At 36.6% G+C, this 288358-nt stretch overlaps 4 protein-coding genes and 2 pseudogenes across 12 annotated transcripts in view; 1 reads left to right on the forward strand and 5 right to left on the reverse strand.

The window, feature by feature from the left end:
• Positions 1 to 12570: 12570 nt before the first annotated feature.
• On the reverse strand, positions 12571 to 17250 carry LOC143407565 (ras GTPase-activating protein-binding protein 1-like; annotated as a pseudogene).
• Positions 17251 to 35124: 17874 nt separating this feature from the next.
• On the reverse strand, positions 35125 to 124356 carry Rab3gap1 (RAB3 GTPase activating protein catalytic subunit 1). Its single transcript, XM_076865910.1, has 24 exons — positions 124314 to 124356; positions 124158 to 124213; positions 121768 to 121843; positions 105358 to 105490; positions 103201 to 103279; positions 87630 to 87749; positions 85339 to 85504; positions 79369 to 79468; positions 68774 to 68855; positions 67495 to 67563; positions 65783 to 65856; positions 63460 to 63552; positions 62868 to 63037; positions 60634 to 60723; positions 59640 to 59812; positions 58168 to 58222; positions 57559 to 57924; positions 52496 to 52633; positions 49460 to 49687; positions 41661 to 41757; positions 41464 to 41567; positions 41217 to 41332; positions 39803 to 39905; positions 35125 to 36835 (listed from the first exon to the last, which is right to left on the reverse strand). The coding sequence occupies exons 1-24, from the start codon at positions 124329 to 124331 to the stop codon at positions 36599 to 36601; spliced, it is 2943 nt and encodes a 980-aa protein (XP_076722025.1). The 5' UTR covers positions 124332 to 124356; the 3' UTR covers positions 35125 to 36598.
• Positions 124357 to 142395: 18039 nt separating this feature from the next.
• On the forward strand, positions 142396 to 190927 carry Map3k19 (mitogen-activated protein kinase kinase kinase 19). Of its 5 annotated transcripts, XM_076866326.2 has the most exons (13): positions 142396 to 142569; positions 148913 to 149101; positions 151273 to 151427; positions 153634 to 153749; positions 155318 to 155433; positions 165510 to 165606; positions 171884 to 171962; positions 173284 to 173543; positions 179584 to 179627; positions 181516 to 183963; positions 185821 to 185970; positions 187162 to 187859; positions 190861 to 190927. In XM_076866326.2, exons 1-13 carry the CDS (start codon positions 142396 to 142398, stop codon positions 190925 to 190927), a joined length of 4593 nt encoding a protein of 1530 aa, XP_076722441.2. The 5 variants fall into 5 exon arrangements, with proteins under 5 accessions (XP_076722441.2, XP_076722443.2, XP_076722444.2 ...); XM_076866328.2 differs by lacking the exons at positions 142396 to 142569; positions 148913 to 149101; positions 151273 to 151427; positions 181516 to 183963 and having other exon boundaries at positions 153728 to 153749; XM_076866329.2 differs by lacking the exons at positions 142396 to 142569; positions 148913 to 149101; positions 151273 to 151427; positions 181516 to 183963 and having other exon boundaries at positions 153728 to 153749; positions 185821 to 185938; positions 187274 to 187859.
• On the reverse strand, positions 146269 to 146678 carry LOC143407369 (protein mago nashi homolog 2 pseudogene; annotated as a pseudogene).
• Positions 190928 to 195972: 5045 nt separating the features above from the next.
• Ccnt2 (cyclin T2) lies at positions 195973 to 232634 on the reverse strand. 5 transcript variants are annotated; one of them, XM_076865503.2, is made up of 10 exons: positions 232449 to 232634; positions 231553 to 231634; positions 215315 to 215443; positions 213631 to 213691; positions 210810 to 210872; positions 207706 to 207751; positions 206003 to 206166; positions 200645 to 200715; positions 199014 to 200178; positions 195973 to 198912 (listed from the first exon to the last, which is right to left on the reverse strand). In XM_076865503.2, the coding sequence occupies exons 1-10, from the start codon at positions 232604 to 232606 to the stop codon at positions 198845 to 198847; spliced, it is 2007 nt and encodes a 668-aa protein (XP_076721618.1). In that variant the 5' UTR covers positions 232607 to 232634; the 3' UTR covers positions 195973 to 198844. The 5 variants fall into 5 exon arrangements, 4 of the variants coding, with proteins under 4 accessions (XP_076721618.1, XP_076721617.1, XP_076721620.1 ...); XM_076865502.2 differs by having other exon boundaries at positions 195973 to 200178; XR_013092294.2 differs by lacking the exons at positions 195973 to 198912; positions 199014 to 200178; positions 200645 to 200715 and having other exon boundaries at positions 206077 to 206166; positions 207387 to 207751.
• A 9242-nt stretch (positions 232635 to 241876) lies between these two features.
• Positions 241877 to 288358, reverse strand: part of Acmsd (aminocarboxymuconate semialdehyde decarboxylase) — a 49279-nt gene continuing 2797 nt past the window's right edge. Inside the window, exons 2-10 of the mRNA XM_076866558.1 lie at positions 281663 to 281707; positions 270564 to 270660; positions 267800 to 267849; positions 266261 to 266497; positions 260375 to 260468; positions 257604 to 257699; positions 255933 to 256105; positions 245835 to 245933; positions 241877 to 241939 (exon numbers count right to left, since the gene is read on the reverse strand). Of these exons, the coding sequence (XP_076722673.1) occupies positions 241877 to 241939; positions 245835 to 245933; positions 255933 to 256105; positions 257604 to 257699; positions 260375 to 260468; positions 266261 to 266497; positions 267800 to 267849; positions 270564 to 270660; positions 281663 to 281707 (954 nt within the window). The remainder of the gene's footprint in view (positions 241940 to 245834; positions 245934 to 255932; positions 256106 to 257603; positions 257700 to 260374; positions 260469 to 266260; positions 266498 to 267799; positions 267850 to 270563; positions 270661 to 281662; positions 281708 to 288358) is intronic.

Below are 288358 nucleotides of genomic sequence, written 5' to 3' on the forward strand. Positions count from 1 at the left end.
AACCCCAGCCCTTCCTCTCTAATTTTAAACCTTTTATTTCACTTTAAGCCTTACTACATTTGTTAGGACTTCTGGTATAATGTTGAATAGGAATGCTGAGAGTAGACATCCTAGGGCTGGGGTTGTGGCTCAGGGGTAGAGGGCTCGACTAGCATGCATGAGGCACTGGGTTCAATTCTCAGAACCACATACATGTAAAATAAAAATATTGTGTCCACCTAAAACTAAGAAAGAAGGAATCTCTCTGTCCTTTGGGTGCCACAGTTGCTCTGAATGGACAGTCATTTTCCTCTTCCTCAGAGTTGTGGCTCCTCCAATCCTATTGGGAGCCTGCTTAGACCTGCTGCATTAGAGACTGGAGAAAAGAAAGAGCAATTTGGGATTTCTCCACTTTTTTTTAAACATTTTGAATTCTCTTCTTGGCCCCTTGAGCATTAAATGTAGGGCTTTTCTTGCATCTCTGTCCATGGTCCACCATTGCTGGCTCTTACACATAGGTCTCTGGGTTATTGAGACCAGTAATTCTATCCACCCTGAGAGGCAAACACTTCCTTTCTGGCCTCTGGGTATTTTTTTTTCTTCTTAATTTCCTGAAAGATCAACTACAAATTTCAAAAAAAATATTTTTGATATGCTATATGTGGTATTTAAAGACGTCTATAGTAAGTACTAGAAGAATGTTATCTCCCAAATTGGAAGAAGTTTAACAACCTTTAAATTTTAATCTCTCACTTTTCCTCCCAAATAACTGATCTAGTAAATGTTACTAATTAATGAATTAACTATGAAATTTGACATTCGTAAAATGTTAAAAACAGTAATCTAATTTGGAAACTTTAAAAAAATCTCTTCTGAATGCTGGGGCAAGAAGAACTCACTTTGATTTGTTAGATAGATTTAGGAACTAAGAAATAATTTGCTGCTAAGGCATGTAGACAAAGAGAAAAGCTGGGAGGAGTGTATTCAGGACTCATTGTGAATGTACTTGTTTACGTTAATTTATATGTTTAAGTAAAAAAGTCAACTGTTGTCCCTTTTCCTACTTCACTTTTTTTGCCTTATAGGAGCGAATGGATGGATTTTAAAAAAGAGTATTTGGCATTACAAAAAGCCAGCATGGCTTCTTTAAAAAAAAAAAAAAAAAACTATATCCCAAATAAAATCAGAATCAGGAATGGAGACAGAGGAGTTCCTAATAACTCTGAAATGAGAAATGAAAAAGCTCACAGTCAAGAGAGTCACCCTCAGGAGAAGGTTAATGCTCCAGGACCACAGTTTGTGAGTGGAGTGATTGTGAAGATCATTAGCACAGAACCTCTACCTGGCAGGAAACAAGTTCGGGATACTTTGGCGGCAATCTCAGAAGTTGTTTGTGTTGATTTGTTAGAAGGAGATACAGAATGCCATGTCAGATTTAAAACTCCTGAGGATGCTCAAGCAGTAATGAATGCATATACTGAAATTTAAAAAAAAAGCAATCCTTTGTGGTGATCACGAATAGAGGTATTGGCAGAAGATTTTGGTAGATAGACAGGCCAAACTTAACCAGCCTTGGGAAAAGAAAAGAGGCACTGAGAAGTTAATCACCAAAGCTGAAAAGATCAAACTGGCAAAGACTCAACAAGCAAGTAAACACATTAGATTTTCTGAATATGATTGAAAAAATTAAAGTTCACCTCTTAATTTCACTGGATACTTAAGTGATTCTGGGAAAATCCATTTTTATTATGGTAGAAATACATAATGAATGTATTTCTAAAATCTGCATTTAATTAAAAAACTTTGTTCCTTAAAAATAAAATAAAATAAAGACGTCTATAGTAGGAAGGTTGTTATTTTCTATATTGCTAGACTTGGAAGTCAGGATTCTAAGACTTATCAAGAAATATGAGGCGCTGGGGTTGTGGCTCAGCGGTAGAGCACTCGCCTAGCATGTGCAAGGCCCTGGGTTCAATCCTCTGCACGACATAAAAATAAATAAGTAAAATAAAGGTTTTTAAAAAAGTGTGAAAGGGTCATGATCTGCACAGTGGCAGCCTGGTGGTGTGGGAAAAGTGCAGTGCAGAGCTTCTGAAATCTGGGCACCCAGCATTGCTTGACCATTTGCCAAGTCATTTGATCTGAGGCCACTCACTGAAGCAAAGCTCTCTAATTTTATCATCCATAAAATTTTCTTCTATTTTTAAATTTAGTATGTCCTCTTTTCTCTGTTATAGTATGTGCAATGTTTTTGAACTTATTCTCCATGTTTCTTAACTTTTATATTTCCCATCTCTGTACATTTTGGGAGAGTTCCTGGGCTGACTCTCCTCTTACAAATGTACCTTTTTGGCTGTGGCTATCCTGCTATTCAATCCATCAAATGAATTTTTACTTATTCATTTATTTTTGTTATGAAACAGGTGCTCTCTATTTTCCTCTTCTGGTTGATGGTATGATCCCAATGGCTACTTCATTAAATTATGGGGTCCTGCCTTTTCTTTGTTATATTTACTTTTATATCAAAGTTTGAATTTCTGAGCACTTTAAAAATGAACTCAATATCTTTTTAAATAAACCTTTCTGGAGATTCAATTATATTATCTATAAAGTTTTGTTCAGGTTGAATTATTAACTGTGTCCATAAATGCTAGTTTTTTTGTTTTGTTTTGTTTTTGTTTCTGGAATGTGGCTTCTTTATTTTTAGCGGTAGCTTTCCTAGATATATGTTGATTCTTGGTGGTGCTTTCTGGCATTTTTTATACTAGAGATTTCTCTGAAAACGATATTTATTACTGCAACCAGACCTCAGTAATTGTGGGAGAACATACAGTAATATGTGAACAGTCCAATGTGTCAATATTCCATCTTTTGAACAGGGGGCCCTCAGCTCTTCCTGGATATGTCAGACACCAAGGTGTCTGGTCTATAAACTTCCTGTTCTGTTGAGGTGACATGCACTACTTGGTAAAGGAGACTATTAGGAAAGCATGGTGGAAAGAGAAGCTCAATCCTGTGAGTTAAAAAAAAAAAAAAAAAAAAAAAAAAAAAAACCATCCTGTTGGCTGCTGAGGGTCCCCTCTGCTCCCTATATTCACAGCCCCAAGCTCAGAGCTTCCAAGATCCATTGCCATCTCCTGGAGTAGTCCTTTTTGCCCCATACTGTGGGCTGTGGTTTCCACTTTGATTCCCATTCTACTGGCTATTTGTCTTTCAAAGATATGCTAGTCCTCAAGGGCAGCCCCATCTAATATTTCAAATACATTATGAATTTAGAAGTAGATCTCTACTATTTCGTCTAATTGTTTCAGGCAAGAAAAGATAACTGAAGTCTTGCTCAATCATCCATCTTGAGTTCCTCTGCGTGTAATTCTTTTTGTTTTTTAAGTTAAAGTACTAACATGGAATCATCTTTCTGTTTAGTTATTAAGCTATAATGTCTACATTCAACTTTTTGAACTGTCTGCTCTTGTGTTCAGTTCTACCACATCATTATTACTTAACTCTGTGGTCAACACTTACTGGATGTTCAAAAAATATTTGTTCAGCTAATATGCAATATCCTCCAAAAAGCACACAAAGGTTAGCTGTTTGTGATCATTGTTAATTAATACAAGCTAATGGATGTCTAAACAATTTTATTCCCAGGATAAGTAGGAAAACTGTATTTTGAAAAATGTGGACTTCTTCATCTATACCTTTAGAAAGAGAAAAAGTTAGAAGCTGTTGATCTTCCATAGTAGTGTTATGGGGAGCCACTTCAGAAAACACTCTAAATCCGAATTCAAATCAATGAGAGCTTTATTTACCTGGCCAGGGACTGTCACCCACCCACAGACACTGAAGCTCTGTTGGAGAACAGCAATTTCCCGACCTGTATCCCGGGGACTTAAAGATGAAAAACACAACTCAGGGGCTTTCCTTAGCGTCATGCAAGCAAGCCAGTCATAGAAGCTAAGGCAACAATTGCACAGCAACTCACAGTTGCATCTTGGATTTGAGCAGGTGTTAGACAACTGTATCTTGAGTTTGAGCAGGTGGTTAGTGGGGGCAAGAATCTACTTCAAAGTCTTGGGTCACCAAGACCACCATATCCTGGTTGAGTACATTTTGTGGGGCACAAAGTACAGAAAACAATATATTATAAGAAAACAGCTCATGTAACAGTTTTTTTTTAATAGTAGGCAGCAAAATGGAGTCTTAGGCCTGTCTATGACAGTTCTTGCTTTATAATTGTTTTATCTCACTTATCAAAATCTTACATCTATAATCTATATTTTTACTAATCTATAACCTATAACTTACATTCTTGATTTTATTTGTTCACACCACAATAGTAGAACTGAAAGGATGACCTTGGTCTCCCTAGCACTGTGTCTTATCAACTGGCCTCCTAACTCTGGGAGTCTAAAGAGAATTATTCCGACATACAGCTCATGTTGTCTTTACAGGATATAAACACAATGCAATCAGCTTGCTTTGGACATAAAGAATAAGGTGTGGGAGGAAGTAGGCCAGGCAGGGCCAGGAAACCACTGCCATCTCATCTCCATTTTGTGCCTCACAGCAGGAGAGGAACCAGGTGAGGATCTCAGCCACCCCTGCCCTGGGCCACATGCTATGTCGAGTTTTCAAATTCAAGGCTAGAGCCTCCATCTGAAAAGAGATTTCCACTTTTCTAGTCCCACTGCTGCTTAGCATTCAGGATAATATCAGGGTGGTGAAGGTCCTGGTCATCTCTGTCCTGCCACCTCCAGGCCTAATTCATCCCTTTTCTGCCAGAATGCAGCCCCCTTTCCTTTGGCTCCCTCTTCATGAGTCCACCCTTGTCTGTCCATTCTGCAGCCACCGCTTTGGCATTACCCTCTGGGCTGGCCCAGGCACTTGGAGCCCTCTTCGTGGTTTTCCAACCTGGAGAATCACAGGATTGGAGGTTGGGATTCCCTTCTCTCCATTCCATAGGCCCATGGAGGGGCCCTGACTGTCATGATTGGCTGGTCATCAGTCACACAGGTGTTCCCACATACCACACTCAGTGACCACATCCAGGAAGTAGAAGAGACTTCCTGGTGAATGAGTCCCTGAGGAAGCTTGGTCACGACATTCACATTGGGGACTCAACAACAGGCTGGGTGGGCAAAGAAGAGAGGACTGGCAGAAGACAGCTTCCTTCAGCCCCTTGGTTCTCATTGTTAATCATTAGCATATTCTGAAAAGCCATGGCTGGAATGCCAGTTTCTGGTTCTCCATTGTTGATTCTCCCAACTTTGCAGTCTTTGCCTCAAAGGCTGGGAGCTCCTGCCAGGTTACTGGATGGTGACAGGACTGAGGTCTTCGGGTTAGAGTGGGAGGAAGAGATGTGGGCAGGAGGTGTCAGAACTTTAGGTCAGTTGTCATGATGTTAAGGGCTTGTGGCTCTTGTAAAATCAAACACAGGCCAGAGATCAGGAATCCCTGTTGAAAAGTAAGCGATTGAGGGCTTCACAAATTGGTTAGGAGCTACCACAAGTAATCCTAAAATTGAGACTCCCTTATCTACAAACAGCCCTTTACAAAAAGCACTCTGACATCCCTTACGCCATTGAAGCCTTCAATTTTGTGAGGGAGAATGGGGAGGTTTCATTTATTTTCTTTCTGTTTTGTTTCTGGATGCTGGGAATGGAGCCCAGGGCTTTGCTTGTGCTAATCACGGGCTTACCACTGAGCTGCACCCCCCAGATTGTGGTTTGTATTTCAGCCCTACAGATAAGAACAATGAAGCCAGCAAGTGTTTCGGCCAATGTCTCAACCTGGGTCTCCCTTATCTTGTTGTTGTACACGAGGTCTCCATTGAGTCTGTGATGTTGCTGGGATGGGAAGTGTAGGGGCATCTGAATCTGCATGTTCAAGCCCTTGAAGCTGCTGCTGCTGCTGTGGACGGTGTGAGCAGGCATGGCTGTGAGGTCTCTAGAGGAGTCCCAGGGCCGCCCTCTCATGGTCAGCATCGCCCATCTTTGACTCTGCAGGTATGCATAGGCAGATATCTGCTGGTGGGAGAGTTACTGTCCCAGAGCTTTGGCTTCCCAAGGTGCCCCAGCCCTGCCCCAGAGCAGTCAGTCAATTTCATAAGTAAGGCAGTTGCCCTGCAGATTCCCCTCCCCTCTTCAGCAGGGGAGCCCTCTTGACCTGCTCAAGGGCAAAGTCACAGCCAAGGTTCGACGGAGCTGGTTGCCTCCTTTCCTGGCCTTCATCTGATTAAAGAAGTTGGTTGCTTGAGGAAGGCTCAAAGGAGGCAGAGGAGGCTCTGTTCCTGTACCCCAGCTCTGGTGGGACCCCCTGGCTGTCTGGGCTCTGCTTTGTGGGGAGAAGGACTATAGACATTTGAAAGGAGAACTATGGATTTTCCAAATTACTTTTGTTTCAGACCCCAATAGTGATATTCATTAATATTAGAAAACCTAAATAATTCAGATCAGCAAAAAAGAAGAAAACAAATAATGCCATTATGGTGGAAAACAAATTCCACCATTTGGATTTAACTACTACTAAGATTCTAGAGTTGTTTTTCTCCCCTTTTGTGGGACTGGGAATTGAATCCAGGGGCCCTATACCACTGAGCCTTTTAAATTTTTTATTTTGAGACAGGGTCTTGCTAAATTGCTCTGGTTGGCCTCAAACTTGTGATCCCACCTCCTCCCAAACAACTTGGATTAGAGATTCATGCTTTAAATTACAGGCATCCATTTGGAGTTTTTCTCTTAAGAATATACTATATACCCAAACAGGCACGTATGCACACGCGTGCACACACACACACGCACACGCACACACGATTACATAAGCACTTTCTAAAATTGTAGTTTTGTATAGTTTTTCCCTTTTGTGATATAAATACATATGATTATATATTCTTCATTATTATTATTATTATTATTTTGGTACTGGGGATTCAACCCAGGGTGCTTTCCCACTAAGCTACATCTTTTTTGAGATAGGGTCTTGCTAAGTTGCTTAGGGCCTCTCTAAGTTACAGAGGCTGGATTTGAACTTGTGATCCTCCTGCCTCAGCTTCCCAGACTGTTGGGATTACCCATGTGCCACTGCACCCAGCTTAATATTATTTTTAGTGACTGTGTAATATTAATTCCATTGTATAGGTGGATTTGTGAAATCATTTATTTATTTATTCATGTATTCATTCATTCATACCAGGGATTGAACCAGGGACACTTAACCACTGAGCCTCCTCCTCAACCCTTTTTATTTTTTATTTTGAGACAGAATCTCAGCAAATTGGATCTCATTAAGTTGCTTAAGACCTCATTCAGTTGCTGAGGCTGGCTTTGAAATTGTGCTCTTCCTGCCTTACCTCCTGAGCTGCTAGGATTACAGGCATATGCCACTATTCCTGGCAAAATAATTTATTTTAATCACTCCATACTTTTCAATATTGTGGCTCTGTCATTTTATTGATTATTTTCAGTTATATATATAACATTAGGATATATTTTAACATAACCACAAAAGCATGGAATAAAATTTGCTCTAATTCAGTTCCAGCACTTCCCCCCCCCCTTCTCTCCCCCATTCCCGTTCCTTGACTCTACTATGCTTTCTGCAATTTATTTATAGTTTTTAAAATTAGTATTTTGTGGATATGCTTGACATTGGGATTCACTGTGTATATTCATGTATGTATATATGAAAGTTTGGTCAGATTCATTCCACTGTTCTTCCCTTTTCCTATTTCACCCTCACCCCCAATCCCCTTCCTCTACTCTGTGGATCTTATTTTGATGAAATTTCCTCTCTTTTTTTTTTTCCTTTCTGTCTCTCTCCACACCCATTTTGGATTAGCTTCTGCATATCAGAGAAAACATCCAACCTTTGACTTTTGGAGACTGGTTTATTACACTTAGCATGAAAATCTCCAGTTTCATCCATTTACCGGAAAATTCCACAATGTTATTCTTCTTTATGGCTGACTAATACTCAATTGTGTATATATATCATATTTTCTTTATCCATTCCATATGTTGAAGGGCACTTAGGTTGGTTCCATAACTTAGCTATTGTGAATTGTGTTGCTTATAAATGTCGATGTGGCTGTGTCATGGTAGTATGCTGATTTTGGATCTTTTGAATAAATACCAAGGAGTGGTATAGCTGGATCATATGGTGGTTCTATTCCTAGTTTTTTGAGGAATCTCCATGCTGCTTTCCAAAGTGGTTGCACTAATTTTCAGTCCCACTAACAATATATGAGTGTACCTTTCCCCCTACATCCTCACCAACACTTATTATTATTTGCATTCTTGATAACTGCCATTCTGACTGAAGTGAGATGAAATCTCAATGTAGTTTTGATTTGCATTTCCCTAATTGCTAGAAATATTGAACATTTTCTCATTTTTTTGTTGATCAGTTGTATTTCTTCTTTTGAGAAGTGTCTGTTTAGTTCTTTTGCCCATTTATTGATTGGGTTGTTTGTTTTTTGTTTGTTTGTTTGTTTGGTGTTACGTTTTTTGAGTTCTTTGTATATCCTGGAAATTAATGTCCTGTCTAAGGAGCAGGTAAGGACAATTTTCTTCCATTCTGGAGGTTCTCTCTCATGTTCTTGATTGTTTCCTTTACCGTGAAGGAGCTTTATAGTTTGATGCCATCCTACTTATTGATTTTTAATTTCATTTCTTGCACTTTTGGAGTCTTGTTAAGGGAGTCAGTTCCTGTGCCAATATGCTAGAGTATTGGGCCTAAATTTTTTCTAGCAGTTGCAGAGTTTCTGGCCTAATTCCTAGGTCTTTGATCCACTTTGAGTTGACTTTTGTGCAAGCTTGAAGTGGTTAAACCATCATGATTATGTCATTAAGATAAATTTCAAGTAGAATCAGTAGACCCAAAATGCATGCAAATTTTTAAGGATTTTAATGTTTATTGCTCTCTAAAAAGGTTGAATCGTTTTCTGCTCCCACCAGGACTGTATGTGAGTATCATTTCTATAGGCATTTGCCAACCTTGGGTAACATTTTAAAAATCATTACCAATGTGATATGTGAAAAATTCTCTCTTATAATTTTGATTAATAATATTTTAAAATCACCAGCCTGGTTAATTTTTTTTTCTATGTTGATTGGGAATGAATATTTCATTTTTGCAAACTTAATTGTCATGTTTCCCTTGTCCATCTTTCTATTGGTATGGGAACCCCATGAAGTTTAATACACTGGGTTCATGCTCGGCTTGTCACCTGCTGACAATGTTTTTTGGGTCACAGACGCTCTGAGGGTTGTTCTTTTATTAAGACACTGACATCTAGGTTGCAAGGCATCTCTTAGATATATTCCTTGCTAACTTTGCCTTACAAATGTTCTTGTTCACTACTGAGCCCCTGGGAAAAGGGATGGCCCCAGAGCCCAAGAATTCTGGAAGGATTTTAAACTGTCTGATTTTTTTAGGATTAACAACTAAGAACATAAACATGAATCACATACCTGAGGATGATGTGCAGCTGGTACAGGATAGTGAATCTAGGCTTTGTATATGCACTCTGGGTTTTACAAGGGGTTGCAGCAAGAGCAAATGGAGGATGGGGGCATTTCTTAAGGACATGTTTCATTATTTTAAAGTTGTTTTTTTTTTTTTTTTTTTTTTTTTACCAAATAAGTTTAACATAAGAAAAACAGAAAACAGAAATGCAGGAAGAAACAAATTATTTGTTGTCCTACTAGTAAGATAAAAACACCACTAACATTTTGAGGACATATCTTTGCAGTCACTGAACATTTACTGGGTGCTACAGGTGCTTGTGCTGAAGCAGTGTTCAAAGCAGACACAGTCCTGCCCCTACACAACTCTCAGCGTTGTGTTCTTTTTCATTGCATTGAAATAATAATAATAATTCAATAATAATTCATACTTATAAAAGAAATACATGAATATAGTGTCTTTGCAAAAATAGGGAAAGGGTTCATTTTGGCTCGTAGTTTCAGTCTATGGCTGTATGGCCCTGTTGCTTTGGGCCTGTGCTGGCCCACTCTTGCATTATGGCAGGAGTGAATGGCGGAGAAGGCCTGTTTACCTCACGGTAGTCAGGAAGCAAAGAGAGAGATGGCAAAGGGCTAGGGTCCCAGTGTTCCCTTTAAGAGCTTGCCCCCAATAACCAACTTCTTCCTCTAGGCTCCTGTCCTAAAGTTCCACCACCTCCCAGTAGCACCACGGGCTGGAGACCAACCCTTTAACACATAGGCCTCTGGGGACCGTGGAGACTTAAATTATAGCATCTAACGTATAGGCCTCTGTTCTAGTTCTCTTTTTTAAACTCAGAAACTACATGCTATGATTGTCATTGTTGTTGGTATGAACTCTTTAGATTTACACACATTCCTTACCAATCCTTTTTCTCTGCTCATCCTTTGAGCACCATTTTTCTTTATCCCAGAGCACAACTTCTAGAAGTTTTGAAGTTTCTTTGATACTAATGTCTAGTTTTTTTTTTTTTTTGGTACTGAAAATTGAATTCAGATGAGCTGTACCTCTGAGTTACATCCCCAGTCTCTCTGTCTCTGTCTCTGTCTCTGTCTCTCTCTCTCTCTCTCACACACACACACACACATATATATACAAGATATAGTCCTTGCTAACTTTGCCTTACAAATGTTCTTGTTCACTACTGAGCCCGGGAAAAGGGATGGCCCCAAGGCTCAAGAATTCTGGAAGGATTTTAAACTGTCTGATTTTTAGGATTAACAACTAAGAACATAAACATGAATCACATACCTGAGGATGACGTGCAGCTGGTACAGGATAGTGAATCTAGGCTTTGTATATCCACTCTGGGTTTTACAACATATATATATATATTTGAGGAGGTTGCTGCCTTGCCTGGAAGTACAGAAAAACCAGGGCTTCACACCTTCATCTGATTTTTCCAGTGTTAGGTGTTCAGATCTATCCGTCTACAGTATTTAGACTTGGGGTATGGGGGAGCTGGGCTTAAGCTGTAACAGAAAAGATGGCAAAAATTTCTTTTTTTCTTCTGGAAGAAAAAAAAAAAAAATATATATATATATATATATATATATATATATATATATATATATATATTTAGACAGGGTCTCACTAAATTGCTGAGGCTGGCCTTGAACTTGGGATCCTCTTGCCTCAGCCTCTGGAGTTGCTGTGATTACAGGTGTGCGCCACAGATAGTGTGCTTTGTTTGTGCTTAACTATTGTTAAGTATTGTGCTTTGTTTGTTTTCAAGTATTGATTGCTATTCTTGAAAGATAGCTTTACTGGTGACACAGTTCTATACCCACAATGGCTTTCTCTCAGTGCATTGGAGATATCATTACTAGTTTTTCCTTGCTTTGTTGCAATTTGATAGTTTATTCCCATGGCATCTGTCCCCTTTGACTTGAACCCTTGGTATGTAGTGACACAAGGAGTAGAGAACAGCAGTGGGGCCAGAATCATGCTGGGTCTTCCAGCCATGGTAAAGATTTCAGATTTTACTCTGAATGTGGGAGTTCAACAGAGTACAGTTCTTTGCCCCGTAAGAGGTAGGAGTGGGCATTGGGGTGTTTGGGACAGTTGGTGGAACAGTTCCAGCCATTCTAGTACCAAATGGAAATGAATTTTTAGTGATTTGCTCTTTACTATGTTCCGTGTCGCAGACTCCTTCCTTTGATTCAGAGACAAAATTAAAAGAATGTTTGCATTTATGAGTAATGCTTCTAAATCCTTTTGTGTTTAAGAATGTGTGTGTCTATTTGAGTACCCTGATGTGGATGTCACAGGCTTGCTGTCCTTGCTGTTCTAAGTGTTTCGAGTACTGATCCCCAGGGTGTTGGCTTTCTAGTCTGAATGGGGTTAGAGCGCCCTGGGGCCTGCTGGGAGATGACATTTTGGATGTGCTGTTTTAGGATATAAGAGCTCAGAAGAAACGCCTGGCAGACAACCAGGGATGGCCAAGTTCTTGTTTCTTTTATGGTTTGCTCTCAGAGAGCAGCCGTGCTATGTCAAGGACTCTAATAACTAAAAAGCAGTATCTGTCCCCTTTGGCTCTAACCCTGGCTGCAGTTCTGACCCCAACAGGTCACACAACTGGTGTTTCTTTTTGTTGTTTTTTCAAATGAGGTCTCCACTGTGTAGTAACCTCCTTTTCCCAACCCGTCAGTAGTCTCAGGGAAAGTATATTCAGGATTGAAATCCTCTTTCCCTCAGTTTCTCCTTGCCTTTCTTATTGCACCAAGCTTCTAGCTTGGAAGTGAATTTTCAGTGATTTGCTCTTTACTATGACTATTTACAATGACTGTCCATGTCACCTAGGCAGCTGGACACTGTTTCCAAGGACGTGGTCCTAGCTAGGCTTACATCCATATCTAGTGCCCAGAACTTCTTATGATCAAGAAATTTTGGGGGTCTGGGATTGTGGCTCAGTGGTAGAGCACTCACCTAGCATGGGCGGAACCCGGGTTCGACCCACAGCACCACATAAAAATAAAGGCATTGTGTTGTGTCCATCTACACCTAAAAAAAAAAAATTTTTTTAAAAAAGAAATTTTTGCCATCTTTTCTGTTACAGCTTAAGCCCAGCTCCCCCACACCCCAAGTCTAAATACTGTAGACTGATAGATCTGAACTCCTAACATTGGAAAAATCGGATGAAGGTGTGAAGCCCTGGCTTTTCTGTACTTCCAGGCTGAGCAGCAACCTCCTCAAAGCTTCTGGCATCACAGCCCGGAGAGGAAGAAATGCATTTTTAAGACTGTCAAACAGCAAGGCAATAATGGTGACAATCATAAAAAGAAAATCTGGACTTGGTTCCAAGGTTTTCCAAATTTCTTATGCAGATGGCACAATAAATGTGTGGGAAACACTGATTATAATCTCCAACTTATACAAAAGGTCAGAGGAGACACAAACACCAAATCTAAAAGTCCAACTAGAGAAATTGAGTCTGTCTAAATACAGCCTTAGGAGTCCCTGGGAATATTTTTTTTTTTTTAAGAGAGAGTGGAGAGAGAGAGAGAGTGAGAGAGAATCTTTTTTTTTTTTTTAATATTTATTTTTTAGTTTTTCGGCAGGCACAACATCTTTTGTTTGTATGTGGTGCTGAGGATCGAACCCGGGCTGCACGCATGCCAGGCGAGCGCGCTACCGCTTGAGCTACATCCCCAGCCCTCCCTGGGAATATTTAAAGATGAAACCAAAGCTCTTTCCAGATGTTTGTCCAGCAGTTCTGAGCTTTTCTCCATAGGTGTCCCTCCCACCTTTCCTACAACAGGATGGGTACTTTGGATTAACTTTACGGAGGCAGTTTTGATTTTGGAAGACACATTATGCTTCTTGTCCTTTATCTCCCTAGAGGAACGTTGGATATCAGCATTTGTCAATAAAATGTATACTCTCATTCTAAAACAAGCTGGTTTCCATCATAGTTCTCGGAGATTGGAGTAAGCCTGAGTGATCTGGGTAGCTCTAGAAGCATGTCCTTCAATGTTCAAGAAAGGTTCCCACAACAGAATGAAGGAACAGGGTGACAGAACAGCATGGAACATGGGGGACGTTGGTTTTTTTTTTTTTTTTTTTTATCTTTTTTGTAACTTCACACATGCTGGATGAAATTCCCATGCTGACGCCATTCCACAGGCATGTGCAGATTACAGGTTGGAGCATAAAAAGGACAGCTGTGGACATGTACAGTGGAATGCCAATAACCCAGCCCCCTGTCACTCGATTGCCACTAAGTGACATTATTGTTGAGAAAACTTGAGTCCATTCTAATGTATTTTATTTTATTTTCTATTGACACTTCTTATTCAGTTTTTAACCACATCAAGGAGAATCAAATGTCAAATTTTCTAAATAGCAGAAGGTTGTCATAACTCTCAAAGAATAAGCAAGTTGGATTTTTTTCTGCCTCCAAAATGTTTATCAAATACTGTATTTCTCACAGGCTTTGAAACACTTAGAAAATACTTAAGAAATATTCCAACGAACAAAACATACCAAACGTCAGTAATAAGCAAGACATATTCCTTTGGGGAAATGGCTGTTTAAAAAAAACAAACAAAAAAAAAAAACCAAAAAAACGCAGTGTTCATTTTTTTCTTCTTTAAAAATTTGTTACTCCTAAAATAGCACAAAACTGGAAGTGAAGGACTAGAAGGCCAGGAGAGGAAAGGAGAAGGGAGGGAGCACACACCATTAACACAAAAAGAAGTAAAATTGTACAAACATAAGCAGTTTATCAGACTAGGGTCATCTTACTCCAAGATAACAAGACTGGTTGAGAAATCTACCATTCTGCAGAAGGCAGGGATTTTATGAAGATCAGTGAAGATTAATTCACTGCCTTGGAGCAAACCCCTTCCCTCTCCAAATCCTGGTTTCTTCATCAAGTCTCCATGGGCAGGGCTTCTCATTCCACCACCCCGCCCACCTCCAGGGCCTCGCAGGAGGTTATCCTGACAGTCCCCTTCTCTGGCAGCTCGAGTCTTTTCCACATTCAGCAGGATTTCACCTCTGAACATGGCGGGCCTATCACTAAGGACCTCTGAACAAGCTCAGGATCATCAAACACAAGAAAACCAAAATTGGGTGATTTTCCACCACAATTTATGTGTAGCTCTATGACATTCCCATAATTTAGAAAGAAATCCTAAAGTTCTGATTTGTTCACCTCATGAGGCAGGTTGCCATTTGAAGAGATGGTGACTGTCAGGGTGTCTCATAGTTCTTCGGTGCTCAGTATCACCTTGCTCACCAGCCTCACAGATTGGTTTGGGTTCCCTCTGAGGAGGAGCATCTATTCATTGTTCTTATCCTCTTTGATCTCTCTGAGGCCTCTGTGGTAGAATCTGAGGTTCAGGCTCAGGCTCTGGATGGGCTGTGAAGCTGGTCCTTTAATAACAGAAGGTGGTATCCCAGGAACAGGAATAGATCCATTTGGAAGAAGGTTCTTACTGGTCACAGATGACCAAGAACATGTCCTCAAGTCTTCCTGTACTGTCTGAGTTGGTCTGTAGGCCCTGGAGAAGGACTCCTCTGAGCTCCTCAGGAGCGGCTTCTTCTAATACCGTCTGACTTTTCCTCTTGGATTTCAGATTTCAGATATGACTCTGGTTCAGGTTCAGGATGACGCTCTGGTTCAGAAACAGTCTCCTCTAAATGTTCTTCCAAGTCATTGCTGACAGTCTGATGGTAGAACGTTCCAGAACCATCAGATACCACCTCAGGTGTCTGCTGCCTTTCTGCAGGTTCCTTTACTTCTTCTTGATTCCTCCTGAGATTGGTGACAATACCACCAAGGAACTCATGATGGTCTCTAAGGTATTATGAGCACAGAATTTATTTGCAACAGAGCACTCAGGAGCAAGGACAAACGTCTGCATGAATCTCCACAAAGCCTCCTTGTTGTTTGATAGCCTCCCCATCACCTGGACTACCACACCATCATTTAGAGTAGCATGGGTATCAACATGGCAAATGTTGGTGTGGCTGTTGGTAAAGTTTTGTGTCTTCACTTTCCTGTGACTTTCTTTCTGTCCAGAGACTGCATCTTCTGGATTTCCATTTGAATCCAATCCCCCATGGACATGGGAAGAGTTCTTTCCATAAAACCTATGTAGCATGTCTAGGGCCTGGATTCAGCTTACGTGTAATACTGTCTCACAGATTCCCATCTGACCAACAAGAGACTCTGCTTCCTATAACCATTGCTTTGGTCAATTCAACTTGTGCAGCTGAGCAGAAGAGGAACAAGCTTTGCCCCACAGCATGGAAGGTGGCAGAAACCCCCTATGCAAGTGTGTTTGCACATTCTGATATATTTTTTAAAATCATTCTGAGGGGCTGGGGTTGTAGCTCAGTGATAGAGCACTTGCCTAGCACATGTGAGGCACTGGGTTCAATCCTGAGCACCACATGAAAGAAGTAAAATAAAGGTATTATGTCCATCTACAACTAAAAATATTAAAATAAAATAAAATAATTCTGGAACTTTGGGGCAAATCCTGTTCACTCTATCAGTTAATGGTTTAGGGTCCCTGGTTTCTCCCACTTTGTCTTGATCAAGGAACACAGGGTACCTCAACTGCTCTGTGACCTGTTCAGCTGCTGAGTTTTGCAGCAGACTTGAGCCAGTGCTTGAGAGGAGAAACCCAACCCCTATTTTAGACTGTGACTCAAAATGAAAAACAAGAAGGGCTGGGGATGTGGCTCAGTGGTAGGGCACCACTGGGTTCAATCTCCAGGGCCAAAAATAAAAAATAAAATAAAATAAAAAAAGAAGAAGATATCCATCAATGGATTAATGTATAATCAAAATGTAGCATATACATACAACTGAAGATTTATTTAGTATTAAAAAGGAAGTACTGACACATGCTACAATGTGAATGAACCTTGAGGATGGGTGCCTTATATATATTAGCCAGATTCTCCGTTAATCTCATAAAAAAAAAAAAAAAACACCTTCACAGAAACATCTGGAATAATGTTTGGCCAAGTATCTGTGATGCAGGCATATGGACACAGAACTAACAATTACGTTATGTTGAGTAAAATAAGCCAATCACAAAGAGATGCTGTATGAGTCCACTTATGTGAGGTCCATACAGTAGTCAAATTCATGGGAACAGAAAATGGAAGGGTGGTTGCCAGGTGGGCAAGGGGAAGTAGAGAGATAGGTAATGGGTACAGAATTTCAGTTTTGCATGAGGAAAAGTGTTCTAAAAATAGCACAGAACATGAAAGTACTTACTGAACAGTATGCAAAAGAGGGGTTAAGACGGCAGGTTTTGTTAAGGTATGTTTTACTACAATTAAAAAGAGAGAGAAAACAGGGAATGTTCACCTTTAAGAAATGCCCATATTTGGAGGTGGGTAAAGGAAGATGAGCAAATTTAATCAAAGAAGTAGAAAGTAAATTACTCCTGGGATCAAGCCCCAGAACCCAAAATAAATAAATAAAAATAATAAGTAAAAGGACTTACTTATTGTTTTGGGTTCTGGGGATTGAATTCAGGGGTGCTTGACCACTGAGCAACATCTCCAGCCCTTCCATTTTTTTTATTTTGAATCAGAATCTCACTAGATTGCTTAGGGCCTTGCTATGTTGCTGTAGCTGGCTTCGAACTTGTGATCCTCCTGCCTCAGTCTCCTGAGTCTCTGGGATTACAGATTTATTTTTAGATAGGGCCTCACTATATTGCCCATGCGGCCCTGAACTTGCCATCTTCATGCCTTAGTCTCTGAAGTAGCTGGGCTTGGAAACAACTCCATGATCATGAAATCGACACTTGTGCCAATTGATTCATTTATCATAATAAATCAATTGGTACAAGTATCGATTTCATGACCATGTTCTGAGGGCTGCGAGGACCCTGGGTGGCAGCATTCAGTCCCTTTGACCCTTCTGGGTCCCCTGCTTCTCATCCTGACCCCGAACTCAGATCTGTGTTCATGGACCTAACTTACTATTCTATTCTGTCAAATATGAGCCTTCTGTGAAATAATGCCTGCGTGGCATTGCCCTGAGAAACCTGCTGCCCAGCCACCAGGCCTGGTTCGTGTCACAGACACAGAGATCTGCCAACAGCCCAGATGGCAGGGTCTCTGACCAACCTCCTGACATTGAAAAAGGCTGCTAGGAAAGGTCTTTTGCTGGGAGGGCTCATTAAATCCTTCTCAGGGTGGTCCGCCCCAATCCTTGCATAAATACCTCCCTTGAATGTTGTACCTGAGGGAGAGACACAGCTCCAAAGCAGAGCAAACCTTCCTTAGCTCCAGAAACCTTGAAACCCTCTTACCTGCTCTGTGCAGTTGTAACCTAGGCACAAGCAATTCAATAGCCAAATGAGAAACAAGCTATGAATGCCAGAGTTTTCCCCCAGCACTTATCTACCAGTGACTCTCAGGAACAGTAGCAGCCCCAGGTAATGTGCTCTCAGGGGCCACAAATCCGCCTTGCCTTCCTCTAACCTGCCTTCCACACAGCCACCTGAGCGGTCATTATAAAACATCAGGTGAGCATGGCCCTGTTCTTCCATTATTAATATCATTAGGATACTCAAGACCAGTTGCCACATTGGGGAAATGCCAGTTCTCCACAACTTAAAATATAAGTTTATTTCTCATTCATGGAAAACCCTTCTCCATCTACTTCCTATATCACGTGGAAGGAATGTGTTCCTCCAGGTCTGTCACGGAGGGAAACAATGGCCTTTGACCACTTTGTCACTTTCACTTGCAGTCCATTGGTCTATAACGCCATGTAGCCAGGGGGCAGTGGAAATGTTTTGCAAAATTTTCTACCCAAGTTTAGCACCTCTCATGGCAGAGAAATATATAGGCAGTTTACCCCCAGAATGTCTGCAGGACTATCCCAAAGAGGGTTCATCAAGGCCACACTTTCTTAAAAAGTATTCAACAGCTCAGACTTTGCACCCTGCTCCTGGTTACATCCATATTTGTTTTAGTATGAAAGTCTTTGTAACTTTTGGGAAATACCACCTGATCCATTGGCTCTGGGGAAGCACCCTCAGGTGCTCTCAGTTTCAGTGCATGGGGCTGGAAACACAGATTCAAGCAGTGTTCCTTCTCTGCTTGAAGCCGTGATGTGTGGAAGATCCAAACTTAACCAATACATGGTTTCAGAAAGCAGGTTTTCTCCATGCTTGATGATCTATTTCAAATCAACTCCTGAGAGAAACCCCATGTTCACTATGAGGGGAGATGTTCCTATGAGGGGAGATGTTTACTTCTGGGAGATGTTCCTTTAAGTGGGTCTGATTAACGAGAGGCTAAATCTCCTCTGTCCTATGACTGAATGACCTATTCATCTTCTCTTATCATTTTAGGGAAATGTTTAAAGTTTTTTTTTTAACATATATAGAGAGATGACTTTCCTAAATGTCTCACATTAATGAGCTAAGTCTTTAGAAACTACTGTTCACAATAATAAACATCCTTTCTTTGTTGGGATACATATGGGTATGTGTATATAAGACGTATTCAGTAAGACTTCACGATAATGCATTGCACTGTGACAGGAGTTCTAATAACTTTAGGCTCCACCCACACCTGGTGGAAGCTCTTATCCTGGGTGGGAGAAGAGAAAACAGGGAGGGCAAGTGGCAAAATGGTAGACAGAGTGGTCTCTCGGGGTGAGAGGCAGAAGGTAGGCCTCTGCTTTCCACAGTCTGTCATAAGATCCAGAATTGTCCCAATCCATTTCTCACTTGGATCTCATGGCCAGAGCCCTGGGCTGGGCTGGGCCTGCTGAGCAGCTTTGCTGCAGTTAAGGCCATGACTCGATGATGCTGTCCCAGTTCAGCCAGCATAGAAACTTCTGCTGGGCTTAGTTGTGTGAAAATGTACTTAAAAAAAAATCAACGGGGCTGGGGATGTGGCTCAAGCGGTAGCGCGCTCGCCTGGCATGCGTGTGGCCCCGGGTTCGATCCTCAGCACCACATACAAAGATGTTGTGTCCGCCAAAAACTAAAAAAATAAATATTAAATTCTCTCTCTCTCTCTCTCTCTCTCTAAAAAAAAATCAAAATCAACAGAAATATATCTACTACCTAGTTTAAGAACATAGAATACCCTCTATCTTTAAGTCCTGTACATTCTAATTACATCTTCTTTCCTTCTGCATGAACACAGCCACTCTCCTGAATTATATGCAAAGTTTCCCCTTTCTTCTCCCCAGAGCAGTACTGCATTTGTACGTATTCCTATAAATTATGTTTTGTAGGAGGCCATGAACTTGGACTGAGCACCTGTACTGGGCACAACAGACAAAATCAATATACCTTAATCATAGTAACTCATTTTAGTTGGTCATAGAAGGTCCTGTAGCTAATTAACTCATTAAGTTGTAAAGCACTGACTAGTTAAACCATAACCATCTTACTGGTTGATTGACAAGCCTGCAGCCAATTAAGTTGTTATCAAAGTCTCTCCTCTCTTTCTCTATAAATGCTATCTGATCACCGTGTGGGTTGGAGTTGTCAGGACTGCTCGGGGAGTGATTTGGTTCATGGGCCATTTTTTGTTTTGCTTGAATAAATTGTAAATGTAACTGGTTTAAGGAATCGTCCCTCAACAGGTATGTCATCAGCAGGATCCAAAACAGAGTGGCAGTGACTCCCAGTAGCACCAAGGAACCAGGAGTTGATCCTTCTGGGCCTAAAGCTCTGTCTTCTTGCTGCATCTGGGAATGTGGGTAAGTTTTCTCCTAGATTCATTTTCTGAGCTGTCTGGATTTGTTTGAGCAAACTTTTTGGTCCGGACGGGGTTGGAAATTTGTGACAGAGACAGGGCTGGGTCCTATAGAGAAGTCTCAGGTGTCTGTGTCAGAGAGCAAAGGAACTGTGTTCATTAGGAACATCACTGGTTCTTATGAAGAGGCTTTGTGTGTCTGACTGGGCTGAGTAGGAAGGAAAGTTTGCTAGAAAACAGGAGTCGTGGCTCATCCGGATCCAGGGAGTTTAGAACTCCGAATTCTGGAGCTCCACCCAGGGTTAGCTTATGGTGTGAGAGTGCCTCTCCTTGGGTAGCACCAAGGATTGGTTTGTGGAGGAGGGGGCATGTGACCTTCTGAGGGTTCATGATGTTGCAGAGTCAGGAATTGCACTCATTTAGGTCTGCGAATGTTTCCATTTGGAACTCTACCCAGTTACATGCATAAGAATTCCCAGAGCCAGGCACAATGGCACACACCTGTAATCCCAATAGCTCTGGAGTCTGAGGCTGGAGGATCACAATTTCAAAACCAGCCTTAGCAATTTAGCAAGGCCCTGTCTCAAAATAAAAACATAAAAAGGACTGGAATGTGACTCGGTGATTAAGCACCCCTGGGTTCAATCCCCAGTACCAAAAAAAAAAAAAAAAAAAAAATTGCCAGAAGCTGTGCCATTTTAGAAAAATGGGTAAACCTTACCAGAAATAATTTGGAGCATTTTCTTTTTTTCTTTTTGTTGGTGCTGGGGGTCAAACTCAGGGTCTTGGGCATGCTATCTAGAAATATTTCGGAATTACAGTGGCCACAATGAGTGCATTTTTTTTTTTAAGGGTACATTAGAAAAGGAAGGACCAAAAATTCTACAGAAGCTGGGCATTGTGGCTTCTGCCTATAGTCCCAGGTACTGGAGAGGCTGAGGCAAGAGGATCACTTGAGCCTATGAGTTTTATGCTATTCACAGAAACAATGGGATGCATTTTTTTTTTCTTGTGGTACCGGTGAAATCCAGAGGGGCTCTGCCACTAAACTATACCCCTAGTCCTTTTTATTTCTTTTGAGACAAGGTCTCACTATGTTGCCCAGGCTAGCCTTGAACTTGCCAACCTCCTGCCCCAGCCTGCCAAGTAGCTGCGATTACAGGTGTGTGCATGGGGCACAGCTGGGATGCATTTTCAAATGATCACACACAGGCTTTTAGAAGCCAGAATGGGCAGCATTGTGGAGGAGGAATCACTTTTAGAAGGTGAGCTCTGAGGCCATTGGGTTTGCTTCTTTAACCACCTTTATGCCCTGGTTAAGATCTTTTATTAAAATTTATTTAATAAAATTTTTATTATTTTAAAATTTGTTCTAATTGGGTATACAGGACAGTAGATGCCCCTTGACACACTGTGCACAAATGAAACACAACTTCTCATTCCTCTGGTTCTACTCTTCAGATCTTGAGCTTGGAATGAAAAGGAGAGGCATCTTTGTCTGGCATTGGAAGTGCTCTGAGTGCCCTGTCATTGGCAGCCCTACCTTGAACTTGTTAAGTTAGGTAGTATTAGCTGGACTGGGAGCTGCCTGTTTTAGTTATTGTGAGATGCGTCTTTAGTGAAGTAAACTTTACCTGTGGAGAAAGTCTCCTGTTGTAATGTCGTCTCCCTCTGCACCTGGAGGAGAGTGAAGAGGCGGGGGCTCAGGTGTGCGAGGGGTCCCTCCTTTGACCCTTCTGTCCCGGCCAGGCTTCCTACCTGGGCTTTTCTTATCTTGGCAAGTAATGGTGTTCAGGTCTGAAATCTCATTCAGAGTAACAATTAGGCAGGTAAGAAAAGGCACGGACTTTTGATTCAAACCCCTTTCTTGAAATGAGTAAATGGTCAATGATAAAGAAAATATTCTCAGAGCAAATGGTTTTTGAGAAAGATAAACAGGCCCTAAGGAAAAACAGATAGTTTGTAACAAGATCCGTCTGGTGGTGGACACTCCATTATTCCTGTGAGAGGAGTTTATCTTCTGAGGATTGATAGTACCTGAGACCCTCTGCAAGAGAATGCAGGGGAACTCGAAGCCTTGTATTTTGGTGTTTTTTTCAAGTGCCTTTAATCTCAAGTAATCATACACTAACCCAATATATTTTGAAGTGGTATTTCCCTTCGTCCTTCAGTGTGCATGTATGCACACATATGTTGATAATCAAACCCAGGGCCTTGCTTGTGCCAAGCGCGTCTTCTACCCCTCAGCTACACCCCCAGCTCTGTGGTTAACTTTTAAAATGTGTAATTAGAATACAATGAAGAACAAGTAAGTCAGGTGAATGTAAATGATGAATATTTGTAGATCAGACATCTTTTTCAGTAACTCGAGGTTTTAAAGTTATGTTGAATTAAGTGGTAGATATTTATAAAATGTCTGAATCACTTTTAAGAGAATTAAAATACTAAAACTTGTAGAATCTACGTGATTCTGACTAATAGTGGATTTCCTGATTACCTTTGTCAATTGGGGTAATCAGGAAATTATGGAAACCTAGAAACTTCTGAAGAAAACTATCCATTATTTTTATTTAGGAAAATATGGAATGTATCCTGATTAGTTACAAAACCTTGAGTAATGACACAAGGTTGACTGAAGCTGATGATAGTGCCGGGCACTTAGCAGATATTTGGCCATCTTTGTATAGAATGTTCTAAAAGAGCCAAGATATGATGATCAAATGCAGATGCAGTTCCCTCCCTCATGGAGTGTCATAGGACAAACAGAAAATTAGCAACAATATAAGAAAGTAGAAGGAATTAACTCTGAGCACTACCAAGAGGCTCACCCACAACTTGGGTCCCGTCTCCACATAGATGGATGGTTGGCTTGAACTCGACAGCTATTTTTTTTTCTGTTTATTTAGTACCAAACATAGTGCTGGTCTCCGTTTGATGTTCAATAGTGAATAAATTCTGCAAGTAGAGAAGTCTGTGTTCGTGCAGTATAGAAAGCTAGTTCTATCGGGGTCTCCTAAAAATGAAGGAGTTGTATTAAGAAGAAACATGTTTCTAACGGTTACAAGATGTTTGTCTACAATGTCCTGTCAGAAAGCAAGCAATTTTGAACTGTTTTCCCTAAAAATAAAGTTACTAATAATTAAAATAATTATATAGTAATTAGAAATAGTTCCTTATGCAAGGAAAGGAAGCTTTGTCAGTTTAGCTTCTTTTCTAAAAGCACTTGGAGTGAGATACAGTTCAAGAGATTTTTTTTTGTTATCCTGGAGACGGTTAATGGGAAGGACTCTGACAAGTATGAGTTTTTATTTATATATATAACTTGGAGATCATATTATTGGAGTAGGTAAGAATTCCTAGAACTCTAAAGGAGAGATTGATTGTTCATAAGACTGCTAATCTAACATCAGGCAGAACAGGAATTGATTGAATACCAGGAAAATGCATTCTCAGAGTTTTGTGCTGGGTTAGCCAAGGCTAAAATAGGGGAGATGTGCCAATGAGATTCCTTAAGCTTGATTCAAATCAGAGTGCCCATGGTGGCCTGTTTAATGGACAGTACTCAGAATGGGCTCTTCTACCCCTATTGGAAGGGCCTGGAACAAGTTCTCCCTATTCCCACTGCACAAGCTTTGTGATCTTGAATGTTGGGTCAGTATCTTAGAATATAAAGGAACTTCTCTGGATTCCTGGAACTGTACACTTGTTGGAGAATTTTAGGTAAAGTTCACCCAGGAAGAACTTCCTCAGAAGCAGATAATATCTTACGATGTGGACAGCTTTCCTCAGACATTGAAAGTAGGCTTCTCGTAATGAGACTTGTAGACCTGTTTTTATTTACTTTTTTCCTTGACAGGACTAGACTAGCAACAAGATGCGTTCTCATCCCAGGCTTTAATTTAACCCAGTTACAGGATGCTAGATTACTTACTTGCTAAATAGGTAGGGCTCTGTGCAGTTGTCAGTAATTTTTGTTACACATGGGTAAATACATTAAGTACTATGGAGAGTTGGTTTTAAAAACTGGTTATTTAGTTAAAGCAGACTCCTCATCTAGCTCATTCTATGACAACTGGGTTTTGGTTGGCTTGGTGCATGAGGACCCTGGCTAAGGCACATGCTCCAGACCCTTACTGTTAGGTAATAGTCCTAACAGCAATCTTCCAAGTGTGCTGTATTCTCTGAGGCTTCAAAGCCAGGGCACAGACATCTGCTAAATGCTAAGTGGTGTCTCTTCAGCTAGAATGAAGAACTCAAATGAGTCATGAGGACACAGTAACCCGTGGATGATGCGTCACCCCGGATGGTGGTGCTGATGCCCCGGGTTTTGGTCAAACTCCCACTAGATGAGAACATGACTGAAGGGGGTGGGGTGGGGATTGTTAGATAGTATTTTTAGAAGGCCATGGATTTGGACCAGGTACCTACCTACACTGGGCCCAACACACCAAACCAGTGTAGAGTTTAGTCTCAGTTACTGAACTTTGCTTGGTTGCAGAAGGCCCTGCAGCTAGTTAAGCTGTGGACAGCCTGGGTGACTAGGCTATAGCCGGTGACATTATTCTCTCACTTGTTTTCTATTAATTCTTTCTCATCATGTTGGGATTTCCAGAATCTGCTCTGGTTCTGGAAGTTGTCAGATTCGCTATTTGGTTTTGTTTTGCTCAAATCACCTAACTGGTTGAAGGCATTTTCACTTTTAATCTCTGTAAACAATCTATTGTTGAGAGTGGCCTGTCCCCAGTGATGTGAATGAACTGACACAGCATATGCATCCCTATGACAAGTTCTTCCGCTCATTTTTGTTTCACCTATTTTCATTGTGCCCTGGATTTGCCAAATGATCTCTTCTACTGTTGAATGGCATCAAGGTTTCCAGTCTGTGGGTTTTTGTACAGTTGTGTGATCAGGGATGTTTGAGTCTCCTGTGGCCACAGGTATGAATGCTTCTCTGAGGCAGTGGTTCTCAAACTTGAATGTGCATCACCTGAAAGGCTTGCTGAACAGATTGTTGGACCCTGCCCCGGATTCTGGCTCAGTGGCTCAGTGGGTCTGGATGGCTGGAGAATTTGTTTCTAACAAGTATCCAGGTGACTAATGCTGCTGGTCTAGGGACTGCCCTTTGAATGCCACTATCCTAAGCACTCACTGGGAACATTTACTGGGATGTAGTGTATGTGCTTGTTCAAACTCTATCAGGTAATGCACAATTATTTTCCAAAGTTGTACCAATTTATACTCCTGCCAGCAGTAAAGTGTTCCTTTTGCTTGAAATCCTTGCTAATACCCGGATATTATTTAACATTGGCACCCACCTAGTATGTGAGAAATGGTATCTTGTTGTGACTTTGATTTGCATTTATCAAATTATGAATGAGGTTGAACATCTAAATGTTCATTTCGATATCCTCTTCTGTGATAGACCTATTCACGGCCCTTTTGCTATTAGGTGTCTAGTCTTACTGAGTCGAGGGAGGAATCTTTGAAATCTGTCCTGAGCACTGGTCTGTGTTGGCTAGGCATGTGCTTTCCGGTCTGTAGCTTGTTGTTTTTTTTCATTCTGTAGGATGCTTGTGAACAGAAGTCCTCAACACTGACGCAACCAGGCTTATCAGCATTTCCTTTATGATTCATGCTTTGTATCTTATTTAAGACTTTCCCACTCTGAAATTTTAAAGTGACTTTCCCACACAGTATTCTAAATGTTAACGTACTTGCCTTTTAAGAAATTGGTTTTTGAGAAGGAGTGATATCAAGATCCAATTTCACTTATTTTCCATCTTATGATACAAGGATAAACTCTTATCAAGCACTATTGAATTTTCTACTTGCTGTCTCTATCAAAACTTTTCTTACTGGTATGAGTTTGGTTCTACTTAAAGTGGTCTAATAGAACATTCTACCAATTAGCATAGCATTGTGCCGCCTTAATAGCTTACAGAGTAACACCTCTGCCTTACTCCTCTTTAGGAAGAGCTTGACTGTTCATGAACTTTCACTTCTCCATACGCATTTCAGATTCAACTACTCTAGACCCATGAAAAACTAACACATCACAGCCTTTGGATTTGTTTGGATTATGCAGATTATTGTGGGAAAAATGGGCATTCTCATGATCCTATGACTACGTACGGACAATGGTAAATTGGCACATATTTCAGTTTGTCTTAATTTTCAATAAAGTTTTGTGATTTTTTTCTCCTTTAAAGACTCTTGCATATCTTTAGCCAAATTTACTTGTTTTGCTGTTACAAATTATTTTTAATTAAAATATATGCCATATATATTTTAAAAAATTTTATTTAGTTGTAGTTGGACACACTACCTTTATTTTATTTTTATGTGATGCTGAGGATTGAACCTAGGGCCTCACACATGCTAGGCGAGCGCTCTACTGCTGAGCCACAACCCCAGCCCCTGTAGTATACATTTATAAATCTTTTAAATATTTTATACACAAGTTACTATGGGTTTTATTTTATTTTGTTATCTAGGAGGCCATTTTCTTTACTGCAAAACTTTGCATGACAAACATAGAGACAATGAAGTATCAGTAAGTCTCTACTATGTCAATTCAAATTTGAAAATAAATTTTTTAAATCGGTTTTATGATCATTTTGACAATTTTTTCCCCTGAGAATTGGCCCAATATAGCTTCCCCTTCCTTGTCAAAACAAAAGGGAGGAAGCAAAAGTAGAGTCATTCAGTTTTTATTTGATGTAGATTTACTAAAAATCTAGGCCTAGAAAACCAAATATCAATACTGGTTGAATCTGGGAAAGGAATGGACAGAGCTTTACAGGACTTCCTTGTAATTCCTTCACTCTAAATCTGAAATAACTTCCAAATAAAAAGCTAAATCTTCAGGAATGACTCAAGTCATGGACACCCCATGCAGATGGCTGCCTCACCTTCTAAAGGATTCCTTCCTGCTCAGGAACGTGTCACATCCATGACTATTTCCCAGCCACAGTTGGTGGGGTGACCTGAGAAAGTGAACATGTTGGCCGCCAGCAGCCCACCACTCACAACCAACAGGGCTGGACAAACGGCAGAGGCTGGTATTGGGAGGTGTGATCTGGGAGGCAGGAAGAGCGGCCACGTGGGCCCTGAGCACAGTGCAGGTGCAGAGGCATAAACCAAGAGGAAGCCAACTGGCACAGAAACTAGGAGCCTAGAGCCAAGCCACATTTGCATTTGTATGCTGGGTGAGACCCGTGGATTCCTGGAGCTTGGGTTCTCTTGAGCTGATCAAGTCCCAAATCACCTCCAGCCTCTAGAAGTCTTGAGGTCAGGCTCCATAACAGTTTTCTTTCATGGCCCTCAATGCTCCCCATGAATCCTCACCACGATAGTGGGTCTTCATTCCGCACCATCAAAAGTGACCAACTAAGCCAGGCCTGGTTGTTCTTGCCTACAGTTCCGGCTTCTTGGGAGAATAAGGCAGGAGGATTGGAAGTTTAAGACAATGTAAGAGGCAAGACTCTCTCAAAATAAAATGGAAAGGAATGGGGATGTAGCTCAGTGGCAGAGTGTTTGCCTAGCATGCACAAAGCCCTAGGTTCAGTCCCGTGTGTGTGTGTGTGTGTGTGTGTGTGTGTGTGTGTGTGTGTGTTTAAAAAACAAAAAACTAGATTTCTTCCTAAAACCAATAATTTCCTTATAAAACTGGAAGCTATATGTGATCTTTAATGATTTTGTAAATATATACCTAAAGTCATTCATACAGTTCTGCCACTATACTAGGAATATTTGCTGTATGTACCTATGTTGCTAACCAACCAAAGATTGGAAAAACCGTTCTTTCATTTTAAACCATCCCTTTATTAAATCTCTTCTCTCCCCTCTCTAGCTTTCTTTACAAGACCAAGTTTTCATGAAGAACCTAGAGCGCCCACCACAGGCAGATGTTGGGTGGTCAGCTAGATTCACTCCCACCTCCAGGCATGATCTAAACTCAAGTCAGCCAGATGGCAAATGACTCCATGTCACAGCTACCATGTGCTACATCCTGGGCCAGCACTTGAACAGAAGTGTGATGGTCCCTGCATCTGCCCTGCTCTTCTGGGTTAGAGCTTCCTACAGGGGATTTGGCCTCTCAGTTGAGAGCATCTGAGAGGTCATTACTTGTGGTCACCACCCCCAACCCCCAAAGAAACTGTAGGAATAAAGAAAGGCGGTGAAGCCTGGTTCAGGGGCTCATACCTGTAGCCTCAGCTTCTTGGGAGGCTGAGGCAGGAGCTGGGGCAATATAGCTGGACTCCATCTCCTTGTTTGTTTTTCATGTATCTTTCAAGACTGTCTCTTGAAAGGCAGAAATATCCCTAGGCTCTGGAATCAGCCACTGGTAATGTGAAAGTCCTAGCAGAGAGGAGCCTATTCCTGTGGACAGGGCCTGCAGGGACGGGCCAGGCCTCAGCACAGCCAGAGGGCTGGGCCTCCCCCACCACCAGGCTGCTCTGTGAAGTTAGGGCTTCAGTCCCAGAATAGTTGGAAACGTTTGGGAAATTCATGCTCTAAAAATATTTCCTTTCTTCACATAGGCAAGATAACACGGGAGTGACAGTGGTTTGCTAAGAACGTGTTCCGCCTTATGTAACAGGGGGAGAAAGCCTTCTCATCCCAAAATAGGGCCGAGAAAGGAATGTGAATAAATAGCTCCAACAAGTCATTATTTACTCAAAGTGCCAAAGGCCTGAAGAACTTCTTTGTTCAGTGTCCTATCACTTATTCCTCAGGTCTGACTGGCCACTGACAGGCCCATGTCCCTCTCCTGACAAAGGTTGATCTTGAGCAGAGGTGTAGGGGCCACGGCCCAAGGGCAGGCAGGCGCAGAGGGCTCCTCCCGTTGTCCGGCTATGGCACCCTGGCTACACTGGATGGGTGTCACCATCTTGTGCTTCATACACTGAACAGGGTATGAGTCCTTCGGAATGCAGATGGAGCCGCTGGGCACCCAGGGCATCATTTCTCATCGCCCACCTCCAGTCCTTCAGAGAGTCCTGCCCCTGTCACTTGCTCACTCTCTCTCCCTAGAATTGTTAAGGGGGGAGGCCACTGCCTCTCACTGGGATGGCTGATGGCTAACGGTCAGTGCAGTCCCGACCTTTCCCCTGCTGAAAACCTTCCAAAGTGCCTCTGCTTTCTGGGAACAAAGTCTGGACTCTCACCAGGCGGGCAAGGCTCCCACAGAGCTGGGCCGCCCAGCACCCTGGTGCCCACCTCCTCCCCTCCAGCTTCACTGCCCCAGCCCTGCAGGTAACTCCAGTCTGGAGTGCAGATGCTCTTCCTGGAAGCCCCACCCTCCCTCCACCTCTCCAAAGCCCCTTGCCTTGGGTGTCACTTCTTTCCTGAAGCCTCTGTGACCCAAGAAGAAGGGGGGGTGCGGGATAGAAGGCAGCCCATTTGAGGTGGCAGGAGGTTTGGGACCAGAGTCTCTGAATACTGGATTCATCCATGTGTCCTCACGTTAAACGGAACATACATCTGACAACTAATCATTCATCTATAACTGCTACTTTGTACAATTTAAACAATTTATGTTTATTAAGCAATTAAGTACCCTGTTGAATACTTTTTAAACATATCATCTAATCATAATTTTTTTTTTGAGATGGGCTCTTGCTGACCCAGGCTGACCCTGAGCTCCTAGGGTCTAAGTGACCCATCCTCCTGCCTCGGTCTCCTGGGGAACAGGGGCTATAGGCATATGCCATTGTGTTTGACTTTAATTTTTATAACAGCTTGTTGGGTATATATTGTTGTCCCCATTTGGCAGAGGAGAAAACAGAGGCTTAGAGAAGTACATAAAAGCCTGGCACCTGTGGCTGGCTGGTAAGGAGGGCTGGGATCTGAACCTGAACTTTACAGAACCAGGGCCCATGCTTTTATACAGCAGACTCATGGCTTTACACCATTCAAAGATGGGCATCTGTCTGGCCAGTGGTTGCCCTACATCCATTTAAACAAACAAAAAAATCCTAACCCTTAGTACTTTGGGATGTGACCTTGTTTGGAAATAGGGTCACTGCAGACATCAGTGGTTAAGGTGAGGTCCTAGTGGGGCAGGTTGGGTCCTGAGGTCAACATGACTGGAGTCACAGGAGAGGAGATCCTTAATGACAGAGCAGAGCCTGCAGCACCTGCAGCTCCATGTGGGTGACCAGCGGAAGCTAAGAGGAGGCAGAGGGCTCTCCCTCCAGCTAGCCGGGAGCCCAGTGGATGCCTTCATCCCATACTGAAAGCCTCAGAACCATAAGTTGAGTGGGCCAGTTTGTAACACTTCATCAGGGCAGCCCTAGGAACCTAATACCACATCTAAAATTTGTTCTCTTAGGAAATACCTCTTCTCACAGTCTAAGCACCACAAACAAGAACCAGCTCACCTGCTCCAGCCCAGCTGGCAGCTCCTCTGGTGTGATCTAGCCCAGTCCCATCTCTGTACACCTCACCCACTCCCATCCCCACTTTGTTCTGGGTCAAGATGAGTAAACTGAAACAAAACCCAAAGATTCCATCTGGTTTTGTATAAGATAAAACCCATCTGGACCCAACCTGACAGGAAGAAATGTTTTTTGTTTGTTTTAAAATAAGCCTCCCTTATAGGCTCATTCAGCTGGCAGCAGCAGGGAGCCCCTGAGTTAAAGTGAGGTCTTGGCCAAGTGGGGCCTGAGGGCCCTGTGCTGCTGGGCTCTTGACCCTGAGGAACAGAGCCCAAGTATGGGTCTGCCTATTGGCTGCCTGCCTTGGCTGATGAGCGAGCCTGGGAACACTCTCTGCAGCACCTGTCAGACCTCCCAAGCTGCTAGGGGAAGAGTGCTGCAAAGAGGTTTGTGCTCACATGACCCAGATTTAGTGTATGTTCCAAGTGGCCAAGTCCCACTCTCCAAAGCTGGAGAAGGGTCACAGCAGCTCTTTGTATTTAAGGAGCTGATATTCTGAAGTGTTCTAGTTCCTTGGTGCCCAGTGGCCCCAAATTAAACAGGCTAGGAGATTCAAACACAGCAGTGGGCTTCTTTTTCCACAGAGGCATCCATTACAGTGTGCCCAGAAAAAAAGGAGCTGGCAGCCAGAATAGGGGCAGTAGGTAGGATTATGTATGAGTTTGAAATAGAGTGGACAGTGCACAGCAAACAAAAGCAAGGTGTTGCCGCAGTCTCTGGCTGGGCACAAATCACGAGTCTCCACACAGCTTGTAGATTCAAACAGCAATTCTTTATTCCCGAACTCACACCGGCCGTCTACAAACACGTTCTGGGGGAATCCACATTCTCTGCCCAAATCCACACTCTGCCCAAATTCACTACTCCTGGGCTTCTGTCTCCCAAATATACTGTCTGACCCTAAGAACTCAAGAGGAACTCAGCAGCAGGATACGCCCTATTCTAAAGGGGGAACACCCTAATCTCCTATTATGCTAAACTGCCCTATTCTAAAGGGGGAACACCCTAAACACGGATCCGCCCTGGTCCTTGAGCGAGGTCACCTTACATGCAATGTCCTGCAAAATGTCCTATTTCCATGAGTCCTTCCACTAAAGAAACATGGGGGTACGCTGGCAAGGAAATTGTCATACCTACTTGGCTGATGGCTCCCAGCAAGGTGTAAGCTTCAAGTGCACCTGCCAGAGCCAGGAGAGGGCCTAGGGCATGCTAACTTGCCCCTTGGCGGCCACTTCTCTATCCTTTCCCAGTAAGAACTTCAGTTTACCACTCTGGATTTCTTACTGTGTTACAAATATGCAACTGTCAAGTCTTCGTCTTGATGTCCCCAGTGCGTTTGACACAGTTGATCGGCTCCCACCTTCTTGAAGTATTTTTCTCTTGGCTTCCAGAACAGCACACTTATGGTTTCCTACCCCAGTAGCCACTCCCTCTGCTGGTCCTCTTGTCTCTGACTCAAACCCTTGCACTCTTCCCCATGAAATCACTTTTTAGGTGGTCTTAGACTATCTCTTGCATAATTTATAACCAGTCATAACCTTTTCCTTAAACTCCAAACTTACATTACATAACTAACTGCTTGGGTAATAGTTATTTAGTGCTATGCAACAAATTACTCCCAAATCTAGCAGCTTGGAATTAATATCCCACAATTTCTGAGAGTTGGCAATCTGGGAACAGTCTAGTCACATGGCTCTGGTCAGCAGGCGGCAATCATCCAGAGAAGATCCACTTCCAAGCTTATGCACAGGGCTCTCGCAGGACTCCTTGATTTCCCACATTATGGGCCCCTCCCTAGGGCTGCTTGTGACAAGGAAGCTGACTCCTGCCAGGTGAGGGAGAGACCAAAACAGAAGTGGCAGTGTCTTTTATAATCTGATCTTGAAGTGATATGCCCACATTTATTACATACTCTGTTGGTCACAGAACAATCCTGGGACAATGGAGGGTGCAGGGGTATTGCAGAGGCAGGAGGCAGGGACCACTGAGTCACTGCAGAGAATGGGTACCACAGGGGTCTAGTTGATATCTCATAATTAACATGTCCTAATTCACAATCTCAGATCAGCCCCAAACTTGCTCTTCCCCATCTTTATCTCAGTAAATGACAGTAACTCTGTGGTTTAGGACCCAAACCTCCAAGTCATTTTTGACTCTTGCCCTTGTTGAACTCATAAATTCTGTGCATTTTGCCGTCAAGACACATCCCACATTGAGCACTCCGACCCCTCCCACTGCTACCACTCCAGCCCAAGCCGTCACCTCTCCTAATTTGCTTACTGCTTCCATCCCACCTAAGCAGCATATTCTCCACAGTTAGCCAAAGTGCAGGTTTTAAAAATTCACAGCATGACCCCACATGCCCCATTCAGACCTTTGTGTTGGCTGCCCCTTTCAGCTAAGAAAACAGACCCAAACTCCTAAGGTATGATGTAATCTGGACCTTGTGCATCTGTCCAGCCTTCTTTCCTCCATTGGTTCCCTTCACAGAGTTTGTGCCTGCTGCATTGGCCTTTCTGCTGTGCCTGCGCGACACCACCTATCCTCCTTGCTCAAGGTTTTACACTGCCTTTTTCTCTGAAAGCAGCTCCCTGATATCCTTTCATAAGGCCTGCTGCCTCACTTTATTCAGGTCTCTGCTCAAACATTTCCACCTCACAAGCCAACCCCTCAATCTGATGAGTGCCCTCTCCTCTCTCTTTCACAGGGTTTATTCTTGGCATCTCTCATAGTCACCCCCATGAGGGCAAGGCCTTTCATGTGTTCTACTCATGCCAGTCTCCCCAGTACTTACAGCAGTATCTGGCACATAGGAGGCACTCAGTATTTGCTGGACTAATGAACGAAATATAAAGGCTTAGGGTTTAGTAATTCCAACCTGAATTATTTTGGTGGTATAGGGATCCTTAGGTGGAGGAGAGCCCCAAAATGAGGCCAATCCATGTTGGTCCCACAAGCATTTGTGCATCTCTTTGAGGCACAGTACAAAACACATAGGAAGTTAATAAAACAATATATGATTGCTGACCTCTTTCCAAGTTTACAATTTAGCAAAAGATCTGGAGTATGTATATATTTAACCTTTACACTCCATTTGCTTGCTACAGTGTTAAAATCTACCACTACTCCCCTGCTTGAAACCCTTCAGGGACTCAACACTGCTCTGAAGATAAAGCCTGAATTTCTTGCTAGGGGTTACCTGAAATTTCTTGATGTTGCCTCAGTTTACCATTTTCATTTCTCGCCCCTTCCTGCTCTGGACAGTACTCTCCACTGAAATGCTGGCTGCTTCCTAAACATGCACTTTCTCTTGTTTTAGGGTTTCTGCCCAGGCTGCTTCCTCTGTCTCTGCCACCCCCAGCCCTCCTGTCAGTTCACTGTGCTGCTTAACACACCTCCTGGCTCTCATTCTTCGGGGGGGGGGGCGCTCTTTCAGCTGGTGGTCTCAGGTTCTCAATGGGAAGGCAAGCCACATGTACAAGTACTACTTAAATATCCGCATGATCACACTTGCTGATGTCCCACTGACCAAAGAGAGACATGGCTAAGTTGAGATGAAAGGGGTGGAGATATAATCTTTACTTCTGATGGGAGCAGCAGCATAATCACAGCGAAGTGGGGCAAGCACACCAGATGGGAGAATTTCTGTGGTTCTTAGCAAAGCTTTCTGTGCTTCCCACTCCTTTGCAACTCCTACTTCTGATTTTAATCCAGAAATCACATTCTCTGGGAGGATTTTCCTGATTCTCAGAGCCTGAGTGAAAATTATTTCTCAGAATACCTTATATTAATCATGGCATGTCTCTATCTTGTCTCTAATGAACATACAAATAGATTTGATACACATCGGAACTCACACCCTATGTTCTCCATTCTATGGCAATGTGTTCCCTATATGACAGAAAGGTCATAGAAAAGAGGGTAATGTAGTTTTTGCCTTAATGCCGAGTATGGTGCCTGATCCTTTAAAATGCCTGAAATAAAGAGGCACATAATGAAAATAAGGCAATCACCTTTTAAAAAGGCATAATGTTCTGAGACCATTGCTGGGTAACACTCAACAGGCTGCGTTTTATTTTGGGGGTGGGGATACTGGGGATTGAACCCATGTGCTTTCCTGCTGAGCCACATCCCCAGCCCTTTTTATTTTAACACAGGATCTCACTAAGTTGCTAACGCTGGCCTCAAACTTGCGATCCTCCTGAGCTGCTGAGATTACAGGTATGTCCCACTGCAGATAGCAAGAGGATGCAAATCTTTTTTTCCCTTTTTTTTTTTCAGTTGTAGATGGACACAATACCTTTATTTTGTTTGTTTATTTTTACGTAGTGCTGAGGATCAAACCCAGTGCCTCATACGTACAGGGCAAGTGCTCTACCACTGAGTCACAACCCCAGGATGCAAATCTTATTAATGAAAGGCTTCACATGGCACAATGCTAAATAAAATAAGACTGAAATGTTCCTCAGAAGGGAGAAACGAAAATTAGCCACAGAAACAACATTCTCCTTTTATTAGCTTCACGATACTGTTTTAAAATCCATCTCTCCATAAGAGTCTTTAACATTCTTTGAAAGTAGACAAATTGTCTTTAAGAGAAATATCTTGTACTTGGTCCAGTCCTCAGTCCTGCGTCTATTATTTGGCGGTAGCAACAAAATCTAGCATCTCAGAAAAGCACTGTAAAGGTTGGGAGGTCACCAACCAGGCCATCCTTCTGTCCTGTTCACATACAGACACATGTGTGCAACATATACTATATATTTTTGTGTGTATAGACTTTTTTTTAAACAAAAATAACAGTTTGCACAACTCTAGCAATCCTTTAAAGGTACACAGGAACAATTAGGCTTCAGTATAATTATTTTTTACTTTGGATTAAAGTGGAAATTTTAGGCCTAAAAATAAGATTGCTAAACAAGAGGCCATATAGCATCATAGACTTAATACATCCTAGTCCTCACAAAATTAGAAATACAGTGGTGTTATCCTTAACCTGGGTGCTATACATCCCCAGAGATTATTTTCATTTTAACTAAAATGCAAAAGCAAAATAGTGCATTAAAGTAATCCTCTACTCATTACATTAGCACATATACCAAATTATACTAACTGCACGATCGTCTCTATGTAACAAGGCTCTATTTTTAGCATGTGCTCATCTCTACATCATTAAATACAGTACCCAGCAGCAACCACCAAAGAAGACAGCATGCTGCATGGCAAGAGAAGGGAGAACTTTACAGGCTGGTAACTTGGGCAACCCAAAGGAGAACCAATGACAAAACAAATCTTACACAATATATGCAGAACTAATGTACAGTGACATTTAATGTACTGTTTTACCAGAAGGAGTACATTTAGGTTACAGTTACATGGAAAAACGAAGTGAAGTTCTAGGCTTTCTCCTAGAATATTCTAAATGTTCATCAAAAGTTAATTAGTATAATACAGATGACCACCAGATGATTGAATAAACAGAATATGGTCATGTATGTAGTGAATTAAAAACAGATTCTGGGACTAGAAGCTACCACCAAAATATCCAGAAACTTGAGTTAACAGATGTTCTATTTTGCATTCTTGATCCTAATAAATACAACCATTAACTGTTTACAGACTATGAGTGCAAGGTAGTGGCCCAGAGGACAGTCACAGAGGAGAATGAGATAAAAAGTATCCCAGATGAGTGAGGACAAAGAGCTTCTCCTGATTTTTGGTTTTCCCCCATACTCAAAGTCCATTTCTTTGAGTCAGAAATCTTTTCAACAACTCGAGCCCATTCCCACTGCCCCCATCAAGGTACAAGAGAGCCTAAGCTTGGTGCTGCAAAGTCCTTCGGATGCTGGTGTGACTCTTGATCGTAAATGCAGGGCCATCTATGTGGGGCCTCTCAGGTTTTCCTGGCACTTGTTCCTATGGAAGCAGGCGGCAGTGCCTCTGAAGCCCCACTGAGGTAATGCTTAGGAGACTCAGAAGAAGGAGGTATCCGACGAGAAGGCACCTGCAAGTCTAAAGTCCTCTTTGGTGAGAACGCTGTACATCCGCTGAGGCAGAGCTTTGGAGTAGGGTGCAGGGCGCGGCACGGTGGTGCGTAAGATGAGTTCCCGGCCAGCAGGAGCAGGGAAGTCAGATACTGGGTTGTGCCTTCTTTCCTCTGGGCAGCCCACTTTCTTCAGTTCCTCCTCTGGTGGAGCCATGGCTGCAGCCTTGAATAGAATCAAAGGCTAAACTCAAGAACAAGTCGAATGCTAGACTCAGGTACTTTTGAGGACAGATGAATGTGATATATACATAAAAATGTCCTACATTACTCAGTAATGCAGTTAGCTATGTTATGATTGCTCAAAATAAATAACACAGAAAATGCCAGAAGCTTGAAACACTGCATGAGCCAGTAGATTGGTAATAGGCAGAAAGGAAACGACCGCCAGGCAATCTGCTTTGAAAAGTGAGGGCTATGCTCAGACATCTTATGAAAAGGAATTATGGAGCTGTGCCGGTTTCTGTTTCTTCAAGCAATGACCCAAGTCCAAGTCAGAGTTCCAAGTTGGTAAGGAGCTATCTTCTCTCCAGAGTCTGGAAAGATTTTTATCTCTACCCCTTCAATCAATTCTTTGTAAGGTTAACTTACCAAATGAAAACTGGGGACATTGGTCTTGTTTGCTGGGCAGTTAAGCACTACAGAAGTGACAGAGGTCCATATAGCAATGGCCACAAAAGAATAGCTGATCTCAAAGGCATCAATTTTTTCATTATCATTGCACAAAATATATTAGAGCCTTTTTAAAAACTATGGTCACTATACTTTCATGGTACCATTGCTTTGGAAAAAAGAGTAATTGGTTTGTCAATGGAAACATGAATCATGTTAAGCTAAACACCAGCAAGGAAGTTATGCCAAATCCAGACTGTTAGGTGGTTAGTTTAAATGACCTTATGAAGTTAGAGGGATGGGAAGGAACAAGGAACTATGAGGGACAAAAGCTATTTTGTTACCTCATCAGAAGATTCAGTCAGCTTGAGAAAGAGTGAGAAAAGAAACAGTGATGAAAGGGAACAAGCAAGATGGTTTAAAAAGAGCTGGACAAGAGCTTTCAAGATTATTTCCAAGACAGCATGCACTACATTAAGAAACATGATCCTATCAAAAGAATATTTTAAGATGAATAAAGTCACACCACATACAACACACCTAGCTGTCAAATAAGAACAGACACATCCCACTACTCATGCATCTGATGGTTCAACAGGTGACAGATAGGGTGTCATTTAATGAGCAAATGATCTTAAAAGCCTAGCTCTTTCTAAATTTATTGCCTAAAGTGTGTACTGCTTGAAAAATAGATGTTCCAGTGAATAAATGTCTAGGACTTGGCAAAACTGAAGCAAAAAACCATCATTTTGTGCTGAATTCCATTTAAAGATGTAAATACCTATAATTAAGTTTATAAAAATTGTAATTTTAAAGAAAAGTTTTAAATACATGTTATAGGCTGTAGAATTCTCAGTGAGATGTCATCACAACTTTTAAAAAATGTTAAAATCTTGATTTATTTGTAAAATTGATATGAAGTGTCAATTATGAAGAATTCACATGAATAAACTTCAACAGTTTAGCCAGATATTTAAGAGCCAAGTTTAAAAATGTACCAACCAGATGCTTGTTATATGAATTATACAAGTCTACAAATTCTTTAAACATTCACTGTAGGTTCTGAAAAATTGAAATCTTTTTAAAAAAAATTACATAATGTGGGCTGAATTTATAATTTCAGTGTCCATTAAAGGTCATTACCTATACAATCAGACACTGAAAACACATTGCTTTGTTTATTAATTTTGAAAGTCTTGTTTTCAACTTGATATGGCTATGTTAAATGTTAAGTTTTCCTACCCAATGATGTTTGTCATTTTTTTCTTTGTAATTTTCTGCATTGTCAAAAATTTAATAAAAATGCAGCCTATGCATAATTGGAGGAGGGAGGAAAGGAGATTATTTTCATGTTGAAAATAATTTTGCTTTAGTATACAAAATAAGTAATACTCCAACACTAAAAGTATAAACACATTAAATTTTAGAGTCTCAACACAAAATTAAAAAAAAAATCGAAGAGTTTTGCTGAGGAAAATTCATAGTAATGATTAATAAGGACACAGGCCTGTAAAATTCTGCATAGGAAGCTGGTGAAGGATGTGAAAACCAATTCCATTCATTTTCATGCCAGAAAACAAAACAAAGCAAGCATCTATTGTTTGAGACTTTTAAAAGGAAACAAAATATTTGGTTCTTAACTTGAAATTATTAAATTTAGGGAGCTACTCCATAAATAATCTGTTAGCACTTGCAAACAATTTGGATCAAAATATTTGACCATAATTTTGAATATTCTAATTAGAAGTACTCCAGACCAACTCAGCAGGGATTGTTCCATGTATAGTCCAATGAAAATCTTTGCTTACAAGAATTACACTCTCAACACTGAACCGGTTTGGTTTCCAGTGTCCTCACATTCCCAGGTCAAGGGAGCCTGTATTTAGTGCATATCATAATACTTTAATAGTAATGTGCCCTGAAATAATTATTATTTGTGGGAAGCCAGTACCCGGTTAACAGTAACCAAGGTACTACGTAAGAATAAAAACTTACTTTCTTGTAATGATGATGCCAATTTTTCAATTGGGCTTTCTTTCCGTGCTGAAGCCTAAATTTCCATAGTACTAAAAAAACTTGAAATCATTGTCTTCGAGAAAGGGAATCTTCTAGGAAATTTCTAAATTTAGATCTCTTCACTATTATTAGACTAGAGTTACAATTCAGACTGAATTATGAATTTGTTTTGAAGTATGTAGGGTTTAAAGATGGAACTCTAATTAAAGTTCCATTAGTCTAAAACTGAACTGTAATTTGAAAGTAGGAAGCTTTGTTTTCCATAGCATAGTTATGTCCAGTTTCTATAACAATGGATTTCATACTTCTATTTTCTGAAATTTAGTTCCTAAGATGTACTTATCTTACTTAAATATGTAGGAAACTTCTGAGTTCAGACTCAGAAGTCAGAGTCATTGTCTCTTCAACATCTAAACCCAATGCCCGTCTCTTAGCAGCTCAAAATGACATCTTCCCAAACAGAGGTCTGGTGAGATCACCATAGTCAGTAAGCAGTCTCACATACCCTCTGAGCATTCACGAACAACTTGTGAATGATCCTTCCAGCGTGTCCTCTTCCTGCCCCGGTGACTAACACTTCGGGCTGCTCCAACAGGCAACTCACAAACCTAGGAGAGAAGTGGTGAATGGATGGGGAGTAGCTGCTCAGGACACTGTTTGCATTGTCTCAGATAATTTGAGGATTTATCAATAAAATTTAATATTGGTTAAACTTACTAATGCTGGAGTGGAAATTTCATAGGCTAGACAGGACATTTAGAATTAAAATTAACTGACAATCTTACTGCTTTTCTGTTTTCATACAAGTTCTAAAAAGCCTATCTCTGTCAATTTAAGAAATATTCAGTCTATTTGTTTCATACTAGAAATTTGGGAAATGCTATATTGAAAATCAGAATAAGGATTTTTAGACCATAGAAACCAAATTTTATTTATCTAGCAAAGCAATGATCCGTATTTCTTTTTTTTTAAAGGGTGTGTGTGTGTGCTTAAAAATCTGTTTTTACTGGGCATAGCTGCAGTTGTAAGCTGTGCCATGATGTGCTAGAAACACTGAATTACAAAGCGTGTCACAGTGTACAGTGGAACTAACAGTCGAAGGCACACAGCCACCAAGCAACACCACCTGCTCACTAATTCATACTGCTATTTCAGGAATGATTCCCTTGATTAGAGCTTGTTCTGCTCATTTAAAAGGAAGACATTTTCAAGAGTAAAGTAGGCTGAGAGAAATTTTCACTCAACAAAAGACACAAATTCAAACAAGAACTTGATAATATATGACAAGGCATTTGCAATAGCTTTTATTTAACATCAATGATTTCTTATGGGAAACCTTGTGTCACATCAAAACACTGTACTTTCAAGTAACACGGGCAAAAATGGACAAAAGCTCACAGTGACAGACTCACTGGTAAAAATGTTGTCTCATAAAGAGGGAGAGGCTGCCCCAATCATTTGCCTTATTTGGGACAAGCCATATGGTCACTCTTCCAAAACATTTGTAAGATACATGCCTTTGCTATGACAAATATTGTTTAAATAACTAGGAATAGTGAGTAGATGTATAGGTCCAGAACACTGTGCTATGGTCAAGGAACAGGGACTGCCGAGAGCCACATATGGGACACTACAAATAATGGAGTTAACAAACAGTTCTGCTACAGGAAACCTCAGGCAACACATCTCCAGGAGCAAAGGACCCTAGAAAAAGAGGCTCTGCTAGACAGTTTCTGAAAATGGAAGAAAAGGAAACACCAAGTAAAAGTTAAGAGCAGAGGTCAAATTCTAGGATAATTCTCTAGTGAATGCTTGTTTCAAATAATGTATGAATACTACAAAATAATTTGAGTATTCTAAATTTTCTAAAGAGAATGGTGGTTAAAAGGACAAAACTGAGATAATTAAACTGTGATTACCTTTCAAGATCTTCCTTTTCCTCCTCTTGTTCACATTTCTCAGTTCCAAACTTGGCTTTCAGGGACCGGGCTCTAGCAATTGTAGCTTCAACATTAGTAATTTGATGGATGATCTCCTAAAACAGGAAAAGGGAGAAGTACACTGAAAAACAGCAAAAAGCAAAGCCATTTAAAAACATTTCTTTAAAATAATTATTGCCAAGTGGGATGAACATTTGGCAAGATTCTGAAACTATACCAAACTTACTTCCAATTTCTTGTCTTCTGGATTGGGGAAGTGCAAAACTTTACTGGAATGAGATATGATCTGCTTTATAATCTTCTTAACAGAAGAAATATTTTCCAGACTTTCTGGTTTTTAAAAAGATCAAATCCATTGTTAAATAAATTAAGCCTAATACACTTCGATTTTAGAAATGAATTAATGATTAATAAGACATTTACCTTCTTCCTTTACCTTGAGTACAGCTGCATGAATCACACAAGGTAACAGGTGCCGAGCAAGGTCTGCAGGTTTCTGGAATGCTAGATAGTGTAGCACCTGCAGGGGAACCAACATTACATGATGATCACTACAGGTGCCAAAGCATGAAGCAGCCACCTATCAAAGTACAGAATCTTCTACCTCAACCACATCCTGGCAGGAGAGAATGGATCTCTTCTCTTGCTACCTATCTCTACTCACCCAGGTAAGTAGCTACCACTCCCAAAGGTAAGCATGTTATCACTGAAAACAGTAAGGAACTTCAACTTTAATAAAACCAAAATATTTTCATTTTTTCCTGTTTCCATGTCATACATGTAAATTAGGAAAATACAAAGAAAATGGCACAGCATTTTCATTCTAGGTTTTTTAAAGACATAGAATATATAAAGGACACTAGCATTAAATATGTACAATACTGTTTTGTAAACTGCTTTTCTCAATATCTCTAAATATTAGTAGTGACCTTCTACAAAGTGTTTTAGTTGTTCTGGTACTGAGTTTTTTCCCAAGATGCAAACTGCTGTATTAAAAAAAAATAGTAGTAGATGGACATAATACCTTTATTTTTTTTCATTAATTTTTATGTGGTGCTGAGAATCGAACCTAGTGCCTCAGACATGCTAGGCAAGGGCTCTACTACAGAGCCACATCCCCAGTCCGCTTTAATTCTTTTTATTATAAAAATACAGAGAAGTGTGTTCAACACATGTACTCTACCTTATTCAACAATAAAAGCAAACATTTCAAAAATAAACAAATATAGGGAAGTATAATGCAGACATTCTCCTTCCCAAAGACCAACACATCTTTTGTGTTTTTCTTCAGGTATGTTTCTATGCCAATTTAAACACAGAAATATAGATGCACATGGGATTTAGCATACTTATAGGTTTATATGCTACATGTATAGCATGTATGCAGGTTTTTAGCATATTTATAAGATTGATTAATTATCACTATTATCTAAATCCAGATAGTTCCATTAGATAATTTCATTATCTAAGTTCATTCTGGAAGTAGTAGTCATTCCCTTCTGACCATCCTATGCTCAATCCCTATCGCCATTCCCTGGAAACTACTTAAATCTAACTTTCTGCCTCTCTGATAGCATACAAATGGAATCATGTGGTATCTAACTTTTTTCTTGGCTTCCTTCACTTAGCATAATGTTTGTGGTTCTTCCATTGTTGCAACATATATCAATACTTCATGTTTGAGGTTGAAGATTCCATTGTTTAGAGAGACTACATTTTCCTTCTCCATTCATCAGATGATAGACACTTGCATTTGTTTCATCTTTTAGCCATTATAAATAATATTGCCAACATTCATATATTCAACTTTATCTGTCCTTTTCCTATTCTAGGGTAGCATGTTACATTTAATAGTCATTTTCCTGGGCTCCTCTTGGCTATGACAGTTTCTTAGACTTTCCTTATTTTATTGACCCTGACAGTTTTGAGGAGTTCAAGTTGGCTACTTTGTAAAAAGTCCTTCAGTTGGGTTTTATCTGCTTCTTTCATGATGAGTTATGTATTTTGGGGAGGAAGACCACAAAGTACCATTCTCTTCACATCACATCAAGAATGCAAGTCAATGTGATTTATCCTTGTTGTTAATAACCTTCATTACCTGGCTAAGATAATGTTCTGACAGGTTTCTGCACTGAAACTTTCTTCTTTATACCTGAATTCCTTAGAAGTTACTTTGTAAAGCTCATACTTGAAGTAGTTAACTCTGCACAGATTTGTCTCTTCTGACCCATTTATTTATGTATTTATTTATTTATTTTTGACAGGGGAAGTACTGGGAATTGAACTCATGGACACTCAAACCACTGAGCCACATCCCCAGACCTATTTTGTGTTTTATTTAGAGACAGGGTCTCACTGAGTTGCTTAGTGTCTCACTCTTGCTGAGGCTGGCTTTGAATCCAATTCTCCTGCCTCAGCCTCTGGGATTACAGGAGTACACCACTGTGCCAGGCTTATTCAATTATTTATATCAGTATGAACTCAAGAATATTTATTTTTTTACTTCGAGTTATAATGTAATTACCACTGTATGTGTTGCTCACATTGCTTGTGTGATGGCCACTGGAAGCTCTGTCAGATGGTGCCTGTGTCCCTTTAACATACCCTCAAAATTATATGGAGTCTTTTTTTTTAAAAAAAGCTCTTTTAAAAATAGAATGTTTCTCATTTTGGGTTTATCTAATGTTTCCTCATAACTAGATTTATGATACACATTCATGGATCAAACAGTACCCTAAGTAGTGTTGTGTCTTTCAGAGTATCACACCTCTCATGTAAGTAATCTCCATCTGGTCTTTACTATTGATCTTAAGTGTGATCCATCCTTTGAAAATATCATTCCATTTTGCCATGATATAGTCACTATTGCCTTGCAATGAAGAAGCAATCTTTAGGAAAACACTTTAAAACCATGTAAGTATGGTGCTCTTCACCCAAACTTTCACTTAGACTTAAAAGCTAATGATGACTCTTGCCTAAACCAATCTTCATTATGCATATAGTTGTAAAATGAAGAGTTTCCAACTCCAACATATCCTCAACCTTTACCAGTTATCTTTGTTCTATAAGAAATGCCCTCCCTTCTTCCCCATTTTTTTAATATATCCAATTCATTTTTGTCTTAATTATTTGGCAAACTTCCCCAGATAAGCCAATGAGAGTCCCTTCAATCTAGGTCCTCATGAAATACCTTCCTCTCTCATTTTTAAAGTACTTCCTTACTTTCTAGAAATATTATGTTCCAGGCTCATCTTATACCTTCCTTGCTCCAGTCATAAAACCAGCAGTCTTTCTCCACAAAACCCCCTGACCCCTTCATTAGTGGGGATTGAACCCATGGCCTCTTGCATGCTAGGCTCCACCATTGAGCAATATCCCTGGTTTTTATATTTATCTTGAGACAGGGTCTTGCTAAATTGCCCAGGTTCGTCTCAGACTTGTAATCTTCCTGATTCAGCCTGAGTAGCTGGAATTACAGGTTTATGCCACTGTGCCTGGCTTGGCCAATTATTTGAGGAAAAGCATGGCTACTTTATAAAGAGTGTTTTAGACAACATGTGTCCATTATTAATGTGGTGCCAATGCTTCTAGAAGAGAGCTAGAAAACATGCTTCTACTTCTACATATACCTACTTACATATTTGCATACCCTCATATCTATCCATATTTTAGAAACCTACAAGTCTGCATTAAAACCTCCTAGTTTTAATTTATTTTGGCTCTTTGTGATATGCAAATTTCTCCCAGTTCACAAATGTCTGTTTATCATTTGCTATTTGACTTGTTTTTCTTTGTCATCAAGAGTTTATTTTTACCCAAATTTTAAACTGCAGTATGGATTTTAAGTTCTAATTAGAAAACCTTTCCCTGGACTCAGATTAGATTTCATCCATGTTTTCTTCTAGTACCCACATGGTTTCATCTTCAGTCCATTCTTGTGTGTGGTATAAGAGATTGAATTTTACCTTTATCAACATCATTTATTAAGAAGGTGACTTTTGCCCCAGTGAGTTGAGATGCCATCTTTATCATATACTAGATTTCCATATGTATTTTTAGACCTTCTAGTCTGTTTCAGTGGGCTATTTATATACCACTATCACATAATTTAAACAAAGTATGCTTTAATATCTGGTAGGACTAGTATCTCCCCCACCCCCACTATTCTCCGATATTCTTGCATGTTTTCTAAAAATAATTGACTCATCTAAAGCATATAATTAAATGGTTTAAGGTATATTTAGAGTTGTACAACCACGACCATAATTAACTTTAGGATATTTTCATTACTCCAAAAAGAAACTCATTAGCAGTCACTATTCTTATCTATTTTTCCAAATGAACATTATTATAAACTTGCCTGGCTCCATAATAAAGTCTCTTGGCATTTTTTTAATTAGGAGTGCACTAAATTTATAACTTAGGGAGAAATGACCTTAATGATGTCCAGGCTTCCTAAAATCAACAGGTATCTATTTGTTCAGATATATTTGAGTACTGTTTTATTTTCCTTCAGATTTCAAACCCTTTATCCCCTCTTATAATGAAATTTTCCGAATGATTATTTATGCCTGTCAATCTAGTGAGTGTTATTAATTTTAAATCTTGCTATCTGGACAAATTCTTTTGTTTGAATTATTGATGTTATATATTTTTTTAGGTACACACACTGTCAACATCATCTACAGCATTCTTCTTTGTAATTCTATCTTTGCCTTCTCCTATCTAATTACATTGGCCATTACCTTTAGAATAATGTTTAATGGCAGTGGAGATAATAGGCATCTTTGTTTCATTCCTTAGTGATCTCTGGGGCCTCCCCTATATCAGATGCTGGATTAAGGACTAAAATTCATATGTATTTTATCAAAGGCTTTTTTGGCACATATGAAGATAATGATATAAAGACCTATTAGTGAAATAAATTATGTAAATAGACTTCCAAATGATCATCCTTACATTCAGCCAACATGTATTATCTTCTAAAAGTTCTATTGAGAATCTGTCCACTTGAGATTTTTGAATCAAATTTCTTAAGTATTACTAGTCTATTCTTTTAATATGCTATCCTGAATCAGGTTGGTTAGCTACCAGTGTTAGAAGTTGATTTACAAAAAAAAAAAATTATTCTTCCACTTCCTATATTTAAACAATTTATGGAGCGTTGGGACTACATGTGGATTTTCAATATTTAGTTCAATTTCTCTTAGCACTAGCCCCATATTGCTTCTATTTTATGTGGTAGTTGATAACTGTTCTCTATTTCTTCTACGGAAATTGGTCTCTTTACATGTCGTCTTTGCTGGGGTTAGTTCCGGTATACTATATTTTCCTAGGAAATCACCCAGTTTGACTTGGTTTTCAAATTTATATACACAGATATTACAAAGTAGCTTTAAAAAAATGTTCTTTATCAGTTATTTGTCCTTTTTGTCATTCATTTTGTGCATGTGCTTTTCTTGTTTCAAAAGCTAATGGTTCTTTTTTTTTTTCTTAAAGAACTAGGTTTGTTAAATCTGCTTTTCTGTTTTGTTTTCTTTAGGTTTTACTTTGTTCTTTTCCTAGACTTTTGAGTTAGGAATTCATTTATTTTCATTCTTTTTAGTTATTTGCTACATGGTGCAGGAGGAATAAAACTTGGCCTTGCACATGTTAGGCAAGTGTGCACCTCTGAGCTATATACCAGCCCTCTTTATTTTTATTGGTAAAGATTTATTTCTCTTTGCTTTCTGAAAAAAAATTTGGATATTTAGAATAAAAATGTAAACCTTTCTAAAGAATATCCTTGCCTTAACACCTTTTGTGGTGCTATTAATTCCTCTGTATCTTTAACCCCTTTGTAATATAGTCTAACAATTTTATTTTTTAGTTGTACACAATCTTTATTTTGTTTGTTTTTATGTGGTGCTGAGGATTGAAGGCCTTGCATGTGCTAGGCGAGCACTCTACCGCTGAGCCACGACCCCAGCCCGTGTCTAACAATTTTAAATGGTATCCTGTAATCTACTTTCTGTGTAAGACTCAATGATTTTTCTATTTACCCCCTCCTTTAGTACCAATTTTTAATTTTTTTTGTAGATGGACAGCATGCCTTTATTTTATTTGTGTATTTTTTTATGTGGTGCTGAAGATTGAACCCTGTGCCTCCCATATGGAAGGCAAGCACTCTCCCACTGAGCTACAGCCCTTAGTACCAATTTTTTAAGTTATATTCTAAATCCTCACCTTAAGTCTTAGCTCTAAATTAATGACATGTTCACCATCAGTCCTTCACCAAAGTTTTCCCAGCTATCTTTTAAAAATTTATTCTAATGTTATATATGACAGCAGAATGTAATTCAATTCATATTACACAAATAGAGCACAATTTTTCATGTCTCTGGTTGAATACAAACAGGAATGGTCATACCATTCCTGTTTTTTATACACGTACTTAAGATAATAAAGTCCATCTTATTCCCCCATGTTCTGCCCCACCCCCCATCTCCATATCAGAGAAGACATTTGGCCTTTGGTTTTTTGAGACTGGCTTACTTCACTTAGCATTACCTAACTCCATCCATTTACCTGCAATGCCATGATTTTATTCTCTTTTAATTCCCAGACATCTCTTAATTGAACAAGGTTCATCCTTCTATACTATGTTACTTAATAAGGTTGTCAGTGAACACGTACAGCCATTTAAAAGTTCCTGTATTTTGCTAGACAGATTTTGAGTATTCATGGAAGCCATATGGCTAGTGGCTACCATTTTGGACAGCATAGATATAGAACATTTCTAATATGGAAATTCTATATGACAACTCTAGGGGATTCCTTAGGAAGGGCACATGTATGTAGTACAGAAAATGTTTTTTATAATTTTGGTAATAGCTAGATATTTTGGCTGGATATAAAATCCTTATTTCACATTTTTCCTTATATTTCTTGGAAATGTTGCTACATATTACCTTTCCTTGTATGCTCTTTTTGAGAAATCTAATGCCCTTTTTTAATGTTTTTGCCTGGAGGTCCTGAAGATTTTTTTAAAATACCATTACAAAACTACTAGATTTTATCTTCTGGTTTATTTCTCCCTGTTCCTAGTGAACCCTTTTAATGTGTAAATTCAGATTTTCTGGGAAAGCAGTTATAAATATTAGTTTCCTTGAAGAAAAAAATCACAACCCTAAGAACTAATAAAAATTGTTATTTTCTTGCCTTTCATTTCTTTCACTCCAACTCCTTGTCTTTATCTCACTTTGATTCACCTGGGCTATTTTCTAGCTTTTTCCTCAATGCCTTTGATTAAATATGAATCTATTCTCTAGAATCTCCTGTAATTTAGTCATTTTTGATATGGTTGTCTTTTTTCTTCTACCCTGACTTAAATTAGTTTGTTTCACTGGGTCCATTTCTACTCTTGGATTTAGTATTTCTTATTAAATATCCTCAATATTTGTTTGGAGTATGTTACAATTTTCTTTTGCTGCGTGGCTTCTTTAATGGAAACGGGTTAGGTAGGAGAGGCTAGTCCTCCTTTTCTTTAATTTCTGCACTATCCTTAATTTTCCCTTCTTATTTTCAATGGACATCATTCCTTCTCTGTATACAGTCATGTGTCCCTTAATGACAGGGATGTTAGGAGAAATGCATCATTAGTCTCATTGTGTACAAACATTACAGACTTATACAAACCTCAATGGTATGTCAACCACTTGACAAGGCCTCTTAATGCAATCAAGAGACACAGTAAACATGATATATATGAGGTTGTGTAATATGGCTGCTTGCAGTAACTTTTTTTTAAAAAATAGTATAGTTGTAAAGTACATACATCTCCAGCACAGTGATCTATTTATAAAGTATTGCTTGTAATTTAGGTGCTATACATTGTATACATGGGCAGCACAAGTGGTTTGGTATTAACACAATTTATTGAAACTCCTATTTTTAGAAACTTTAGTTGTTTCATTAAAAGATCTATGTCTATAAATGCTGTTTGACAAAGTTTATTTCTCATTAATAAATGACATGCCCATTTTTAATATCTAATATATAAACTATGAATGTCTTCACTGTCCTACTTGCAACTAGTTTTAAACTTAAATGTGAATACTAGGTATATAAAAAGGCTCATTAAATTTCAATGCTTTGCTTGTCACATGTGCCCAAAGCTCTTCTATGATAGTTTCTAAGATTTGAGAATAATAATGAACATGCTAGACCCAATACTAAATTACCTTTTCTGCTTCACGTGTATCATCAAAGAGCCTTCTTTGCCTTCTAGCAGGAATTGGTTTAGCTGTTTCCCAGGCTTCTACCCACATATTGCTTGGAATTTTCATTCGGGCACTCAGCTCTCCTTTTAGAATCACATCACCTTTTTCGTCAATCACCTCCTCTTCAATATAGTCCCGGGGTGAATACCATCTCACAAAATCTTCCAAAATACATCCTGGATTGGCTGCCTAAAATGAGGCAACAAATTTAGCACAATCAAGTTAAAATCAACATTTACTGATAAGCTAGTGTGCAAAATTACACTTTCATGTACATATACACTGCTAAGCTTTAAACTGTCTCTTTTAAGAGATTAGATATTAAAGTGCCAAAGGCATTTTTTACTATCTTGATTTTATTGAAAAATCTTCATGTGAAGTGAAAATAATTTTATTAATCATATTCTGTTATCTAAGTAAATTATGTAATATGCAATGTGATCAAAATAAAAATATAAAAGTTCTGCTCTTTTCCACAATAAATATCACCTAACCTCAAACACATTCTATTCAGCCATTAAACTCCTGTGACTTATATAACAAATTACTGTCATGTACTAGTAGAACACTAAGGATGTGCATGAAAACCAACATGATGAGAATGGTCTGGGCTCAATGGCTACCAGTCTGACAATTCCTACTACCTCAGGGGATGCCCCTGAAAATCAGAGGAAGGTCACCTAACTCAACAAAAACTCCTAAGGGCTATATCACGGTCCACGGCAGCAAAGAATTGCTGGGAGATGTAGTGGGTCAAGATTATTTTATAATAGTGACGCAGGATTCCTGTACAAAGACTTGTACAGGAATCTGTACAAGGCAACACTGTACCCATTTGATTGAATGGAGAGAACAAGATTAATGCAGGAATTGAATATAATTTTCTTGATATTTTACCCCAGAATGCTTCTTTCTGCTTGTCCTTACTATATCAAGCTGACTACATAGCTACTAAAAGAGGGTGAAGGCTCACTTTAGCTATGACTTATAGATATGTTCTAAAAGGACCAGGCTCCAAAATAGGCCCTGGCCTTCTGGAACTATGAGGTGCCTTAGGCTAACACTCTGAAGACTCTCCCAAGGGCCCTAATACTAAGTCATTCCTATACGAAAATTTTTCCTTAAATATATTATGTGCTTTCCACATGGGGCACATTGATAGGTTGGCTGTCTTTATCAGAAAATAGATTATATTTCCATGTTATAACAGATTTGCTGGTGCCCAGCTAGTCCAAAAGGGTTTAATGAACCATAGTTTTGGTCATAAATGGTGCTAAAGGATCTGTACAGAATCTTACCATGAAGAACTAGTGTGTTTCGAGGGTGGGGGGGAAACTCTTATGGTTCTAATGTAGAATCCCTTCCTATACTTGCCTCTGCAAAGACAGATGGAAAACAACTGCTTGTAGGTTAGTATTTCCTGCTCTGTGCACAAACCCTCAGCCAGTTCCACCCACCCCCTTTTGAAATCCTGTACCGAGGATTGAACCCAGGGCCTCCAACATGCTAGACAAGCCAAGCATTCTACCACTGAGCTAACCCCAGACCTTTTTGACATAGGATCATGCTAAGTTGCCCAGGCTGGCCTTGAGATCCTCCTGCTTCAGTCTCCCAAGTAGCTGGGATTGCAGGTGTGTGCCACCATGCCTGGTCAATTACCTTTCTGGTTTTCTATCTGCCCTGATAGCCAGCTGGCTTCTCTTTATTCGTGTATCAACCTTTTTTTTCCCCTCTTGGCAGAATAAAAGATTTTCTGAATCATTTTAGTCTCCAAGGAAAACATACATACAGCTTTTAAGAGGTTTACTGAAGTATTTTTTTTTCCTTTTAGTAAAGATGCAGAAGTAAAAGGCTCCCTTTTATTTTTACTTAAATCTGCTCCAGGGAAGAATAAAAGTGGCAGAGCTATTCATGGTGTGTTTTAAAAGTATTTCAGACAAAAATCAAATTTGAGCTGGTCTGCACAGATACAGGACTGAACAGGGTGAGACACAGGCCATTACATGTTAAGAAGCAAAGTCCGGACCTGGGGTACAGTTTAGAATACAAGTAATAGGCAAAAAGCCCTTAGCCCACTGGGCTACCCATTTGTGGCCTTTTTATACAATACAGATTCAGTATCTCTTATATGAAATACCAGAAGTGTTCTGAATTTTTTTTTTTTAAGATGGACAATACCTTTATTTCTTTATGTGGTGCTGAGGATTGAACCCAGTGACCCATGCATGGAAAGCAAGTACTTTACCACACAATTCCAGCCTCTATGTATTTTAAATAACTGCATTGCACTGTGTAAAAATTTTCACTTGTGGTGGACTTGCTTTCAAATAATAACTCAAAAAGTCCTTTCTTTATTCCTGGATTTTTATATTAGTAAGCTAAATGTCACTATGACCTGAATCCTATGTGTTCTATATACAGGCCTCAGCCTAAAATATTCTTTTCCAGGTAGCAAATTCATACTCACCTAAAATGTGGACTTCTCTGAGAAACCTTTCCTTACCCACTCAGCAGTCACCTTTTTGCCCTTGCCTCCTTTGAAAACTCATCATATAATCATTTACAGTCTTCTCCCACAACCTCAGACTATAACTGAGAATAAACACTATTTTCTTATCTAATCATAGTTTGAGGCACACAGTAAGCACTCAAAGATGTGTTGAGTGCAGTGACCTACATTGAATCCTAAGGGCTTCTTAAAAGCCTTGAATTAAATTGGCTGAATATACACAGAGGAAGAAAGCATCTCAATACACACAGAAATGATTCAGTTCTCAACTTTCAACTATTAATAACAGGTTGGTTCTTTTTTTTAAACTTAAGAGACAAGTTTGACTATGTCCTTGGGGGAATGGAGGTAGGGTGGTATAACTATTAATGAAATCCAAACATTAAAAAAAAGACATTAGGCCTTCACACCACTTTGTAGAGTGACTTTCACAGTTTCAGCCCAGAATAGCTCAAAATAGACCCTAGAGCTTTGAAAGTTTGCCTCACCTTAAAAGACTCCATATCCGAGAGCAGACAGGCACTCTGCATGCGTGCTCTGAGGTGAGCCCCTTCTGCCGATGTACCTAATTTAGCTAAGACCTCAGATTGCTCTTCTAGCAGATCTTCTGTCATAGGTGCTGGTTCCTGTGAAGTATAAAAGGACAAAGCTCATGAACAGCCCTATTTAGACAAAGAAGAACTATAAAAATAGAATAAAGACAATTACTTCTGCCCTAGTAGTCACAAGACATGTATTTAAAAGAATTCAGAGAAACGCACAACATTTTTCAGAACCTACATAAAAAAGGTAAAAAGGATAAATATGACTTTCATGCCCCCACCCAAGATCACCAGGTTTCCCATGACAAGTATTGAGAGCTAAAAGAGAAATGTGGGTCTATTGCATATTTTCATGACTATGATACAGAATTGAAGTTCTACTGATATTATTTATGTCATCAACTAGTTGCAACAATGTTTTTAAGTAATAGAAAAATGGGAATAAATTGCTCTACAGTGATTCATCTCTGGTTATGGAATGTGAATTCTTATTTTCTTTGCTGTATAATGAATATATCAAGTACCAAGCAGGAATATCACACTGATACTCAGGGTAATGGATAATCAGTAAGGACATGTGGCACAGTGTTAGAAGCCTGGGCTTCCGAGATAACATGCCCATCCCCAAATTCTAGCTCTGTGACCTTGGGTAATCCTCAACTTTTTGGAGATTGGGCTGTGAATAATAAAATCCTGGCACATGCTCAAACACTACCAATTAAAATACTCATAAACTTCATCCCCTTTCACAAAGGAAAAGTATGCTTATTAAAATACCTAGTTAAGTTCACAAATTACATGGATTTCTGATTAAGCCCTACACTTAAGAACAGAGATAGTCATTCCTTCTATTAAGAAGGGGCTATTTTTAATAGCCCTAAATAAGAGAATGGGAAGGAAGCAGATGGTGAAAGGGTACTGACTATCTCTTCATATCTGGAAATCTCAGCCAAGTAAAACCAGAGGGGATAAAGAGAATTAGCAGCACACAGCATAGGGACTACACATTTTCATATACCACTTGTGAATATGTTCAAAGTTTTCTCATATACATGATTGAATGTGATCAATGAGGGGATCAGACTGAGTGTAGTGAAAAAGGCCTTGCTCAAGTAGCAAATTGAAGAGAGAATCATACATGTGACAATGACTTTAAGAACTACTAAAGACTACTCTTTTAGCTCTGTCTCTAGAATATTAGGTAAAATCTTCACTTTCCCAGCCATACATTTTAGGTTGATCTAAGTCTACATAAATGGAACACAGTAAAATATTTGATTTTTTTTAATAAAGCAAGGACCTATATGAAGTCTAGTATTATTTTGGGCAGTGGGCAACTAATAGTCATGTTTGTCTAGAAAACAGAAAAAGAGGAAATACAAAATGACAAGGACATTCTAAGAAAGAAAATTTAAAGGCTAGTATCTCTCATATATCGGTGTAAAAATCCTTTTAAAAAAATAGAGCTTGGCATGGTGGGACACACCTGTAATCCCAGTGAGTCAGAAAGATCTCAGGGTCAGCCTCAGCAATTCAGAGAGGCCCCAAGCAACTTAGTGAGACCCTGTCTCAAAAACAGATGTGGCTCAGTGGTTAAGTGCCCCTAGGTTCAATCCATAATACAAAAAAAAAAAAAAAAAGTCCAGCTATATAAAAATGGGCAATGCCCAAGTGGGACTTCTTCCAGGGATGTAAGGATGTTTTAATCATCAAAAACCAATTGCTGCAATTTGCATTAACAGCATAAAGGAGAACAGAATATGAGTATCTCAATATACAGGAAAAGTATTAGATAAAATGAAATACTTATTCATGAACTCTAGGCAAACTAGGAATATAACTTCTATAATATGAATTATCATACACTTTCCTTCTAAGGTTGGAAGCAAGAAAAAGATATCTAGTATTCAACCCTAATACTGGAAGTGCTAGCCAGTGTAAAAAGTACAAAGACTAGCAAAACAGAATTGAACTGTCTTCAAACACGATTTTATATGCAGAAAATCCCATATGCTGCTGAAACTACTAGAAAAACTTGGTAGATATATATCTGTCTCTCTCTCTGCCTACGTTTGTCTCTGTGTGTCTATCGCTCTCTCTCACTGTCTCTGTATGTCACTCTCTGTGTCCATGTATATCTATATGTATATCAACGGAAAAAATTAGAAAATGAAAATTTTTTACTACTTATAACATTTAAGAAATTAAATGCTTGCAGTACATCTAATGAAAAGAATGTAAGACCTTTACAGTGGAAATAAAACATACTTTAGTAAGATCAAAGAGTATTTCAAGGCCTTAATATTGCTAAGATGTCAATTCTCTATAAATGGATCCATAAACTCAATGCAATAAGAAAATTTATGCTAGGATTTTAAAATGTACCTGACATAAAAATACAAAATCTTTAATAGCCAATATAGTCTTGAAGAACAAAAGAGACTGATACTATCAGATAGAAAGGTCTATTATCAAGCTGCAGTAATAATGATAGTATATTATCAGCACAAGCACAGAAAATCTAACGAAATATAATAGTCAAGAAACAGATGAATACATATAGTCACTTGACTTAAACAAAAACACTAGTAGCCACTCATTGGGAAAAGACGGATCTTTTCAATAATGGTGATGGAATAATTTAAAACAATCTTAACCTCTTCCTCATACCAATAGAGAGAACTAACTTGAAGTGAATCAAACATAAATGAAATAGGGAAAACTATAAAGTTTCCAGAAGAAAACATGAGAGAATATTTTTAGGGCCTTAGGGTAGGTAAAGACTTAAATGGAACCCCAAAAGTACTCTACACACATGAAAAACACTGGCAGACAAGACTTGATTAAAATTAAGAACATCTATTCCAACAAAAAGCATCAAAAAAGTGAAAAGTAACAGACTACGAGGAAATATTTGTAATATAAATATCTAAGGACCCAGAACATATGAAGAATTCCTACAAAGGAATAAGGGGGAAAAAAATCAATAAACGACTACACAAAAGCCTTGAGTGGGTACTATATCAAAAAAACATCTAAATAGGAAATAAGAACATGAAAAAATGTGTTCCACAGTAATATTCATCAGCGAAATGTGAAAACATGAAATACTATCTCATTCCCACCAGAAATACAAAATTAAAAAGATTTTAAATATCAAGTGTGCAGAAAAGAGTTAACAGCAAGCCTGAGACCGCTATCCTCAGAAAGGGCTTTTTGTAAAGTTGGCTCTTCACTACCATCTGGGAACTTGGATTTTGGGAGGGTCCCCACCATTCCCAGAACTCATAAAAGTGGCTTACTAAACCTACATGATTTGTGCAAACAAGATGGTTCATGTTGAACACTGCTTTCTTCCAAGAGTCTTGAATTTTGGTATGTACTAAGCAAAGGTTCCCTAAGTGACCAGCTCCTGTCCACTGTATCTCTAAAAGCTTCTCTGGTAGACAACATTTCACATACATAGTCAGAGTCATTGCTGGAGGAAATAAGCACATCTATGTGACTACATGGCCAAAAGATTCTTGGAAGCTTGTGCTTGGATTTCCTCCAATTTTCATCTCATGTGCCTTTTCCCTTTGATAATTGTGCTTTGTATCCTTTTGTTGTAGTCAATGATAGCCATGACTACATGCTGAGCCCTATGAGTCCCCCCAGCAAATTGCACCATGGGTACGCCTTTTTAAAGAATTTGGTAACATATGTATCTATTTAACTAGCAACTTGGGATTGTTCTTACACCCTGACACATCCAGCAGGAAGGATATAGAATAACCACACTACTATACATTGTTGGTGGGGATATAAATTAATTCAGTCGCTTTAAGAGGCCGTTTAGAAACATTTACTAAAGCTAAAACCTAATAGGTAATTCAGAAGAAAGGATGGCCAAAAAATACAGTGAAAGATACTTAGTTTTATTAAAAATCAGAGAAATAAAATTTAAAACCTTAGTACACTACTTTTGATCATCAATATTGGCCAAAACTTATTTTGCTACTAAATTCTCAAGGTCTAGAATAGTGGTTGGTATACATATTTATGAAGGGAAAAAAGTGAGGAAGGAAAGTTGGGAAGGGAATAGGTGCTACATTACTCAAGTACACAATGGGTATATCTTTTTAAAGAACTTGGTAATTTGTATATCTATTTAACTAGCTATTCTATTTCTCAGTGGAATTTATATGTGAAAATATACAAAAAATATACAAAACATACAAAAACTACAAGGATTTGTATTACAGCACTGCTTATAACAGTAACATTTTCAAATAATACACCGTGATCAAGAATGAAATCATTAAATAAACTATAACTCTTCTATATCATGGAATATTATGTAGCAATTAAAAAGTAATGAAATAGATCTACATGGAAAAATCTTCAAGACATGTTAAATAAAAAATGTGCACACTAAAGAGCATGTTTAAAAACAATCCATAAAACTACACATCAATATGTAAACATATATGTACATGAATATATACAAAAATCAATAATAGCAGTTACTTTCATGGTTGGAAGTTGAATTGGTGGTGACTTCCACTTTTCTAGACTGAATGTTTCACAAAATTTATTTCACATTACTTATACAAAAACAAACCAAGAGAAACTATTCTTCTTTCTTAGATGTTGCTATTCTACATCCTAATGGTATAAAATGGCTTCAAATTGCATGTTTGAACAATAAAAACTAGTTGTATAATTGAAGAACTGTTACTTTTTTTTTTTCATGTTTTGGAGTTTTGTCTTTAAACACGTGAATACCCAATATTCAATTTAACACACTGCCTTATGCATGATGAGCTACTATCTATTTAAACTTCAAAACATCTTTCATTTTCAGAAATGGTAGACCTAAAAGCCTCCAGAAGATAATTTAGATTTCAAACCATACATCTTTTAACAGACTTTTAAAAAAATTTCTCCTACCCAAAGCAATCATTTCCTTCTAGAATGAAGTTAAAAAATTACAACAAAGAGAAACTGGCAGAGCTAACACATCCTACCTGAGTGACTGGAATGTAGAGAGGTTCTCCATTATGTAGCAGCGTAAGCCTCCCATGCTGATGGAGACGTCCTTCTGGCTTTAAATTTACCATTTCCTTAGGTCCTCCTTTCTTGCCACTCTCTTGTCCATTTCCCTTAAGTTCTTCAGTATCACTTAGGCACTCAAAAAATTCTTCATCACTGTCACTCCAGGAATCCCAAGATTTCCCCACCTCTCCCTTTTCCTTATCTGTATCTTTACGATGGTCTGGCCCCAACAGGTCTGCAGCTTTTCCAATATCCCCTGGATATGTATTAGTTATATTATCAGAGGTCTTTTTCCCCTCATCACGTGCCTTCTTTCTTTCAATACAACAATTTAACATCTTAAGAAAACAGAAATAACATTTATAGTTGAATTAGTTACAGAAAAACTAAAATCTAACTACTGCTTGTATATTTCCTTTTGCATTCTCTACTTCTCAGGACCTTTTTGTGAACTGCACTGACTATAAGCAACCTATAGCAATATGATGAAAACAGCCTATGACCCACTATTTTATCCAGTATTAGAATAAACTCCAACTATACCAAGACCACATTTATATACTGCTATTGGGAAATCTTACCTGTAGTTTCTGATGCAGTAAACAACATCTTAGATCTGGGGGTCCACCTGTTAACCTACCAAACAGTGAGAAAAGAAAGTTTAACTTCAGTAAAATTGCTTCAGATCTGCCTATTTTTATATTACCATAATTTTTAGCTATATTGATAAGAAGTCAAAACTAAATTTCTACAGGTAAGGAAACCAAGTTCCAGAAGGCGAGCACATATGATTAAAACATCAAATTTATTTTATACTCTTAATTCACAAATCACCAACAGCAAACTACTAATAGCTTTCAGGTTAATTAGAAACTTAAAATGAGAAAAAGTCTCTAAATCCACCCCTTGAAGTAACTAGCATACAGGGTTTTGTACCATATAAAGTAAATGAATCTATGTAAGTCAGTTCTCAAATATTATGGTGAATTCTCACTATAAAACATCTCCATTTTGCCAGTGCGATTCTAGATTCCCTCTAGTTCTAAACCACTAGGTTCTTGGCAATCAGCCAGAGATACTCCCTTATATTCAGTATGCCTCTGGATCTGTAATGAGTTCCAGAGTGAAACAGAAGCAAGAGAGAATCCAGCTAAATAGAGAATGACAGATGACTTAATAATCAACATTTTTGGATCAATCACCATTACATATCACATCACTATTCCTCTTCCCTAGCATGGATATCTGAGCACTAACTCACACACATACTAACTAAAATTAATTTGATTAAATGTCAATTTAAATTATAGGTAATATTTGAACTTAAAATGAACTTTAAAGATGTTTTCTATTCAGTAATAAATATGTTCATTATAGAAAACTTAGGAAATACAAAATAAGTATGAAAAATAAAAACAATTTCATACCTGGGAAAACTACTAATAACATTTGGCAGTATTTCTTTCCAATCCTTTTTTTATAAACACATATCGGCATAATCAAATGCATTCTGTATATTTAATACTATACCTGATTACAAATATTATAATACTTTATTAAAGATTCTTTGGGTTTTTTTTTTGGGGGGGGGTGCAGGTACTGGGGATTGAACTCAAAGGAACTTTACCACTGAGTCACATTCCCAGACCTATTTTTTATTTTATTTAGAGACAGGGTCTCCCAGAGTCACTCAGCGCCTCGCCATTGTTTTGAACTTGTGATCCTCCTGTCTCAGCCTCAAGTTGCTGGGATTACAAGCGTGAGCCCAGCAAAGATTCTTAAAGTAAAATTTGTAATGGATCAATAACTTTCTATTTTTCTATTGTAGAGATAGAGAATTATTTATTCTTTTATATGTGGACATTTATGTTGTTTTGCTTTTTACCTATTATAAATGTGCTGCAGTAAACACCTATGAACATAAGTCATGTCCAAGTCTCTTACCATTTTTTTCTGGGCAGATTTCCTAAAAGGAGAAAACTTAACAGTCAAAAGTCAAGTGTTGGCTAACAAGCAAAAAATGTACCAAACAACTAGAAACTGAAATTATTACCCTGGAATCAAAAAGTTGTTTTCCCATCTGAAGCGCATTTCAAGAACAAATTCCTGCCAGAGGTGTGCCACTCCTTTTAACCCTCCATGGTAGAAATTGATCATACAAAGACACAAAGCCAATTTATAGGTTAAACTGTCGGATGGTGCAGATTTGAACTGATTGTAGAGATTCTAAATTTAACAAAATGGAAACAAAGCAAAACTTATTAACAACATATTTATGTGCATAATCAAAAAGTTAAGAGATTTTAATATTAAAATTAACTTTACAAGTACTAGCTTTATCAATATGTCTCATAAATTACTGCCTACACTGTTCTTAAGCAGATCCATACAAGATTTCTACTAAGATCCAAAAGTAAAGCTATAGTTTAAGTGAAGTTAAAATTACAGCTTTCATTTTCTTCTTTGGAATCTTTAAGATGTAAAAAATCTTTTAATTATAAAATGAGTACATACTTGTCAAAACAAAAACACAAAGTAGAACTGTATAAACTGAAAATATAAAAGGCTCTGTTTTTCTACTCTATGAAATCTACTTTTCAACAATAACTATTTAAATAGTTTGATCTATCTCTACATCTGTCATTTAAATGTTCTCATTTCTCAATTTCTCAGATAAGAAGAATATGAAAATTTTACTTCATTAGTTTCCATCTCACTGTCCAGTTTTGAAATATATACAAGAATCTGTTGTAAAACAAATTTAACAATTTCACAAAAACTCTAAAATGAGGGAAATCCTACAGTTAGGCACAGTATGTTTATGCTTTTTTTTCACAATATTTCCTGAAATTCTTGCTACTCCAAATATGTATCTATGCCAATGTTCTACAGGAAACTCTGCTCTCCATTCAATTTCTCAAAGATGATTTTTAAAATAAAAAGATACTTAGGCTATCAAACTAGAAATATATCCAATCCTAGTTAATTTAATTAAAATATTAAATATTAATTCAGTTAAAATATTTTAATATTGAACTCCAACTTACATAGTCTTCACTCTCTGATGGAAGATTACTGTTGTCTATTGAAGTAGTTCCATCTAATGTTTTCTCAGAAGCAGCATCTGGAAATAAGAACTGGGGCCAGGGGAAGGAGGGCATATAATTACATGAGACCATATTTCCCATTTTGTTGATTTTTATAATTAATATAAATACTATCTGACTTTTCAGGGGCTTTGCTATTTAAAAATGGGAATGTTCTTATTGTACTGGTCACTTGGTTCTATGTTCTAAAAAATTTTTTATATTTTTCTACAATAATACACCAAATTTCCATGACTAGCCAACTTTAGCAATCAGGTATCTTTCCACAAAAATAACCACCTCATTCTGTGGGAAGGACAATGAAAAAGCAAAACATTTCACTGTGATTTCATACTTATCCAATGCTATTAAAAAATTTAGAAGTATTAATATTATTAAATGCAAACAAAATTATAAAAGAATTTAAAGATATCCATCTATTCATGAGGAAATATAGAATTATTCACAGGTTTTTATATGTGAGATAGTAAAGTATATTAAAGACCTATAACTTTAATTTAGGAGATATCTGTAGAAAATGAAAAGCAGCCACAATTGTAATGATCAATGTTATTTTTTCCTACATGATTTCATGTGTATGTGTGTGTGTGTGTAGGTAGGTGGTAAAAAAAAAAAAAAAAAAAAAAAAAAGGTAAATGGATGGAGTTAGAGATAATGCTAAGTGAAGTTAGCCAATCCCAAAAAACCAAATGCTGAATGTTTTCTTTGATATAAGGAGGCTGATTCATAGTGGGATAGGGAGCAGGAACATGGGAGGAATAGACGAACTCTAGATAGGGCAGAGGAGTTGGAGGGGGAAGGAAGGGGGCATGGAGTTATTAATGATGGTGGAATGTGATGATCATTATTATCCAAAGTACAGGTAATGAAGACATGAATTGCTGTGAATATACTTTGTATACAACCAGAGATGTGAAAAATTGTGCTCTATATGTGTAATAATGCATTCCGCTGTCACATATACATGAAAAAGAAATATATACATAAAAAAGAAATAAACCAAGTATTAAAAAAATTCAGTGTATATGACATCTGAGTTTTATAATTTGAATAAAACCTCTAAGAATATAATCTTCAGGAAGCCTTTTTGTTTTCACTCCTTTTATCAGAGTTCATTTTTAAAAACTGATACTCAACAGAATTTTGAAGATTTGAGGAATTGCTAATGTGCTTAATGCCAATACTAGGCACACTTAAAACATTATCCTATTCTCATACCACTATGAACTAAATATCACTACCTATATTTTATAATGTACAAGAACTAAAAATTTGGCTAAAGAGTCTTGTTGAGGTAAATGGCAAGATGTCTACCAAGATTAACATAATGTCCCAAAGTCCGGTATTCTCATTACTTTTTAAAGTTTTCCCCAAGATTATCTTAATGCACAAACTGCCAGAAGTATAATTATAATTACAATAAGCATAGCTATAATTTATCTAAGAACTATTAAATGCCGGGCAGTCGAAGGTCTTTTAATTTTCATGACAATCTTGCAAGGTTTTGCTAGCCTTATTTGATATGAAGTAACTAAAGTGACTATTCCAAGTCATGCAGTAAGTCAGAATTAACCTCTATGTGGCTTCCAAGCTGAGTCCATTCCAACTGCAATAGGAGCCACCTTAGCCCTCTACCTTCCTTCAATCCTCACTATAAAGATTTCCCTAGACTGTTGTCAAAGTAGCCTTGCAAAAACACAATTCTGATCATACTGATCATCTGCTTAAAATAATAATAAAATGTAAGATAAAGTGCAGCACTTCAGCATGGCAGGTTACCTGCTATCTCTCCAGCCTCATCCCTGATCACTCCCAAGGAAGCACTCTACAAAATACCAACTATTGAACATGCTCTCAGGCCTCTGCTATTCCTCTGCTTTAAAAGCCTTCTTCAATTCTCTTCATGAAGCATTCCCTAATTCCCACTGCCCAGAGACAGAGATGAATCTTCTGTTATCTTGTCACTGCCCCTTTGCCTGACTTTTCACATACAACATGGGATTACAACCATTATTTACTTTTTTCTTTCTTCCCAATAATAAGTGATAATTCTCCAGGGACTTTGTTTTATTCATGTTACATTTCCAATCTAGTGCTTGCCACATAGAAGCGACTGAATATATAATGAATAAATGTTATACATAGAGACATATAAAAATAAGACATTTAGTTACCAAAAGAATAGTATTGAGGACATCATTGTTCAATGGTGACTCTTCTAAACCTCTGTGTTTTCGGATTTTCTTCCTTGCTGTGTGTACCATATTTGAAACTGATAACTTATGAATTGGAACTGGTGTTGGCTCTGTCAACTTTGACAATGCATGAGTTATATCAGCAATTTCTAAAAAGAAATTAGAAGGTTAGAGCAATGAGTAAATTGGTCAGAGTATAGAATATTTTAACCAATCTTTATTCTAGCATAACATGGTCTCAGAATTATAATATTTTAGTCCACACAGCTTTGTATGGAAGCACGAGTGGAAAAAATGTCACACAATTTATTTCTCCCCTAGGAGACTTAATCTTTGAAACCCTGCTTTTCAAAATAGCTTATGTTTTTGGATGAAAAGAATTTATTAAATGCCTTAAATGTATTAAGAAGCTCTAGATATAGTCTAGAAAGAAATGACAGCTGTCTAGTTCATCAACACTTACTTTTCCAACTTAATTCCAAATAAGAAAAATAGGTGAAAAGCCAGAGAATGTGCCAAAAAAATAGGGCAAGATATTTGAAATTATGTTTTAAAAAGAAAAGTAGGTCACCTCGTCCTTCTTCCTCAAATGTGGATCGTCCAAGAATCTCATCAGTTGACTCCTTTCGACGACAAATTTTAAAAAATTCAGTGACAAAATCACCTATTTAGAAAAAAATGTTAATCATGTCTGACACTTAACTGAAAGAAACTAGTCATATAAATTAAAGTACATGTCTTCTCATAAAAGCTATTAACTAGAAAACTAGCCATTAACTAGAAAAGAAAGCCGTCTTTTTCTTCCTGAAGAAAAAAAACATTAATACTATTTCAAAAGTAGTCTTATTCTTCTTTCCTGACTCCTCACCAGGATACTGAAAAAAATTTTTCCTTAGAATTACTTCTAGAATGAAAGGGGAAAAAAATGTACCAAACAATATTAAGTACTTTCTATATGTTTCATTGAGACAAACAGTATCTATTATCTTAATTGTATAAGTACCAATATATGTATGTGCGTAGTCTTCTTTGTATCCTATAAGAACTATGAATCCATTAAAAAATATACATTAAAAAAAAACTTTCAAAAAGATAGTTTCTAGCAAGGCATGGTGGTATATCCCTGTAATCCCAGTGCCTTGGGAGGCTGAAGCAGGAAGATCACAAATTTGAGGACAGCCTCAGCAACTAAATGAGGCTCTAAACAATTTAGTGAGACCCTGACTCAAAATAGAAAATAAAAAAAGGGCTGGGGATGTGGTAAAGTGCCTCTGGGTTCAATCCCCAACGTCCCCAAACAATGATATTTCTAGAGGATTAAGAAATCACGTGGGATAAAAATATTTTCGCTCCTGTTGCATATTAATGATGTTTTATGTGTCCTTTATATAAGAAGGTTGAAAGAGGTTTGAAAAATTTTAAAGAGCTGCAATGAGGTATGTTTACACCAAAAATTAAAGCTTAACAACAATCTTTAATACTAAAATAAGGTATATATCTAAGTTTTAGAATTTATCAACTAGGTCTGAATAAATCTAGAACATTTTCCAGATTTCTTCAGAAGGGTAGGAAAATTTTATTATCTAGTCATAAAAGTTACTTAAAAAGGTAGGATGAAATCATGGAACAGTAATTTGAAATGAGAATACTTTGAATTCTAAGGTCTACTGTAATTATGCAAGTCAGTAGATGAGAAATAATAAAATATAAGGAAATAATTTAGTAAGTAAATTTAATAATAAAATTAATTCAATGATTAAACAATAGAAACCATTTATTATACTGTTATTATATGACAGGCACTGTGTTACCTGGGATACACACACACACATGATCTCATTTGATTTTCCCAATAATCCTATGAAATGTGCATTTCTGTTCCCTATTTTATTGATGAGGCTACTGAGACTTAAAAAGATTAAAAAAGTTGGCCAAACTGGTGAGTCCAGTTTGTAAACCTGAGTCTATCTAACTCTGAAACTCTTCATTTCAACTCTAAGTCTCCAAACTCACCAGGGGCAAGCAATTTTCTTCACTATTAGTGAAATGACAATTTTTAATTATCATCTGATGAACACCATATGATAAATGATAAAGAGTTCAAAAAAGAATGCTTTAGAGAAATGCATCATAACTGTCATAAATAAATAAATATTTAGTAATTCTATCAGTTGAATGGTAATATATATAAGATAATATGTAGTTAAGGCAGCATGACCAAAAAAGAAGACATAGAATATTTTTATGTGTACAAATATAAGGGGGAAACTCGGAAAGGTACATGGATGAGCGAGGTTAAGAAGTCTTCACAAAAGAGATGCACCAATAAAAAGAGAAGGAATAGACAATTCCAGACATGGAACCTGAAGTACTTTTCAAAGTACTCAAACTTATTTTATTTCACTTAATTCTTCAAATAACCCCATGAGGTACAAAAGGTATATTTACAACTCTTTTCCTATAAAAAAAAAAAATACAGGTTTGTAGACGCGATACAATTCTATAAAATTGCAGACTGTTATCAATGCCCTATCATCACACACCACAGGCCCAGAAGGATAACAAAAGAAAAAAAGGGATTTACTAACTAGGAGATGCAGACTAAGCCATAGAGAAAGGTAAGGAAATAATATGAAGGCATAAGAAAAATTAAAACAGTGATAAAGTAATGGAAAATTCTGAGGTATAGATGCATTAAAACTGAAAGACAATATAGAAATCCTGCTACTGATGTCATCAAAGATTTTTTTTTCACATGCTATTAACTGAGAAGGTCATAATGTTAAAACATTTTTTGATAAGTGAAATAAAGTATAAAGAATGTATTCAGTATTCCTAATTTGGAAAATAGGTAGATTGATGGCATTTCAGAAAAGGAACATATTACATCTTACCTAGCAAACACTGAGGATTATCAGCTTTTCGAACTCTAACAGACCAATGCGGTGCTTGAATAGGATCCAAATCACTAAAATGCAAAACAACAAGCAAATCCTAATTATGACAATCTGCAAGAATCATGAAATTATCAAAATACAGTCTAATTAAAAACATTCTAAAGAAGGAAAAGCAGTTCATTTTGCTTCTCAACCTTACTTTTATTCAGACATATGGCCATTTGAATAAGTTTTTTAAAAGTAAAATCTTAATAAATCAAATTCTTAGACCAAAACAAAAATTCCAATAAATGGAATGCCAAAAATCAAAATATTAAAATATATAAAAATGGTTCTGAATAAGCAATTTACCCTAATAGCCTAATGATATAAATACTTTTTAAATAATTTAATTTTTTTTAGCGTAGTTGGACACAGTACTTATTTATTTTACTTATTTATTTTTATGTGGTGCTGAGGATAGAACCCAGAGCCTTGCAAGTTCTAGGCGAGTGCTTTACCACTAAGCCACAACCCCAGCCCCAAGATAAATACATTTTTAAAAGAATTTAAAAAAGGAAGGAGAATAAAACAAATATGCAGAATTGTACCAACCTGTTTATCATTATCACTGTTCACACACACACACACACACACACACACACACACACACAAAGAGAGAGGCTACAAAAACCTGTACAAAATCAAAAGTACCCTGTTTTCTAAAGTTGATATGGTGGATCCAGCTAATGGCATACTATGCAGATATAAAAAAAATAATTGGCATAAAGGATATAAACTTTAAAAATATAAACGTTCAGATATTGTCTAATTTAAATAGTAGGACTGTAGTAGTTTTACTTTTTTAAACACCTAAATAATCTAATTAAGAGCTTGCATATTACTTTGACCATCAGCAAATATACAAAGTGTCCTATCTCTTACTGTTTTGCATCTAAAATGAGAAGATACTAAGACTGCCTCCCTCTTTGGGTACATTCTTCCTGGAGAATATTTGCTATAATTTTCAAGTTATTGCACACACAGTAATTAGGGCATGGATGTTTTATTATTAAAAACATTTAATGATCAAATATTATTCCCACACATTCTGATGATCATCATCTCTTCAAACTTATGAAATGCTTCGTATAAGAAAAATTCAAAAGAATTATATGCTGAATCTTAAACTTAGAGACATCTTTGCTAAAACACAGTAAGATTCAAGTTCATTATTATTATTATCGTTATTTTTTTGGTACCAAGGATTGAACTATGGGGCACTCAACCACTGAGCCACATCTCCAGCCCCAATTTGTATTTTATTTAGAGACAGGGTCTCAATGAGTCGCTTAGAGCTTCGCCATTGCTGGGCTGGCTTTGAATTCGAGATCTCCTACCTCAGCCTCCTGAGCCACTGGGATTATAGGCATGCGCCACTATGCCTGGCTTCATTATTCTTTTTTTTTTTTTTTTTTATTGGTTGTTCAAAACATTACAAAGCTCTTGACATATCATATTTCATACATTAGATTCAAGTGGGTTATGAATTTAAGGAAAACCAGCAACATAAAATGCTTCTCTAATCCATATTAACAGGTCTAAAAAGCGACTATTAAGAATTTGAAAAAATTCAACCAACTTTATTAGAAACTAGTATAAACAAAAATGGAAAATAACTAACCACTTGTAGTTAATTTATTCTACTGAAATTTTTAAAATATACTTACGAATAAACATCATTATCCACAATGATTCCTTCAGTCAAATGAGGCCACGTAGTTGCTAAATGGAGTTCACTTAAAATAAAGAAAACATATCAAAAGCTTTGATATTTATAGACATGTCCTCTGACTCAGCAATCATACTTCTAGAAATAACCAAAGGTGTACTTATGTTAAAAGTGATATTATGTATAATAAACTAAAAACAAATGGTAGCACAATGGTAGCACATCCATATGAAGTTAATATTTTCCAGATATAAAAATCATCTTATATATACAAAATAACCAAAAAGTACACATAACCCAAACATCTATCAACTGATGAATGGTTAAAAAAATTGTGGTACACAGTACAACCATACAATGGCATATTTATGGCTTTAAGAACAACCAAGTACTGATTCAAGCTACAACATAGATGTACCTCAAAAACATCATATTAAGAAGCCAGATATAAAAGGTCACACAATGTATGACTCCATTTATATGAAATATCCAGAATAGGTAAATCCATAGAGACAGAATAGATTAGTATTTGCTAAGAGCTAGAGTGGGTGAATGGTTGAAGAGCAGATGATAACTAAAATTTCTTTTTTAATTTTGTGATAATGAAAATATTCTGATTAATTAGTGATAATGGTTGCAAAATTCTTATAGATATCAAAAACACTTTAAAATGGTGAATTAAAAAAATTTTTATTTGTAGATGGACACAATACCTTTATTTTATTATTATTTTTTTTTGTGTGTGTGTGGTGCTGAGGATTGAACCCAGGGCCTCACACATGCTAGGCAAGTACTCTACCACTGAGCTACAAACTACAACCCCTAAAATGATGAATTAAAATTCATCATTTGGTGAATTTGGTAGGTGAATTCTCTCTCAATTTTGAAAAATCATGTTATAGTCAGGAGTTGGAAATCCTTTTCTACTCTAGAGAGTAAATATTAGCCAGGTACAGTCTCCAGTATGTTCTTAGACTTTTTTTCCTTTTATATCTCTTAAAAATACCAGGGGCTGGAGACATAGCTCAGTTGGTAGAGTGCTTGCCTTGCATGCACAGGGCCCTGGGTTCAATCCTTAGCATCACAAGAAAAAAAAAAAAAAATCAGAAAGTTTTCATGTAATATTATCAATTAAAGAAAACAGGGGTAGTTCCCAATTTCCAGTACTATATTCATTCCAGCAGGCTACAATATCATAAAGCATGGTAAAATCAATACCAATATAAATTTAAAAAGTAAATAATCCAATAATTCAAATTAAAATCTGAAATTCTTACCTAATAGGATCTTCACAGGCACCAAATGGTAACTTGCCAAACTCCAGGCCTCCAACTTCTCCTCCTACAAGTGCATCTATATCTAAACGAAATAAGTATTTTCCCTTATTTGGCAAAAAAAAAAAAAATAGAGTAACAATGATTTAATCTAGTTAGGCTAAGCCCTTTGGAAGAAGCCCTTTGACAGCTTTAAAAGTACCTATAAAAGAATACACAGAATATGTTGTTTACAAGTTAAAGCATGTTACAACACATACCATCAAGTATTAAAGAATCTCCCTGAGAACAAGTAAAAACATTCACTTATTTCCTATTCAGTGTTTCATTCAATCCATGCATTCTCAATTTTGCCCATTTGAAATATCTCTTAACTATTACTCAAGAGAATATTATTCCTATACTCTTTTACACATTCTAAGAATGCGATTTACATAATCTAAAAAGATTATCTGAGTATTAAAAAATGTAATCACCAAAGTACATTTGTCAGTTTTGTTATCAATAATTTCTGAATAACAAGTTAGCAAACCTGTCATTATTAACAAAATATTTTGGTTGACAGTTGACAGAAATATTTGAAGTTCAGAAAAGAACCTTCTTCCCACTATGAATGCTCCTTGAGACTGGGGAAAACTGAGGGTAAATCACCCTTCTCAGTTCTGTTCCTTCTGAAGAACTAATAAATGCTTCTTAAAAAGACATTAATATGGGCCTGGGGCTGTAGCTCAGTGGCTGAGCGCTCGCCTCACATGCGTGAGGCACTGGGTTTGATCCTCAGCACCACATACAAAAATAAATAAATAAAACAAAGATATTTAAAAAAAAAAGACATTAAAAGGATTTAATTCTCTTTGAAATAACGTAGATGATGGTTTTTCATTATTTACATTACACTACAAATTCCTAAATTAAAGTCTATGGTTGAATTATGAACACTTCCCAGATTTGCTTAATTATCTTTGACAATTTCTATACCCTAAATTACTAAAAATTAGTCATTAATATGGTTTAATTACTTGCTTCAGTACATTTTCTCAAGCCAATTCATTTCATTTTTCCCAACTAAAGAATGCGTACAATAATACAAATCACAATGACTAGCTTTATTCTAAGATATGAATTTTTAAGAGCTTCAAAATTATAAAAAGAAAAAAAGTGACAAGAAGCATTTTTATAAACTAGTGAGTTAAAAATATTACTAAAATATAATTGCACAAAAATATTAACCAAATTACAGATTGAGAGTAAAAAAATACAAGGGAATTTGAGTTTGACTAGTGGGTCAATGCAAATTTTATGATCTTGTGACCATAAGACATTAGGTTAGTAACTCACTGTTCTTGACAACCTCTAAGAAACATAATTCCTACTTCATAATTAAATGAGAATTACATAAAACATATAAAATGTGAAGCACAGCATCTAGCCCACATTACATGTCAGCCTTCCCCTTAGAAAGTAAATATTAAGAATTTATATGGCCTTTAATCCTCTGAGGGAGATTATTATTTTTATTCCCAATTTAAAAAATTTTGGCAACAGAATATTAACAAAGACCTTACTGAATCAGAATTATAATGCTAAGATTTTAGCCCTTGGACTTCTTAGATCAGTAGCAGATACACCACCTCCCAAAAACTTTTTCTTTTTCCAGCAAGATGCAAATGTGTCTGTGTGTGTGTGCCAGTGTGCAAACGCATGCAGGCACTAGAGAATAAATTCAGGTTCTTGTACATGCATGCCAAGCACACACTCCACCACTGAGATACACCCACCCCCCAGCCTCTCCCTTGGGAAATCTTTAAAAATGCTTAATAACAGAATGACCTTGGAAAAAAGGGAAAGGAGAGTTGGAATGGAAAGTTCCATCAAGCAATTGACTACAAATTGTCCAGTGGGTATTGTATGGGAACTAAAATTACCAACATACACAGTTGGTAATTTAGTCTTAAGTAATTAGTCTTAAGACTAATATAATTCTAAAGCTTAGCTTTTATTTCCCTTTGCTATAGTTTAGATGCAGTTCTTTCACATTATCCCTATCAAATATTACTTTTATTCCTATAAGTAACCAACTACTTGAGAAAACAATAAACAGGAAAGAATATTATTTCTCTTTGGGGAAAGCAGACTGAAAAATGTTTTTAAGCTAGTGAAGTCCTTATGATTACTTATAAGTTTGTATTAAATTTCTTATTAGATGAGCTTGAATATAATTAAACTCAGACGAAATACGTACCCAGGAATCAAAGACTAACTTCATTAAGATGTATGTCCATCAGGCTGAGCTTTGCTAATACTTAGGCAATGTCTTATTTATATTTGTATCATTGATACAGCTTGGCCTATTAAAGGCTAATAATGAATGATTATTGAATGAATTAACTTCATCAATGAGTAAGCAAGTTGACTTTAATTATATTTTTATAATGCAAGTTAAAGTAAAACTTTATTTTCCTCACAAATGTGTGTATATACATACATATTTTTCTTCTCTCCTTTCTTTATTTAGCAGTCTTCAAACTATACTCTTTAAGGTTTTATGCCTGCTGGTTTACAAGGATGGTTTCTCTCATTATACTCTAAAACAGACATTTTTTAAAATCATTCACTACATAGTAATTAATTGCACATGGGGTGCTTTATAAATAACAGCTTTTGAAGACAAATTGTCACATACAGAGTAATGCTAACTAGAAAATCTATAGAGCATTAAAAGAAAAAATTTATTGACAGAAAAAATATAAAAGCAATGAAATCAGCAATATTTAAAATTAATTACAAGCCAGGCGCAATGGCACACGCTTATTATCTCAGTGACTCTGGTGGCTAAGGCAATAGGATCGCAAGTTCAAGGCCAATCTTGGCAACTTAGTAAGGCCCTAAGCAAATCAGCCAGACCCTGTCTCAAAATAAAAATAAATAAATAGGCTTGAAGGAAGATGGCCGCGAAGGGAGTGCAGCACTCCCGTGTACTGCGTCACTGAGCAGGAAAAAGACAAGGTAGAATGGCTAAAAGCTAGCTTGTTAGGAATTTCCAGCAAAATTGGGGTACTCTGAAACCTAGAGGAAGGATTTCCATCGCATAAGGACCAGCTACTGGAGCTCAAACGCGAGAGATTTGTCCGCACGGAGGGTCACGCTGCGTATGCAGCAAATCGCCCCGAGGCCAGAGTCTGCGGCGCTCGCTGGGAAACAACCATAAGATAACAATGCAAAGATACAGCGCTACTGATTCTGCAGGCTCCCGCCAGCTGTGCAAATACTGTACTCAGAGCTGAATTCTGGGACTGAGACGGGGAAGGAAGCCATCCAATTCGGTTCTCCACATCGGTCAGACCACAGAGGAAGCCAGCGGCCACCATCTTGGAGAGCTGACGTCATCATCTCTGTTTTTTGACTGATCACAGCTCTTTCAGCTATAGATCAGCGGGGAAAACTTAAGGGCCCCTCCCAGCTCTCCTGTGAGCTCAATAGCCAGACCGAGGGCGGCGCGGGAGCCGGCGGGAGCCGCGGCTGTGGCATGAGAGCCGGCGGCAGCCGCGGCGGCGGCGGGGGAGCTGGTGGCAGCCGCGGCAGCGGCACAGGAGCCGGCCGGAGCCGGCGGGAACGGTGGCAGCGGTGTAGGAGCCGGCGGGAGCCGAGGCGGCGCTGGTGCAGGAGCCGCGCGGCGCGGGACTCCCAGCTACCGCTCCCACCAGTGCTGACATCTGAGGTCTCTTGCACCAGATACGGGGGCGTGGCTACCAGAAGGTAAGCAAATTTGCTGGGGGTTCTCAGCCCCAAGCTCTACAAACTTAGGGCCTGAGGGAGGCAAACAAGGAGAGTGTGCCCAGGCACTAATGAAACAGCTGCTCCACGGGTGTGTAAGGTAGGCGGAACTGTGACCACCGACAAAACAGGCCCAGTGGACCGCCAGACACATCGCTCCAGTTGGGGGAGGGGCAGAGCCGCCGGGCGCCTGCAAGGTAGGCGGACCCACTACCCACCAGCAGAACAGGCACAGCAATCCACAGAGCGGCAGAGCCACCCCCCCGAGCCTACAAGGTAGGCAGACCTGCGACCCACCGGCAGGTCAGGCCCAAAAATCTGCGGAGGGGCACAGCTGCCCCACGTGCCTGCTAGGTAGGCTGAACAGTGACCACCAACAGAACAGGCCCAGCGGCCGGACAGACACATCGCCCCGCCCCGGTTGGGGGAGGGGCAGAGCCACCGGGCGCCTGCAAGTTAGGCAGACCTGCGACTCACCAGCAGATCAGGCCCAGGAACCGCGGAGCGGCAGAGCCACCCCCGGGCCTGCAAGGTAGGTGCACTTGCCACCCACCGGCAGGTCAGGCCCAACAAACTGCGGAGGGGCACAGCTGCCCCACGAGCCTGCTAGGTAGGCAGAACCCTGACCACCGACAGACCAGGCCCAGCGGCCGGCCAGACACATCGCCCCGCCCCGGTTGGGGGAGGGGCAGAGCCGCCGGGCGCCTGCAAGGTAGGCAGACCTGCGTCTCACCAGCATATCAAGCCCAGCAACCCGCGGAGCGGCAGAGCCACCCCCGGGCCTGCAAGGTGGGCGCACTTGCCACCCACCGACAGGTCAGGCCCAGAAACTCTCGGAGGGACACAGCTGCTCCACGCGCGTGCAAGGTAGGCGGAACCGTGACCACCGACAAAACAGGCCCAGTGGCCCGCCAGATACATCGCCCCGGTTGGGGAGGGGCAGAGCCGCCACCAGCGCCTTTTAGGTAGACAGACCTGCAACCGACAGACAGAACAGGCCTAGTGGCCAGCGGAGGAGCAAAGCCGCTGCTCACACCTGCAAGGTAGGCGGACCTGTGACCACCGAAAGAACAGGCCCATCGAAAGTACAGGCACAGCGGCCTCCCGGCGTGGTAGGCACATTGCCTCAATTGGAGGAGGGCAGAAACACCGCCAAAGCCTGCGAGGGAGACTTTGCAGCTATACAAGAGCAATATAAATATATAGGGGGAAAAATCAATAACACAACAGTTTCACCAAGCAGAAAGAAACGCGATCAGTATGAAAAGACAAGGAAAGAAAGGACCACAAGCAATGCAGGTCAACTCAACTTTAGAAGAGGTAATATCTGCAGCAGATGGAATGTCACATAAAGAATTCAGGATATACATGCTTCAGATGACCTGGAGTCTCAAGGAAGACATTAGACAGCAAAATCAGACAATGAAAGACCACTTCGACCACTTCGACAATGAATTACATAAACAAATCCAAGAAGCAAAAGATCAATTATACAGGGAGATAGAGGTTATAAAAAACAAACAAACAGAAATCCTGGAAATGCAGGAAACAATAAACCAACTTAAAAACTCAATTGAGAATACTACCAGCAGAGTAGAACACTTAGAAGATAGAACATCAGACAATGAAGACAAAGTATTTCAACTGGAGAAGAACATAGACAGCTCAGCAAAGCTGTTAAGAAACCATGAGCAGAACATTCAAGAAATATGGGATAACATAAAGAGACCAAACTTAAGAGTCATGGGGATACAGGAAGGTATTGAGGTCCAAACCAAGGAATGTGCAATCTATTCAACGAAATAATACGAGAAAACTTCCCAGACTTGAAGAATGAGACAGAATCCCAAATCCTAGAAGCCTACAGGACGCCGAATGTGCAAAATCATAAGAGATCCACACCTAGACACATTATAATGAAGATGCCCAACATACAGAATAAGGAGAGAATTTTAAAAGCTACAAGAGAAAGGAAGCAGATTACATTTAGGGGTAAACCAATCAGGATAACAGCTGATCTTTCAACACAGACTCTGAAAGCTAGAAGATCCTGGAATAACATATTTCAAACACTGAAAGAAAATGGGTTCCAACCAAGAATTGTGTATCCCGCGAAATTAAGCTTCAGGATGGAAGATGAAATTAAAACCTTCCATGATAAACAAAAGTTAAAAGAATTTGCAGCTAGAAAACCATCTTTTCAAAACATCCTCGGCAAAATATTACAGGAAGAGGAAATGGAAAATATCAATGAAAACCAACAGCGGGAGGTAGTACAGTAAAGGGGGGGGGAATAATCAAAGAGGAAAACAAACCATGTTTAGTAACATAAATAAACAAATATGGCTGGAAGAACAACCCAAATCTCAATAATAACCCTAAATGTTAATGGCTTAAACTCACCAATTAAGAGACACAGGCTAGTAGAATGGATCACAAAACAAGACCCAACAATATGCTGCCTTCAGGAGACGCATTTGATAGGAAAAGACATACATAGACTGAAGGTGAAAGGTTGGGAAAAATCATATCACTCATATGGACTTCGGAAGCAAGCAGGAGTGTCCATACTCTTATCAAATAAAATAGATTTCAAGCCAAAGTTAATCAAAAGGGATGAAGAGGGACACTACATACTTCTCAAGGGAACCATACACCAACAAGACATAACAATCATAAATATATATGCCCCAAACAATGGTGCAGCTATGTTCATCAAACAAACTCTTCTCAAGTTCAAGAGTCTAATAGACCACCATACAATAATCATGGGAGACTTCAACACACCTCTCTCACCACTGGACAGATCTTCCAAACAAAAGTTGAATAAGGAAACTATAGAGCTCAATAACACAATTAATAACCTAGACTTAATTGACATATATAGAATATACCACCCAACATCAAGCAGTTACACTTTTTTCTCAGCAGCACATGGATCCTTCTCAAAAATAGATCATATATTATGTCACAGGGCAACTCTTAGACAATATAAAGGAGTAGAGATAATACCATGCAACTTATCTGATCATAATGGAATGAAATTGAAAATCAACGATAAAAGAAGTAAGGAAAAATCATGCATCACTTGGAGAATGAACAATAGGTTACTGAATGATCAATGGGTTATAGAAGACATCAAGGAGGAAATTAAAAAATTCTTAGAGATAAATGAAAACACAGACACAACATATCGGAATCTATGGGACACATTGAAAGCAGTTCTAAGAGGAAAATTTATTGCTTGGAGTTCATTCCTTAAAAAAAGAAAAAACCAACAAATAAATGATCTAATACTTCAACTCAAAATCCTAGAAAAAGAAGAGCAAAACAACAGCAAAAGAAGTAGAAGACAAGAAATAATTAAAATCAGAGCTGAAATTAATGAAATCGAAACGAAAGAAACAATTGAAAAAATTGACAAAACTAAAAGTTGGTTCTTTGAAAAAATAAATAAAATCGACAGACCCTTAGCTACGCTAACGAAGAGAAGAAGAGAGAGAACTCAAATTACCAGCATACGGGATGAAAAAGGCAATATCACAACAGACACTTCAGAAATACAGAAGATTATCAGAAATTATTTTGAATCCTTATACTCCAATAAAATAGAAGATAGTGAAGGCATCGATAAATTTCTTAAGTCATATGATTTGCCCAGATTGAGTCAGGAGGATATTGACAACCTAAACAGACCAATATCAATTGAGGAAATAGAAGATACCATCAAAAGACTACCAACTAAGAAAAGCCCAGGACCGGATGGGTATACAGCAGAGTTTTACAAAACCTTTAAAGAGGAACTAATACCAATACTTTTCAAGCTATTTCAGGAAATAGAAAAAGAGGGAGAACTTCCAAATTCATTCTACGAGGCCAACATCACCCTGATTCCTAAACCAGACAAAGACACTTCAAAGAAAGAAAACCACAGACCAATATCTCTAATGAACCTAGAAGCAAAAATCCTCAATAAACTGCTGGCGAACCGGATACAAAAACATATCAAAAAAATTGTGCACCATGATCAGGTAGGATTTATCCCTGGGATGCAAGGTTGGTTCAATATACGGAAATCAATAAATATTATTCACCACATCAATAGGCTTAAATATAAGAACCATATGATCATCTCGATAGATGCGGAAAAAGCATTCGACAAAGTACAGCATCCCTTTATGTTCAAAACTCTAGAAAAACTAGGGATAACAGGAACATACCTCAATATTGTAAAAGCAATCTATGCTAAGCCTCAGGCTAGCATCATTCTGAGTGGAGAAAAACTGAAGGCATTCCCTCTAAAATCTGGAACAAGACAGGGATGCCCTCTCTCACCACTTCTGTTCAACATAGTTCTTGAATCACTGGCCAGAGCAATTAGACAGACGAAAGAAATTAAAGGCATAAAAATAGGAAAAGAAGAACTCAAATTATCACTATTTGCAGATGACATGATTCTATACCTAGCAGACCCAAAAGGGTCTACAAAGAAACTATTAGAGCTAATAAATGAATTCAGCAAAGTGGCAGGCTATAAAATCAACACGCATAAATCAAAGGCATTCCTGTATATCAGCGACAAATCCTCTGAAATGGAAATGAGGACAACCACCCCATTCACAATATCCTCAAAGAAAATAAAATACTTGGGAATCAACCTAACAAAAGAGGTGAAAGACTTATACAATGAAAACTACAGAACCCTAAAGAGAGAAATAGAAGAAGATCTTAGAAGATGGAAAAATATACCCTGTTCATGGATAGGTAGAACTAACATCATCAAAATGGCGATATTACCAAAAGTTCTCTATAGGTTTAATGCAATGCCAATCAAAATCCCAACGGCATTTCTTGTAGAAATAGAGAAAGCAATCATGAAATTCATATGGAAAAATAAAAGACCCAGAATAGCAAAAACAATTCTAAGCAGGAAGTGTGAATCAGGCGGTATAGCTATACCAGACTTCAAACTATACTACAGAGCAATAGTAACAAAAACAGCATGGTACTGGTACCAAAACAGGCGGATGGACCAATGGTACAGAATAGAGGACACAGAAACCAATCCACAAAACTACAACTATCTTATATTCGATAAAGAGGCTAAAAGCATGCAATGGAAGAAGGATAGCATCTTCAACAAATGGTGTTGGGAAAACTGGAAATCCACATTCAACAAAATGAAACTGAATCCCTTTCTCTCGCCATGCACAAAAGTTAACTCAAAGTGGATCAAGGAACTTGATATCAAATCAGAGACATGGCGTCTGATAGAAGAAAAAGTTGGCTATGATCTACATACTGTGGGGTCGGGCTCCAAATTCCTCAATAGGAACCCATAGCACAACAGTTAATAACTAGAATCAACAAATGGGACTTACTCAAACTAAAAAGTTTTTTCTCAGCAAAAGAAACAATAAGAGAGGTAAATAGGGAGCCTACGTCCTGGGAACAAATCTTTACTCCTCACACTTCAGACAAAGCCCTAATATTCAGAATATACAAAGAACTAAAAAAATTAGACAATGAGATAACGAATAACCCAATCAACAAATGGGCCAAGGACCTGAACAGAAATTTCTCAGAGGAGGACATACAATCAATCAACAAGTATATGAAAAAATGCTCACCATCTCTAGCAGTCAGAGAAATGCAAATCAAAACCACCCTAAGATACCATCTCACTCCAGTAAGATTGGCAGCCATTAGGAAGTCAAACAGCAACAAGTGCTGGCGAGGATGTGGGGAAAAGGGTACTCTTGTACATTGCTGGTGGGACTGCAAATTGGTGCGGCCAATTTGGAAAGCAGTATGGAGATTTCTTGGAAAGCTCGGAATGGAACCACCATTTGATCCAGCTATTCCACTACTCGGTCTATTCCCTAAAGACCTAAAAAGAGCACACTATAGGGACACTACTACATCCATGTTCATAGCAGCACAATTCACAATAGCAAGACTGTGGAACCAACCTAGATGCCCTTCAATAGACGAATGGATAAAAAAAATGTGGCATTTATACACAATGGAGTATTACTCTGCATTAAGAAATGACAAAATCATAGAATTTGGAGGGAAATGGATGGCATTAGAGCAGATTATGCTAAGTGAAGCTAGCCAATCCCTTAAAAACAAATGCCAAATGTCTTCTTTGATATAAGGAGAGTAACTAAGAACAGAGTAGGGACGAAGAGCATGAGAAGATGATTAACATTAAACAGGGATGAGAGGTGGGAGGGAAAGGGAGAGAGAAGGGAAATTGCATGTAAATGGAAGGAGACCCTCAGGGGTATACAAAATTACATACAAGAGGAAGTGAGGGGAAAGGAGGAAAAATATAAGGGGGAGAAATGAATTACAGTAGAGGGGGTAGAGAGAGAAGAGGGGAGGGGAGGGGGGAGGGGGGACAGTAGAGGATAGGAAAGGCAGCAGAATACAACAGACACCAGAATGGCAATATGTAAATCAATGGTTGTGCAACTGATGTGATTCTGCAATCTGTATATGGGGTAAAAATGGGAGCTCATATCCCACTTGAATCAAAGTGTGAAATATGATATATCAAGAACTATGTAATGTTTTGAACAACCTACAATAAAAATTAATTAAAAAAATAAATAAATTAATTAATTAATTAAATAAAAAAGGCTAAGAATGTACTAAAGTGGTAAAGTGTCCATAGGTTCAATCCCCTGTACAAAAAAAAAGAATTACAAATATTTCCATGTAAAACACTGGAAGCATTGTTAAGTAATTTTAATTTTTGAATATATTTTCTTTTCCATTTACATTCAATAATTTAATACAGTTCTAAATGAACTCACCTGGAGGTTGCTGAGGCCAAAAGTATTGCTGCCAATCCTGAAGCACATAGGTAAATCGAATAGCAATACTAACTGGAGGCAATGGAGTTAAAGGACATCCCTAGGAGATACAGAAAAAGACAATACTGTGTCAATGATGAGGCCCTTCAACATCAAAATTTCAAACTTATGAAATGGCTAAATACTGCCTTTTGGAAACCTGTATTTTCAGCATATAGTATTAAACAACAGTGTGCATAATCTACTTGTTAAAATGGAAAAGTAAATCACTGAAGTTATTAGACCAAAGGTGCAGAATTTAGGAAATCAAGAAGGAAGGCTCCCCTTTCAGGTCTCCTCTTTCCTCCAGAGAGAAGTCTTTTCTGCTCTCCTTTAATAAAGCCTTCTACTTTCCACTCTCAAAAAAAGAAAACAAAAAAAAAAAAAAAAGGAAGACCCTAATGTAAGGAACAGTATTGGCAAATGTTAGACCTGGTTTAAAAAAAAAAAAAAAAAAAAAAAAAGTAAACTCTGCAAAGAATCACTGTATAGGGGCTGGGGTTGTGGCTCAGTGGTAGAGTGTTTGCCTAGTATGTGCAAGGCCCTGGGTTCGATCCTCAGCACCACATAAAAATCAATAAAATAAAGGTATCGTGCCCAACTACAACTAAAATAAATAAATAAATAAATGAATCACTGTATATTTGTTCACATATTTGTGTATATAAGGATTTCTACAATTTTTTCATACTGCTTCCACAAATATTTTCATTTGATGAAAAGGCTGTGTAGCTATAAAAAAGAGGGGGAATGCTTTAATGTGGGGGTACACCTATAGTCTCAGCTATTCAAGATCCTTAGGCAGGAAGATTGCTTAAGTCCAGTAGTTTGAGGCCCACCTAGAACTCAGTGAGAACCCATCTCAAAACACACATTCACAACACACTAGGTTTTTTTTTTTTTAAGCCAGGGAACAAGTTACTTTAAAATAAAGTTGTTTACACTTCTACCAGGAAAGGATATTAAGCAAAATGAAAATACCTTTTATAGTTTTTCACTATTCATTTCACATACTGACTGGGGGGGGGGGTGATCTGTTTTCTAAATAAGGTAAAACTATTAAAAAGTGTAAGGTTTGGGGAGATAATGTCTTTCTTTTAAATGAGAATAAACACAAATTAAAGCCAGTCTGGAACATTTTGCCAGAATTTTAGACTAACACAAACTAATAGATATTCATGCAAAATTGATAGGTCAATGAATCAGTTAACAAGATTTAGATTTATCTTTAATTCACTAAAAATCATAAAAATTAATACTATCTATTAATTTTTATAGAAAATTAATACTACCTATTAATACTATCCATGATCTCAGCTTCCTTTCATAATGTTTAACATACATTAGTAAAACTGGACTTTTGGGTATAGCAATCACTCAGAGATCTTGTGAAAATACAGATGGAATACCTTTCTCGATATCTAAGTAGTTTACAAGTGCTGCTAATGTTTCTGGTCTGGAGATTTTAAGTTAAGTAGCAGGGTAAAAAGTGACATTTAGCTCAGCAGCAGCATCTATAAATGTCACAGGTAGCTTTAACTGAATACAAACTCATTCTTAAGTCACAATATAAGGTGTCTACCCCCATTCCCCCCACAAAATAAAACCCAAAAAAACCAGAATCCAATTTTAAGCTGCTGTGTCCTAGACAAGCAAGGTAACATGTCATCTTTTTAGTCAGGCCCAGATATCAAATGAACATTGACCCATAATTGTGGGGACAAGTGCACAGAGTACTGAATACATGGCATATGTTAAGGGCGTCTGAGTGGCAGGCCGCTCCCCTTGTGCTAGGCTTGTAGGGGGGAGGCCGCTTAGTCTGTAGGCACAGCTCTGGGTGTGAGGCCATGTGTTGCAGTCCCTGTGCTTCCTCCAAGGCCCACTCCTTGACTGGTCGCTGCAATGGCAGTTAGAAGAAATTGCATTGGTGGCTGCCAGTAATCTGCTTAGCTGCTGCCTGCGTCTATATACATTGTAACTGCACAATAAAATCAGACCTGCTTCCTGCTTGGTCTCCAAAGGTCTTGATTATCGAATCTACAGTCACACTCTGATCTACCTGGTTCTGTGGACCTCCTCGCTGGACTAGAGAGCCCAAGCACATAATAAAGTGTAATTTGTCTAGAAACCATAACAACGTCACTTTGATAAATAACCTCTGCTCCAGTCACAAAACAATGTGGACAAATATAGAGAGAAACAAAGAAACAGCCAGGATTAGACATGACATAAATGTCTTTGTGGACTCTAGAAAAGGTACAAAAGCCCAAGGGGATGGTGGGACTCAAAGCACAAGTCTACTGAGCCAGAGGTATAAAAGAAGACGACAGCATAAGATTCAGACTGCATTAGATGCAAGGAACCAAAGGACTACAACCAGAATAAGGGCATTGCATGCTCTTTGCTTAAGTCAGAGACTGGGCAAGGTATTCCTACTTGGCACAGTGGCTTTATTAGAAGCTATGGACCTTCTGTGTTTGTGTGTGGAGGGGGAGTGGATTGCTGTGTGAGAGAGGGAAAAGTCACTTTCACACATGAACAAACATTAGAAGATTCTAATGCTATATATGAAATGCACCCAACATCACTACAGAGCAAGAGACTCCAAACACCACTTTTGTTCTGAAATATACTATGTAGGTAGGCAACAACCAATAAGATCATCAGATGGATATGAGTGAAATTAAAAAAAAATTAAATAAAACATTCAAAATGAGTCTACAAAATGTCCCCAGAAATGGGGGAAAAAAATTGAAGTTTTAAGAGACAACTATTCAAATCAACAATCATGTTATAAAACTGTGAAATATGAGGAAATCTATAAGTACTAAGTATTTAAGTTGAAAAAGATTTGAGTTTTTAATATCCAGAGTGTGGCAGAAGAGGATTAAAACTTGCCTTTATGTGACTACAAATAGAAAAACTGGGTCCCTCAAAAAGAAACCTTTTCTAAGAATTAGATCTCGGTGAAATGAAATAAACTGCCAATGAAGATAACTGCCCTGGGGCATGTAAGTAGATGTTAAAAAGCAGTGGGTTTTTTGGTTTTTTTAAATGGTGCTGAGGATTGAACCCAGGGCCTTATGCATGCCAACTAAGCAAGCGTTCTATAATTGATCTACATCTCCAACCTGAAAAATACTTTTCATAAAGACAGTTTAATAAAGATAGTAAAAAAAAAAAAAAGTCACATACAGAGTAGCTTTAACTGTATAGAAAACTTCAAAGTACTCAAACCAGGTGTCAATTATTTTAACCTCCATTCCCCCTGTGGTGCTGAGGATTGAACCCATGGCCTTATGCGTTTGAGGCAAGCACTCTACCAACTGAGCTAAATCCCCAGTCTCAAGTCAATTAAAAAAAATTATATATATATATGTTATAAAATGGACACTATCTATCTATCTATTTATTTATTTATGCATGCTAAGGATCGAACCCAGGCCCTCCACAAGTGTTCAAGTGTTCTGCTGAGCCACTGCCACAGCCCTCAAATTAATTTTGAGAGAGATTTCATATCAGAAGAGTGAATCTGGTTAAAATTTGGACAGATGATGTGACAACTAATTAGGAACACTTTTGAAAGTACAATCAGCAAATAGTCAAGATCTGAGTCATGCTCCCCAGATCAAGGTAGTCCCTATAACAAAATTAAAAAGTTGAACTATATAAAGGGGTGACAAAAAAGACCTGAAAGTAATGTTCATTAATGCTTTCTTAAGAGGAAGGAATAAAGTAATATTTGCATCAGACCCGAAATTTGACTTTAAAAGTTTAAATATAACTAAAGATATCTGAGGAAAGAAAGGGAAAACTGATGGAGTTGAAATTAATGCATACTTGACTTTCCAAAAAAATTTTCCAAAATAATCCAGACACAATTCAGCAGTATTATATACTTCAGAGCCCAGAAAGTTTTTAAAAACAAAATTACACACATATCTGACATGCTCCAAAATATATGTTGCTATGATAATTTTTTTGGAGATAATCACAAGAAACTAACAGTAGTTCTTTTGAAGATAGGGGAGAGAGTAAAAGGAAGTTTTACTTAAGTTTCCTAACTTGGTACAGACATTACATATTTTTAGATTACATTACATTTTAGATGGTGTAATCATACCACAACACTAAAAACACATTTTTCTTTTCTTTCTTTTTTTTGGGTGTGTGTGTGTGTGTGTGTCCCAGGGCCTCTTGCATGCTAGGTAAGTTCTAACACTGAGCCACATATCCAGCTCAAATTCTAAATGTCTTTCTAACAAACAATAATTGCTAAAAAAGAAATTTCAGTAATCTTTTCACATTTTTTTCCTTTAAAAAATTTAAGAACCTTAGAAAAGCAATATAATAAACATCATATGACTTTCACCAAGTTTTTCAATTATTAACACATATACATGTGTGGTTTTTTTTTTTTTTTGGCTGAAACTTTTTAAAGTAAAGCTGTAAGGCATCATGACAGTTCATCCCCAAACACTTCAATAATTCCTAAGAACAAGGACATTATCTTACATAAACATAACACAGCACACTCGAGAAGTTTAACATTGCTACTGTTTTCTAGTAGACTGTGTTCATGTTAAAAACTGTCTCAATTATCCCAAATCAGGTCCTTAATGGCTATGTTATTTTGATCAAGTATCCAGTCAAGAATTGTGCATTGCATTTAGCTGTAATGCATCATTAATTTTTTTTTTTAGAGAGAGAGAGAGAGAGAGAGAGACAGAGACAGAGAATTTCAACATTTTATTTCTCAGCCTTTGGCAGACACAACATCTTTGTATGTAGTGCTGAGGATCGAACCCGGGCCGCACGCATGCCAGACGGGCGCGCTACCACTTGAGCCACATCCCCAGCCCCATCATTAATTTTTTTTAAATATTTATTTTTTAGGTGTAAATGGACACAACACAATGCCTTTATTTTTACGTGATGCTGAGGATCAAACTCGGGTCCCATCCGTACTAGGCGAGCGCTCCACCACTGAGCCACAATCCCAGGCCCACCATTAATTTTTAAATAGCTCTCGGCTTTTATTTTGCCTATCACTGACATTGTGAAAATACTGACATTTTAGGGCTCCCTTCAAAATATGTCATGGTTTCCTCATTCAATTAATGGTAAACATTTTGGCAAGAATGCAACACAGGGGGCTGGGGTTGTGGCTCAGTGGTAGTGCATTCCCCTGGCACGAGTGGGGCCCTGGGTTCGATCCTCAGTGCCATATAAAAAACAAATAAAATGGAGGTATTGTGTCCAACTACAACTAAAAAATAAATTTTTTTAAAAAAAGAGAATGCAACACAGATTATGATGTATGCTGTTCAGTGTTATGTCAGGAAACACATATTAGTTTGTTTTAATTTTTAACATACATAAAACATTATTGATGTCAATTTGTTAATCAAATTTGATCACTTATATGAGATGGTGTCAACTTTTAACACTCAAAACCCTAATTTTTCCCCAAAAGCAGCATATGCAACTCCTTGATATTTCTGTGACAGTGCTTTTATAGAACATGAAAGATATTCAGCACATCCCAGTTAGCCCTGCAAGTCTCAGTCATAGAATATAGAAGAGATTAAACCAAAAAATCAAATCACGACTTGAAAAAAATAATTCAGAACTCAAAGGAAGAACTCATAGTTAATGCCCCAAATAAGCAGCCACCTGAAGCCACTTAGCTGGGAAGGAAGATTGTCAACAACACTTAGAGAACAAGGAGTGAAACACAGACAATAAATATTAACAGACTGAACAAACAAAATTAGTTCCTAATTGGGCATTTTATTTCTTTAAACATACTCTAGTTTTCTTCTAGTCAATTACATTATTGATAGTATAGAGAAATGTTTCTATAAGTTCAAATTACTACCACTTTTATCTGGCTCTGAAGTAAGACCGACAACATCAATGCCAACTTACAATCTTTGATTTGAAGATATCCAGTAGACCCGATAAATGAGTGTACTGATTTGGTACTTTTCGAAGATGAACCATTTCAAAATCAGTTCGGATACCAGGACCTTGACATTCTCCAACATACATTCTTCGCCATTTATGATGAATTTGCACAAAGAGTGGTACTTGACTGCAGGTGATTAAATAGGAATAAAATACAAGTTCATTAAACATTGAATAACTCCTAAACCTTAAAATTTTTCCTGTATCATTTTAATCTCAAATATTTAAAAGTAGATTCTCATTTACCACAAAGATACTTATAGTTCCTGTTCTCTTCATGCTAATAAACTGGAAACTATCTTCTAGTGCTACTTGAGTCTGAAACTTTTCTGTTTAAAAATGGATAAAAGTCATAAAAACCAGTATGAAAAATTTATTGAGTAACAGCAATTGTATCATATTAGTCTTTCCAATTTCATATTAAAACCTGATTCACAAGTATTAAACGATTCAATTTAAATCAACTTTGGGATAAATATTTCTCACTATCATGTAGTGTTGATCCTCATCGTTCAGATTTCAATTGCAAAGTTGCCTACTTACTAAATTTATTTGTAACTCCAAAATCAATACTCACAGAAAATTTATAGACATATGCTGAACTTCAAAATTTTGAGTCACCTAACAATGCATATTCTCAGCTGAATTTAAGTTAATGTTCTGCCTTCCTGTTTAAACTGACTGTAAATAAGTATCCTTTTCGTGATCTATTTAGTATCATGTGTGTGTTTGATGATGATTTCAAATCTTTAAAATCCAATCATAGTTCTGGAGGTATAGTGTTCCTAAGTACAAGAAAACTGTGATATGTATATGTCTATATTTTTTTTGTTGTAGATGGACACAATACCTTTATTTTATTTATTTATTTTTATGTAGTGCTGAAGATCTAACTCATATGTGCTAGGCAAGTGCTCTACCACTGAGCTACAACCCCAGCTCAGTGATATGTCATATAGACAAAATCACATGTTAGGCAAGTTTCATTCTAGCATGAGCATATAGGGATATTGGCTGCCAGTTCAATCCTACTAAATCGATAATTTGTATTATAGCAGAACAATTCACAATAGCTAAGCTGTGGAGCCAAACTAGATGTCCTTCAACAGATAAACAGATATAGAAATTAGGATATATATACACAATGGAATTTTACTCAGCCATAAAGAAGAATGACTTTTTGACATTTGCCAGGAAATGGATCTGGAGACTATCATGCTAAGTGAAATAAGCCAATCTTAAAAACCAAAGGTCAAATGTTTTTGCTGATATGTGGAAGCTAAACCACAATAAAATGGAGTGGGTAGAAAAGTTTAGTAAACTAGATGAAGGGGAATGATGGGAAGGAGGGAATAGGAATAGAAAAGACAGCAGAATGAATCTGATCTAATTTTCTATGTACATCTATAAAAATACCTAAGTGAATCTCACCAAGAATGGGATTCTAATTAGAGTAAGATATAATCCCTTCTTATATAATTTTATCAAAATGGATTCTACTGTCATGTATAACTAAAAAGAATAAATAAAAAATAAATAAACAGAAAAAAACATAAAACAAGGTATTTCTCCCAGGAGCAATGGTTCAGGTTTTAATAATTCAGTGTGATTACTTTATAAACATAACTACCTTGAATAATAAGAACAGGCTATATAAATACATTCCCAAGTTAATATTGCTATGTTAGTAAATATTTTAGTCATTCCTTTCATTTAGAAAAGTCTAAATTATTCCTGTAGGGTATACTATGAATTATATACATTCTAATACATTTTTTCTAGCAAGTTTACATTTAGAATCTTGTAGTATATTTGATATGCAAATGAAATACAATTAAGCAAGTTCCATGTTGTTAAATACTTCCATTTAAGAATAGGGTCTAAAAGCACTGAAATATAAGTTTTTGAAAAGTTACTCCAAATCTTGTCTCAATTTATCCTCAAAATTTAAAATTAGATACTGAGGTACAATTTAATAAACTAAATTTGTGAAAGCAAAGCAAAAAACTAATATAATTTATTCTTCATTTCAAGTACGCATTGAATACTTTAATATAATTCCCTTTAGAAATGAACTTTAAAAAGGTCTTATTGATTCTGTCCTTATATACTAAATTCCATTAAAATATGTAAGTATACATACTAGTTTTCTATTTTTAATAAAAAAGTATCATTTAGTCATTTACCTTCATAAATTATCACTAAAAATAGTTTTTAGCTTATTGTCTAGGTTTATCAAAATGTCCACCTACCAGCCAGTGTTTCCCAAAGCAATAGAAACAGAACTCAGAAGAAGGTTGCACTTAGATTCACTGAGAACTGCATCACTATGTGCAGCAGGGGCAATCACCACAAACTCACGTAGGCCATACCTTAAAGAAACAAACACTGCATTAAGTAGAAAATTTCAAGATACAAAAACCTATTAACTGAAAAACATGCAAAATTCTCCCTATAGAGAACTGAAGTCAGATTTGTACTAAAGCTACCCACCCCACTTCTACCCACCCACCCGGGGCAATTGAACCTGAATTTTCTTTAAGAAGCACTTTCATCATCTATCTACTAATCCTCCTATATTTTTACAAATTAGAAGCAATTTGCTGGAATCACAAAGATCATTAAATAACATTTTTGTCTTAAAAGTTTACAACATAAAAGAAGAAAGCAAGCAATGAAATCTTGCTTTAAATAACTGACAACTGTGTCCATCAATGTGGAAAGAAAATAATTATCAGCTATGATGTACATGTGCTGTCTAAAAATGAGAACACAGTTACCAAGCATCCTAATCCTTGTATTCTTTTACTTGGTAACACATATTTCCCAGGAGTCACAAAATTATCAGAAAACAGCTTATTCTTGCTATGGCATCCAAATTAACAAAAACATCTTAGTTGCCAAGTCATTTAAAACCACAAATTTACTGTCACACTTTTTTAAAAAAATGTAAGGTCAAGTTAGTGACTGTTTTTGCCTACTGCAAATTCATCTCCTAGCCATTCCTCAATGTATTTTCATTTTATCATTTTTTAAATAAAATAATCTAAGAAATGCATTATTTGTTTGCCTAGTTTATTTTAATCTCTGGACATGTCATTATAAAAGCTTATTTTAATGAATATTTTCCTTAAGAAATACTCCAAAGGGCAGTAAATCAACATTTTTAAAAAGTCTAATTCATAATCTACTTGATAATACTATGGTTTTCAGATAATTTGAGGGTACCCCTGAGGATTCTTATGTCAGGAGCTTGGTTCACAATGTGACACTGTTGAAAGGTGATAGGACCTTTATGAAGTAGGGCCTATTGGAAGATTGCAAATTGGTCTCTCTTTCCTACTCTGCTTCCTGTCTCTCTGTGTGATCTTTCCCTCTCACATGTGCTCCTACCATTGTGGTACCATCTACTGTAAGGTGATGTGGTCTAGAGAACTCTCATTGAACTGGCATTATGCTGCTTGGACTTTCAATCCCCAGACCCATGAGCTAAACAAACCTCTTTATAAGTATCTAGCCTCAAGTGTTTATTATAGTAAAGTAAAAATGGACTAATACAGATGAAAAAACATATTTTCATCTTCTCAGTTCACCTCCATCCTCCTACCCCTGAAATCAAAATTATGTAGAGGCAGCAATAAATAACTGAAAGAACCCAGAGCTGTGAACTAAGCTCTATGGGTCTTTAAAAATAGTTTTCATTTTTTCAAATGTCCTTGGAGGAAAACATGCCATCCCAACACTAGTGTGAAACCACTATCAATGGTTTATAGGCATTCTTCCAGAAATAGTCCATCTGCCCACGACCATCCTGTTTCCAAGTAAGATCATACTATACATACATCTGTACCTTCTTTTTAAAAAAAAATTTTTTAGTTGTAGATGGACTCAATTCCTTTATTTTATTTACTTTTTATTTTTATGTGGTACTAAGGATTGAACCCAGTGCCTCATAAATGCCAGGCAAGCGCTCTACCACTGAGCTACAACTCCAGGCCCTGTACCGTCTTTTCATAAAGAAACCAATCCCTTCTTCATTAGTACTTTTATCCAAACTGAACTTTTTTTTTTTTTTAAATATGCCTTCTACTCCCTGTGCTTGTTTCCTCCGTTTGTAAGGCCCCCTGCCCAGCCCCAACCCCCCCCACCCCCCCACCCCCCCACACACTCTATTGTCATTACTGAATATCCAAATCAAAATCCTTTTTAAAAGATTTTTCTCAGATACTACCCTCTCTTATTATATGTACTCCCTTCTCTGAATCTTAATATCTTTTTCCTATTATTATGATCTTTAAAGTGTCAAGGTAAGCAATGGATTAATTTTCATTCATAGGTCTATCTACTTGAGATCTAAGAGTATACCTGCATCAAATCAACAAACATTAGTAGAGGTGTTTTTTTTAAAAAGAAAGCAAAGCCCTTAACAAAAAGCAAACAGCAAGATTTTAAAATGGATAAAGGACTAGAATAGACATTATTCCAAGGAAGATAAAAAAAATGGCAAATAAGCACATGAAAAGATGTTCAATGTCACTAATCACTAGGGAGAATGCATATCAAAGCCATTATAAGATACCACTTCACATATATTAGGATGACTGTTGTAACAACAACAACAACAAAAACCCAGAAAACAAGTGTTGACAATGATAAAGAGAACTGGCAAAATGTAACTTGCACTTTGTTGGTAGAAATATAAAATGGTACAATTGCTGTGGAAAACAATATGGCAGCTATTTTAAAAACTAAACATGAATTATCATTTATTCTAACAATTCCACTTCTGGGTATATATCCAAAAGAATCAAAAGCAGACACTCCCATGCTCGGATTGTTCACAATAGCTAAAACAGAAATGCCCCAAATGCCCATAAACAAATGAATGGATAAACAAAGTGTAATATATCCATCCAATGGAATATTATTTAACCTTAGAACATAATGAAATTCTGATACATGCTACAACATAATAGAATCATGAAGACATTTTGTTAATGAAATAGGCCAGTCTCAAAGAGGGCAAATATTGTATAATTCTAATTTTATGAAGTATCTAAAGGAATCTAGTTCATAGAGATAGAAACAGACTCACAGAATTGTTAATGAATTTTTGACAAAAGTACAAAGGCAATACAATGGAGAAAAATAAGTCTTTTCAACAAAGAGTGCTGAAACAATTGGGCATCCACATGCAAAAAACAATAAATCTGGACGTAGAACTTATATTCTACAAAAAAACTAACTCAAAATGGATCATAGACTAAAAAGCACAACACAAAACTATAAAACTCCCAGAAGATAACAAAAGAAAATCTAGATGACCTTGCTTTGTCAATGGTTTTTTAGACACAATATTAAAGACAAAAATCCATGAAAGAATCAATAACATGGACTTCAGGAAAATTAAAAATTCTGCTCTGCAGAAGACACTGTGAAGAGAATAAAAAGGCAACCACAGTCAGAGAGGAAATATTTGCAAAAGACATACCAGAAAAGAACTGTTGTCCAAATTATAAAAATTTTTAAAAAGATCCTCCTTAAAACTAAAACTAAGAATATAGCAGCTCAATTCACAATAGTCAAACTATGGAACCAACCTAGGTGCCCTTCAACAGATGAATGAGCAAAAAGAAAATGTGGTATACATATACACAACGGAATACTACAGCCATAAAGAAGAATGAAATTATGGCATTTGCTGGTAAATGGATGGAACTGGAGAGTATCATGCTAAGTGAAATAAGCCAGTCCTCCCAAAAATCAAAGGCAGAATGTTCTGATATGTGAATGCTAACCCACAAGGGAGGAGAAGATTAGATATTCACTGGACTAAACAAAGGGGAATGAAGGGAAGGGATGGGGAAGGGGATGGGAATAGGAAAGACACAGAATGAATCAGAATCTTTCCTATCCTGAAATATAAATATACAAACAATGTAAATCCACATAATGTACAACCACAATAAGATCCTAATTGAAACAAATTATACTTACTCTATGTATGTATAATATTTCAAAATATACTCTACTGTCACGTAAAAGTAATTTAAAAAAAGAATATAGAACTGGGGTTATAGCTCAGTGGCAGAGCACTTGTTTAGAACATATGAAGCACTGGGTTTGATCCTTAGCACCACATAAAAGTAAATAAAATAAAGGTATTCTGTTCATCTACAACTAAAAAAATTTTAGTAAAAAACAAACAATTCATTTAAAAATATATCAAAAGCCAGGCACAGTGGCGCATGTCTGTAATCCCAGTAGCTTGGGAGGCTGAGGCAGGAATCGCAAGTTCAAAGCCAGCCTCAGCAAGAGTGAGGCACTAAGAAACTCAGTGAGACCTTGTCTCTAAATAAAATACAAAATAGGGCTGGGGATGTGGCTCAGTGTTTGAGTACCCCTCAGTTAAATCCCTAGTATCCTCCCCAAAAAATAGATCAAAGACTTTAAACAGGCAGCTCCCAAAGAAGATATATAGATAACAAATAAGTACATAAAAGGATACTCTACATCATATGTTATGAGGAAAATGCAATTAGAGAAACAATTACACACCTATCAGAATGGTCAGAATCCAGAACTCCCAAATTCCACCAAAATGTTGGTAAGCATGTAGAGCAACAGGAACTCAATCACTGCTGGTGGAAATGGTACAGCCACTTTGGAAGACAGTTTGGCAGTTGCTTACAAAACTACACATTCTTACCAAATGATCATATTCTTTGGTATCTACCCAAAGGAGCTGAAAACTAAAATACACACACACACATCCTGATCTTACTCTATGCAGTTAAAAGAGGCTGGGCAGCAGCTTGGCTTTGCTTAGAAATTTCTTTTACAAGATATACTACTTTGTCACAAATTATGCCTTCTATAAAGTACTAGGGCACAGAAATAATTCTGCAAACTTATTTGCAACTATATAGCAAGGATGGTTTTTATTCCAGTTTCTAATACCTTCTTCATAATTTCCATGAGGCCTCATCATGATGGCCTTTGTGTTCCTATTTTTATCAACACTGTTCATGACCACATAAGTAACCTCTAAGAAATTCTAGGCTTTCTCTAGTCTTTTCTGGAGTCCTCATCAGAATCTTCATTAACATTCTGTTCACCACAATAGAAGCTTTATAGCCTGTTTCTCCAAATTCTTATAGTTTCTACCCATTATGTAATTCCAAAGTTACTTCCACATTTTCAGATATATTTTATAGTAACGTTCCACTTCGCCAGAACCAGTTTTCTGTCCAAGTCCAACAGAATACTTGAGACTGATACTTTATAAAGAACAGAAATTTATTTCTCACAATTCTGGATACTGTAAATTCCAAGATCAAGGTGCCAGCATCTGACAAGGGTATACCACTGTGCCACAACAGGAAGAGAGTATCACCTATGATGAAAATGAGGGAGCATATAGGTCCAGGTCTCTCCTTTTAATAAATCCACTAACACCACCATAGGAGCCCTACTTTCATGATCTCATCTGACCTTAATTACTTCCCAAAGACCCTAGCTCCAAATAATGATCAATGTATTAATTTGGGGATTGTTTCCAACAAATGAATTTTGGGGGACACAGTTGAACCACAGCCCTAGCCCAGTAATTCAAATTTATTAGGAGCTTAGATGTATCCCCACAAGTAAAAATCTCACTATGATACTTTTTAATGAATTGTTTTATATATTATACATGTATACTAAATTTAAGTATAAACATTCCTTAGTATACCATCCTTCAACAAAGAAAGGTAAGATAATAACCATTCATTTTTGGTGTTGTTTGAAAATGCATTTTTCCTGCTCCACTAAAGACCCAAAGCAACAACTAAAGATTAACCAATATAGACATGTGTGTTGTTAATCTCACATAGGCAAATCATAGCACCATACTACCTACTTTGAATGCTACCATTTTACAACCTTCAACTTTAGATATATATTCAAAGTCTCTTCAAATAGTACAAAGAATATTATGCATAAATACTATTATCAACAAAAATGGTGGTGAAAAACAATTTTTTTAAAAAAAACCTGTCTCAGACACAAATACCAAGAGCCTACAAAATTCCTGGGAAGTTGGAGTTATTCAGTAAACAATTTCTGCTTTTAATTGCATCTTGAGTGTCTTTAAATATTGCAAAATGCATCTTTAACATAATCTGCTCAGGTTAATTCTGGTAAAATCAATAATTTTACAAAATACAGCTCCATTTCCTCTCCTTTTTCTTCATGTAATATTAATATTGTCATATGCAATACATGTTATATATATGTAAGAAACCCAAAAATATAGTGCCATAATTTTATTGCTAAAGGAATCTTATTTTTTTAATTAAGAGAATATGTCTTTTGAATGTACATATTTCCAATGCTTTTCCTTCCTGTGGATTCAAGTTATCATCTTTTTCCCTTTAGTACTACCTATAGGCAGGTCTATCTGGAATAAATTCTTGGAGTTTTTTCATGACATCTATATTGGATCTTTATTTTTGAAAAAGTGTTTTGCTGTATGTTGAATTCTTGGTTGACAATTTTTTCTTTCAATACTCAGAATATTGCAACACCCTCTAGCCTCTATTGTTTCTGATGGAAACTCAGTAGTACTATCTTTTGGATGTAACAATTTTTCCCTTGCTGCTTAAAATTTTGACTTTGGGATTCAACAGGGCCTATACTGTGCCTATGTGTGGTTTTCTTCATGTTATCCTACTTAGGATTCACTGAGATTTCTGGATTTCTCAAGGAATGTTTTCCATCAAATCTGGGAAGCCATTATGTCTTCTAATTTGCTTTTTCTTCTGGAACTCTCATTATTTGCATGCTTTGAGACACTTAACACTGACCCACAGATCTTTGAAGTTCTGTTCATTTGTCTCTACACTCTCTTTCTTTTTGGATTGAATAATTTCTGTTCATCTTTCAAGTCTACCAACTTTTTCTCACTTCTACCATCTCATTTGCTTTTCAGCTCAACTGATGAAAGTTTATTTCAGTTATATATATTTTTTTTTACTCAGAAAATGTTTATGGTAATGACCCTTTGCCCTTCATATAGAATTCAAAACCAAATAAGCTTAAAAAATATTGTGTATCCATGCATATATGAATTCAAACAAATATGTACATAATAAAATACGTATAAGTAGCAATAATAAAATAATCATAAATACTAATAAAGACAATAATAAATTCAAAGTTTGGGACATGTTAAGGCACTTATACTTTTCAACTCTAGAACTTGCATTTGGTTCTTTATTATAGTTTCTACTTAATAAGGATTCCTATTTGACTCATTATTAGTACATTTTCAATTATTTGAGTATTTTTTTCTTTAATATTTTGAACCTACTTATCATAAATGCTTTAAAATTATTGCTAAATCTGGTATACTGGCCCACTATTGTGAAAATGTATCCTAGGTATGTTACCATAAAGTGATCCTACAAGGCTAAAATCAATTGTCAGCAAGACTGCAGCAAAGGAAGGACCAAGATAACTTCTGCTATCCAGATTACTCCTCCTTCCCCTAAGGAATGTTGACTAGACTATAGGGAGCACAATCTCTTTCTTTATGCAGAGAATAAGTACACCAAGTCAGCAACCAAATGGTTTAACACACCATCAGTGACTTTTTCCTTTCCCTTATTTTGCCCCCACAGGATAGAAGACTGGACAGGTGGGCACTGTAAGTGGGAGATGTACCTGTTCCTGCTGCCACCCAAGACTGCTTCATTAATTTTTCCTTGAATAAGACTGGTCTACTTCTTTCTTCGGTCTGTGCTCTCTCTCTCTGCTTATGGAGGATGGTTTGCAGTTCCTGGCAGGGAGTTTCCCAAAACCCACCAAGAGTCAGTTTCTATTGACTGCTTTTTCCACTGTGGGTCACTCTTTCCAGTTTCACTGCATATTTAGTAATTTGTAGTTGAAAACTATACACTGAGATAACATATTGTAGCAAAATAAGGTTCTATTTAACATTTCTTAAGTTGTTAGATTGTTTGTTTGTTTTTTTTAATTTCTTTGTATTTAGTAACCTGTCTGGACCTGTATGCAGAAACTGCTTCCCCAACAGGATACAGCCTCCGAGTTCTCTATTCAGTTGTTTTATTCTTATTTTTATGTGCTTACATGGGAACTATCCCTTGTTTTTCTAGCTTAGTGGTAAGCCAATAACTGGGACAACACCTGAGCTCATTATGCTTTCACTTTTTGCTAGTGTGGGTTAAGGAATGCATTCAAAGTCACAATCAGTTTTGATGCTCGGTCTTCTTGGGGCTCGATGCACACGTGTAGTTTCCCTGACATTCAGAGATGTGAAGAAGTATATCTAAGCCCTTCTACAGCTCTCACACAGGATTTCCCCATTAAATTTGTCACTAACCCACCACTTCACTTGAATTGCGACTGTAAACTTCGCCTAGCAAAGGTATAGCTCTTCTCCATTTGTTCTAACCCTGTTGGCCATTTTTAGTTGGCAAAGTCACAAGTTTCTTGCTCCCCAGTTAGAATCAAGTCTGCCCACCTTGCCACAATGCCAGTGGTTTTCATGGACAGCACACACTAAAAAGCTGCAGTTCACTAATATGGATAACAAAGAGGAGGAGACAGTGACAGAAACAGCCCCAGGAAAAGGGATCAGTAATGGTTGAGGTTTTTTTGTTTTGTGGGGAGGAGGTGGACGATTTTGACCAGTTTTACACTTTTTTTTGGCAGAGAATTACCAACCACTTCATGACACCATTACCAGAAGTCCTCAGAATGGTAACTCTAAACATGATTTTTTTTTAAAGTTATAAGTATTCAGTTATACAGTTTGCAAGATTGTGGATTGTTCTTTAGTTGTTGCTGTTATTTCTTTGTGTGACTGAAGCTGAAGGTCCAAAGACAAGGCTGAAAAGGCAAAGCAATGAAGATAAAATCTGTACTCTTGTTAAACCCAGCCATCCTTCAACGTAGTTTTCTATTCTAATTAGAGTCTCCCCAGACATCTACAGCTTTCATGCTTCTACTTTCTGTATTAGTTTGTATTGCTACTGTAACAAATTGGCATAACCTTGGTAGCTTAAAACAATATAGATTTATTATCTTACAGTTGTACAGGTAAGAAATCTGACATGGATATACCAGGCTAAAATCAAAGTGTTGGAAAGACTGTTCTTTCTGAAGGCAACAAAAAAGAATCCATTCCTTTATCGCTCCTTTTATTTCTCTTTACCTGGGGATCCTATTACATGTATGCTTTGGGACACTTCGAACTGACTCCACAGATCTCTGAAATGCTATTCATTTCTCTCAATAATTTTTTCTCTTTGTTCTTTGGACTGGACAATTTCTGTTAATCTTTCAAATATACCACCTCTGTTAGATCTGATATCTGGATAGATTTTCTGACCTTTCCCAGGTTTAAAGATTACCCTCATTTCTGGGTTACTGACTCTTTTCTTTTATCTAAAGCCAGCAACACAAGGCTGAGTTCTCATATCACTCTGATACTGACTCTATTCTGTGCCCCCTTTCCCATTTTTAAGAATTCTGTGACTACATTGGGTCTTCTCATAAACCATGATAAATCTTCCTACCTCAAAGTCAGTTGTTAGCAACCTTAATTCCATCTGCTCCCTTGATTCCTTCTTGCCACTTAACCTATATCCATGCCACTTTACCTATATTCATGCCACTTACCCTACATTAGGGTACAGACATGTCTGGTAGTGGGGAAGGGAGAATTCATTGTTCTACCACAACTTCCTGTTAAAATATTCCCTCAGAAGAAATCTTATAAATTTACATTTATAAGTAATTTCTGCTACAGCTAAAGTCTGTGTTAATTTCCAAGGCTACTTACTTAGCATTAGGAATACCAATCAAGAAAATAAATTTCATGATAGCTTTAGGAAACAAACCTTTAAAAGGTATTTAAAGAGAGATGGAGAGAAGTATCCAACAAATTACATCATTAAGATAAATTTCCTTAACTGATGATGCCCACATATCTTTTAAACACCCATTAAACAAATGTCCTTTAAAAAATTAAACAAACTGGGCTGGGGTTGTGGCTCAATGGTGACATGCTTGCCTAGCATGCATGGGGCACTGGGTTTGATTTTAAGTACCATATACAAATAAAATAAAGGTCCATCAACAAACAAACAAAAAAAAAAAAAGTTAAAATAAACTGGGTTAGGTTGTGGCTCAGTGGTAGAGCACTTGCCTGGCACATGTGAGAAACGGAGTTCAATCCTCAGCACCACATAAAAATAAATAAATTTAAAGATATTGAGCCCATACAACTGAAAATATTTTTTAAAAAAGTTAAATGAACTTAAAGCTAATATGGGAGATCCTGGATACAAAAACTGAAACTAGAAGATATCAAAATAGGTACAGGTCAATACATAAATTTCAGTTTCCAAAACTGAGCATTTGAAATAAATGTCAAAATTCTATTTAAGTTTTATTTGAGACAGTGGTGTACCTCAGTGGAAGAACACTGGGTCAGCATGTGTGCCACCTATGTTCAATCCCCTGTACTGGGGAGGGAAAAAAAAAAAAAGATAATTTGAAAAATGTAAATGCATTAAATATTAGTTTTGTTTCATTTTGACAAAGTCAACCTATATTAACTACAGATGCATGGTACAAATTCGTATTTTTAAATAAAAACTATTCCATAACAGTTTTCAAATTTTTACTGTTGTTACTATAGTACTAACATTAATTTTAAAAGAAAATGTTTATAGGTGAAAATTTCTGTTGTTAAGTATGATACAATTTGTTTCCTTGAAAATGTTAAAAACTGAATTTTTAACAAGTACAATAAAAAAACTACATTATATATATATAATGGAAGAGAAGATTATGAAACCTTCTTAACATGTCAGTTCACATTGAGGCTAAAATACTCAAGTACAGTGAAGTCCTTCTCATTTTTTGCTATTCTCAACCCTTTATTGCTGTACTCAGGCTTAGTAACTACTTGCAAGTTTTTAAGTTCACTTAGGCATCATCACCTCTACTAATGTTCTATTATTTAATGTTTATTAAATAATAAAAGGAAATACATGGGCTGGGGATATAGCTCAGTTGGTAGAGTGCTTGCCTTGCTTGCACAAGGCCCTGGGTTCAATCCCCAGCTCTGGGGGAAAAAAAGGAAATACATATAATTTTAATACACTTAATTTTCAAATTATGCTCAAATGCTTGCTTGTTGGCTTTCTAACCTTTATGAAAGATCAAATGAGAAAAATCTAGAAGTAACTCCCAGCAATATAGCAGACTGACATGACACAGACCCCTCTTCCTGAAAACACACACAAAAAAATACTTGCTCACCTATAATGATATTTTTAAAACACACAGCTGAACTTCAAAGGATAAAAAGGAGATTGTTGGGTGACAGAAACAAAGAAGGAAATAAATGGCAGACGAAAGCATACAAGGTGACTCTGAAGAATCTCAGGATTATCAGCTCTGGAAATAGGGCATGACAGCTAAGGACTGGGAACTGGGATTTTTTATAAGATAAGCTTTTTAGCTGCTGAATGTTTCTGTGATTCACAGAGGTGTCTACAAAACTGATTATGTTATGTGATGAACAGGAAGACTGAGAATGATAGAAGAAAGGTCTGCTTCTTTCTGGTAATACCATGTTTTTAGCCCAACAGTCATGATGAGAATCTGTAACTCTGAAATTGATAAGGTGTACCCATCCCAGAGAAAGTGATCTCTAACACATATCCAGGCTAGGTCATGTCCAAGAATGTCCCAGCCTAATAATAAATATAAAAACTATGTTCCCAGAAGCATAATATCAGTAACATATTGTCATCTAGGACTACACTCTCTTATGTGGCAATGATGTTAGGCCTATCTTTTAGATAAGTCAACAATCTCTCCACTATGACCTAAACACACTTGACTTCCTTCTGAATCTTTTCAGTGTATTCAAGACTTCTCACCAATTCAAATCAGTATAAATGTTGTAATGTTTTGAATGGCCTCTCAGATAGATTGGTGTATTTGAAACACTGGAAGTAAGATTTCTGCTTCAAGCCTCAATAAAAAGAGAACTCGGGGCTGGGGTGATGCTCAGTGGTAGCGCACTTGCCTGGCATGTGTGAGGCACTGGGTTCATTTCTCAGCACCACATATAAATGAAAAATAAATAAATAAAGGTCCATCAACAACTGAAAAAAGAGAGAACTCCAAGATCAGTTATTTTCAGTGGCAAATCCTAACAAACAATTTGTGTAATCAATTTTATACAATCTCTTTCAGAAAACAGAACACTTTCCAACTCACATTATAAGGCCAGCATATTCTGATAACAAAAGCAAAGTATGAGAAAAGAATATAATAGATCAATATTCCTCATGAACACAGACACAAAATTCTCAAAAATACAAGCATATCTAATCCAGCTATGTATGTGTATATGTGTATGCATCTACATATATATATTCACAAATACAAATTATACAATGAATAGTTATCTTTAGAATGCAAAGCTCATTATATACAAAAATAATTTTTAATTACTATATTTAAGAAATCTAAGGAACAGCTAGGTCCAGTGATTTAAATATGTAATCCCAGATACTCAGTAAGCTGAGGTGGAAGAATCACAAGTTTGGGGCTAGCCTGGGCAACTTCATGAGATCCTGTCTCAGCAATTTATTAAGATCCTGTTCCAAAAGAAAATAGAAAAAAGAAAAAAAAAAAGGACTGGGGATATAGCTCAGCAGTAAACATCCCTAGGTTTAATCCCAGAGCTTCCCTGCCCCCCAAGAAAGAGAGAAGAGAGAAATATGAAAATAATGAAAAGATAAGCTTCGGTCTCAGACAGAATACCTAAAAATTAGACATTCTTAAAAAGGATTCATATCCAGAATATATAAAGAGCTATCTAAACTGCACAGTAAGAAAACAAATAATCCAATTAAAAAGTATGGAAGAAAACAAATAATTCAATTAAATAGCGTGCAAAAGACTTGGACACTTCATCATACAGAATACATATGATGGAAAATAAACATATGAATCATGTTCAAAATTAAAATTAGAATGAGAAACTACTACATACCTATTAGACTGGCTAAAATAAAAACACTGACAATATTAAACATCGCTTAATGTACAGCAACTGTAACTCTCATACATTAATGGGAATGCAAAGTGGTACAGGTAGTCTGGAAATTGGTTTGGCATTTTCTTATAAAGTTAAGCGTACACTTAGTATGTGACTTAGCAATTCTACTCTAGATGTTTACTCAAGTGAAATGTGTATTTGTATACACAAAAACCTATATGCAAATGTTTATAGCAGCTCTATTCATACTTGCAACTTCTACAAACAATCCTAATATCTTCCAATGAATAAGTAAACAAATTGTTGTACATGCTTACAATAAAATACTACTCAACAATAAAAAGGAATAAACCACTGATACACAGAATAATTTCAAAATGACTCTGAGAGGTACCATGTTAAGTCAAAAAAGTCAATCTCAAATGCTTGTACACTACAAAGTTTATATTCCATTTATATGATATTCTTGAAAAAACTTAAGTCCAGTGACTGAGAACAGATCTCTGATTCCAAGAATCACAAGAATGTGTGGAAGGTGTGAATATTAAGAGACAAGAAGTGTTTCTTAGAGGGTTATAGAGCTGCTCTAGATTCTAGTTGTGGTAGTACTTAAAAAAAAAAAATCTAACCAGTGTGATGGCACACATCTATAATCCCAGCTACTCGGGGAGGCCAAGGCAGGAGGATCACACGTTCAAAGCCAGCCTTGACAATTTAACGAGACTCCATCTCAAAATAATAAATAAAAAAAGGGTTGGGGATATGGCTCAGTGGTTAAATGCCCCTAGGTTCAATCCCCAGTATCTCCCCTCTCCCCCCAAAAAAATCTATATATGTTAAAATTCAGAGAAATATTCACTGGTCAGTTTCTCTGTAATTTAAAAAACAAAATTTAATCAAAAAAATAAAATTATAAAGTTCTTTTTAAAGAACCAAATAAGTGGTTTTCATTAATACACAGAAAGATTTCATTTATTCATTCACCATGGACAATGAGTCAAAAAACAGTTTTGGGAAATATCTAATAAAAAGCTGAACAGAGCCAGGCACAGTGGTGGATGCCTATAATCCCAGCAGCTTGGGAGGCTGAAGCAAGGAGGATCACAAGTTCAAAGTCAGTCTCAACAAAACCAAGGCGCTAAACAACTCAGTGAGCCCCTGTCTCTAAATAAAATACAAAATAGGGCTGGGGATGTGACTCAGTGGTTGAGTGCCCCTGAGTTCAATCCTTGGTACCAAAATAGAAAAAAAAAAAAAAAATGTTGAACAGAAATTATATCTTAATGCTTACAATTACCCAAAAGGGTCTATGTTATTTATTATTCTGATTTTAACAATGTGGAAACAAAGTCAAGAGAAATTAAGTAATGTCCTAAAGTCTCAAAGACAGTAAGTACCTTAGCTAGAAATCAAACTTGTTTGTCTAATTCAGACCTGCCCAACAGTAAGTGATCAATTAATGGTGAACAAAGGCATATGTGCATATATGCACAAAACCCCTGCTGTCTGATATATTTAGTCATGTTAAACGCACATATTCACATGTTAGAATATCAGAAAAGAATCTAGAAGGATTAAATTAAATGGATAATTAACTGTATTTATTAATTTCCTTCTTTTAGTTTAAAGCCATAATTATAAAAGATTGTACCAAAACAGAAATATTATCCAGTTTATATGCATTTACAAATGGTTTTCTTATTTCTTTTTTTTTATGTTACAAAGTATATTCCCTACTGTAATTTCAATGAAAAGAAAAAAAGAAACACAATTTTCCCTTCCCTTAGAAATTACTCTTTAGTTAAAAGAAAAAAACAGTCCATACAAAGATCAATTCACACCAAACAGAAAAATTTTTAAGTGAGTATATAAACTTTCTTCAACTAGATATTTCCTTTCTTGACCGTACATTCATACTAGGGATGGTTTGTGATATATTTTAACACCAACATATTAAAGTTCAGAGACTCACTAATAAAAAAGATGAGACCTTGTAAACATTATGTGCCTCTTAATGTATCATGTTTATAGTTTAGACATGATGATTTTATCACATAATTGTTTGAAATCAACATTTTACTTCCAACAATACACATTAAATTTTCTATGATATTTAGGGTTCTATGTTAGTCATTAGAAGTATAGTCTGGAACAACCTTAGATTTTGAAACATTGTGTGGGAAAAGTTATCAGGAGGCCTATGACTGCTATTCTTAGACAAGCCTGTTTACAAGGTTGGCTCTTGGCTAGAATCCAGGAATCTGGATTTGGGAAGGACTCTCACCATTCACTGTGCCTGAACTGTTTATGCAAACAATGTGGTTTATACTCAACACCTGCTTTCTTTCAGGGAATCTAGAATTTTGATATATACCAGCCATAAAGTACATATCTGATCAGTCTCTGATTTAAAATCTTGAAAGCTAAGCCTCTAACAAGCTTCCCTGACAGATGTTTACCATGAGTTATCATGGCTTGTTGCTGAGGAATTGAGCATAACCGGTATGACTCCATTAGTAAAAAACTCTTAAAAGCTTCCCACTAGACTTGGCCTCATGTCTTTTCCCTTCCTGATTCTGCTCTGCACCCTGTTGCTGTAATAAATCAGCTGTAAGTACAACTAGATGCTGAGTCGTGTGAGTACCTTTTACAAATCACTGAAGCTGAGAACATTCTTGATTGTCTCCCTGACACAAACTAAAAGTCATCTGAATAAAATGTATACATACCATCTTACCAGGCAATGTGCTCTTGGAGGAAAGTCATTATTCATACATAGCAAATCTTGCATAGACTGTGGAATAGCATCTATAAAAATATTTGATAATGAAAAAGGATGTTCATGTTAAGGCAGATTTTATAATATTTTTTGAGGAAATATGTCTTATTCGCCTGTAGTTTTGTAATGGCTCAAAGATTTATATCTAGGCTAGCTCTAAGATTTAAGGGGAGGAAAATCTGTCTGTTCATCCGTCTCTCCCCTTCAAACAAAGCCAGCCCATAGAAAAAGACATATCATTCCTATGTTTGTTCATTTTTGCTTCCAAATCTTCACCCATTCCAGAAAATCTTATTTTAGTAGTTCTTCCTGATGTGCCCTTCTCTCTCTTTTCTTCAAAATTCTACTTAGAGACCTGTCAACTCTACATCACCTCTTACAGGCAGCCTTTTCTATCACCCTGATCTCTTAATACTTTTGTAAAACCTCTACTCAGTGTCTCACTCCTAACATATTAATCTTCCAGAAGCTTAGTTGTAATTCATAATAAGATACATCAATTATCATTAATTATACTTATAGAATAAATTTAAAACAAAAAATACCTATGTTCATACAAATATTTCCTTTTGTTGGATAGCTATGTATCATTATTTAGCAAATTTATATGTTGCTAATTGCTAAAAGAATGGGATAGCATTAATGACTTGACATTATACCTAACCAAAAATAAGCAATTCCAAAACAAAAACAAAAACAAAAAAAATCAGTGTTCAAAACTTCCGACCTCTGATAACATAGTTTTAAACTATGTATCTCTAAATTAACTGAGCTGATGATTTGCTTGTAACTTCCACCATTATTATAATTTCAACCACAAATAAAAAGAAAACTGTATAAAACACACAAACAATAATGCCTTAACCATCTATTTGAATGAATTAACTGTAATTCATTCATCTCTTATATCATGATACCCTTCATCTGTTTGGTGTTCTCAGAAACACTGATTCTAAGCCTTCTTACCCTAACAGTTTTTCCTTTAATATATGATCTTTTCTCAAATTGACAGCATTTAAAATTTCTCTGTTTTGAACAGTTTCCTTCATTAATCTATGGAATGCTGGACCCAAAAATCTCATGGCTATTATCAGATCTCCTGCCAATTGCAAACATTTCTCTCTTCCCTTACTCCTACAGCATTCATATTTATATTCTGGTTTAATTATTTTATTTTGCTGTGGAATTATCTTACACATATGTGATATGGTCAATGCTCTTTGTCAATGTTCTTTGAATCTAAATGCAGAACCCTATCTAATTGTTCTATTTCTAAGAATAAAATAGAAAAGGTAATATAATGTTATTCCTACACAAGAAAAGGCACAGATATGTAACTTCCACCACTGTACTAGTTTCAATCACAACCAAATAAAAATACTGTATAGTACATACACAATCAACAATATCTTAACTATTCAAATTCATTCGTCTTCTCTTATACCATGATACCATTCAAATGTTCATCTCAGAAACACTGATTCAAATTAAATTAAATCTTCACATTAACCCTCTAGTAGTATTTCTTCATTGAAAAAAATGAGGTAACCAAAGTTTAGAAAAGTCAAAGAACTAGCAATTAGGAAAATAAGACTTTTAATCCACTCAGTCTGACTCTAAAATCTAGAATATAATCAAAACACAATACTATCTAATAGACAAATTTTTCTTGTAATCTTTCAAAGCCCATCTTACTTGCCTATCTCTGATCTCTCCTGATTAAATGACCTTTTCTTCTCTGAACTTCAGCAGACCTTTTTCTGTCCCTGGGATGTTATCACTTTCTACCTCCTATTACTTACTATTAATTAAATATCTTATTTCTCCTTCTGGGATGTACATTTCATTTAAGTTTGGGTTCAACAAGGTAACATATATTAGGTACTCAATAAATATGTGCTGATTCAGTTAATTTTAGGATGAATGGCACTGTAATTCTTTCTCTACTTCAGATACAGTACCTCATACTCTCTTCAAATGTGAAATGACTTTGCATATTGTAAATTGTTTGAAAGGAGATTGCTGAATTATGAGAACTAAATTCATAATTCAAAATTATGACCAGTCTTAAAAGTCAAGATTTTAAAAATATGTTGTAAAAACTTACCTTCTAATATTTCATCCTTTCCTTCTTTATCAACGGACTCTTGTACAAGATAATGGTGAGTGACTGAGAACTTGAAGTCAGCAAAAGAAATTTCATCTGATTTTTCTTCCCATGTGCCAGAAGTAAATATACCCTGTATTTAATAATAAAATAGGAAAACATCCACCTTAAAGTATTCAATAGTTTCTATTATATTTATTAAATCACCACAGTGATTTTCCTTTTCCCATCTATTAATCTAAAAGTTCCATCATATGACTATCCTCCACGTAATGAAAAAAAACATGATTTACTACAATGGCTCTTTAAAAGTGTCCTACGGTCAACCTAGGTGCCCTTCAACGGCTTACTGGATAAAGAAAATGTGGTATATACATAAAATGGAATATTAATAAGCTGTAAGATATTTGCCAGTAAATGGATAGATCTGGAAACTGTCATGCTAAGGAAAATAAAGTCAATCCCCCAAAAAAACCAAAGGTTGAATGTTTTCACTAATATGTGGAAGCTAACCAATGGCAGGTGGATAGAAGTTTAGTGGAGTAGACAAGGGAAAGGAAGGGAAGGAAGAAGGGACACGAAAAGGAAAAACAATGAAATAAATCTGACTTAACTTTCCTATATACCTATATGAATATGCCACAGTGAATCTCACCATCATGTACAACCATAAGAAATTAATTTAAAAAATCAACTACAGAAAAAAGTCTCCTTGGATATTAACTATCAAGTGACATATAAAAACTATAACTCTCAAATAATTTTCTTGTGATCCCCTATATAAAATCATGAATACACAGTAAATTCCATGCCTTTTCACATGCAAATAAGAATCTCTTTACCAACAGCAGAATTTCTACTGGTTACTTTTAACTGAAAATGATTAAATTTTAAAAATCAGGAAAAATTACATATTATTAAAACACATTTTAATAAAAATCTTATACCTGATAGCATTTGTTTATTACACCATTATAGTTTTTAAAAATTATTTTTAGTTGTACATAACACAATACTTTTACTTTATTTATCTATCTATTTATTTATTTATGTGATGCTAAGGATAGAACCTAGTGCCTCACACATGCAAGGCAAGTGCTCCACCGCTAAGCCACAACCCCAGCCACAGCATTATAGTTTATATGATCAATTATCTGATCAACTTCTGAAGTTTATCTATAAATTCAACATAATCCTAATTAAAATTTCCAGAAGACATTTTGTGGAAATTGACAAAATGATTCTTAAACTAATATGAAAATCCAAAGGACCTAGAAGAGCAAATTTTGATAAATAAGTATACCACCTAATTTTAAGACTTATTTGGCTACAGTAATTAAGACAGTACATTTCTGGAATAAGTACAGACTAATAGATCAATCAAACAATTCCAGAAATACATCCATACTTATACTTGATTTTTACAACAGAGGTGTCATGGAATTCAGTGGGGGAAAGATGGTCTTTTCAATAAATGGTTCTTGAGTATCTAGATATTCACAGGAAAGAAAACACAGAATATCTTGGGATCCTGGGAATCTTTGGATAGACAAAGATTCCTTTAATAGTATAAAAAAAGCACCAACAATGAAATTTAAAATTGAGAAAATGTATTTCATCAAAATAAAACTTGTGCTTATCAAAAGACACTTAAAATTGGAGAATCCATGGACTGAAGAAAAAACTCAAAATACATACATCTGAAAAGGGATTCACATGCAGGACATATGAGGATAAGTCTGAAAATTAACTAATTCGATTTTGTAAATGAGCAAAAGACTTGGGACACTTGGCAAAAGAAACTATGAATGACTCATAAACAGTAATTATGATAAATTACTAGATGATTATTCATTATCAGTAGTCATCAGTAAAATGCTAATTAAACCACAATGAGACAGCATTTCAGACCTAAAAGAATTACTAAAATAAAAATCTGACAATGTCAAGTGTCAGAAAGAAAGTGGAGCAACTTGAAATCTCACATTGCTAGGATCATAAAATGATAAAATCACGTTAGAAAACAGTTTGGCAGTTTCTAATAAAACTAAACATGTAAATACCCCCCCAAAAAAACTAGCAATTCTACTCCTAAGAATACATCAAAAAATTATCAAAGCATAAGCTCACAAAATCATTCACAAAAGCTTTATAATAGTCCAAAATGGACATAATTTAAATATCAACAGGAGAAAGGGTAAATATTTTAAAGTATACTCATAAAATAAAAAGAACTGATATATGTAACAACACAAAGTGTATACAAAACTCAAAAGGCAAAATTACTATACAGTGAAAGAAATCTAAACTGTAGTTACCTCAGACTGGAGAAAAAAAAGGAATCTTTCTGGAATATTTTGATTTGGATGGTAGTAACTAGGTATATACTTTTGTCAGAACAAACTATATACTGGAGTTCTGTACAGTTAACTGTGTGTAAATAAATCATAATCCAACAAAAAATCAGTAATACAGTGCTTTAAAAAGAGGTAAGAACAAAGGGGGAAAAGATTTTAATATCTGAGAAAAATTTAAGAGGGAAAGAAAGATACTCTTTTTCCACAAGAAAATAAAGAAGATAATGGCAATTATGAAAGAATGACAGTATTAAATGCCATCATAATTTGGCCCCAACAGTCCTTTAATTATCTGTCAATCTACTCAACAAACTTTAGGTAACTCAGATATATTCTAAACCAGGACCCAAGACCTCAGCAAGCTGGTAGATCACTCACTGCCTTAGTTGAAATGTTCACAATATCTGAACTAATTTCCCAGCTTTCCATCCTCTTCCATATGGTTAACATCCTAAAATACAAATCTGATTTTGTTCTTCCTCCACTTAAAATAACTTCAATGTCTTTAAACTCAGAAAATCAAAGGTCATATGCTGTCTCTTGAATATGGAAGCTACAGAGGGGAAAAGGAAAAGAAAAGTTGGGAGATTTCATGAAAATTGAAGGAAGACCAGTAGAGTAAAGGAACCAGGAGAGCAAGCAGAGGAGGGAAAGGGGAAATACTGAGGAATGATACTGACTAAATTATATTACTAAATTATGTGCATGTACAAATATGTAATGATGAATCCCACTATTATGTATAATTATAATGTGCCAAAAAATGGGGAAAAATACTTCAATGGTTTTGTGTAACCTACAATAAGGGCCTCTCAGGTTTTTTAATCATGTATTCTATCAGTAAAATTTTTTGAGTTGCCAGTTGCAATGGTGCACACCTATAATCACAGCAGCTTGGGAGGCTGTGGTAGGAGGATAGAGAGTTCAAAGCCAGCCTCAGCAACTTAGCGAGTTCCTAAGAAACTCAGCAAGACCCTGTCTCTAAATAAAATACAAAAAAAGGACGGGGGGTGTGCCTCAGTAGTTGAATGCCCCTGAGCACAATCTTCAGTACCAAAAAAAAAAAGTTTTTGAGTACATACATACATATTTGTATTTCTAAATTGTGCATTCCTATATTTAAACATTATATATATTATGCATAAAACAAATATTTAACTTTATGGATTTAAAATGTAATATTAACATTTGTGTAATAAGAAACAAAATGTTTCATCAGAAGTACCTCCAAGAAAGCCAGGTATTCATACTGGTAGAACTACAAAGTCTACCTCTTTCCAATTTTATCTCCCACAGCTATCTTCCATCTACTCGGTGCTACGATGATGCCTTAAGTCTTGTATTTCCCCAGCAGTATGCTTTCTTTCATACCTGTGGCTCTTCTGTACTTTATTCTTTTAGCATACTTTTACTCATTTTTCAAAATTCAATCTAATGTTCATTCCTGCTTTATCAAAGCAGTTTGTGATTGTTTCTCAGGATCTTGTTCAAATCACAAAAATCTGCACCTTATTCTTTTGGTCAACTTTTTAACCACACTGAAAAGCAAAATCTATGTTCTATGCATCTTTGTAGCCCAGTACTTACAGTACCTGCACACATAGTAAGTACTTTAGGAATTACCTTTTTTGTTTGTTTGTTTTTCAGGATTCATAATAACTCCCATAAGTTCCAAAGATGCTAGGAGGTAAACAGTATGTTTCTAATATATTACATATATTTATGACTTAGTCTAACAATTCAAAATAGCACATGCTCTAATCCAAAAGATATTCCCTATACCTTGACTATCTGAAACAATTGGGTATCCCTGTGCAAAAAATGAAACTAGACAGAAAAATTAACTCAAATTGGATTGCAGGTGTAAATGTAAGAGCTAAAACTATAGATGTTATTAAGAAAGTAAAGGACATCTCAGAATATACATATTATAACATGGAGAATGGGGAAAAAGTATTGCAAATTATATATCTCATAAGGGATTTATATTCAAAATATATAAAGAATTCATAAAACTGAATAATAAAATGACAACACCATTTAAAATGGGCAAAAGATTTGGGTAGACATTTCTCCAAAGAAGATATATTAATAAGAAATAAGAACATAAAAAAGTGTTCAACATCACCAGCCATCAGGAAAATGCAAATCAAATGAGATACCACTTCATATCTACCATGATAGCTATAATGAAGATAAGAACAAGTGTTGGTGAGGATGTACAGATCCAGACTCTTATATTTCTGATAGAAATGTAAAATAGAGCAACCACTTTGGAAAAGCCAAATAGTTTCACAAAAAATTAAAATTACTACGTGACCCAGAAATTCTACTCCTAATAGACACTCAAATGAAATGAAAACATATATCCACACAAAAACTACCACAAAGTTAACGGTAGTATTATTCATAGTAACCAAAAGGTAGAAGCAACCTAAATTTCCTATAATAAACAAATGGGTAAATCAAATGATCTATATCCATACAATGGAATAATTGTTCATCAACAAATATGAAGTATTGATAAATGCTACAATATGAACAAACTTTGAAAACATTTGTTTGAAAAAAACTAAATACAAAAGACCACATATAGTATGATTCCATTCATATGACCTCATCTATATGTGTGTATATCTTATATGTGTATTCAAGAATTTTAATTAATCCAATTGCATATACCTGAAGTCATTACAAATATTTTTAAAAAGTAAAATCACAAATCCATGCCTCTGAGGATAGAAATGAAGTAAGTGCTACCAAGCCAGATAATACATGTGTGCATACACACACACACACACACAAAAAAAAACAAAACAAAACAAAAAAAAAACCTTATAACACTATGATGTATTAACCCCATTTTATAGAAAAGAAAAGATTAGGGCTGGGACTGTGGCTCAGTGGTAGGGTACTTGCCTAGTATGTGTGAGGTAGTGGGTTCAATTCCAGCACCGCTTAGAAATAAATAAAAAATAAAGGTCCACTGTCAACTAAAAAATATATTTCAAAAAAAGATTAAGAGATTTAAAAACTTGCCTAACATTACCACACCATTAAGGGGTAAAGCTAGAATTTGAAATGCCATGGCCCTGTTCTTCTCACTAGAGGTTAAGCCATATATATTTACCATATAGTACTTAGATACTACACATTCAATAGTTCATACAAGAACAAGTTAAGCCCAGTACAGTGGCACACACCTTTAATCCCAGACTCGGGAGGCTGAGGCAGGAGAACTGCAAGTTCAAGGTCAGCCTCGGCAACTTCGTGTGGTCCTAAGAAACTTAACAAGATCCTTTCTCAAAAAAAGAAATAAATGGGGCTGGGGATATAGCTCAGTGGTAAAGCATCCCTGGGTTATATCCAAAAAAAAAAGATAATCAGTGAGATCAATAGATTAGAATTTAAGGAGATGGTTGGGTAAATGCCAAATGAGCAAATGAGTCATAAATAGGTTTGTACAGAAAATCAGATTTCAGTTTGCCAGTAAGTATGATAAAACTAAGTATGATAAAACTAATAAGAGCAGATAGGGTGCTGGTATAGCAAACTGGATACCAAATTTAGGGAACAAATAGCCTATTTAGCTGAAGCTTCCTTTAAAGGAGCAGAAGAGCAAAAAAGAGGACTGACTATGAAGACTAGAATATCAATTTAGGCTTAACCCTATAGACAACTGAGAATCACTGAAATCTTCTGTGAAGGTTTATAAAATGATGACAGCATTAGGATTCCCCTAAGCACACTGGAAGGAGAAAGAAGAAATGGAAAAAGCAAAAAAGATGAAAGCAGGGGGAGGAAATAAAAAAGTGAGAAAATAGTATATCCCAGTGATCATAAAAGGAAATCTGTATCTGAGGGCAGATTTCTTGGGTTCACAGAGCATCTTCCTTTATTTATTTATTTATTTATTTATTTTGGTACCACAAGATTGAACCCAGGGGCACTTAACCACTGAGCCACATCCCCAGCTCCTTTCATTTTGAGACAGGCTCTTGCTAAGTTGCTTAGGGCCTCCTGAATTGTTGAGGTTGGCCTTCAACTTCTGATCCTCCTGCTTCAACCTCCCAAACCACTGGGATTACAGTAGTGCTCCAACACACCTGGCACTCACAGAGTACTTCTTTTCACCTACTACCTTATTAATATTGAGCATATTGATTTTCTCTATGTGCCTCAATTTTCCATCTATAAAATGGGGATAATAATATTTCCTACTTCCTAGGATTGCATTTGAGAATTAAGATGATAAAGTACTCAGAAAGTGTCCTGTATACAGTAAATACTCAATAAATATTAGATTTTTTGATATCAAAAATTCAGAAGTGAGGGCTGGGCTGTAGCTCAGTGGCAGAGCACTTGACACTGAGGTACTAGGTTCGATCCTTAGCACCACGTAAAAATAAATAAATAAAATAAAGGTATGCTGTCCATCTACAACTACAAAAAAATTTTTAAAGATTCAGAAGTGATGAGCCAACAAAATTGAGTACTTATTAGAAGAAAAAAAAGCAAGAACTTGGAAAAACGCTGCCAGAAGATATCCTTCTTTTTTTAGGTGGTCCCCCCTGCCCCGACCCCGCCATTTGGTTAAATGTGGCTTAAAAAAAAAAAAAAGTCACAATTTAAAACTAAATGAATATAACTTAAGACAATCCTTGGTTTACAAATATTCTGCATGTATGAGTAGTGGATAAAAATCTATTTTTAAATTAATATGGCAAAAATAAAACTGCAAGAGGGGTTCTGGCTGTGGCTCAGCGGTGGAGCACTCGCCTAGCATGTGGGAGGCCCTGGGTTAGATCCTTAGCACCACATAAAGTAAAATAAAGACATTATGGGGCTGCGGGTGTGGCTCAAGCAGTAATGTGCTCGCCTGGCATGCAGGGGGCACTGGGTTCGATCCTCAGCACCACATTTAAAAAAATAAAAATAAAAATAAAGATGTTGTATCCACCAAAAGCTGAAAAATAATTAAAAAATTCTCTCTTCTCTCTTAAAAAAAAAAAGACATTATGTCCACCTACAACTAAAATAAATATATATTTTAAAATAAATAAATAAAACTGCAAGAAAAACTTAGAAAATAATGGGCCAATGTTTGTTCTAACGGAATGTACAATAAATTTGCAGTACTTAAAATAAAATGCTAGAGCTGGGGAAGTACCTCAGTGGTACAGCATCTGCCTAGGATGCATGAGGCACTAGGTTCAATCCCCAGGGGGGTAAAAAAAAAAAAAAAAAAGCATATTTATAGGAACAGATAATATTCAGAATCCAGAAATCCAGAAACAGGCCCAAGTATATATGGAACTTATTAAATGATAAAGGAAACATACTCAATAGAATCAAGTTTGGGAAAAGACAGCTAACTATAGGAATAAAAGACGACTGACCCACTTTATTCACAAAAATTAATTCTATGTAGATATCTATATTTTAGAACAAAATAAATCTCTTTAAAAGAGTAAGTACTAAAAAACAGAACAACAAATTTATAATCTTAAGGTAACAAGATTACACATGATATGAAATCTAGAAGTCATAAAGTGCCTAACTACTTAAAAATATAAACTTGATACTTTATACCATACACAAAAATTAAACTAAAGATCCAGTTTAAACATACAAGCTAAAACTATAAATCTCTTACACATGAGGAAAAGTTCATTGACACTGGATTTCACAATGATTTACTGATACAAAAAACAGAGTCCAATTTATCTACTTTTTTCTTTTTGTCTATCAAAATTAAGTTTTGTGCAACAAAGGATACTATCTACAGAGCGAAAGAGCAACCAATGGGATGGAAGAAAATCTTTGAAAATCACATGTCAGATAAGGGATTAACATTCAGAATATTAAAGAACTCTTACAGCTCAGCAACTAAAAAAACAAATTAAAAAATAAACGAAGGACCAAGCATGGTGGTGCACACCTGTAATCCTAGCAGCTCAGGAGGCTGAGGCAAGAGGACCATGAGTTCAAAGACAGCCTCAGCAAAAGCAAGACACTAAGCAACTCAGTGAGAACCTCTCTACATAAAAAATACAAAATAGGGGTGGGAATGTGGCTCAGTGTCCCCAGTATTCCCCCCCACAAAAAATAAAGGACTTGAATAGACATTTCATCAAAGTATATACACAGAAAAGCAATAAATACAGGAAAAGATGCTTAACGTCACTAATAATTCAAAAGCACATTGGGATACTACTTTAAATCTGTTAAGATGACTATTATTTAAAACACCAGAAAATAAGTGTGTTGTACAGAATATGCATTGCTAGTGGAAATATAAAATGATACAGCCACAATAGAAAGTAACATAGAAGCTCCTCAAGAAATGAAATGTATAATTACCACATGATCCAGCAATTCCACTTCTGGTTTATACCCCCAAGTAACTGAAGCAGGAATACAAACACATATTTGTACACCCCTGTTCATAGCAGCATTACTCAAAGCAGTCAAAAGGTAGAAGTAATCCATGTCCATCAACAGATGAATGACTAAAAAATGTATATACATACCATGAAACATTATTCAGCCTTTAAAAAGGATGAAATTCTGACAGATGCTGCAATACAAATGAATCTTGAAGACATTATGCTTAATAAAATAAGCTAGTCACAAATAGGCAAACAGTGTATGATTCCTCTTATATGAGTTTGTTTTTCTTGAATGAGTATTTTTGTTAGGGATGATGAAAAAGTTTTGGATATGGATAGTGAACATATTTGCACTACATGAATGTATTTAATGCCAATGAACTATATACACTTAAAATAGTAAATTTTATGTGATGTATTTTTGCCATAGTAAAAAATACATAAACTCTTGGGAAACAAAAACATTAAAATTAAGAAGAAAATGACTGAGAAAAATATTTGCAAGAGTTAGCACTCATAAAAACATTAAGAGCCCTTCTACAATTCAACAAGACAGCAGAAAATTGGTAAGTGTACATGATAAGCCATCAGAAAGGGAATTCTAATGTTTAATAAACACAAAGAAATGCTTAAAAGTATTCAGGGAAATATAAATACAAATGAGGCAGTTTTATTCTATCATACTAGTAAAATAAAATGAAAATAATGTTGGAGGACTGGGGTTCTGGGTGTTTTTCCCCATACACATGTGAGCGTGTAAATACATTTAACCATTTTGACAGAAAACATGGCTATATTCCTTAAATATAAAAATCACATCCCCTCTGATCTAGTAATTTCACTTATAGAATTCTTTTTTAAATATATTTATTTTTTATTTGTAGTTGGACACAATACCTATTTATTTATTTATTTGTTTATTTATATGTGGTGCTGAGGATCAAACCCAGGGCCTCGCATGGGTGAGGCAAGCACTCTACCACTGAGCCACAACCCCAGCCCTTATAGAACTCTTTATTACAGAAATATTCATACAAATATGCAAGGTATACATAGTCATGTTTACTACCTTACCATAATACCATAACTGCAAAACCTAGAAAGTGAATATTCTTCAATAGGACTATGTATAGACATTATGATACAGTCATTCAATGAACTACATATAGTGCAAGCACTAAAATAATGATGTTTTTGTTCTATGTTGCAAAAGTGCCATCAAGATAGTTTTTTTAAAAAGGCAGTGTAATAAAAGAATATGATCATTTTCTTGTTAAAAATGTAATATGTACACTTTTCTATGTATACACAGAAAAGAACAAACTGTTAAAACTTGTTAGCTGTAGAAAGTAGATGAGAGGAAGTGATAATGCAAAGATTATCATTTTTTAAAAATACAAACATCATTTAGTTTGGTGACATTATTTTGCAATTAAAGGTATTTTAAGTTTTTCAAGTAAAGTATTTGGGACTCCAAAATAAAAATTGAAACAACAACAAAGGACAACGAGAACAGAATTAATTTTAGGAAATTGACTCCACAAGAAAACCTCCTAGACAATTTAGATAGACAGATCTCTTGCTCCAAAATATTTCTCCAAACAATGTAAAAGTGTTAACTTACTTGTCTTACATTTTTCTGTAATATCACAAGCATTCTTTTAAAAACTTGAGAACTAAATGGTGAAAAGAAATTCTGAGACAGGAACCCAAAAGCAGTTTGGAGGACTAATTTTAGTCATTTAGATAAGGAACTCTGTGCTTAGAAGAATAACAATGTCAATTTCATTTTTTTTTCCTTTAGTATTTTAATAAAATACAAAACCAAAAATAATTTTTGTGAGAATATTTATTATTCATTCAAAAAATTTTCCCCCAGTGCTGGGGGATGGAACACAGAACCTCATACGTGCTAGAAAGTGCTGCATCCCCTGCCCTTCGAATCTTTTAAATTAATTAATAAAACTATTTTTTTTAATGATGGAGATTAGCATACATTTGGCTATGGGAGTGAAGATGGGGTAGAAACCAGAAATGAAGGAAAGAAGTAGGTAATTTTGAGCATTTAACATTCATGGGCCAGCAAAACTTGAAGCTTTTGGCCTCAGAGCCAAGATAGCAGAAATCAGTAAAAATGGCTAAAGACAAAAACAAATTTCATCAACTAAAAAATTACCACTTCTATATATGAGCGAAAACTACGGCTTCTTCATAGCCTTGCAATCTCCATCATGCAAACTGTTCCAAAATTTCAAGTTCAAGTAAGACTTTGCAGAGGTATTCTCATCAAAACTAAATACATTAATTTTAAAAATAATAAAAACATACAAAAAACTTTTTTTTTGGGGGGGGGGGTACTGGGGATTGAACCCAGGGGCACTTAACCACTGGGTCACATCCCTAGCCCTTTTTTGTATTTTATTTAGACAGAGTGTAGCTGAGTTGCTAAGTGCTTTGCCAAGTTGCTAAGGCCGGCTCTGAACTCCCAATCCTCCTGCCTCAGCCTCCGGAGTCCTTGAGATTTCAGGTGTGTACCACCATGCCTGGCACAAAAGTCATTTTAAACAGCTTTTATTTAACCTGTTTTGGAGTCACAGGCTTCTTTGAGTATCTGATGAATACTATGCACCATCTCTCAAAAAAGAGCTCACTTACATACATACATACATACACACACACACACAGTGGTGATCCTTCTAACCACCAAAAGTTATAAATCCTTTAAACCAGCAGAACTCTAATTTTAATAGTACTATAAAACCTAACTTCTACTGTAATTTTCTTTGTAATATCTGGTTTGGATTAATTGCCTGAACAGCTATGAGTCTCTAGTTGTAACTTTCCTAGAAAGAGCAACAGAAATACTTACAACTGAGGGATGAATAAATGACCATGGAGCAAAGGGAAAAGGATTCAACAATCTTGAAGTGAGGAAATGCAAAGGGAGAATGTTGTTTTGAGAAACAAAAATAAGGAAAAAACTTCTGGTACATAGTTGGCACTTTATAAACAAATGAATGACTGGGCTGGGGATACAGCTCAATTTGTAGAGAGCTTGCCTTGCATGCATAAGGCCCCGAGTTCATTTCCCAACACCACATTAAAAAATAAAATAAAACAAATAAATGAACAAAAGAAATAGCTTAAAAGAGGAAGACAATCTTAGAACATGGCCCCAGAAATAGGACAAGAAATTTAATATTTTATGCCACCCTAGAAACATTTAAATATTACTCCATATGGAAAAATGCAACCTAGTTTCTAAACAACCACTTTTACAATATTTTAGAATATGACTCATCCATAAAACTTGACTTTGCAGTGAATATAAAATTAGAAAAAAAAATAAAATTACTATATCAAAGTCAGAAGGAAAAAAGGAGAAAATTAATTCAAAAAGGAAAAAAAACAAAACATAAAGAAAATACTTATAAAAACTAAATACAGAAGAATTTAACTATATAATTATTTACTTTGAAATGTACCAGACATAGAAAAAAGACTTTCTGCCTTTTGCATAATGCTTAAGAAAATGCCATCATCACTATATTTTAACAAAATCTCCAAGCAACTAAATGTAATCTGTTTATGCTGTTTATCTTTTGCAAAAGGAACATGACAAGTTCAAAGGATTAATCACACGTTCTGAGGAGACAACCAATCAGCTAATGGTTGATTACTGACTGATGAGGGACCAGGCAATGTGTCATGTGAAAGTAATAAATGAATCAGCAAATTAACTGTTATAACCAATGTTACTAGATCATATCCTCTGTATGCTAAACTCCCTAAAAAAGGGTCACAGCACTGTAGATGTAATTGCCAATTTTAAAATGATCACAGCTTTATTTTTTGTAGCATTTGTAGTAACAAAATGTGATCTATACCAAACCAAGTGGTAAAATTTAAATGAGGATGTCATTTAATGAAATTAATTACTTATAAACAGCTCACATATAAGACTGATTTTTGCTATTTAGAATTATGTTGCAGAGACATTTTATTACATAAAATAAGTGAGTAAATGGTTTTGGCTAAGACTTCTAAGAAAAATATTTATACAGTTCTATTTATTAGTTTCAGTGGTATATGCCCCATATCAAATTTAAGTTCAACATGAAATTCATAATGTGTATTAAGACTTATCACACTGAAAATTTTACCAATCATATTTAGTTATCATGCTGTAACTAAATAACAAGCAAATCTTCAAAACTGTGCCAAAGAAAAGAATTAGGAAACAGATCCAAAAATGTCTATAGAGCTCTATCTTAAAACTATCTATCTTAAAACTAAACCTAAGCCTTCTCAGCCAGTATATTTTACATACATAAAGCACTCCCCCTTCCCTCCAGCAAGGTGTTAGGTTTTTAATTGTTAGATGCTCTAAGGATTAATGAATAATTTTTATTTGCAAAAAAGGTGTTAAGTAATTCTACTTGTTTATATTCTCCTCTACAGCTCCTGGACATATGTGAGAGAGAGGGTTAAAACTAAGGGTTAATGCCACCCGATGCGCACCTGTAATCCCAGTGGCTCAGGAGGCTGAGACAGGAGGAACTTGATTTCAAAGCCAGTCTCAGCAATAGTGAAGCACTAAGCAACTCAGTGAGACCCTGTCTCTAAATAAAATACAAAATAGGGCTGGGAATGTGGCTCAGTAGCTGAGTGCCCCTGAGTTCAATCCCAAGTACTCATTTTAAACCAGCTAAAATAAGTGTTTGCTGGAACAAAAAAAACAAAAACTCTTCAGAGGAATCCAACAGAAATGTTATGAGTCTTATGAATGAAAATTTATGCTTATATAATTCTCATAGGAACACAACAGAAATTTTATCAATGAAAATGTATGCTTACATAATGAAATATAGATTATATTGTCTTTACATTTCACTCATAATCTAAGCATAAAATTTAAAATTTACTAGATACACATACACACACAAAAAGACAAGCAAATAAAAAACTGGAAAATGTGACTTAATTTGAAAAAATAAAAAGTTAACAGAAACCAATTCCAAGAAGACCTAGGTAATGCAACTGGCTTTAGACTAGCTATAATAAATATGTTCAAGGACTAAAGAAACATATCTCCAAGATAAACTTTAATCAAGATAAGTAATCTCGGAGAAACAGAAATTAGAAGAACCAAATAGAAATTATAGACCTAAAAGGTACAATAACTGAATTGAAAAATACATCACATGGACCTAACAGCAAGTTGGAGACAACAAAAGAAAGAGTAAATAAACTCAAAATCGCAAAAAAAGTATCCAACCTAAAAGAGAGACAAAAGGACTGAGATTAGCAAAATGATAGACTACCTTTGGGAGCAGTATTGAGGTCAAAAAAATTCAAGACACAGAAAAATAGAGGATGGGGAAGAAAAAATAAACATTTGAATAACAGCCTAAATTTTCCCAATGTCATGAAACACACCCAAAAAAACCTTATCCAATATTAAACCCAAGCAGAAAAAACACAAAGAAAACACATCTTTGTACATCACTGACAAAGAGCTCAAAGTTTCTTTAAAAAAAAAAAAAAAAAATCTTGAAAGTAGTCAGAAAAACCCAAAAGTAGAACAAAAGTATGAATGATATCTACCATCTCATTCAACCACAGAAACAGAAGACAACTATATATGAAACTCTAGGACAAAGAAAAGTGATCTATGGTGTATATAATAAAAACAGCAGATACCTGGGAGCATGGAGATTAACTGGAAAGGGTCACTAGAGATCTTTCTAATGGTGACAAAGCATCCTTCATTTTGGTAGTAGTGTGAATACATCACCGGATTTGTTAAAACTAAGCAGTCACATTTTGTATATTACAATGTATGTAAATTCTATCTTTAAGAACTATTTAAAAATCTAGTAGGGTTAAGGAATTGAACAGAGATACTACAGCATAAGAAATGGCAGAATACTGTTAAAACTGGGTGATGGATTTGGGGGTTCATTTTACTATTTTGTAAACTTTACATATTATTTGAAAATTTCCACAAGTTTTTAAAACTTTTTCTTTTAATTCCTCTTCAGTTGGAAGAGGATTAGTAATTACTCTTCTTTATATTATATAGTACCTTATTACAACTTTATCTAAACTTTCTTTTCTGAGACAAATAATCCCTGCCATTTATGCTTTCTTTAATCTTATTTGTAATTGTTTCTACAGCTCACTTTGAAGTCTACTTGTGTATTCCACGTCTATGTACTACTATTCAGTAGGGAAAAAACAGCTGAACTAACATTTCTTAAGCCTCTACTACATGCTTAGTAGTATGCTACCTTCTGTAAATATACTGACAATTTAAATCCCAGAATGAATTTAGAATTTACTATTTTAATCTGATCTATTTATTTATTACTTCTTTCCCTCACTAAAATTTACCTTCAATGACAGCATGAACCTTATTTTGTTTACTACTTATTCCACGTGGCATATAGCAGTACTCAGTAAATGCACCTAAATCAAACAATTAAAAAATATTAGGGCTTATAAATACCTGGTTCAACTCTCTTTTTTGATAATGCAAATCTTTTCTTGTCCAAGCTATATCTACCCTTTAATCTTACCGGAATCTATATCAATCGTTATGTATTTGTTTCAAGTGGAATAGGGCAAACAGTTTGAGAACTTCACGTTTTCTCTTTATTAAAAAATTTAAACAAAAAACATTTAATATAGTAAATCAATTTACATAATCAAAAAAATCTTTATATCATGTGTGATTTCTATAGGTGGTGTTACTTTTTCTGCTCATATTCATATGGATAAAGAAAACATCTGAATGTTTGGTTTTTTTTTGATAGCCTCAAGTTCTGTATCGCCACTATAAGCTAAAAATCCCTATAAATATCTAGAATTGAGTTCTTTACAAAGAGTAAATTGCAGTTGAACTATTATTGAGTTAATAATAGATGATAAAAAGAATGACTAGTTTTACTTCAAATGAAATTAACATACTAAACACCTACATAAACTTAAGATAAAATTGTTAGAATCCCTCAGTGAATCAAACAAAAACTAGGTTTGTTCCTCAGAATTCATTCTTGAGGAAACATTTGGGTGTGGTTTGTGAATAAAATTATCAGTACTTTTGATTAGAATTAGAGTTCTACCTCAATATTGAATAATTTTTTCATTCTTACATAAAATTCTTAAAGCAAGTTAAAATGGGTGAGGAAGTGGTTACTGTATGTGGTTATCAAAACACAAAAATTTAGTAAAATATCTGTTAATTAACAGCATGTTATAAAACCAAAAATTTTCCTTATAAACAAAATACTCTACACAAGAAATTGGTAAATACAATTTTTCTTTGACCAACTAAAAAACTTTGAAAAAATTTTTTCTAACATTCCAAGGGATAAGGCAAGAGAAAAGTAAACTTCTGATGAAACAAAAATCACTCACAAAGAATGACATTTTATATATATAGATATAGCTTTATTATTTAAAAAACATTCCACAAATGTCTTACACATATCATTTGCCACAAATTCAAATTTTTCCAAAAGCCATTTGATATCTACAGATTATACATAACTTTAAAATTAAACATTTAATTCAAATGTGCCAAATGTAGCAAAGGGCTTAAAAACAGAGGTTTCAAAGTAAATACTAATTTAGAGACAGCAGCAAATAGATCTGACCTTTTCAAGTGGCCTTCCCAAAGAGTTTCCAATCAGTTTCCAGTCATTCAAGACTTCTTCAACTTTAGAAATAAACCTAGGAAGAAGGCAAAAAAGCTTTCTCTAAATATGTAATTTCACGTTTTTTTCCTATTATATAATTTCTTTTAAAAGGTAATTTTTATATTTTAACATTTTGATTATAAAAGGCTTGTAAGTTTAATAGGCTAACTTATGGATATATAATAAAAGTAGAAATAATCTTGTTTAGCTTAAGTTTTAAAGAAATTCAATGTCTTTTAACTTTTTTTCTCATGAACTGTAAAATACCAGTCCCACTCTACAAACAAGAGCATAAAAGCCAAGAAACAAATTTACTACTTTGTGTTCTCATACAATTGTTTCCATATGAAGAACTAAAGGATTTAATATTCTATTTCAGAATATTTTAAATATTTAACCAGAGAAAAGTGATCATTTTCCCATTCAAAATACTGTTTTCTCACCCCACTCTCTTAAATTCAAATTATTTTTTTCTAACTACCTTCAAGATACCAATTTCAAATTCAACAGGCCCAAAACTGCTGTCACTTTGACACTTATTCTTTCAGGCAAGAAACTGCAGTTCCATGTTTGGTTTTCCCCAGTCTCATACACATCAGATTCATTTATCTAAATCTTCTTTAAAATATCTTACAATTCTCCTTTCTTTTTCTCCAGTCCTCAAATCACCATCCTAACTATGAATCAAGGCAAGATGTTCACTTTCATTTTACCTCACCTGGCCATTCTAAAAATCAAGATTCTCTCACTACTTTTTTAAGCATAGGTTCTTTTCTAAGTATGGTTTCCTCACCAGCAGGATCTGCCTTACCTGGGATCATGTTCTAAAAGCAAATTTTAGGATTCCACCTCAGACCTAAAGAATCAGAAATTTTGAGGTGGATCCAAGCAATCTATGATTCTAATGCACACAAAAACCTGAGAATCACTGGTCAAAAGTATAGAATGTAGATTCCTTCACTTAACTTTGGAAGTTTTCCACAACCTGGTCTCATCTTCCATATTAATTTTAATTATTTCCTATCAATAAGAAATATTTCTTCATGAAGTCAGAAAGGTTCATTCTCACCTGCCAGTCAGATGTCTAGCCCTTCTCATGTCTAACCAACCCCTTCCCAATCCATCTTGTCTAGGGTCGGCTATCTTGCCCAGCTGGTCTTAATCTCCTGAGCTTTCCAATTAACTAGGACCATAAGCACCAGCACTAAGCTTCAACTGCCTATTTTCTCCCCCCACCCTACTTTCTATTTTCAAATCTGCTAATTTCCTAGCTTTTCTACAAATTATCTCCAACAATTTCTAAGTCCAAAACATTATCCCTATTTAAACTACTATTTTTACAGTTAAAGTGCCAATTGGATTACATTTTAACCATTTGCAGTTTGGGTTTTTTTTTTTTTTTTTAAACATAAGGATTAAGTGGGGGGTAGAGGGGTTCCCCTTGGCGTGACTCAGGACCCTGGACACACTACCTGATGAGTATAGTCTTGTCAGTGTGACTGGGGGTCAGGGGAACACTGCAAGTCAAATCATTATTCCAACAGGAATTTTTAAAAAATATTTTTTCCTATGCCATCCAATTACGTGTTCACAAATTTTACCTCCCAATCAGAAAGATTACAAAATTTCAACCATCTAAATACTGACCTCAACACTGACAAAACTGAAGGGTTTCTGTGATACCGAACAAAAACCTTAATCTAAGCTATCAATCCTCCACAAAACTGGCTTTCCACTAATATCAGTGGTATAACAATTCCACTCATACAGCTGTTCCGAGTTTGTTAGGCACAGGAAGCCTGGCACATCACCCACTGAATTGTTAAAACTTAAATCAAAACGTTCCTAAACCATATGCAGACTTTGTAAAAAGGTTATTCTGAAAGACGGGATGGAGATGATGGGAATGTAGCAGATGGACCACCATCAATACACTTGAGAAAGGCCTCATCCTGAAAATGGAATACCGATGTCCACAGAAGAAAAAAAGCAGCTGCGAAGTTTATTGCTAATGATTAAATGAGTTAAACAAGAATGAAAATAGGAACGGTAGTGGTAGTTTCGGCAACTATTTTTGTGTGTGGGCAAGGGTGTAGTCAAAGTGGGCTGAAAGTAAACAAAACTTTTTCTAAAAGCCCCACGGTCAAGGGTTTGGCCGACGGGGGTGGGCCGGGACTTGTCAAGACGGGATGCGGCAGAGGTCTGTATCTAACCAGAAAAGGGATGACTCGGGACCTTCCGGTATTACTTTTCTCACAGAAGCGGCGTCACAAGTGTTATGTTTGGGCTAGGAAAGTGGCGGGGGCAGGCCAGGGCCCAGAGTATTGGCAACCGGAGATGCGACTCACCTTTCCCATTCCGAGGCAGTGGTGAAGTCTGTGATTTCAAATACTTCGGACTCGGGCTGAGGGAAAGGAAGGGAAAGAAAAGAAAAAAACTGAGCTCCAGAGCGATGACGTGGAGGCGCGAACTTAGTGACATAAGATAGGAATCAGGGAACTCACCTCACTGTCAGCCGCCATCTTGAGGAGCGCCGGGTCGGGCGCTAGGACTGCCGGGAAGAAGAGCGCAAGAGGGAGGGGCGGAGAGCAGTGAGCGATAGTGGGCGAAGTATCGCCAAGGCCCCGCCCCCGAGGCCCAGCCTTCTGATGATGAATCTTCCTTAGGCTAGAGAATGCTCTTTTTCCCTAGGATAAGAATTTAGTATTGCCTACCTTTCCGTCTGGCTGGCTTAATGACATTTGAAAATTTTCTGTACAGTAAATGATTACAGTAATGTACCAGAAGGAAGGTAGAACAAAGTCCTAGATTCATGTGGATAAGATTGTATTAAAAAACCTAAAATACATTGGGTCTGTTTTCGTTTAAATTGTTTTTTAATTGCCAGGCCCTGAATAGGTGATAAAATCCCACCAATTTCTGTCACCATACTCCCTAAAGAATTTATCTAGTTTGGGTTAAGTAATAAAATAAAAATCATACTAGTTATCTGGTTTCGGGGAAGAGCAACATGCTATTCAATTAATGCTTCACTTTTAAGCCATTAAGGAACAGAAGGGCTGCCAACTAACAGTTAAGAATTCTATTTCATACATACTGAAATGTCCCAGATGAAATGATACCTTTTCTGAGGTTTGCTTCAAAGTAATGAAAGGGGGAAAATGGGTGGGGATGGGAATGAAATGAAAGCTATGAGTCAATAATTGTTTAAACCAGTGATATGTACATGAGTGTTTATTATACTATTTCCTTTGTTTTGGGTTTGAAGCTTTTCATAATTAAATTGTTTAAAATTAAATCTTATTTAATGAAATTGGCAACCCACAGAAAATCTGGAGGTGGCAGACCAGTAAATGCAGCTTCCATCAAAAAAGACTTGAAGTTAGGGACATAAAAGATATGGTGGTATAGACAGAGTAGACAAGGAAACTAAAGGTCGGAAGAATTTTGACAACAATTATTGCCAATGCAAAATGTTGCACGCATGTCTCAGTTTCTGTCCAGTACAAAACTGAGGGACTGAATTACTACTGCAGTAATCTGTCCCAAGAGGTCTCAATTTGCACCTTTATTTATTTACAAGCATTTATTAAACATCTATTACATGTCAGTCTTTTTCCTAGGTTCCAGGAATGTGAAGATATATTGTAGATATAATCTCTGACTTCTAAGAACTCAGGGCCTATTAGGGAAGCTGGAAATTTGCCACATGAACAGGAAGAGGTGCTACCTGTGTCAGTGCCATTATCAGCAACATAAAGGTCACCTTGACAAGGAGAATCTTGGAAGAGAGCTGAAGGATAGAAAGGAGGCAGCCATGTCAAGGGTGGGGAAGGATTTGAGCATGTCTAGAGATTGGAAGATAGGAAAATCTGCTCTGTCTTTTGAACTGAACTAGGGTCTTGCAGCTAGAGCACAACTTCTGTGATGAAGTTGGAGAGAGAGGTATGGGCCAGACCAAATAGGGCCTTCTAGATTAGGGTTAGATTTTATTTGAAGTGTAATGAAGATCACTAAAATGTTTAAACAAGAGAGCAACGTAATCTAATTTACATTTTGCAGGATGCCATGTGAATAATAGATGGGAAGGGGGCAAAAGAAGAAGTAGAAATAGCTAGAGACTATTAGAGAATTGTAGACAGAATGTGCAAAGGCTGCGACTAGGATGACGAAGTAAACAGATTTGGTAGGAATTTTAGAGGTAGGATAGACAGGACTTGCTTATGAACTAAATTCAAGAATAAGGGAAATGTAGGAGTCAATAATAATTTTCAGATTTCTAGCCTAAGCAGCCATATGACGATAGTTTCTGCAATAGGGAAGGCTGCAAAGGAGCCTGGAAACAAAGAGTTCAGTTTGGCAGATGTTAAGTTTGGCAAGCTTGTAAGATATCCAAGGGCAGTTATGGAGAAAAAAAAAATCAGGTGAGGAAAACGACTCAGAGGCAAGACCAAGGGTGAAGGTATAAATTCATAAGTATTGGCATTTTCAATCACAAAAACAGATGAGGTGATTTAAGAATATAGAAAGGGAAGAAAAGACCCTTTCATTAAGTCCCAAAGAATTTTATATTTAGAGAATGGATAAAGGAAAGGAGTAGCTCAAGAAATAGGAGAACAAAGAAAGAGCAATGGCACAGAACCTGAGAGAGAAGACCATTTGCAAACGGTAAATATTGACTGCTGCTGAAAAAGCAAATGAGAGAGGAATGTAAAGTCAAGGATGATTGGTTGTTTCTTGGCTTTGTTTTTGTTCACCTTTTTGGCAGAGGATAATAGACATGTTTGTATGCTGATGGAAATGGTCCAGTAGAGAGAGTGATGATGAAGGAGAGATGGGAGAGTTGAAGGAGAACATTCTTAATAAAATGAGAGGGGAAGAAATCCACAGAGATGGTGATCACAGAACTCCAGGGAACACCAACTCTCGTGTGTTCCAAAATCTGACTGTAGGAGGTGCCCCCTACAGAAAACACCTTGTGAATACTGCCTCTTGGAGTTGTGCAGCAAGGGAGTAGGAGAAATTCAGAGCATGTGCAACAGGGGGAAATGAAACATATGTAGTAAGGTTGGCCTTTTTGGAGAAAAACAAGGAAGCGGGGAAAACCTGGATATAAACAGGAAGATTTGTATACCTAAAAGGAAGAGTTGAGTTACTCACTCGCTAATTTTTAAAGATTCTCACCAAATGAAGTAAGTTCATGGCTTTTAGGATCAAACATATCTGGGTTCAGACATTTATTAACTGTAGGACTTTGGGCAAATTACTTAACTCCTCTGAATCTGTTTCTCCACTAGAAAAATGGGCTTTGTGCCACCTAATACTACATAGCAGACTTTAAGTTCTATGTTCATATGTTCAACAGCACAATGTCCTGGCATTCAATAGGTGATCAATTATAGTAGTAGCATTATGATGACTGTACCAGGAAAAACATAAAGTGCTACTCACATGTAAGGCATTACTTATTTCCCTCCTTGCTTATCCATAAAGAAGTTTCAGTACATACCAAAATCAGAAACTAAAAAAATCATGAAGATTTTGCTGCGTGAAGTCAAATTTTAGAAACTCTAGGAAGCAGCCTTACCAGGTTGCTAGGTAAAGTTTTCTTCCAGGATATTTTTGGCTTCTCATCTTCTCCCTGGAGAAATTTTTAAAATATGTTATTTGTTAAAGTGAAGTGTGAAGCCAGGATGCTAATGATGTAAAACACCCAGGGGAGACACACTTTTATTAGATTTCCACTGGTTCACAGAGCAGAAAAGATCTGTTTCTTCAGTATTAAGAGCTATTTTGCTTCATGTCCAAAGGCAAGAGCTTTTCCTTGCAAGTGCATTTCCTCTCTGGTATAATTCAGTTATTTCAAGGTGTTACCAATAATGGCCATGGGGAGATATTTTGACGCATAGGCAATTTAAGAGATTAGAAGCCTGGAAAAATCACCCTCAGCTTAGTCCTCAGAGAAATGTGGGAGCATAGTGCTTTAATTAGGTCACAGTGATAGAGCAAACATTGTTTGTGAAAGGAGCAACAGCTGTGGGACTACACCATCCTCATCTGTCTTGATGCCCTGAGCAGAGAGAATCAAGAACTCTCCAAGATGCTGCCATGGAATAATTGCAATAGAAGGTACAACTTAGAAGAGGAAGGCACTATGAAAACAAGAAACTTCAAAGAGAAATTATCTAAATAAAAATTATTAAATAGCATGTTTTCATTCAGTCAGTCATATTTATCAAGAGTCTACTGTTATGGCACTGTGGTCAATCCTATGGACAGATTCAAAGAATAATAATCCCTGCCTGCTGGGGTTTCACAGTCTGAGGACTGAGAGATAAGACGTAAGTAAGTATAATGTGGTTTAGAAAGGGATGCATGATGGTTATCCAATTTCTTAAAGCTCTTTGTAAAAATCAATAGTAGAAAAATATTCAAGTGACGTTTCAGAACACACACATACTATCTTGCATTCTAAAAATTAGGTCCACTATTTTTCAAATCAGAAAGCAGCGGCTCAAGAATCTCCAGAGATTCCTTGAATTTTTTTGAACAGAGATTCAAAAAAAATAATTCTGTCTATATTCACTCACCATTCATTTAGTCATTTCTTCATTCAATAAACTTTTGTTAAAAGCAGCTTCTGTATATCAGCACTGTTCCAGAAACTGGAAACAAAAATAAAATATAAAAAAATTCTTGCCTCCAGGAAATTTTAAATATAAAGTGATTGAATTCTTCTAGGTGATAATAAATCAGGAACAACCAGTTCCAGTCCTTACATTTGTTACTTGTCTGACAGGTTCACATGGGACAATGCTTGCTGGCAGGTTGATCTAGTTAATACAAGTTATGTGTTTTTATTTTTTAGATATTTTCATGGATCTTGAACTCAGAGGTGGGAAATAAAATAATTGAAAAAAAGTCATAAGAATTGAGTACAAGTTTATACTACATGGGTTTTCTACTAAGCATTATGTTTGTGCACATATCTATGTACAACTAGTTACTCTATTTTACACATATATATATTCTTATTTAATCTCCATTTTTCCCTTACTTGGAATGGTACAGTAATCTTGTTACCAATGGTTAATAAATGAAAAATCTTAGATCTAATCCTGGCCTTCTTTCGTGTCACATTGTTCTGAAAGTAATGCTACTTTCACAGCAGTAACATCTCCCAGTGCCTAATGATCTTTTCCTTGGGATATTTTGAACATTCACTTCTGTCTAATACTCAAGAATTTCTATTTCTACAGCTTCTGCTATGTTTCTGCTGTTAATCTTATATCTTCCATTTATGTCTGTTCTTTGGACATATTTATCATATATCCCCAAAGATAGAGCCTGGGAATCTGTGTTTTAATTTAGATTATTTAAGTATTATCCAGTGTGAGGAATGTCTTCACATTTTAAAAGGTTTAAATGATATGCATTAAATAAGTGACCTCCTTTACTGACCTTTTAATTCCAGTGTCCCCAAGATACAATCACTGGATACCAGTTGTGTTAATGCTTTCAGATTGTTCCATAAGTGTTTACATGCATATCTGTAAATAGAGAAATAGTGGGCTGCAGATATAGCCCAGTTGGTAGCATGTTTGCCTCACATGCACAGGACCCTGTGTTCAATCCCCAGCATAACCAAAAAAAAAAAAAAATAGATAGTTTTAAATCTCATTTTAATCCATGTATTTGCACAAATAAGATGGTATGTCACTGATATCACACAAGAGTCCTATGAGATAGATAATATTATCACACATCTGTATTTTAAAGATGAGGAAACTGAGGCAGAAGGAACATAGCTTATCAACTTACAAACCTATAAGTGGTAGGGCTGACTCCTAGACATAGTCTCTGAACCTCCTCATCTCATCAGTATCACACTACATACATTACTTAGTAACTCACTTTTTTTTGCTTAAATATATGGATGGAACCCATATATTTTATAAAGCTCTTTTCTCCTTTTTTATACTGCTGAATGACATTCCAAAATTCAAAGTATGGAACCTTTTAACTACCTTTTAACAGGTTCCTATGGCTTGACACATAGACCATTTACTATATATTGCTACTAATAGTATTAGATGATGGGTGGATGGAATTTTATTATACTATATTGTTTACTTACCATGTTTGTAATTTTCTCCATAGTAAAAGTTTTTCTTAACTTACTAGTGTAAAATTTCATTCTGCTGGCATCTTCATTATCATGTATAAGAATAACTTGAAGATAACACTGAAATGGAAATGCTGGGTTAAAGAGTAGGTGCATTATAAAATGTAGTAGATACCAACAGATTGTTATATCCAAAATGAGCTTTACTAATTTACATACTCACTAATGGCATACCAGAGTATGTCCCCCACAGCATTTAATATTCCCAATTGTTTATGTTTTTTCTAATATGCTAAACCAAAAAAAAACAACCCACCAGTGCTTTGATGTGTATTTCCTGAATTCCCAATGAGGTCAAACAATTTTACATGTGTTTCTTTAGGCATTTGTATTCATCTCCTATAAAGAGAGATTTGAAATATTTTGTTTGTTTTTCTGTGAAATTGCAAGAACCTGTGTTTTTATAATTTTTTTTCAGATGAAGCTGATGGCCAACCATATTTGGAAGCCTGGCCTCCATGTCATAGAGTGGAAGACCTTTCTGCTCATGATGGCTTTCTGAGTTGCAAAATACCTTAATTGATGAAACCAGTAGCCATTCATTCAGAATAGTAGGAAGTCCTAGTCTCTTTCATATTTCTGCAGGCTGCCCTAACTCTTAGACCTCGATGATCTGCTTTATCTTTCTTTTCAGCCTACTGAGCTGTGCTATTTATCATGCCTCTTTCCTTCTATCGTTTTTTCCTTCCACTAACTTTCTGAAGATTTTGTTCTTTACAAGTAATGAATTCCTGAAAAATCTTCTACCTTTTCCCACAACTATGTTGCAAAGGACAAATAGGTCATGCTTAACATGCCAAAGGTACAGCTCAAATTCAAACCACTGCTGCCTCAGCAGAAAAGCTCTTTATGAAACTTTAAAATCCTTTAATCCTTCTCTACTCAATACACATTGGGGTGGTCCAAACATTCCAAAATTACAGCGTTCTCTTACAGCTCTCATTGGATTTAAAACTATAATTGTCATCACTTTCAAGCTTTTCTTATAGCATCTCATATGGCACTAATGTTTCCTGAAATTATTTCTCCTCCTCTCTACCCAGCCAGAATGTAATAAAAATATAGCTCTGCTGAGAACCTGAGATTTTCCTTTAGTGAGCAATGTCCATGCATGAAATCCCACACTGTTTTTGAGCTCTCCTGGGCATATATTCAGTTCTAGAAACATTTACTGAGAACCTTCTATATGTAAGACACAATGGAGGAAACATAATTAAAACACATTCCTGGTCCTCCAGAAGCTAGAATCTAATGAAAAGATAACTCTAAAACAAGACTGACCCTGTTAAGTGTCATAAGGGAAGTACAAAATGACCTAGGAATAGAGTCGGTTGGAGGGAGTATATTGGCTCACAGAGACCAGTGCAAATCATTACTCTCAACACTGAAGAAATACCAGATAAATGAGATAGACAAGATAAATGAATAATCAAGATCTTATTAGATGGTTATAAATGCTACCAAAAATTTGAGTGATGGAGACTGACAGTTGTGGTTAAGAGGGAAACTATCAGATTGCATGCTCATGGTATCTCTCACTAAGAGATAACCAATAAAAGAGATAGCCATCCCTTAGATGAATGGGGAGGAGGATCAGAGAGTTCTAGGCAGTTAGTACAGGTGGTGCAATGGCACTGAGGAATCTAAAAGCATAAAATGCTCACATTACAGAAAGAAAGAGGATGGGCAAGGTATTAGATTTGAGATAGGAAGATATGAAGATGCCAGATTTTGAAGGGCCTAACAGGCATAGTAAAGAGTTTAACTTTATTCCAAGTGAAACATGAAATCAGTAAAGCATTTTATTGAGGAAAACAATAGAATCTGATTTGATTTTTTAAAAGATCATATCAATAGTTCTATAGAGAAAAGATTCTAATGCATAAGAATAGAAGTCAGAGGTGAATGTAAAAGTAATTGGTACTTGGTTTGCCATAAGCTCCTATCAATAAGTGGAAGTGTTCTAGGCCAAAAAAAAAAGTAAATAACTGTTAAAAATGCTTTTGGTTGAAGGACATTCTTATTAGTACATTTTTATGGAAACCAAAGCAGAATAAAATAAATGGGCTTGGGAGATGACTGTTTGCCTGAGGGTCTCTGTTACTTATTTGGCCCAAAGAAACCAATTATGGATAGCATTTTTACACAGTATAATTAAATATGCTCTAGATCCAAAGTTCTAACACTGTCATCTCTCCTTCATTTTGACTATAGTTAAATATGGAAAGCTACAGACTTAAGGTTTTTTTCCTCTTTCCTATAGTGATCTGGCAATGTTATGGGAGATATATATAAATGGGGCCTGTTCACTTCTTTTTCCACATTTTTTACTTGTGAATGATAGTTGTACATATTGATAGGATCTTTTTGTTACATATTTGTACATGCACACAATATGACTTGCCCAATATCACTCCTCAGCACGTTCCTCCTCCTTCCCCCTTTCCCATCCCTTTATCCCTTTCCTCTACTGGTCTCTGTCTGGTTTTTAGGAGATCCACCTTACCTTCCTTTTCCTTTTTCCTTTCTAGTTTTTGCCCATGAGAGAAAACATATGACCCTGGACCTCTGAGTTTGACTTATTTTGCTTAACATGATGGCCTCTAGTTCCATCCATTTTCCTGAAAATGCCATAATTTCATTTTTCTTTATGGCTGAACAAAACTCCATTTTGAATATGTACCTCATTTTCTTTTATCTATTCATCCATTGATGGACCCCTAGGCTGGTTCCATAGTTTGCTGTTGTGAATTGTGCTGCTATAAACATGGGCATGCATGCATCACTATATAAGATGACTTTAATTCTTCAGGACAAATACCGAGGAGTAGCATAGCTGGGTTATTTGTTGGTTTCATGCTTAGTCTTTTGAGGAACCTCCATACTGATTTCCAGTGGTTGTATTAACTTACAATCCTACCAACAGTGTAAATCATTTTTTATTCACTATGTAATATTGGCCAGGAGAGGCAGCTGGTCTGTGATCCATTTTTCTATCATTAATGGATAGAAGTGGGGGCTCAGAAAGAAAGACAGAAAAAAGAAAGAAGGAAGGTAAGTGATCCAATATTGTAAACATTTGATAACTGGAACTCTTGGCAAATATATTATTTGCTAGGAGGAAAGTCCTTATCTATGGAATGCATTTTGCAGGATATCCCCACCCTAGGGTGGCTTATGGTAACCCTATGGATTTAAGAAGCATGGTTTCCAGAAAAATGTCACATAAGCTATTCACATGTGACTATAAAATGGAAATGTTTCATTATAGAGAGCATGTATATGTCTTATAAGGAAGGACAGACCTGGGAGCTGCCCTTGGTATCTCAGACCTCTCCCAGTTTGCCTGTTCCTGTTGGCTCACTATATTCCCAAAATTATTAGTAAAGCTTGCTCCTAGGCCTGCCCTCTGATTATGTGTGATTTGATATGATCTTTTTTATACTCATGCACAATTTAGCTACTGAATGCAATTATCTTTGCAACATGCCTTTAAACCTCCATCTATAAGGGATATAAGATACTAATAATTTCAAGAAAAAAAAGAAAAGATAAATTACTAAAGACAAAAATGATAATATTTTTGGTGAAAGGGGCCTTAGAATAGGAGTTAGGATCACTAAACTCTCACCCTTAATGTTATCTAGCTATATAATTTGTGCTTAGTTTTTTCATCTATAAAATAAAAGAGCTGTACAATATGATTTAAGAAATACCCTCAGGTTCCAAAAATCTGGAATTCAAATTAGTAAATAAGAGGGCTGGGATTGTGGCTCAGCGGTAGAGTGCTCGCCTAGCATGGGCGGGACCCAGGTTCAATCCTCAGCGCCACATAAAAATAAAGGCATTGTGCTATGTCCATCTACACCTAAAAAATAAATATTAAAAAATAGTAAATAAGAAAAACAATTTCTTTATATAGAAAAACTAAGAAATGAGGAACAAGACAGTGGTAAATCTTCCCTCAGTGGTCAAAATGTTCAAAAGCCCATCCTCAAACAGATTTACTTCCAGGGCTTCAGTAACTTTTCAGGTATTTCTTCAGTGCTCAGATTTGCACAAAAGACACTTAAGATACAGTGTTGAATGAATGAGTGGGTGAGCCCCTTCTTTACTTCAGGCATACTTTCAGGTAATCTCACCCAGTCCCATGGCCTGATGTCATCCATATATATGTGACTCTCAAACTTTTATCTCACACCCAAATAACACCATTGAACTGTTTTATCCAGCTGCCTTACATGGTACCAATTCTTAGAAGACTTACAAGCACCTTACACTTGAGTAGGTATAACATGAAACTCTTATCTTTTTTTTTCTTTTTGCCTCAAGCTTTCCTATATGGTTATCTGCATCTCAGTAAATGACATCCCAATTTATACATTTGGATAAATCCCAAATTTTAGAGTCTTCCCTGATTCCTTTCGTGTCTCTCAACTTCTAATTTCAATCTCCTTAACATATCCTGTTAATTTTACTTCCAAAATTCATTTCAAATCGTCCAGTTTAGAACAGAAACCACTATTTATAAAGCAATCATTTCCTCACTCACAAAGAAGCTTAACTGCACCAAACCACAATGTGTGAATCAAACTCAGCTTAATGCAGAGGCATTAAGTGCACACCTTCCAAAACAAATGCACATATTAATTTTGCACAGATCCGTGTGTTCTAAAAACAAGTTGAAGTAATCCACTTAGTTTACAAATTCCCTGCCAAACCCCCCTATAACTAACTCAGGCACCTAAAACTCCAAGTATCCTTTCCTAATGCCTCCTTTGGAGACATATCATTTCTTTGCTCGATGAATTTAACAAATTCAGCTCCTTTTTATGAGTAACAGTTTTACTTGGTGGTCTTTATATGAAGACTTCAACTATTTTTCTCTCCCTCCTCATTGCTATCACCTAGTGTACCTCCAGCATCTCTCTCTGGATTACCATTGAAGTCTTCCCAACAGTTTAGCTGCTTCTCCTATTGCCCTTAACCATTGTGTTCTCTCAATAGTGGCTCTTGCCCTGGGACAATTTGTTTCTGTGTGTGTGTAAGGGGGAGTGTGACCTGTTTTCTTTTCTCTTTTTTAAAAAATATATGTTTATTTTTTAGGTGTAGATGGACATAGCACAATGCCTTTATTTTTATGTGGTGCTGAGGATCCAACCCAGGTCCCGCCCGTGCTAGGGGAGCACTCTACCGCTGAACCACATCCTAGCCCTACTTTATTATTTTCTTGCTTCTGCCCATTTGGGTTTACATCATTCTTTTTTAAAAATAACTTCCAGTAGATACATATACTCTATATATGTATCTGCTTCTAGCAGATCTAGTGGTAGGGTTTTTTTTTAGGTAAAAATGTTTCCTATTAATATTTTTGTTCTAAAATTACTGATAGACATTGTTAGATTTTCCAAACACTTGAAATGAAAGTACAGAGTTCCCACATACCCCTCTCCTCAAAAAGTTTCCCCTTTTACTTATATCTTCTATTGATGCAGTATACATCAATTGATGAATCAGTATCAATATGTTATTATTAACTAATTACATAGATATTAAAGTCCAAAGTTGATATTAGGGCTTACTGTTCACATAGGCATTATATAACAACATGTATCCATCATTACTTTATCATTGAATAGTCTCACTGCCCTAAAGATCTACTGTGCTGTATTATTTATTAGTTCTAAGAAGATTTTTTTGGGGACAATTCTTTTAGATTTTTTGCATAGACAATCAACCCTGCAAGGAAGATACTATTATTCTAACTATACAACTGAGGGCTCTGGAGGTCAGCAAGTAGGAGTGCCAAATTTTGCAAATAAAAACACAGCATACCTAGTTAAATTACATTTCAGATGAACAACAAATAATTGTTTACATGTTCAAGACTCTGAGTTCAAGCCTCAGTACCATAAATAATAATAATTATAATAATTGTTATAATATTTAATATTTTATTATTTTTATTTTCTTAAAAGTATGTTCCAAATGAAAACTATCAATCATTTAACTTGGCACCCCTATTTATAAAGGTTATTTTATCAACTATTTGACAGATTGATAAATCCATTAGGGAGGTTAAATAAACAACTATGGAGCTAAATGAAACCCAAGTCTGTCTGTCTTGCAGGCTTGGATTATTTTATCTCATCAGCTCCTTTCAAGATAGATATTGAGAAAGAACATCTGAATTAAAATGAGAAATTGGCCAAATAATTAAAATGCAAAGATTAGTTTCAATAATCATAGAGAATGAAAACACAACAGAAATAAAGTTTTATTTTTTTTAAATTTTTTTGTAGTTATGTTTGGACAGCATGTCTTTATTTTATTGTATACAGTGCTGATGATTGAATCCAGTACCTCACACATGCTAGGCAAACGCTCTGCCACTGAGCTATAGCTCCAGCCCAAGTTTTCATGCTTTTAATGGCATTCCAAGAGTTACCAGATATAAATCTGCACCACCTCCAATTGAGAATATGTAATGTTACTGACATCATTAGAACAAAAACCACTGCACCTCTTACTAAGTGGCAGGAAAAAACCTAGCAACACACAAAGGTCAGCTGACCTTATGTTTTAGAGTCCTCTGAGTCTACTTCCTTATGAATATGTTTTTGTAGTCCATAGTCTTTTGCAGGTGGGTTTATTGCCATTTATGAGTCAGACAAAAATGCAGACCACTTACTAAAGTGCTTCAGAATACCACAAGCTTGTCTAGCTTGTTCTAATGTAAGGATTTCCATCCAGTGGTGGTTTCTCAAGCATGGATTCCAGAACACAACGAGTTCACAGGCAATCTATTGGATTCTTGCTCTGTAACATATCCACAGATTTGGAAAGAGACCATATTGGCACATGACAGAGATTACAAAACTGTACCATTCCTAGAGATAATCTCTGTAAGTAAGGTGATAATGGCAGTTGTGTCAACCATGGAGGTACACAAGGGCCCAACCTTTTTTTTTAAGCACACACATAGCAACTTGAAAGAGTGTACAACTCTTGTTTTCCTTCCTAGATGAGATTGTCCTGCTTTCAATTCTCTAAGCTAAACACACAGTGGATGGTTGCCTGGGTGACAGTCTGTAAACTAAGCAGTCTCCTTGCAGCTAACTGAAGGGCTTGTGCATTCAGAACCAGTTTTAATTATTTTTCTAAAAAGTATTCAGGTTATGCAAACTGGAAAAAATCAGAGAAAAAAATCTAAATCTATGCTGCATTTAAATGGATTCTTAGTTGAATTAGGGGTTGACAGCTGGCCTGGAAATCAGTGCCACAGTGAATTACGATGATGTTGGCTGCTGTTAGGCTTGGCAACTCTTTAACTGTGTACCAACTCCTTCAGCAAAACAAACCATAGGTAAGCCAGATCTCTACTTTTTTATCCCATTTTAGATAATGCCATGTGTTGAAACTTTTTTTCTCCCCAAAGGATGTCCCAGAGGAAGAATAACAGGTAAATTGATGGGGAAAACTAATATCAAATAATTATATCCTTAGAGTTTTAGTGAACTTTTTTTTTGACTTTTCAAGTATTGTGATATCCCTACCAATAAATGCAAACACCTGTAAACCATAAGCTAAATTAATAAAGACAAGAAAAATATATTAAAAAATCACTTGCTTCTATTGAATTATATGCAGAGACAATGATTTAATCACCTAAATATTTGTAAACTTTATGTGGTACAAGTTTTATAACTACTCAATATTATATACATATATTTCTTGAACACACTTTATTAATATAAAATGGAATTCTCATCTTTATTATATAAACTTCCAACCAAAATATACAATATAATAAAACCTTTTGACTTTACAAGTAGATAAATCAGGCATAGAATTAAAACTAAGACTGTGCTTCAATAGAAGCTAAACCAGAAAGCCCTATGAAATGAAATATTATATTAAAAAAATCATAGCTCAAGACAGTTCTAAATGGGAAATTGAAAAGTTTTCTTAGACAGATTGAAGGTCAGAGGAGGAAATAGAGCTCACTGAGCATTGTAGGTCTGTGCATCATAATTGAAAGAGCGACATAGTATAGGGATATTTCTGTGGGTTTGTTTCATTCTTACTGTCTTTCTCTGACCACCACTGAGCTTATTAGAGAAAGAATGACCAAATAATGACCATGTTGCCTGGTATTGTAGTGATTTGATTTGATAATTTGGGGATTGTGGTTTTGATAAATCTAAACTTTTTTGTTTTAGATGGTAGCTACTACTTGTGAAATATTCTCAAAGATTGCCTGAGTTAAACCATAAACTTCATAGCATTTTCCCTAGGTAATAAACTTGGGGAAGATATTGTTGAGGTTTTATTTCTACTTTATGCATAAGCTAGTGAGATAAATACCTATTCTTGTCTAGTTGTTATTCAAATATGATTTTTAGCTTTATTGACAGACATGTTTTAATTACCTTTTATTTCTGAAAGGATTTTTAGCTGAAATGATATTGCAAATACTTTTGCATTTTCAAAAACAACTGTGTATATAAATCCAAGTTGCAAAGCAATTTGTTAGGACAGATACTTGCACTGGTTTGAAATTTCTCTGTGGCCTGATTTTGAGTATATCATCTGCTCTCTCTGCCCATAGCAAAACTCCAAGTAATGACTAGAATGATGATTACGTGACAGCAATCAAACAAAGTTCTGCTTCTCTTAGAAGAGCTTAAAGGAAATAGACATTGCTGGTGGAAATGTAAATTGATGAAGTCATTCTGGAGAAGACATTGGCAGTGTTTAGTGAAATTAAATACCCTTGACCCATTCATAGCAGAGAAACTTTTGCCAGTGCACAAGAAGGCCCACTCTAGGTATTCATCACAATATTGCTTGCTGAGTTCGGGGATGTTGGAGGCAACTTAGATGTCCATCACCAAAAGAGGAGATAATAAAATATAGTGAATGCATAACAAACAAACAAAAACCCCCAGAGACACATATGAGTGCAAGGATAAGCTTAAAAACAAAGTCTAAAAATTTTTTTTTAAAAAAAGTAACAAATTCTATAGTACAATATCATTTGTGTAAATTTAAAACCTGCACCCCCACACACATATAACAGCACCATACACCTTATACAGGTACACACATATCTGAAGATACCTCTCAGGTACATTAGATTGGGTTCTTGTGAACCCTGGCAGAAAGGAGAGCCAGAGGGGATCAGAGCTGAAAGGGAAAAAGACAAACAAAACAAAGAAAAGCCAAACCCAGTCCAGTGCTGCTAATGAGTGTGATGAATTTAGCACATCTAAGCTCCAAATGTCAAAAACAGGTCTGGGCGGGGGTGTTGGGATTGTGGCTCAGCAGTCGAGCGCTCCCCTAGCACCAGTGCAACCCGTGTTCCATTCTCAGCACCACATATAAATAAAGGCATTGTGTTGTGTCCATCTACCAAAAAAAAAAAAAAAACAGGTCTATTCTGCAAATGCTCCTTTAAATACTAGTTCCATTAGATCTTTCGGGGAACTAGTACTTTTATCTGTTCAGTATAAGATCCCATTTTACTAAGACCTGTACTTTATTTTCCTCATATATAAATAGAAAGAATAATATAATTTGACACTAACTTGATAAAATACATGTAAAACATTTAGAATAGTATGTGGCACATAGTAAGTCAATAAGCATTGAATATTATTGCTATTGTTATGTTATTATTATTATGTAACATCACTTTGATAAAAAATATTTAGTCTTGAGGAATTTATTCTCTATTTCAAATTATTCTTTGTTAGAAGTTGAGAGAGAAAACTAATATCTATCCTAGGACGGTTAAATGAAGAGTAATAACAGGCAATGATGATAGAAAATAAAAAGGTCTGCAAGAAAGAAAAGTCATAGGCTGATTTCTAATCATTAGGTCAGTTAGCAATTGTTAGGAACTACCTTAATGCTTAATTTAAAGGGAAAAAAGATAGAGCCATTAGAGAAAATAAAAAGATGGCTGGTTGCCAGGGGTCCATTGAGGGAATGAGGGATAAATAGGCAGAACACAGAGGAATTTTAGGGTTATTAAACTATTATGTATAAAATTGCAATAGTTGATGTATGGATACATATCATTATATATTAGTCTAAACTCACAGTATGTACAACCCAAGAGCAGACACTGATGTACACTATGGACTTCAGGTGAGGTTGCCGGTATGTAGTTTCATCAATTGTTAACAAACGTACCACTTAGGTGCAGGCTGTCGATAGGCCAGGGACAGGAAGGAGAAGCAGAACATAAACTGCTATACTACTCAATTTTGCTGTTAATCTAAAAGTGCCCTAAGGAATAAAGTCTATTTTTTAAAGTATATTAACTTTTTTTAAAGGAGAGTCCCTAGCCTTAACCCATACCTACTAAAGGAACTTGGAAATTATTTGTTTGTTTGTTTGTTTATAACAAGGAAACAGGGAATTTTATTCTCAAGCAAATTTAGGAAACTGGAATAAGGAAAGACCACAATTTCTCTGAAAACCAAGGAGACAATACACCCTGTTTACCTACTGGCTCTGTTGATGATCTCATCTATTATTCTATAAAAGAAAGACTTTCCTCCTCCAGCATCAGGCCCTCCTCTTGAACTTATTTTTTCATTTTCTATGGCCAGTGAATCACAATCCTATTGTTAATCATTGCTTTTAAATTGTTGTTTCTGCCTTTCCATTCTCTGTTCTAATAATCTTCCTAAAGTTCCAGTGGTCCTAAAAAGCATTGCTACAAACTCTCCATGAGAAACTTTCCATTCCTCAACCTGTTGGGGAAAACAGTGTAGACGTCATCTGATTCCTCCTCTCCTTGGCCCTGGGTATAGGTAGACTTTTGCTCAGCCTCATCTCCCTGTCAGAACTGCCTTTTCTCCTTCTCTCTGACTCTCCAATTTTTGTCAATGCTTTCTTTCCAGGGGCTGTTTCAGCCCATGTTGTCATCTCCATTCTCTGGCATCTGTAAAATTCATGAGCTGTTGCTTGCATTGACAATCATGTATTTTGCTTTAATTAATTTATGTTCCTTGCAACAGGTCAATGAAAGCTTCCGAAGGGCATATAGCTCTTCCTAATGAATGGTTGAATTCACAGAATAATACTATTTCTGGAATGAAGTGATGTTCTTTCTTGAGAACGAGGGTTTTATGTAGTTGCCCTATGAATTCTGAAGGCATTTGTGTGTTTAGAACATTGTTTATTTTTTTCTTAGATTCTCTCCCCCAAACACACACACACACACAAAGCTATACTATGAGATGAGCCTCTTATTCTTTGGCTTTCAATCCAATACCAGATTATTGCAAGGAATAACACGTGACCACATACAGTTGACTATGGTGTCAGATGCAGAAGTAGAAATGTAGAGTCTCATTGAGGATTTTTGTTGTTTCTAACAGCAATATGCTCCATGGAAATGGGGTAGATTTTCAATATTGCAATTGTAATTTAAGAACTATTTTAAAGATTTGGAAAACTGAGATAGGATATTTAAATCTAAGACCTTCCTGGAAGATCCAGACTGGTGGCCTCCAAGTTCCTCAGTGACACACAGTGTAGAATTATGGGAGCTAAAAAAGAGTAAAACATGGAATGTCCCTGCTGTAGAGGAGCTTATGGCATTATCGGAGAGATAGAAACTTCTATAAAGAAAATTATAGGGAGGTTAATAAACAATACTAAAGAAAATAAAATTCAACAAAAATTCTCACCCATAAAAATGTGCAACAGGTTGTATGTGGTATTTCAGATCCTCAGCAATTTTTTGAATAAGGATCTATCATTGCATTTTGGAGATGAGAAATTAAAGCTCAGAGGTGAGCGATATGCCCAAGATCACAACTTTGGTGCTCTTTGGAGAAAGAATTTTAATCCAGATTCAGTCAGTGCTCTTTCCATTCTGGTATTTCTCTATCCTTTCTTTTCCTGTATCACAGTAGATCTTCCAAAGAAATGGTAAAGTTATTATTGTTCCTTAAAACATGTGGAGAACCATTCTTGGTGGAAATGTAGGGTTTTCTCCCTTTAAAAAAAAAAAAAAAAATTGTGCCGGGTACAGTGGCAATGCCTGTAATCCCAGCAGGTCAGGAGGCCTAGGCAAAAGGATCAAAAGTTTAAAGCCAGCCTCAGCAATTTAGTGAGGCCCTAAGCAACAGAGTGGAGACCCTTTCTCTAAATAAAATACAAAAAAGGGCAGGAGATGTGCGCCAGTGGTTAAGTGCCCTAGATTCAATCCCTGGTACCCCCCCAAAAAAATTGCTTTAAAAGCTATTATAATATCTTTACATGTGAAAGAAACAGGTGACAGTAAAAGCAGAATATATTACATTTGAACCACCTACTGTTGGCTCTCATATAATTATGTCATTTCTTTTCTCTTGAAGGCATTATATGGAACAAACAAAATGAATAAAAATAAACTGATTCATGATTTCCTGGAATTTGTTTCAAGAGGTGATATGAAACTCATCTGTGACCATATTACTAAAGTCTATTCCATCCTGGGAAACCTTGACTTTCAGCACCCAAAGACTGGAAATACTCCTCTCATTACTGCAGCAGAAGAAAATTTAACAGAGGTACAAGGGGAGGGAGAAAAACAATGATTCTGCACCAATAAGCAAGGCATATTTACGTTTGATTTCCAGGATTATGGCTCCTCCTTGTTGCTCAGCCTAATGAACTTCCAGTATCTAGAGTCCATCCAAAGCCCTGTTCAGAAGGCAAGGTCATTATCACTAACTATCTTTCTCAGCTTCAGGCACTGTTTAACTTAGTGGTCACAGTCACATTACACTCTGGCTAGAACAAGCCTTTGATTAACACAGGCTTGACCTGACTTTTTTAAAAAAAGGAATCTACTCCAGGTCATTTTCTGTCCCATTATCATGATATATTTTAAGTTTTCACCTAGTTTAAATGTAATAGTTAGGAGAGTTTTCCAGGACAGTGGGGATAATCACAAGAATTTGGATTTCTTTGGGTCAGTTTCTCACTCTCTGGTGGGTTAACTGCTAGAGTATTATAAACCTTAATGCAGACCAGGAAGAGCCTGAACATTCACCAATGCTTTATCGATGGTTTCTCATGGAAATTTATCTGTGTCAGGGAAATTTCCCCTGGAGGTCCAAACCACCCTTACCTAGAGCAGGAAACATCTATTATGAAAAATTCTGAGACCTTTCCCTAACCACTGAATGGATCCAAGGTTGTTATCAGGAAGCACTGAGCTATGAGATAGCTTGTACCAATTTGATTTTCTTTAATAAGCACTATGCACCCCAGCACCCACCTCCCCAGTGAACCAGTCAAAGCTGGAAGTTTGGGTGGTTTCTGTTCATATTAGTCATGATTTTTTTCTCCTTTTACTCCTTTTATCTTTTCCACTTCTTTCTATAAAGATGCATATCTCTGTAACTGTTGCCTGAAAGGGGGTTGAAGTTTTGCTCACATGGGAAGCATCTTGATATTAGTTGTTACCATGGCATGAGCAACATGGATCTGAAGCTAACTGCCAGATTGGCGAGGAAGACAGCACCCACAGAAGAGTTAGCAAAAACAGGATACTGTTTGAACAGCTGTCATTGAATTTATTTCCTGGTACTCAGCCTGCATCTACCTCTCAGTTTATCCTCATTAAATCAATGAAGTGGAGAATACTTCTTATTTAATTGGCCGTACAATTTGGTCAACACATTTAATACCATTTCCCATGAACTTTCTTAAAATCCTATTAATTAGCCCACAAAGCCTTCATTCTTCCTCAGTTATTCCTGTCTCTCTTATTATCTCATCCTTTTAATTTTCTTTCTTTCTTCCTTCTTTCCTTTGTTTCTTTCTTTTGTTTAATAAACTGTCAAGTGTGAAGTATCTGAGTCTTTACCTTACTTGGAAGTTACCTGACAGAGATTCATAGAACCTGGGAGAAAACAAGACTCCTAGGCCAGGGAAAAATCACAGTTCACTACTTTTAGTACTAGTAACAGGTTGGGAATCAGCATTTCCTTCAATTTTCCAAGCCCCAATTTTCCCAGAGCAAATTGAAGAGGGCCAGGTGATATGAGTACATACAACAGGTTGCTTTATAGAAGAATCCAGAGTTCAAGGAACCTTAATCTTTTACAATGGACAGTAAGCATGTCTTTTTATTACTCCAGAGGAAGACCCTATTTCTATCTTCTAAGATTTTTCACACATATTTGATAACATAGTCTAGAACAAAGGTAGTCAATGCTTCAGCTTTGCTCATGAGACCTTCAGAAACAGAAATCATGGAGGACATTTTCCCAACAGCCTCTCTAAAGAATGATCTACTGATGTACCCTCATTGCTCCACTTTCTCACCTATTTGAACTATGACATTCTGGCATCTTCTTTTACCATATTATTGAAAGTATTCTTGTCTGCCATCTACAATGTCCTTGGTTCACTTTCAGCTCTTAGTAGCATTGGACACCAATTTTTCTTGAAATGTTTTCTTCCACTGGCTTCCTTCTGGTATTTTACCCTACTTATGTGACAACTTTACCCAGTCTCCTTTGTGCATTCTTTTCATTTCTTAAATGTGAACATCCCTCAATAATATGGAGATGGCACCTGCTGTAACTCAAGTCAACATCCCTCACCTGAACTCCTGTATACATATATAGTATATTCAGCTTCCAACTGAATCTCTGCACTTGAATGGCACAAACATTACAAATACAACATATCCAAAACTGTCTTCATCTTTCTTCCTGTACCCAGTCCTTATAAGGAACACCCATATTAGTGTTAACCATCTTATTAAATAGCAAAAAATCTAGCATCTTAACCCATTCATAAAATATTATTTTGATAAGATCTCTTGCCCATAAACTTAGTTTCTGTTAAAAGTGAAACACAGGGGCTGGGGATGTGGCTCAAGCGGTAGCGCGCTCGCCTGGCATGCGTGCGGCCCGGGTTTGATCCTCAGCACCACATACAAACAAAGATGTTGTGTCCGACGATAACTAAAAAATAAATATTAAAAAAATTTCTCTCTCTCTCTCTCTCTCTCTCTCTCTCTCTCTCTCTCTCTCTCTCTCTCCCTCCCTCCCTCCCTCCCTCCCTCTCTAAAAAAAAAGTGAAACACAACAAATGAGGAAACAATAGGCACTCAAATAAATTACTAATTGTGATTAGTGCTTGGAACTAACCAATAGAACGACTCTTTTTTTTTTTTTTTTTTTGATAAGGTGGTCAGAAAAGTTCTTACTGATGTGGTTACATTTGTAGTAAGATATAAATAATGATAAAGGACATTTAAAGAGCATTTGGGGAAGAGGGAATAATAAGGAAAGAGCAGTTGGGGAAGGGACAATAATAAGGAAAAAGGTTTCAGGTTGGGAAAAAGTGTGTCTATCTGAGGTATAGTAAGGTGTCTAACACTTGCAGAAGAAGAGTGAAGAGTGGCACAAGATGAGACTGGAAAGATAGGAGATCATGCAGGAGTCATGAAGGCATGCAAAGGGTATTTTATTTTATTTATTTGGTACTTGTGATTAAACCCAGGGGCCTTAACCACTGCATCTCTGGCTCTTTTTATTTTGAGACAGGATTTCAATAAGTTGCTTAGGGCCTCATTGAGTTGCTGAGACTGACCTCAAATGTGCAATCAGCCTCCCATGGACCACCACACCTGGCACAAAGGCATTTTTAAAACATCTTTATTGAAATATGATTCATATACCACATAATTTATCCATTTCAAATATATAATTCAATAGGTTCTAGTGTATTCATATGGATGTGCAATAATTACCACAGTAAATGTTTTAGAACATTTTCATTACCTCACAAGGAACACCATTACCCTCAAAGGAGGAATGCAACCTCTGTGCCTTTAGCTGTCCCCAACTATCCTTCTCCCAAAACTCCCCACCTCATACCTAATAATCTAATTTTTGTCTCTAGCTTTTCCTCTTCTGGGGTTTAATATAAATGGAATTGAATGTGGTCTTTTGCATTTGGCTTCTTTCACATAGCATAATGTTTTCAAGATTCATCCACGTTGTAGTACTCATCAATACTTTTTTTTCAAGCTTTGATGTTTTATTAGAACAAAATTTCAACAAAAAATGGCTTTTACTTACAGAATTTAATTCGTGTGGGGATGTCTAACCCATTTGGTCCCAAGAAAAGAAAAGAAAAAGAAAGAAAAACCTTTTTGTTTCACATTCCTAAAAATGTGAAATGGTAAATAAACCCTCCCTTACCTATTCCTTAATTAAATATACAAACAACTTTAAAAACACAATTTAAAGTGGTTTAATCTTGAAGTGTAACCCAATGAGACTGAAAACGGCACATTTCAAGACCTGTACCAAATAGTGAAATACTTGAAGGCCATCAGGATCCTTTGACTGATTTACCTCAATAAGAGAGCCTATTTTTGATGTGGTAAAAGCAATGTGTTCATCTCTAATGTACCCTGTCAGGAGGAGACCACAGGGAATCTTCTTCTTTTGTGATATCACTGTCATTAATAATTCTCTTCAGTTCTTCCATTACACTCCTATGTACATATGCCTCTTTCCTGATCGTGACATCATTTTTGTAATTGCTGTTGTTGGCATATCTAGGTTTTCCATCCGGCTGAAACTCATGTTTCAAACTTGCCCTTGTGCTCTACGTAGTAGCATAGATAGAAATCACTAGCCATAGCCATTTTTGTGTCCCAGGAGCCTGTCGAAAGCTTGGCCAACATGCCACCCAGCACCGATTAGTCTCTACTTTTTGTAGTCAAATGATATTCCATTGTATGGATAAACCACATTTTATTTATCTACCATTGATGGAAATTTTGTTTTCAACTTCTGATGACTACAAATCACTATGAATAATGTTGCTATAAATGCCTGTGTACAGGTTTCTGTGTGGACATACATTTTCAGTCCTCTTAAATACCATCCCTATGACTGGAATTCCTTGGTTATATGGTAACTCTATATTAAATCATTTGACAAACTACTAGATGGTTTTTCAAAGTGGTTATACAATTTACATTTTTAGTAAGACAAACAGCAGTATGAAGGCTCCTAGTTCTCCGTATCTTTGCCAACACTTGTTGTTATCTGAATTTTTTATGCTAGCCACTCTAGTTGGTTTCATTCAAAGATATCTGGAAATGGAAAGACCGGTGAGAAGGCCATTCCATTCATTCAGGCAATGAAGCATGGCAGTCTGTCCTGCATTGGCAGGTAGAGAAGACAGATAAAAGTAAACAGAAACCTGGAGTAATACTTGATTTATGGTGCATTGTTCATTCCCATGTCTAATCAATGTCTATGTCCTGTCAATTCAGCTTCTTAAATGCCCCTAGATTATATCCACAACCACTCCATTTCCATGACTGGCTCCCTTTCTCAGTTATGTTATCTTTCCATGAGGCTGCTGTCAAGGTATACTCATAGGATCTCCCAGTTATGCTCTTCCCCACATCGAACTAGTTGAGCATTCAAAGTGATTTTCTAAAACACTGATCTTACCATGTTTTTTCTAATAAAAATCTTGCATTATCTCCAATTTCTCTGAACATACACCTTTCACTCCTCACTGGGGTTGGTAAAGCCTTTCAGGATTTAGGGATTTTTTTTACTGTCTTCATCCACATCTCCTTCCTTCCTTCTTGCCTGAGCTCCATCAGTATGTAATTCCTTCTAGAGTTTGAATGTTACTTTTTCTCTTATTCACAGTCCTTTGTTCACATTGTTTCCTGTGCTTGAAACAATCTTTCTTCTGCTCTTTGTCTGGTTAAATGAGTCTAATTCCTGGGGTCTCAATTTAAATGTCACTTCCTTCCACATTCTTCCTGGGCTTCCTAAGATAGCTCAATTGGTTTCTTCTAGGTGTACCCCAGTTCTGCCTCCTCTATTTTCCTTTATCATTGCAATTATGTGTTGTAATTGCCTTTTCCCCACATTTTAATGGGTGCATTGTAATTGTATATAATGGTGGAATTTGTTGTTACATTCATACATGCACACAATATAACAATATAATTTGGCCAGTGTTACTTCCTAGCGCCTGTAATTTCTTTCTCTCTCTTTTTTTGAAATTTTAAAATTTGTTCTAATTAGTTATACATGACAGCATAATGCATTTCATTTCTGCGATTTCCTTTTTATCTGCCTTTGTTCATCACTAAACTGTGAATTCATTGAAGACTGGCTACTTGCTCACTGATAGAGGCTCAGCACCAAGGACAGTTCTCAACACACACTGGGCACCTGATTCATATCTGTTGAATAAATTATCAATTAACTATTTGGAATGCAGATTGACTTCTCCTAGAAACACTTGAAGTAATATTTGCAACATTAAAGCATATATATATGAATATTTGAATTTTATATTATAAATTATAGACTATTATAAAACTTCAATGTGGTGTGTGACTTTAGCATATTATACTTACAGATTTCTAGTCTAACAAAAAAAAATAGTATTGGGGTTGTAATTATGGCTCAGTGGTAGAGCACTTACTTGCCTAGCATGTGTCAGGTACTGGGTTCAATTCTCAGTGCTGCATAAAATAAAAGAATAAAATAAAGGTGCATCAACAGCTAAAAATATTTTTAAATAGTACCCCAAAAGCATCTATATGACAGAAATTTTTATTTCCCAAACTAAAAAAGGCAAGTAGTAGTCATCTGCATCTAAATTAATCTTTTTTCCCCCTTGTAGTGCTGGGAATTGAACCCCAGGCCATATGCATACTAAGCAAGCACTACCAATAAGCCACACACCCCAACCTGCACTCCTCCATTTTTATTTCCTTCTAATTTTCCTTTCCTATTTCATTAATCAGAGCCACACCCAATTCAGATCAGTTTACTACCCAGATCTGAAGATACAGTTGGTACACAAAAATAGAAAATAAAAAATTTTCTTGTGCTACAGGTTATTGGATTTCTTCTGGAAAAGGGAGCAGATATTACCCTTTGCAATTATAGCAACCAAACTGCAGTTCATGTAGGCAACTGTGATATCCAAAGGCAACTCTTGGCAATCAGTGGAATCCAGGATCCCCAAATGAAACTTCTACAAAGTTCGTGGCAAGGTGATCTTGAAAAACTTCAACAGTTACTGGTTAGTTAAACTGATGTTTATTTCAGCCTTTGGGTGGGTATACAAGTAATAAGAGCACAGACCATATATGACTCCTTTTAAAGAAAAACAAGGTATTTTCAAATGCAATTTCAGAAAGTTCATGAAGGGAATATGAGAAAGAAACAGGATCAAATAGGATGCTGAAGTGGAAAACAAGATAATAAAAGAACACAGTCCTCCAGCAGAATGCTAGAAGAAGTCATGCAGCCCACTGGGAAATGATATGCTCCCAGGAAGCCTCCAGAGGACTACTGTCAACTTGCTCAGAGGAGTTCCCTTGACATCATTGCCATTTGTACAGTTGCTGTTTAGATCCCTTTGGACCAGTTGCAGTTATTATCTTTATCCTGAAAAGGGAATCAGCCAGCCTATGCCTTGCATAATATTTAGTTGTGACTAAAGGACTTCAGAGGACATATTTTTTAAATGCTGTTTTTTGAGAGTACTAATCTCATTTAGATTTTCTACCTATAGATTATTTTTCCCAGAGAACTTTATGAAATCATATGCATAACTAAAGGACATTAATTATTGAAACTGGCAATTGTCTGCTCTTGGCATTTACCTTCAAAGATACTTGTCAGGCCCATGTGACCTTCCAACTGAAAGAAAATCAATTGCTGCTAGGAAACAGTTTCTTCTAATCCCTTATGGTAAAGACACAAACAGATAAAGAAAGAGTGAAAGATATTCCAGTCACGTACAGTTCAAGGATAGCTAGAACAAAACCAAAGGATACTTTAAATTCTTTTGTTGTACTAAATGATAGTCTGTGATAGTCTAAAATTGCCATGCACCATGGAAGGAGGCTTGGAAACTTTTCTTAAACACAATACATTTTATTTTAATGTTATTCTCAGCAGTTGTAATTATAATCCAATGTCTGTTTTCATAATCACATTTTTCACCCCTAAAGATTAGCAACCAAGCTTTAAGAAACTAGTGCCTATAACTGGATCTAGAGCTTAATTGACAGATGCTAAATTAATGTGCTTCTGCAAGATTATTCTCAGCTTAAAACTTTCATGTTGGTTCTAACTAATAATAAACATTGATATAAGAGGCAATTTCTTCTCAGAGACAGAAAAAATATTAACTAATTAATTCCCACAGCACCTTGCTGAAGTAATATCATTATCTCTATTTTGTCCCTAGAGAAGCTGAGATAGAAACACTGACTATACTGATGGTATAAAGTGAAATAGAGATGGAAATTAGTGAGTTACTTTGATCTATAAAGTGAGCAGTTTGGATATTTTGGCCTTTCAGTAGGCAATTCAGTTCTGAATTGTGTCAATAAAATTTTACTTTCATTAGAGCAACCAACAACACTAAACCCATTGTGTTTGACTATATATATCCAGTTAAGGAAACTGCCTTATTATTGTAAATTATTAATTGTTTCAATAAGTGTTTATTGAATACCTACTATATGTCAGACACTTTGCTAAGTGCTTTTTATATTTTGTCTCTAATCATCAAACAACTCTGCAAATAAGTTGTTATGATTCCAACTGTATAGCAGAGGATTCTGAAGGTCAGCAAGTATAGGGTTGATAGATTCTGCAAATAAAGATACAGGACACCCAGTTAAACTTAATAAACAGTACATACATTTTTAGTATAAGTGTGTCCCAAATGAAAATTATTTGTCATTTAACTGGCACCTCTTATTTTATCAAAGGTTGATTTTATCAACCATTTAACAAGGTGTCTGTGATATAATCTGTCAGGGAGGTTGAATAACCAGTGAACAGAAGGAAGGCTGAAACCCAGGTCTGTCTGTCAGGTTTGTGCTCTTCCACCTCTTCAGCTTCCTCTCAGGATAGATTTTTTTTAGCTGTTGATGGACCTTTATTTTAATTATTTACATGTGGTGCTGAGAATTAAACCCAGTGCCTGCAACTGCCCCACCACTGAACTACAACCCCAGCCCTCAGAATAGATTTTGAGAAAGAATAAGGCTGGGGGTGTAATTCAGTTGCAGTTTATGTGCTTACACAAGAGAGGCCTTGGGTTCATTCTTCAGCACCAAAAATAAAAAATAAATAAAATAAAATGAGAAGTTAACCAAGTAATGAACATACAAAGATTAGTATAAACAGGCATACAGTAAAACACAATAGAAATAAAGCCTCATGTTTTTAAAGGCATCTGAAGAATTTCTGGATATAAATTTCCCAAACCAACATGGCTTGACTCCTTTGATGCTAGCTGTGAGAGATGTGGACCTGTTTGAGAGTCTTGACATGCTAACAGTCTATAGACCTGAGGAAGTTCTGTCGGAGCTCCTTAAACATGGCGCGTGAGTATTAGTGGTCAGCACTAGTTGAAGAGCATCTATCTCGTTGTTATTTACAGAAATCACATGTAAACATAGACATGCAGATGGTTTTCTCTTATATACATTAAATGCAGATGCATTGTCAAAAAACTGACAATTGAAAAGGAATGTACAGATATTACATTATTATAGATACTACATAACTTATATTACAGATATTACATAACTGCCTATTATTCTTAAGATACCCAGCTCTTTGGGGTTTTGTTGTTGTTGTGTTTTGTTTGCTTGTTTGTTTTGAGAGGAGTTGGGGGATTGAACCCAGGGGCACATTATCACTGAGCTACATCTCTAGCCCTTTTTATATTTCATTTGAGACAAGGTCCCAATAATTGCTGAGGCTGGCCTCCAATCCTTCTGTCTCAGCCTTCTGAGTAGGTGGGATAACAAGTGTGCACCACGGTGCCCAGCCAGCTCTTCATTTGTTTAAATACTTACTATTTTGGTAGTTACTGGGAATGTCAAATAATTCTTGATCATGCAGCTCTCTACCTCCAAGATGTCATTAACTATTTTGAAAAGTATTGTCAATCTATCAAAAGCAATTTATTGTAGTGATTTCCAGTTATCTGAAAATAACTATTTACCAAATCCTCTTCTAGAAGTTGGGAGGTTGGCAATTAACTTTAAAAGGGGGAAGGGTTAATAAATAGTCTCTCATGTTAGAATTGCAGTTTCTATGGCTAATACATAGACATCTTGTCATTGAATAAGAACAGATGGCCCAACTCTTTCTCAGTATTTCATATGAATTTTGTTTTGGAAAAAAAAGGAGCTTCAAGAAGAAAAGTATGATCAAGGGTATGAATTATAATAAAAGTATCAGCACAATGGAATGAAAATGGTATTTTGAGACTACCTCAGTCATTAGTGTTAAGAAATTGGAATGATTGTTAAAAATGCAGATTACTGAACACCTTACCCAAGATAGTGTTCAACAGGTCTGGATTGGGACTTAGAAAGCAGAAGATTAAAGACCAGTTGGTGGAGAAACACTACTCTGACAGATGAGCAAACTGAGATTCCAAACAGAGTGACTTGCTTAGAGCTGCATATCAAAGCAGTGGCAGCCTCCAATTCTTGGTCCTATGCTATTTCTTTTGAATTATGACTTTTGCCAGAGAAAAGGCCACAAGAGAATACTGTGTTGGAGCTCATAACTCATTACCCTGTCCATCATGACAAAGAGACCTAAATTGAAAGGTTTTAGGTTGGAATGCAAAGAATAAAGAGAGTTGTTTCCCACCCTATAATTTGTTAATGAGTTCCCTTTGGTTCTCTGGAAGCCAATATCAAAAACTAGGATTCAGTACAGCATGGAGAGGGTAAGAAGATGTTTATACTGTTGCAAACGGCCCTAATATCAGCCAATTTAGCCTAACAGGAAGGAGAAATGAAATGGCCATGTGCAAAGGGACACTTTAAATATTATGACAAGATGGTTTCACTCAACCATAAGCCTGTGAAAAAAGCATAATAGTTTTTGTTTAATTTAATTTTGTTTTGTTTTGTTATGCTGGGAATTGAACTGAGGAAACACTCTACCACTGAGCTATATCCCGGCCCTAGTTTAACGTGTGTGTGTCCTAGTTTATTTTTAAAGGGAGATTTTATGCAATTCCACCATTGTGAATGATGAAAGAGCAAGCTGTTAGCATTAGAAAAAAGCCAGCAATTAACTAAAGCATTGGAAAGGAAAAGATATGAATGCAGATATTTAGGATGATAAAATAACAGTTTTATGTTTTCTTGATTTATGACCATTAAATTATAAGAATTTTTGCCCAAGTTGGAAATATTCTACAAATCTTAGAATATCTTTAGAATGAGTGTGGGAGTAAGATATAGAGAATATTCCTCCTTTTTAAATCTTGAAAAATCATCACTCTCTGTCACATACATGCATTTCAAAATCATTATTATTATCCTCACTTTGTAATATTACTTTTTTTTTTTTTTTTTTTTTTGGTGGTGGTGCTGGGGATTGAACCCAGGGCTTCACATTTACAGGCAAGTGCTCTACCGTGGTACTACTACTGTGTGACATCTCTAGTTCTGTAGGATTGCTTTTTATTTATTTGATCTCAATGTTTCTCCCTGCCATATTTGTTTTCTTTTTCAACAGATTTTACTAAATAACCTTTGATATTGATTTTGTTCTTCCTAGAGATCCTAAACTCTGTGATTCTAGTGGAAAATCAGCAGTACATTATGTATCACAAATAGAAAGTTTGAAGAAACAGCAGTTATTGGACATTCTAATGAATTCTATACCAAAACCAGGTAAATATTTCTTTTCCACATGCATTATCTTCCAACTAAAAATGCCTGTTAGCAGTCTTTCTTTTTCTACATCTTTTTGATGGATACATTTATATAATGACTCAATTGAGCAGTTACTACAAGACCCAGAACTTGATGCTCTGAGAAGTGCTAAGAAACAATGTCAAATTGGGAAAGAGATTCCTAGGCAGACATGGGGAGAAAATGAGAAGTCTCAGTGGCAGCCTGGAGGCAGAAGATATACTACAAAGAATAAATAAGCAAAATATGGTGAAGAAGTTGAGTGTCTGAGGGCAGGTCACATATTCAATTTTGTTTCAAGGTCAAGATTAACTGGAAGAGTTACTGGAAAAGGTTCATTTCATTGATAGAGAGCCTAGGTTTTTTTTTTTTGGGTTTTTTTTGTTTGTTTTGTTTTTTTTTTGAAGTTGTCAGGATTGAAGAAGTGGGATACGTAAGAGAGCAATATCCTTTGGTAACTGGGAGTCTTTGGTGCTCAGAACTCTATCAATTCAATGTAGCTTCATGGGGAAGTGCACTTGGAGTAGCTGAGTGCCTTTGTTCTTGGCAACTGTAGAGCAAATATGATTTCCTGCTCAGTGTTAGGGTTACACTTTGCCACTTTGCCTAAAACAAACCAGTGAACCCCGAATGTTTGAAGGGAGAACAGTGGATAACTATTTAACCTCATAATATCTCCTTTCCCACTCACCAAAGAAGAAAGTTGTGTAACCTGTTTTTAAAATTACAGGATGCTCTGCAAGTCCCTGTATTACTCAGTTTAATTGTTAGCCATGTTGTGTTGAGATCATCCTTATTCTCCATGAATGCTCCAGGGCAATGTGGATATTCAGAGAAGGAAAAAACAGTATCATCAGAACCAGCATGAAGTCTTCACTACTCTGATCCACATATGGAAATGTCCCAGGGTGACTGGAATAGATGAAGAACTTTTTTTTTTTCCAACCACCCACAGTGGAAGTCCATGCAAGGGATCATCCTTGTAAAAGGTGAAGAACAGATGTTCTTCCTCTGTTCCTAGACCACTGGAAAAGAGGACTTCACAACCCTGAACCAAGTGCTGATGGTTTGAATGGTTGAATAGCTTGTCTTCATAGCCTAACACCCCACAGAGGGGTTGCAATGAGGATGTAGACATTATATGTGAATTGGTTTGCATTATGTTGAACAAAAATCTGACTCTTGGTAACTTTAATTCATAGAATTTAAGGGTCAATAGGTATGCAGGTGTTGATTGATTGAACTTTCACTCAAGTATTTCACTTACTCAAAAACTCAAATTTCTTGTTTATTTCTTTATCTTTGAATGATAGCAATTATCACTAAAGCCTTTAAAATTTTTTTGTAATCTATTTATTCTACGAATTCCTGTTGTTCCATATCTTTTCCTATGAAAATTACTGCTAAAGCTTCATTGAGATACCGGCCCATTACTTCAGGAAAATTTGACAAAACAAAGCTGATTTTAAAGGTTAGAACTAGTTCTTCCTGTGAAATTGTTGGAGATGAATCTTATCAAAACACAATATTATGTTTCATTTTGACAGAAAAACATGCTGAATCATTGCTTGACATTTGTCATGATACAAATTCTTCTCCAACTGATATGATGACAATTACCAAAAATCAAAACATAATCTTGCAAAGCATCAGCAGCAGTGAGGTAAGATACTCCTTTTAAAGAAACAAAATTAAAAAAACAGTCAACTGCACCATCTACCACTTCATTTGTGAGACTTGGATATTTTGTAATAATCATATAATTGTATTTTAATATAATTCATTAAAAAATGTAAAGCACAATTAGTAAGACACTCTTCTGAGTCTACTGTTAGAGTGGTAATTAGTCAATTCTGAGTCTCATGTATAACTTGTGTGTTGTGTGTCTGTCTGTCTTAGCTTAACAAAGTGACATAAACTGGGAGGCTTACAAATGATAGAAATTTATTTTCCACAGTTTTGGAGGCTGAAAGTTTAAGGTCAAGGTTCCAGCCTGGTTGGGTTCTGGCAAGGGCTGTCTTTCAGCTTACAGCCTGCCAACTTCTTATGGTATCTTCACATGGCAGAGAGACAGCTAGTGAGCCCTCTGGTATCTCTTTTATAAGGGCATAAATCCATCTTGAGGACTGCATTCTCATGATCTAATTACCTCCCAAAGCCCCACTTCCTAATACCACCACTCCAGCAGTTAGAATTTCAAAATATGAATCTTGGTGGGACACAAACATTCAGTCTATCCAAAACTCTGTGTGTGTGTGTGTGTGTGTGTGTTTAATACCATAAAAGATTGTTGCAGCTGAATCCACACTAAATGCCACATAATTCCATTTATTGTGTCTTCTTCAATTTTTTCAACAATATTTTATTATTCTCAGCATAGAAGTATTTCATTGTACCATATTTTTGTAGCTTGCAATTATATTTTTAAGGAATCTGATGGGCTGGAAGTACAACTCAGTAGTAGACTGTTTGCTTAGCATGCATGAAGCCCTGGGTTTGATCCCCAGCTCTGCACCAAAAAAAAAAAGAAGAAGAAGAAAAGAAAGAAATCTGATGCCATTCTAGTTTCCTATTCTTTGTATATTCATTTTCTCTCTGTGACTGTATGTCTGTCTCTCTCTTCTTCTACTCCCTGCCTCCCTCCCTCCCTCCTTTTCAGCTTTTAGGATCTTCTTACAATCCCAGTACTTCATAATACTTTAGGGGGACTTTTTAAAATCATTATCCTGGGAACTAGATGAACCCTTTAAATTTGAAAATTCATTTTCTTTGGTTCTTGGAAATTTTCATTTTTTTTTCTTTATTTTTCCCAGCCAGGAATGGTAGTACACACCTGCAGTCCCAGCACTTGGGAGGCTGAGGTAGGAGAATCACATAAGCTCAGGAATTCAAGATGAGCCTGGGTAATAGAGCAAGACCCTGTCTCAAATTACATAAACAAACTTATTTTTTCCTTTCATTTATTTGTGTTCTCTATTTCAACTGCATTCATTTTTTTTCTTTTTGTTGTGTTAACTCTATCTTTCACATTGAAGGTTTTCTTCGAACATCTGGAGATTTTTGATATTGATTCATATTTAAGGAGACACTAAAACCTGACTAGAAGCTCTCTACCCATGGTGCAGTTTATCTATTGATGGGCTTCGTTGGGATTGATTTGATAGTGAAATGATTCGGGGAGGGGGGACTAATATATGTCAGTATCTGTAGATCTATTCTCTGGGGTCATTAAATATCTTCAGAAAAGGGTTTTACAAACTTTTGACTCAGGAATATAAATTGGCTGCAGGCTGTATAGGAGCTGGGTCAGAAAGGAGGATGAATACAGTGTTTCTGCCAATATTCAAACTTAAAGCTTCTCTTCTACTTTGAAGCCTTGTTCCCACTCTTCATCATGCATCTTGTCTCTAAGTCCAGACCCTTCCAGTTCAAATAATTCCCAACTAAGTCTTCCTTCCTTCTTTGAGGGTGGAGGTGGAGCAGTGGTATGGTTACATACAGTAAAGTAGAATGTTGGAGACCTCTCTGTTCCTTACAAAGACTTTCAACCAAACCATCTTTTTGCAACCTCTTACTAACTCCCAACTTTTGTAATACCTGGTGCTGCTTACTCCTGAGCTCTGCCATGTGGTACATCATCTTCTTTCTCATTGATATCTCATCTGCAGACAACTAGGTTTTAACCTAGTTAATTACCTATTGCTTACTGCCAAATCCTGTTCACTTTCTGACATCTTATATGATAACTTGGGTTTGGCAATGTATTCCGTCATGTTGCATTTAATCTAAGAAACCACCTATTATAAAATAAAATGTCATCAAATATACCACAAAAAATGACAAAATGGTAACCATGTGACTATAATGATTGTGGCATTTTGTTTTGCTTTGTTTTCAGTACTGAGGGTGGGGCTAGGGCCTTGCACATGCTAGACAAGGACTTTACCACTGAGCTACACCCCCAGCCCTGACTATGACAGTTGTAAGATGTCTGATTTCAAAGATGTTAAAATGCAAAGTATTCATCATATATTGATAGTAGCTAATTTGAAGAAAGAAGCTCACCATTTTTTTTGTTTGTTTTTACATAAACATGTAAAAGTAATTCAGTGGAGAAAAGACAGTTTTTGAATGATGCAGGAATAATTGAACATCAATATGCAAAAATATGTACCTCAATCTAAAACTCATACTTTATAGAAATTAACTCAAGTGGTCGTAAATCTAAGAAGAATTCTTAGGCATAAGACTAAATTTATGATCCATAAAAGAATAAATTGGTTTTTACAAAATTTTAAATTTCTGTTTGTTAAAAGATTAAAGGATTTAGAAATGCATGTCAAGTCTTCTTACTGACTGAAAGAAAATATTTGTGAGTCACATATCCAGAATATATAAAGAATTCTCTAAATCCAACAGTAAGAAATCAATCCATCCAATTAGAAAATGAGCAAAAGATTTAGATAATTTATACTAATAATAAATAAATATAAGAAGAAGTGTTCATTGATCATGAGATGGACACAAACTAAGGCCACAGCAGATGCTACTACACACTTATTAGAATGGTTGAAATAAAAAATACTGACAGTACCAAACAGACCAATAGAAAGGGGGCAAAATTCTTGATCAGACACATAGCGAAAGAAGACATCTAAAGGCCAATAAAACACATCAGCTTTTAGCCATTGGATAAATGTAATGTTTAACCACATTGTGATAATATTACACATCTACCACAATGGTAAAAAATTTTAAAGTTGTAAAATACCAAGTGTTGGTAAGTATGTACAGCAACTGGAATTCTTATGCACTGCTGCTGAGAGAATGAATTGTTGGAATCATTTTGGAACAAGCTGTTTGTTGGTGTCTATTAAAAATGAACATATGCATACTCTCTGAACCAGCAATTCCACTTGTATGTGCATATCCAGTAGAAATATATATACACATTCACAAAAGATACATACTATAATGATAGAGTGGCACTAATCATAATAGCCCCCAAATGGAAACTACCCAAATATTATAAACAATAGAAAGAATAAATAAATTATGGTATATTCACACAGTGGAAAACTATACACAAATGAAAATAAATTATTTTACATGGCAGCAACAATATAGAGGAACCTCACAAATACATTGCTTAACAAAAAAATCAGACATAAAAGAGTAAATACTAGATGATTCCATCTATATAAAACACAAAGGAGGCATAATAAATTAATGGTGGTAAATTCAGGATGAGATTGTGTAAAAAAGTGCTTTGTTTAAAAAAAAAGTGCTTTGTTTAAAAAAATAAGTGCTTTGGTGATGTTGATAGTGTTCTTTTACTTGATTGGGGTTCTGGTTACATGAGTATTTTCAGTTTATAAAAATTCATGAATCTATACCCTCATGATATGTGCACCATTCCGAACATAATGTTATGCTTACAAATAATGCCTTCAGATATCTGACAAAAGAATAGGATTTTCAAAATAGGATTTTATACCCAAACTAGCAATTAAATATTAGAGATGAATAAGGCATTTTTTTCAGACACACAAATTCCCAAACATTTTACTTCTTATACATCTTTTAAGAAAGCTTCTTGGGCTGGGGTTGTAGCTCAGTGGTAGAGCTCTTGCCTAGCATGGGTGAGGCACTGGGTTTGATCCTCAGCACCACAGAAAGAAAGAGAGAGAGAGAGAGACAGAGAGAGAGAGAGACAGAGAGAGAGAGAGAGAGAGAAAGTTAAATTCTTTTAAAAAATAAAGGAAGAGCTTTCTTTTGACAAAAAGAAAGCTACAAAATGCTCTATTAAATAAATTAAATTAAGAAAGGAAAAATAGGATTTATTACTCAGTGGATCTAGGATCTAAAATGAGAGAGAAGAGGAAATCATTGATAGAGAATACAACAAAATCTACAAGGACTTCAACCATATAGCAGGTCTAGAGAACAAAGAGCTCGAATATTGACAGAGGTTGGAGAGGGGCAGATTAATGGAAAAGGGAAATAGAATGGATATATTATTTCATGTATTTGACCAAGTGGAGAGAACATTAGAGGCTGGGAAGATTTAGGCATCAAATAAAGATATGCAAAAACAAATAAAATAAGTCAATTAGAAATTAAAAACAGGAGTTTAGGGGAAAGCAGGGGTGAATAGGCAGAGCAGACAGAGTACAGAGGATTTTGAGGGCTGTGCAACTGCTCTGTATAATATTATCATGGTGGACACAAGTCATTACACATTTGTCCAAACTCATATAATGCACAGTGTCCAGAGTAAACTTTAATGTAAACTGTGGAGCCTGGGTGGTACTGATGTGCTGGCAGACCTACCACCATGGTGGAGATGCTATTCATGGAGGAAGCTGTATATGTGTAGGGCAGGGGGGTATGAGAAATCTCTGTGCCTCCTCAAATTTTCTGTGAACCTAAAACTGCTCTAAAAACCAATTTATTTCAAAAACAAGGGCTTTTGGTTGTGTCCAGGGAGAAAACAATTATACTACAGTTGTACCACTATATAATACAACACCTACATATTCCTAATTCCTAATAATTGTACTTTAACTATTGATTTAACAAAAAAAAAAAAAGAGTAGATTTATTGAGAGGTTGGGGGTGGGGCACAAGAATGCTAAATCGTCAACTATAATTTACGTCACCTATGATGTCTTACTTTTGTATTCCACAGGTACCATAATAATCAGCTAGAGATATGAAAGAAAATAAAAAAGAGATAACTAAAAGTCTAGAAAGGATAGGAAAGGCTTTGTTTATTGGTTTGTTTAAGTCATTTACCCCTACTGGATTTTTTTAAATTTTTGAAAAATTAAACAAAATTAAAAAGACAAAAATGGTTAAATCAAGACTTTTCTGAGACATGAGGTAAGATTAATTAGAACAGGAACTTTAAGTTTTTAACACAATTTAAATATTTTAACTTGTCACATTTATCATCTTTCTAAATAGGTTAATCAACATCTTACCAAAGTGACTTTAATATCCTGACTCTCATGGGGAGGGGTGTGATTGTGCTCACAGGGGATGTCTGGTAATGTTTACAGACATTTTTGGTGTCAGAAATAGGGAAGAACAGAATGCATCTAGTGGGTAGAGGCCAAGTTCACTGCTTAGCATCTTGCAAGGCACAGGATGGCCCCATAAGGAGGAATTATCTAGCCCTAAATGTTAATAGCGCTGGCTGAGAAGCCCTGCTGTGGGGCTGCATTGGTGTTTTGTTTATTTGGTTGGTTGGTTGATTGGTGGTGTTGTTGTTGTTTTAGTGCCAGGGATTGAACCCAGGGGTGCTTAACCGCCGATTCACAACCTCACCCCTTTTTAAAATATTTTTTTTAGAGACAGGGTCTCGCTGAGTTGCTTAGGGCATTGCTAAATTGCTGAAGCTGGCTTTGAACTTGTGATCCTCCTGCTTCAGTCTCCAGAGCAGCTGAGATTACAGGTGTGCACTACCACGCTTGGCTTACATTGGTTTTTGTTACTAATACTAAATAATAAAAGAAATAAAACACCTAAAGACCAATCTCTAAAGTGAATGTCATGCATTAGAAATTAATAGACACTGCCAAGTTCAGTGGCTCATGCCTGTAATCCCAGGGGCTCAGGAGGCTGAGGCAGGAGGATCCCGAGTTCAAAGCCAGCCTCAGCAAAATCGAGGTGCCAAGCAACTTAGTGTGACCCTGCCTCTAAATAAAATACAAAATAGGGCTGGAGATGTGGCTCAGTTGTCAAATACCCCTGAGTTCAATCTCTGGTACCCTCCCCCAAAAGAAACTAATAGACATGTTTACTTTTCATTTGTTATGGTATAGTTCAACAATTTTTAAAAGGACTAAAAATCCCTTTATATTAGCACATTTTTCATGCACTTTAAAAGGTTTTATTGAACTTTCACTATATATATGTATATTTTTTACCTGTGGTGTTGAAATAAACTCTGAACTCATTTTTGAGAGTGAAATAGACTTTTTCACTTTTGGACTTGCCTTTTTCCCCCTAGTGCTTTCTCTAGGTTTAAACAGCTAAACTCAAGGTCATCTTCACTTCTTTTCTTTGAATGGAGGCTTGCATCTCTTCTTGCTTGTCTGAAATAGGTTTTTATAATGTACAAATACAAGTAGCTGCCTTGCTGGTAGGACTGCTTGTGAAAAGCTCTGTACAGACTCTCCCAGTCTTTCTTCATCTGAAGAGACTCTTTCCAAATTCATTGCCTATGATTCTGAGGCTGTTTTTCTTCTTCTACTTGGTGATCCAGTATTTGCAGTTAGAATGCTATGCTCTATTTCTCTTCCATCTTGAGCCTCCTGGTTTGCTGTCAGTGGGTTATGAAATCCATCTGTGTTTGGAAGTTGCTAATGCTTTCTCTCTTTCACTCACTACTAGATGTCATTATTTCAATTCTCTTCCTTATGACCCCCAAGCATATCTTGAAACTGTTCATAATTAGCATTCTATAAGAAATTAGAGTGAGCTGCTTTGATATTAACCTTTTTTTCCATGATCATTTTTCAGGTTGACCTTATTCCTAATATCTTTTTTGTTTATGATGATTTTTTGGTTTATTCCAGTGCAGAAACTTTTATTGGACCCTTATCGGTATTACACATCTTTCATTTTTTTCTTGCATAACACAACTTCATTTTGTTCATTATTGATTCTCTTCTTTCTGTTCTTGTTGAAATTTTTTATTTCAAAATATTCATTGTAGCAAGACAGTAGAATGATTACAAGCTCTGGAACCAGACTTCAGAGTCTTGATGTAAATCTTGGCTCTATAACAGGTAGCTATGTGACTTTGGGAAAGTTATTCAACTTCTCTGGGTCTCATGTAAAATGAAAATAATAGTTCCTACCTTTAGAGTTTGTTGTGAGAATAAAATTAGTTAATATATGTAAGGTACATAAAACAATGTCTGGCACTATATATGTATATGTTAGACATTGCTATGTATTTTGAAGGTAGATAGGTATGCTTATACTCTGCTGTCTTCCAACTCTTCCTAAAGGACCACCTGCTAAATCAACTGAGCAGTTGAGATTGACCAGAGTTCATTAGCCAACCTATAAACTTAGCATGAGAACCAGTAGTATATTTAACACTTTCAAATGAGGTTGCCATTTCCTCAAAGTTTAGCATAAAAATCTCACTGAGTCACTTCAACTATATGAAATGGTAGTAATATGTTTTGTGGTCTCATTGAGTATTCTAGACTAAGGATCTGAGTGAAAACCATAAATACTAAAAAAAAAAAAATTATCATTAAGCATCTAAAACTATCTCTAACTTTCCTATTCATTAGTGTGTTTACATTCAAATAATAATAAGATAGCCAATGTTATATAGTACATTAATAAAAATGAAAAGTGATTATAATTGATAAAGGAAGAAATGTAGTGGAACACACACACTGCTGGTGGATTATAGTAGGTATAAGCTCTACTTTTAAAGTAGTATGTGTAAATAAAGGTTAAGATTTTTCATACTCTTTGGATTAATAATTTTTTATCCAGGAATCTACTCTAAAAAAAAATAATGCAAAATTGTGATTTGCATTGCCAAGATGTCCATAGCACTATGTGTAATAATGAAGAATGAAAAATGTCCTAACAAGAAGAAGGCTCTTATAGTCTAAGACTTAAGAGACTTATTATACAGGGACACTTCTATGACCTTCTGATAGATATTAATTGAAGAAAAATATTTAATTCCATTAAAATGATGTTTGCTTAATAAATTGCTTATAAATTTATGTTAATCGTTTATAAGTTATAAGGAGAAGAGGAGGTGTATTTAGTCTCACAGTCCTGATCCAAGGTCCAGGTCCACATCTAAAGATGTCCTTCTTGCTGGCAGAGGCAGTGAGGGGGATCAAGTGGCGAGAGACAGGGAGAACTTACGTTCGACTTAAGTGAAAAAAAAAAAAATATATATATATTATGCCAAAGAAGTTATATGATGCCGAGTGTGGTGGTGCACGCCTGTAATCCCAGTAGCTCAAGAGGCTAAGGCAAGAGGATCTTGTGTTCAAAGCCAGCCTCAGCAACAGGGAGACACTAAGCAAGTCAGTGAGACCCTGACTTTAAATAAAATACAAAATAGAACTGGGTATGTGGCTCAGTGGTTAAGTGCCCCTGAGTTCAAATCTGGTACCAAAAAAAAAAAAAAAAATTATATGGTGCAACTAGATTATTAAATACTTAGGAAAAATATACAGAAAAGATGTTTTCTATTTAACAGAGTTTGCTTTTTAGTTGTCAGGTTTTAGGCGATTTTTTTTTCTCTTGCTTTTTAAAAAGAAATTTTTTGGTATGTACATATATTGTGAAAGAGTAAAGTCCTCCTCTTTTGCAATTGAATGGGAAGGAGAGGAATTTGCCAGATTTGGTAGAATTTTTGAAATGCAGAGAAGCAATGAAACTGACAACAGCCTGAGAGCAAAATGAACCCATCTGCTACAGACAGCCAGTATGAGCTGAGACAGGACAGCTCAAATGTGCCAGGAGATAGACAATGTTTTAAAAAAGTCAGAACTGCAGCACAAAAGTAAGTGAGACAACTAAGTTATCATGATTGAATACTTTAAACTATTTTCAATGGCAGTATAAATGGAGGATTCTTACTTTTATTATTTTCTGTGATAATTATAATGAATAAATCAAGAAAAAATTTCTAAGCTGTCTTGGGAATCAAAGAATAAAATATCAAAAGCTTTTGGGGATACTCTACTGTCTGAACTGTCAGATGACCGGCACCTGAATTTAGGGCAAAGACTTTTCATCCAGAGATCCCTGAAATAGCTGACTCACCCAGATCATAGAAATGAAAGCCAATTAAAACATTCAGGTTTTGATGGGATGTTTTAACTACTATTTCCACTGTTGTAGTTCTAGAAATTGGGGATGGTAGGGATGGTAGGGGGCAGGGTTCACAGGGACTTGTGGGGATTGAGCCCAGGGCTTCTCACATACTAAGCACGTGATTCACCACTGAGCTACATACCCAACCTGGTTCTAGACATTTAAAAACAAAAAAATCAACAAGAACAACTGTAATGAAGAAACCAAACAACAACTATGAAAACATTTCCACTTTAGAGGGAGCTTAAAGCACTTTTTATAAATCAAGTTTGTTTTCAACTGTTTTTCAATATAATGATCATTTTCTAAAGGTTACAAAGGAAGTTTGAGAAGTTGTACACCATGATTAGATCACAAAGCCATCAGAGTGAAAACTCTAATCAGCTTTGCTGCTTCCTTGAGTCTAGGGTCATATCTGTAGCTTCCACAAGGGGCAGGGATTTACATCCTTGCCATTCGCCATTCGTAAACAATGCCCCAAGGCGGCATTATACAAAAGATCATGTTCCTTTGGGGCTGTTCACTGTGACTGTGGCTGAAGGATTCTTTCCAGTTACCCATCCAGATGGAATTTGTGGCAGCTTAGGAGCCTGAATGCTGAAATGAGAAAGTATAAAATATTAAATTTCTATGTGTCTATGTGATTTCCGCTTTGATCTTCGTTTTTGATTATGCAATTAATAACATCTGCGACTATCTGAGCCTGGTGCTCCAGGAGCAGATACTTCCCCATTATTTTAGTCCTAAATTCCTCATCCAATTTAAAAAGAATCCACAGTGGGAGTCTTAGCCTTGAAAACTCAGCATTCATCCTGCCAACAAAGTAGTACATTGAATAACTGTTTTTATTCTATGACGTTTCAGGAATTTGACCAAGGTGAAGATTGCAGTCATTCCTTTTTGGTTAGTGAAGAAGGAGATCTCAGGGGTGAAGGACAAGACTGGTCACCCAGGACAGAAGGTATCCAACTTCTGTCCTTAATATGTTTACAAAGATAATATTGATTATTTGTGTTTCTCCCCTAATTTCAGAAATATTCAGTGTAACTTTGAAAATATAGAAAAGCACAAGGTGAAATAAAAACCGCTCATGATTCTGTCCTTTGGTCCATATCTGAATTAGTTAGTATTGGCAAGTTACCCCTATCTAAATGGGCAAATCTCTTCTGGCTCCCTGCCCCACTTTGGTGCCAGGAATTTTAAACCCAGCAGAAGTTAACTACCAGGCCACATCCCCAACCCTTTTTATTTTTCATTTTGAGACAGGATCTCACTAAGTTGCTTAGTGCCTCACTAATTTGGTGAGGCTGACTTTGAACTTGTGAGATCCTCCTGCTTTAGCCTCCCAAGTTGCTGGGATTATAGGCCTGGCTTCCTGGCTCTTCTCTTTAGTCCACTCAACTCCAGTTCAGTCTACCATTCTCTGTCCCTTTTCTTTTTGTCTAATGACATAATTTCCCCCATTTCTTAACAGCTCCAGGAATCTGCTCTCTTCTAGAGCCCACTATTTCTCCATCAGCCGTTGTCCCTGAACTATTGTTCCTTCTGAGGGGAAGGTGGGAGAGTGAGCCTGTGAGGCTTTATTTTTTCATAATAACACCTACTTCAAATATAATACCCTGCAATATCCCTATGTGCCCTTTGTAGAACACAGGTATTTGTAGATTCTTGCTCCAGAAGAGTTACCAACTATTCATCTATAACCTTCACAAATTAAATGATTATTTGAACTGCTCCAATTTCTCCCTGACAATTTTCTCGTTTCTAAGTCTAACACTCCAGGGAAGCTGCTCTCTCAGATTCCTGTTTTTCTCATCCCTTTGCATCTCCCTGAAGGCTGCAGCTCTTTCCTTGCTCCATCTCCTTCAATCCCTTGTACCTGCTGCCCTCTGCTGGGCTGCTTCCTGCCTTCCTCAAATTCTTTGGGACTCTCAGGCTGAGGGCAGAGAAAATTTTTGCAATAGTTAATATATGAACACCATTAAGCCTGGAAGAGCTTATTAAAATAAACAATTCTTGGTCCCCTTCCAAACAGTCCTTGTGGTCTGCCTTTGATGTCCATTGACTTCAAAACTAAGTCCTCAGAAGCCTAATGGTGTCCCAGGGCACCTTCCAAGAGGTGAAATCTTCCATTTATTCTGCTTAACTTGGAGAGGACTTGCTCTTTGCGGTGAAAGCTATTCTTTTCAAATTGATCTATAATACTTCCGGTTTCACATTGGAATCATAACACTTTGGCAGCATCTCCAGTGAGCTTGTGCAGTTTTAAGCTTTAATAAGTTGGGTTATAAATTTCCAAGAAATGATGATCTTTCTTATGAAAATTGAAAAGAAAGCGAGGAACCAGGAGACAGGCATGCAAGAAATGAAAGACAGAGACGAAGCAGAGATACCCACGAGAGTTTATTTGTCAAAGCTGACCAATAAAGTCCATCTCTTCATAGACAGAGAGAGGAAAACAGGCTTGGGGTTCAGGACTTTTATGGGGGAGGCTCAGGAATCAGAGCTGGGTGGGTCCTAATGTGATGGTAAAGGGTTGGATTGATATGAGGGAAGGGTGAGCCTTTCTCAGAAATGCCCTTGGGTGGGAAAGCAAAATTTTTCTTAAAATGGAGACTGTCACTTAAGACAGCCATCCAGATACTAAGCAAGGACCTTACAAAAATTCTCCTTGGAGTTGACAGATTTTGGTTGAATTAGTACCTCTTTTCTGTCCCAAAGTCAGAATGAAGAGATTTCTTTGAGTATTGTTGCACATTTTTATCTTAAATGTCATGTATGTCTCTTTAAATATCAATTTAATCTCTTTAAATACCAATTACATGTCAGTTCTAGCATGCCCAATTATTAATGTTCAAAATGCTCCCATACTTTATGAACACCTTACACATACACCATGTGACTGTTTATTCTGTGGTAGATTACATATTTAGTCATTTAAATTCACATCTCTTCATCATGTTATCCAACAAAAAGGAACATCACTAATTAAAATACATATAAACTCCTAAAGTTTGGATCACTCCATAGACCTCAACATTCTGCATAAAAAGCTTTAGTAATTCTCGAAGCATGCATTTGCTTTGTTACGGGTTAGAGAGGATAACATGTAAAATACAATTTACAGACAAAAAATCCATCTTTTCCTTTATAAAAGAATCTTCTTGCCTTTCTCAATCATATATTTTTCCAGAAGATAGCATGCACAGACTTTGTAGACTAGAAATTGAGCCTGTAAACTTACTGTTTTCATGAGAAAATAAGAGCCTGTTTCCTAAAATTACTGACCCTAATTTAAAATCTTTTTTAGCCAGGCGCATATCTGTAATTCCAGTGGCTCATGAGGCTGAGGCAGGAGGATCAAGAATTCAAAGCCAGCTTCAGCAAAAATGAGGTGCTAAGCAACTCAGTCAGACCCTGTCTCTAAATAAAATACAAAAAAGGGTTGGGTATGTGGCTCAGTGGTTAATGCCTCTGAATTCAATCGCTGGTAACCATAAACAAACAAAAAACCTTTTTAAAAATACTATATAAATATGTCAGGATTTAGTTTCAGGAACAGAATTAACCCTTAGTTGGATTAAAAAGTGGATCTGGGGTTGTGGCTCAGTGGTAGAGTGCTTGCCTAGCATATGTGAGGCACTGGGTTCTAATCTCATCACCACATATAAATAAATGAATGAAATAAAAGTCCATCAACAACTAAAATTTTTTTTTAAATATAAAAAAGGAAGAACTTTTTAAAAGACATGAGAAAATTCATAAATCATTGAAAAATCAGAGAGAAATGTCTCAGTCCTCTCTGGCTGCCACAACAAAGTACCACAGTCTAGGTGGCTTAAACAGCATTTATATTCTCATAGTTCTGGAAACTGGGAAATCCGAGATTGGGGTTCTGGCAGGGATCAGCTTCTGGTAAGGGGCTCTCTTTTTGGTCTGCAGAAAGCTGCTTTTCTCTCATGTGGTCTTTCCTCTATCCACACAGAGTGAGAAGGCAGGAGTAGGAAGGAATGAGCTTTCTGGGATCTTTTCTTATATAGACACTAATTCTATTGGATCAGGGCCCCATCCTTATGACCTCATGCAACCTTAGTTTCTTCATCAGAGGCCCCATATCCAAATACAGCCACACTGTGGATAAGGGATCAAGCGAATGAATTTTGGGAGGACATAAACAGTCCATAACAGGAAAACTCTAGATTGGACTATCAGGAAGAATTTCCATAACTATATTTCAAGCCTGGTGGCTACTGACCCTCAAGTCATACTGCCTCTGCCATAGCCCCAAAGATGTTCCTACTACTAACCAAAGACTCTTCTCCCTCTACTGACGCCCACTTAGCACAGAGGATTTCCTGTACATTGTCATTTTCATGCAATCCATGTGCCTTAGTCTCTCAAGTAAGCTTTCTGAACTTACAGGAATGTGGAAGATAGAATTTTAAGATAATCTATGTTGAGATTCACAAATTGGGAAATATCAAAACATGGAAAGAATGTGGAAGCATGTCAAACCTTAATACTCATAACCCAGATGGATATGTGCATCAATTTAAACAGAAAAAAAGGAACATACATGGAAGTAAGACCTCTCTGGAGACAATAATTTTTCTGCATTGGAATAAGTTAGGCTGAGTTAGATTGCAAGTTTCTATTTTAATAAAAATGGCTTTAACAAAAAGTTAATGATCATTTTCTGAGGTTTAATGAACATCATTTTCCCTTTTTCTATGAAGCAAATATGTTTCTGCCTTTGTTGAAATGTTGCCTTTTAATTTATCTCTATGGTAACATTTTCTGGCAAGATTAATTTTACACTTCCTTATGTGAAAAATGCCCTTGGCCATGATAAAACACTCAAGTGCTTTATTTTAACCTATGACAAAACATCATCTTTCCTGACCTACTGGATAGGTTCAGAGGCCTTATTCATGGCTCCTTGGCCATTCATGATATTCAAGAAACAGATCCAAAGGAATATTTATATGTTTCTATAAGACTTCAGAGTCAGTACATTTTTCCTCCCATTTTGGACCAATAATTAGGACAACAGCCATTCTCTTAACAATTTCCAAAAAGCCATATATTTCCTATACTTGCTTATTGTATCTTTGTTTCTTGGTTTTAATAGGAAATCAGTCAATTGGACTTTTTGAATACCTTAAATTTGCTTGAAAATGTTCTGGATTTATAAATACATTTTAAAATATGGCTCACATAAACACACTCAGTTTTCTAGCTTCCACACTAAAGCACTGAATGCACCTAACCTTTGTCTCAGAACATCCTTTACATTGACAGTTTAGATATTTGGAATGTATCCTGTGTGTTTTTCTCACTCTAACATGTCAGCTAGGTTTTCACACACAAGGATGACTGCAAAACTGTTATGAAAAACATCCATCTTCCTTTCAAGTTGAAGAGTGACCTTCAGCATGCCACACAGCTCATGGTTATCATTTTCATTGTCTCTAAAATGAAGGGCTTGAATCAGATGACTTCTAAGTTCCTTCCAGCTCTACAATTCCAAGTCCTTTATTAGTGTGGTAATAGGTTCTTTGAAAAGTTAAAAAAAATATATACCCTTCATTTTTAGGGAGGCATTTCTTGCTATTGTATAATGTTAGAAAGCACACAGTCAAGTTGTTTTGTCTGATTAAACATGAAGGAAACTAAAGCTAGATACATTTTGATGATACCACAAAATATGTTGGATGACAAAGACAGTAAATACCATTATCATCTGCCTGATTGTAAGTAAAACTTTGTCCTTTGGAAAATTTTACTTTCTTTTTGCATTAGTCTCATTAAAAGGCACAGGTATGAAACTGAACAATAAATACGCTCTCATTCAGGGTGTGGTGGTCCACACCTATAATCCCGGCACCTTGAGAGACTGAGGCAGGAGAATGGCAAGTTCGATGCCAGCCACAGCAATTTAGAGAGACCCTGTCTCAAAACATAAATAAATAAATAAATAAAATAAAAATAAAAATGAAAAGGACTGGGGATGAAGCTCAGTGGTAAAGCTCCCTTGGATTCTATTCTATCCTCAGTACAAAAAAAAAAATGTCACTATGGTGGTTCATATGCATTAGATAAAATATCAAAAGTCCTTTAAAAACAATAAAAATATACTAAATGAGATGATGATGATGATAGCTATGAGCGACTTCCCAGGAAGTGGCAGAGGAGGCATGTTGACCCAGATCTTTCTGATTCACTCCCTTCCCTTATTCTCCTTGTGATACTTCATCCCTAGCATCGTCAGTCAGGGGAGCTCATAAAACAGTTGCTTGTCAGGCATGCGCAGACGGAGTAAACAAACACGTGCAAATGACTGAACGCCACCGAGACAAGCCCCTCCTCACACTGGTACCACAGCACTGGCTGTCCCCCTGCATTCTTTGCTTTCTTCTCATCTCTACTAGGGCCATAGCCCCACGTTGTTTATTTCTTTATCTTCATCCCACAGCCTTGGGCTTGGTATATATTTAACAAGTCTATCAGATGGGAAAAAGTGAATGATTGAACAAACCTTAAAGTACTGGTAAAATTTTAGAGTGATCCACGCTATTTTCCCCCCACACACTAGTTTTTTACATAAATTTGCTAAACATGATATTGCAATGAGCATTGATTCTACACGTTGAAACTTTCCACTTAAGGGTTACACTGGGAATCATTCTGTGGAATCAAATGGGAGATGAACAAAATTATAAACACAAGCAGGTTGCTTTGGGGCTATATAAATTCTCTCAGTTAATTCTCCCAGCAGTCCTGGGAGGTAGGTGTCATCGGTTACCCTTTACTGAAAACCGTGTTTTCTCCACCCAGGAGACAGTGCTGCTCATCATAAAACGGTATTTTACATCTGGAAATTTTTATTATACATATTTTTTGCTTTTTTCGGTACTGAAGATTTAACCTGGAGTGCTTTACTACTGCACTACATTTCCAGTCCTTTTTAGTTTTTGAGACAGTTCTCGCTAAATTGCCCAGGATGGCCTGGCATTTTTGGTCCTCCTATCTCAGCCTCTCGAGTCCCTGGAATTACAGGCAATGTGCCACTGACTCTGGCTCAGATTTTTTTGCTCTGTAAGTAAGCATTAGTTTAGGACCTAGCATGTGCTGGACAAGAAAGATACAAAAATGGCTAAACCTCAGGCCCTGGTTAAAGTCTGTTCTTCCAATTACCACTGGAATTCAGTACTTTCTTTGATCGTACATTTCCATAGGTGTTGAGATTATTGTGACTTTTCCAAGAGATGTCAATCATCCCCAAGAAATGAGCCAAGAAGATTCGAAAGAATGCAGGTAAGAAATATCCTTTGAGGTGTTTGATTTGAATTTAAGTAGGAAGTGATGATATTTATGTGGCAACCTACATTTTCAGTAATTCAATCCAAACCAATGCTCTAAAGCAAAGGTCACAATAACTATTATGTGGCAGAGGTCAAATAATAAATATTTCAGGCTTTGTGGGCAATTATTTCTGTGGCAATGATTCAACTTTGCAACTATTAATTGAAGGCTGCTGTAGACAATATATTAAAAATGAGTGTATCTGTGATCCAATTAAAGCTACAAGAACAGGCTGAAGGTCAGACCAGGCCCCAGGGCAATAGTTTGTTGAACCCACTTCAGAAAAATGCTATCCAAAATGTGAGTCTTACATGTACGACCAGTTCATGAAAAGATCCGTATAGAACTCGAGGGTATTTATTTATTTATTTATTTATTTATTTTTGAGGGTAATTATTTAAAAAGTTATTTAGCAATTTGACAATAAAATCTTAGTTTCATTGATCAGATAATTTTTTAAAAATTGGGGATGATTTTCTGCAGGTTTTTTATTTTTCTTTCATTTTTGTAGTAATTTATTTTTACTATATTTTACAAAAGTTATCATTCCACAATGGATTGGAAAATTTAAAAATTGGTCCTTTACCAAAGACAGTTTGAGAAGCATTGATCTGGTTAATGCTTTTGGAGATAGAAGGCACAGCTCCTGCACCTGCCCTCTGGCTCTGATTTCTCTGCTTCAGGAAATAAGGACTAGGAAAAACTGAAGTGGACTGGAACTGAGTCCGTTCAGGTTTTTGTTCTAGGTACAAAGGGCAGAGGAAGTGGGGAGTGGGTCATAGTGTGGAGAGACCTTGTCCTCTCAGGATACAGCCATTCTACTCAGCCACCACATTTGGAAATAGTTCTCCGAACTTTCCAGTAAGATCAGACTGGCCTGAGAATGGGAGTTCAGGGAGACATAATGACAAATAACGGAGATAATCAACTGAAAAGGAGGAAGATCTATCTTGGCTCACAGCTTTAGAGTTTTCAGTCCATAGTCACTTTGGCTCTGTTGTTTTGGGACCTGTAGTGAGGTAGTCCATCATGGCAGGGAATGCCTGGAGAAAGGGCTACTCACCTCATGCTGGCTAGGAGGCAAAAATAAACATGTCCCCTCCCAGTGGCCTAACTTCTTCCCACTAAGCCCAGCCTCTGAAGGATTCTACTGTCTCTCAGTAGAACCATAGGCTAGTGACTAAGCCTTTAACACATGAGCCCTTGGGAGATACTCCAGAGCTAAACTATAGCAGTGAATGGATTCTAAATCAAACTATGTCTCCCCTTTTAGTCAGATAACCTCAGTGAGTCAAGAATGGGCACAAGCAAATTCTGTTTCTCTCCCAAATGAAATTGAGATGGTGGACCTTAGGACAAAGATGCTGACCATGGAGCCTTTACTTCCAAAGAAAGAAGAAAGTTCCAAGGATCTCTGTGATGTGAACTCGGATTTTTTGTTGCCCAGACGTTGCTTAGAACCAGACATCTCTAAAACTGTAACCAGAGAAGAGGCTCCTCATTTTCTGAAGGGGCAGCAAAGAAAATCAGAAGGTAAGTTAAGCATTTAATTCCACATGATTGTTTTGTTATTTTGACCTATAAATATTTATTTATTATATCCAGGAATTATTATAAATGCTGAAGGTGTAGCAGTGAACAAGACACAGTGACCCTGTCCTTGTGCAATTCACATTCCTATGGGGGGTGGGTAGGAGTAGGGTAGACAATAAACTAGTAAACAAGTAAAATATATAGAACATTAGATGATGGTAAATGCTATGGAGAAAAAGAAGTGGGCAAGGGGAATGTAGTCTGGGTAGCTTCTAAACTGACAAATTTATTATTCTCAGTTCTAGAGACTGGGAAGTTCAAGATCAAGATGTCAGAAAATTTGGTGTCTGGTGGGGTCTCATTTCCTGATTCATAGATGGTACCTTCTTGCTGTGCCCACTCATGATGGAAGGAGCAAACAAGCTCACTTGGTCTATTTCATAAAGGCTAAAACCTACTCCCGAGGGCCTCCCCTTCATGACCTAATCAGTCCCCAAGGCCCACCTCTTATTGCTGTCACTTTGGAAGTTAAGAATTTGAGGGGAACACAGACATTTAGACCATAGTAAGAAGTTTGAAATTTTGAAATAGGGTGAATGAGGGATCACATGATTGAGAATGTAACTTGAACAGATAGTTGAAGAAGAAGAAGAAATGAGCTATGTTTATGTTTCACAGGAAAATATTCTAGGGAACAAGTAGGTCAATGTAGCTGGAACAGAGTGAGAGGGGGTGAGTATGAGGAAATGAGATTTGAACTGTAATGAGGTGGGTGCAGATTATATAGGGTCACCTGTACATGAGAAGATTTATAAGTGACCTGGGGAGATAGCTGAGAGTGATCTAAAATGCAAGTTTAAACAGCCTTTTAAAAGATGCTTTAAAAATAGGTACAGCATGACCAATTATATCTTATAGTTCTATCTTTGCTAAATTATGCACAGTCTGGTTATGAATCCCCAGTTTAGATTTCATATTAGTACTTATTTTTCTCTCTTCTGTATCTTCCATCCTGGATTTCAAATTTTCCATTTCCTATTTTCTCTGGGCTCCATTTTGGGTAATTCTATTTTTACAAGTCTTCCAATTCACTAATCATCTTCAGCATTACCTAATCTGCTGTTAAATCCATCCATTGATTTTTTTCTCCAACATTTTATAATATTTTCCAAATATACAGCAAGTTGAATTTTTTTACACTGAATACTTGTATATTCACCACCTAGATTCCACATTTAACATTTTATTTTGCTTTATCATTTAAAAGTAAATTGCATTTAAAAGTAAATTGCAGATATCAGTATACTTTTCATTTTTGTAAAATGTCAGGATGATTGTTATTAATTAGAGTTCCATATATGTTTGAAGATATTTTTTCATTTGGAAGTGTACATTGATGTACTTTCATTGAGTATTTACAAGCTCATATTGTCTGTGAAACCCAAAGTCTTAGCAAGATATAGAGCATTAACATGAATCCCAAAATGTTCTCTCATGCTCCTTCCCATTCTATACTAAGCCGTTACCCCAAGACATACCCCCAAGACAACTATATTGTTTTTTTTTCCATCACAGATAAGTTTTGCCTGTTCTAAAATTTCCACATAAATGGAATTGCATAGCACATATTCTTTTATGTGATCTTTTTTTCACTTAGCTTGACATTTTTGAGATTCTTCTAGATTGTTATATATACTATTATGAATTTACCAGGGGATAGGGTAGCTATATGTTTAAGAAATGGCCAATCTGGGTGCGGTGGCGCATGCCTTCTGAGGCAGGAGGATGTGAGTTCAAAGCCAGCCTCAGAAAAAGAAGGCGCTAAGCAACTCAGGGATACCCTGTCTCTAAATGAATACAAAATAGGGCTGGGGTGTGGCTCAGTGGGTGAGTGCCCCTGAGTTCAATCCCAATTACCCGCTGCCCCACGTACACACAAAGAAATGGCTAGTATATTTCTGAAGTAGTTGTACCATTTTATATCCTTGTGAACAATCAGTTGCTTCACATTCCCACAAACATTTTTGTTGCCTGTCTTTTTTTTAAAAAAAAAAATTAGTTTTAGGTGGACACAATATCTTTATTTATTTATTTATTTTTACTTGGTGCTGAGGATGGAACCCAGTGCCTCACACATGCCAGGTGAGTGTGCTACCATTTGAGGCACATCCCGAGCCCTGTTGCCACTCTTTTTAACTTTAGCCTCTCTAGTAGATGTAGAGTGGCATCTCATTGTGGTAGTCATGATATAAGATGGTAATCCTTTTTTTTTTTTTGGTACCAAAGATTGAAGCCAGGGTCACTTAACCTCTGAGCTACATCCCCAGCCCTTTTTATATTTTTATTAATTTAAGAGAGGGTCTAGCTAAGTTGCTTAGGGCCTCACTAAATTTTTGAGGCCAGCTTTGAACTCCTCCCTCAGTCTCCCAAGCCACTGGAATTACAAATATGTGTGCTACCACCCCCAGCAGACCCATTCATTTTTTAATTTAATTTTTAGTTTAACAATTATATTTTAATTTTTAAAGTTCCATTTGTTTCTTCTTCAAATATGCTTTGTTCATTTTTGAGAGTGTTTCATTTTGATTTCATCTTTATTTTTTAATCTTAAATTTTTTCGTCTTTAGTATCTTTAAACATTTAAGACATTGTAACTGTACTGTATTTGGTGGTCCCCAAATCTGAAATCACTGAAGGATCCAAATCTGTTATTTCCAGTTTCCATTGATTTGAACTATTGTTGGCTCTTTTCTTTCTTTCTTTCCTTTGAATACTTGAAAGTCTTTATTGTGAGCTCATATCTTATTGGCATTTTTCCTATGGAAATCTTGAGCGTCTACACTGTGGATGCTTTCCATGAAAAGGATTTGAGTTTGTATCTGCTAGTTGCCAGGTTCTTTACTGACTTGAATCCTCTTTAGCCTCATTCCTGGATCCCCAAGTTAGTGTAAGAGTCTAAGAACAACCTCCAATTACATGGAGCCCCAAACTTAGTTACAAATATAGAAGCTTTCATGCCAACCTTTCCTCACAATGTGGAAAGGTTGTTGTTGGTGTTTGCTTACCACTGCTGTCCTAAACCCTTTAGCTAAACCACCAGGAACATACTTACCATCCAACAAGTTGCATTAATTGGCTTGTTGAAATTAGGGAGATTGCACTCCAGAGGAACTGTGAGGCATCTTTCCAAGTGAAGGAAAAAAAATATGAATTTTGGGAAAAGGAAACAGTTTAAGTAAACTTTAAATGAGCGTTGCTTTAACTTTAAAAAATTATTGTGGTAAAATGTACATAAGGTAAAATTTACCATTTAGACATTTTCAAGTGTATGGTTCAGTGGTATTAAGTACATTCACATTGTTGTGCAAACACCACCATGATTTACCCCTAGAATACCTTCATCTTGTAAAACTGCAACTCTGTGCCCACTAAAAATTAGCTCCTTTCCACCACACTCCTCAAAACCCTTGGTAATCACCACTCTGTTTACTGTCTCAATACAAATTTGACCATTTTAGGTTCTTCATATAAGTTGAATTATATAATTTGTACTCTTTGGGGTCTAGCATTTTTTATTTAACACATGTTGAAGCAGTGATTTGAAACGCTGTGTTTAAAGGTATGAACATCAAGTCTGCACCACAAAGTAGATTCAGAATCTTTTTCCTTGAAATCTACAAAGTTAGCTCCCCATTTGAGCAGCCACTCTTTAGCCTCATACCTTGCCACTTTTCCTCAGCATATGATAAACACTGGCACTACAAAATACCTTCCATTCCCTGAACAAATACTGTTCTTTCAGTTGGAATATTATGCCATCTTTTAGGTCTCACCTTAGATATCACTTCCTCTGGAAAAACTTCTGAGCCCCCCCATGAACGGAAGAGTAGCCATTCCTTTGAACTCCCATAGGGTCCTGATCTTACCAGCAATGTAGCACCCATCATGCTGAATTGTCACTATTTGTTTATGTGCCTGTCTTCCTCAAATTATAAAGGCAAGAATTATTGTACCACCAAGCACCTCGCATCATACCTAGCACATAACTGTGTGTTTTCAAAATGCATGTTGTACAATAATCATTTATTGTGTACCTATGATTGCAAGGCACAAATATCCTCTAATATTATTAAAATCCTATATTTTAGGAATAAGGAAACTGAGACTGAAAGACATTAGTATGTGTCCAGGACTCCTTGTTAGTGAGCTACAGAGGCTGGGTTCAGACTTGGGCTGCCTATCTCTGAAGTCAGTGTGCTTTAGCACCGTGCCAACTTTGTACAGAGTTTAGCTTCTACTTTAGTAGTGATGGGAAAAAAGAAGAAGCATATTTAGTCTCAGAATGAAGATGAATTCAAAGAAAAGGAGGGTTAGTTGATGTAGGCACAAACTGGAGGGGGAAAAGAAAACCTTGAATTTTCACCATTACCCATCTCTATTCCCTTTTTTGCCAAATGCAAAGACAAGTGTTCCTTTATCCCATTTGTGTAATCCATATCAATCAGCACTCTGACTGCAAGCAAATGAAATCAACATGGTTATTTAAGAAGAAAAGGAGTTTGTTGAAAGTCTTTTAAGACTGTCAAGAATTACAAAATATTTGGAGAACCAAGCTCATAAAATGTGCAGAAACTAAGGGAAGTTAGGCAATTGAAGCCACAACTAAGGCCACACCACAGGAACTGCTGCCCCCTGCTGGACACTGGACACTGCCACCACTGCCAATGGACATGACCACTAGATGGAATAAATTCACTTGCCCTGGCTTTTGTATCACTTGCTGTTGATTAAAAACCAAATGCTGAGTGGCCAAACTTGGGGTAGGGAGAGCAAGGGCTTAGTGTAATTTTTAGACAGAGGATAGGCCCTGCCTCCACCAGGTTCCTCCAGAAGATTGCCCAACCTAGGAAAATACCTTACTCCTTGTTCTAAAGACATTTACTTACATTTCAGAGTAAAAGTCTTGGTCAGGAGGAAAAGACAGGCCAATGTGCCAACCACTTTGTAATACTACTGGAGTTGCATTTCAGGGTTCCTTCCTGTGGTGCACCCCCAATACATAAACATCTGGTAAACATATGCCTCTTACCACTTCACCCTGTGAGGAATTTAGATGCTGGGAACTGATATTTTGATGCACTCACTGTGAGTAATAAATGGTCTTATCTCTGATCCAGAAGTATTACATTTCAGTGAGAATATAGATACAAAATATAGTAGTTATCCCTTACCTATGGGGGAATCCATTCCAAGTCTCCCAGTAGATGCCTGAAACAGTATGTATACTGTTTCTTCGTATACATACATACCTATGATAAAGTTTAATTTATAAAAGAGGCACAGTAAGAGAGTAACAATAACTAATAGTAATATAGAACAATAATAGCAATATAGTGTAATAAAAATTATGTGAATATGGTCTCTCTCTCCATATCCGATTGCACTGTGCTCACACTTCTTCCTGTGATGGTGTGACATGATACAATGCTTATGTGATGAGATGAAATGAGGTGATATGATGTAGGTGTTGTTACAGGACATTAGGCTACTACATCAGGGTTACTTGAACACAAGAACTGTGACAGTGTACCTGATGACTGAGATGGCTGGGAAGTGACTAATGGGTGGGAAGTGTATACTGCATGGATGCTGTCCTGAGCAGGACAGAGTATGACCCTGTGAGATCTCATCACATTACTCAGAATGGCATACAATTTAATGCTTATGAATTTTTTATTTCCAGAATTTTCCATTTAATGTTCTCAGACCTCTGTTGACCAGAGAGAACTGAAACTGGGGAAAGTGAAACTGAGGACAAGGGTGAACTACTGTATAAAATAACCCCTCCTGGTGGCAGTTGTCTAAAGTTCTGTATAGTCATTCCATACCCACTTCCATGTGGATTACTCAGGGAAAAGCTTTTAATTTCTAACACTTTTCTCAGACTTTAGGGTCTAAATTACTCCACCCCCAAACTCTGGCTTACGACAGTGCATACTCTATTACTAAGAATATCCAATTATATTTTTCCTTCTTGCAGAGTTTTCTACCTCTGATATGAAATACAGTAGCCGAAGAATCGAGGTAAGATTAGTTTTAGCATTTTTGACTTAATTAAAAAGAAAAGAACTTTGGTTGTTAGGGACAAACTATCAAACAATTCAGAATCAAAAAGTCAGCAATTATAGCTTGGAAAAATAAGAACTCGTATAAATTATAGATTGGTAAATCATTCCTGAGAAAATTATCTCCTTCCTTATACATTGGTTTTCCAAGCTGTTTCCTGTCCTCAACATAATGAAGCAAGAATATTTTTTCAGAAATATGTAACTTATTTTTATGAAAACATAGAATATGAAACATAGTACAAAGTTAAAACGATACAAAGGATATATTGTAGAGTGAAAGATTTCTTATGTGACAAGAATATTTCTTTTTTAAAATATTTTTTAGCTGTTGATGGACCTTTATTTTATTTATTTGTATGTGGTGCTGAGAATCGAACCCAGTGCCTCACGCATGCACTCTACCGCTGAGCCACAACCCCAGCCCCAAGAATATTTCTTATACACATTTTCATTTGAAGTAATTTAACTTATGTAGGAACTAGGTAATTCTTTTTTTCAGTGGTGGAAAGATGTTCTAATTTATAAGTAAAGCTTTTGAAAAGATATTTCAATTCTCAAGCTCCCTCACCCTTCTGTATCCAATGAGCTTTTCAGAAAATACTTATATATCAATATTGCTTAGTGTCTTAAAAAGGATCTTGTTTGCCTATAACTTGAGTGGCTGTTACTAGGAAGATATTTAAGCACTGGAAAAATCTGCCTGTATTTCCTAAGTTAATTTTGAGAAACGAAAAAAAAAAAAAAATCCAGACAATAAAACTGGGACCACAGGGCCGGGGTTGTGGCTCAGAGGTAGAGTGCTCGCCTAGCGTGCACGAGGCACTGGGTTCGATCCTCAGCACCTTGTAAATGTAAAATAAAGATATTGTGTCCACCTAAAACTTAAGAATAAATATTAAAAAAAAATTGAGACCACACTGCATCTCACCTCCTCCTAATGCCAAAGTCTCTAATCATGTTCCTTTCCCTTCCTTCCTACACATAGGTGGTAATAGAATGAAAATTAAATTCATAGTCTCAGGTTCCACACATGATCCATGCCTATAAATATCCTTATACAATTAGATGTAGAATCTGTATACATGGGAGAAGATCACAGCAAGAAGCACTGAATAGTCTATAGCTTCATGATTACAGACAAATGTTACACTGACCTCTAGAGGTTGGTAATAATAAAAACTAGCTTAGTCTGAAAATGGCAAAAAGGAACAAAAAGTTGTCCAGGTTGCTAACATTCAAGTATGAAGTGTAGCACATTTACAAGCCACCCTCAGAAAAAAAAAAGAAAAAAAAACTCTGCAAAAAAAATTTGAGTATTTGTGTTCCAGATACAAACTTTGAGCTAGTTAATAATAAAATGATCATTGTTAAAATAGATACAGCCTCAATTTCTGGCTATTCTCAGTGAAATTTTTAAAAAAAATCTTAATTCTTATGGAAAGTAAAAAGAGATCAGAAAATGTTTTAAAACTTTTAACATTTTACATTATTGAATAGCTTTCCTTTAAAATGCATAACCGTGAGTCTTTAAATTTTTTTTTTAAGTATTGTTTTACTTTAGATCTAAAAATAAAAGTATTGGAAATGAGATTTTAGTGTTCTGGTTTTGCTGGCTTTGATGCTAGGGATAGAACGCAGTCCTTATACATTCTAAGTATATCCTCTGGCACACTTCTGGCCTGAGGTTTTAGTTTTTAAAATTGTGATCTCTAGGATAGATATGTTTGTACTTTAAAGGCCTTCCTTAAAAGAGTATTAGAATCTCTACACAAGTCTTTAAACAAGTTAACATAATATTTATTTATGTCTCTACATTCATTATTTTTTTTCCTCTTTTCTTTTAGTTCCCTCTGCCTCCACTGTCACTCTTGCCCATGAGATCTGGTGTCCACACTCTCCCCCAAAGTTACAAGTTCCCAAAAGAGAGAGAAAGAAATATTTCAAGCCTTACGCCCTTCATACCTAAACTCCCAGCATCAGTCAGTTCATCTGATGAGTTTAGTCCAGCAAACCAGCAGCAGGAAGCCCCATTGAAAAGGTTGGTGGATCAGACTCTCAGGTTTTCTGATAGCTCCATTTGGTCAAGAAACATGTGCTCTTTTCGGAAGTCTGATCATCACAGGCAACACCTGGAGATGGAGGTGAATTGGAAATCCAAGGAAAGAGAAGGATGGGACAACATGGAAATCTCTCTCATTGAAAAAGGGAAGTCTTTGGTGTCCTTTGAGAATATTAAGGAAGGCAAACTTTCTACAGATAGGGAAAAGGATATTGAATGTCATGGTCCTGAAATGAGAAAAGCAGAAGAGAACCCTCAAGATTTTTCATCAAGAAAGAAAGAGGATTCAGCAGCCAGTAAATCTGAACAAAATGCGGAAACTGTATGTACTGTTCCAAGCAAGCTCCAAGAAGCTCAGCATTCAGAAATAACACCAAATGAGGATGAAGAAGTTAGACATGACAAAATTGATTCAAAAAGCTCTTCAGTATATAAGGGTGAAACAATGAGACCAAGAGATATTTTAGAAGAGTTTACAGCACTTCAAAGCTTGTCCAGTGTAGTCTCTGATGGCCCCTTTGGAAGGCTTCCAGAAGGTCATAATGACATGGGGACAAATGTAAAAATATCAGTGGCAGAAGCAATGAAACCAGAGATGAATGGGCTGGTGCCTCTTATCCACATCACTTTCCCTGGAGATGGAGTCCCCAGTGAAACAGTGATAACCAAGCCAAGCCTCCAAAAAAGGAAGAGCTCTATTCGTAACAATAGCTTCAATGTTCTTGCACACCAAGAAAATGACAAACATAAGATGAAGACCCATAGAAGTAAGTTGGATTCAAAGACCAAGATAAACAACAGGACACCTCACAATTTCATGATTTCCATTCAAGCTTCTATTAAGCCTAATATGCATAAAACTAACATAAAAACTCAGATTTTCCCTGCATTGGAGTTTGTTGACTCTGGCCCTCAGCAATCATCCAAGTTTCAAAGGAGAATGCCACCATTAGAAAAGAAGCAATCCAGCTATTGGACTCAGAAAACTAAAAAGCAATCATTTCCTTGCATATGTAAAAATCCAGGAATAAAAAAGCCATGTGTTCCTCTCTCTGTTCAACCAACAGAGCCAAGACTACATTACCTAGATCTTAAATATAGTGACATGTTCAAGGAAATCAATTCAACTGCTAATGGACCTGGAATCTATGAAATGTTTGGGACCCCTGTTTATAGTCACTTGCGAGAGGCTGAACGGCATGAAAACAAGTATTACCATGAGATATGTTCAGTTCCATCAGGCAGATGTATCTCCAATAAATGTCGATCTTCACACAGTGAGAGGAACAGCAATAGCAGAGCAAGACTTTCTCAGAAAAGACCACATATTAAACCTCCAAAGCCTTCACTTGGCCTTAAACAAAAGCATAAAAGTTCAATTTCTAAGGAAAAGGGCTGCAAGGCTATAGGTAACCACTTACAAGACATTGAAAATAGTAATGGTATTTCAGATGCAGATTGGCAGATACACTCTTCAGGAAATGTCTTTCTATCTTCCAAAGATGAAGTTCAGACTATGAACTTGGACCAAACTCCTGAGCAGTTCCCTGAACAAAATGAGCTTCTTCCTGCCCTAGATATATCTATAGTTGAGGAAATATCTATGGAAGAGTCTACAGATGAAGGTGACATTTCCAATAATCAAATCCTTGCCACAAGTCTTAGAGACCTGCAAGAACTTGAAGAGCTACATCACCAGATCCCATTTATCCCTTCAGAAAACAGCTGGGTCTTGCCCAGTGAGAAGAGTTCTAACAAGTATGCATTTGAAGAAAAGAATAATAATTCACCTCTTCATAAAATAGATTCCAGCCAAATGTTAACAAATTATCTTGAGTTTGATAGTGTTTTAGATAACCCCCAAACACTTGGGGGTTTCTCTTTCCAAGAGGAACAAGAAAATGCATCTTCCCAAACATATCAACACTGGGCACATTCTTTGGATTATGATAGTTTAGCAAATAAGTCAATCACATATCAAACACTTGGAACAACTTTAAATGATGCAAATTCAATTTCCCAAGAAATTCTGGACTCAGTAAAGAAAGAAGAATTGACAGATGAACTATTAGGTTGTCTAGCTGCAGAACTGTTAGCTCTTGATGAAAAAGACAGTAACTCTTCCCAAATGATGGCAAATGAAACTGATCCTGAGAACCTAAATCTTGTCCTCAGTAGGAAAGAAAATACTACCAAAGAACTGGGCAGAGAGACAACAAATGTCAGAATACAGGTTGGTATAATTAAATTCACCAGGGTGGGAAGAAACCTCAGAGACAATCTGGTTCAAACCCTTTATTTTCAAAAGAGGAGTCATAAACCCAAGACAACTAAATGGTTTCTTCAAGGTCTCATTGTTTGGTTGTAAGGTTAGAGTCAAGGTCTTACCCTCCAGGCCAATATTCCTTGCTTCTAGAATTGAGCTTGTCACTACAATGAAGTCACTTGGGATAAGTTAACATAGACAAACTATTTATTTAAATAATGTCTGTATTTTACTCAAGAAATATTTTATTCAATAAATAATCAGTACCAGTGAAGCAGCTCACTGTTTCATTCACATGAAGAGTCCCTGCACCTGAGTACTTGCTTTCAGATTGTTCATTCATTTATCACTGATGCCTACTATATTTCTGGCACTGGGCTAAGAACTATGGAGATAGTGGTATCTAATACTCAGCTATTGCTCTCAAGGAGGCATAGCAAAAATACTGGAAAAGAAATTAAACATTTTACTCAGCATGGGAGTTAACGGTGGAGCGGAGGAAAACAGAATATCAACAGATAGCCAGGTCTTATTTGTTTTGGCTTTAAAGACAAACAGTAGATTAAGTTAAAATGCTTTTTACTGAACACTAAGACAGGTTATATTACACTGTATCCACACTATATCAGCCACTTACAAGACACTGAAAATAGTAATGGTATTTCAGATGTAGATGGCAGATACACTCTTCAGGAAATGTCAGGTATATTTATTTTAAAAAGCTGAGCAGAGGAACAAACAATGTAAATACCATAGCTAGGTTTATTAAGAAGTTACTATGTGAAAGTCAGGCACATTGTATTCTCTCATTTTTATGCTTCATAATAGCTCTATAAGTATTATAGGTAACAATGCATCCCCATATTGAAGAAACTGAGGTTTAGAAAATCATGAAGTTGGTATATAGTGGGGTCAGGCTGGTTCCAACCCCAGGGGAGATGAAAAAGAAGCATTTTTGGTCCCAATCAGCCCAGTGGAAAAGTGGTCTTAAGTTCTTCAGAGGGATGCTTGTCTCCTGACTTCAGGGGCAGAAGCTCTCAAGGTTTATTGTGAATGAACGTAATTTCTTGGGAATCCTGTTAAAATATGGATGTTGATTCAGTCTGTCTGGGGCCTAACAGGCTTCCAATAGTACCAGTGCAGCTGGCCTAGAGATCCTTTTTTGAGTGGTAGGGTCTTCAGGATTGTGGGTCTTCAGCTTCTTATGGCTGGTCTTGGACACTTGAATTCCTGTTGAGGCTGCCTGCATATGCGCACGTATGTGTGTGAAAGAGACAGAAACTAATGATAGGTGTTTGTAAATGTATGTTTGCATATGTGTGTATATTAGTGTATGTTTGTGTACATATATATGTGCTTGAGTGTATGTGTGCATACTGGAAATAAATGAAGAACACAAAAAGGCTATTTATTCAGAGTTTGCTATATCAAGGGAGTCAACCAGTATTACTTAACAGAGACTCAAAGGCAGGCAGAGGAGAGGGAAGGATTTATAGTGGCTGCAGGTGTGTCTCTCAGTACATATGTGTATGTGTATATGTGCTATATATGCATGTTTGTATGTTTATAAATTATATAAGACCTCCTTCTACAAAGTATATGAGACAAAATGTGTGGAGATGTGTACAGTTAGTAAGCCTGAAGCATACAAATAAGATATTCTTTGTGGTTAGTTTTGTGAAATCTGTGTCTAGAGGTTACCCATGAGCAATGAAAAGAGCCATAGTCAGGTGCATTTGAAAGGAAGATTCCTCAGTACTCTGTACCCCTTCTCTCTATCCCAACACTCAGAGTTCAATGGTGCCTTTTTGTCTCACTTTCCAGAGGTATAGTAATGGGTTCGGGATATATGACAGGGAAGAGAAATTTCTCAACTCAAATGAAAAGAAGACATTTTCTGAAAATAGTTTAAAGCATGAAGAACCTATCCTGTGGACTAAGGGTGAGATCCTTGGCAAGGGAGCCTACGGCACAGTAAGTTACCATAAAAACTAGAAATCAGAACTCCCTGTTCCTCCTCCACCCTCTCTTCTCTAACCATCTTCCCCAAGTCCTCCTGCTCACACTCTTACTACATACAGATTCAAACACTTTCAGTTGGAAGTAACAGAAAAACCAACCCAAACTGGCTTGAGGAAAAGGACATTTATTGCTTTATGTATCTGTAAGGTAAGGGGTTGGTCTGGCTTTTGTCACTGTGATTTCAGGGGTCAAACCATATCATCAGGATCTGGTCACTGTCTTTCTGTCCACCAGGCTCCATGTGGTGGTACAGTGGCCATTTCATTTCTAGCTTTTCATTATTCCACATTCAAGCCCAGGGGAAAGAAATGTCTTCCTTCATTAGTTCCAGATGCTACCAGAAGTTGGCAGAACTCATTGCTGGGTGGAAAAACTAAAAGGTGTTCCTTGTGGTTTGTAAATTTTATAAAAATTTACAAAATTTTTATAAAATCTAAAATCTTAGTGGTCTAGATAGTATTTACAAAGACTGACCCCCAAATAAGACCTGCAGAGTCTCTAACTGGGGACATTTCAGGAATCAGTGAGAAGGTGGAAAGACACAAAAGTCCCTGATATCACATCATGAGGGTGACTGCCAAGTCCTATGTCTTCTCCAAGGAGCTTTAGATCTGACCTAACCCAATTATGTCTATTCATTGAATAGTTTTACCAAACTACCATAGGATATAATCATCATAGACATCTTTATGGTAAGTAATTTTACTTCAGTTTTACAGGTGACCAAAAAAATGAAGTCAGAAAGATCATACAACTTACTCAGGGGCTGGAAATATAGCTCAGTTGGTAGAATGCTTGCCTTGCATGCACAAGGCTCTGGGTCCAATCCCCAGCACCCCCCCCCCAAAAAAAAAATTACACAATAACAACTTACTCAAAGTTACATGGCTGGAGAATGGTGAAGCCAGGATTCTAGTCAATCCTAGTCAATATGATGTCCATTGCCGTGCTTCTTGCTCATCCTCCTCTTGGCTCAACTGAAATAGAATTTGCTTAAATACTCTATATTTAGGTGAAGATGTAGCAACTTAGAAGAACACAAGCTTTTGGAGGAGATGGGAAAGTCAAATGTCACATGAGGCATTTTGTAAACATGCCTTTATGTCATTTAAATTTAATAATCAAGTATTGGTTTGCTTTTAGGTATACTGTGGTCTCACTAGCCAAGGGCAGCTAATAGCTGTAAAACAGGTGACCTTGGATACCTCTGATAAATTGGCTACTGAAAAAGAATACCGGAAACTACAGGAAGAAGTAGATTTACTTAAAGCACTGAAACATGTCAACATTGTGGCTTATTTGGGGACTTGCTTGGAAGAGAACATTGTAAGCATTTTCATGGAGTTTGTTCCTGGTGGCTCAATTTCTAGTATTATAAACCGTTTTGGACCATTGCCTGAGATGGTGTTCTGTAAATATACAAAACAAATTCTGCAAGGTGTTGCTTATCTCCATGAGAACTGTGTGGTCCATCGAGATATCAAAGGAAATAATGTTATGCTCATGCCAACTGGAATCATAAAGCTGATCGATTTTGGCTGTGCTAAGCGTTTGGCTTGGGCAGGCTTAAATGGCACTCACAGTGACATGCTTAAGTCCATGCATGGGACTCCATATTGGATGGCCCCAGAAGTCATCAATGAGTCTGGCTATGGAAGGAAATCAGACATTTGGAGCATTGGTTGCACTGTGTTTGAGATGGCTACAGGGAAGCCTCCACTGGCTTCCATGGACAGGATGGCTGCCATGTTTTACATTGGAGCCCACCGAGGGCTGATGCCTCCTTTACCAGACCACTTCTCAGAAAATGCATCAGATTTTGTGCGCATGTGCCTGACCAGGTAAGAAACTGAAAGTAGGGAGAGAGAAAAAATACCCAGAGATTCCATGCAACTGACACTGGCCTTATAATTTCTGACCCATTAAAAACGATTTCATTTATGAAATTAAACAGGGAATGATTTTGTGCTGAAAGTAATCATGACTGAAAGGAAAGTGACCACAACACTTGGAGTGACCAAGAGATCTTTATTGAAACAGGGCAAAAGAGGAGAAAAATAGACTTAAAGCAAGAGAGGGAAACAGAGAGAGCAAGAGAAGGAAGAGAGATCAAGAGAGGGAGACAGAGAGCAAGAGCAGGAAAGAGGGGCCCGACAGGAGGGAGTTTTTATAGTCAAAATCTGATGGGGTCTCTGGGTCTGCAAGCTGCCTTGTTGGCGTACAGTGATTGGATCATACAGTAGTGTCATATTCTGCCAGGCAGATTGGGCAGGGGTCAGATGTGGGTTTCTATTGCACCAGACTGCTGGGGGTCGAGTATTCAGCCTTGAGTGGGGTTGAGTGTTCAGCCTTGATACAAACAGGTGATAAAGGACCAGACAAAGGGGGATTTGAGTGAGTGGGTTATCCTGTAGCTAATGTTTGTTTAGCCTGCCCTGCAGACAACTTAGCTCAGCCTGTCCTGCACCTAACAATGACCATATTGGGTGACTGTCATTGTTGTCTCTGGGTATAGGGGGCAATCTGTCTGCCAAGAAATGTGCCCATCTCCCTTTCTCAGCACATATTTATCAGCCTATCCTGGTTGAATTTTAGGATGAGCACATGGGCCAGAGCAAGAACATATACCCTAGGGGGTAGTTCTGGCACTGCTAGATGCAGACTCATCTTAAGTATCCCAGTGTAGGTTTTGTGGACAGAGCCCCAGGCACAGAACACACACACACACACACACACACACACACACACACACACAATGGTGCTGGGAATATCATAGGGAACAGAGCTAGATGTGGGTGGAGATTGGTCTTTGCTTTTACAATTACTCTAGTTGCTTTGTGTGAGTTTAACAATTACCTATTATTGACTCAAAGCTAGAAACCTCTTTTTCTTTCAGTTTGTCATTGTGTTTACATACACAACACACACACAAAGCTCTTTAAAGGAAGTGGAATCTTTTATGGCTCTTCTTTTGAAACATTGCTTCATAAACTAAGCAAATACACAACTCATACCACTAATAATAAATTAACAGAGTTGTGAAGTGAAATGGTGTGTATAAATTGTGTATAGGGCACACAATTAAGACCCCATGTTTACTAACCATTAGGGAGAACACTAACACATCTAATTAGCATCATAACATACATATAATTACCTCCTGAAATTCTATGGCAAAACCTCTAAGGACTCTAGCATCTCACCTGATTCCTATAAGGTAATTCCTTAGAGGTGTGCATGTAAAGGATGAGACAGTCTTAAAGACTCAGGAAGAGAGGTGATCCGGTACAGACCAGGAGCAAGGCCTGAACAGGACAGAAGTGGACCTGGGAAAGTGGTAGGAAATAAATTGGTTGAGGGTACTGCTTTTAGCATTTAAAAATTTAAAACATTGCAGTAGCTGGGGCATCACTTAGAGTGTGTGATCAGCATGTTTAAGTCCCTTGGTTTAACCCCCAGCACCAAACAACATTAAAAAAAAAATGATTAAGTGTTGACAGCTGTAGCCAAGAGGAAAATATTTTTGAAAAGTGCTCACGCGGGAAACTAACAGAATAAGCACAGCGTCAAGTCTGGTGTGTAACTGGAGAAAGGAGGGGACAAAGGGAAGGAGGTAAGGAGTGGAGTTGCCTGAGGTGGGGAATCAAAAGCACAGTTCCTTCTAAGTCTCCTTGAGACAGTTTCCGGTAGGAGGGAATAGTATTTCAAATGCTGCAGAGACAAGAAGGATGAGCTCATTAAATCTGTTTAATATCAAGAGGATAAATACTACAGGGCAAGGGGCCAAATGACTAAGTATTTAGGGGAAAACAAGTGTTGCAGGGGGGAACTCATTAAGCTTGGATATGTTAGGAACATCTGGAAGGGATAAAAGAGGATAGCAGTTAGATGGAAAGGGAAAGATTTTTGAGGAGTGATTTCTATTTTGAAGGCAGGAGAAAGGGCCTCTTATGGTGATTTTTATTTTGAAATGATATGCAAAAAAAACACCTAAAAGTAGTTTATTTCCATCTTCACCTGAAAAAAGATGTGGTGGTCATTTTGCTTTCAAACTATCAAAAGCTAGCAAAAGAATGCCTTTGGCATAGCTCATTGCAGCTAATGATTGACTGTTTCAGTAGTGTGCCAATTTGCTTATTGAGCAGGAACATTTCCAAAAGCTTTTAATTTCTTGAAGAAAAAACCCTAAATCACATTAGTACTCAGCAACCGATTCCTTTTACTTTATGTTCATTTAAGAATGCCCAAAGTGGGGGCTGGGGTTGTAGCTCAGTGGTAAAGTGCTTGCCTAGCACATGTGAAGACCTAGGTTTGATCCTCAGCACCACATAAATATAAAGTTAAAAAAAAAATGCCCAACATGGTGGTATTGCAATTTATCACCAAGATGCACTTTGTGTCTACTTTCTAAAATTAAGTGTCTAAGTGTCTACTTTCAAAAAATTTTTTCAGTTCTGGATTCCAATGCTAATTTAAAGTACACATTGCACTATACCAATGAAAGTGTGACTTTAAACTGTGTGTAAATCATACCCCAAAGAAATTGAACAAGAGAATAGAAAAGAGGGGCTTTTTTGGTTTGAACTACTACAGGTCTACCATTTAAAACCCAGATCTGTTATTTAAGGTATTATTATTAACTCAGGTATTATTAACTCCACTTCACTGATGAGGAAAATCTGAGTCATTTAAGATTACATAGCTGAAAACAGGAGTCTGGACTCAGCCCAAGTCTGTTGAACAGTTGGTGGCTGTACTTCTATCTTCGAAGTCTGCACTGGGTGAAGTGCATCTTACTGGCACATTACTGGGTGCTGCTTCTAATGTGTTTTCCCTTCTTAGGGACCAGCATGAGCGACCTTCAGCTCTCCAGCTCCTGAAGCACTCCTTCTTGAAGAGAAATCACTGAGAACAGAAGACTTTCTCCCCAGGCCAATGTAGATGCGGTTATTGCTTAATTGTGGGGAATGATGGTTAAGGACCTTTGTTTTCTTCTTGGAAATTGTCTACCCCAACTTAACCAGATCCTACCATGTTACCAACAGCAAATTCTAGGTACCTATTAGCAGCCTCAAGTTTCAGGCATGATTATTCATGTGTATAAGAAAGGTTTCCTAAATAACGATCTATTCCAGTGTTTATGGTTTTGATTGTCCAGGAATCTATTGTTTTATGTATTTCCTTTGATTTTTGGCCTCTCGATTTTAATTTCATAAGTATACAATAAATTTAAAGACATTTATCTTGTCTTGGTGAGTAGAGACTATTAATTCTTGTAAAGGAGTCTACAAGAAAGTGGGGGAAATTAAGTCAAAAGAGATGCTAAGACTGTTTACTTTGGCAGCAATGCTAACCTTAGATTCTAGGAGCCTTGAGGTCTACCAGGAGGTAAGTGCCTTGATGTTCTATCATAAGAGGGTCCTGAACTCCAAGTTGTTGAATTATTTATTTAAGGTAGAGTCATAAGACTTTGGCTGCTTTCTTTGTTAATGCATAATGATTTGACAGTTCTGCCTACCACACCTAGAGCTGGCTAAGCCTAAACCAGCTGGCAGAACAAAAGCTAGATGTGGTAAGAGAATGAATCTACAGCATAAATTTTTCAGAGAACTTTGGTCACTTCACTTGAGTTAAAGTCATCCTTGCTGAGGTCCCTTTTCTTTTGGTACTAGGATTGAACGCAGGGGCACTCTACCACATCCCCAGCCCAATTTTCTATTTTAAAGACAGGGTCTGAGTTGCTTAGAGCCTTGCTTTTGCTGAGGCTGGCTTTGAACTCACCCTACTCCTGCCACAGCCTCCCAAACCGCTGGAATTACAGGTGTACCTGGCTACTTTTCAAACATTTCTATTTCTGGGAAGAACTGTTAGAATAAGTCCCTTTAAGTTGGTGGACAATTTTTGACATTTATTTTTTAAATTACTGTGGGTTCATCCACTAAATTTCATTGACACTTGTTTTAGGCTATATCCACAGAATCTTTCAGGATGGCACAACTATAAATTAATTGCAGGTGCCTTCTAACAATAGTATCAGGGTTTGCTAAAACCAAGCTGCTGCTTTAGTTTTTGAGAAATATATGTAAAATGTAGCCCACGTGAGGAAAAAGCAGATTTTGCTTTGACCAACATATAAGATTGAATGAAGTCTTTGAGTTTACTTCCCTTCTCTCAAGCTTGGACAGCTTTTTCCATATATGAAAAGCTTATTTTTAAAACTGTTCCTTATTTCACTTACTTGCATATCAACATGACCAGAAATAATGTGATTCTGTAAAGGTAGGGCTTAATTCTTTTCTCATTTTGGAGATTTTCAGTCTTCTTTAAAATCTTTTAGGTCTGGTGATATAGCTCAGTGGTAGCGCCAAGCCTACACAAGGCCTGGAATTGATTCCCAGTATGGGTGTAGAGGGGATTTGATTATCATACTGAATATTCAACCCTATTATACCCGTCAGGAAAGGGTAGAGAATGTTTGTGTACATAGACCATGGTAATGAACATAATAAGTTGGCCAAAATAACCTACTCCTTTTCTGTTGATAAAGAAAACTGAACACAATTTTGAAAATTAAAAAAAAAAAACAAAAAACCTTCAAAATAGGGTTCAGAGGTAGTTTTCTCAAGATTACCAAACTGGTAGATGGTAATTGGGATTGCTACCCAGATATATTCAACCTGAAAGCTCTTTTCCTTGCAGTCTTCCAGACTCAATAGTTTTAAAATACCAGTTACTTTCTTAAGTTTTGCTCAAAATACCAGAAGTCTAGAATGTATTCTGAATAATTGTGTGCAAAGCTTTCCATTCTACACTTAGCAGTTATACTGACTTCCAATCCATGAGCATCACTATTTCCACCAAGAACAACTATCCAAGTTTTCATACCATCATACTTTAAAATTTCATTTTGTTTTGATCTTCTTTTATGTTCTAGGCCCAAATTCAAACAAAGAAATTTTAACTCCCAAGTAAAGCTCTAAAATAAGCAGTCCTCTGATCTCAACTTTAACCTACAATAGGCCTGATATTGTGGACCTTTCTCAGTTGCTGAATGAGGTGGTGACAAAGAGAGCGAACTCTCTAGCATATGGGATAACATATAATATCTACTCTCTACTGGAAGACCACTATAGCAATCCTGGGCCTTCTGTAAAAAAAAAAGCAGCTGCAAAATAAAAACCCACTTATTAATCTGCTCAATGAGCAACTTACATATTCTAACACTTGTAAAATTGCCTTTTTTTTTCTTTTGCTCTATTTTAAAAGAAGTATTCAATTTATATAGCTACTTGGGATGCAGAATTCAAAGTTTGATGCCAGCCTGGGCAACTTAGCAAGAACCTGTGCCAAAATTAAAAAGGGGCTGGGGCACAGCTCAGCACTAACACCTGGGATTGATCCCCAGTTCAAGTGGTGGTGATAGAGTTATACAGTTTAAAGCATTTATTTAAAAGCAGAGAATTTGGCTTTAAAAAAGCTTTCCAGGTGATTCTGTAAACTTTAAAATCCTGGATGTGGGTAACTATCTTTACTGATGTGAGTACAGAGGAATTTGGAGAGGGCAGATTTAAAAACTGACTTTATGTGGAACCAAATGAAGACACAAATCAAATATACCACCTAATATCACCTTAATACCCACTGTATTAAGCAGTGGGGCTGAGACTGGAATGCAGACCACCCAATCCGAGGCAGCATTCCTTCATGATATATGTATAGTTACTTGGATAGTCAATTGTAGTCAGGCTTGGTGGGCACATGCCTGTAATCCCAATGACTTGGGAGGTGGAGGTAGCTGGATTGCAAATTCAAGGTTAGCCTCAGCATGTTAACAAGGCTCCACCTCAAACTAAAAAATAAAACAAAATGAGGACCGGGGACATACATAGCTCAGTCCCTGGTTTCAATTCCAGTACCTCCCCAAACAGTCAATTATATTAGAGACCACATTTCCCAGGGACTAAAAATTATTTAATTCACATTGATTTAACAAGACATGTTACAGCCTTGGATTTATGTTGTCAGAAAGCAAATTTTACTAATTCCTTATATAGATACTGAGAAGCTGAAATTCAGTGACTAATTCATGCCAGTATATACATACACCTGTTTTGGATTTTTCTATCAGCAAACATCCCAATTGTCCTTGGGAGAGGGTGGGGGTTAACTACATTCAGAAAATGAAATCCCAATCGCTGTTTACAATGAATGAGTATCCATTCTGTTTTTCTAACTAAGTGAAACTGCTTGAAATCAAAACACCTTAAAAACAGGAATGTATTCATTACTAAACAAAAGGCAAATCAAACTACTAAGTGGAAGTGTCAATAAGCAGAATTTAAGTGAGGCTTCCTCATATAATTTGGAAACAGAAATTAAACAGCTTTCAGAATTTGCTTTTTGAGATTAATGAATAACAGTGAATGAGAACAGAACTGTTCTTAGCTATGCAACCTTTAAAACATCTTATCAGCCTACTTAAAAAATTCAAGCAGAAATGTGAATAAATTACAGAAAAGAAAGAAGTCAAGAAGCAAAAGCCGGTGGGGTCCAAATCAACACTGGATTAAAAAAAAAAAATGAAAGCATAGTATCAGAGCTAAATAGTGAGCACTGGCAAGTTTACTTCAACTGTAAAGATACATGTTTCAGGCAAATTTCTTATAAAACAAGCAAACTTCTGGCTTGGTTTACATCTGTGAACTTATAACAATCAAATTGTCCTTCAACTTTAGATATAAATGTAGCCACAAATTCTCAAATTAACATACTAGTATCATAACAGTAGCCTAGGAGGACAGGGGCATAATGTGCTTTTCCAGTGTTTAAAAACCAGCCTCTCTTAAATATATGGGCACATAAAACTTAAAACTGTAACTTCAAGTTGCCCCAGAGGGTTGCTGATCCTTCCTCTGTGTAAATTTGGTTAGTGAATTCCTACTATCTCTCAAGGAAGTCGGCCGAGGGAGAAACTGCTAAATCAAGAGCAATACTAAGTCAAGGATCTTTTATAACAAGAATTTTCAAAAATTGCTTAGCAAAAAAACCCTAAAAATCACAAAGCAAGTTAAGCACAATAGGTGAGAAATATTGCTTTTCATTTAGATAAAACTGGGAACAGTGAAATCTAATGAACGTAACTGTCTTCCTTTACAAGTTACCATGTTTGAAAAAAATAAAAAGTATTTCCAAAAATTAAAACCACTAAAGTCTCTAAGAATATGTATTGTATAATAATATTCATGACTTATAAGCAATGGTTTATTTCTAAAATTGGTTAAGGAATAAATACCAGCAATTTAAATTCTCAAATATAAATGAAAATGTGCTTGAAACCTTTTAAGGCAAGGTATTTGTTAACTAACAAAAACATCTCACTCTGGTTATCTAAAGTGGACCTCAATAAGTAACTTCTTTAATTCAAAGAGGATAGACAGGTCCCAAAGGTATCCTATATAATTAAAATCTGTTGGTACAAAGTAAATATGCATCCCCTAATGACATCCAAAAAAACATACATCCTGTAGAAATTTTCTTTCAACAACTGTGAATAACCTGAACTAATTCACACGTTGCAAATGCTTTCAAAAAGAAAACCTAAGACAAATGCCATTACTTTTCAGGATTTAAATACCGGCAACTCAGAGACTCTGCAAGGTCTCAATCACTAATGAGTATTACCAGTGATTTTATAATGTAGGCCTCTGAGATGTTATTGACCTACCTAAAGAGTATGTCAGACACTCCTGAATATGAACAAACACTCCTTTGCTTTGGTTCTGAAAACACCATAAAGTAGCTAAGGCAAATATTCATGGGGGCACAGAACAATATTGGAAAACTGGTCAGAGGTAGAAGTAAAGCTTTTGTTTGTAATGTGCTTTTGTATAAAGGTAACAGATCTGTGATCTGGGGAAAACACAACTTAAAAATGAATCACTCTTATATAAGATGTTTGAAGATAATGCTTTTTAATATTTCAAATATTTTTAAAAATTTCATAAAAAACGTATCACCTTAACAGTACTTTGCACATGTGGAATTCATACCTAAATCTGATACTATTTTGGTTTATTTATGGCTACTTACAAGAAGACTCATGGTATTAATGTCCATTTGTCTGAGTCTTTTTCTTTGGTAGAGCCTAATGGGACCAGGCAGATGAACTATTTTATGCAAACAATTTGGTTAAAGCAAATTCACGATAATATGAATTATAAGATTTTTGTTTAATGGAAATAAACTTAAAAAGATTTCCACATTTATCCCCATTGTGGTTCTGGAAGCTTAATATCCTGTTCAGAGGTTAAAGAGTTTCAATAGCTCACACGATCCTGTAAAAATCACAACCGGCTGCCCTTTAATAAATAAAGTCATTGTAAAGAATTACATTTACAGAGTGAAAAGTAAATACATAGCATTTCAAATTCAATTTTGGAAGTACTAATAAGTACTGACCCATAACAATATACACTAGCTATCTTTTTAACTGTCCATCATTAGCACCAATAAAGATTCAACAAAATTACCTTTATTCCCACATCTCAAAACAATTCTGCAAATTCTTAGTGAAGTTTAACTACAGTCACAGACCTTAAATATTCACATTGTTTCCTATGCTATACTGAAAATAAATTCACTACTTTTCTGGATACTCTTTACAAAATCTTATTAAAATTCCTGGTTTTATCCCCAATTATACAGTAGCACAACCACCCTATGTCATTTCACATGATAGCTCTGTAGAGGTTTCACATCTAAAATTACCAAGAACAAAAACCCTTCCCTCCCTCATCTTGCACTCAGCTTAATTCTATACTAGTCCTTGGATTATGTACCACTGTAAAAGTATAACTGTATCAAAATTACCATGTTTATGGATACAATATTATGCCATACAGAGCAACAAAGTTACATATAATGACAAAGATTACTAAAGTTATGCAAGACAATAACAAATGTGGACATGCTAGCTAGGTAAAGTCCCTACAAAGAGGCTGCTAGTTTCCCAAGTTCAAATAACATTGACAAAAATAATTAACAATTATCTTAAAAAAATTATAAGCTACTGGCAAATAAGGTAACTGCTAAATAAAAGTAGAGCACAAGATTAAACTCTTAATATTTACAACCACAAGATTTTTGAGTAAAATTACAATTGTGCACATATCAGTGGCTTTGTAACAAAAATAGTTCATATACACAGAGGAAAAATTAAGACAGTTTTCCGTTCAACAGAAGTTGAATCCAACCCATCTCAAAGATACTAAACAGCTCAAAGGTATACCACAGAATAAATTCAAGATTAGCCAATAAACAAGAGCCATACTACTGGTGTTTTAAGACAAAATTTAACCATGTTAAAGTCTATTATTCAATCAGGAGTCAGATGACTGTGCAAACTTTACCTCAACAGGAATATACTGAGATGTGCAAACAAATATAAAACCTCCACTAGAGTGGTTTGACTGGAGACTGAAGTTTTTTTTTTTTTCTTACAGAACTTTCTGATAACAATCATAAGCTATAAGTACAGGTACAATGCACAGTCAGTGATCTTTTTATTGTTAGAATATAAAATAATTAAGAGAGCATAGGTTTCATTTCATTTTTATAAGGAAGACTGCATTTACCTGAAAAAAATATGGTATCACACACAGACACACTGCAGGGGAGGAGTATATTTAAGAATATGGTGTCATTCTGAATGCTAAAGGAAAAGTGATCCTTGTTTAATGTTAAAATATGTAGTGTTAAAAGTTCTTTAAGGAAAAACTTACTAATTCTTCACTATGTAAGTTTCTGTAAATTTAGTTTTCAAATCACAGTAATCCACATATCCATTATTAATAGCTGTTTTGTAGTACTGCAACAAGCCAACAAACACTTAAATGCACTTCACATCAAGAGTATGTAAACTTTATTTTTTCCTCTTCAAGCCTTCAGAAAATTAGGGGTTATTTCAGCAGCCAATCTGGTCAGAACCTCTGAAGGCAAAAATTGTGAGTGCCTCACAGTGTAGACCATCTGTGGCACTGCATACCCATCTGGTAGTGAAGTGTCCCCCTCTAATGGCTTCCAGTAAGGCCTAGAGTTTAAGGTTAACATGAAAAAGTGCCACCTTTGTTTTAGGTTAGTGATGGACTCTGACAAGAGAAAATAAAGTTATTCTGTATATTGTTATACTTACAAGCAGCTCCAATCCTGAGTATTTATGGTAATATCTAAACATACAAAAATGTATGTACATTTTTCTCCACTTTCTTGTAAACAGTTGTCAGCATACTGTTTTATCCCTTTATCATTGAAACATGCAAATCATACATACAGTATAAATACACAAAAGAAAACAATTTACACTCATTCAAAAGCCAAGCAACAAAAAAATAGCTACAGTATTCAAATTATAAATAATGGATGCTTGAGGCATCTTATATTCCTAGAAGCAGCCAGCCATTCATCCTAATGTTCTTAGCTGCAATTGTAGAAATACTGAGTTTTGCACCTTCCATGCTTTTACAGTATTTATAAACACTATCATATGTGGAGATAAAGACTTGTTTACTATAATCTCTTCTTTTCAGAATGAAGAATAAAGCAGCACTTACAAATATTGAAGCAGTGGCAGCAACAGCAGGTGTTACCACTGCTAGATCAGGAGGAAGTTTTCCACTTTAACCATTTTTAAATTAAAAAAGTAAAGGAAAAATTGACCTAAACAAATGATTACATGTTCATTCCTTGGGCACTTAACAGCGAGTCCAGCATGTCGAATGTGTCTTTGTAGTCCATATGCTGGCTGTTTGTACTGTACTCGTGATTGGCATCAGGACCGTTGGTCTCCACTGGCTTCTTGTCCAGTTTCACGAGGGTGCTGAGATGTCCGTAGCCCACCTGGTATGTGACAGGGGGAGGAGGGGGTAAGGGATGGTTAAAAACAGAGTTGTGAGAGGATATATACTGCTTAACAGAGGAGGAAGAACTAGATGAACTACCTGAACTTTTGGAACTTTTGCTCATTTTGGAGTGATGGTTGTGAGAGGCATCATTGATATGCAGCTTCTTCCTTGAAGAACTGGAACTAGAGGAAATGCCATCACTGCTCAGGCCAACAGGACTCCTCAAAACAGTGGGTGGTATTCCATCAGCACTGTGTTTACTGCCACTGCTGCTGCTGCTGCTGCCACTATGTAAGTGGGAATGCTTGTGACTGCTTGCATGGTGACGGTTTGCAGGATGCTCCTTGTGCTTTTCCTTATGGTCTCTGCCAATATGTGGGCTTGAATGTTTGCTCTTCCCACTGCCTTCATCAGAAGAGCTGTGTCTTTCTGAGGATGAAACTTTTATCTTCATCTTCAGTTCTTCCTTACTGGTGCCTTTATCAGTGGGTGGTATTGGAATCCGTAATTTTAGTGATCCACTTTTTTCCTTTTTCTCTCCTATGAATTTTTCAGGTTTTTCAGTATTTGTGATGGGAATTTTCATTTTAATAGGAGAAGTTACAGAACTGCTGCTGGCTGCCTGTGACTGCATGTGTTTGTGTTGCTGCTCTACCTGGGCAGCTATATAATGATCCCTTACATCAAGATCTAGAGTTTCTAGCTTGCGTTTTTCTCTATATTTGTCTAAAGACATTTTCTGAGGAATTACTCCAGGAGTAGCAGAAATAGGCCCATGGTGTTTACTGCTCCCTGCTTTATGAACATATTCTTGCTTAACAGAAGAATGATCAGAAATTTTGTCAGTTCTATGATGTAATCCTGAATGCAGTGATATTGAAGGTCCCTGCTGGAAGTTGATGTTGTATTGGCTACCAGACAAAGATGTCTCCTGTTTCTGTGAATAAATCGGTTCTGTCCTTGTTGATTCTTGATGCTGAGGCCATTCTTGGTGTGATGACAAACCATATGAGGTACTGGGCATTCCTGATGCTAGCACTGACAGATTATCAGATGTATGGCTGTCCTGAACAGATAAATTTCCTGAATTTAGAGGTACCGGTGCAGGGAATGCTGATGTAGATGGTTTCTGAAAACTTGGGTTTGTAGGCACACCTGTGACACTATCTACTAATATTGAATTCTGGACCAAAGATGAGCCAAGAAGTGGTGTCTCTGAAACTTGTCCATCTACTTTTGGTTTCTTAGCCGCCTGATTAGCCTATTTACATAAAACAAAAGAAGCAATGACAACGAAGGAATATAAATTTCTTTGCTTAAAAAGATGACATGAGATATATGTAAATAAAATCACCTGGAGATCAAGGTTTTCTGTTGCCAATAAATAAATGTTTTATTTGGAGATATATCAAAAGGCTATCAAGTTGAAAATACTAGTTTTAGAAAAAAAACTAAATCTTAGCCCATGATGAGACAGTAATTTATCTATCTGAACAATGAATACTTTCATTGTAATCAGTGAGAATTAAAAATAAAAAGTATAATGTACTTGAAAGACCTACACCAGACAAAGTAGTTGAATCAACTATGAATCTATGTAGCTTATGGTATGTCTTAATTATTTACAAATACTGGAAAGATGATTAACCATATCATTTCAAACTGGTTAGCTATGTAATAGTTAAGGGACAAACTGAAAATCTATTAAATCCTGCCAATTTTCTTACCCTCCAGTTTCGAATCCTCTTCAACCTACTAGGTGTTTTCTCCAATATTTGTAGAAACTCATGTGTTAGCTCTAAAAATAAAATTTAAATAAAAAACTTAGAAGGTGTCTTTAGGATTTAAATTACTTTCAAGTGGGCAATATTAAAAAAGAGAACCTAAGAGTTAATCTCTCTCATTGTTAAACTCCTCTTCAACCTTCAACAGAAGTTGATACAATTCTGAACTGGTATTTTCAAAGCTGACTAAGCAGAGTTGTTGTTCTTCTTCTTTTAAAAAGAATATCCCCCACCCTCTGTGGCCATTATTACTTGCTTTAGAATCTCTGTAAAATTCTGTAGTATAAATATTATCCCTCCCCCACCCCACAAAAAACTTCATTAGGCAAGAAATATAGTAATATTTGTTGAAGGCAAGATTCATCAATAGATCTTTCATCAATGAATTCTTTTAAATTAGTGGGCAAAAGTTTTGAAGGAAAGGATATTTGTATAATCTCAATGTATGTTCTCCAAGGTGTTTATTAATTATAAAGAGAAAAACAGTAATTTGACATGGAGAAACTCAAGCATTACCACCTTAAGTGCTTATCCCAAGTGAGATAAAGCATACTTCTGCAGTTTTCTTGCCAAAACCAAATAACTTCCATCTAATTATGAAAAAATACTGGACAAACTCCAACTAGGAAATGCTCTGTAAAACAACTAACCATTATTCTTCAAAGTGTCAAAGTCATGAAAGAAAGATTAAAAAACTGTTACAGACTGGCAGACTTAAAGCAACACGTCAACTAAATGGAACATGGGATCTGGGAAAATCTGGGAATAATCTGTGGTTTAGTTAAGAGTATTATACTAATGTTAATTTTCTGTTTTTGATGATATTGTTACATAAGATAACACCACCAGAGATGCTGCCTGAAGGGTGTACAGAAAATTCTATACATTCTTTCATAATTTAAGTTTTAAATCTTTTCAAAGTGTTGAAAAGGTAAAAATAAATAAATGGATAAATTCCCCCACTTTTACTTTCTAGCAACCAACACTATTTATAAATAAATAGTGTTAATAAATAGTGATAATTAGCAAATTATCCTGGCCATAATTTTATCCATTTTCTTAAATTTAGGGTGAGAGATGACCCACTTTCCAAAGTGTTGTGATTATAATAAATTATCACTTCATACACTAAAATAGCATCATTAATAGTGGCCACTCTCAAAACAAATAGATGAATTTCACTACCAATTGAAACACAACAGTGGGAGGGAACCTGTCAGGAGACTACAGATTCACTTATTTTTCAGTACAAAGAGCATGTTTTTGTGTAAACTATTCTAAGCAAACATTAAGATTGACAATGAAAACACAACACAGAATGTCTCAAAAAAAAGCAGAATATACAAAAATTCTGCATCAGCATGATGACTATCCAAAACTAGACTACGACTAACATATGCTAATAATTACCACATGAATCAAAGTATCTAATAACTTTTCAAGATGTAACCTTCTTGACCATTTTATAACTGTTCTGTTATTTTCATGAGTTTCTGATCAAGTATGGATAAAAGCCTGGACTTTCACTTCTTTGTTCAAAACCAACCAACCACTTTTCTGCATGACACTAGAAAATTCCAAATACTTTTGGGTCCAATATTAATGAAAAATTGTTTTTTGACTTAGCTTCTTTAACAACTTTGTTGTCAAACATTAAATACACACAATATTTCCCAGTCCAACACCTGGTACCCAGCAGACAAAAAAACATAAGGTTTGTTTTTCATATGTATCCTACTCCATTAATTTTTGGGGGGAGGGTACTGGGGATTGAACCCTAGGGGTGCTTAACCACTGAGCCATTTTTTAAAAAAATATTTATTCTTAAATTTTAGATGGATACAATATCTTTATTTTACATTTATGTGGTGCTGAAGATCGAATCCCCCAGTGCCTCGTGTATGCTAGGTGAGCACTACCACTGAGCCACAATCCAAGCCCCCATTTTTTGTATTTTATTTAGAGACAAGGTCTCAACGAGTTGCTTAGGGCCTCGCTAAGTTGCTGAGGCTGGCTTTGAACTCGAGATCCTTTTGCCTCAGCCTCCTGAGCCACTGGGATTACAGGTGTGTCCACTGAGCCTGGCTCTATTAAATTTTATAACAAAGGAACAAAGAATCTGTTAAATAATCTGTTAACATAAGTAACTGGTTACAATCACAGAAAACACTGTACAATGCTTAAAAATAGAGGTCTTTCTTTTTCAAAGCTAATACAAAAATATATTAAGGACCCTGGATGTTGTGGCACACACCTATAATCCCAGTGACCAAGGAGGCTGAGGTAGGAGGATCACAAATTTAAAGCCAGCCTCAGCAACTTAGTGAGACTGTCTCAAAATAAAAAAAAGTCTGGGGATGTGGTTCAGTGCCCTTGGTTCAATCCCAGGTAACAAAAAATGTAAGGGTTCAGAGTGTAGCTCAATAGTACTGAATGCTTTGCCTAGCATTCTAAAGGCCCTGAATTTAATCCCTTGAACTGCAAAAAACACCACCACATATATAAGGGTCTATTAATCTGAAAATATATACAAACACCCCAAAAACCTTACAGTTAGGCAAAGTCTAAATGTTGTTTCTGGAACACTGTCACTAAATGAATTATTTTAATAAAAAATAAGAATATTTAAGTTCTTAAGACTTTATGAGTGAAAAAAGAAAAAAGAAAATAGCTGCTATATGATATGCTAAAAATCTTAATGTGTTAAATTTCCTAGATCCCTATTCAATCACTCTCCAAATCAATAATGAATGTGAACTTTTCCGGAATTGAAGTGGAAGAACATTTAGGTGGCTCCTATTGTTAAAAAAAAAAAAAAAAAAAGGTAACAACTTACCTGTGACCTACAAGCGGGATAGAAGACAGATTACTTACTTATGAGCTTTATTTCCATAATATGTATATAAACCATTTTTATAAAAATTATGCCTATTTAATCTATTGATTGGTAAGGCAGGGATATAGATAACCTTATTTTTAAGCTACAGAACAGATGAAAACAGGTACAAAAACCCTTATTGTTTTTCTTTTTTTCATTTTTAAAAATCTGTTTTAATTAGTTATACACGACAGTAGAATGCATTTATGCACTTTGATATATCATACACAAATGAGATATAATTTCTCATTTTTCTGAATGTACATATTACAGAATCATATTGGTCAGTCACATATATACATAGAGTAACAATGTCTGTTTCATTCTACTATCTTTTCTATCCCACATCCCCTCTTATCCCCTCCCATCACTTCCCTCTACCTAATCTAAGGTAACGTTATTCTTCTCTAGTGAGTGTTACTTCAACACACTGAAAATTTTCTTTCCTCTGTATAAACTGAAAACCTCTAACAATTTAAGAAAAACAGCATAATCAGGGGTTAGTAAGCATTAAGATATATACTCTGGAAAAAACATTTTTCAAGAAGGAAATAAAAGGGGGGTGGGGGAAAAAGGAACCTAACAAAGAAGCCAAATCTTATAATAGGAATATGGCTGGTAAACCAAATATGGCCTTACTGTCTGTTTTGTAAAGTGTTTTACTGAACCACAGTCCCACATGTTCATTTATGAACTGTTTACAGCTGTTTCTGAGCTACAACAGCTGAGTTGTATAGTTGCAATACAGACTTTATAGCCCATGCAATCTAAAATAACTACTCAGGTCTCTAATTTTATGTAACAGATATCCCCAACAATAACAAAAATGATCTTGTTTTCTCATTAGCCTATTTTGAAGAGAGCTGAGAAAAGTCCCCAAAAGAGTAAGTTAGAAATCTGACATATCATTTTTTTTTATCTTTAAAGTTATTTAAAATTATCATCTATTTCTTTTCTGAAATCTGTAATATCTGGTTAAAAATGTCCTAATCCTAATTCCAGGTCTGTAATTTATAGAACTCGCTTAACCAGTACTTAAGACTCTTCACTTTTTTTTTTTAAATATTTTTTTTTAGTTGTCAATAGACTTTTATTTTATTTATTTATATGCAGTGCTAAGAATCAAATCCAGTGCTCGTACATGCTAGGCAAGCGTTCTACCACTGAGCCACAACCTCAGCCCACTACTCTTCACTTTTGACTACAAATGTCCAATGGGTAACTAAAAGGATTAAAAAGTTGGCACTTTTGCCTACATTTTGTATCTGTCACCTATATTCTGTATCACCTTAAATTTCAAGAACAACAGATTTGGATTTATAAACATCTTGTGATGACTCAAAACTAACCCCAAGGGAACAGTAATTTTCTGACCCTGCCTGATCAATCCTGAGATAAAGATGGACCAGACAGACAATGCCTGATCAAGACAAGCTGCTTTGGCAGCTGTGTAAATCCTGCAGCTATGAAAACTTCCAATTCCTGCTCTCAATTCCCTTTCTATAAAATCTCAGTCATTTTCAGACCCCTGTAAAGGGCTGAGACTCCTGGTCTCACTTCGCCTTTTTCAAAAGGGTCATACTAAATTAAAGTTCCTTTCCTGTTTTTCACCATTACTTTTTTCCCTTTGGGTTTTCCAGTTGGTGACTAGACCTAGTTTTTTGGACCTCAGAGGCAAGCTTCTTATAGCCTAGGACTCTGCTAACACTCATATCCCCAATTTTTCCTTGTCTATTCATGTTTAATAATTCAAGACCACAATGGCACTATATAGCAAGGAATGTTATCCTGAAAAATCCCTCTAGCTTATTGCTTAACATCTTATACAATTATCTCACACCCAGCTTTGAGTGTACACCCTTTTTTGGTTGGTACTGGGGATTGAACTCCAGGCCACACACAAGTTAATTAAGAACAATATATAGGGATCTATAAACCCACTTTTACACTGAGTCCCAGTTTATACACTGAAACAAGATTAGTGTACCTTAGATATTCTTGTCCTATCAAACCCATAGCATTTAAAATCATATTTCTTAAAAAAGTCTGAAATAGCTTTCCATGTTCATTGGTGGTTAATATACATCACATTTTCCCATTAGGCTAATGAATCCTTATTTTCATCCTGTTCACTTGATGATGTAATTATATCTTTAAATTCTATTATCCAATTACTAAAATGGATTTCTAAAGTACTTAACATCTGAAATACAAATATTAATAAATTAAATGATATTTGGGATTAGCATCAGGATAACTGTGGTGTGTTGAATTGCCCAGAATCAATCAATGTTCAATAAATGTGGGTAATGCGTAATATAGAAATTTACTATTTTAAAAATCTACACAGAAATACAATTTTTCCACAATAAAAAGGTGAAAAAAATATTTTCAATGTAAAAAATATTTTTTTCTTTACTTACCATCTAGTAATTCTAGAGTAACTGTAGGATCCACATATTCCCACCAATGCTTGCCATCAGTTGACACAGGAATCTCCCAATTGGACCATTTGCAAGCCAAATGAATGCATACACATGCTATCACTGTTGGTTTGTACTGAAGACAGAAGGTCGTAAGATGTAGACTGTTGTAGAGCAGGTTTGAAAACGCAGAGCCATAGAAATTTAAATATGTAAAACAAAGAAAAACATTTACCAGTAAGATTAAGGCAAAAATAACCGTATGGAGGTTTTCTTCTGTAAATCTAGAGTATATAACCATATTTTAAGAAATTAAAAGCTAATATAGCAATAAAAATTCTAATATAAAAACCTATAGATTATGAAATGCTTTCCTCCTCACTCCCCATAGCATATTAATATTTTATCAATGCTAATAATTTTTTTGAAATGTTTTTGTATCTAAATTCAAAGTATTTTTAAAAAGAAGAGGAAGATAGTATATTTGCAATAATCACTAGGCACAAATAACATTTTAAACTTTTGTGGCATTTTTTGTTCTTTTGTAATGTCATGGCAAAAAATGTAAAGAAAAAAGACAACTATTTGTAAAAGACAGATAAAGTAATTTCAATGTCACATTACAATCAAGGATTGTATCATTTGATGTGGCTTAAAAGACATAATTGTCTAGTAAAGAGAATTTAACACTTATTTTGTAAATCTGTGCTCTTTTCAGCAAAGCCCCAAAGAGAACTTACCTTTTGCCAAACAATTTAATGGCTCAATGTTAAATACTACAAAAATACTACCTCTCTCCTCCTACTATATATCAAAACTTGGGCATGTCAAATGCCTTTCTGACCAAAGTTTTAAATTTAAGTCTACTTTTCCCTCAGATTTCCTAGGAACAAAAGTCAAATCCCAATAACATATATCTTAGAAAATTTTAAGTAAAACTTATCAGTGTCACAAGAAATTAAGAATCACCACAGAGCTGACTTGGTACCTTTTTCCCCAACAGCCCACCGAGAAGACAATCTATATCTTTAATATCAATCTAGAACAGAATTATACATTACTCTTCCAGTTCAGTTTCAGAATTTATGAAATATTTACTATTAGCCACAACCACTATTTTTTATATAAACTAAAAAGAAAGCAACTTTTTAAAAAAGTAGAAATTCTATTTATGTAAATCCAGGCACTGATAAGAATTGACTAGTTCTAATTTACTATTTGTGAGTATTATCTGGAAAAAAGAAACCTAAGTTATATAAACTTTATTTATTTATTTATTAAAAAACTTTAACAATTATTTTAAAATTAAGAGTGGATCAATGTGAAATTTTAAAAAAATTGTCATTTAACTATAATTGTAAACTAGAAATAGCTTTATACTTACCAAGTTGCTCGAATTTCTACGTTAAGTTTAGCTCTTTGTAATCTTTAGCTGCTATTCAGGCTACCAATTTTAGACTTATGCACTCACAAATCGAGAATATGTCATCAGAAAGCACCACTACACTTCACATTGTGCATTTAACCCCTCTGTGCCCAAAGTCCCTTGTACAATACACCGCAAAGCAAACAGGAAGGTACCACCACAGTAGATGGTCCAGTCTCCTGTTGCAACAAGGGTAAGAGACACATTGAGGGGGCCCTGCATTAAAGGAAGCTATAGTGTGCTACAACAGTGCAACAAAGAGGGTCAGGATAACAACCTGTTGGTAGCCATGAAATAGGATGTCTGTGCCAAATCCTTGCTTGCTGTAAGAAAAGAAAAAAAGAAAAGACAATACTATCAGCTTTAACATGCTACCATCAAAAAGTTCTCAACACAACAAAACTTCAAAGATTTGTACACAAAAAGTAAATTTTACTTACTACTTACAAATATCACAAGAGCGCCATCATTTTCTATACTACTGAAAATCTTCAACAACATTCACTCAAATGTTTCTTGCTATCCCCCAAAGATCTGAGAAACAAGCCGATTTGCTTTTAGCTAGCCAGTTACAAGGGCTAAACTTGTTACTAAGTTAAGCATCTAGTCAGCTAAAAGTTGAAATAAAGCATTCTCCTGGATTTAAAAAAAAAAAAAAGAAGAAGAAGAAGAAGAAAAGATTTTTGAAGTCTAATACAAAATACAAAGAGTTGCCTGCCAGACTTAATCCTCAGTCATCACATTTAAGTTGGCCTTAATACTTCCATCAAAACAAAACAGAACAAAATAAGCCCCCACCCCCCAAACTCAAGAGCATAAACTGCTCAGTTTTTTATCATGCTAATAAGCATCAACAAAATAAACAACCTAGAAACATCATAAGGATGTAGATACAGGAAGTGCCACTGTATTTTTTTTTTTAATTATAAAATGCAATTAGAGGTAAAACTTAGAAAAGATCTGAGAACTCTGGGAGGAATCAGGATGCTTCACACTAGTTCCCAACAGAAAAACAATTTTTAACTAGCTTTTTAAGACACTGAAAACAGTTTACCCTCCCCTTCTGCCTGGTATTCTTCACAGCAGGAAGGCCCTTGGTACAGTTTCCCTATTTTCCCCAATTACATTCATAATCACTGCTTATCTAGGATCAGTTCACCTGAACTCCACCCCTCTCTAACAGGCCTCAAATTCCTCCCCCCCTCCTATTTTTTATTCATGGCACCTGTAATCCCTGCTGCCCCATGTGGATCATCAACATAAGGGTTTTACAAAAGGGATTTGGGTTTGGCAGAGTTGTGCTAAGGAAGAGTGTCAAAGCATCAGATGTCTTGGAGGCAGTGTGACTTAAGTATGTCATTCTTTCCTGGTGGGGAGGGAAGGAGAAATCACAGAAGTGAAAGGTCCCTGTAAAATGACAATAGCCAATTTTGTAGCATAGTAGTATAATATCAACTCTCTCATCTCCAGCAGGGAGAAAAAGGAGTTTACAGAATAAAATTTATCTACCCCTCCCCGCAAAAGAATCAAAACATACAGAAAAGGAAAAATAATTTTGAACTGCCAGAGCAGTTTTCACCTAGGAATGTATGTAAATTAAATAATCTATAAACAGTCACTATGCAACAAAGAAGAATGAAGGGGAAATGTTCTTGTTAGCTGAGAGTTGTAAGAGTGAGAAAGACACCAAACGTGGAAAAACATTTTTTTTTTTTTTTTAAATGGAGCAAGACTAGGTTAGTCAGACAAAATGAAGCTGAACATATATGGATGGTTTGTACTCAAATTTAGGATGACACATTTTAAATATTAACAAGAAAAATGAGATTTAAATGTTTTGTTTTAGGTGTTATATCAAATTTGTAGTTTTTGAGAAAATTTAAAACCCAGTTTTATTTTCTGAGTTTCTATTATACATAAGTAATTTTTTAAAACTTACCATAATATATTCCTTTAACTAATATCTTTAAGCTAGCTGCATTAGGCTCTTAGAGCAGGTTTTATGGTTCTCTATCATTTTCATAAAGCTTAAGTTTTCAAGAAAACAAAAACTAAGCTTTTTTTTTTTTTTTTCTTAATTCAACATCAACAACTAGTTATCTATCTATATACTACAATTAGTACAGAGTTTTCTGTACTGGGGATGAAAATATACTATAAAATGTATTTGTATAATTATGAAGAATAGGAACCTAATTATATTCTAGTTTACAAAGTGATATAGTAATAACATATGCTATTAGGTTAAAAAAATATGAGACTTTTATAAGTCTACTTCCATAAGGACATAATCAGGTTACAGGCATGTTTTTCTTTTTAATGCATCCATTAACATAATGAAATGTTATCTAGGCATAAAACAAATTCAATTTAGAATGAATACAATGTAAGACTATTTAGGTAAACTCTAAAAACAAGGTCGTCAAAAAAAATCTGACCCATCCTACTTAGAATAAGCCTAAAAAATAAAAAAGGCTGTGGGTCAAAGAATGAAATAGCAAAGCTTCTTTTTCAAAAAAAAGAAGAGGAAAAAGCACGCTAAAGGTCCCAACTGGTTGCTGTGAGTATATAACACTTTAAACGGGAAACAGGAAAGAAGAGGCACCACAACATGCAACCGTGTAAAAAAGTATTTCTAAGACTACAGGAACATATATATAGGATTTATTAATAGGAGTAGAAAAATGTTATACCACATGCTTTACTCAGAGTAAAGCAAATACTATAAAAACTTCATATTCCCATTTATAAAAGGTCTAACAAGCATATCACAAACTGTATTTACACATCATGCTTCATAATGATTTCCCTATTATACACAAAGAAAAAAACACTTTTAGAAATGCTAAAAAACTTCAACAAACGGACTAAATCAATTTTGTTTAAATAAATATGGGCAAAACCCTTCCAAAAATGACAAATAATAAATCTGCTAACAAAGACAGATTTTATTAGCAAGACTTGAGATTGGTCTCAGAATTCTTAAACTTTTTATCACTTTTCAAGAAGTCAATGAAAATTTGAAATAAATCAGACATTAATAGTACTTTTTGCACCCATGTACTAATAGAATACATCTCAAATATTAACTGAAATGGCACTAGCAGAACCCAATGGGGGAGAGAATTACTAATATTTGGAAGTCCTCCAATTTTTTTAGCGACCTAAAATTTATTTAAATTTAAGGAAGCTAACACACTACGTAGAACCATGAAAGTAAATAAATAGGTAGATGTAGAATGTTAAAAAATAATGCTTCAAAATGACTTTTACCCCATTTTAATAAAACACAGAAGGCTAGAAGAACAAATTAGCATACAAACCAATTATAGATGATAAAAAGCATTAATACTTATCTTAAAAATTTCAAAGATCACTTACCTCTTACTAACTGGGTACATTTCACCACATCTGTGTGTGGGTGTTCAATGGTGATCTCAAAACCTGAAATGATAAGCACTTTTTTTCCCAACCACTTATACCACTACCAATACTTGCCTGAGAAATGTCATTTACTACAACTACAAATGTATAATACATTCGTCCATGTTAAAAAGAAATCGAAAGAATTAAAGTTTCTTATCACTGACATGCTCATTACAACCCCCAAAATGAGAAGTACTTAATTTCTTCTCAAATACAATGTCTCAAGACAGTTATTTCAGAATCAAGGATAATTATATTCAAAATTTTAAGTTATAATTAATTTGGGTTTACTGTCAAGTTCAAAACAAAATCATGGCAAATGACAATGACTAAGATGGTAATTTAAGCAGGGAATTTAACAAAATATTGTCTTTGGGCGCCAGGTTCAGTGGCACATGCCTGTAATCCCAGAGACTCAGTGCGGGTAAGGCAGGAGGATCAAGTTTTTGACTAGTCTCAGCAATTTAGCAAGACCTTATCAAAATAAAAAATAAAAGGCTGGCAATATGGCTCAGTGGTTAAGTGCCCCTGGATTCAATCCCCAGTACCCAACCAAAGTACTATCTTTCTTAATATTCCAAATATTTGTTTCAAAAGATGTGAAAAAAACATTTCTCATAAATGTCAATGTTGGGCAACAGTGGTAGAAAAAAACTTTTAAATGATACAGTCCTTAGTTTCTACTGTGGTACAGTGAAGGGTCTCAACCAGTTCACTTATAACTACACTAATAATCAAAATCACACAGCAAGCAAACTATGTCTCATAATTCTTGAAATCACAATTTAAAGAATTAAAACTAAAGAGAAAATGTTGAAAGCTTCCAATGTTCAATCCTTATGTAGGGTAGGGGTTTTACTTTTATAAAGAGGGAAGGTCACATTTAGTATATTCAAAACTCTTTAAGTGAATAAAAGTATAACAAATGGACAATCTTAATTATTTTAAAGTTGTTTTAGGTTTTTATTTATATATGTACTACAATTAAAGTATGCAAAATAATATTTTACTCCCTAAAATAATGCTATTCATTCTGTATACTTAAGAATTTGTCACCGGGGCTGGGACTGGGGCTCAGCAGTAGAGCGCTCGCCTAGCATGTTCGAGGTGCTGGGCTGGACCCTCAGCACCACATAAAAATAAATGAAACAAAGGTATTGTGTCCAACTACAACTAAAAAAATATTTAAAGAAAGAATGTAAAAAAAAAAAATGTCATGAGGAATACATGTTATACAATGACTTTTAAATTTTTTTTTATGGTGCTGGGGATATAACACATGTTTTGTGCATGCTGGGTGAATGCTCTATCACTGGGCTACACAATTAGACCCTATACAATGCCTTTGTATATTAAAGTAACTTTACAGTAGTCTACAATACTTTTTAATTTTAAATTTTATTACAAGTGTTTATAATTACCCATAAGTTTATGTAAATCTGTATAACAACATGATAAAAAGCCATTATATCTGCAGGGAACAACTCTTGTATCTTTTGATAAAAAATATGAGTTACATGCATCTCAAACAAGTTCGTTTTATAATAAAGAGACTCTGCCACAAGTAGCTGTAACTTGTATTTCTATTCAACGGCTGGGAATAAAGTAATAAATAAAATGAAAAATGACAAATTTGTAATGTAACACACGTTCATAGAATGAAGGTGTAACAGAAAAGAGCTTTGCCCGTGTTTACAAAGAAAGTCAGATGACTAAAGATTTAAACTTAGATCCTTATTAAGTCCATAATTACCCTACCACATGCTGCTAAGTTCTTCCCTAAGGAATTCATGATTTTTTTTTTTGGGGGGGGTGACTTTTTAAAACATTTTTTAATGTTTTAATTAGTTATACATGACAGTAGAATGCACTTATATACTTTGATATATCATATAGATGGAATACAATTTCTCATTTTTCTGAGTGTACATATTATAGAATCAGATTGGTTATCCAGTCACATACATACATACAGTAATAATGTCTGTTTCATTCTACTATCTTTCTTATCCCCATATCCCCTGCCTTCCTGTCAATTTTAAACAAGTCACAACCTTTTTAGGACTCAATTTTACTTAGTCCTAAATAGTCTGCTGTAAAGTTAAAAAAAAAAAACTAGAGTAAATAAATCTTAAACAAAGATTTAACTTTTTAAAAAGGATGACCACTTAATTACTATATCACATTAAAAATGATGTGATATAGTCATTACATACTGACTATGAGCACTGGGAGAGTTAGGATTGCCATGTATATTTGTATACATCACCATTATATGCAATAATCCTAGAGGACTCTCCAGGGCAAATCCACAGTGAAGCATTTTGCTTCACCTATCTGAAAACCCAAGAAATCATTATAGTTGCCTATGTTTACCATTCAATTAAATTATGTCAAATGAAATTAAATTTTAGAAAAATAGTTTCTTTACTATTGGGCAATACGTTTGTGTGGTACTAGGGACTGACCCTAGGGCCTTGTGCATGCCAGGCAAGCACTCCACTCCTAAGCTATACCTCTAGTACTTTGAACACTTCTGAGATAGGGTCTTGCTACATTGCCCAGCCTGGCCTTAAATTTGCAATCCTCTTGCCTTACACTCCTGTCCTGGGACTATAGGTCTCTCCGGTAGCTGGGAAGACAGGTGTGTGCCACCACACCAAGCTGGGCAATACTACCATATTTTAAAATAACTTTCTTCAATAAAATTATTCTAGGAATCTTTAATTTAAAATATTGCACTGAAGAACACAAAATAATTGACATTAATACATACCTAGAGTTTGTAGCATTATGGTTTCAAGTAAAACCAGTTCTTGAGTCTGCTGAAGGTAAGCCTGGCAAATAAAAATAATATTAAAATACTTAAGATAAACAACACTACTAAACTACTTAAAACTTTACATCTCATGAGAATTATAGATCAATTACACAAGAACTAATGGAGTTTGCAAATGTGGGAAAAATAAACTGAGAGTAATGGAGAACACTCATTTTTTTGTGACAAGCCTAAACTGAATCACTTTCCAGTTTACAAAGTGTACAAAGAAAAAACAAAAAACAAACAGAAAAATCCTTAATGATAATACAGGTTAACTGAGAAAAGATCTATACAGTGCGTATAGTTAAACTTTTACCGAGGCATTTCTGCTTCAAGACACATTTACAACAGAAGCACCACGCTAAATAATAACATCAAACTCAAACCAGCATTTAAAGAAATGTTAGTTTCTTTAGGAAAGACAATAAAAAAAAAACCTCAACTCTTTAGATTACAAGAAGAGTTCAGATATAAAATATGAAAATAATGTGTCATACACCCATGGAGACATAAATGTCAGAGCACCTTCTCCCTAAATTTCAAGAAAGTATTCTCCATTGTAATACTTTAAGAATATAAGAACTTTCTGCCACATCATTCTTAGATCATGACAACTAACCTGGGTGATAAAGAAGTACACTTAATTTTATTTATGCTCCATTCTGAAAGGTCATTTGAGTTAATTTTTAAAACATGGTTTTCTAGTATTTGAGCAATACTATCAAGCATTCATTAGAAATAATTCTGAGTTTGTACTATCTTTGAATAATCAAAAATTCCTTACTATTTATTTAGTAGGTACATTTTTTCCATATCCAACATTTATTATAAAGTTTATTATTAATAAAATCAGATATACTTCTATCAGAGCTTTATCTGCACTTGGAACTTGACCTAAATTAAACAAAATTAATGTAATTCTTTAGTCATTTGGTGAGTAAAGGTTTCTTATTAAATAACTCACATATAATAAAAAAAAAAGTTAGAAAAAAGGCCTACAATTCTAGCTCCCACTTTATTAGAAGAAACAGCTCTCTCTCTCTCTCTTTTTGGTACTAGGGAATTGAACTCAGGGGCATTCAACCACTGAGCAACATCCCCAGCCCTTTTTAAAATATTCTGAGACTGGGTCTCGCTAAGTTGCTGAAAATGGCTTTGAATTTATGATCTTCCTTCCTCAGTTTCCCAAGCTGCTGGGATTACAGGCATATGCTATCACACCTGGCAGGAACAACTCTTTTAAAAGACTAATTACTATTCTAGAGGTAAATCAGAGTTTTTCTATTTCTTCATCTGTAATAAAAGAGTTCTTTATCTTCTGGTCAAGGACATCTACAAATATTACTTATCCTCTTACATAAGTCACAGGTTTGCTTTGAGGACAGACAACATGTGAAACACTTGAAAGTAACTTTGAATCAAAGCTTTATATAATTCAGAATGACATCCAAATTCAGGAACATATCTGAAATGTTTCTGTCAGATGGCTTCCTGGTATTATGTTCCTCAGTGGTAATAAAAATAAGCAACATTTGGTATTCCACACTAACTGTATTAAGCCTAAAATATGAAAAAGTTTCAAACTTCTAAAGAAAAACTCACTAAGCACTTTAAAAAAAAAAAAAAACAAAAAACATACATCACATTTTGTATCCAGCAGTGGCTCAAGAGGATGAAGACAAGCATGTGCCACTTTGATAACATGTTCAAGTTTTCGAGCTTGTTCTTCCACTTTTGCAGCCAAAAATAATGCAGTAGGTGATATTATCTGTAGAAAAGAGAAAAATTTGATGATTTAAAAACAAATCTTAGGAAATTTCTCTACTTCGTAAGGGGGAAGGTGTGCAAGGAAAGAATGCATTATTAATAGTATGAATTGTACACTGGTCGATGGAAAGATTGATGAAAAAGTTTTTTTTTTTTTTTAAATTTTTGGTGCTGAGGATTGAACCAAGTACCTTGCACATGCTAAGCAGAAGCTCCACCACTGAGTTATACTCCCAGCTCCAATGTGAGAGCTTTAATCATGTTATTCATTAAACAGAACTAGCTGTCCATTGACATAATGTGTTTTACTTGGTTTTCAGACAGAAAAGCAAAAGGGATAAGAGAAAAGATTTATACTTCAGCTAAAGAGGGAAAGTTCAATATTAATTTATAAACTGTGGAAGTAAAGGAATAGCAAAATGATGATGACATAATTAAAAAAAAAGATTAACAGCAGGTAAAGTATATCTACTATACTCTCTCCTTTTGAGGCACAGAATCATCACTTTCTAGTGCTTGTTTAAGTCAAGCATTGACTTATTATATGATTAAGAGCCAAACTATCTTGTTTAAAGGGCAGAACAGGTACCCTAAGAAAAAATTCTGAACTCAGCCTGGCTACCTTTATTACTTCACTACAGCTAAAGCTAAAAAAAACAGGGTATAAGCATGTAATATACACAGATTAGAAACTTTTGTAAAAGTGGAGATTCAGAAAGTATCAATTTTCTTTTTTTATAACTAAGGTCCTTGGGATATAAGCACAATAACAAAGCACTACAAAGACAATGACTAAGAGAAACAAAAATTTTGAAAAAAACATTTACCTAAAAAGTAAATTTAGCAATAAATCAAAAAACCAAGAAATCAGATATACTAACCCAGGAATTAGATATACTTTATGCTCGAAGTATGCTTTAAGATTACACACAAGAGAAGCTGGAGTTGTGGCTCAATGGTAGAAAGAGCACTTGCCTAGCATGTGTGAGGCCCTGGGTTTTATTTTCAGCACCGTATATAAATAAATGAATAAAATAAAGGTCCATCAATATCTAAAAAATAAAAATAATTTAAAAAAAGGTTACACAAGAGCCAGGCATATGGTACATGCCTGTAATCCCAGCAACCTGGCAAGCTGAGACAGAAGGATTCCAAGTTTGAGGCCAGCCTCAGCAACTCTGCAAGACCCCGTGTCCAAAAAGAAAAAAGAAAAAGAATTGGGGATGTAGCTCAGTAGAAAAGTGCCTCTATGTTAAATCCCCAGTACCTACATAAATAAATAAAATAAGATTATACAAAAGAAATTTCTCATGGAAAAGTAGTTTCTAAATGTTAAGTTTTAGGTCTCTATTTTTCAAGAGATGAAGATCTGGGTCTCACTGTATCTTTGGGGAAGAGGGGGTTCATCAATCATTATACAGAAATAATGCCAGAGGGGAGGTGGAAAAAGAGAGGTATAAATCTTATCACATGATTTGGGTAATTAAGGAAGAGATCCTTGTCTTCTGAGGGCTTTTTTAAAAACATGACATGGAATTTAATCACTGGATTTTGAATTCAAAAGGGAGTTTCTCTAGTTTTGCAGATGAGTAAATAGAATAAAAATGCCTTCAAAAAGCTCTTTTTCTGCAGCATTAATCTTTAAAACAGACCTATAATATGGTAGCACTACTGGGAGGTGACATACATTTTTAGGAAATGGGGGCTTAGTGGAAGCTTCTTAAGTCACTGGGAGGATTATGGGACCTTTCTCTTTCTCTTTGCTTTCTGTCATAAGGTGAGCAGTCTGCTTTGACCTGATGTGTGGCCATCAAAGCAATGAGGTCATTTGATATTGGAATAGAGCCTCCAGAAATATGAGCTGAAATAAACCCTTTCTCCTTATAAGTTAACTGCCTCAGAGATTTCACTATAGTGACAGAAAGCTGGTTAGTAACTACTCCCAATAATCAGAAATAATGGTTTCTCAAATGGGCTTAAAAATTTCAACATAGACTTTCAAATTATTTCCTCTTTTTAAAATTAAAACTTTAACATGAAAAATATTGGAAAAATTGAGAATGCTTAAAAGATTTAACAGCCTAGAAGCAGCATAAACACAGACTGAGTTATTCAGTGTGTTCCCATTATCCAGCATTGTATGACTGCTGTTAATGTTTGCTGAATGCATGAGATGTATGAAAGGCACCAATATAAAGTATCCCAAATGCCACAATAAAAATCTAAGAGCCAATGACCACAAAAGAAATTCAAAAAACAATAAAACGAAGAAACTCTGTTTCCCACAATCTCTCACTCATCTTATTCATATCTAAAATAATAGCAATCCAACCTTCAACATGCTAAAACTCTGTATCAAAAGCGAAGCAATAGAGGCCCAAGTCAAAAGTCAAATTAGAGTGAATTATTTAATACTTAACATTTCCTGAACTGCCAGATGATCCAGAATTTCTCTTATTTTCCAAAAAGATACTTAACAAAAGTTTCCAATGAACTTTTCTTTATAACTCCCACATAATTCCTAAACACAGCTCCATCCCCTCCATATATTTTGTGGCAGTGTTACTATAAGCCTCAATATCAACAAAACTTTCAAACTACACATTTTCCTTCAAAGATAGTCTCAAAAGAAACAAAGAATGTGTACTAATGATCCTAAAGTTCTATACATAATTTTAAAATTTAAGTATCTAGGGAGCCAAGCAATGATCTTCAGGAAAGACTTCATAGAAGTCTTTCTGTTCCCTTTACATAGGGCTCAAATCTCTCATCTTCCTCCAGGGCAACACTAATACCCAACACTCTTCCAAAGTTTCTGGTGAAATCCACTAACTCCATTCACATTTCCTCCTCTACAGCCTGCAAATATTTTACTCCATCAGGGCTGTAAAAACAAAACAAAACACAACATAACACCTTTTCAGACAGATACTTAGGTGAATGAATATCCACGTGAGGCTTTAATTTTAAGGATGATCAAAGATGGTGATCAAACTAAATATTACTACTGCCTTTTGTATGGAAGGCTGACTTTGTTGTGTGATTTAAAAGAATTCCAAAAGTTTTGGGTAACAGAAATATTACTAGTTGGTCTGTGGTTTTTAAAGGTGAGCATATTTTGAAGGCAACATTCACTGGCACTTATGAATCTGCTTTAAAGCCAAAGAATTCACACCAGCAATACTGGAATATATATGTTTAGTTGGTTTGCACAAACAATTATAAAGTTGAGATCCAGTTTACTGGGGACAGGGATCATGTACTGTCCATTTTATGTTTCAATACCTAGCTGATTTAACATAAGATCAGTAATAAAAATTTTGTGAACATTTAAAAAAAAAAAGCTGATTTTTAAAGCATTTGTCACTCTAGCAGATGTACAACTATTGCAAGGGAATGTTACAGTTTCAAAGCAAAGACAAATTTCTACCTAGATATACACACAATTATTGAGGGGTAAAATAGAAGTGATGAAGCCAAGACTGAGTGGAATTTTGACTCTATTATCTGACAAGTCTAGGCAGTACTTATTCTCTTTGTGGCTCAGTTTCTGCATGTGTAGAACAGGAGAAATAATATCCACTTATCAAGATTATAATGAGGATTAAATGAACCAACACATGCAAAGCAGAACAGTGCCCCCACAGGAATATAACTCAAATATTATTACTACTATGTTGAAAAATTAAACAATTGTTAGTGTTGACCTTAAAAAATGATTTAAAAAGCGAACTTTTTAAATTCCCTTTTTCTTGCTCACTTCCTTCCACAGTTAATTAAACTCAATTCTTCGAAGTTTCTGCTGCAGATCTAACTAAGCATATTCAAATACAGAAATTATGATCCTTGAGATTCTTATTATGATTTATCCCCATATTCCTTTCTCCCCTTCTCCTTTTCTATTCTTTCATGTTTCCATTCCTATGACTCTCTTCCTTCTACATCTTTCCTCCTCCTGCCCATTCCTGTCTGCTGTCTCCCCTCTCTGCCATGATGCCCTCACTGATGACATTCTTCAGTCTCCAATGCTGGTTTCAACCTTGATAACTAGAGGCAAAGTCAGGTTGCATTAACCAAAAAAAAAAAAAAAAAGCCTGGGTAATTGCTAAGTCACCAAAAATGGTTGTTATCAGTCAGTTCTATACAGTTCTATGAAACATCTGGCCTTTAGCCTTTTAATAGTCTTGGTGAATAATTTGGTGTGTATTTGTACATAAGAACTCGCCATGCCTGTTTTATCACCCTTTGACCTTAAATCTGTTAGTTGAGAAAAGCCTCAAGGCACAAAAAAAAGGCTTCCAAGTTTGCTAATACAAACAAGCTCATTCTAATCTGTTCCTGTGATTTATCTGTAGGTCTTACACACTAGTGAAGTCATTCTTTCCCTGTCCCTGAACTTTCCCAAATATATTTCCACCCCACCCCTAAGACTTGATAATTATTTTCAGTACCTTCTAAAGGGACTCCATTAATAAATTCTTATTATTAATTGCCACAGCTCAAAATTTGAAAATTACTTGCCTAAGTTACAGTTTAGGAAAAGTGGTAGTGATATAACATTAGTAAAGGATCACAGAAAGATCAACTTGATATGAAGGAAGACTAGGGAGGAAGAGCCCATACAAAAAAGAATAAGTCAAGGGCTGGGGATGTGGCTCAAGTGGTAGCGCGCTTGCCTGGCATGCGTGCGGCCGGGGTTTGATCCTCAGAACCACATACAAACAAAGATGTTGTGTCCACCGAAAACTAATAAATAAATAAATATTAAAATTCTCTCTCTCTCTAAAACAAAACAAACAAAAAAAGAATAAATCAAAATGCCCATTTGTTAATAAGAATGATCACCAAACTTAAAATAACTAAAACAAAATTCTAGTACAAAAAAAGTGATCTACATCTTTAATTTTGCTGCACTGACATTAAAGTGTTACAGCAAGTGTCATTACTCAGTCTGACATTTAGTTATTTTCTCATTCATACTGAGAAAACTTAGAGTTTAAAGTACACGAATTTTATAGTTAAATCTCTATTCTCTATATAGAGTTCCTATAGCCTACCATGAATACTAAACACTTTTATATAGTATTGTAATACGGACATTAACCTCACACAGGGTCTCAAATATTCAACACACAAAAGGCTATGAAAAAAGCAGTCACTATTCCCCGCCAAAGTCATCTACAAATTCAATGCTCATCAAAATCTGTTTTCTTTCTTTCATTAGGCCCCCACCCCTGAAACTGACTCCTGGATCTTAAAACTAATATGGAAATACAAAGGGTCAGAAGAGCCAAAATAAACTGAAGAACAAAATTGGAAGACTCATACTTACTGAATTCAAACTTACTATAAAAACCAAGATTCCAGAAATAAACCCTTACATGGTCAATGGGTTTTCAACAAGATTATCAAAAAGTTCAACAAATGGTACTAGAGCAACTGTATAACTAGTCTTAAAAAAACAAAACCTCAACTCCTTCTTTATACCATACACAATAACTCAAAATAGATCACAGACTAAAATTTCAGATCCTAGATTATACAAGTGATAAAAGAAAAAACATTAACAAATTGGATGTCTATATTGCAAATACCACCAAGAAAGTGTGGGGAGGAGGGGAGCCCACATACAAGGAGAGATACCATTCACACCTACCAAAAAAAAAAAAAAAAAGCCATAAACAGTTATAAGTGTAGAAAAGATATGAAGTTACTGAATCCTCATTTATTTCTTGTGGGAAGATAAAATGGTATGGCTACTCTGGAAAACAGTTTGGCAGTTCCTTGAAATGTTTTTACAAAGCTCTGCATTATGGGAATCTAGATTACCTCATAACCCAGCAATTCCACTCTGAGGTATTTACCTAATACAAGTGAATGTTTATACAAAAACTTGTATTTGAATGTTGATATCATTATTCATAACAGACAACAAGTGAAATCAACCCAAATGCCCATCAACTGTCATATGAATAATTAAAGGATAGCTATCAAAGGGACAGAATATTATTCAGCATCAAAAAGGAACGAAGTCCTTATATATTCTACACCACCGATGGACCTTAAAAACAATACACCATGTGAAAGACTATATATTGCATGATTCTATTTATATGAAATATCTAGAACTGGCAAATCAATGGAGACAGAAAACTATGTAGTGGTTGCCCAAGGCGGGGAAAGGAATTGATGATGAACAAACTATTTATGTGTTCAAGGCTTTTTTGGGAAGTGATGAAAAATGATGGCTATACAACTCCATTTACACACCCTTTGAATTATGTATTCTAAATGAGTAATTTGGGGCTGAGGCTATAGCTCAGTGGTAAAGTGCTTGCCTTACGCATGTGAGGCACTGGGTTCAAACCTCAACATTACATAAAAATAAATAAAGATACCATGTGTTCGTCTACATCTACATAAATTTTAAAAATAAATAAATGAGTAAATTTATGGTTTGTGAATGTTATCAATAAAGATGTTTTTTAAAAGAAGTTAATATGCGATATTTATTAGATATTTCTGTGATCTCTTTTATTGAGCATATTATATCCCAGTCCTTTTTATTTATTTATTTTTAATTTTGATAGAGACTTGCTAAGTTACCGAGGGTCTCCTTAAATTTCTGAGGCTATCCTTGAATTTGTGATCCTCTTGCCTCAGCCTCAATTGCTGATTACAGGCATCTGTTATTGCACTCAGCTCACTATATACATCTAGACTGCTCCCCCATCCTCAGAATCTTCTCTTTGCCCTCTTAGCCATTTTTTTTAAAGCTTTAAACTATACCAGTTTTTATTATCTTTAGATTCATAATCAGAAAAGTCATCTTTCCCACTTTTAACCTTCTAAATTGAATTGTTTTAAAATTTATTTGAATGTGCACACATTTGCCTACAGAACAAAATATTACAGTGTGAGACCCAATAATCTTTTTATTTGTTGATGGGTACAAAATATCCATAACCCCAAACTAGTGCTGCCATAAATATAAAACTAGCAACTAATAAAAAAAAATAAATAATGAAAAAAATAAACAATGGAGCCAAGTGCTGAGCCACTTGTTAGTAATCCCAGCAGCTTGGGGGCATGAGACAGGAGGATTAGAAGTTCAAAGCCAGCCTCAGCAAAAGCAAGGCGCTAAGCAACTCAGTGAGATCCTGTCTCTAAATAAAATACAAAATAAGGCTGGTGGGATTGGGATTGTGGCTCAGTGGTAGAGCACTTGCCTAGCATGTGTGAGGCACTGGGCCTGATCCTCAGCACCATATATAAATAAATTAAATAAAGGCCCATTGACATCTAAAAAATATTAAAAAAAAAAAAATGTGGCTCAGTGGTTGAGTATCCCTGAGTTCAATCCCTGGTATCAAAAAAGAAAAGACAGGAGCTGGGGATGTGGCTCAAGCGGTAGCGCACTCGCTTAGCATGCGTGCAGCCCGGGTTCGATCCTCAGCACCACATACAAACAAAGATGTTGTGTCTGCTGAGAACTAATAAAAAAAAAAAAAAATATTAAAAAATTCTCTCTCTCTCTTTAAAAAAACAAACAAACAAAAAAACAAAAAAAGAGAAAAGACAAAGTATTAAATTGTGATATTTTATATTTCCACCATGTTAAGAATTCAAAATTTGCTCTTAGGCTGTCATACTATATCTTAAATCAGATGTTAATATTTCAACAAAGCAAAATGTAGTCCTACCAAAACATAAGTTGTGCTTAATAGGACATTATCTTACATTACGGTTCCTTAATACTAGCCATATTTTAAGTGCTCAACACCCACTTCCAGTTAGGGCCTATCATATTACATAGCTTCAAAACAAGAAGAGAGTGAAATGGAAAACGTACTAAATGTTCACAGATATACAAAGTCTTTCAAATTGACTACTGTTTTTAGCAATTTTCACATTAGACAAATTTAAAGTAAACCACTAAGTAATTTGTTTTTTCTCCCACTAGAATATGCCCCTTGGGAAAAGCACGATTTATGTCTTGTTTATAAAGAAAAAAATGTCCATGTTTGCCTATCATGTAAATATAAGACATGCTGTTGCTAAATACAAGCCATTAAAGTCATTAACTTCACATTTTTAAATTTCAACATTTATCAAGTAGGTAATTTTGTTGCCCCCATTTGGAGAAAACCTCCATAGCTTATATTTCCTTAACATGATGGCCATACAGAGTACTTAACAGATGGCTTTACAGTTAGAACTTAATTTCCCCCATTCACTAGAATATGTATATATGTTTACAACAGAACTTATAATTATCTATTGGTTTTCACCTAAAAACAACCATTTTATGTACTACTAAAAATAAAACTCCTGTTCTTCCAATTATGTGTAATTATAGGACACTAGTAAAATATTTTTTTAAAAAATGTTCTAAAATGGCCTTGAAAGTTTATTTGTAAACTACGTGCTTTAGCCAATGCAAACACTCAATACACTGCAAATATTAATTCCTACTCTATTCTGGACATCTGAATTAGTTTAGAATTTCCTAATGGTCTGGATATGTCCCAGAATTCATGCACTGCAAATGTAATTCTCCAAGGCAAGAGAGAGAGGAGGTAGCGTCTAATGTAAAGTGTTTTAAGTCATGAAGGCTTGAAAAATAGCCCTTACAAATAGATGTTAATACCATTATAAAAAGGGATGAGGATGTGGGTTCTCTTTCTTGTCCTTTCACCATGTGATCTTCAGTAGGAAGGCCCTAGCTAGATGCTAAACCCTAGACCTTGGAGTTTCCTAGAACTGCCAGAAAATAAATTTTTGTCCATTATAATTACCTAAACTCCTTCTGTTATAGCAGCACAAAACAGAAAATTATTTCTTGAGATGGGGTGTAGCTAAGCAGCAGAGCACCTGCCTAGCATGTGCAAGGTCCTGGATTTGATCCCAACACAGAAAAAATTCAAGGTCAAGTGGGATACGATCATCATAGACACATAAATTATTAAGACTAAAGATTTTCATAATACAGAGTCACTACACTAAATCCATAATTAGGCAGACAAGAGCAAAATAACAAAAACTTTTGGGAAATTTTCTTAGTTGTTTTCAGAATCAGGTTGAGAAAAATCAGTTAAGAATATCATATGTGTGCTGGGCGTGGTGGTGCACTCCTGTAATCCCAGCAGCACCTCAGGAGGCTGAGGCAGAAGGATCCCAAGTTCAAAGCCAGCCTCAACAAAAGCAAGTTGCTAAGCAACTCAGTGAGAACTTGTGTCTTAAAAAAAAAAAAAAAAGAACATCATATGTGCTTTGTAGTATTTATCTATTAATAAGTGAAATCTCCCAGATAGATCACCCTCCTTATTTAACAGAAAAACTTCAAGTAACTTAGTAATTTCTTTGAAAAAACCGTAGAAAAGAAAACCAACTTCCTAGAAGAATTTGTACCTTAAGTACATTTAAATAATACCTTATCCTAGTGTCACTAGAAATAGTTTATCACTGAAGATGACTGAAACTGCACCATGCCTGTATTCCCAGTGAATAAAGAGGCTGAGGGAGGATGATTACAAGTTCTAGGCCAGCCTCAGCAATTTAGTGGGACTCTATCTCAAGAGTAAAATAAAAGGGCTGGGGATATAGATATAGTTCAGTGGTAAAACACCCCTGGGTTCAATCTCTAGTATCACACACACAAAAGACAAAAATGAAGGTAGTTGAGCAAGCATTATCCTTTAATAATTTCTAAAGATGTCGGCAGAGGCAATTCAAAATTCCCACAGAAAAACAAAGCAACAAGATAGCAAAATCAAAACCCCATGAACACAACCCAATCACATGACAGGGCATTCCTGGGAAATCTAAATACAAGTGGGTAAAGACAAAAATAGGGTACTATGGAGTCACAATACTTAGCACCTGTGTAGCAAAAGGCAAAGAGTGATAAAAGGACATGTGTTGGATCCAATAACAGAAGAACCTCAAAAGAGCCAATAGGTGGTTCACTGGAAATCGTGGCAGGCCAATTCCTGAGCTAAATAGAAGTTTTGCCAGTACCAGAAATGGGTGGATGAAAGAGACCTACAGTAAAGCTTAAAGGTCGAAATTAACATATATTAAGTTTTGAAAATGATCTGGTTCTTTTCCAGGACTTGCACTGAAGAGAAACCTCTGAGAATAAAAGCACAATTGGCAGGATAAGCACAACAGAAGATAAAAATGGGAAAAAGCAAACATTTTAAAATAGTACATGAAAATAAAAAAGGAGCTCTGTGAGATTAGAAAAACAGAAGCACATCTTATTAAATTCCAGGAAAGCTACGCTAATTATAAAAATGTATAACAGAAGAATATTTAGCTCATAAAGGAGAGCATAAGGAAAAATTAGAAATGCTGTGCCTTCTAATTAAAGCAACAAAATCTCTACAATTATTTTAAAAAAATAAAAGGTGGTGAGAAAACTGGATATTCACATGCAAAAAGAATGAACTGGAACCTTACCAACCTTACATATACAAAAAGTAACAAAAATAAATCAAAACCATAAACATAAGAACTAAAATTACAAACTCTTGCAGGAAAACAAGAAAAAAAGCTTCATGGATTTGGGAATGGTACTGTGAATGAAACCAAATGCACAGGTAACAAAAAGAAAAAAACAAGTTGGCTTTCATCAAAATAAAACCCTTGTGTACATCAAAAAGCAAAAATCTGGGTGTCGTGGTACATGCCTATAATCCCAGCAACTCAGGAGGCTGAGGCAGGAAGATCAGGAGTTCAAAGGCAGCCTCAGCAAAAGCTAGATGCTAAGCCACTAAGTGAAACCCTGTTTCTAAATAAAATACAAAATAGGGCTGGGGATGTGGCTCAGTGGTCAAGTGACTCAAGTTCAACCCCCAGTACCCACCCCCCAATAAAAGAGCCAAAAGCCCACAGAATGGGAGAAAATATATGCAAATCATATACCTGATAAAAAATTTATACACAAATAACAACAACAAAAACCAAACAATGCAACTGAAAGATGGACAAAAGACTTGATTAAACATGTCTCCAAAGAAGATACAAATGGCCAACAAGCACAGATTAACCTAAGTAGTTATTACAGAAATACAAATCAAAATCTCAGTAAGATCAACAGTTAGGATGTCTACTATTTCAAAACAGAAAAGTTGCGGGCAAAGATATGGAAATTGGAACCCTAGTGCACTGATGATGGAAATGTAAAATGCTACAAATGGTAAATTCCTAAAAGAATTAAAAATAGAATTATATAATCCAGTCAATTTCCCTTCTGGATACACAAGCAGTGAAAACCTGTCTATAAATAAAATAGGGCTGGTGATGTGGCTCAGTGGTTGAGTGCCCCTGAGTTCAATTCCCAGTACCAAAAAAAAAAAAAAAAAAAAAATTACTGGGGTCTAGTATATGATCCAGCAGTTTTCCTCCTGGGCATGAACCCAAGGGAAAGCAAAACATATGTATCAATGTTCACAGCTACAATATTCAAAATAGCCAAAGTGTGGCAACAACATATATGTCTACCAATTGATTAACAGGTATGTAATGTAAAATGTTGTTTATTCAGACAGCAGAATGGGTGCTTCATCAAGAAAAATATGTGAAGTACTGCTACATGCTATAATACAGGTAAAATTTGAAAAGCATTATACTAAGTGAAAAAAGTCTCAGGACTACTTAGTGTATGGCTTTCCTTTATATGAAATGTTCACATAGGCTAAGGGAAAGAATGGGCAGAGATGGCAAGTGAGAGTGGGTTTTCTTTTTGAGATAACAGAGAAATGATAACAACTTCTGAAATTGATGTATAACTCTAAATATACTTAAAAAAAAAGCCCAGTCATTTATTTTCAACAGCTGAAACATAAGCAATGTCAATTATATCTTTAAGAGGTATTAAATATAGAGCAGGGACCAAATATTTATTGTAGATGGTATGTACCACTGGATTTCAACAGAGTAGATGAATCAAAACATTCCAAAATAAAAACTGTCCTATACCTGTAATCTCAGCAGCTCTGGAGGTTTGAGGCAGGAGAATCACAAGTTCCAAACCTGCCTCATAACTTAGTGAGGCCCTAAGCAATTTTGCAAGTCCCCATCTCAAAATAAAAATTGGTTGGGGATGTGATTCAGTGGATAAGCACCCTTGGGTTCCATCTCTGATACCAAAACTAAAACAAAAAACTACCCCAGAAGCAGCTACACCTAACCCTCTTTCTACCATTTTAATTTGCTATATGCCTACAGTAGTTTTCAATCATAAAACACTCTAAATGCATGTATGTGGGCAAGGCATATTAGAATAATATAGACTATCTTTTCTATGTGAGGCAGCCTTCTAGGCAGCAGTAATGTAACAGTGAGTAAAGCAAAATAACTAACAAAACAAAAACCCTGCCATTACATTCTAATAGGTAGCTTTTATCAGACAAAGAACAGGAATTGTGAAGACTTCTCATGATAGACTCTAAAAAAAGTCCTTCCTCAGAATCACTGAAGTCTTCATAAGGGAAGAAAGGAATACCAGATTATCTTTAAATTTCCAATGATTTCCACTACTCAAGAGCCAAGTCAACTGAGAAACAAAACAAAAATTGAGAGCAGAAAGTGGAAATCAAATTGCACAAATACAAATCTGCTTATGTGCAGCAGGGATCAATCTAATTTACATGTATAAAATTAAACTCAACTATGATGTAGACCATGTCAATTCTCACTAACCATTATAGTCATTTCTTTTTTCTTTTTTTGTAATTGTAGATGAACAGAATGCCTCTATTTTATTTATTTTTATGTGGTGCTAAGGATCAAACCCAGTGCCTCATTCATACAAGGCGCTCACTCTACCATTGAGCCCCAGCCCCAGTAGTCATTTCTTCATATCATTAACCCCTAATGCTGTCCTTTACTCATCATGTATTCGTGGGTTCTTAAATAGAACTATAATACATTTAAAATTTGCATATTATCTGTAGTTCTAATTGATGAACTCAAGAAAGAGGCAATCCTATTAAGGACAATAAAGTACATCAATTGGACAAGTGCTATTACAGCAGACTACGACCAACAAAAATACTAAAGAGATTCTTAAGGGAACTCACTGGACTTATCCGCATATGGTGGTGCACACATGCAATCCCAGTGGTTCTGGAGGCTGAGGCAGGATGATAGCAGCCTCAGCAACTCAGCAAGGCCTTAAACAACTTAGTGAGATACTGTCTTAAATAAAGTGCTTCTGTTCAACTCCCAGTATCTCCCCCTGCCCCACCCCTGCTACCCAGCAAAAAAAATTTAAAAGTGCACTGGGTGAGTGGCACAGGACTGAAATTCTACCTACTCAGGAGGCCTAGGCAGGAGGATGGCAATTCAGAGGACAGACCGGCCAACTTGGCAAGATAGTCTCAAAGTAAAATAAAAATTTTGAGGATTAGCTCAGAGTGCTTGCCTAACATGAGTGAGGCCTTGGGTTCCACCACCAGTGATACAAAAAATAAACAAACACCATCATAAACTTGTCTAACCAAAATAATAAAGAATCTGAGAAACTGAGTCAATAACTACTCTTAAATGTGATACTGGAGGGGCTGGGGATATAGCTTAGTGGGCAGTGCACATGCCTAGCATAAGACTTGGTTCAATCTCTGGCATCACCAAACAAACAAACAAACAAACAAAAAACCTACTGAGGATGCTCAACCCTCAGTTTATACCTTGTAGGCACTGTCAGCCCCAGGGCCTTTATACTTTTACTAGACCTATCTTAAACGTGATCTAGAAAATCCATTCTTTAATTGTCAATCTGAATTACATAAGGCTATCGGCACCCAGTAAATGAAGGATAGATTTACCTAATTAGACTACAGATGAAAAGTCGTTTACTTCTTACAGTGACTCAATTCTATAAGAAATTGACAAAAGAACAGGATGAGAAAGAGACAATGGGTCACCAGCACAGGCTGATAATGATTTTATTCTTAAATACTATAGCACTTTACTTCTAGGGTTCTTTTTCAAATTTGTCAATGTTGGAAATAAAATGAAGTGACAATTATATTTAAGACTTGATACAGTTTGTTCTAGCAGCTTAAAATCTAAGCTTGTTATTCCATAGGTCCAATTACTAAATGGTGTTCAATATACTATGTGAAGACTTAGGCTTTTGTAAACCCATCAACATTTGATTACATCCCTAAATAAAAAATTTCCCAATGATCTGGGTGAATATGAATTTAAGTGTTGACTCACATTCAATTTGAGATCACCCCTTTCACCCTAAAGGATGGTGTGTGTATGTGTGTGTGTGTGGGCGTGCAAAAGGGTCAAGTTGTGAAACTGATTCAAGTATATTAACATTAAAAATCACTTATGAGATTGTAATAATGAAGGTAAAAAGGACAAGTTTTATGTGAAGGATGTCATGTTGCTTTGCAAAACAGAAATTAACCTAAGATTTCAATGTTGCTGATAATGATTAAATATAAAATGCTGAAGTTTATCTTCATACACACATGACATTAATAATAATAAAATATTCTAGCTATTTACTGAATAATGACATTTAATAAAATAGTGAAAGCTAGAATTAAAACGACCTGGGCCTTTCCTATCAATTTAAAGTTGTGAATTTTGGCCTGTCCTTCAACAAGATATTTTGAAGCACACCAATCAACTCATAAAGACAAATTATCTAAGAGGAAAAACTTAAAAAAAGAAGTGAAGACATGTATGAGATGATCATTGCTGGAAGTAGAAAAGTAAACCCAATTCACCAAATGGGACATCTATATAAAGCTGTATAAAGAATTTCCAGAACTTTTTGATTTATAATTTTTACCAGCATTATCCATGAATACTTAAGAACAGCAAAATTTATGTTAGTATTCATTAAGTTCACTACTACCTTGAATCTAATATTTAGATTAAAGGAATTACATAAAAATGTAATTCCTTTAATCTAAATATTATTCCTACTGGTTTCCTTTCTCCTCCACAATACTATTCACTGACTTACGAGTTATGCCTAAAAAATAACCAGGAAACTGAAATCAATAAAGCAAGAATTACACAGATTTAAGATTAGAAATAAAGGGGAAGGCAAGAGACCTAAACCTACACAGAAATATGTATATATATGTAATAGTAGAAATACTATTCAAGATAAATCTAATAAACCAAATTAGATTTATGATCATAAGAGCTAGAAGCAGGAATCAATCTAAATCATGAAACTCTCCCCTTTCAAAAATAACATTTTTAAGGATGCTTTCTAAGACTGTTTTCTTAGCAAATGAAGTCCTAATGACTATCCAAAATTGCATTAAGTTCTCCAACACACATTTTTCAAGAATAACATTCAGAAAACCATGGGGAAAAGAGTAAAAAATAAAGATAGTGAGAATTAAGCCAGGGTTAAACATTTCTAGACAATATGCATTTATTTTTCCTTTGGCTAACAAGTGCAACACATGTTATTCTGAAAAGAAATAAATACCTTAGTATCCAAGTTTTCCATCAAAACTAACATATACAAATACACTCCTGACACAGACTACATGAAGGAAGAATTTTGACATTTGAATCAACTTAATGCTTAAGGAGACAACTAATGCTAATGTATGATAAACAGAAACTCTGACATCTTAAACTGTTAGTAAATGAAGTATTTCCCTAAACAGCTAGCTCTTTCAGTATCACTTCAAAGGAATTAATTAATCCCAGTTTCCAATTATTTGAAACAGTCCAATAAAATTAAGATTTATCACTGAATGAACAGGCTCGCCCAATCTACACAATGATCACTAAACCTATTCAAATGTAAAATACAAAAATTTAAATGAAGAAAACCGATTTATTAACTCTGAGACAAATGTTTCGTATTTTTCAGCTTAAAAGGCCTGGCAGAGCCTAACACAGTGCCTTACCGTTTAATTCCTTATAAAATTTAAACACGTACACAAAGAAACCCTCCGCATTTGAACAAAACGTCTATCACGTTATTTACTTTTACCGTTAATTCGGAACACCAAGTTCAACAGTAAAATCAATGACCAACTAACTTTTTTCTGAGTATAGATTTACTTTAAATTGTGGTAACAGTAATATAGGTAATAAAATGGTACTTACATTTCTACTGAATTTGGTGAAAGAATGGTGCATATAAAACCTGTGCATATAAACAATCGCAGTGTTTATAGTAAGTTGAGAGCTGGAATGTTACATTCAGGAAATTTCTGAGAAAAACAACATCTCTTTCCCAAAACAACTTTGATGGAAAATTCCTGATCTAAGGTCCTTTTCCAGTGCCTCCAATTCACTCAAAACCAAATCCAAAACAGGAAATAAATAAAAGCCGGAGCCGGGTGGGGGTGGGGATAATAGGCTTGACGCCAAATAAATAGCAAAAATAATACCTGCGGAGCATTTCTCTCTAATTTTACTATTATGAGAGCCCTCGAACTATTTATTAGTGGCTACAACCAAAAAATCAAGCAGTTGAAATGCGCGCGCGCGCACACACACACATACAAACAAAACCAAGCCAAGAACAGAAAGACCTCCAGTAGTGCGCTTCCAAGGCACAAGAGAACCGCCACCGAGCCGGAGAGGAGCGCGGAGAAAGGCCTCGGAGAACACTTTATAGTCTTCCTACCACTCAGCTTTCCCACCTCTCAACCCCTCTGGCAAAGGGAGACGTCGAAGGAGCCGCCCCTTTCCTTCGATAATACTCAGACTCTGCTCTCTCCTGAGAGGCACTCCCATTCCCTGCCGCCACCACGCGCTGCCCCAAACAGATTACACAACGCAACCTGCCGGCCTGCGTTCCTGTGCTCCTCTCTCCCCTTCTCCTCGTCCACGGGCTTCTCGCGACTGCCCGAGCCCAAGCGTCCCCTCACTCACGGCACAGCCAAGGCCCACAGAAGGCCAAGGCACCGGCGCCATGTTCACGGGACACCAGGCCCGGCAACCCGGCGAGGGAGACAGGGTGTGAGGGGCGGAAGGCCAAGAACAGGAAAGGATACACATTGAGACGCTGTCCCATGTCCTGGATGAGGTTGGCCGCCTGCTGGCGGTACGAGAGTTCTTTATCAGCCTCCACTCCGCAGCGGCGGCTCGGCGTGTTTTCCAGCTGTTCCCGAGTAAAGAACCAGCGAGAAGAACCTCCACGGCCCGACGCCATGACACTTCCTCCTCCGCCCGCTCCCTCACCCACCCCCTCCCCTCCCGGCTCGCGGACTCCCCGCCAAGGCCGCGCGACCCCGCCCCACTCCGCTCGCCGTAGGCCACGCACCGCCCCCTTTTCACCCCCGCCTCCTCCCGTGCGCGTGCGCGGGGACCGCCCTACCGGCCTGCCCAAGTCTTTTGCTTTCTTTTTCCTGCCCCCGACCTCTCTCTCGAGCGCGGGACCACAATGCTCTGCGCCACTTGTCATTGAGAGGCGCCAAAGGTGGGGTCGCTAGGAAGGAAAAGGTCGGCGTGATGCATGCCGGATTAGGGACTGGCAGGGCGAAGGGGCGGGAGTAAGAGGAAGGAAGAGGCTGGGCTCGGGTTGAGTGGAAAGAGAGGCGGGCGGGCGGCTGCGCGGTGGGCCCTGGGTTTGGACTCCAAGTCGCGGAGGTTTCTTCCTGGATCCTAACACTGGTTGCTCTTTAAAACAGGAAAGCTTTTTCTGTCGCGACCGCGTGCCGCAGCCTCCATTTTCCTTTCGCTTATTTTCGTAGACGAGTGACTTCAGGGTCCTTGAAGAGCCTTCGCCCAAGGTGCGGCTCTGGGAAGGAGCTAGATGGAAAAGGGTGCAGAGGAAATAATTCTCTACGTTTGTCCGCGCTTGAGTCCCTCAACCTCCAAAACCAAAAAAACCGCGCCGCATACTTTGGGTTTATTTTAAGATGTTTGCCAAATGTGCAGTTAACTGGAGGAGCTGACTCTCTGAATTAGGTCTTGAGTCCAGACTGGGAGTGTTTTTTTAAGTTTATTTTTTTAAATTATTGGTGGATACAATATGCTTACTTTTACTTGTTGCTGAGGATCGAACCCAGTGCCTCACACGCTATTCAAGCACTCGACCTCTGAGCCACAACCCCAGCCCTAGGAGTATGTTTTTATACTGCGATGTGATTTCTGCGATAAAAGGGTGGGGAAATGAATATTCCAAGGGGGATTGAGTGAAAAAAAAAATGTTACCCAAAGCTTGGTCTTAAGTATCTGATAAAGTAACATCTCATATACCTGTTGATTAATCCACTATCTCTAAGAAAATGTCTCAGAGCTTGTGAGAGTTAGTGCCCAGCTCTGAACCAATGCATATTGTTTGTGAACAAAGTTTCTGATTTTAAAATTTTAACTATTTGCTGAAGATTGCGGAATACAGACCCACTTCAAGTGAGTTCCTAATTAAAGCTCCAGGCTTTTGTTCATCATTGTTTTGGGGCTCCCAGACTCAGCCTAGGGCAGGCAGTATCTGCCTCAATTATGCTATAATACTGATTTGATTATAGTAGGCGATTATTAGAGACAGTTGCCTAAATAACTTAATATCTTACTGGAATTAGGTCTTGTGTTATTTAGAAGTTCCTAGATTGATTTAAAGCAACGTTTTAAAAGTGCCTGCCTTTATTTCTCATTCATAATTAACAAGCAGGTATAGAGAACTTTTTGATAAAGAGCATCTTTAAAAAACAACAACAACAAAAACAATAATCTATAGTCAACACAATATGGTGAGAAAATAGATTATTTCCCCCAGAGATCCAGGAGAAGGCAAGAATGTCCCCTCTCTGGACTCCTCATGATTGTACCGGATGTCTTAGCTAATACAATAAGACATGGAGATTGGAAAGAAATGTCAGTCTGTTCACAGATGACATAATTGCTTATACAGAATATTCCAAAGAAATAATAACCACTTTTGCAGTTAATTTTGCAATGATAGCAAGATTTTAGAATATAAAGTTAATATACAAAGGTCAATTGCATTCCTGTATAACAGCAATGAATAATTGAAATTTGAAATTACAGGCAGTGGTGCATGCCTGTAATCCAGTGGGTTGGGAGGCTGAAGCAGGAGAATCCCAAATTCAAATCCAGCCTCAACAACTTAGAGAGGTTCTGTTTCAAAACAAAAAAGGGCTGGGGATGTTGCTGAGTGGTTAAGCGCCCCTGGTTTCAATCCCCCCCACTTCCGTACCAAAACAAAACTTAAAAAAAAAAAAGCACTATACTAATTACATTTGTACTCCCTCCCTGAAGTATAAATAGGTATGAATCTAAAATATGTATAAGATTTATATGCAGAAAACTACAAAACTGATAAAAGAAATCTAAAAATTGGAAGGATGTCCTGGGCTTGTGGATTACAAAACTCAAGTTTACATATTAGTTATTCCCAACTTCATACAGAAATTCAGTGCAATCTCAACCAAAATTCCAGGAAGTACTTTTGAAAATATTGACAATGATTTTAAAGTTTATATGGGAAGGCAAAAGACTCACAATAGGCAAGGTAATACTGAAGAGCGCATTGAACTGACACTGCCTGCCTTCAAAGCTACAGTAATTGAGAGAGGGTGGTGGTGGTGAAAGAATAGCCACACAAATAGTCAACCAACTTATGACAAAGTAGTTAAGGTACCTGAATGGAGTAAGGAGTCTTTTAAACAGTGCTGGAACAACTGGAAATCCATTAAAACAAGAGAGAATCTAGGGGCTGGGGATGTGGCTCAAGTGGTAGCGCGCTCGCCTGGCATGCGTGCGGCCCGGGTTCGATTCTCAGCACCACGTACAAATAAAGATGTTGTGTCCGCCGATAACTAAAAAATAAAAAATATCAAAAAATTCTCCCTCTCTCACTCTCTCTCTCCTCTCTCACTCTCTCTCAAAAAAAAAAGAGAGAATCTAATATACCTTCTATGATCAAATGAATCATAGAACTAAATGTAAAATGCAAAATTATAAAACTTCTAGAAGATAACAGGGAAAATGAAGGTGACCCTACATTTGTCAGTGAAGTTTAAGGTACAACACCAAAAGCACAAATGAATACCCCCTTTGTACTGACCAATCACCCCTACCCAACTTGTTCCCGCCAGTGAATGTGCTAATCATGTTTTAGTTGTTATTTGATTTTCCCGCAGTGTGTGATGATTTGCTAAAAGAGGCTATGATGTATGTGAAGTCCCTGCCCTCTCCAAAAAATGTATAAAAATGCTGCCAACCCTGGGTTCGGGACCTCTCAGCGTCACCAGTTGCTGTGTGTGCGTGCGGAGGACCGAGCTAGCTTGCAATAAACACCTCTTTGCTGCTTGCATCCATCTTGGGTCTCTGGTGGTCTTTGGGGGTCCCGAATTCGAGCATAACAGCTGCAGCCAAATAAAACTATTTCCTGCTATCTTTGGTGCCTTGCCTCATCTGTCCCTACAACCGTCTTACATGATTTTGCCAATTTATATTAAAAATATATTCCTTTCTCACTTGCCATCCCTAGTGGACGTTTTTTCTTGTGTGTTCTCTTTGCCACAAGACTTTCATTTATATTATTCCCTGTGCCTGGAATACTCTTTCCTCTACTTTTAGCTCTTGCGTGTCTAAGGAAGACTTTTGAAAAGTCCTTCCCTGACACTCTTATAGGATAAAACCCTTATATTAAGCTTTCTACTAGTGCCCTTATACATAGGTTTTCTGAGAAACTGATACAGTCCTGAAACCTCCCCCCCCATTCTTGTGATCATGCCATAAATATTTTGAGTATCACTCAGTAACAGATGTGAGTTTATTATGAGCAGTAGGAATAGAGAAAAGGGATATTTTCGAGAGAGAAGAACTTTCAGAGAGGAGAAGGATTGCCCTCCAATTTTATTGAGAGTCCCAGGGAAGTTTCCAGAGTCCTGTCCAAATTTAACTTCTGACTGTTTTTAAACTTCTGACTTTTGACAACATAGGAACTGCAGGAAGGGTCCCAGAGAGAATGTTATGGGCTCAGAGTTTGAGTTTTAAGGATACTGAGTTCCCCAGTTTTTGTCTCAATTTCCTGCCCCCTTAATCGGTTCATTATCCTTTGAATATCCCTCATCAGGTTTTCTTTGTAAGGGTCCTGCTATTGGGTGATGGGGGTGTGACATAGTTTGGTGATCAGGGAGAGTCCTGCAGACTTATTCGAGGAGATAATGGTCCAGAAACAGTAGATTTATTTATTTATTTATTTACCCACCCACCCCTTGGGTACCAGAGATTGAACTCAGAGGCACTCAACCACTGAGCCACATCCTCAGCCCTATTTTGTATTTTATTTAGAGACAGGGTCTCACTGAGTTGCTTAGCACCTCGCCATTGCTGAGGCTCGAGATTCTCATGTCTCATCTCTCCAGCCGCTGGGATTACAGGCATTGGCCATCATGCCTGGCAGTAGTTTTTCTTAATTAAGACTGGGGGAATGATGCACGAATGGTGCCTCTCTACATCGTGTACAGCTAGAGAATTGAAATATTGGGCTCCACTTATGTACAATGAATTGAAATGCAGGGCCTGGGGATGTGGCTCAAGCGGTAGCGCGCTCGCCTGGCATGCGTGTGGCCTGGGTTCCATCCTCAGCACCACATACAAACAAAGATGTTGTGTCCGTGGAAAACTAAAAAATAAATATTAAAAAATTTAAAAAAAATTGAAATGCATTCTGCTGTCATGTACAACTAAGTCAAGAAAAAAAAAAAAAAAAAAGACTGGGGGAAGTCCAGAGTGTTAGTGCACACCTGTAATCCCAGAAACTCTGGAGGAGGATAGAGAATTCAAAGCCAGCCTCAGCAACTTAGCCAGTCCCTGTCTCTGAATAAAATATAAAAAGGGCTGAGGATGTGGCTCAGTGGTTAAGTGTCCCTGGGTTCAATCCTCAGTAAGTTAAAAAAAAAAAAAAAAAAAAAGTCTCCGGGAGGTTTTGACATACCAAGCCCCCATCTTCCAGGTGCTTATTTGTTAGGTTGTTTTTGGTTTTCAGTTGTCCCCCCCCCCACCATTGTCTTTCCCCTGCTCACTCATTTCATTATATACTTATCACCTCTTCTTCACACTCAGTCCACCACTAAGTGCTGTTTGTTCTACCTCCAAACACAGCTCACCATCCCTATTCTTTTATTCTTGCCTGAGTCACCATCAATTCTTGCCTAGTCTCCCTACCTTAATTCTTGACCTCCTTTAAATAATTTTCTATGTAGTTAATACATTTTTATTAAACATAAGTCAGCACATGTCACAGACCTATTAAAAAATTTCCAACAGCTTTCTGTGAAACAATGTAAACATGTAAACTCTTGACTATCATCTGCTAAACTGGCCAAATTTTTGGCTTCATCTCCTACCTCTCTCTCCCTTGCCCACAAACTCCAACCAGAAGTTCTTCCCTGCCTCCGTGCCTTGGTACTTTTTGCCTAGAAGGAAGGCTTCTCCCCTTCTAGCACTGGAGTCTCAGTTCAAAGTCCTCTTTATTATTATTATATTTAAATTTTTATTTTAATCAAACCCTTGTGTGGAAGGCTCACTTCGATACATTGCAGTCAGGGAGCTGCTCTGCTACATACAATCCCCCTTAAACCCAGAAGCATGTTCCCTTTCGGGCCACCACAAACACGGGTTGCATGATGGCAAGAGGGCAACCCCCCTTTCCAGCTACACCCTAATCAAAGTCCTCTATGAAGAGGTTTTCCCTGGCCCTCCAATTTATTATTTTATCTCTGATCTATTTCCCAGTCCCTATCACATTTCCCTGTTTTAATTTTTTTTTAGTATTTACCAACAAGTGAAAATTTCCTTCTTCCTTCATTCTGTTCATTCACTGTTTTTCCTCCCTCCTAAGTTTATTTATGTTTCTCACCCTCAAGACTGTAACCTTCATTAGAGAAAGAATTTTATCCTTTCTGTTTGAATTTTATCCTTTCTGTTTAATTCCATATCCCCAGTGAAGGATATGAAAAATAACCCCATGAAAAAGGGGAATAACCTCCAGGGAGAAAAGAGGACAATGTGTGTGCAGAGGGGAGGCAAACAATGGACTTTGGGCTCTGGACTTTCAAACTTTCCCAGGAAAAATGGGTTTAGAATTTTTGCAACTGTTTCCCCTGATTTGAGCTTTGAACTTGCACAACTGTTTCCCACTGACTACCCAACAGATACATTTTTGCCATTATTTAAGTCTCACTTGTTATGATTCCAATCTCACTTAAACCCTATAAAAATCAGACCCTAGTTGTAATCGATCCTCATTTTCTCCCCTGAAAATGTGCCATTCTGCTGCTTAATATAAGAAGCTTGCTGATCTATTGAGGTCTGTTCCCGGTTTTGGTTATTTCTTCTACCCAGTGCCTGTAGCATTCCTACAGTCCTGGCACATTAGAAAATACTCTTGTGAATATGAATGGACCCATTCACTATATCATATGTGATATTGAATAAAGTTACTGAGTCCCTTTTTTTAAAAATTTATTTTATTTATTTTTTATTAGCTACACATGACATTACAATGATCTTGGCAATTCATACTTTTGAATCATTGGGGTATAATTTCTCCTTTTTCTGCTTGTACAGATTACAGAATCACACTGGTCATAGAGTCACCTTACTGAGTCCCTTTTTATAAAACAGTCACTAAGTACTATATTCAAGTGGTTGAAATATGAAATATTTGAAAAGGAATAGACATTTCAACAATAACATGCTTCATGCTGTTACTGTTACAGAGCATGGGCCCTCTGGGAAATTGAGGCAGCACGAACCCCCACCCCCCATACTTTTGGTGAGGTCAGAAAGATTTCAGATATGTTGCTAAGGAAAGGGGAAAGGGACACTCTGAAGGTAGGAAAAGGGTTCTCTCAGAGAGGAAAGGGATATTGGGCCTCTTCAGCCCTCCTGTTTTACTGGAAGTCCCAGGGGAAGTTTCCAGAGTTCTGTCTAAGTCCACCTTCTGACTTTTGACTGACAGCACAGGAACTTCATGAACCACCTTCAAGAAAGTTATGGTATTCAGAGTTGAAGTGTTTTAGGAAATTCCCCTAGGAAGAATTCCTAAAGGAAGTTCCCCTGTTTTTGTCCCAATTACTTGTCCCCTTAGTGGGTTTGTTATTAATCCAGTTTTTGCCTCGATTTCCTGCCTTCTTAATCAGTTTATTAGCACTTGAATAGCCCCCATCAAGCTTTCTTGATGAGGGTCTTCTTACATGTTTTAGTTGTGGTAGAAGGCAAAGGGGTTGTGATAGGGTCCAGATACCTGGGAGGGAGTGACTTGGACATGAAACAAGTTTTACTTAAAGGAATGTAACTTTGGCTGGGGGAGGTTTTAACACACCAAGTCCCATCTTCCAGGTGCTTATCTGTCAGATAAGGGTCCCTGTGGCCCTTAAGGGTCATCCTTCATTGTCTTTTCCCCTGCTTATCCATATGACTGACTAGCTGTCTAACATTACCTTGTTTAACCTTATTTTTCTTTTTAGACAGATTGAAGTAATAAGCAGAGTGGTTGCTGGGCAAAATCCTAGAAAGCTACAGGAGGTTGGAGGAGAGAGAGAGGGAGAGGTAGATGGATGAACTATATAAAGTAAAAATAATGGAATGGGAAGTTTAGTAAGAATTAGATCTCTTCTTCACCCTTAAGATTGGTCAACACAAATTATATGGCAATACATTTGATTTTCTGTACTAAGGAAAAGGAAAGGAAGTATGAATGAACCCAAAGCAAGAAGATCATTTGGAAAAATTTCATTGATTTGATTTTGAAATTCAGCCAGATTTATATGAACCACAGTTGTTCATCACCCTTACCAGGATCTTTGCAACAGCCCAGATGGGACCATAAATAGAATGAGTAGAACAAGGATACCCTGGTGTTGGCCAGCTCATTCTTCATGGCTAGCTTTATACATTTTGATCAGTATTTTAAATTAAAAATTAGCCAAGTATGGTGAATTCCAGCTACATGGGAGGCTGGGGCAGGAGAATTTCAACTTCAAGGTGAACCTGGCAATTTAGCAAGACCCTGTATCAAAATAAAATAAAAATGTAGAAGTGTAGCTCCATGATAGAGTGAGTGCTTGCCTAGCATGTGTGGGGTCCTGAGTTCAAACCCCAGTCCTTGGGACAGGGGTATTAAAAGAACTTCTGGTAAATTTATAGATTGGAACTTTTCTCCAGAATAGATAAGTTTCATCTGGTCTGGAATCACATCTATGTTCCTGCAGTTTGCTTTTCTACCTGTTTCCTATCCTGTAACCCTAAAATAAGCCTTATACATCTTGCTACACTCAACTTAAATTCCAACTTCTATGAAGATTTACCTAACCATTTAAGACCAAAATGAATTCTTTTTACTGAAATCTTTTTGACCTTCATGTTGCATTGCTCAGTAATTATTCCATGAACATGTACTTTGCTTCTTTAATTGGGCTGTGAGCTCTTGGATGGCTTGAATATCCTGTATGAACATCAGTTATTTTGTGGAGGCTAAAGCATTCCCAGCCAAATTATGGGCTAGTGAAAAGTGTAAAAAGTGAATAAAACAGGTTATTTGGGCCCAATTTACATATCCTTGATCAAAATGAAGACCCCCACCTGAGCCTTCTAAAATAAATCTGGTGTTAGTCTTTCTCTGTATAAATAATTAATGACATTTATTTTTGATCTCTTCCAGATTAATTAAAAAGGCATTGGAGGGCTGGGGATATAATTTAGTTGGTTGAGTGCTTGCCTTGCTTGCACAAGGCTCTGAGTTCAATCCCCAGCATGACAAAAAAGAAAAAAAAAAAGGCATTGGAAAAATAACTTCTGATTTTCACGTGAGATAATGTACCATGCGGCCAGCGCAATGGTTTCATTAATGAGGTTCTTGGCATAAAAGTTAGCTAGCGAGATCGAAATAAACACACAGACTCAGTTACCTTTTTCTATGACCAGGTCCGAGACGGCTCCCCTCTCTGGTTCCCTCCTCTAACCGCCCGGCAGGGCAGCAAGGATTCCTCAGGGCTAGCAGGAGAGAGAGAGAGAGAGCACGCCAGGGAGTAGCCTTTTATTGGGGAGCAAGAAATTCAGGGGATAATTCCATCCAATGAAGGTTGAAGGGGGGGCTGCACTCCAAGGTCAGGGTCAGTGATTGGGCCTCCGGGGTCAGTGGTCAGTTACACCCCCACACGGACAGGTTCTCTCATCAGGAGAGGGCCGGGAAAGCTCCGACACAGCCAGAGCGCCTCAGACCCTAACCGGGAGTCACCCAGTCACGTGTGAGAATGGCTTCCGACACTGCCTTTCAGAATGAAAGCACTTGTGAATCATTTTTGTTATGAATAATTTAGAGTATTTGGGATATTCTATTTCTAGGTTAAACAATTCAAAATAGGATTTTAGTAATACATATGTGATACATATTTAAAAAACAAATGTGAAATATCTTCTTGAGAGTTTGTTTTTGTAGTGAATTCAGTCATTCAAATTGTTTTCTTTCAAGATTCAAAAATGCCAGGGCATTACCAGCTTTGAGTTTATCCTAAAAAAAGAAGAGAATATATTAAAGCATTATTGGTTGTTTTTAAAGTATTTTATTAAATGTCCTCATTGGGTTTTTAAATTATCAGCTCTCCAGTAGGAGAGAAAATTATTTGCAGGTTATATAGTGAGTCTCTTACCAAAATCCTCTGACCCATGTTTTGCCCCACTATGTGAAATCTGAATCTGAAACTTAATGGATAAAGAAAATGTGAAACACACACACACACACACACACACACACACACACATACACACACACACACACACACACACACACACACACACACGGAATATTACTCAGCCAAAAAGAAGAATGAAATTATTGCATTTGGAGGGAGGATGCGAATAGGAAAGACAGTAGAATGAATTGTATATACCTTTCCTATGTTTATATATAAATACACGACCAATGTAACTCTACATCACGTACAACCTCAAGAATGAGAAGTTATGCTTCACGTATGTATGTCAAAATACACTCTATTGTCATGTATATCTAAAAAGAACAAATTAAAATTAAAAAAAATCTGAAACTTGACTGTAGCAGTAGAGGAAAAGACTTATAAGGGGGAAAGCCTTTTTAGGGGAGTGCCCCTCTTTGGAAATCCTTATTGGATCTCCAATAGGTTTGAAGGATTATTTTGAGGCAAATGCAGAGAAAATGTACAATTTAGGTCTATGGGACAAGAGGGCTTGAAAAACAGTGTTGAGAAGTAAACTAGCCATTCCCTGGCTTTTATATATTGTCCTTTTATATTGCCCTAAATAAAAGGTGGGGTCTAGCCAGGTGAGGTGGTGCAGTCCTGTAATCCCAGTGGCTCAGGAGGCTAAGGCAGGAGGGTCACGAGTTCAAAGCCAGCCTCAGCAAAAGTGAGGTGCTAAGCAACTCAGTGAGATCCTGTCTCTAAATAAAATACAAAATAGGGCTGGAGATGTGGCTTAGTGGTCAAGTGCCCCAGAGTTCAATCCCCAGTAACCACCCCCCTTTCCTCCCGCCCCTGAAAAAAGTGAGGTCTTTCAGAACAAGAGAAGTTTTTTTTTTTCAATTTTTTTTTTTTTTTTTTTTTTTTTTTAGTTTTAGGTGGACACAATATCTTTATTTTTATGTGGTGCTGAGGATTGAGCTCAGTGCCTCATATGTGCTAGGTGAGCCTTCTACCACTTGAGCCACAACCCCAGCCTGCAACAAGTTATATAGATGAAGGATCTCAGATTGGAGTACAAATCTGTACATTTTATAAATTTCCTATGAGGAAAGGATTCTGTCATTTTTTCCTCCACCTCCTTCCTGGCCATAGACTGTAGAAAGAAATAATTGAAGGACAGCTTACTTTGTGATACCCTAATTGATTTGTATCTAGTTTGCAAAGAACAGGCATGTAGCTGAGGGTAGGGAGGGTAGAAGGAAACATGTATGACAGTTGTGTAACATCCATACCACTAATATATGGATGTCACACAGCTTTCCATATCATGATTACCTTGGGGCTCTTGAACAGCATTAATTAGTGGGTGATTTGGTACAAGGACCTCTTACTCAGAGTTCTTCATTGATGCACACTTGGGCTATCTTCCTTAAAGCTACATTTTAGAAGTGACTTGCTACTTAGAGAAACCATCTCTTTATCTTTTAAAATATGCTAGTTCAAAGTATGCTTCAAAAGTGTTACCCTTTTGTGTATTCTTGAGTCAAGGGATTTGGGATTACCTCTATATGCTATACCCCAAGTTATATCACTTTTGGCAAATCACTGAACAACTAAATTTTATTTTCCTCTTCCACATCTTCTTGGTGGTACACATCTGCCTGTATACCTCTTAGTGTTGTTGAACTCATCAAATGAATTTATTTATTACACTTTAAATTTGCCTTAAACTTAAGGGTATTTACCTGCTTGTGGTTAAAAAATCAAAAGATATAAAGTGAAAACATTTTTCCACTACTGTCACTTTACTACCACTTTTTCTTCCAAGAATTATCAGTTTCTTATTTATTCTATCAGAATATTTTATGCATATTTAAGCAAATATTTTTACTTAGGTATATAGGTATTCTTTTTCATTAAATGGACAGTATGGTATCTACAAGTGGAAATATATAAATCATTTTGCATCTTGCTTTTTAAAATAATATGTTCAATATTGATTTCTAATATTTTTATGGCTGTATAGATTTTATTGTATATATTACTTATTTAACCATTCCCGTAAAGTTTGTTTTCAGTATTTTATTACAGTGTTGCAATGAGTACCCTTATAAAGAATGTCATTGTGAATTTGTGATAGTATAAAATTTTTATGGAAGTTATTTTAAAACTTCAAAGCAATAAACACCAAATAATAAACTAAAAGAGGCATAAAATAATAATTATAATTCCATTAAAGTTTTTTTTTGAATTTTAATATTTATTTATTTATTTATTTTTAGTTATTGGCGGACACAACATCTTTGTTTTGTATGTGGTGCTGAGGATTGAACCTGGGCTACCACTTAAGCCACATCCCCAGCCCCTCCATTAAAGTCTTAATCAGGATACTTGTAGTAATATGATTTCTGTATAATTTTGGTTAACATTATAAAAAGTTTTTAATTTTTAAACTGTTGTTAAAAAACCCAAAAACTAAAAGAAAGAAAGAAAAAAAATCTTAGCTTTCTACCCATTAGTAGTTTTTTTTTTTTTTTTTTTTGTGGTGCTGGGGATTGAACCCAGGGCAAGCACTCTACCAACTGAGCTATATCCCCAACCCCTCAAGAATTTTTTTAAAAAATATTTTGGTTGTAGATGGACACAGTACTTTTATTTTGTTTATTTTTATGTGATGCTGAGGATCAAACCCGTACCTCATACTTGCTAGGCAAGTGCTCCACCACTGAGCCACAATTGCAGCCCCAACAATTCAAGGTTTTACTAAATGCCAAAGGGGATACATCTTTGTTAAACAGTCTAAGGTTTCCCAGTTAATAACTGGCAACTAGCATACATCAGAATGAATTATCCACATCGGTTAATGTGCTTCAAGTCCATTCAGAAGATTTGATAAGTTATGTAGGTAGAGAAACCTTGAGGAAACTTTTGGATTTTACATTAAAAGTCAATAAATATGCAAAAGGATTATGATTGAGACCTTTGTAAGTTTTTTAAGAGTTTATTCATCCCCTAATTTCAAATTTTGGCCATCCCTGACCCCTGGTAGTGACAGTGGTGAAGCCCTTGGGAAGAACTTTCATTTTTAGAAGATGGAGTGGCAAGGAGATAGCAAAGAAGAGGAAATATGAGGACACTGTGTCTCATTTTAAACTCATCTTGATTCAGGAGTCTAAGGGATAGATTAGGTAGATATATTTTAGTATTATATACCTACCTTTAAACACTGAGGAAAAAAAATCCAGTTACTTTAGGACTCTTCTTTCTCCTTGAAACCTTGACTTTAGTCTCAATAGCTGAATAACTAGAATCATTACGACTTTTGAGATTGGTAGATTTGTAACAGAAATATTAAAGAAAAATATTATTTCCCTTTTAATCCACTTAACATGCAAGTTTTATTATTATTATATGCTTATTTACAGTTTTCTTTCATGGCTTTATGAATTCAGTTGTAGTAGGCTTACTTTCAGCTTTTTAAATGTTCTTTTGCCCTTTAATATTTTAGCTAGGAGGGTGTCTCAGTGGTACAGCTCTTGCCTTACATGCATGAAGCCCTGGGTTTGACTCCCAGAACCACCAAAAGAAAAAAAATAGTTTAGCTATTTCTGAAAATAAGTAGTAGTTCTAGGAACATTAAGTTCAGTGGTTCCTCTGTTCTTTGTTATCGTGTGCCAAAGTGCTCTGAAATCAAACCCAATTGAACAGGAAAGCTCAGGAAAAGACTATGAAATGAAAGATATATACCTTTGTTTCTTCATCAAATTCTTCAATGGACTCTATTAATTTCCCAGGTTCTAGTTCACCTAGTGGAAAGGGGTAGTCAGTTCCCAAAATAACTTTATCCTGAAAAGAGAAGATGTATTTTCATTTGTAAATTTGTAAAACTTGATCAAAGATCTTCCTATAAAATATTTTGCATTTTCTTATTATAAACTCTCTTATGGTAAATTAATAAGTGTCTTTCTGATCAATAGAACATGAAACTGATCTAAAATTTTAGATTTTTGTTTTTCAAATTTTCTTTTAACATTTTTCCAGCAGGTGTCGCTGTTAGATCTCCTAAAGTTGCAAATCAACCTCATCCTCCTTTTTTTTAATTAACTGAAATGCAGAGCACTGAAATTTAAGACATTTATATAATAAAATTTATATAATAAAATAGACACATATTTGGATGAAATTAAGGATTATATCTTTCTTTGAATGATACATTGCAATCTATCCCACAATTACTGAAAGCATACTAGAGTTGAGAAGCAAAAATGAAAAACAACTATATAAAAAGATTCTAAAAGTATGTGATCCCACTTGTCTAATAGCACTTATTAGACAAGTGGGATCACATACAACTTAAAAAATTCTGCTCATCAAGGAAAAAATAATCAACAGAATGAAGAGGGAACCTACAGAACTGGAGAAAATACTTGCAAATTATACACCTGACAAAAAGTTAATATCCAGAATATACATAAAACTCTATAACTCAGTTGCAAAAAAGTATAATTGTACATTTTTATATTTTATGTATCAATTAAAAATGAATTTAAATTTTAAATATTTTAATGTGTCTACCATAGTAATGTCTATTTCCAATTCTAGATGTTAAGTAGCCACTCTGAATGGATTTGAATAACATTTTGCCACTATTAATTGGAAATTGTATCTTGAATTAAACAGGTAGTTCCACAAATTCTAATTTCCGAGGCACAGAAGTTCTGGTATTCTATTGCATAGTAGGATGACTGAAGAACATGGTAAAGGACTATATTTTTCAATAAGCTTGAGGAAAGGATTTTGAATGTTTTCACCACAAAGAAATGTTAAATGTTTGAGATGATACATTAACCTAAACCTGTTTTTTCTTTTGCTCCAACACAACCCTGGAATTATGTTGGACTCATCCTGCTTCTTCACTCCTGGCATCTGATGAGTTACTAAGCTCTTGGGATCCTACTATGATATCATTTCTTGCTTCCATCACCTTCTCTCCACTTCCCCAATTCCTCTATTAACTCAGAGTCAGACCCTTACCATCTCTTAGCTTAGTCAAGTGTGACCTCTGTAGTACTAAAACACCACACATACATTGTATTCAGAGCCCTTATTATATTGCTATGAGACAATGTCTAAAAATAATAACAGTATCTATCATTTATTGATTGCTTGGTATATACAAGGTGCTATTCTAAGCCCTTAGCATTTATTAACTCAATGAATCTTCACAACCTTCTTATGAGATGATTTTCATTATTTTCCTCATTCAATAGCTAGGGTAACAAAGATGATAATGAACTTTTCTAGAGTTGTGCAGTTAGGATGCAGTGCAGCCAGGTTTGTGCCTTCATCTCCACACTCAGCTAAGAACTGGGACAGAAACCATGTCCCTGGCTGTAAGCACGAAGCCTGGCATAGATTAGGTATTTATTGAATTAAACTGGGATGCTACTATCATTTTCTAATTGATCTTCTGATTTCAAACTCATTTACTTTAATAAATATTAATCACTGGAGAGAATTGTGTTTTTGTTTGTTTGCAATACTAGAGATTGAACGAGGGGTGCTTTACTACTGAGTGAAGAATGTAACTCTGACTCATGATTGTGATCAATTTGAGAGTTGCTTTAACGTGTGTGTACTGAAGGAATAAATGCTTGAATGTACAAAGAAGGGAAGTATAATTGTAAATAGGCCTGGAATATTAACAATATTTAAAATAATCTAAATATGAGCTTTTGTGAGGGCAAATAACACTTTGATTTCTTCAAAAAAAGATTTTCCTAGGTTTTATGAATACATTCATGTGAAATAATATGGAAAAGCATATAATAAAGTTCAAAAGAAAGACATTATAGACTAACAATCTATATTTAGATTTCTGTACTCATTACTATGTGAAACCAAGCAAATACATCTGATGACAGAAGCCCTAAAGACCCTAAGTTATGCCTACTCGCATCTGTGCCAAGAGCTGATCTCGTTCTGAATTGTCTACTTGGCATTCATTGGAAGTTCATTTGTCCTCATTTCTACCTCCTCTCACTAAAGCTGTTTACAATTCCAAAACACAACATAATTTTTGAAGGTTCCATGCTTATAGTACATTTGTCAGGTACATTAACAGGAAAGTGAAATCTACAAATTAATTTTGCTTTCCGTTCAGGAATTCCTTCCCTCCCAATATTATGGCCTTCTCAGTAATAAATACATTCTAAAAGGGGGTCTGATCTGTTTTACTGTGAAGAGAGCAAGTGATTCTAAAACAGGAATGAAAATCACTCCTCTGCAATTCATCCTCCTGATTAAGATATGTCTCTGCCCCCCTCCCCAACTTGATTTTGGATGCTTACTGCAGAACATCAAATTCATAGTTTGGCAACACTTAATTATTATTTAGCAGTTATTACAACTCCTCTAAATAGGAGTTTAATTATCCACTTGTGATTATCTGATCAATGAATTTTTTTTATTGATGATTTCTGGCAAACATTTGACCATTTCTAACTTGCTAGTAATTTCATTTTCTAGTTTGTTAGTAACTTCATAGGGGAGAGGGAAGAAGGTATAAAAGGACTGGAAATGAAATTCTTGTTAATAGTGTTTCTTGTTCTGTGGGAGAAGAGATAGCAGCAAAGAGGAGATTGCTCAAGAGTTGTATGGTCCTGTAGAATGAAGGTCACACACTTCTGTGCTTAATATCAGTCTCTACTTAATATATTCTTAATAAATAATTGAGTTAATAATACTCTTTCTAGTGCTGTATCTATCATCTATTATCTCATTGCAAATTGATTTTGTTTTAGATGAATTACATGAAGGATTCTGGGTTAAGAAAACATACAATATGGCCTTAGATGACTGTTGCTCCCATTTTCATGGGCCTGGGCTCCCTGGGATACTCAAGATTCTCATGAAATCTCAGGTTCTCAACTCACAGACCTGATCCTAGTCTCTCCAAAGCTGAACTTTCTTATCTTCTTGACTGTGATCCAATATTCTATTCCTTTGGGATCTTCCATGACATGAACCAATTTTTAAAATGTACTTGTTCTAATGTGCTAATGTATCACTTCACAATATCTACATTTTGGTAGGCCCTTTGAAAGATTCTACTAAAAACAAAGGAATAATTCTAATGGTGGGCATTTTAGGTACCAAGCTGCCTCTTCTGGGATCCTCAAATTATATTTCTAGACAGGTGCTGGCTTGCCTTATGGGACAGTAAAGCTGTGGATAATCCTGATGGATTATCAGCACCAACACTAAGTTCTAACATTCATTTTCCTCCCCAAAGCCAGCAATAGCGCATGTCTCTCTATGAGGTCAAAGACTTACTGAGCTGATAATAACTGTGATTAATATTCCTGCCAGAGAGAAGGTATAAACTACTCACCTGCTAGGAGTCATTCACTTTTTCACATTTTCAGGGAGGGTTACAAACACTGAAAGATGTGGCTTACTGAATAAGTTCTAATTGTGGAAGAGAGTTTCATTTTTCTTTCGGAAAAGGAACAATTAACTATATTCTCATTTACATATTTCATTAGTAACATTTGCAACAAATGCAACATGTAACATATCTTACTACAGAAATTCAAATATATCAGGTATTTGGTTTGTTCCTTGACACAATTTCCTAGAAAAAGAGCCTGGTTTAATTCAATCAGTGTAAAATAGATAAGCCTTATGTCCCTAAGATTATTACACAATTTAATTAAACAAACATTAACTTAACACCTACTATTTTAAAGCACCAAAATAGATGATGTAAATCTCTGACATTTGTATAGTCCTTTGGCACAGCATTATATTGACTCTTTATATCAACTCTGCCTGGTTATCAGCCCCATTTGACAGTTGTGGAAACTGGGGTGAGATGGGTAATTGACTTAATATTAAAGATCACCCACCTAACAAGTGATAGAGCCAGGACTTGAACTCTCACAGAACACATCTTCTAAGTTAAATTCTTGTCCTCAGGAAGCTTAAAGGCATCAGAGAAGTGTTCTGTTCTACTACAGACTACAGTGCTAAGGAAGACATTACTTGACCAAAACATTTGGAGACTACCATATTAAAATAGATGTCAAGGTCAAGTTAGGTGAGAACCAAGCCAGAAACCCTGTTTGTTTTAAGGAATGTTGGAAGTATTTCTAATACACATGGCATAGTCTATCTTCTTTCATAGCTCTGGAAATAGTAAAATCTTTTTTGATGATAAAGAACATTTTCAGTGCTTCCAGACTATTCTTTTAGAACCTCTTAAATAGAGTGTTAAAGATATAGAAGTCACAGGAAAGGGTTGGAGAAACATTGGCCATTGGCCCTGACTGGCCTCCAGCTTAGGTTCACATTTTAGCCTAGAGATTAAATGCCTAAGACAAAATCACATTTGTGCCTATTGTTATAAAAAAAAGATACTTTTGCTCCTAAAACATTTACTATGAGATAAAACATTTTTACTATGAGATCAAGTATTTTCTATTTTGCTAAGCAGTAAATTCTGGTTTCTCCTTTAGCTTAAGAATATATGAATGGATATTTTGATTAAGTGCTAAAAGTCTAATTTGAAGAGAGAGGCCTCTTTATTTTTTTAAAAAAATTGAGGTGAAGTTCACATAACATAAAATCAAACAACTAAAAGTGTACACTTCAGTGGCATAGAACACATTTACAATGTTGTGAAATCATTTACCTCTGCCTTGTCTTAACCATATAAAATTATCTGAAAAGATCAACAACCCCAAGACTTAGAAACTAAAACATTTCACATGCCTGAAGTATAGACATATGAGAAAAGCATTTAATTATGAAAGATTAGACTCGAAAAAAGAAAATCCACTTGGAAGAAGATTTGTAAGGATATTTCCAAAAATTCTTAGTACATTCAGAGATTAAAAAGTATCCACCCAATAAGAACAGCATGTTAAAAAAAACTTAGAGTACATTTAGAAGAAAAATAAATTTAAGTTCTTGGATTAAAAAAAAAGCCAAAACTAAATAGAAGGCTTTATCAATAAAGTTGAAGAAAGTGCTGCCTAGTTTCTTCCTGATGCTTACATTAGAATGCAGAAGGAGCACCTGAAAGAAAGGGCAATTACATGTAAGGAGACAGGAATTGTTGGGTTGAAAATTCTCAATTCTGGGCTGGGATTGTGGCTCAGTGGTAGAGTGCTTGCCTAGCATGCACTAGGCATTGTGTTCGTTCCTCAGCACCACATAAATGTAAAATAAGGATATTGTGTCCACCTAAAACTAAAAAAATAAATATTAAAAAGAAAAAGAAAATTCCCAACTCTTCCAATGACAAATGATGCTAAAACAAAGAAATTGCTTTCTGGTAAAGATTAAAAACAATGCACAATTGGAAAAACATAATATAAAAGTGAAGCCAAGATGTGACTATGTTTTTGCTATGACCTGAAATGACTTAGGCAGCATTCAAAGAACCAGTCAAATAATAAGATCTTCTAGGGAGCTTAGGCTCAGAGATTTGCAGGTAAAATTTTTGCCCAATGGTGTGAAACTTAGTAAGATTCATAAAAAATCCACAAAATTTTAAAGAGAATTGTAGTAACAGTTTGGGCTGAAAGAAAATGAAAATGAAAAGAGACATTCACACTCCAAATCTTGTACAAGCATGAAGCAGTCTATAAAAACTACTCCATTATAAACTCAGGCTAACATTTATGGAAAAAAGATGACTCCGATTGTAGAATCAGGAACCCTGGTGAAACATTCCTATCCTTTGAGTTCTAATCAAGAAGATGCCAACATGTTCCTGATGGGTTTCAGATTTGCTAGTGACTAGAGTCTCTGCTGAACTTCCTGTTTTTCCCCTTTTGAAACTGGAGGTTATATAGCAAATATCCTGTGCCTGTCCTGTCATTTTTTATTAAGTATAGGGGCAGCAAAAGGATTTGTCTTTTTGGTTTGCAGTTCTTCAGCTTGATAGAAATTGTACATTATGAGCTTCATCTACAAGTTCTTTTAAACAATGACATTCTAGACTTCAAGATGATACCATAAATTATCAGACTTTTGGAAAAGTCTTAGCAGGGGTAAGGATATTTTGCATTTATGAGGAATATAAGTAATTTGTGGCCAGAAGGTGGAATGTGGTAGTTTTACATTAATACTATGTAGCTTCTGACTCTAGGTCACAAATGGATAGATTCTGTCTAGTGGGCTTTCTCTTTTCCCTTATCTGCTAACTCCCTATTTTTCTCTCTCATTGATAGGTGAACTACTTGCCTGCCATATGTAAGGGCACTCAAGCAGGTCTCTAGAGAGACCCACCTGGAGAGACATTGAGGAGTCCCACCATGAGTAAAATCTACCTTGGAAATAAATCCTTCAGTCCTAGTCAAGCCTTGGGTGACTACAGTCCTGACTGGTATTTTGCCTGCAGACTTTTGACAGACCTTGAGATAGTTAAGCTGCTTCTAAATTGCTGGCACACAGAGATCATGAGAGATAATAATTGTTATTTCAAGCTGCTCAGTATTGAAGTGATTACTTATGCAGTGATAGATTACAAATGGGTCTAGCCAAAATTATGACATAATCCTCATGAGTACATGAGTGACCTCTAAAAATCTGTCATTCACACACACACACATACACACACACACACACACAATCATAAAAAAAATATACTTTAGGGGCTGGGGTTATGGCTCAGTGATAGAGTGCTTGCCTAGCATTTGTGAGGTACTGGGTTCGATCCTTAGCACTACATATAAGTAAATAAATAAAAATAAGAAAATATACTTTGGTGCTGAGATTGTGGCTCAGTGGAAGAGCACTTGCCTAGCATGTGCGAGGTCCTGGGTTTGATCCTCAGCACCATGTAAAAATAAATAAATAAATAAAATAAAGTTATTGTATCCAACTACAACTAAAAAATAAATATTAAAAAAGAAAGTGTACTTTATATATGTCTGTTTATAGATACTAAAATGGTTATTTTTACAATATATAATATATATTTAGTTTTATAATATAGTTTAACATTGTGATTTATCAAAATAACACCTATACATAGTTAAGCAAATATTACTAAAATATATTATCAAAAACAATCCTGTGCCACATTCTTAACTCTTATCCTTTAAAGTAGCCACTTTCACCTTTTTAACTTACATCTTCCAAAAACTGCATTCATATTCCCTGATAATATGCTTATCATTTCTTGATTCATTAGCTTTGAAGAATATTTACTGATTTCCCATTATGGTCATTGGGAATCTCTTCCTTATACTTAACTTCTCTATTTTCTTGATTGAATTACAATTTTAAATAAAGCCAATATTTAGTACTTATATATGTATGATGATAAGTATAGTGCTGATTCTTTAATGCTGAGTCAAATAATGTACAATGATTATCTGCCCCCATACAGATTTTTGTTTACTTGGAGTTACTTCCTTTTCTTTCATTGGTTTAATTTTCTATGTATGTACTGTTTTTTATTCCTAACACACCAACAGATCTATTTAATATTTGGAAATAATCATTTCTACCTCTTAAATGCATTAAGTAATCCATCAGTTTCATTTTTTTTCCTTCCTGGGGACCTCATTCCTCAGGAACCTGTTTTCTTGTTGCAATCTGGCTAGGTTACTCTCTTGCCCATATATACTGCTAGAAATTTTCTTATCTATTCTTGATTTGGAGTTTGTTTTTGGAGTTTACACACACACACACACACACACACACACACACACACATATATTTTCTATGTCCTGAATTGACCAGCCTGTGAGGTCACATAAAATGAGGCTACATTTACTTTTAAAAAATATATATATTTTTTTTGTAGATGGATACAATACCTTTATTATCCTATTTCTTGATTTTTATGTGGTGCTGAGGATTGAACCCAGTGCTTCACATGTGCTAGGCAAGCGCTTTACCACTGAGCGACAATGTCAGCCCCAAGGATATGTTAATTTTTGATGTCCAAATTTTAGTAGTTCAAGCATTCATTTGAATTTGAATGCAAAATCTCAGTATAATTATATTTGCAAAATGCCTTCTGAGTTTGACTAGGAGTACTACTAGAGATGTACTCCCATATTTTCATCAACTAGTCTAACCTCTGGTTATCCTAAGGTGCTTGCCATTTTCTTCCTCTTCTGCTTTGGCTCCCTGAATAATGTGTATTGCACTCAGTACTGTTTGGGATGCTAATGATATTCCTCACTTCTGATGGTATTTCTCAGAAGATGGGCTTTGTATGTGCTAAGGGTATTTTCTTCTAATGTTTTCATTTCCAAGAATGCTAGGCTTGAAGGGATATCATTAGAATGGAACTTTCCCCAATTTCCCACCACTTTCCCTCTTCCCCTCCTTCCTTGCTGAAAGTCTAGGGCCCAGAAAGTCTCTTTCAGCTTCTCTTCTGTGTGGTTTCCTGTTTACATACTTCCCTGTCAACCTCCATCCAAACCGAAAAAGAATCAATAATGACCATCAACTGCTGGCTCCACAGAGACAACACAGAAGCTAGATAGCTCAGAGGCACAGTTCAACTATGTACAGTAGTATCCCTTACCTGGTATTTTGCTTTCCATGGTTCAGTTACCCTGGTTATTTACACTAAAGTAATATTAAATGGAAAATTCCAGAAATAAACAGTTCATATGTTTGAAATTATATGTCATTATGAGTTGAATTATAAAATCTTGCACTGTCCTACTTTGTTCAGCCCAAATGAATTATCCCTTTGTCCAGAGTATCCAGGCTGTTTAATCTACTTGTAATAGTCACTTGGTAACCATCCTGTTATCAGACTGACTGCTGTAATATCTCAGTGCTTATATATAGGATTTGGTACTATCTTGGTTTCAGACATTCATTGTAGGTATTGGAATGTATCCCCCTTGGATAAGGAGGGGTTAATATAATTTATTCCCAAACTAGAATTTTTAACATTCATATTTTAGTGATTTTCTTAAACCAGAGAAAGAGCATTAAAGTAGATGAAGTATCTATTCCAGAGATAGAACACTACTTGCAACTTTCTCTTTTTTCTAGAAAGCAAAATTTTTTTTAAAAATAATTTTTTTAGTTATAAGTGGACACAATACCTTAGTTTTATTTACTTATTTTTATGTGGTGCTGAGGATTAAACCCAGTGCCTCACATGTGCCAGGCAAGTGTTCTACCACTGATCTACAACCCCAACCCCAAGAGCAAGATTTTTAAAGATTTAGATTTCAATTCAAGTACCATATTACAAATCTTTCAGTATGTCCATGTACTTTTAAGAAAGTCCCCCCCAATTTTTTTCCATGGAAAAATTTGAAAACCTTCTATATATAGCTGTAAGTAATAAAATGGAACTGAAATAATGGCTAGTTGGTTCTATGTATCCTTGGGTCCTATATTCTTGCATTCAACCAAGCATAGATTGAAAATATTTTGGAAAAAAATTTGCTTCTGCCCTGAACATGTACAGACTTTCCCCATTGTCACTATTCCTTCAACAGTACAGTGTAACAACTATTTACTATACTAGTAAAGTATAACTATGCTGTTTACTTAGTATTTTCATTGTATTAGATATTATAAGTCATCTAGAGATGAGTTAAAAATATATAGGAAGATGTGTATAGGAAATATGCAAATACTAAGCCATTTTATATGAGAGACTTGAACATCTGAGAATTTTGGTAACTCTGGTGATCCTGGAATCAGTTCCTTTTGGACATCAAGGGACAACTATACTAAATAGTTAATTTTTTAAAAAATGAATTCATATTGGCCTTTACTTAACTTGCCAAGTAACTGGTTACAGATTTGTGTTCTGCATAAACCATCCAAATAGCAAACCTAGCTTACCTTTCCCATGACATCTACTAACAGCTTGAGGGACCGAGGATCATGAACCAAGGAATCTGTGTAAAAGGAGCCTAGGTATTTCTTCGGGTCAGTTGGATTGTCCAGGGCACACAGATCTGGACGCATGTTGAATCCGTGGGAAATTCTTCCCACTGTGAAAGGGAAAGCACCACCTGCAAGTAAAACTCATTACTGAGCAGCCAGTGTTGATTAAAAAGGATTTCTTTTGCTGGGTGCAGTGGCGCACACCTGTAATCCCAGTGACTCCAGAGGCTAAAGCAGGAGGATCCCAAATTCAAGGCCAGCCTCAGGAACTTGGTGAGGCCCTAAGCAACTTAGTAAGACTCTGTCTCAAAACAAACAAACAAATAAAGAATGGGCATGTAGCGCAGTGGTAAAGCACCCTTGGGTTCAATCCCCAGTATTTTTGAAAAGAATTCCTTTAAATCCTGATGTTCTAAGGAGAAGTTTCCATAGCCCAGCTGATTAGGTATTTATAAAGGACCTGCTAGGTTCCAAATGCTGGAAGATGACTTGGGAAAAATGGCATGAATATATCCAGAAATCCAAATTTCTGAGGAATTTGTGCCAAAGAGAGTAGATAAGTATGTAAAGATATAAGCTTTTCAAATTTAATGTGGTTATCATAGCAAAATATTGAGATGACCTATCAGTTGTGTAATATCAAAATCATGGTGGCATATTAGGGACTGGAGAGCTCATAGTCTGAGTAGAGGGATTTATTTATTTTTAAGAATATTTTATTAGTGCGTTTTATTTATACATAATAGTGGGGTTCATTTTGACATAATCATACATGCATGGAATATAATTTGCTCCATTTCAGTCTCCAGTGCTTCTTCTTTCCCTTTGCTCCTCCTTCTCCATTCCTCTTCCTCCACTCTATTGGTTTCCCTTCTATTTATTATTTTTTAAATTGGTGCTTTATAAATATACATAAAGGTGGAACTCACTGTGTATATGTGTACCCAATATACTTTTGTCAAATTCATTCCACTTTTCCTATTCCTCCTCTCTCCCACTCAATTTCCTTCCTCTACTCCACTGATCTTCCCTCTGTTTTCAGGGGCTCTGCCCCTGCTTTTCCCCTTACTTTGCTTGACTAGAGGGATTTAAATAAAAAAAACAAAGTAAAATGAAAACCGTGCCAACCAAACTAAATTTGCTTACAGAAATGGAATTTGGTCCCCATACATCATATGACTAGAAAGGTGACTGGAAGGATATTATGAATGGAAGTGTAACCCTCCAGGATTCCTGTGTTGAGGTTCTAACCTCCAATGTGAGTATATTTGGAGACAGGACTTCAAGGAGGTAATTAAGGTTACATGAGGTCATCGGGTGGGGCCCTTAATCCAGTAGGACTGATGTCCTTGTAGGAAAAGGAAGAAATATTAGAACTCTCCAATCACCCCACTCTAATCCCTGACCCATGCATGCACAGGAAAAGGGTCATGTGAGAACACTATGAGAAGGTAGCCATCTGTAACCAGGAAAAAAACTCTCACTAGATGCCAACCCTGCTGACTCCTTGATCTTGGACTTTCAGTTTTTAGAACTGTGAGAAAATGAATGTCTGTTGATTAAGTCACCCCATATATGGCATTTTATTATGACAACCTGAGCTGAGTAATGCAAACATGGTCTTACCTCCATGTGCAAAGCACACTTTCAGTTTAGGAAACTTCTCAAACACCCCACCCATGATCATGGAGCAAACAGCCATGGTGGTCTCCGCTGGCATTCCTGAAAGAGGAAGTAGTCACAAAGTTTATGCTTGTCACCTTGAGCAGGAAGAAGCTTGGTAATATTAATGGCTAAGGAATAGTAGCTAATAGCCAGGGAATTGTCAGTCCCAAGAAAGTTAGGGTCCTTGAGCCCCAGCATGATTTAGCTGCATACATGCCATTGCTTTGGCAAGGAGAATCATCTGAAGCTTCCTATTTACCCATTACAGAGAGAGTTGTCTAGTGGCTAGCGCTGTTGAGTACCTAGGTCTTGTCCTGATTCTCCTGACTTCACTTTTGGATGGAGTAGGGCAAGCAGAGTGAGTGTAAGGAGTCTGGGCTGAATGCTAGCTCCTGCAATTTTCTGCCTCCTGGTCTGTGATAAGTTATTTAATATTACTGGATCTGTGCTTCCTACCTGTAAAAATGAAGACCTTGCCGCCTATCTTGCAAGGCTTTTATGGAATTTTGCAAATATGATGTCAGCAAAGTTCCTGGATAGAATGTCACATTCTATCATTGTGCTCAGCAAAAATTAGTTACCTCTCTGTGTCTTAATTTCCTCATCTGTAAAATGAGGATAATAATGGCTAGTTCCTGCCATAGGCTATTTTGAGGATTCATCAGATAGCTCCTGGCATTCAGTTATTGCTCAATATTAACTATTATTGTTATTTATGCCAAATCTTTGCTGCCTTTTGGAGCTAAGGTTGAAAATCACAGGATTAACATAAATTGTTTCAAGTGCTTTGTGCTCCTAGAAGAAATAGCTGATCCATGTCTTATGCCTTCATCCCCAAGGAGCCAGTTTAGGCTACATTGCCAGATGACTGCTTTTCCAACTGTAATTCAAAGATATCTGAATGCTGTACAGCTGTGCCCTGCACCTTCTGAGGAAGTCTGACTTTGAGCTGCCGACTGAGGCTTCCCTGGATGCTCATTCTGCCCATTGATACACCACAGGCAGAGATACCTCTAGCTCCCTGGTCTCCTGGGAATTTTGGAAAAATGATGGATTCATATCCATCTTGAATTGAGCTAAAGGCAGAGCTTACTGAAAGCAAGGGAATGGACAGCATTACTTCCTTCTGGTCCTGTGATTCTGCTTTCCATTAATTACTTCAACCACAGCCTCATAAGACATTCTTCATTGAGGAGCTAAAGTTACATTTACAATGTGAATTGGATTGTATTCCTTCCCTGCTGGAAATTGTACAATGCACTAACATCATTTTCGTATTCACAATAACTTTCTTGAAATTGACCTGTTTGCATGTTTATGATTGGTGTAGTTGTTTAAAATATTTTTTTTCTCAAGCCAGAATATAAGCTCCATGAGGGCAGAGGTTTTGTTCAGATGTATATCCCAAGTGCCTAGTACAAAGCTTGACATTTTTGAGGAGATCTATACACACACACACACACACACACACACACACACATACACACACATATATATACACATATATGTGTGTTGCATAAATGAATGATGAAATTACTATATGCAAATAATGTTTTTCATGTGGAAAGTTGCAATATAAGTAAGTTTGTTGGACTTGTCAAAAGTTTGTGAATCAGGATGAGATTATCTTGGAAGCTGGACAGAACTGACTGAGCCTCTTAGGTTATCTCTTCTTCTTGTTATTCAAGAACTTGGTAGGGGTGGGTAGGAAGCTATCTTATTAAATACTTTAGTTTCTAACAGCAATCACAGGAGCATATAAAGTGTAAGAGCAGAAAGATAACTTTAAAGGAATCCAGATCAGTTTTGTTATTTTACAGATGAGGAAATGGGGCCCAAGGTGATGAAGTGATTTGCCTCAGATTATACAGTGAAATAGAAATTAAGCTGCAACAGAAATTCTGGTTTTGACTTCCAATATATTGTTCTTCATTTAACTCTTCATGGTGGTGGCCATTTGATTACTTCATAATTAATAATTATACTAATTAGACTGGAGAGACTGGAGAGAGAGAGAATGGATAATCCCTCTCTAATAAAGTCCAAAACTTTTCACTGGGTTTTTGATTAGCTGCACTTTTCACTTGTAGCTCCAGAATTTTACATCTATTCTCCATCTTTCCTTCCTATTGGGACCAATACTAAGAGATTGGATAGGACAAAGGGAGGCTTCTTCTTTTTCTGTTTCCCTCACTTTCATGTGCAACCTTGAATAACTGTTACAGGGGGAATAAAAAAGAGCAGAAGAGAGAGTGAATAGCAGGGTCATCGGGAATACAGGTCTTCTATAATCTAAGGTTTCAGATCCTTGTGTGGAAGAAATTAACTTTCTACTTAAAATTCCAGGCCCTCATTTATAACAGCTGATGCTGTTAATTGTGCAATCAAACAGATATGTGCAAATTCCATTTTCTCTCATTAACTGTGTGATATAAACAAATTACCTAACCACCCCAAGACTTAGTTTCTCCATCGGTAAAGTGGTCATTATAATATCAACCTTGTAGAGTAAATATGTTATTTATTTAGGATGTGACTTATTTATGATCATACTAGATATGATTAAAATCAAACAGTAATGTATACAGCACTTATTTGCTCAATAAATGGCAGTTACTATTATTTTCAATCATGTTAATTATTCATATTTTCTCTCTTGACAAGAGGGTTTCAGAGATGACTGGAAAAACCCAAGGTTTGGTGTCTGTTCCAGACCCCAAGCTGACACAAACCTACGAGCCAAGGAAGCCAATATTTAGCCATCCGCCCATCCATCTGCATGTCCCAAGGGTGCACAAACAGGGAGCAGTTCAGCCGTTCAGCTGCCTTCAAAGAAGCAATGAGAAAGAGAGAGGTTATTTGAAGGAGCCAGCAAATACAAGGTACTGTTTTAGGGAAACTGCTTATCTGAATAAATAAACTAAAATATTGTTGAAATTGTTTCTTGATCTATACAATCGAATCGTTGATAAACTCTGCTCCTGTTTGGGAAATAAAAAGGACTTTTAGAATTAACAAAGGGAATTGGTGGATTTACCATTGAGGTTGATGCATTTAATATATTGTTTGGCAGAACAAGTCACAGGAAATAGCCATCACTCACAAATGTTCTCTGGGGGCAAAATGTCTAGGAACTAATAATCCCACACCTCCAATGTGGGGGCACATTTCCCTGCTGGCTCCTACATGGTCCTCTCTTTGGGAAAGACAGTAGAGATGTGATATTCTTGAAGTCAGGGCAGGAATGCTCCTTTCTTTTTTTTCCACTTGGAAACCTGAGGCTATAGAAAATGAGACAATGATGGTTGGAGACCAATGTTTCTGGGCTGGGCTGACGCATGAACTACTGAGCCATTCAGAACCCAACAGTAGGTGGTGACTTCTGGGGTCTATAGGCACTCACACAGCCCCCAGAGCCCAGATGAATCCCTGAACAGTCTGCTGTGAATGAGATCACCTCAGAGAGGTAAGAGCTCTCACTGCCTGAGCCTGGCAGGTTTTAAGATAAATGTCATGGACAAACCTGCTCCAGGGACTTCTGGGAAATGGAAACACAATCAGGATAGAATGACCTTTATTCAACAGAATGTTTAATTAAGATAAGTTCCCTCAACAAGCATTGAATATTAGTGCTTACTAAGGTTCAAAACACATTTTCCTTAGAACATTTTCTTTTCAAATGTATTGGGGTGCTGGAGTGACTCATCCTATCTTCATGCATAAATATTTGTGCTAACTGAGCTGATGCAATGTGACTTGTGTACATAAGCATTTTAAAAATGGAAACACAATTTTGGACAAAAGGGAATTCTGGAAATGGCTGACAAAGGATAAATTGAAGAAGATTTCTAACTCAATAGATTCTGGGGAGCAGAGAAATGCAAGCCTTTTGAAAGGAGAGGAGCTAATTGATTTCTGATAATGAATGCAGTTTGGAAAGAGAATAACATCTTCTTGGGGACAGTTTGGGTTTGTCAAAGGCACATCTCAGTAGTATTTGAGTCCTCATTAGATAACACTTTAATCTATGTGCCTATGATGGTGTACTTCAATTCAATTTAAATCAATATTTAAAAGATCTCCTTATGTACATAAGGTATTGTATCTCTACATAAAGTCACTTATACTCTCAAAATCACAGCTAACATTCACTGAGAACTTACCATGTGCTGAAGTTGCTATAAGAATTTGACAATTATGGACTAATTTAATCCTTTATGAGATAAACACTTTACAAAGAAGGAAATTGAGGTAGATGGAGTCTAAGTAACTTACTCAGTATTCCTGGCAGAAAAATGGTAGAGCCAGGAAATCTAGTACTACCATTCCATCTGCCTTGTAGCAGTAACAATGTCATTTTTGTACCTAAAAACTGACTTGAGCATGTGTAATTTGGTTTACTCACTAGAAACAGAGATCTTGGAGATTAAGGGGATAGTTAGATGCTCTGGAGCACCAGGCTTACTTTAAAATGACCAAGTCAATTTGACTCTCAGAAATTCCTCATTTGTTTGAGCAGGTTACTGACGCAAACTAGGGAGCAGTGAGGCAGGCAAGCCTTGCTAACCAAACAAATGTGCTGTCAACCCCAGGACATTACAAGTCCACTGGGGTCAGGATGTGCTCCTGAATCCTTCAGAGACTGGCATCCCCTCAATATAGTTAGAATGATTGATGAGATAGTCACACAAATGAAAATATCTATTCGGACTCCAATTGGCTGCTGTTACTTTCTAAGCCCCTTATTAATTCATATATTTGATTCCAATAAATAATAAAATGACTCGCAACTGAAGTTTCACTCACACTGTGCTGAAACAACTTGGATGCACAAGTAAATAAATCATTTTTCAAAGCTCATTAAGGTTTCCAGGAAACATCACTGTGTCAACTATGCCACTGCAGCCAATAAGCTTCCTGGAGTTCAATATTTAGAGGAACATGAAATGTTTCAGGTCATTAGGAGACAATTTAACAGGTGAGCAGTTACCATAGATATTTTTGCAAGTAATTAGAGCTCAATAAATATTAAATGAATAGAAAATGAATAAATGATAGTGAGTAGGGTGCCTGGTGAGTCCATAAATGTCTATTTAATACATTATTAAAGATTTTGCACTTACAATGAAAAGATTACAAAGTGAATCAGTCATTGTAATTCTGGGAGGGAAGTAAGGAATTTAGAAATGCAATTGAGTAAAGAATCATGCATCTTGAATTCTGATATTGAGTATAGCAGGTTTAGTTACAGAAGAAACAGAAAGAAGAAGAAGAGGGCTGAGAATAGAATTGTGAAGTGATACATGTTTGAAGTTGGGTTCTTCAAAAATGGATGGCACTGAATATTTGAAAATTATTTTATTTTGAAGTATTTTAAATATAGAAAGCATAAATAATAGTTCAACAAACATTGATGTTCTCACCATCTAATTTCATCAAATGTTAACAATTTCATGGCATAATTTTTCACTATGGATTTTTACTATACATTTTCAAAATATGTGGTTTTATAAGTTTCTTAATAGATTGGACACAGAAAAAGCATTTGACAAAATATAGCACCCCTTTATGTTCAAAACACTAGAAAAATTAGGGATAACAAGAACATATCTCAACATCATAAAAGATATCTATGCTAAACCCCAGGCCAACATCATTCTAAATGGAGAAAAATTGAAAGCATTCCCTCTAAAAACTGGAACAAGACAAGGGATGCCCTCTTTCATCACTTCTATTTAATATAGTTCTTGAAACACTGGCCAGAGCAATTAGACAGATGAAAGAAATGAAAGGGATACACATAGGAAAAGAAGAACTCAAATTGGCACTATTTGGTGATGATATGATTCTATAACTAGAAGACCATAAAAGTTCCACCAGAAAACTTCTAGAACTATTAAATTAATTCAGAAAAGTAGCAGGATATAAAATCAACACTTATAAATCAAAGGCATTTCTGTATATCAGTGACAAATCCTGTGAAAGGGAAATGAGGAAAACTACCCCATTTACAATAGACTCCCCCCCACAAAATACTTGGGATTCAACTTAGTGAAAGAGGTGAAAGATCTATATAATGAAAATTACAGAACCTTAAAGAAAGAAGTCAAAATATTATCAAAATGACCATACTACCAAAATCACTGTACAGATTTAATGCAATTCCAATAAAAATCCCTATGATATTCCTCATAGAAATAGAAAAAGCAGTCATGAAATTCATCTGGAAAAATAAGAGACCCAGAATGGCTAAAGCAATCTTTAGCAGGAAGAGTGAAGCAGGTGGCATCACTATACTAGACCTTAAATATACTATACAGCAATTGTAACAAAAACAGCATGGTATTGGTACCAAAACAGACTGGTAGACCAATGGTACCAAATAGAGGACACAGAGTCTAACCTACAAAATTTCAATTATCTAATATTAGACAAAGTTGCCAAAAACATGCCTTGAAGAAAAGGTAGCCTCTTCAACAAATGGTGGTGGGAAAACTGGAAATCCATATGCAATAAAATGAAATTAAACTCCTATCTCTTACCATTCACAAAACTTAACTCAAAATGGATCAAGGACCTAAGAATAAAACCAGAGACCCTACATCTAATAGAAGAAAAAATAGGCCCTAATGTCCATCATGTGGGATGGAGATTAACTTTCTTAATAAGACTTCTTTGGCACAAGAATTAAAATCAAAAATCAATAAATGGTATGGACTCAAACTAAAAAGTTTCTTCTCAGCCAAAGAAACAATCTGTGAGGTGAATAGAGAGCCTACATATTGGGAGCAAATCTTTACCCCTCACACATCAAATAGAGCATTAATCTCTAGGGTATATAAAGAACTCAAAAAGCTAAGCACCTAAAAAATAAATAACCCAATCAATAAATAGGCCAAGGACCTAAACACACACTTCTCAGAAGATGATATACAATCAATCAAAAAACACATGAAAAAATGTTCAACATCATTAGCAATTAGAGAAATACAAATCAAAACTACTCTAAGATTTTATCTTACTCCAGTCAGAATGGCAGCTATTATGAAGATAAACAACAATAAGTATTGGCAAGGATGTGGAGGAAAAGGTACACTCATACACTGCTGGTGGGACTGCAAATTGGTGCAGCCAATATGGAAAGCAGTATGGAGATTTCTTGGAAAACTGGGAATGGAGCCACCATTTGACCCAAGTATCCCTCTCCTCAGTCTATACCCAAAGGACTTAAAAACAGCATGCTACAGGGACACAGCTGCATCAATGTTTATAGCAGCACAATCACAAGAGCCAAACTATGGAACCAACCTAGATTCCCTTCAATAGATGATGGATTTAAAAATGTGGTATATATACACAATGGAATATTACTCAGCAATTAAAGAGAATAAAATCATGGCATTTGCAGGTAAATGGATGGAGTTGGAGAAGATAATGCTAAGTGAAATTAGCCAATCCCAAAAAACCAAATGCTGAATGTTTTCTCTGATATAAGGAGGCTGATTCATAGTGGGTAGGGAGGGGGAGCATGGGAGGAATAAACGAACTCTAGATAGGGCAGAGGGATGGGAAGAGAAGGGAGGGGCCATGGGGTTAGAAATGATGGTGGAATGTAATGGACATTATTATCCAAAGTATATGTATGAAAACACGAATTGATGTGAATATACTTTGTATACAACTAGAGATATGAAAAGTTGTGCTCTATATGTGTAATAAGAATTGTAATGCATTCTGCTGATCATAAATAAATAAAAAAATAATTTAAAAAGTTTCTTAATTGAGGTCAGGTTAAATAAATAAAAATAAATCCATATATTAGAATATTCTGCAGTTAAAAATCACACATTAAGATAAATTTCATTTAGTTCGGAAGTTCTCAATTAGCATTTGAAAACACATGTGTAAAAAAAAGTCAGTTTTGTTAAAGTATGGATATATGAAGTTTTTTTGTTTTTGTACCAGGGATTCAACTCAGGGTCACTTAACCACTAAGCCACACCTCAGCCCTTTTTTGCATTTTATTTAAAGACAGGGTCTCACTTAGTTGCTTAGGGCCTTGCTAAGTTGCTGAGGTTGGCTTAGGATATATGCAGTTTAAAAAAAAACTAAATGTACTACAACGGTTGTTACTTTGAGTTGCAGGATTAAGGGTGACTTTTTATTTATTTATATTTTTCTGTATTTTCCATATTTCTTCAAATTTATTTCATATTTTTGAAATATATTAAGTATTTTTTTCCCAAAGAAAACCCAAATTTTTTGGCATTGACATGGTTCTATACACAATGCTTGTGATGAGGGTGATATTTAGGCTTCCAAATAAAAGATTAAAAAGAGAACAAGAATGATAGGAAGAAGAGATATGTCATCACTGAGTTAACTCAGAACTGGCCTAGGAAGTATTTACACTGCCCTCCTTCTGTAGAATGACCCATTCCTTTTTCAGGAGGAGTTTTGGTAGAGGATTTCCACATCTCCTGTCTACATATAAGTCATTTCTGTCTTCCACCCCAGTGGGAGGTGCCTGTATCTTCCTACTAGCACCCAGCAAGGTGCCTGTCCCCAGCTAGGTGTTCTGGGGCTACGCCTTGGTTGAGTGACAGCTGTGTACTCACTGCATAGACCGGGAAGAGTTCCTGCTCATTCAGGTTCCACTTATTGATGTGGGAGCCAATTTGGACCCCTGGAAACCCCAGCTCCTGCACACAGCGCTCCATCTCCTTGATGGCCAGCTCTGGAGCCTGCATGGGTAAGGTTCCCAGACCCACGAACCTCCTGGGGTGGCTGGCAACAGTGGAAGCTATGTTGTTGTTTAAAAGTTGGCATAGGTCCAAAGTGTCTTGAGGTTTGGCCTGGTGGAAACAGGAGAGGGAAAACTATGTTGTTCAAAACCTACTTCTTTAGTCATTTACTCTAAACAATGCCTTCTCTTGGCTAAACTATTTGTCCTTCTCAATGGCTTTACCCATCATAAAGCTGAGGTACAGAATGAGAAAGGCACTCCCCACAGAAAACCCAATCTTTGTAAATATCAAAGAAAACTGCCAGTGTATACTGGTCACTTAGAAAAATTGAAGCTAGAATAGATTACTGGAATTGGCATCCTAATTACTGGGCCATTTCATACTAGAGACGAAATGAAAATGGGCCACCCCCAATTGCAGACAGATTTTGATGGCTTCCTCAGTTAGAAGGCTGTATCTGGCCCAATGCCTGAAGCTACCATCAGTTCACATTTTTGTCACTCTTCTTTTAGGGATGCTAGTTTTGCTCACAGACCTCTACCATCCCTGTCTGTCCTCTTATGTATCCTTCCTATTGGCTATGACACTTGGAGCTAGACTCAGCAAAAGGCTAAGACAGATAAATTTTGCTTTTGGTTTCTCTAACTCTCTCTTCTGCACTGTCTTTTTCCTTTCAACATCACCCCACTGCCAGGAATTCGGTACTTTACTTGAAATTCCAGTTGTCTTGTCAGAGTGATGCTTAGTTTGATCAGTTCAGGCATACTGAGGTTTTAAGGCATTTTATTTAAGTAGTGAATCTAAACACAGGAGCAGAGAAGGACTAAGCCTCTAATACTGAATTTATGAACACAGGTTGGGGAAGTATATGGAATGGGTGGTATTTCCATTACTTCTTAAATCATAAGAGGAGTGAATATCTGCTTGGCTGGCAGGTATTTAGTACAACTTCAACTCTACACAGAAATTTCCCTTAGCAGGCTCCAAATCATGCCTGAAATTTTCAGTGCTTGAGATTTATTAACTTGAGGAAAGGGATCCAAGTCCAGGACTTTCACTTTGAATTATATATTTCCTTGGGAGAAGCAACACATTAGGCTGTGATCATCTTTTTTTTTTTCAAAATCATTCTCACCTCAGAATAAACCGGCTTGTCAGTTCCCCAGCAAGGCATTGCAGGAATGAGTCACCAGACAAGTACATTCTGGTGGAGATGAAGGTTAAGTTCTAGTGGAGCTTTAATGTGAGTCCCATCCTCCTGGCTATTGTTCTGGAGCAAGGACTTGGCGAAGAAGACAGGCCTGGGAGAGGATGCTGCTGTTGTTGGGGGAGGGGGAGCCTTGGTCACTTGTTGGGGAGCTGGACATGAACATTCCCCACTAGGGTGATGGTCTGAAGTTTCATACTCACCCAGTAGCTAAACATGACAGGAACGGTGGAAAGAGCTTGCACGGATACTCCTAGACACAGACACAAAGAAAAGCAAAGCTGGTGAGAAGAATAACCCAGGCACTACTGCCTTTCCCGGAGCGAAGAGGCCAGCAAGCCTCTGCCCCAACCTCCTCCTGTCACCTCTCCCTGGGTGCTCCTCCCTGTGTCCCTTCTCTCAGGCTATTTCCCAGGTCTACCTCGTCCATCAGCCTAAGATCTTGGGAGAGAGGTAAAGGTTGGACCAAAATTAGGTCATTCAAGAAAAATAAAGTTGACTCATTGACCAGGAGTTTCTTCCACCCTCCTTCCTGTAAAGTGTTATTTAAGCAAGACATTTTCCACTGTTCCCTGCCCCTCCACCCCTGCCAGGATTTTTCATCTTAGGTCACACATGACAATGCATCTCTTAGCACTCTTCCCTACCCTCTTAATTCAGCTCCTAATTCAGCCTAGTTGGAGCCTCATTGTCTGAAATATCCAGAATGGGATCCTGAGTTTGGCTCCAGAATCTGGGATGCCAAGAATCACTTGTCTTCAAGAGAGCCTACCTCCTGGAGCTGTTGTAGGAATTAAATGAATCAATACCTGTTGGGTGTTCAGAACAGTGTGTGACACAAAGTAAATGTTCAGTAAGGATTAGTCATGACTATTTCTCAATGATAGCAATGGATTGAAACAACAACAGCCAAAGAGATGTGTACTTCCATCTATACTGTAGCCATAAATGATTTCTGACACTAGTCAGCCAAGTCTCATTCCCACTAGTTTTCTCCTTGAAAGCATGGGCCTTTTTATCCATTCACATCTGTAGCAAAGCCTTGCTCTTTATTGTACATCTAGGAAGCATGTTCTTCTCCAGCGCTGCTTCTCTCCTAATGTACTCTTAGAACAGGGAAGTGCTTCAGATTCTGAAAAGTTCCATTTGAATGCCACCTAAGGATATGTGTGTGTGTGTGTGTGTGTGTGTAATTTATATATAACATTTATATGGAGACATATATATACCAGGAATCGGTACCCAGGATTATACCCAGGGGCATTTAACTGCTGAGCCACATCCCCATCCCAGTTTATTTTTTATTTTGAGACATTTTTATATTATTTTATATTTAAAATATATTTAAAATATTTATCTTTAAAATATATATGAAGTATTTATATTTAAATATTTATATAAATATTTTATTTTGTTTTGCATTGCCAGGATTAGAAGTATGTGCCGCTATGTCAGGCCATAAAGGTATATTTTAAATTGTTAAAAAATATATAAAGCAGCTGGGCGTGGTGGCACACTCCTGCAATCCCAGCAGCTTAGGAGGCTGAGGCAGAGGTTTGCAATTTCAAAACCAGTCTCAGCAATTTAACGAGGCCCTAAGCAACTTACCCATGTCTCAAAATAAAAAATAAAAAGGGCCGGGGATGTGGCTAAGTTAGTCCCTCTGGGTTCAATCCCTGGTGCCAATAAATAAACAAACAACAAACAATAAATAAAAAATGGAAAGCCACACCTAGACAAAAGTTTCCTATATATTCTAACATACCAGAGACCACCTAGTCATTTTGGGCTGCCAGGTTGATTCCTTGGAATAAAATCAAAGTCTTCTACTCTCTCTCTCTCTCTCTCTCTCTCTCTCTCTCTAAATATATAAAACTTCTAAATTTTTCTTTCTTTGATTAGGAAAATGGTAGTTCTAAACTTGTGTGTGTGTGTGTGTGTGTGTGTGTGTGTGAGTGTGTTGTTTGTTTTCTGGTTCAAATTTAGATCACCAATGTCACAATTGAGGACTGGTAGTGCCGGAAGGGGTGAATTCCCCAGAATGGGCTTTGCTTGTGTAAGTCTGAAAGGTTTGATGCATTTTCTTGGAGCATGCTCTCCTCAGGGAGCATAGTCAGCCAGGAAGTAATAAATGAAAGCATAATGTGGCCATCATATATTTTAGATAGTCTTTGAAATTCTTAATCGTGAGGACTTGTTTTCTTTTTAGATATAAGGAATGCAAGCAGTTCCTAGAAATTGTTAGCAATTCAGCTTTGAAACAAAAATTTCCTAATCCTCTTCTTTCAGATTCTCAGATTGCTTTCATCATAGAGTATTCTGAGATTGCACAATTACCTTTTTTTTTTTACCTTATACCCCTTTTGTGTCAGTAGATCTGTCTGTGTATCTATCTATCTACCTACCTACCTACCTACCTACCTACCTATCTAGTGCACTGAGACAAAAAGAAATTGGGTTTGAGCTGTGGTTGTGGCTCAGTGGTAGAGTATTTGCCTAGCATGTGTGAGGAACTGGATTTGATCCACAGCACCACATAAAAGTGAATGTAAAATAAAGGTATAAAAATGTTGTATCTGTTAAAAAAAAAAGAAAAGAAAGAAATTGGATCCCAAGTTTGACTAAGCAGACAATTGACATCCTTAATCTGTCATTTCTAATTTTAATTGATTCTACAATAATTTGAACTAAAAGTTATAAATAATAAAATGCTACTATTATCTTTTTGATGATACAGTATTCTACTTTAAACAGAATGCAACTAATTGCAAAGCATTTTAAATCCATACTTTAAAAGCATTATAGTGGAAGCCTCTCTCTTCCCCACAGAAGCTGGAACAGCATGTCTTGGCAAAGAAAAAGATCAGAAGTTGTTCCTGGGTAGGTCTTGCCAGTTAACAAACTTTATAGGCAGATATTGTTTTTATATCAGACATATATATTGGTAGCATTTCTTATTTTAAGTACCTTTTTGATCCATTTCTCTAATACGAACTTCTGGATCCCAACAGTTCTCTTGGATCACTCTGAAGACCTTCCCATCTTTCATCATCTTTGCTTCTCCCTGGGGCAGAAAATTCACATCAGTAAATGGGACCCTAAGCCCATTTGGATTAATCTTTCCTTTTTAGGTTTTGGAATATGTTTCTCTTCTAACATTTTTAGAGGTTTTTTACTTAATTCATTAGAAGTAGAAATTATTTATTTAATAGGATTCAGTTTTTCTTCTTCATGCTTTTCTTTGGCCTGCAGTTGAAGGGGTGTGTTCTATTAGTATCAGCAATGGGACACAGAGAGAGAGCAAGGTCATGGTTATGGCCTTTCTGCCTGCAAGACTAAGGAGAGATGATTACCTTGCTGATCTGAGCTACTGACTACAAGACCCAAGAGGATGGCCCAGTATCTGGAATATGTTCAATTTAGAACATTTCAGAATTGGAAAGGACTTTTGAGATAGACCATCTAGTTCAACCCTTTGGCTTTATTGAGAGCAACATATGGATAGTGAAAGTAAGTGGTTTATTCAACAGAACAGGTCATACTGATGTCAACACCTGTAGAAGAATGGAGCAGTGAAATGAATCCACCTAGAAACAGGAGCAAAATTTCATGTTGAACTGCTCGCTTCCACCACACATCATGACTGCCTGTGTATACTACCTTTTAAAATACTATCTATTTTAGCCAGGCATGGCGGCATACACCTGTAATTTCAGCTGCTTGGGAGGCTATGGCAGGAGGATTACGAGTTCAAAGCCAGTCTCAGCAAATTAGTGAGGACCTAAGCAACTCAGTGAGACCCTGTCTCAAAATAAAAAATAAAAAGGGCTGGGAATGTGGCTCAATGGTTAAGCATCCCTCAGTTCAATACTGGTACAAAAAATTGTATACACACACACACACACACACACACTAAAAATCATAAATAATAAAATAATAAAAAGTTATAAATAATAAAATATATGTATATATATATTCTATATGTGTGTGTATATATATCCCATGGTTATCCTATGTGTGACAATCCCATAGCTAAAGTCATATTCACTATATATACACACACACATATGTATATACACACATATATATACACACATTATGTATATATATACATATATACACACACACATATATATATATAAACCCACATATATATATACACACATATATATGTATGTATATAATTGGTAGATAAATATTTAATATATTATGGCATACAATATGATGCTATAATATAAGTATACATTATAAAATTATTAAATCAAATTAATTAATTTATCAACTTCTTCATATATTTAATTTTTGTGATGAGAACATTTAAAATCTATTCTCTTTGAAATTTTCAAATATATAACATTATTATTAACTGAAGATACCATAAACTACAATGAGTCTTCTGAATTGTAACTGAAATTTTGCATCTTTTGATGATTCCTGTTCCTTCCTGTCCCCCACCCCCACCCCCAAGTAACCACCATTTTGCTATCTGTATCTATGAGTTTGACTTTTTTAGATCCATATGTAAGTGAGATCATGCAATATTAATCTTTTTGTGCCTGGATTATTTCACTTAACATAACAACCTCCATGTTCATTCAAGTTGTTGCAAATGATGGGATTTTCTTTATTTTTAAAGAATGACTAGCTGGGCATGGTGGCATGGGCCGATAATCCCAGCAACCCAGGAGGCAAGATGATCTCGACTTCAAGGCCAGTCTTAGAAATTTAGTAAGGCCCTAGCAGCTTAGCAAGACCCTGTCTCAAAATAAAAAATAAAAAGACTGGGAATGTGGCTCAGTGGCTAAGAACCCCTGAGTTCAATGCCCAATACCAAAAATAAACAAATAAAACAAGAATGAATTGTATGGCAATATCTCTTCAACATACTGGTTTCATTTCATTTGGAGATATATATATATCCAGAAGTGAAATTGCTGGATCATAAGGTGGTTCTATTTTTTTTTAGGAAACCACATGATCATATCAATAGATGCAGAGAAAGCATTTGACAAATTTAAACATTTTACATGGTAAAACTCTAAAAAATTAGGTATAGAAAGTATGTACCTCAATATAATAAAGTTCATGTATGACAATCCCATAGCTAAAGTCATATTCACTAATGAAAAGCTGAAAGCTTTTTTTCTAAGATCAGGAATAAAACAAGATGATACTCTTTCCGCTTGTATTCAACATAGCACTAGAGGCTTTAGGCAAAGCAATTTAGAAATAGAAATAAAAGGTATCTATATCATAAAGGAGGAAGTTAAATTATCTTTATTTGTAGGTATCATGATATATAATATATATAGATTCCACTAAAAATTCTAGAATTAAAAATTAGTTCAGTAAAGTTTCAAGGTACAAAACCAACTCAAAGAAGAGTAGCATTTTTATGCAATAATTATGGATTATCTAAAAAATAAATCAAGGAAATAATCCTATTTATAATAGCATTTAAAAGGACAGAATACCTAGCAATAAAGTTAACTTAAGGGGTAAAAGAGCTATATACTGAAAACTATTAAGAACTGATGAAAGAAACTAAAGAAGACATAAATGGATAGAATGATATCCTATGGTTATGGCTTAGAAGTTAATATACAGTATGTACCACTCAAGCAACCTACATATTCAATGAAATACCTATCAAAATTATTTTTCACAGGAGTAGAAAATCCTGAAATTCATATGGACCATGAAAGACTCTGAACAGCCAAAGCAATCTTGAGCAAAAAGAATAAAGCCATAGGTACTAAAAACTTATGTGCAGAAAAAAAAATCAACAGGAAGAGACAGTCTATGGAATGAGGTAAAATATCTGAACCATACCTCTGCTAAAGAGCTAATAATATCTTCCTCCATCATGAGTTATATCTGAGCCTTGCCACAACCCTTCTTTGTTTTCTACTCCATGGACAAGACCTTGCCCATCTCCCACAGTCCTGCAGCCCATTTCCATCTCCCCTACATAAGGAAGACCCCAGACATTCATATTCTTATTCCCCAGGGGCTGGTGAACAGGTTAATGAGCAAATGACTTATGTAATTGTGATAAGGGTCCAGATCCCTGAAGAGCTGGATCTCTGACACCAAAACATCAGAATTGATTTGCCTCATCTCAGATCCTCTGTTTACCATGCCAGCATCTGAACCACCTTTCTAGGTTGGGCAATCTTCTGTAGGAATCCTGGTGGAGGCAGGGCCTACCCTCCATCTACAAAATCCACTAAGCCTTTGCTCTCTCCACCCCAAGTTTGGCTATTCAGTGTTCAGTTTTTAATAAACAGCAAGTAATAAAAATCAGGCAAGTGAATTTATTCTGTCTAGTGGTTATGTTCATTGACAATAGTGGTAGTGTCCAATGTCCAGTTGGAGGCAGCAGTTCCTGTGATGTGGCCTTAGCTGTGGCTTCAATTGTGTGATTTTCCTTAGTTTCTGCACATTTTACGAGCTTGGTTATCCAGATATTTTGTAATTTTTGACAGGCTTAAAATACTTTCAACAAACTCCTTTTCTTCTTAAACTTAACCATGTTGATTTCGTTTGCTTGCGGCCAAGAGTCCTGACTGATATGGATTACACAAATGCGATGAAGGAACACATATCTCTGAATTTGGCAAAGAAGGGAGTAGAGACAGGTAATGGTGAAAGAGAAAAAGTTGGGAAACAAACTTTCATCTGGAAAATTAGAGATTTTATTGTTCTCTTGATCCTTATGAGTAAAGCTTAATCACCATAAAGTACCCATATATCAGAGTGACAAAGAGTGTCTTTGCAATCAAGAAAATCTAGGTATAAATTTTATTAATTACTTAGGAGCAGTAAAACTAGTTAAGCTACGGGTACTTTGAGTTTCAGCTGTACTTTTACTATCTCTAAATTTGAACCAAAAATTTCATTTTCTGATTCTTCCTTCCTGAGGTAGAATCCAAAAATTTGTTTCCCAGTTTCCTTTTGTAGCAGGACTACTGGCAGCTACTCTAGGTGCTGCTGATCAGAAGCATCTGTCTTGGACTGGTTTGAAAGTGAGCAGTGTGAGGTGGCAGAGATGTGCAGTCTACCTGTAGACAATGATGTTGTTTGAAGTGTCACATGTGACTGATCCAGCAAGGGCAAAGCGTCTGGTCTCTAGTCTCAGCAGCAACAATGTGAATGTCCTGTCTGACTGGGGCTGGTGACTCTCTGCAGGACCAGCTCATCAGGTGTGATGTGGGCATTGTTCAGGTAAGTACAGTCTCTGAGCTTGATCTCTGGCTTTCCCAAGAAGTCTCTGCGCTGTTTTTCTAAACTAGCTCTATTGTCTGCAAGTCAGAACAATGAGTGATACAGAAGATTCATTAATACATGTTTGTAAAGAATTTAGCACTATGCCAGATAACATGCTCAATAAATGACAGCCAGATTTTACCATTATTTTCAATTTCAAGGGAAGAAATTGGTTTTCTCTGGGAGATGCCAAAGAATTGATGTAAGACAAAGTTCAATTTTTGATTTTATTAATGATTCCATACATGTCGGTGACTTGTTCAAAGCTATATACTTAGTTGGTATAGAGCTGGGACAAGAACGCAAGTATATGAAGCCATTTTCCACCCCGTCAGGCTGATATTTGGCAATTGGTATCTATCTAGTAGGCAAAAGTTAATTACCATAATTTTCTGAAGAGTTTGATATTTTTCAGAGAAAGGATGCCCTCTTTACATGATAAAAATTTACACGATAGGAAAATCTGATTCACTAAATTTCTTTTTCTACATTTCTAAATTTCTCTTTCCATGCTGAATCCATGGTAAGAAATGAAGGGTGTGGTTAAGTCCTTTTTTTTTTTTTTAACACTGACCTCTATATCAACTAAGATCTTAAATTAAACTAATAAACAAGCCATTCTAATTAATGTAATCAGAATCCAATCTCATTTTTTTCTAAACTCTCAAAAGGAAACCAAGTTTATTTAAAGAATTTTCCCAAGCCACCATTACTATCCAGATAAACATTTAAAAATTACTTCTAATATATTTTTTTTAAGCCAGAGTAGCATGGTATAATGCAAAGTGGGATACTATGGCCTTCAGGAGTCCTGTATCCTATGTGTAAGCCACTTATCCTTCTGGGACATCAGGTTCTAACGCTTTATTTATTTATTTATTTATTTATTTTAAAGAGAGTGGGAGAGAGAGAGAGTGGGGGAGGGAGAAAGAGAGAGAGGCGGGAGGGAGAAAGAGAGAATTTTTTAATATTTATTTTTTAGTTCTCGGCGGACACAACATCTTTGTTTGTATGTGGTGCTGAGGATCGAACCCCGGGCAGCACGCATGCCAGGCGAGCGCGCTACCGCTTGAGCCACATCCCCAGCCCAGGTTCTAATGCTTTAAAATAAGAGCTTAGGGTAAGCAATATTTAAGGTCCTTCTCAAGGCAGATGGTATGTTGTGCCACTCACAGACCTCTTCAGAAAAAAAGGACTTAATTTTCCCAGATTCTGGGAGTATTGGCAGCAGACAACTCCTGACCCACATGGGGACTGCCTTGGTTTAAGAGAACTGCTACTCTTAAATGGTTCTGCTCCATGTCCAGGGCAGCTCAATTCCAATGACTGATTTCTGTAGAGGTATAAAGCCCCCCCCCCCCACCTTAAAAAAAAACTATATATTTTTTAGTTGTAGATGGACACAATATCTTTATTTCATTTGTTTGTTTATTTATTTATTTATGTGATGGTGAGGATCAAACCCAGTGCCTCACACATGCCAGACAAGCACTCTACCACTGAGCCATAACCCAGCCCTAAAGGCCCCTCTCTTTTGCTCTCTCCCCCTGCCAACTTGGAACCACTCTGAATGTTAGCTTTAGTGCTCCAAGTAGGTTCAGCTGAGGCCTCTATTGGGATTACATAACAGCTCAATGTTGCCCTCTAGTTGATCCTTTCTCCTTCTCTTCCCTTCTACTGATGTTTATACTAAGAACACTTCCTGATATACTTCAGGCATGCTAATTTCAGTCTCAAAGTCTGATTCCTAGAGAGAGTAACCTGTGGAGCTACTGATTCTTAAGTTCAACTCCTATTATTATTGACAAATAAATACAAATAATGCTCTTTTAATATCTGGTACTGCAAATGTTATCAGAAATGCATCCTCAAACTCAGTATTTCACCATCATGTTTCCATTTTCCTCCCCTATCCCCAAAGTCCATTCAGGCTACCCCTCTAGACTATGCAAGCTGCCATGTTGGTGGGGCTTGAGATGTAGAGCTAGCAGGAATGACCCAGACCCTGTCAACAGTAAGCAATCTCCAATCATTCCACCTCCCAGATACTACCATTCTGTAGGACAGCTTCACACAAAGGCCCCACTGCAACTACCTCAAACTTGATGTGTTCAACCTGTTCATCTCTCTCTGTGATTTGCTTGTCTTCTTGGTGTGGTCACTTCTATCTTTGATGGCTGTATTATTTTTCTCAGCACTGAGACAATTTCAATTCCCTTTGCCTGATATGCCAGCACCCAATCCACTTCCCAATATCATTAATTCTGTCTCAAAAATATAGCCTGCAGTGGTCCACATTTCTCTACTTCCACTGCCCAGCCATGGTCTAAGCCCACATTATCTATGCTTGAACAACTGCTCAATTGGATCTTCCTGCTCCCTCTTTTGACCCCTTTAACCAGTGTCCACAAAACAGAGTAAGATTTTAAATCCCCAGCTTGCCACTATCCCATTTAAAACTCTTGAATAGATTCCCGTTGCCCTGAAAATAAAGTCTAAACTCATTAATCCAGCTGGTAAGACCCTGCATGAACTAACCTCTGCCTACCTCTGTAATTTCCTCACATGCCTACACCTTTACAAATAGTCTCTTAACTACTTTCAAAGTATTCTAATTTAATTCTCCCATCTGTTTTCTGTTTGGAACCTGATTGAGATAGGTTTTAAAAGAATCTAAACATATTAAAAATACTATGTCATTTCTATAGGTGCACATATATGTAAATAAAACCATCGGAAAAGATCTAGAAAGATAGCCACCAAACTGTTAATGAGGATTACTTTTGAGAATGCAGAGTACTGGTCCAAAGGAATTGTAGGTTTATCTCTAAATGCTCAAGTTTAAAAAAGGAGAATTTACACAAATAATCATTATGTAATAAATTAATTTTAACAGTAAATATATGAGATGAGAGCATTGGGCTAGATCAATGGCTTTCAGTCAGTGTTGGCTGTGAGCTCACATTAAGAGATCTTTCATTGTGACCCAGAGTACTCATCCAAATCTATTTCTACAGATACAAATTGAGACAAAAATTTCATGAAACAATATTTACTCTTACCATGAGCAACGCATTTTGCTATTTTGTTTTGTGATCTATTTTCCTTTTTTTAAGCTTGCCTAACTCACTCTATTGGTATTATGATTTATTGTTGTATTGTAACCCATGTTTTCAAACACTAGACTGGATCATTAGCACTATAGTTATATGATACCTCATCTTCCTGAAAATTGCTCCCTGCCTTGGGCTCTCCACCTTCTCTGAGCTCTCTTACTATTTATTATTTCTTTTTCTCATTTAGCACAAAATTACTGCTGACTGTATATTATTTATTCATGTAGGTGAAAAGGAAAATCCTGGGTAGGTACCCTGTGAATGGATGTCTTAGATTGGGCTACTATAACAACATACCTAGACTGAGTGGTTTAAATGACATTTATTTCTCATAGTTCTGGAGGCTGTGGAGTTCAAGATCAAGGTGCCCATTGACTCAGTTCCTGGTGGACCCTCTTCCTGCTTGTAGATGGCTATCTTCATGCTGTGTCTTCATATAGTGGTGAGGATACAAGTTCTCTGGTATGTCCTATAAGTCACTAATCTCATCATGAGGGCAGCCCTTATGACCTTATCTAACCAAATTACTTTTCACTCAAATACCATCTGTTGGGGGTTAGGGCTTCAACATGTGAATTTGGGGGGTGGGACACAAATATTTAGTCCACAACAGTGGGGAATCAGGCAGAAGTATGTGTTTGAAAATGCTAAGTATAATGTATATTTTTATGTGTTGGGGGTGGGGTGTTTGCACATGTATATCTGTGGCCTCAGGTTTCTGAGAAACACTCAGTGGATTTTTAAGATGTTACTGACCTACAGATTTGAAATGGGCCTTATGTTTACCTTTCTGAGTAATAGCTTTTAAAATAATTTCAGGTGTTCTTGCCACAGTTTCACCTCCATCCTGTGTAGCTTCTGGCAGGTTATCATACTAATCATTGACTTGTTACTTGTCTTTTTGTAAATGTTCAACCAAAAGGCAAGTTATATTTTACAATTCTGAGCAAGGCTTTACCTCTCCTGACTTTATTCTAGGAGCACTGAAAAAACTAAAGGTTAAAAACAGAAATAGGGCAAACCAGAGAAATGTTTTGGAATGATCTTCCAGAGAACAGAAATCTCTAAGGTAAATCAATCATGAGGGCAGAATATATTTGTTCACCAAAAGAATGTAGCAGAATCAAAAGAGTTTTAAAATCCTAAATACTGGATTGTCTCATTGCTCTTGGTTAATTTACATAATGGTATTCATTTTCATGTTGTTTTCTAGTGACTGTCATCCGTCACTTCAGTTATTATAAAAAATATAGATTTGGCTATGTTTTGCTTTGCTTTCTCCCTGAGAGAAAGGAAAAGAGTTTCCTGTTTGGTTCTATTGGGCAACCATTGTACTCAGTTTTGCCAGAGATAAGTAGGTCAGTAGATATGACAGGAAAATATTTTCCTTCTTGTTTTCTTTTGGAGATCTGCTGCTAAGTTTATGAAATCTCTTGACATTAAAACAAAATGAAATTAAAGTCATTCATATCTAATATTGAGGACAAACTGCAACCTGGGACATGGAGTAAGGAAAAACATATCTACAGGCTGCCTGTTCCGCCAGTGGGGGTTTCCTTGTACTCAACTCTACTCATATCATACCTTCCCTTGGAGATACTTAAGACCAGCAGAGAGAACCAGCTCTCCAGCTAGCAACTAGTATTGGGAATGGGAGAGTGTAGCAGTGTTGAAAACTCTTTCCTGATTTCCCACTGCCTTCAGGGTCAAGTACAAAGGCTTAAGCCAATTTTAGGACCTAAACCCCTAAGTCCTTCAAGGCCCTGTCTGATGATGCTTCAACCTGCCTTCTCCAGCTCCTTCCCACCACTTTGTTCCCCAAACTTTTGCCTGCCTCTGTCTATGCTCCATAGAGCAAGGTTTTAAAGTCGTTAAGAATTTAAAGTCATTAAGAATTTTCAGGGGCTGGGGATGTGGCTCAAGCGGCAGCGTGCTCACCTAGCATGCGTGCGGCCCGGGTTCGATCCTCAGCACCACATACAAACAAAGATGTTGTGCCAGCCGAAAACTAAAAAAATAAATATTAAAAAAATTCTCTCTCTCTCTCTTAAAAATTTTTTTTCAAAGAATTTGCATTGTTTTGAGAATGAATTCCAAACTTAAGTCTTAAGTCCTTAAGTCCCTATATAATGGATCCATTTCCTACCATCTCTTCCTCACACAGCATTCCAGCCACATTGCCCTTCTTTCTCGTTCCTTGAACACATTGACTGTTCCCCACTTGAAGACCTTCGGTGTTCCTTCAGGTTTTGCTTTCCTTTCTTCCAAGTCTTTTTAAAAAATTTTATTTATTTTAGTTGTTGATGGACCTTTATGTTTTATTTATATGTGGTGCTGAGAATTGAACCCAGTGCCTCACACATTCAAAGCAAGAGCTCTACCACTGAGCCACAACCCCAACCCTCTTCCAAGTCTTTAACAGGTCACTGACCAGCCAGCCAGCCTGTCACTCTTTATTGAAGCATCATTTTTTTTTATTCCATTATCTAAATTTCTCATGTCCCCTTAGAATTTTCGCACCATAAGGGTAGGAACCATCTCTGTCTTGTTCATCAGCATATTCCTATTTCCTTGGTGGATGGGCCTGGCATAAAGCAGGCTTCAATAAAAATTATTAAGTGAATATATGAGCCAGGGGTACTCAAACTTGAGTGTGCAGCAGAATCACTAGGAGGCTTGTTAAAATGGACAGCCTTTTTCCCATATCCCCCTGCAAAGTTCCTGATTTGGAAGGTTGGTGGTGTGGCCCCCTGATTTGTATTTCTCCTGGGTTCCCAGGTGATGCTGAACCTGCTAATCCAGGGACTAGCAGGTTGTTCCAGCTATAACTTAGTGCTTAAGTTCTGGGCTTACAAGTTTACTATTTCCATGACTTTGGTCCCTGACTTCTTCTTCTTCTTCTTTTTTTTAATGGAAAACTGTTTCCTTTACTCATTGAGCAACCCTGCCTGTACCCCTGCTTCAAGAGTCAGGATGGGTATCACTTTCTCCAGGAGGCCTTTCCCAGTCTTTGGTGTTCAAATCTGTGTCCTTTAGCAAAGGCTCTCTTATCCTTACCACATTGCTTTGGGTTGACCCTGTGCATACTCTTTCCAGACCATGACTGCACCAGGGCATGTTAGTCATGTCCATATTCTAGCTAGAAGCTCAGGGCATCTGAAAATGAGGTCAGACCTGAACTCTGTGCAGGTCTGGAGTCCCAGATCACTCTCAGGCCTCATTATTTGCAGAATTCTTTGCCCTATATCTTCCCTTTTTTTGTATTAATCTCAGCCCTTAATAACAGTGGCTTCTCCCCTTTGTCTCCAATGTTTAATTTCTCAAGCTTGTGCTCAAACTTAATTGTTCCATTTATTTGGTCAGCCTTAATATACTGTGATAACCCTTGAGGCATAGCAATAAATGCCAAAATTGGTTCTAGGCCAAAAGAGAGAGGGGCAGGGAAGTCATTTTTCAATGTGTTCTCGAATTCCAATTTTATCTTCCTAAATACCACTATTTGAAGTCACCCCCTTTTCTCCTAATAATTCTGAAAAATAGTGGTACTGTTTCCTTCCCTACTGCAAGTTAATGCGAAGGCAGGAGAGCTGAGTTCCCTGAAGCCCCAGCCTGCAATAAAGTATCTTAATGCTCAGGATGTCCCTGCATCCTGCTCATACTCATGCTTTGGGAAAAACTTACCTTGCCATGGTGTTGGAGCTGTACCCAGCCTCCATAGCCGAATCTCTGTAGTGGAGAGAAGTACAATTAGGCTTAAAAAGCAAAGAAGAGAGGATTGCAATAAATGACACATCCTCAGGGCAAAGTAGCCTAAACTCCATCCTTTTAGACATTATCTTTCCATTTGTCCCTCCATCCCCATGTATCACTATTCAATATTTATATTTCAAGCTGCGTGAGGTAGTGCACGTCTATAATCCCAGAGGCTCAAAATCTTGAGCTCAAAGCCAGTCTCAGCAATTTAGTAAGGCCCTAAACAATTAGTGAGACTCTGTCTATAAATAAAATACAAAAAGGACTGGGGATGTGGCTCAGTGGTTAAGTGCCCCTGGGGTCAATTCCTGGTACCAAAAAATATATATATATTTCAATATACATTTTCCTTTAAATATATTTATACAGAAAGAAAATTCTACATCTCATTGGTTTTATCTTTTTTCCTAATATAGTTTGAAATTTTAAAGCAAAGATTAACACAGAATATTTGGATATGTACTATCAGATCATTTAATGCAGTACTGGGAGTACATGGACCATAAGGATTACTCTTTAGAACATATACTGCTCTTCAGACTGTGAGTTGCAATCCATGAATAGATCATAAAAACAATTCAGTGACTAGGGGCCTAGACATTTTAAAATCATGAGATAGTATGTGTTGTAGATACTAACGGCATCCCACTCATATTCCTTCCCTTTAATACTCTGGGGTACAACAGCCCACCTCCAAATGCTAGTGTCTATACTTCTTTAAGAATCTCTCTTCTTCCCATGAAAGCTTCTTTGATCCACCCCTTCTAACAGGTAGGAAGTACCAGGAAATTAGTCTACCCTTGCCATCTGCCCAGCAGCTCTCAACCAATGACTGAGAAAAGTTGAATATAAAAATACTGAATACACTAGTACTCCAGTCCTGGGCAGGATAACTCTGAGGCAAGGTACACATTCTATAATGGATAACAAACCTTTTATTGGCTTCCTGGCTTTTCTTATCTTACTTCCCCACTTGCATGTTCCTGAGATCATCTCCAAAGTAAAGTACTTGCATTTGAATCCTTGATTCAAAGTCTGCTTCTTTAAAAACACAAGATAAGATAGTAAAGAAATGGAATAGAATGAAAAAGAATAGAATAATATCTCCCATGTAGTATTAGTTTCATAAAAATTTTCTGTACATATGTAAATGTTTGCATGATTTATAATATACAAAATATAGCTCTTCCTGGGAGTCATAAATTTAAAAAATTGAAAGCCTAATAATGTATCACTTATTCAATATTTGTTGAATTCCTAAGGATGTAGGTGTATATGACTCATATAATATTTTATTTGTTCACTCATTCATTGTTCAAGCTCTCATGGAATCTCATGACCAGTCTTACTGGGGCAAAGAAAATAAAAGTGGAGGACAATTTCTGTCTATGTGGAGCAGAATGTTGAGAGGGTGGGGTCAAGTGGAAAAGTGATGGAAGAGCTGTACAAGTGTATGAGATGCACTGTGATAGTGCTGTCCATATTCTCTGGGAGTCTGGAGGAGGATGCTGATCCACACCTTGGGTCAGGTGGTATTAGGGGAGGGAGGTTGGAAAGGTAGACTGGTATCAGATTGGAGAGAAACTTCTTATTCAGGATTTTTATGCTCCAAAGAATGATTCATAATGCATGATATAAGGAGGGAATGTGTAGAAGCAAGAGACAGCTATGTGAAAGAACTTATCACCAGCTCCTTAGACTATCAGCAATAATAAGTAGATGAATAAAGCAAGCTGAATTTCATTTCCATTTTTCACTTGTAGTTGGGTAAGGTCAGGTAACAGTGGTTAGCTCTCATGTCATGGCACTGGAATGTTACCTGAAGAGAGTGAGGTTTTGATGGATCCCTCTTCCTAGCTTCCTTCTAACCTCCAGATTGACTGGGAAGGTCTGGATCTGGACCACAGTATAGCATAGAGGTGTTCATCTGTGACAAGGATCTACCTCAACAGGCTTCTGTTCTTGAGGTTAGCTCCAAATAATCATGTTATCTTTGGAGATCTGTATGCTTCCTCCCAAGTGACCTGCTGATTATCAGGTTGAACATGCAAGGGAAACTGTACCAGTTTGCTCCTCTGCCTATGCCCCCAACCCCTCACTTTCCTCTCTTTGTGCATTCGATACCTTTATACCCTTCTCTTCCCTTGGAAAAAGCTGTCAAGAGACATATGTTGGAGGAAGGAATAGAATATGACTTCTGTTAGTTACACTTTAGAGTAAATTTGAGACTAACAATGTGCTCTTGAATTGAACATTTGTCATTGAAATCTTATCTTTGGTGTAGAAGAAAAGGTTGTATTTCCTTCTTTCCTCTCTCTCGCTTTACTTCCTTTATTCTTCCCTCACTGTTACTGTTTCTTAATTCTCTAGAGAACCTTAATCCATATGTGACCAGGTTAGAGGTGTATTGCATTTGGAGAAGAACAGGGAGGCAGAGCTGAGGGATGAATCTGGCCACATCCAACAAATCATGTCCAAGGTACTTGACTTTGTTGAAGTAATTTAACATCTCCAAGTTTCTGTTTCCTTGCATGCAAAATGGAGACTAACAAGCATAGCTGAGATATAGGGTGTTATGGGAATTAACTGAGATAATGCATATAAAGCTATTGACATCAGGTTTGGCTTTTATCAAAGCTAATTATATGGGTGGTGATCATGGAGGTGGTGGAGGGAAAGTGATGGTTGCTAATAGTGTTGCTAGAGTTGGCAGTGGTTGCAATGGCAGGGGTACGGGGAGTGAGATGGTAATGGTAGTGGCTGTGGTTGTCAGTATGGTGGCAGTGGTGATACCAGTGGTGGTGATGGTGGTGGTCATAGCAACAATAATGGCAGCAGGAGTGGTAGTAGAGGAGGAGGTGATGTATGGCAGTTGGTGATGCTGATGGGGATGGCAGTTATAATGACAGCCTTAGGTAGAATACACTGAGGTCAGACACTAAGGAAGGTTATGAAAGAAGGAGACTTTGTCACTCTGTGTTTCTCCCTCACTTTCCTAAAAAGCTTAAAGTATTGAAGTTATTCTACCAACCAATAACCTATTTAGGGCAACTCTATTCTACCCAAGATCTGGGCTCCACACAGTCTTCCATCTCTCATTCTGGATTGTGTCAAATTTGGGGTCTCAAGTATGACTCTGGAAGTGGTTTAGTCAGAGCATATGCCAGGAGACATTGACAATCTGAAAGGGTTTGATTGACACTGGCCAGTGTCCCATAGGTATTTATAGCATGACAAATGAAAAAGCAAGTTTTAAAAAACTAAGGGAATTTAGTTTTATGTGCAGGACACACACACACACACACACACATCAGAGTGGATGGACTGAATGTCTTTTTTTTTTTTTTTTTGAGACAGGGTCTCACTGTATTGCTGAGACTCTTGGGCTCAAGCAGTCCTCTTGCCTCAGTCTCCTGAGTAGCTGGGATTATAGTTGTGTACCACTGAGCCTGGCTCCTGAATGACATTTTCAATGTTCTTAAGACCTCACATCTTCACATGGTGAATAATGAACCTCCTGGGTAGTCGGTTACCTATTTCCTGAGAGCAGTTGTTTAAAAGTCAAATTATGCCTGGGATTTTTGTCTCTGAAAATTTTACCTTGAACAAGTGTAGTTAAATCATTGCCAATGAAAGGAGATACACATATATGCTTTTAAATTAAAGGCCAGATTTTTTTTTTACCCCATTTAAAACTAGAAAAATCTTTGCAAGACCTACTATTGCACATAGAGTAGGGGGATCAACAAAGCCCAACTGAAGAAAAAGCCCAAACCTTACCATAATCATTGTTGTTATGAATAATCTCATGGTAGATCAACCTGAAACATCTTTCACTATGGCTTCTTGGATCAGGATCCTCCTTTTGTGACAGCAGAGAATGTGGGTCCTGATTCATCAGAAACCATTTAATTAAGTTCCCCTGAATCTGTTGACTTCTCACCTCAAATTTTTAAAAAGGATCCTGACTTGTAACTCTGACTAAAATCATTGTTAGCAAGTGAAAATGAAAGATATCTTAAATCCTGGTTCTTTGTAACCATTAGTTAATCATCAGCATGAGTGTGTTTATTCGCTTTTTAGTTTCTTCATTCCATGAGGTCAAAGTTGTGGAGGTGTGTCTATTAATATTTAAAAAGGGAAGGTCGGTTTGAAAGGAGACATTACTTTTTCTAAAGGGACTTCATCATTTCAAATAAAAATAGTTCTGGCTTTTTCTTTTCATTTTTTTATTGAAAACATAGTGAGAAAAGATCAAAGATTGATTTTTAAAATAATATTTTCCCCACTAAAAAACAATTTGAAGATGGAACTCTGCTATAGTTAATATTTCATTACTACACATTCTTCTCTGATCATATAGACTAAAAACGAGGGGTCAGGGAGAAAAATCCTAGTCCCATTTAGATGTGTCTCTATTTATTTCACTGATCTTGGTTGGTCAATGTGGTTGTTTGGGGCCAGTAGTTTCATCACTAGCTTTAAACCTCTAACACATAACAGATTTAATTGCTTGACCTGGGGCTGGAAGCCAGGTTCCAATTACCCTGTGACAAAGCTGCCCTTGGTTGGTTTATGTGAAAGTGACAAGTTGCGGGGGCAGGCTGGTTGTCAAGGGGAGAAGTGGGGGAACACAGGGAAGAGTGGACATCCCTTAAAATAGTAATATGCTCCCTTTTCAGCTTTTTCAAGTTGGATGGAATGGTGATGCTCTGGAAGAACTACTGTGTTCCCATGCAGCTCTGGGTTCATTTCTGAATATCAAGTCCTTCATCTCTATCAAAAAGGGTTAATGACATGGACATCCATATGCAACAAAACAAATCAAACCTCTATCTCTCACCATGCATAAAACTCAACTCAAAGTGGATCAAGGACCTAGGAATTAAACCAGAGACACTGCGTCTATTAGAAGAAAAAGTAGGCCCAAATCTCCATCATGTCGGATTAGGCCCCAACTTCCTTAATAACACGCCTATAACACAAGAATTAATATCAAGAATCAATAAGTGGGGGCTGGGGATGTGGCTCAAGAGGTAGCGCGCTCGCCTGGCATGCGTGCGGCCCCCATTCGATCTTCAGCACCACATACAAACGGAGATGTTGTGTCCGCCGAAAACTAAAAAATAAATATTAAAAAAAATTCTCTCTCTCTCTTTAAAAAAAAAAAAAAAGAATCAATAAGTGGGATGGATTCAAACTAAAAAGCTGGTTCTCAGCAAAAGAAACAATCAGTGAGGTGAATAGAGAGCCTGCTTATTGGGAACAAATTCTTACCACACACATGTCAGATAGAGCACTAATCTCTAGAATATATAAAGAATACAAAAATCATAACGTCAAAAAAACAAATAATCCAATAAATAAATGGGCTACGGAATCGAACAGACAATTCTCAGAAGAAGATATACAATCAAATCAATAAATACATGAAAAAATGTTTAACATCCCTAGCAATTAGAGAAATGCAAATCAAAACTACTCTAGGATTTCATCTCACTCCAGTCAGAATGGCAGCTATTAAGAATACAAACAACAATAAGTGTTGACGAGGACGTGGGGCAAAAGGCACACTCATACACTGCTGGTGGTACTTTAGATTGGTGCAGCCAATATAGAAAGCAATATGGAGAATCCTTGGAAAACTGGGAACGGAACTACCATTTGATCCAGCTATCCCTCTCCTTCGTCTGTACCCAAAGGACATAAAAACAGAATACTATCATGACACAGCATGATATGCTATAAACACAGAATGTTTATAGCAGCACAACTCAATAGCTGAACTGTGGAACCAACCTAGATGCCCTTCAGTAGATAAATGAACAAAGAAAATGTGGTATATATACACAATGGAATATTATTCAGCATTAAAAGAGAGTAAAATCATGACATTTGCAGGTAGATGGATGGAGCTGGAGAATATAATGCTAAGAGAAATTAGCCAATCCCCCCAAACCAAATGCCAAATGATTTCTCTGATTAAGGGTGCTGATTTATAATATGCTGTGGTGGGGGTGGCGGTGGGAGAATTAAATGAACTCTAGATATGGCAAAGGGGAAAAGGGGAGGGAGGGGAAAGGAGGGGGCATGGGTGAAGGAAAGACGGTGGAATGCGATGGTCAACATTACCCTAAGTACGTGTATGAAAGATGTGATTCTACTTTGTGTATAACCAGAGATATAAAAAATTGTGCTCTATATGTGTAATGTGAATTGTAATGCATTCTATTGTCATATATAATAAATGAAAATTAAGAACAATATAAAAAGGGCATTAACCCTTTTAACATAAATATTATATACATGTTACAAGGTTTTATATGAATTGAATATTCATCTCTGGTCTCTGTCCCTGGAAGCACAAAGTGTCATGACCATTATTATTATCATTGTTATTTTGATGAAGCATGTCATCTATGTGTTTGCAGCATGTGAGACTGATGGATAAGAGGAAGCCTGCATAGTGGGCAAAACACCTCTCCCTGTTTCAAGGCAATGGCTGAGAATAGAAGGGGAGGCAGTGTCAAGAGTCAGCAGGACAACTGCTTGGGAAATTTTTAGGGCACAATCTATGTACCACGTGCTCTTCATCCCATTGTTTAAAGTAGTTTAAACAAGGCT

Source organism: Callospermophilus lateralis, chromosome 9, assembly GCF_048772815.1.
Source record: "Callospermophilus lateralis isolate mCalLat2 chromosome 9, mCalLat2.hap1, whole genome shotgun sequence".
NCBI classification, from domain to species: Eukaryota; Metazoa; Chordata; class Mammalia; order Rodentia; family Sciuridae; genus Callospermophilus; species Callospermophilus lateralis.

Excerpts from the sequence above, each read along its gene's own strand:
- Rab3gap1 (XM_076865910.1), bottom strand. Across the intron at positions 57,925-58,167 it reads TACTGCATCAGAAACTACAG|ATGTTAAATTGTTGTATTGA; the intron begins GTAAGATTTCCC and ends TGTTTTCTTAAG. Across the intron at positions 41,568-41,660 it reads ACTCAAGGTAAAGGAAGAAG|AAAGTCTGGAAAATATTTCT; the intron begins GTAAATGTCTTA and ends TTTAAAAACCAG.
- Map3k19 (XM_076866326.2), top strand. The coding sequence starts at position 142,396 with ATGAATAAAAATAAACTGATTCATGATTTCCTGGAATTTGTTTCAAGA. Across the intron at positions 173,544-179,583 it reads GCAGCAAAGAAAATCAGAAG|AGTTTTCTACCTCTGATATG; the intron begins GTAAGTTAAGCA and ends TCCTTCTTGCAG. Across the intron at positions 179,628-181,515 it reads ACAGTAGCCGAAGAATCGAG|TTCCCTCTGCCTCCACTGTC; the intron begins GTAAGATTAGTT and ends CTTTTCTTTTAG.
- Ccnt2 (XM_076865502.2), bottom strand. The coding sequence starts at position 232,606 with ATGGCGTCGGGCCGTGGAGGTTCTTCTCGCTGGTTCTTTACTCGGGAA. Across the intron at positions 207,752-210,809 it reads ATGTACCCAGTTAGTAAGAG|CAAGCAAGGATTTGGCACAG; the intron begins GTAAGTGATCTT and ends CTTTTCTTACAG. Across the intron at positions 200,716-206,002 it reads TACTCTAGAATTACTAGATG|AGCTAACACATGAGTTTCTA; the intron begins GTAAGTAAAGAA and ends TTTTATTTTTAG.